Here is a 243,793-nt window from a genome sequence, read left to right on the forward strand (position 1 = left end):
TCCAAAATCAGCCAAAAGCAGGAGCCACACACCGAATACCATCTGTATTAACCCTTCCTCGGCAGCTGCCTTATGAGTAAGTAATGTGCAGGTTTTTTGGTTTTGTTTTTTACATAGAAAGCAGAAAGTCCCTAGGGCAGCTGGCTGGGATGCAGACTGCAGTGGCGTCAGGCCAGAGCAGTTTTCTCACCAGTTTTGCACTTTTCCTCTTCTATGCATGATATTCCCACGCACTGCATGGAAGAGAGCTATAGAGAAACACTGCAAGGAGAACAAAATGCAAGGTTCAGAGAGGTTCTGCAGCCCCCCAAACAGAAACTTACATTTCAGCCAAAGCATAGTGTTAACCACGCACCTCTCCTACATTAACTATTCATATCGAGGCTACACACACGTCAGGGGCAAAACACTCCTGAACTCAGTGACAGGCTGACGATTAATGCCACGGGAACTGTTTACAGCTCTGAACTTGTTCGCTGCTGCACATACAGTCCCCTCAATTACTGACAACACAGTTTCTCATCTACAGCAGAGCATATAAATCCCTTACGGACCCTTACAGCTTTCATCGGTTCCTTGACACAATGTCCTTAATTGCTTATCAATTCACAAGTCAACGCTGTTCCTCAATTCTTATATGAATGATAAAGCTTCTCCTCAGGGTCACAGAGAGCCCAGCAAAATGACTAATCCAATGGATCAGAGATACCTGAGCAATCAGGAAACATGCCAATTTCAAAGCTACCTTCAAGGGAAGAAAAACAAGACATCAAAAGAAATACTAGGAAAAACAAGCACAGTGCAGGTGGCATATAAATGCCAATAAAACTCTAAAGCCAGTTGAACCTCACAGATGATGAAAGGTCCAGGAATGTGGACATATATGCCAACATTTAAAAAAAACTCTAGTTTAAACAGTTATGAAGGTGTTTTGTTTTGTTTTTTGTTTTTTAAATTATTTCTAAATTTGCACTGCTTCCATTTTTTTTCCAAGGGATCAGTTGAGGACACGTGAAAAAACTCTTCTTTCTTTGCCTTCCCCTGCACCAGACAGACTGCATCAATTGGTATGCAGGGTACGCGTCGGCCTGTAGGACTTCTATTCATTCCCCTATTAACTTGTTTCAGTTGTGCCAAGTTGGACTTTGCTGCCGAAGCCATGCAGAAAGCTGTGCTAAGGGGCTGTACATTTCAGAAAGTAGAGGTGTAGACCTCAAACCTTCCAAAAATACAAAGGAACACCTAACTAGTATTTACTGTGAATATTCTGCTTGAAAACAAAAGGTCCCTGCACACAAATGGGCAATCACCACAACCATTCCTAATTCATTAATGCTAAACTATTATTTTTTAGGCCTTTTTTTTATAGGGCATGCTATCAGAGCTTGGTTCTGGGGTTCTTGCTTTGTGCCAGACCGCCACTAATACAGGACAAAACCAACACAAACCTGTCACCTCTTAACACACAGAGGAATGAGGCAGCTGCTGGAGACAAGGGAAGAGGAAGGATGCTGTACAAGCACAAAAAAATACCTCTGTACTAGCAGACATCACCGCTGACATCAGACAAATACTCTGACCCTTAAATTCGATGCAAAGGCACCCACAAACTTCAGTGAGTGCTGCACTGCAATCCCAAGTATATTAGCCCTTCAAAACAACTCATTATGTGACTGGACGCAGCTGCAGAGCACAGCAAGAGCAAAAGGGTCAGTGTCTGAGCCGTGTCTCTGCAAACCCCATAGAAAGGCCAGCAGAGGCTTGTCCCTCAGTGACTGGGAAGGCTGCCCAGCATCATGTCAGGGGAGCACCCTCGAGGTTTGCAGCTCTCTGGCAGACCTCTGTGGGTCTTGTCTTGCTTCATTAACTCCTCGGGGCTGCTGCACTGCAGAGATAGGCAGAGCATCAATGACTTTGTTGGGTTTTGTTTTTTTAATTCATTTAAACAGCAGAGCTGGGTGGGACCGGGGAGGCAGCAGCCAATTAAGGAACCATCAAACTTCTCTTAAAAGCCTCCCTCAACAATGCTCCCTGCTCCTGCCTCCAGCCAACATGGTAATTGTGTCTAATTTCTAAATTTTCATGCAGTTGCTGCATTTGCCTCCCCTTAATGAGATGTAAATGTGTTGCCAGTTTGTGGATTTGTTTAATTGCAGGGTAGCTAAACTGTGATTGGCCAGAAGGTTCATTTTTAAATTTATTTATTTAGCACATGCAAGGCATTTTTAAGATTCTTTTCTCCAGCTAAGAGAGGGAGGAGAGTGTCTTCTATTTTCCTGCTATGTTCAGGGTTCTGTTGCAAAGAAACCATCTGGTTTTCGAAGTGTTTGCTAGTGAACTTAAAGGATTCCTGCCACATTCCACATGCTTTAAGGAAGCCCGAGCACCTGTTCGATTCAGGTTCTGAAGCTGGAATCTGATACCTGGGGATCTCTGGAACTCAAGGGGCACAAGGAACGCGCTCAAAGCATGATGAGTAGCTTCACTACACAACACCACTCATTGCCTGGGCTTTTACTCACCCACCTCCCATTAAGGCATTTAAATGAATGGCTGAAGTCCTAAACTGGATAAGAATAGGGTCATTGTTGTCTAGACTAATTCTGAACAGCTAAAGCCTGAAGGGAAAAAAAATTATTTTAGTACCTTTAACTTACTGCCACTTCAGAGTATACCCAAAATACAGGAGAGCAGTTAGGAACCTACTAAATCTCAACTAATTTTTTTAAGTAGCCTGGATTAGTTCACATCAACCAATACAAAAGCAGTTTGGCTGTACAGGTGTGTAGATAAAACCCTTATTTGTCTTGCAGAACCTTTTTTTCTGAGGATGATACAGAAAGGGCCTTGTTTGACTTGTGGATCTCAAAACATCTGGAAATGAGAAAGTCACCTCCTACAAACTATAACCGCCTGGCATCCCTGTTGTAAACAGAACCACAGGGCCATTTCTGCAGGGGCAGCTTTCAAAATGTACCTAGACAACAGAAGCAGAAAGTTCTGGCTTTCCTGCTTTATAATCCAGAGATCAATTCTTCTGCTCTGCTGCTACTTAACAACAATTAGTCTGCTGAGAAAGCCTTAAAAATTATAGCCTTTTCAATACTAAGTAGCTTTTTCAATACTAAAACTACTGTATAAATAATACATTAATTTTCAGAATTTCTTTAACACTGATTTTGCTGAGTTTCGTAGCACCTATTGCTGCTTTTACCATTTACCTTCATGCAATGACTCACCCACATAATTGAGACGTGCACACAAACCCTCAACCTTTCAGAAAGATTCTAAAGCAGCAATGTTTACCTTGGCATTAGACATGGCACAGCATCTAGAAAAATGGATTCTGATTACCATCATCTAGAAGCCCATAAAGGCTGAAAAAAAATAGCAAGTTTCAGGCTTCCTCTTCCATTCTAATGTCTTACAGGAATGCCTGAGGATACATCTTGTCCCCAGAGCCTAATTCCTGTAGGAGTCATAGACCAATACAGACTTATGTTGAGACCTTAAGTTTTCTTCATGAGCTAGAAGACCCAAACAATGACCGTTGTCCAGAAACATTCACCACCCTGGGGAAAGCTTCCTTTCATGGCAAATCTGTCTGAAAGACACCACAAGCATCTGGTCACTAGTGAAATACTGTCATGTAAGTGGTGATACCTCTTTATACAAGTCACTTCTATGTATCTTAGAGAAAATAAGTTTGTTTCAACTCTGTCTGCCTATTATTTTACCATAAACAGATACCTACAAAGGTAATCAGCATGCCCCAGGGCCAAGGGCATCATTTCTCTCGACCATTGTCAGTAATGGCCAATAACACCAGCCGACATAGTAAAGGGAAGTGACAGCAGGGAAATAATTTAGCCTTTAACTGACATGTTATCCAGTTAAAAGCCATTTACCTTCTGCTGCTTGGTGTGTCATTGCTCATTTTAGTTTTGAAGTGACATCTCCCCAAGTGCCATTAACATGCCAGCAGTGAAAGGAATTTATAGTGTATGCACCCCAGAGAATTATAGCCTGGGTGGTTGTGGTGCAGGCAAGTACCTTGTGGACTTTTTGTTTATTCGTACAGCTCCCATCCCATCTGATTCAGAGCATCCAGAAGGAGAAGCATCAGGAAACTCCCCTGCCATCACCTTCTCCCCATGGAATAATATGAACTGATAATGTATTTCAGCAGCACTTTTCTGGTAGGATCTCTCAGAACTCAATTAAGTACTATCTGGATTTTGAATTCCTCTTTCTAGAGGAAGAATGGGTGTACTCTACAACACAGGCAAGCAAACACTACTGAAAGGACCACAGCAACAACCTGCCAGCAAATGCACCTCTCCTGGATGAAACAAAAAGAATTACAGTATAGAACAAATATTGTGCAAGAGCATTACCTACAATACAGATTTTTTTTTTTTTTTCCAGGACAAGGTTTCTACTGTTGCAAGAATATTACATGAAACTGGATGTCCGTGAAGCACATGAAAAAGAGCTTGGCTTATGGCTAGTTCTCTCCTCTGACTACATCAAATTCAAGAAAATACCCAGGAGTACTAAACTCCCTTATAATCATCCAAGGAAACAACAAACAGCAATGGATTTCAAACTACTGGGCGAATTGTCACTTCATAAAATGGTGGAGTGAGGATAAAAAACACCATTTATCATGTGGTGAGGAACTGCAGTAAAAGCTTAAGTTTACCTTTGAAGCCAGAATTACTGATGTTATCAATATCTACAAGTTCAAATCTGATGTAGCAAACAAATGCAAGTCTGCTTCTACTACAGTAAGGTCAGCCAGGATCCAAGCAACACATCAGGCAGCTCCCACACAGCACTGTACACCTTCAGTATCCTAGTAGGATAGGGGCAAATAGTCACTAATTGAATTCACAGTTGCCCTTTACTCAGATATGCTCAGATGACAGATGAATTTGCATTAGTTTAATGTGAATCACCATGGATAATGGAAAACAATACTTATGCTAATGAGAGAAAGGAGCAAAAGCTTTGCAAATGAGTTGCTATTTGTTCACCAGCCGGGGTGCTGCTGATTAGAAACAGGAGTGTGATTGATAGCTCCAGCCACCTCTGCTTCTGGCATGCCACCTCTATCGGGCACCCCCACAGCACCCTTATTTCTCTCCCAGCACCCTTATTTCTCTCCCAGCACCCTTATTTCCCCAGCACTTCCCACCCCACGAGGGCAGCCCCGCAGCGGAGAGGCGACCCCACCTCAGGGAGGAGCACATGAAGGCCAAGGGACCATGAGGGCAAGGGAGCACACAGCTGAGGGAAGCCCCCACACTCACCAGCACCGTCCCAAGAGGGCAGAGTTGATCTTTCAACCTGCTTTTTTCTCTCCCCTGCACCCAGGAGCCTCAGGCCCTACGCGGCCGCCATTTTAAGCCTTAAACAGGGTGCGCGCACGGCTGGAGGAGGAGGGAAGCACATGGTGAAGGCGTCAAAGAGGGGGAGACAGCATGTGCCCGGCTCCCTGCACGGCAACAGTTCCTTGCCAGCTTGGGAAGGACAATGTGATGACTTTTAGGGGAAAAAGAATGATAATAATAATACCTCCTTGAGTTTTGGGGTGTTTTTTTTTACCACACGGCGACGCCCAGGCCTTCGTTTTCTCTCAGAAGTCACCGCCCCTGAGGAAGGCCGAGGGCGGCTTTTCCGTGGGGTGGCAGCATGGAGATGCAGGAGGAGTTCGGGAGACCCTGGTAAGAGCTCTGGGATTTTGGGGCCGGGGCTCTGTGGGTGGAAGTGGTCTGAGGGGTGCATACACTGAGCCTGGCATATCCCCTTGGTAGTCCCTGCACAGTATGAGGAGACATGAAGGTCTTTTTCAGGAAATATTATGATATGTCGCATTGTTGTTAACAAAGCTTGTCCAATAGTGCTGTTGGATATCTACAAATACATACAAGCCTCTGATCAGAAGTGTTAGAGGTAGAAATTTTCTGTTTCTGCTCCTCTGGGTGCATGCAGCAATGTGATGGAGCAAGGTGTGTTGTTTCTCACTTACGAAACAAAGTCACCACCTCTGAGCCCATGGTTTTGTGAATAAATACCTGGTGGCAGGAGAAATGCCTGTGTGGAGGAGGCTTGCCTGCATGGCTGACCAGAAAACAGCCCTTGGACAAGGTGAAACGATGCAAACATCAGTCCATTAGGCAGCGGTTGGTATATGGTTTTTAAAGAATGGGAGATAGATGAAAAGCCTGATGAATGTACATAAATGCACAGCACAAGAAAAGATTGGGAAACCAAGAAAATGCTGCTTGGAACTGCCTGGCTGTTTTGATGCCTTGTGCTAGAACAGCGTTGGCACCCAAGGAACATGAGTGAGCCAGAAAACAGGTGTGGAGAGGAACTTAATTAGCAATGTATCAGGAGATACAGCAACGACCAAGAGGCAAATATTATCCTGATGGGAAGGTGTGGGCTGGGTGGGCAGAGCTCTGAAAGGGCTTCGGAGCCAGCAGGACACTTGCAGACAAAAACTGTAGTATGTGGGCAAAGCTTTGTGGAGTGACCATGCTGTGGCAGGATGTGATTCAGAGGCACAGCTGTACAGGGATTTGTAACCTGTCATACTGCTGAGCTATAGTCGTGTTCAGTTGTATGGTAGGATGCTTCTGCCTGTGCTAGCTCTAGAAATTTGTTAGTTCCATCAATTTTCAGCCCAACTAAGTACAGTTTAAAATAATTAGGTTTTTAGGAGGGGAATAAGAAGGCGGGTGTGTGATGGCATTGCTTGCTTGACTTAATATTTCCAGCACTGTACTTTCATAATTTCATGTACAGTTATTACCTTTGGCTTTTAATATGTTATTATTTAATTAGTCATCAAATACAGAAGTGTACCCAAACAATGTAACCCAGCATCTCCTGAAGGAGGGCTGGAGGTAGGGTAGCACATTATTTTGGAATTTCCCTGAATACTTGAGTGTAATTCTGGAGATCTCTAAAGCAAAGGAATAGCTCCAGATGCAGGGTGCTACGGGAGCAGAATCTGTTCTTCTGCTCATTTTCATTCCAGAAGGTTAAAGATCTGAATAAATGAGTACTTGGGAGATCTCCGAAGTAAGGGGTCTTGCCCCCCTGAGAAAACCTGGTCTGACTCTGTTAAATAATGCATCCTCATGCTTCTGAGGCTAGAGGGGACAACTGCTCAGCAGGGGAAGATGCTGCTGCTGGGAAGGTTTTTCTTGTTTCTCCTCTCCCTCTCCTCTGATCTATTGCACAGGGTTAGGCAAATCGTGATCCTTAATGCAAGCAAATGGAACAGCTTTTCTGGCTTCTGCTTTCTGTGACCTTCTGTCGCACGTTAATAGAGTCCAGTTGGCAGCGTGACCTTGCAGGGGGCAATTAGCAAATTTTCTGGTGTTGATGGTTTGTGGACAAATTACTCTTCTAGCAGTGTTTTGGCAGAAACAGTAGTTTTGGAGGAATGTGATAGCATTTGTGAAAGTCACTCACTGGTTCAGACCAAATAATGAAAACATGTATAGCCCCTTCCCGTGGAGTTCTGCCAGCATACCTGTACCACGACTGAAATTCCTGCAGCTGCTTGGAGACTGAGCAGCTGTGAGGATATACAGCACTCAGGAGCTATTGCGTTTGTTCCGTCTTGCATCTACTATAAAAATCTGCAGCAGAATCCGTATCAGAAATGCTAAACTGCACTCCTGGCTATCTAGTGGTGCTCCAGCCGTTTAACTTGGTGCATCTAAATTCTGAACAGTAACTTTTCCCTTGTCTCAATCCCACACTCCTTCATAGCATATTCTCTGCAGCTGGACAGAGCTTTTCTCCTGATATCCCCTTACCCTTTCATCTTCCAAAGAAAAGTTGTACTAGAATGGAGCCTGCGTTCATCCAAACACACCATGCCAGGGACTCTCCTGGTACCTTGCTGTCTTGAACCCATTTTCATTAGTTGATCAAAAAGTATTAATTTTCCTTTTTTTGCATTGCTCTCTGCTCAGATTTTTTATTTTTCATTCTCTTTTAAAGCACTGAGGAGTCCTATCCCCTTCTGCTTGAACCACAGGATGATGATAAAGTTGTTTTTCCCTCCAGCTCTTTTCAATGCATCATTTAGCAGACCTCCTCTAACACTTTCTGAAAAGCCTCTTATCCCAGGTGGAGGGTGGGGAGGAGAATCTGCAGGCTGGTGGGACTACAGAGTTGAAATCCATCTAGGTTTAAATAGCTCAAGGTCAAGCACAGGATGGAAAGGACAGCAGCAGACTTCTGGAGACTTCATTCAATGAATTGTTGATTGGAAAAGCTCTTTCAGATCCCTGTGGAGCAGAATCTGGAAGAAATGTGTTTTCCAAAAGGAGGACAGCGGGTTAGTTGTTAATGATTTCAATAAAGCAAGAGAAGGCACATTAGGAGGTTGGCCATAAGGGTAAAAAAGGAGGCTGGTGTATTGCTCATTAGTGGTTTGCTAAAATTAACTCCATTACCATGTTTGCTTTCATTGCAAACCTTCCATTTAATTGCAATTCCCAGTGAACTGCGAAGAAGGGACCCTGCGTTGTGCTACAGGTTGTCAGGATAGGGAGAGAACCCAGAGCCGAGACGTGTTAGCTGCTGTTGTGGGGATTGGTTCAGTGGCATTGCTCAGCCTGCTTTTGCTTTATTGTTATCTTGGGAGGCCAGTGGGGATTTACTGTTGTACCTTTCCAAAGGTATCACATGTCTTATTTCACCAGGATGGGCAGGAATTTAAAATACAAGAAAAAACAGAGCACCTGACCCAAAGGGTGCTGAAATCAGTGACAGCTATGCTATAGATTTCTGCCAGGGTTGGATGAAACCCCAGACCCTACAAATTTAGTTTCTGTAAAAAAACAATGTTGTCATCTTGTTGTTGGTTTTTTGTTTTTTTTTTTTTTTTTTACCTTTTTCCTCTCCAGGTTCTTGCACTTCCTTTTATGTTCTTTTTTTCTCCCTTTCACATGCTATTGATTCTCATCTTGTCTTTTATTTACTGCCAGTTCTCTCTTCATGTCAGGAATCCTATATAGAGATGCCATTCTATTTTCCGCATGCACCGCTCTGTTTTCTGCATTCACAACCTTTAAATAAAGAAAAGGCTTTGCTGCTCTCTCTGAAGGTGGCTGCCAGGTGCTAGTTAATGTGCTAGTTCATAATGCAGAGTGAAAAATAAATAAATAAAGGGAATAGCTGGAATGTTCTTCCAGCATTGAGGGATATTCTCCTTTCATCATAGAGAGATCCAGAAAGTTCAGAAAACGATGACAGGGCAGTTTTGGCTAAAGACACCGAGGATGTGTTGACCTGCTTTTTTCCTCCCACTGAAATCCCTGAGGATTTCAAGTGCCTGTGCCTCACAGCTCTCAGTACAGCAAGTTCAGAAGAGAGAAGGGCTCAATTACGCGTGCGTGGATTTGAACTTGTGGCTTCAAGGTGTGAAGTTATTGCAAGCCTGTCATCCCCTGTAACTTCCACTCCATCCTGCTCTCCCAGACCCAAGTAAATGTAGATGTTAGCTATTTCTGCAAACAGAAGCTGGTCCGGAAAGGGAAGGTGGCAAGTGGCAAAGCAAATGGAAGGAGAGAAAAGGAAAAGGAGGTGATAACAATTCTTTGATGGAAGTAGGTCAGACTTTAATGCTATGGCTTGTCTCTGGGCTCCTCCAGAGCAGTTATAGCTGCAGTTTGAGATAGAGATTGCACCACGAACTGAAAGCAGATGTTCTGTGAATGCAGTTAGCTACTGGCAATAAAATCCTAAGTGTTTGGAAAATGCAGTAATTCAGTCATGTGATTTTTATTTCTGTACTTTGGTCACCAACCCTACGATGGCACTGAAAAATGAGAGCAGATTGTATTTAAAAAGAAAATGGGAGATGGCTGTCAGAAAAAAAAATAAAATAAAATAAAGTGGCTAAGCCCATTTTAATTAAAACTCAGGGTGAAGTAGTTATCTCATTTTTTTGGATGGTTCCAAAGCTCTGGTTCCTGCTTTATGTCCGTGTTTTGTGTCTGTGGCTATGATGCGGATAAACTTTAATTCGCAGAGTGACACAAATATGAGGCTACTCGTGGCAACACACTGTGTTACCGCAGAACCGGCTGCCAGGGGTTAGGCTGCTGCTCTAACGAGTGCTAATGTGTAGGGTAGTCCTTAATATAATGTGAGTTGCTATGATTGCATAGGTAATGCTCAGGTAGCATTAGAAATGCCTTGACAGATCTCTGCCGCAGATTCAGGAGGGTATAAATCAGTCCTATAGCTCAGAGGGCAGAAGGACTGGGGAGTGGGACAAGAGGGAATGACAATAAGCGAGTCTTCTTCCTCTGTGTAGCCAGAGGTGGAGATATCAGAGTGAAATACTCTGCTTTTAGCTCTAACCTTGTCAAACCACAGCTACTGCTTTTAAATTGTGAAAGCTCACCTTATCTACCCCGTGCCCGAGAACACCGAGCCTTTTCTATTTATGCTCCTGGAGCTCCACGAATGAGCAGAGCCTCAAAAACAGGCTTCAGAACCAGAGCACTGTTTGTGGCAAGTGGATGTAGGGTGCAGGGCAGAGGTACGAGCAGGAGCTGGCAGCTGGGGGGTAGGCAGAGAGCTGGTAGTGGAGAGGGGACCACGCTGTGCGCCTTTGCTCTGACTCTGCAACAGGTTTGCCCTGCTGTGCATTGGCTTCCCTAGGAAAAATAAAAGAAAAAAGAAGCAGAGCTGTGTAAATCATTGGTGTTTATGTTTAGCAATGTACTGAAAAGGAGAAAAAACACTTCTGGGGGAACAGAAGCATTTTTTACATTCCCAGAGCAGGGAGGAAAGGGGTGAGGGACAGGTGAGGAAGAGGGAAATTTGTGGTTTGGGTTGAATGAAACATTGACTTGTTTTGGTGGAAGAGGGGGAAGTGATCCATCTGATTACAACTTGACATATTTTTAAAACAAAAGATCTCAGTAATGGAAACAAAAGAAAGGTTTGGTTTAAAAAAGAAAAATGCCCAAAGCATGTTTCAGTTTTTCTAATTTGTTTTTCTTTGGTTGGAAGAAAGTGTGAAGTTGTGTCACATCTGTTGTATTCCTCTGCATAAGTTTATCAACACATTTTTTACTAAAAACACCTCCCCTTATCTATTAAAACTGTTTTCTCCAAGGTGCAGTGGTTATTTCGTGCCAGCAGAGGTTACTTACTTAATTGGTGTGTGCACACAAAGTGAAGAGGCTCTGAGGCTTCAGAGCACTGGCACAGGCTCAGCCAAAATTGAAAGGAATAAACAATATCTGTCCCCACTGCGCTTATCCCTGGGAGACCTGCAAGCTGCCAGAGCTGCCAGTGGCTGCATCTTTACTGGCACGAAGGGACTCAGTTGTGTTTTTTGCAGGTCCATATAGCATTTAACAGTTCTTGTGTTTTCTGGATGCTGCTTATGGAGGACAAGCAGCTCTTTGAGGCAGACCAAGGTTAGATCTGGTGACCTTTGCTGCTATTTTCCCTATTTTTTCCCTTCTGTGATGCTCCCCACTTTATTTTTTATTTTTTGTTGCTTGTGTGTTGGAGACGCATTGATGGTGAGCAAATCCCGGGGTGATTCTTTCCCAGCTGGTGAAGAATAAGCAAGGGACCCACACGTGCCAGGAGCATGAGGTTGGTTGGGCGATGCTGTTGGTTAGCTAAGACAGTCAGGATTGCTTTCAGCAGCTCAGACAGAGAACAATAAAAGCACACCCTGGGTTTAAGTGGGGATCCTGTGCAGCCAACGAGGCCCACGGGACCTGTATCAGAAGCAGATAAATGAGCTGTGAGGCCCTACAGTCAGTAAGAGGGGAGCAGGCAGAACCAGCCGCAGTAAGTTCAGTTGCATCTCTGTGTGTTTGCTCGTCCATATGGATGAAACGGGGGTGTGGGGAGGTGGAGGCAGCCTGCAGGCAGGATGGGTGCCAGCACAGGAATGCAGTGGAGCACGGTGTGTTCGTGATTGCAGCCGGCAGTGCTCTGCACGAGCTCCAGCAGAGACAGGACGTCTGTAAGTTCCAGTTAGTGGCAAAACCAGTGGAGGAAGAACAAGGAGCAATCAGCTGTTGACCTTTGTGGTGGGTAATGCTGACTGCTCCTTGGTCACAGGTTCTTGAGTTGGAGGCGATTGCTGCATTGCCAGGGGATGCGAGCGTTTTATGGACTCTTAAACATGAGGAGCTGAGGCCGTCTTGTGATGCTCTGGGTGGAGAAAGACAAATGGGCCAGTTAGGAGAAAGTAACAAGGACTTATGGCCAAGCCCGCAATTTGGAGTTTCTGTAAGTTTGCCACTACCTTGTCTAAGAGGAGGGGAGAGGATGAATGAAGCAGATGGTTTAAAAGGAAGACCATAAGAAGGTGTCACTTTTAATAGATGGAGAGGATAATAAAAGAGTGACCAGCAGCTTCTTAGTTATTCCTAACCTCCAAGCAGATTCTCTTCAGCCAAGCTTGACCAACAAACTTCTCTTGCTTCTTGCTGTTTCCTGGTAGCTCTGAGTGTTACTGCAAATAAATGTCTGCAGTCCAGAGCCGATTTCAAAGAAACACACCAAAAAGCCTTGCAATGACAAAGGTAGAATAATGGGAAGGAGGGAATGGGTCCTGGCATGGAATTCAGGGTCCACCGGGCTGGTCTCCGGTGAGCTGTGACCCTGCTTGGCAAGGACTGCAGGGGAAGAGGAAGAGCAAGGAGGTAGAGTGGAGCCTGTGCAGAGCAGGCAGGGATGTGGGGAAGGATGAATGCACATTATGTGGGAGTGAGAGGACAGGGGGATGATCAGAAGGAGGCAAACACAGCTGGGGAGTTGTACAGGGTTAGCATAGAATGAATATAGACACATTCAGGGAGAGAGTGATATGGAATGTAAGTGTACAACTGTGATTTGCAAGGAAGGTTTGGGGGGATATTTTAACAAGGCCTGAATATCTGACTGTGTTTTGAGGCTGAGCCTGGATTCTTTCACTTTCAGATTGCAGCCAAGCTCGGCATTAAGTAAATGTGGTGCCATCTTACGCCCCAAAGCGAAACGAGTCAGGATTTGGTGCTCACATCCCTCAGAAGATTAGTTCTACTAGGCGTTGTGTTTTTTATCTCCAGGGTTAACTAAGCCTGATGCTCTCCATGTCACTACAGAGCTGACCGCTGAAAGGCAGGATTGGGTCAGCACACAACTGGGAGGCAGAGAGCTGCTGTGACAGGTCCTGGTTGAAGAGAGGCTCTAAGGCTCAAGCTTGGCATTTTCCCTCTTTGGTGGTGGTTTGTACATAGCTGAAGCTTGTGTGGGTAACCAGTCAACCAGCAGAAGAGAGCTGTGTGCTGCACCGAAGGACAGTTACCTACACGTCAGCCAAGGAGCTAACACAGCCCCTCTGGTACCAGCCAGCTTTGATGTGGATCTGAAATCTGCTCTTGCTGGGGCTCTGAAGCAAGACATTGCAGCAGTACAAACTGCTGCTCCCTGCAGAAAATTAATAAGGAGACTTTGGATTCCACCCTGCGTCTGACCTAACCAACTAAATAGGTTACACTAAGTTTTAAGAAATGCCCCAGTTTTCCCTTTAATAGGCAATTTTTCTGCTTAATTTGCAGAACAAGCAAAAAGCTATTATGTAAAATTTATCAGCAGCAATTGGCTCTCATTAGGGATTGGGAACAGGAGGCTTCATCATGAGGGGGAAGGATGCTCCAAATTTTCATTTACCAGCCTTAGTTTCCTGGTGTTTATGCTGACCCTTGCCCTGAACAAATTTGGACGCTGAGCCATCACCTTGTCTATTCCCAGAAGAGCTCTTCTCACCTTCCTGCAGCCTGGCTTTACAAGTCCTGGAGCAGTAAGTAACCACTTCTGGCAGAAGCGCGTGATCCAGGCTGAGTGAAGTGCCTGCAGATTGCGGAGCTGCTGTTACAGTGTTTGAGCAGTGCATTTTGCCATCTTGAGCAAACTCAGCTCCAGTAGAAATAGTTTGTTCAGGAGGTGCAGAGCTCCTTGCTGGGCCGACAAGTTGGGCCACAGGGATCTGGAGGACGTAGGCTATTTCCAGGGCTAGCCCGGCGCTTCAGGTTCCTCATTGCCTTTCACGTGAGTTCAGCCTTTATGTGCCACGGGGCCTGGAGCAGCTTGGGTCCAAAAACTATTCCCGAGTCTAACATCTGTACCAGAAGTGGTGTAGTTGCCAATACCCGCCGGGCTGCCATCTCTTACCACTTTTATCTCCAAAGTCCTGAGCTGGATGCAGTGAAAAAGCTGCTGTCCATATTTCCTGGAGACCAGAGCCCAGCATGATGTGAAATTGCTCATGTTTTCTTCATGCTGCAGCAGAGTATTTTGGCTGCAGCTGGAGACAGCTGTGACTTGCGCTGTGCAGGGGGACAGGTAAGCTATAATATAACTTCCTCTGAGAGACATTAGGGATGTGGAAATTATTACTGACATTGAAACATTCAGATGGGGATTTTTCCTGTTCTATTCCCCCTACAGTAAATGTTAATTATACATGAAGGTTCACTACAGCAGAAGGGATTATAATTAATTTATATTTGAACTATAATAGATTTCACTACAAACTGCATTTCATTGCAACAAAGTGTATTATGACTGTTGTTTGCTGCCAGTAATTTAAATAAACCGACCACAAAGCAATGCATCCATTAATCCTGCATTAAGGACAACAGCAGGCGGATATGAACAAAATAAAACTATGAACAAAATAAAGCAAGTCTGTTCAGCTTGTGAACAGAGGGCTTGTGCTTGCTGCAGAACCTGGGGCATCTGACCTGAGAGATGCAAAAAGGAGTGCGTTGGAACACAGCGAATCTGGAAAGTAACATTTAGGTCCAAATCTGTCTCAGCTTGCCAAGAATTGAGAATTTATCCGTGTTCTATCTCTAGTCTAAATGGGAAAAAAAATAGAATCTATCTGAAACAAGAGTAAACCTTTGTTCTTCTCAGGGCCCTGTGTCACTCATCAAAGCAGCATCAAGGCAGTAGTGATCTAGGAGACGGGCAAGCAGGATTTTAGTCTTGACCTGATAGAAAATCATTTGTGCTTCTCTTTCCTTTTCCAACATTACCTACCTAGCTGTTTGCAGTGTGGTTTTCTCCAAGTCAGGGTTATGCTTATGAATGTAGGCTAGAGCGACTTCCAAACCAGTCCCTGTCCTAAGTACGAATCCAAACGTACCGCTTGGTGTGTACTACAAGCACAGCGTGGCAAGTTGATAACTGATTGCTTGCGTTTCCTTGTTGCTACTGCTAACATGTGAACCTCACCGCTCTGTCTACGTGTCAGCTGTTGTGATGACCCAGTGATAGCAAGTCTTGAACCTTGGTTTCTTTGCCATCAGGCATCCCCTGACACCTCACAGCCCTTCACTGGGGCGTGTGTCAGACTCTGCCGATGCTATCTGTTGCACCATGTGCTCTCACCTTCCGTTTCTGAGCATCATCCAACAGGCTTTCATCCCCAGATGGGAGCTTCAGCCTTGATGACCCAATCTCAGACTGTAGAAAAGGGCAAGGTGGCTTGTCAGGGGCTTCAACAAACAGCTCAGCAGATGTTGTAAGCAGCAGGGAGGAAGGGGCAGAGCCAGCTCTCCTCTGCCACTGACCAGGAGAGAGAAGAGCTGGGAACAAACACTGCAGGTAGAGTCAGTTTGCCCAGCAAAGAAGAGAACAAGGACTTTGGAACAGTGTCCAGCCTTCCTGAAAGGCAAACACAGGGCGTGAATGCAGCTGCTGCCCTCTTGGCATCCCAGCTGCTGTGTCCTCAGGGCAGGCACTCTGTCCTTTCAGCCTCCCAATGCAGGACTCTTTGTAAGGAATTTCACTGCCTGCCATCACCGTGCGGGTATAAAGCTGTGTGTCTGCATGGCTGACCCTGGTTTGCCTTGATGGGGCAGCCCTGTTTGGGCTGTACCGGTAGCCTGACATAGGAACTGGTATCAGGCTCTGGACGTGCAAGTCACCCTCACCTAGAGGAGCTCAGATGATGGAGGGAGGTAGATGTCAGCACTTTTGTCTTCCCCAGAGAGCTATTAAAAGCCGTGCTGATACTGCATGTGGGGCCCGTGCATGCAGCACATCTGGATGTACTCGAGCTATCTTTATGCTAGAGAGCTCGGGCACCAGAAAATGCAAAGTGCCATCAGGAATGTCAGCACAAGCCTGCTGGGGCAATCCCTGCCCAGTCTGCACTTTCTTTGCTTCCTGGCTGTTTCATGGCTGTGCTGAAGGTGCTCATGGCCACTTCAGAGCAGCCTGGTTTGCTTCCAAGAGCCTTCCTACACAATTCATGCTTCTGCTCTAGCTCGAAAATTAACAGACTGTTTTATTAGATACGCTTTATTATTCAGGAGGACCCATCCAAAGGCCGGGAGCAATTTTAATCCCAGCAGAATGACACCTTGGCAGCCAAACAGTTTTGCTGCTAAGATTTTTGTTGGAGGTGTCTGCTGAGAAAGGGAAAGAAGTCCTGAGCAGGCTGCTGCAGCTCCTTTGGATGTGAAAAGGTGTGGGATAGGATGTCCTAGTTGTGGAGCAGCACAAGGCAGCGATGAGGCTAGTCCCCTCCCGGGAGATGCAGTGGGAAATGAAGAGCTGGGACTCTGGGGGCAGCATTGCCATGCTTACCTTGTTGAGCAGAAGTCACTGCAGGGAGTGTGGTGACACTGCACTTTTTAAAGACCTGATACCATTCATTTCCTTCCCACGCACCCCGCGGTGTGAATCACAGTGCAGGGAAAAATACCCGCAGGAACCACTGCTCCTGTGCCATCTGTAAGGGCACATTGTCCTAAAACACGAACTGCTGTCGTCTCTGGCTGCCAGGTATTCCTCCTGGCCTGCAGTAAGGCTGCTGCGCCCGTCCCTCACCACCGGGCTGGGTGGAGGCAAATCTTCTGCCCCCCTACTTGTCTGACTTGGCCTGAGATAGACCATTTCCAGAAAGCACTCGCAGTGAAAATATTTCAGTTTGCTGCTGCTTTGCACTTGCCAGTCTCGCTAATTTCTGCTCTGATGTCGCCAGCAGTGCCCCATTAATGTTATTTATAGTGTTTGTGCCGTGGGCCTTGCTTGTGCTCAAGGACCGTCGCTGGCCTGCGAGGAGGGAGGAGCAGCTCCAACCCTTTCCTCTCAGCCTGGGCTGTATCCCACATTCTCCCTGTCTCACCTGGGCAGCCTAAGCCATCCTGGGGCTTATTTTAGTTATTTAGAACTTAGTTTAAAAAACAGACTAAGTCATGAGACTGAGCAAATCCGATAAAGATGCTTCAGGGGAAGGCAGTCTGCAAAGCCAGATGCAAATGCAGCCAACCAGAAACCAAAGATGTATTAATACCGAGAGAGCAGGCAATTATTCTTCCATCAGAGTCACAGGATTTTCAGTGGGTATGACTTCAGTGCTACTTCAGGACAGCCAGGAGGTTTTTTTTGGGGCTGAAAATGGATAGAGCCATAGTTGCTTCAAAGCCTTTGTCTTTCCCTGCGTGATACCCCGGAGCTAGAATTAACTGATGCATTTAACAAGCAGGGCCCACGTGGGAAGGACCTTTGCAGGTGACTGGAACTGCTAACCTGAAGTATTAAAAAATCACGAGTTGGGCTTTATCTCATGCCTCTAATCCTAAAATAAATTAAAAAAAAAAAAAAAAGCAGCAGCCAGGGTTTCCATATTTACCTGCTGAGGTTTAAATCTTCAGCGTTGATGTCTGTAGGGTGTTCTGCCTGCAAGCTGAGCATTTTAGGTGATCAAATGACTCTGGAAGCTCAGGCTTTTTAGCTAAAGTACCAAATATTGCCAGAGACAGTACATCTGTAAGCACTGGAAACTCTGTAGTCAGAAAGTAAATCCCCGAGGAGCTATTTGAGCACTTAAGCTGATCTCTAGTACCAAGCGTGCACTGGTGGCTGTGTGTTGGAGATGGGAATGGAGCAGACACCACGTGCCTATGGAAGAGGCCCTTGTATCTTTAAGACATCCCATAACCACGTGGCCTGGAACCAGTCCCTGGGTGAAAAATTTTTTTTGCAGTGAACTTGTGCCCTGCTCCTTATGCATTTCACATTTTTCTGCAATATTTCAGCTTGTAAGAAGCCACTCACCGTGTTAATGATCAGGAAATAATAACGTTCGCAACCCAGGGCCAAGTACCCTCCATCTCCCTGCCATCTGTAATAACAGCACGCTTAATGGATGTGTGCGGGATGGTCTCCTAGCAGCCCTGGGGGAAGGCAGAGCTGCACCAAAAGCACACTTGCTGGAGAATTTCAGCCTCTTTCCAAGTTTTCAGCGCCAGTTTGGTGACTTTCCCAGTGACGTCAGCCTCTGTTACCTGCAGCAAGTTCTGCTTTGTTTCCTGGCTGGACCGGGAGCTGATTTCTCTGTTGGCACAACGGGGCCTCGTGCACGGACCGTGAGCCTCCCGTGGCAGAGATGGATGGTGAGCAGCGAGAACCAAGCGGTTGCGGAGACTCCCAGCAATTGCCAAGTGTGATGGAGGAGGCTGTCAATCAGCGGCCAGCAGCATCGGTGTTATTTTAAATCAAATCTACCAGAGTGGCTGCCTGTGCTTGTAAATTGCCACTGGGTAGCAATTACAGTTTGCCAGCTCGCTCGCTAACAGCCTCGCTCCCTGCTGCCATCACTGCGTTGCCTGTGCTGTGTGCCTCGTGTGGATACCAAGCAAAGGATGTTATTGCCTCCCCACCTGAGAGAAACCCCCTTTTGAGGGACACTTTCCTGAGTGATCGGTCGCAACCGTTAGACCTAACACACGGCTTGTTCTGCCATCTAATTCATCTTTAGTTTTCCAAGAGTCCAGCGCTAAAGAAAGCGCAATTACTGGATTTGCTCTAGGAATCAGAGACTAAAAGCTGATGGCCTTTGTTTAAGTGGTTTGAGCATAATGGCCTCCACCAGGCATTAATCACCGTGAGACTTTGAACACAGGAACTCGGGCTATTTTTCAGAACCCTGTCAATTGTGAGCAATGTGTCCTTGGGCAAGCATTGTCTTTTCTCTGTGCCCCCCTCCCCTCACTCACCGTTGAACAAAGCATGCAATAATACTGAAGTGCCTTTCAAGACTAGCCCGTTGATGAATGAGTCCTTACTGCAATGTTGGGGGATCTTTGGATGCCAACTACTATTTTAGTGCAAAGTAGTATTGATTATCATCATGCATATATAATACAGTAAGTTGTTACTCATTTCCTTATTGCTTCTCTTCTCTGACGTTATCCTTATTAGGTACCTCAGGGGGCAGGTTAATAAAACTCTGTCTATTTACATTAAATCCTGAAGGAAGTGTTACCTTTAATACAATGCCACTCACTATCCTCACAAAACCTAGCCATTTGGCACAGGGCTCCAAGGCACAGCTCCAGCATGTCTCCTGAGCATCAGGCTGGACTTGTGCAGTGATGTATGTTTTCTTTCTTTTTCTTCTGCTGTATTTTGTAACCACTAGTCTGATCTGGCGTTACTACCTATCACAGAGTGAGGCTGCTTTTTTTTCCCCAAGTAATCTCACAATACTTATTTTTATAGGTATATTGAAGATAATGATCCTGCTTCTGAATGGGAGATAAGAGAGAGACAAAGACAGAGCTGCTGGCTTTTAAGTCGCATGAAAAGCTTCAGATACTACAGCGATGAGGACCATATATGAAGACAGAGCTGTGCCGTAACTGGTAGGAGAGAGAGCAATGTAATAACTTTGATACAAACAGTGACCTTCTCAGCATTAAGCATACTGCATGATGGTACAGAAATAAGGCTTAAGATGCAGGTTCACAAAGGTGACAAACTGATACTGAATTCAGCAGCACTGGAGTATCTAAATACCTTTGTAGATATGGACATAAATGCCTTATTTGATAGGAGTTAACACGACTGGAAAAGCGAAGTATTAGCACAGTGGAACATGCTCTGTTTGAGGTTGTGTCTCTGCTTTCCACTGTACCTGCCATTTTGTATTACGGGTTGCATGTGTTACCAGCCTTGCCCCAGGCAAGGTTAATGAATTGCAGTTCCTCTGATCTGCCCAGCTGCAGAGAGCTGCACCATATCTCGTTGAAGGATCATCACTGGGAAGCTATCATGTGGCAGTCTGGAGCCATCGGCTTTGATTGTTTCTCAGTGGTTGGCCAGAAGCCACAGTCAATAGATTTGCAATGCAGGGATGCCAGCGTGGCGGGTGTCTCGGTTGCTTCTCAGCCCTGCACATGGCAAAAGGCAGAGCAGGGAAGCCAAAAACTGCCAGCTGGAAGCAGGGCGGTGCAGGAGAGAGGGCAAACAGGCTGCTGCCAAGCCTTAATGCCCATAAAGCTCAGGGTCACAAATGGAAACTATTAATACAGATTATCAGATAGTTTCCATCTTCTTTGCATTTGTTTCCAATATTTCCTAGTTTCTATCTCCTGTAAGAGCAAAATTGGCAGAGCTGTCAGGTCTCCTCTTACCACACCACTGGTCAGATTGTGTATGAATCTGGAGCAAGGAAGCAACCATAGCAATTTTACCAGCATTTTACCTAGCTTATGCCAAGTCTGGTGTGCAAAGGACTTGTTTAATGACTCTGCCATCCTTTCCCATACAGAGATGGAGAAGCATTCTCATTTAATATTAATCTCCTCTCCATGGATTCAGGCTGCTTCTGACACTGTATCAATTATTAAAACTAGTTTAAAATTTTCCCAGGATTAAAGAGATTAGTTTTTTGTTGATTTTGGTAATTCCTCCTGCTTTTGCATCTCTGAGGCTGTGAGTGCAACACAGCTACTGGGTTCCTGTTTGCTTAGAGTTCACCCTATTCACAGGCAAAATGAAAATTTCATTTCCATTTATAATTGCCAAGCTCATGCATGAGTTGTAAGCAGCTCCAACGGACTGGATGTTGCTAAAGCAATTGAAGACCTTTTAGGTGACAATATTAGGTGAGCATCACTTGTACATTACCCATGGAAAATTAATTGTATGTTTGTGCGTACAGTTAGGGTCTTTCTGTAGAATTTTACATTATGAAAGTAAATTTAAAAGGGAGAACAACATTTGCAGTTTTCCTCTGTGATGGCTTGCACTTTCCATCTGCATAATGTAGATGTTCTCTTTCAGCAGGCAGCGGAGGTTACTCCGTGGTCAGATCAAAGAACCTCATGTGCTACTGTCCCAAATTTAAAGAATGACTAAAGAACACCAGTTGTCCCCTGCGCAGTGTAACTTCGTTAGCTGTGGAAGAACAGCTTGCCTGCTCCAGACTACCTGTTTCAGTCTGTTCTAGACTACAAGTTAAAGTCAGAACTGCAAGTGGCACTTAAGAAAATCTAGAAAAAAAGGATTAAAAAAGAATAATCAAAGTGCTTTAAGCATCAAAAAGCAAACAGATCTCTGAAATATCGGTGAAGCCCCACAAAAAATTCAATCCCAGCATTATCTGTTTTCCATTGAATCATTAATTCATTGTTTTGTTTTGTTTGTTTTTTTTTTTACTACCAGGTAAAGCAAACTCCTTAAATGGGATCTTTCACTGGGTCTTCCCTTTGCTAAGCAATACCGCCTGAACAGTCCTACTCATCACTCCAGCTAAATGGAATGTTAGTGGTTTCCTTTAATATTCCATAAGTGTACCTTTTCCTTAATTAACTGGTCAGACAATCTTGCTTAACAAAAGGAATACCCAGTGAAATTCGTATGTAAAAGCAAGTTTCTATAATTACAAATTAATCAGGAAAAATCCTCAGTAATCTTTTCTCACTAAATATTTCCTGCTAGAAAGAATCAGATGGCCCATTATTTTTCTTTCCAACTGTTTCATGCCGCATGATAGACTTTATCAATCAGCCCCAGAAACCAATCTTCTCCCAGTCTCCAGCACAGTCATCATCAATCAAATGTGTAAGCAATGGCGCTAGAGCCTCATCACAGCCTTTTCTTTGCTAGCAAGCGTCACAGCTCGGGGAGAGAGGTGGAGATGCACATTTCAAATATCCATCATTCTCTCCTGCAGAGGAAGGATGGTGGGAGGAGAGGAGAGAGAGATCACATGTGTTAAAATGTTTTATATTTGGTGTTAGTGTCTCTGGCTAGAAACTGATAAGCAGCAGGAGTTGAGAGCACAGAGAGAGTCTGGCATGAATGGTGTGTGTGGGAGGAAGGTCAGGAAGGGAGGAAAACAAATGTCTTGTTGTTACTACCATTATTTGTATTATAGAGGTACTACCTACCTCTTAGATTGCACATTCTGTCCTCCTAAACACCTTTATAAAAGTCAGGATCATTATCTTTGTTTTCTAAGTGGAGAAATTGAGAAAGGTTTGACTTGCAGAAGGTAAGCAGGCCCCCAAGAGGGGGGAGAAAAGAGCTCAAGTTTTTTGACATCTAGACCAGCACTCTGTTCCCTGGCTCACATTGCCTTCCCCCTTCCAGGAGAGGGTGAATCTGAGATCAGGGTCTCGCTGGGCAGAGGATGGTGGAATCAGCACTGGTACAAGACAGCTTTCCCAAAGGTCCCAGCCTTCTTTCCATTTCCTAAGCTCTCTGTCATTGTAGGTCATTAATTGTCAGATGGTTTTCCATCTTCAACCTTTATTTTGTGTTTCATATGCACATACAAGAAATTTGTTCCAGGTTCACATCACTGCGGTATGAGCCCTAGAGAAGTGCAGTGCTTCTTTAAATGTATTTCATTTCGTAAGATCGAGGAAAGAAGAAAGAAGAAACAAATATCAGAATGCTTGTCCTGTACTGATTATTTCTTATGTTTGTTTCACACTTCATTGATTTCACTTGAATTGTTCCTAATTTACACAAATGAACAATAAGATTTAAGTCTTCTGGGTCTGTTTTTCTACCCGTTTTTACAGACTTTATATCTGCAAATCAAGCCTATAATACCTGCAAGGAAGACGGAAAACAGATGTGTTTCTTTCTGTCTTATGTCCTGTAACACTGTTGATTCCCCTACCAAGCACCGAGGGAGTTTATTCACTTGAGGTTTCTCTAAACCATTCTTGGATGCTGAGATATGATCTCTGGGTGATTCTAGTTGTCTGCACTAACTACTTGAAGAAACCAGGCCAAGGCTGTGCATGGCTCCTTGAAACACATTGAAACGTGGCTCCTTGTTGGGTTTAAGCAGGCTGACAATTGTAAAGCAAACGTTTACCGTCCTCAGCATTACCATTACGATGTCAGCATTACTGCAGTCAGACCACAGCATGGCAATATGAATGCTGGACAACTCAGAGCTGGAGCATAGGCTTTGGATGATGACTGGTGTGGTATGCTTCTGCCTGTCCCTGTGAATCATAGATGCTATGCTTTTGCACTGGGAAAATATTTGGCAACTCTTATCTGTTTCCCACCTTGACTGTCTGGTTCTCTGGTGATTTCAATCCTGCAAAACCACAGCAGAGCTCATAGCTCCCGTCACTAGACTTCTTAAGTACAAAATACGTATATTTTATCCAAAATCAGGTGGGAAATCAGTAGCTGAGGTGCACAGGCTTCTCCATTCCTGCTTCCTCAGGTACCCATGTGCCATGCTCTCTGAATCACGTCCCGTTCCTCTATCACACAGAATGGGATTTCTGTGGGACCATTGAAAAGCACCATGAAGAATAAAGGGCCCAGGAAGGGGATGGATGGAGGTACAATGGTAACTAAGCTGGCAAAGAAAGTTACGTGGAATCAAATCACCTCACGCTTCCATGCCTTTCTGTCCTTTAAAAAAATACTCTGGATGCCAGTTTACCCTAATTGGCTCTTCATTCTGGCAAGGCAAAGAGAGCTCAGCTTCTTTTTCCCTGCCTTTGTGTCCCTGCTTCTCGTCCTAACTTAGTTTAGTCTTCTGTGAAATTGTTTTCTCTGCAGAGACAGAGTTGCCTCGTCTCTTGTAATTCCACTAGAATAATCCTTGGCTCTGTGCTAGCAAAGTGCTGAGCGTAGTCATTGAAAGGAGCGCTGGGGAAACATCGGCATCTGCACACATGCACCTTAGTGCTGGGGGAATTCAGGCAACTCGGAAAGCGCTGAAGATTTGCAAATATCTTTCTTTCCTTTAACACTTGCTCTGTGGTGAAGTAGAAAAGGCTCAGGAAGCAGCCAGCCAGGGAAGGCATGCCAAGTGAGCAGAAATAGTGGGGCACTGAAGGCAAATGCGGGGGGAACAAGTGCTTTGTGCGGGACCTCAGCACGTACAGAGCAGGGCGGTTTGCGGGCAGTGCACGTAGAGCCCCGGGACTGCTCAGCAGCTGAGCTGAACGGCGCCACACCGTCAGCATCCTCCTCCACTGACCTTACACAGCTACTGCCAGAGGTTTAGTCCCAGGGTGCTTATGATCTCAGCTGACAGAAACCTGGAACTTACCTGCCTGTGGAACTGTGCTAGGAGAGAAACAGACCCAGTCCTCATTGTTTAGCTAGATAAAAGAACTTCATCAACTAAGGTAAGCAATGCCCTCATAAAAATGATATATAGAGGAGTGAAGCATGTTCTGTTAACCTTACAGTTTCTGACTTATCATCTGAGGCCCGAACCACGAGGTGCCAAACCTGATGGACGGCTGTTAAACGTGTGTGATTTAGAGCCAGAAGGGAACGCTGCGGGAGGCCTCCTTCACAAAACCAAGTGATTCTTTTCCCTTGCTAGATAAATGATGACAATAATACCAAGCTTAACAATTCCCAGTTACGCTAAAGAGCGTCTCTTTCTGAGAGTTAGCCAATAGCAATTTTCCGATATTATCGACATAGCCCACAGTTCCAGCCTCATCACACCAGAGTCCTGGCAGACAGTTAGCTCATTGCTCCCCGTGGAGAGAACAGGACTTATTTCAGAGTTTATTGTCACCGTATCACTATTGTGCCTCGGGTTATCAGCCAGCATCCAAATGGCAGCGCTCGGGAAGCTGCTTATCCTGTAGCCAGATTGTTTTATAATTTCCTGTTATTATCATCTTGCCTTTGGTTCTGAACGCTGGTCATTGCCCGCTAGGAGATTTGAGGTAGCCAGGCGTGCTCCAGTTAGTATGGCAATGCCCACGTTCATAACCTGGTCGTAACCCACGGCACACTGAACTTTAACGAAGTCTGAGAGGAAGTTGAAAATGTCCTGTGGTCGTAACAGGCAGAGTAGATCTAAATCAGAAATAAAAATGACGTGGCTCAAGACAGAAGGATGTAGAGCAGGAACCCTGGAGTAGGGAGACAGCAATTGCCGTGCAATTATGGGGTCTGTCACTTAGCGTTTATAATGTGTTGGGTGTCCTAAAAGATGAGAGGTTGTCATTTACTTTATGGATATGCTTGTTTGTTATGCTGACAGGCAACAGAGTCTCAACTCAGACACCCATTGTAACTAATTAAACAGACAAACCAATCAACAAACATGGCAGAGGAGGAATTTTAATGTGAAGAAGTAAATATATTAGTTAGGGTGACCTTGCAGTGGTTCTCAGTTTAATTTTGTGTAATATCACATTAATTAATTTTAATTACCTTAAAAAGCACACAAAGGACCACAAGGCAGTAATGACAACTGTTCCAAGATTCCATAGCTGCTTTCATCCAGAGGGATCCCAAATCATTTTACCAGCTATCTAGATGATTGACTTTTGAAAATGGGGATGTGTTAAAATATAACCCCCTTCCAGATACCAGGATGCCTGACCAGTGCTTGCCCTCTGCTGAGCTCAGTTCAGTAACAGGGACTGGCTGGTGCAGTAATTGACTCAGGCGTACCAAATGGTTTTTAGATACCAAGGTGAACAGCACCTTAGAAACACAGCTGGCAGATGAAAAGATGAGCTGGTACCAGACAGATAATATTTAATGGATTTTTCATCATGTATATATATATATCAGTCAGTATCTGACTACTGCAAATAAGCTGAATTTGCTTTGGGTTCCACTGTATAGAAAAAAATCAGAATAGCTTTGGGAAATTTCTCGGTCAAACCAAACATTCACAGCCAAGCAAAATCCCCATGAAAGTTAAAAGGGCAAAAAGAGTAAGGGAGGTCCTCCAAAAATGGCTCCGTATCTCAGATACTAACATTATATAGGTACTGTTTCTTCTTTGCAAACATTATTAAGGAAACCCACAGCTGCGTGGTTGGAAGCTTTTCTTTGTGGATCAGGCACCGAAGATTAACTCTTTCTTTGTTGCCCATCTGTCTACTTGGGCTTTGTCTTGTTCACTGGAGGTGTATCGTACTGTGATTCTGTAATATGGGGAAGTCTTTTGTACAACCCTTAATTTTTACTTGTAGTTTACCCCTTTGTTTCGGAGCAGCACAAGCATGGTGTATCTCCTTCTCAGCTTTGTTGCTTTAAATGTGGTGAACTGGGCGATCCATTTTCTGTCTCTCTCTTTCATAAAGCCATCTGGGTACATCAGCTGTGATGGATCATTTCAATATTTTGTCTTCTATTTTGGAAATGGAGCTTTCCCTCCCCTTTTAGATAAAAGCTGCTAATGTTTGAGCCTCCATTTTAGTCTTCCAGGCCATAAGACTTCCTGACAGCATATTTGTGTCGTGAGCATGTGACACTGCTCCTTGCTTCACTAGGCCAGACAATAAATATTGTAGAGCCAGGGCAAGAAATGAGAAGGGGGATTTACAGTGCATAGCATCGTATGGCTTGTAGGCTAGGTTCATCCCTGGGTTAGTGCTGTTCAATTCAGAGGAATTATCCCAAGCAGTGAATCTGCTCCAATGGCAGACATGCAAGACTGGAATTTCAGCTCTGATTTTTTTTAACTCACTCTTGTCCAAAATATACAGAAAGTTGCTTAGCACAGGGTGCTGGGGATTTATGCAAAGCTTGGATGCAGAGAGTGGAGAGAATTTGAGGCTGGGATTTGAGTTCAGCTCACTCGGTATTCAGGTTCTAAACCTGTCCAACTTTCAGATGGATTCAGGCAACAGCCAGGATGAGAAACTTGTCAAAGCTGATAGGAAAGGACTGACAAAAGTACAGGCTGAGGGAAACAGGCTGAGGAAGGGTCCCCAGAAGGTTTTATGAGTGGGCAGATTAGTTTATTTGTTGGGAAATTCAAGGTAAGTTTTTAAAACAAACAACAAAAAACTTTTTTTTTTAATTGAACTTGAAAAACTGCATTTGTTATTGGATAGCTCAACAAAATGCTTGTGTACTCAGAGCAGTAAGACAGCTAACACTTTTCCAAGGATACGAACTAGGAATATAATACAGTATTGGCAATACTGTGAGTCACTACATCCCTCAGCACCTGGTTTCATTGGCTAAGGAAGTAATAAAACTCCAAGAGGTTAAATGTTCAAACTTTCTAATCAGCCAGAGGTTCGGAACAAATAGTTTGATGTATGATCTACTCTCCTTTTTCAGCTGAGTTTTCCTTTTTTTGTGGTCATTCTTATAATCTACCTGCTCATATAAAAAGCAGTAAAATATTACAGGTCTGAGTGTTTTATACAGGATGAAAGGTGTTTGTGCATACAGTAACTGTGCAGTGGGCTCCCAGTGGAATCCCAGGGTAGGTGGAATTTACCCATTAGTTTAAATTTTGAAGAATGTCAGTTTATATGGAAATCACTGAAATTGATGAAATTATCAGTTCTGCTTATTTAGAAGCAAATTAAACCTTATGATATTTGCAATACTTAATAATTTGGACATAGGAGCTTATAGTAACAAACGAAAACCTCTCAGTCCCACGCAGTGTGTCCCATCCCCAATATGAAGCTATTTTACTTAAAAATGGTGTTTCCTGAAACCAAAATTCAAAGACAGCCCTTGCCAAAGGAGGTGTACGGAGCAGGGAGTGAGAAGGAAATGACAGTTATCATATCTGTCTGAATACCTCTGTGGCCTGTTGCCATAGCATCTGAGCTCTTCCGACTCACCAGCCAATTTTAACTGCTCAGCCCTCCTGTCCAGGCTGGAGGCATTGCCACAGCTTCAAATTCATTCTTCCTATGGAGAGTTAAATGGAGAGGAGGGGAGGGAGAAAGGTGTGGAGAGACCAAATAAATCAGGGTCATTTACAAAAAGGTTGAAAATGGAAAGAAAGGGAGGGGAAAGAGGCAAGTGCTAACAGTAAAACGAAAAATGAAGTGCCATGATAAAAATGATGCAGTGTCCAGGCAGCCCAGTGCCCAACCTTGAAAATCCCATGAGTAAAACATTGCTCAGTGAAGATGAATCCTTTCACCTAACCTTGTTCACAGCGACATCTTTGCAGGTTAGAAAATTATTACTTTCTCACTTTCCAGCTCTCAGATGAGTTCCTGAATCTCTCTGCATATGGATGGGTAGATTGGATTGGCTCAGGCTGAGCTGAATTGGCAGAGAGATTCCCTAAATCGAGGAATATTGTGCAGTATCATTCTTTCCAGTAAGAATATAACGAGGAAAAAATCCTCCCTGAAACAAACAAAGGGACCTCAATATGTTGCCCTCAAGCTGTTTTTCAGCCATTGACCAGGCTTAAATAGCTGCACTGCAGCAGAAATGCCTGGAAAAACCACGAGGACTTCAGCAAAACTGCAAAAGCTCTAGGAGCAAGTTGCTTGTGGGTGCCTGCTCCATTCACAACCAAAAGGATTCTTGCACCTTACTGTGTAGCTCAGCCTTGAATGTGCTTTCAGCTCCATACTGCATCCATGCAGGATGGGATCGCTGGTCTTCCCTTTGTCCAGTTTTACTTGGAAGTTGAGGTATTGTGGCTGTGAGGCTGCATGCTTCGATCCTCAGTTAGGAAGGGTCCTCGATGGGGCTTTCTGAGGATGCATTTTCATGTCACCGATGTCACCAGACCGATGCCCAGGGACAGCCATGAATTAGAGGAGTTCCATCACTGGGCAAAGCTGACCAAAGTGGTGTGATCTGCAAGGAAGAGGCTCTGCAAGCCAACACACTCCTCCTCCTCCCTCCAGCCCATGAAGTCGCTTCCCAAAGGCTAATAATTTAGCCTAGGGGAAACAGCAAAATCCTGTAATGTCCTGCTCCTTCTTACACCCCCAGGCAAAGAAGATACAGCAGATCATGGAGTGTTGTGTTTGTCTAATGGATTTGTTACTACTTAACCAATGCACTTTCATCAAACCAGTACTTAAAGCTGATGAAGCGGGATCTGACAGAGCACCACAGTGGCTTGTTTATTGATAACGCTTGCCCACTTTTGATCCTAAGGCAAACTTAAGAGCCAGAATGGCTTTAGGTAACTGCTTTTAGGCTCATCGACAGCAGCACAGTGAGGAAAAAGGATTCTTAGCTACTCTAATCCAACACTAAGCATGCTCCCTGTGTTTCAGTCCACGTAGGATGAGGAGGACTGCTCATACCTCACAGGTCATCATTCCTTGTGTTTCACCCAACTGGCATTAAAAGGGGAACAGTTCTTTAGGCCTCAGAAAACTAGATAGTTCCTTGCCACAGGCAAAACAGGCAAACAAAAAATGGGTGGCACCAGTGTCCAAGGTGCTAGGGCCAAGATTGACAAGAAAATCCTGTGCAAAGGCAAGAAGAAACACCGTGAATTCTCCCTGATCCTTTTAGGATCAGATTTTCTAGCCAGAGAACACGGTAATAAATTACAGACCTGTCTCAAATCATTGGAAAAAAGCGAGATAGAAAAGCAGAAGCATATGGCAATGAAAAAGCCTGCCTCACAAAATGGAAAGGAGACCTTTTCTGGTTCTAGTAATATGTCACCCTTTATATAAACTGGCCCGGAGCCCAAAGAAATGGACTGTTGCTTCCATTTACAACAAGACCATGTCAGGCCTTTTGATGGCTCTATGAATAAATGCTCCATTATCTCTTACGGATATGTTTCCAATACATTATCTGACCCTGGGTTTATTCATTCACAAATTTGGTCATCTTTTTAACAGAAGCCGGTGCCTTACTTTTATCCAGGAATTTCAAAGAGCTCCACACATATCAGTGATTTCAGCTTGTTAAATGTCACCGAAATGGAAGCTGAGGCATGGAGAAATGAAATAAATGTATCCAAATTCATGCTGTGAGTCAGAACCAGAGCCAGAAATAGACTGGCATTGAACATACCAGAAATGATGAAAGGTCAGGACAAAACCCAGGACTCTCTAGTTAGATGAAGCTGCCTCTTTCCACTGACTAGAGCCAGGATTCACTGTGCACAAAGCAAAGCTGATGAAATGGGTGCTCTTACATCGCCTGCGCAGCTCTTGTCTGCACTTGTCTCTCATTTCCCCATCTATGTTTGTGTCTTCCTGCTCGTCAGATGTCTAGCAGCACCCTGTAGCCCGTATTTCACTGGTACCTTTGAACCACCGTTACTTGCAACCTTCCAAGAGCTGTCATCTGAGTGAAGGAGGGGAATGCCTCAATTGGGTGGTGCACTTTATTTTTCTTGCAGAGGTTCATATCGTGGCTAAGCAGATTACATAAAAGAGTCACTGCTTGATGCAATTTGTGTTAGTTCATTAAGCACAAGATATGATTAATGTGAACACTTCTTTAATCAACCAAAGATGATGTTACGGACACTTAAAAGCACTGTGTACTTCTGCTCACTTCTCCATATTGCTTCTCTGCCCCAATTTGCAGGAGAGCAGGCAGTTTACAGCCTCTACACACCAGCGCAGAGCCATTCTGAGCCACGGTAGCAGAGAAACTGGAAAAGAATCATCTTCTTCCCCTAAATTTTTTCCCCTAGCTTTTGCCCTTCTGCCATGTGCCTTGGCTGTTGCACACCATGAAGGAGTTATTCCAACAACTGAGGTACGAACAGCTGTGCAATGCCTAAGCAGGACGTGGAAGGACCGATTTCCTTCTGCAGATGTGCTTTTCACCCAGCAAACCACTACCATGCGTGCTGTTCAGGCTAACCCAGGAAGAACCAAAGGGATATTTATTGTCATCTCCTTTCTTGGTTCTCTCTGCCCCCGAGCTGCTTTGACATAACAGTTATTGTTTCTGTCATTAGCCTCATAAAGATATGAACAGATAGAGGCTTTGCCTGCATTTTACCTCACGGTCGCTGTGCTGTATTTCCGTACCCTTTGTTACCAGTCTCGTTATTTCACTAACAAACGGCTGTCCCCTCACCATCTCATTCTTACAACTGCATCTGCCCCCGGCTGCAGTGGTTCAGCCGAGTGGCTTGGCTGCATGTCCCTGCTGTAACGGCAGCTACTTGGCAGCTCTTTGCCCAGTCTGGTGTTATCAGACCACAGAGCAAGCTAAACAAAGGGACACAGACACTGCTTACAATTCGCTTTGGCTCCTCACTGCAGTCTGGTGATTCTCCATCACATCTCTGCTCATTAGGAATACAGATAACAGACCATCATCAACTGAGTAGCCTCATCCATAAGAGATAAAACTAATCTGCGTGCTTAGATTGGCAGGCTTGTTCTTGCCTAATCTCACCTTGGAAAGCACAGTAATTGCAGAAACACAGAAAGGAAGCAAAGAGTAAGGGGGTGAGAACACCGGTGAACGCCTCTTTCTGATTCTACCCCATGAGCCTGTGGGCTTGCACTGCTTCCTAGCCACATCTCGTCTGAGAATCGTGCATTTACACTGCGCATTGTAAGGAAACAGTCTTTTACAAAAATTCTTTTGTTCAAATAAAAGCAGAAATAAACCTTATGCCTGGCCACGAGAATAATGGTAAAAGAACGCTGGGTAAAAGAACTCCTTGTACTCAAAGCTTAACTGGTACAATAGGCACCATGTACAAAACATTTTCCTTTGATGCTAGATTTCCTCTATTTTCCCTGTTTTGTTTTTTCTTAGAACAAAAGCAACATCCCTACGCTCAGATGGCCTTGGTGTCAGATGGCTGTCTTTTGACCCTATTCTACTGCAAACAATCAAAGCAATGAAAACAAGGTTGTTCGTGTTGGAGTTCAGGCTGTAAACTTGTAGGGTCAAGCAGGTGCACAGTCCTGCTAATAGTACACGTGGCTTGTAAGGGAACTCCTGCCCCAAATTCTGCACTTGGCTGCAGCAGACAGACCCAGACATGTTTCCTAACGGGTTTCCATTCTCACTGTAGTCTAAACCAGTCCTTTCAATGTTACTTTGAAGTTGGTTTTGGAGAGAGATCCAATACGGCCTGTAATCCAGATCCAGATTTCCTTCTTGGCTGACTTTTTAGCACATATTCCAACCTCCCATCGTACGGCTATTCCCGATCTCATTGCCAACAGCTATCTCCTTGCCTGTGGTGAAAATTTATACCAAAGCTTTTGAGACAGTTTCCTGCTTTCAACTCATGCTATTGCAGCCTCCAACTCTGAGCCAAGACTTAAAAGAGTTATAAAGGAAAATAAATAAATAAATAAAAAGCTTCCAGTTTCTAAAATCTATGACTTAATATTGATTTCGGAGATCCCATGAATTGAAACAAGCCTCCTGTGCAGAAATCCTCCAAAGATACCATGTTCACCTTTCCTTTTGACAGATTTTATCGATCTCCATGTTTGTGCCACATGAATGATGGATTATTGCATATCAAACCTTGCAGTAGTCATTTAATGCCTTTGAATAAAACATTTCTCACAGATTAACTGAGCAGTTTTAAGCGAACAACCATTTTCATCTGTTTTAAATTTTCATGGGTACTTTCCTGGAGAACAAGTACATTGTTAATAATTGAAGGGATTGAGACCTTGCTAATCTCTTTGTATTTTAATAAAGTCCTGTTGCACCCTGGTCATTTATTTTTTAAATCTCAGCATTTATAAAAATTCATTAAATTTTATTTCCCTCCCTTTGAAATGAATAATCCTGAGATTACATGAAAAGAAGTGATTGTTTTTGTACCAGGGAGCTGGAATTTCATTGTGTCCAGATAGCTGTAAGTGTGCCTTGTGATGGATTCAGGGGATGAGAGGAGAGAGCAACGTTTTTCAGTGGAGGCAGAGATGCATTGGAAGAACGAGTTTAGAAACAGAGGGATGTGGAGGGAGAAAGAAGCTGGGAAAGGAGGAGACTAAAAGAGAAAGAATAGGGAAGCAGCTTTGTCATAGGCATATGAAAACAAGACAAAGTGTTGGTAGGTAAATACGCAGAAATATATGCATGTAGATGAATGTATTCATCTCTGTAATATGTTTTTCTCATTCTGTCCCTTCATCCCTCCATCTACAATGCTATTTCAGTGACTTATGCAACTCCTTCTCCAGTTCACCTTTTGATGCCTCTCACTATCAATCCTTTCCTGTGTCTCAGACCCCACTTCGAATCTTCTCTGCCTCTGCTGAGAGCTTCTCCAAGCCTGACTTTACATGGCCCTGCATCTCTTTTTCAAATACAATTACTTCTTTACGCACAGCCCCAGGATTACATTTCAAGGGATAAGAGAAAACCCAATAGGTACGTTATTTCTTTTATCATTTTCAAGACAATGTCAACCCTTAGAATGCAGCTCTGAAAACGATTGCATTCCAACACGTTTCATTAAATTCAGTTGTAAGATAGAGCGTGCTCGGTACGGGAGTATGATAAGAAGATTCCTGAAGGCTCCCACAGATGCTGTATGTTAGTCTTACATGGCCAGAACAGCAATTGAATGGAGAGGCTTTGGCAGCAGTAGTGAAAAAAAAAAAAACAACAACAACAACAACAACAAAATAACTGCATTAGGTGCCCTCATCAGAGGTTGTGCACACAGAGAGCGGGGTTAGCTCTCCAACTCTGTGTTAGTACACATTTTCATGACCAATAGATCTCTGCTGATTCCAGCCACTCTCGAGCTATTCTGCTTTCAGTGCTACATGCGGTAATTGCCCTTTGGTTTGAAGGGACTGTGTTGAGAGAGTGGTAATCAAACACTCATGACATAAACGGAGATCTCTGCCTCCTCTGAGAATCCCTTTGAAACATTGCCTGTCTGATATTTGACCATCCTCTGCATAAATCTGTGCCAGGTATTAAAACCATCGAAAAGATGCTGAAATGCTGAGATAAGTTGAGGTGTTGGTGGGAGGAACAGGCATTGGGCTGGGCAGCACAGCTGGGGTTTAGATTGACAGACTTCCCTATGAGTGATTTCAAACAGCAAGTTGTGAAAACCTACTGTGAGAAGGAGCTTAAAACTACTCTGCATTAAATCTTCCTCCAGAGGGAAAAATCTTCTTTCACATTTATAATCAAGTTTCTGCTTAGCTGTTTACTGATGAGCTCGTGGCGGAGGTTCATGAAGGGCAGAATCAGTGCAGGAGACAGATTTCTGAACGGTGCTGCTGTTACCGAGCTGAGCAGGTTGGGTTTGATCAGTGTTGAGGGTGGGACTTCTGCAAAAAAATGTTACCGTACTGCTAGGAAGGGTTTTCAACAAGCACATCAGTGTATTAGGTACCTCTGGTGGGGTCCTGTGGTCACAGTGGATGGCATCAGTCCCTGCCAGGTGGATTAGATGTAAACCTGAATGTCTGAGTACCTGTGAACTGGGATGCCTTCCCGTTTGCAGGCTAATATTCGGCCTATCTTTATTCCCCCTGGACTTGCACAACTTAGAGCTCCTTTCACTTCCTATTTCAGACTGTGTAGCATCATCCTTAAATAGCTGTCACATTCCACCCAAGGTGGAATTTGCTGCGTTGCAGTGGTGGGTAGTGATTTCAGGCTTCGCACAGGAGGGATATCACATGGAAACTGAGCTTAACTCTGGGCCGTGATCTAGCAGCTTATGCACTTCTGGGACTCTGGATTATCCACGTGCAGGCAGCTTCCCAGAGCCAGGCACAGCTGGCACAGCCATCTCTATCACCCCATCCCTGGTTCTGCAGATGCACATCCACGACGCTCCAAGGATACCTCCTATGTACTCAGTGTTTGTCCAGCTCTGTTGTACAGTAAATCAGGTCCAAAACACAGTCAAGCAGTACCAAACACCACCTAATTTGCATTTACTACTCCTGCTGTGCCTTCCGTTATGGTCCTTGCCTCTTGCATCTACAGTCAGTGAAGAAGGTTCCCTCCTAAGGCAATAAATAGCTGGCTTGTCCTCTTCTTGAAAGTGAAATAGAGGCCAGTTTACACCTTTCCACCATGCATCTGTTTAGAGCAGTTGCCTTCTACCAGGTCAACAGCCTGTCCCTATGTACCTACTTGTCTCTGAAAGATACGACTGCCACTTTCCTGCAGTCCAGGCCCAGTTGACTGTGACTGATGGCTTTGCTTAGACCTTGGGAACTTCAGGCCAGTGGTACCTCTCAGAGGAAATAAGGATTTAGCCTTTTTAGAAAACAAACGACTTGTCTGGAAGTTCACTCTCTCCCTGGGGTATAATGCAATCAGTGCTCACACGACTGCTGCACGTACTCCCTGTGACCACAGGCTGGAGGGTAACGCCAGCCTGGGCTCAGCTGCAAGCTCTTTGTGCTTCTGTGACATGGTCTTATTTGGGCTGGAAGTGCAGCGATTTTACTGCTCTTGTCACCTGGAGCTCCAGCCTCCTGATGATCCTATTTTTGCAACTGGCTTATCCCAAACTGACCTCTTTTAGCTGCTACTTAGCAAATGCACAGCCACGTGCACGACCATGAGACATGGCTATGCAGCCACACATCCCCAAATCATTCGTGCCACTCCATTCTCTCCCCCTGCTCCCTCCCGATGCGCTCCCATGCATTTTTAGCATCCAACAGAATTGTGCAGCTTAATCTCCTCAACACACAGGCTGGCATGGGCATGTGCTTTCTTGCTTGTACATGCAGCCAGGCACACAATCCCAAATTCACAACCAAAAATATCCATACTGTTTTTTTCTTCCTTGTGCATTTGTGCACACAGTTCCAGCATTTGTTCTTTGAATCACAAGCACGGTCACTTTCACCTGGACTCTGGATCTCCTACTTCCCCAATCAGTCTCACAATCCCTCAGACCTGGTTGGTTTTGCCCAGGCAGACATCATCCCTTGAAATCATCAGGTCTGTGTTCACACCACTTCATGATGCACACTGTGTCAGAGAGAAAGTTGTCCACGCCGCGCTCCCCTGCATCACACAGCCACTGTCAGCACGGGGCACACAGGAATGCATGTTTTTATTTTTACTTTACTTAAGATGGACAAAATTAATGAACTGAGCTTCACTCTAGGATCAGTAAAGCAGCTGTGGGAATGTTTGGAAATCATGTTACATTCAAGGTCTGTTATTTTTTAATATCCCCATTTCCCCAGGTGTATTTTCAGATATGATCTATGGGTGAATACTGAGCCAGCTGTAACCCTGACAACAGTGACCCAGATGGTAATCAGCAAAATGGACTAATTGAATAATGTTGAGTTAGAATCGGTGCTTTGTGGAACTCGGTTAGACCCTGCAGTAACTCGGTGTAATTTAAAGATGTTGAGTGAATTTCACATTGTCCACTCGGGTCCCACACCTGGAGATGCTGAGAGTGACTTGCATATGGACTGCACAGACAGTAGGAGAGAAGTGGCCTGGTGCAGCACGGGGAGATCTTTCTGTAATTAAAACAGCTGGATTTATTTATCCCCATAAAACTCTTTGAGGCCCTTGAATTAGCCAGAGACACAGCAATACCTCACCAGTTACAGCCATATTCAGGGGTAGATCTGCCATATCCAGTAGAGTCAGTGTTTTTAGGGCTGTCCATTAGTTTATGGGGCTGGTCTGTGCCCTGAGAAGGGAGGACCATGGAGCAGGTCCATGTATGCTTTTTGCTCAGCTGGAGGACTAACCCAAGTTGTTAGCATGAAACTCATTTCCCGTGTAACAAGCTGCAGCAACGGGGACAGCAGTGGGATGGGGTCCCCATGGAGCAGAGTATTTGTGCTCAGGGAGGACAAATCTTTGAGGACACAAGCAGAAGGAGCGGCATTAAATGAGTCAGCCCACATAGAGAAATGTCAGCCATTGGAGGGAGAACGTCCAAATGATTGCCAAAAATTGGTGAGGAGCTGGGTCAGGCCTCCCTGCCTGTTGTGGCCACCACGAGCACACGGCTGCAAGGCTGGGCAAGGCTGTGGGGGGCACACTGGGCACCCGGGCACCCCAGGACCTGTGTGTCTGGATCAGCCAGCTGCAGAAATAGAGAGGGGTGATGGGAAGGAGAGCGGACAGTTTCCCTGAATGGGAAGGAGCGTTGTCTTTCTGCCATTAACCTTTGGGACTCTCTTTGGCAGCCCTAGCAAGGAGAAGAAAAATGAGCAGTGGCCAGTGATGTTGCTGTGCAAAGAGTGTTCCAGCCAACTGATTTATGGGGCAACTAAATAATTCAGCCTGCCCCTGCAACGCTTGTATTAATTCTTCCTCTGTCACCAAGGCTGAGATGTGCCTGGGGAACAGTTACGGGCTGAGAGCAGCTGCTTGGCACGCTCCTCTTCCTCGCTGAGCCTGGGACATTGGAGCCAGGACCAGACAGGAGGGTACGAAAGAAAGGGGTAACTATAAACGTGCATCAGGGCAGCTGTGCTTGTCTGACTTGTTTTCATACTTAAGTGATAAATCTTTGTTTGGAGAGCACAGTGAGAGCGTGGGGTTGATAAGAACGGAGGCTGGGGGTGGGATTTACCACCTTCTTGTTAGCATAGATAATGCTGCCTAAAAATACCTTCTCCTAAAACCTTTGTTTTTCCTGTCTACGTTTTGCCTTCAGCAAACTCCGGCAGTGTTCATTTTGGTAGGTGCTGGGGCCTGGTACACATCTCATTACTCAAAAGCTTGGGATTGTGACACATGGCATTTTAGCGAGGGGGGGATGGGGCTCTTCTCCCAGGCATGTGGGAGTGATAAGATGAGGGGAGATGGCCTCAAGTTGTGCCATGGGAGGTTTAGATTGGGTATTAGGAGAAATGTCTTTACTGAAAGGGTTGTGCAGCACGGCAACAGGCTGTTGGGTTGAGTCACCATCCCTGGAGGTCTTCAAGAAAAACGTGAACGTAAAATTTAGTAGCATGGTTTAGCCGTGGGCTTCAGCATGAGGTTAAAGGTTGGACTAGATGATCTTGGAGGCCTTTTCCAGCCTGAATCATTCTGTGATTACCTTAGGCTTCACTCTTCCTTTTTATCTTTTTGGCTACTGACCACCTGTGTCCTACATTTTTCTTCTGGCAAAGGAAGAACCAGAGAATGCTTTAAATCAAGGCCAGCCAGCGTTGCCATGAGTTAAAAGTCACATTCACCTTCTGAGTAAAGACTGAGTAATTGACGCTGCTCCGCTTCAGAGCACAGGGCCCTGCAGCCCTGTTCCCTCTGTCCCACAGTCAAAAGCTCTGGAAGACTTGTCCAGCTGCTAGGGGTTGTGTGGGAGAACTAAAGAAGTCCAAGCAACTTTTTAGTCAGCATAATTCTTGCAGGGTCTGCAGATGATCTAGGAATAGTTCTCAGATGGACAAGGAGCCCAGAGCGATGCAAGATAATTGCCAAGGACAAGAGCGGGTCAGTCCAAGCCTGGAGCAGCCATCAATTTAGCCACGGTAATTCCAGCAGACGTGCACAACTTTGTCCCTGCTTGGGAGCAGAGATCAAGGGAAAACCTCGGAGCTGCAGAAGCCTGAAGAGCTTTCTCCTGTACACAATCACTCCAGCGATGGTGATTGCTTGCATGCTGCTAACTCCATTTAAGTGTAACAGCACCAGGAATGTTACAGCTGTAAATATTTTACTCCTAAAAATGAGTCCATTCATGGAAATTGCTGTCCCTAGTGTGAAAATTTCAAAGGTCCGTCAGTGGGTAGGGTTTGGGAGGGAAAAGTCTGGAGAGAGATGAGGACGCTGAGGTATAGGAACAGGGTGGAGGGTGGGAAAGAGGCTGACAGCGTGCTTTTGTCAAGATAGTCAGGGTGACACCTGACATTTCAGAAAGCTGTAAAAAGCCAGAAAGTAAACAAGCCTCATTAATTCCAGCAAAGGGCAATGTACTTAGCTGCCAGCTTCTGCTCTTTTCTTCAGTTTTCCCCCTTATTGTCTAAGGACTTCATTATCGTAAACAGCTTCACAAATTGCATAACAAACAGAGCTTTAAAATATTTAAAGAATAGTTGAATGGTAACCCATATTCCTTGGAGAGAGAGGGTCCTTTCCTTCCTTCCTTCCTTCTTTCCATTGCCATAGATCCCTCCTTTTCTATTTGTCACCTTGTCTCCATTCCCTCAATGTCTTCTTCCTTGCTCTCTGCTTCTGCTTCTCGCTGTGCCAGCCAATACACGTGCCTTATAACGCCTCCAGTGCTCGGCACAGTTCCTCTCCTAGCTGTTGGGAAGGAAGAGATTTGGGGTGGAAAATTTAATGAGGTGATCCATAAGCCAGCTGTTTCCCATTTGTGTTCGTTTCTTGCTGGAACGAGATAATTTGTGCATCCACCTGGCAAACCAAGGGACCAAGTGTCGGGTTTGAGCTCTGTGCCACACGCAGACTTTCACGTGTGTTTGCTCTTGTAGGAGCTGCAGGATGCGGAGCTGTAGCCCTGGGTCCCGGGTAAAAGCAAGCTCAGCTCCACTCCAGGCTGTGCCCAGCAGCAAGCTGCCAGGAGGAGATAGGCGAGCAGGGCGCCTTGCAGACGGAGGAGAGCAGCTTGAGGAAGCAGCTGACACCAAAGAGCACACACAGCGGTGACAGACATTATTTGCAGAGGTGCCAAATCATTTCTGCAGGCGATTTCAGCTCAGGCACAGGGTAGCGAAACCACGCTCCCTCATAATAACCTTTTGTGCTGAGGAGCGCCTGGAATGGATGACAATTCAGCCAGGGCTGCTCTCTCTCTCCTTTCACAGGGCTGGTCTGTTGGCCTACACACACTATTAGAAGATGCTGCATTGTTAGGTGTGAAGCATCCTATTCCGGCAGTGAATGTATTTTTAAAAATGAAGGACTTGCAGTCTGTTCCTGTTTCTGGGCTGGTGCCTTTTTGAATGACCTGAACCAAAAAAGCTTCAGACTCATCTGCAGTGACTAGAGACAGCTCTGCTGCTACAGAGAGAAGCAGTTTCTTTCTTAGTTTCTTTCTTGCTGCTAAATTCTTGCGAATTTAAACCAGGCACAAGTCAGTATAACAATAAGGCTTGTTTTATTATTTAACAAGCCTACCCAGGGTTATAATCAAAGTGAAATCACCTGTTAGTTCAAATACTGTGCTCCAGGATTTCAGTGTCACTGTGTGTATGAAGGCTGTGATGTTGGAGATTTGGATACTCCGAACCTTGGACCACATGGATGGGCACAGATTTAATACTGCTGGGCAGCCAGGCTGCATGCAGGGACATCATCACCCCCAGGGAAACTCAGGGTGATCAAAAGAGGTGTGACATTCTTATTTTACGGCTCTTGGCCTTCTGCATAAAGGAAAACGGGGGGCAAAAATGCAGCCATTCTCACTTGAAATTAATCCAGCACAGATATGAGAGGTGAGAGAAGCTTCTTCTTTGGTCGGAGGATCAGCTGGAGAGCGGTCTCCTGTCTTCTGCGTCCCACCCGCCCATCCTTCAGAATTTTCCTGTTACAGGAACCTGGAATTCACTCTCAGCTAGCCATGGCTCGTGGTTAATAGTGCCACTAAATTCAGTGCCACCGGGATCTTTGCTCCTGCTGGAGAATCACCATGGAGACCCTGATGTGACTGTGTACCCAGCACACCTCTTGGCCCTGGCATTAATCCTTCTGCAATGTACCACAAAGTCAGCTCTAGCTTGGAGGAGTGATCAAATAAATATGAAAACTGCTCCCAGAGGAGGTAAATATTCGCCAGACAAGCAGAAAGAAAAGCAATAATATACCATGTAAGCTACTGCCTTTTATTAGCTCAGCTCCCTTTTCTCCCCTTGTAAAGTATTGTTGCACTGTTATATTAATCTTTACTCTGAAGCAAATTAAAGCAGGGACAGTTGTCAGAGTATTATTAAGAACATCTGTTTAATTAGGGCTGCCTTTGCATCAATTTGAGAGAGAAGTGTAACACCCCTGTTCACCCACTCCTGCTGTCTCACTCCCCCTTCCTACCCTTCCCCGGCTACATTGAGTGCCGGAGGAGGAACGTGCGGAGAATACAGGAGCACCTGGGGCCTCCGTGACATCTCGTTTCCTCCGCTCGTGAGAGGTGTCAGCTCCTCCGATTAATGCTGGGGAAGGAGGCAGGGCAGGCGGGGAGGTGTAGCTGTTGTGAGTTTTTTTTTTTGTGGTCTCTGTCTTGAGAGCCTCTATCCCTACTTTCTTTCCCCCAGAAAATAATTTGGAATTCTGTAAAGTGTTCACGAATAACTATTAATTATCATTAGCAATTTGCCATTCCAGGCCAGCCTTTCATCTGGGGATCTCAGAGCAGTTTTACAAATGCTAATTAATTGAGACTACTTCATGAAGTAGTCTGTTAAACTCATTTTACAGGGGTAAATCAAGGCTAAGAGATACAAAGTGCCTTGCTTGAGTCTATGGTGATGCTGACAGTGGAACCCAGACTGCCGCGCTACAAACCATGCTGCAACCACTCCAGAGGTGAGGTTCTCAACTGCTCACCTTCACCGCAGTGCCCTGGCTGAATGTGGCATCCCCCTGACACTTACAGAGTCACTGAGGTTTCACCTCATCCATTTCTTTATGATGAGAAGGTTCACAGGAGACAGGTCCACTGGTAGCAATAAAATACAGTGGTCCACATACAGTCTGTTTATGATTGCCATGATTTGAAGAGAGATCTAAACATGCCCTGTTCTTCCTTAAACATTTGTTACTGGTCTTTGTCAATGCAGGAGGGCTCCGACCCATTCAAAAGAGTTCTTACAGCCCTATACCTGCCTGCCTGTCTTTCTCCAAGTATCTCTGCATTTCGATGTGTCTCCAGGTTGCAGTGTCTGATTGCCTAGGCACCGTTCCTTCTGTATTTATGTAGCCACTTACCCAGGCAGCCAGCAGTGAATTAATCATTATGTCCACAGCCTCAGCTGGGAGAGGTATTGACTCAGAGATTCAAGTCCAGGAGGCCAAGAACTTGTTTGTTACCTGATAAGACTAAACTTCATTTGGAGCTGCCCAAGATGTCAAGAGTGGTTTAATGAACTAACTTCGTGAACTATGAAGGTTGGAGCTCAGCCCTGCCACTGCACAGGAAACACAGTTTGTCTGTCTGATTGGTCTTACTCAGTGCGCAGCAGTTCAGCATGCTGCAGATCCCTGCATTTCAGGGAAGCACTTCCAGCAAGGAACAGTTATGAATTCACGAGGGTTAAGAAAAGCAGCTCTAACTTCTCCCCTTTCTCTTCATGCTCTATCCATCCCATCGCATGTTTTTGAAAATTAGAAATTTTGATAGAGTCAAACCTTTGTCTCCGTTTAGCACAGACCACTTTCCCCTAAGAGTGTATTCTCTGAAAGGTCTGCCCCTTCTGTTGCATAAATTGTTCGCATACTCAGGCTATCTGATGAGTTAATCAGGTTTCGAGTTGTGTCAGGTCACTCAGTTCAAAGCAGTCCATACCTATGTGTGAATCCAAATTCCATTGAGGAGTCTGAGATACTGTAGCAAGAGCTGTTTTATATTCTAGAAACGGAAAAAAAAAATCATAAATTGTAGCTCAGTTTATAAGTGCAGGGAAATATCTGCAGTTCGGAGATAGTCTAAAGAATCTGGACTCTGAATCTTTGAGGCTTTCCCATCATTATAAGAATTAGCCATATAATTAGGTATTATCTGAGAATTATCCATAAATACTCACCACAACATGATATTTGCTAAGTAATAATTAGACTATGAAAGGAAGTCAAATAATACCTTTGTCTAGAAAATTAAAGGCCCTGCACTGCGTTTATAGAGCACCATGCTGAGGGGGTAATAGGGTTTAAAATTGCAGTAAATTACAGCCAGACCAAATCTCAGCCCCCTTAAGCATAAAGAAGCTACAGGGCAAAATAAAATCAGGTCTTCTAAGAAATTTCAGAGTCAGAAAGCTACGCAGAACCCATTTTTTTCCAGCAAGTGTGAAATCAAGTCAGGGAAAGATGCAGGCATCACAGCGTGCTTTGCCATCCAGCTCCAAAGGAGATGTTTGGCCGTCAGCAGCGTGATGGAAGGAGCCCGAACCATTTCTGCTGCGAGGGTCAGTGCTGTACAGGAGCCTCTCCTGCTGCACCCAGCACCCTGGGCATTGCACAGCGCCAGGTGCTGGCTCTACAACATCCCCCAATGATTTCCAAACTCGGGCTCTTTTCAGGAATACGGGACTTTTCTGAACTTTCACTGTCTTGGGGTGAAGTGAGAACTCCCCAAGATGGAAAGGATTTCAAGGGACAGATTTGTTTTGCTTTGCAATGTTTCCGGATCCTCCTGATGAGCACAGCAGAATCTTATGTATTTATTTATCATCATTAGAGATTTTGAATTGAACCTAAGGAAGACAAACAAGCAAATTTCACTGAATTTTGTATTTCCCTTGGATTCATTTCAGAATCGCAGGGAACAAGCACAGCAGGCCCTCAATTATGCAGCAAGCCTTTGCTGCATATGACAAAGTGTTGAGCATCTCAAAGACCACATATTTAAAGGAGAATTTAAATGTTACATCACTTTTATTTCAACTTTGCCCTGTCTCGCTGAACACGGTGTAAAACAGGGAGAGTAACCTTCCACATGGGACTTCATCTCAGGGTGACGCACAGAAATGGACCCAAGGCTGTGTAGTACATGCATACAGATGAACACTTCACAAAGGATTGGGAGGAAGTGAACGGTTCTGCACGCACAGCAGGAGCAGGAAAGCAACTTGCAAACAAGGCTTAGGGCCACACAAAGAGCTTTGAAGGTAAAAAAATAACAAACGCTGAGCAGCTGCTCATTTGCAGGGCACCCACCACATGTATTGGGCATAGCAGAGTCGGGTTTGGATGAGGATGGGGTGACAGAGGTAGGATGTGCCAGGACACACTGGTGGCAAACTGATCATGGTGCAGCTGCAGAGAACCAAACGTGAACTTAACCGAACTAAACATGGCTGGGGAAGCTTAGTTCTGAAGTTGTCTGACTTGTGCATGCTGGAACTTGGAACCTGACCATTAAAGGTAGTGTTTAAGGTTGTTTTATTCCCCCCTCTCTCAATCTGGTTCTTTTGATTTTAGTACTGGTGGTTTCTGCGCAGCAGACAAAGCCCAGTGCCGGTATCCTGTCTGGATTTACTGAAGTAGCGTTGCATCCTGTGGCTGGTTGTCTGTGGGATTTTTCAGGAATGAAATCAGCATTCGACTTCTGGAAAGAAGTCTGAAAAGAAGAAGGGCACACTTCTTACGTGAGGCTTCCTTATTCCTCTTCCTGCGTGCTTTGCTTGTGGGATTACCCTCCAGACCACATTTACGTTTCCTCTCCTGCGCTACCAAACCTCTAAATGGATACTTTGGTGCCTGGTGCAGCTTGATCAATAATACTTGCTGTCTCTTAGTTACCTGTGGAGAGGGACTATAAATGAGAACAAGCAATTCAACAGGGGGCTGTAACCACCGGCATCAGTCACCCCCTGCAGCAGCTGACACGTGACTCCTTTTGCCTTGATATCAGAAATACCAAGCTATCATCTGCTCTCTTTCTCACTTCCCCTGGTTCCTGTTGTGCCCTAGCTTACCCTACACAGCCTCACAAGTCACATTCAGAATAGATTTTGACATCCCAGTTTTTGTTCTTCACCGTTTGCTCTTAATTTGTGAGTCACATATGTCTGATCTTTGAGTGGTGTTTTCTAATTAGAGCATTGCATTGAATGGAAATTTAGCCTCTGTGTGCCTTAAACACCTCCCTAAATAGATCAGAGCTGGTGCAAGGTGCTGGTGCAGCTTTGTAGCTGTTGGGATCCTCTGCAGGAGGGGACCAAAATGAGCAGATTCTCACATCAACACCTAGTGCCATCACGATGCCTCAGGCCTCCCAGTCTGCAGCTGAGCAAGGGCTCTGCTGGCATGCAGTCAGTGCCCCTTGAAGCGGTGTTTTTTTGGTACAGAGACCTGGCTGTTCACACTGGGGTGTGCGATGCCACCACCCCGCAGCCACCAGCCAGTCTGGATTTATACTGGATTGAGATTTCTGCTGTCTCTGGCTTAGAGCAGGTGATGGTTGGGGGTCTGGCATCCAGATTTAATTCCTTTTTTTTTAACCTTCTCCCTCTGGCAAAGTCCATAGGTTTCAGGAGGTCTAAATCCTGCCCTGGGTTACTCAATAAGAGAAAGTGGATGTGAAATTTTCATACCATTAGGAAGTAACAGCTGAGGAAAGAAAACAATTTGTCTAAAAGAAAAAAAATGTTTGAGGGCATCGATGGTACTTAAATCTGAGCACAAAGTGCAGTATAAACATTAGCTGCTGTGCAGGAAGCTGTATCAATTGAAATCTCAAGCAGATTTAAAAATTGTTTTTATTAAAGCTTTGCAGTTCCCCTTTCAGCCTTTTTATTGTAGGTTTTAAATTCTAATGTGTGCAGAGGACAAAGTAGGTGGCTTAAACCTGCCACTGCCCAGTGAACTCTGGCTTTGTGCAGCAAATACTTCATGGTATACAGGGAGCCCTCTGCCCAGGAGGCTCTGAAGTCGGTAGCAGGGGACAAGATGTGCTCCTGTGCTCTGATCCGTGAAGGATCTGCTCTGCATTTGCTCGCTTCCCAGAAGTAAACACCCGCCTGGTGAGGACAGAAAATTTAAGGGCAGCGCCATGCTGTTAGCATTAGAACCGGCTTAAAACACTTGTCAATTTGGCTGAGGGTTGCTGGAAAATAAATGATCCATGTTCATGGTGCACAGCTCCACCAGCCCGGGATGCTCAGACCTGCTGCAGGAGGTGCTGGTTGCCATCCGGGTGGCCGTGCCCTATCGCTGTGCAGTGTTCCCCAGCTGGCTGGTACAGAGGGCCTCGTGCTGCCCACCGGGTGTCTTTATTCTGCAGAGCTCCGTGGATGTAACTGCTGCATCTCAGCCCCAGCCGTATGTAACCCGTATCTCTACCCAAAATTACCGTCTGCCTGTCGGTGGGAGGAATGTTGCACATGAGTGCTCTGTAATCTGCTGCCATCAGGCTCAGCCAGGTTAGTGCAAACATAGCATTTATGCCATGTGAGCTAAGCTGACCGATTATGACTGAAGTGGATCAAGGAAGGCTCTCGAGAAGCAATCTGTCTGCGGAGCTGCAGGGATGGAAACCTTGACAGAAGGGCAGTAGCGGTCCTGCGAGGTAGGAGACAGCATCTTAAACTTCTCCAGCTGGCTCGCAGAAGGGCCATCTTTTGGAAGAGGCATTCTGGCACCGGTGAGCCGAGTTTCCTCAGCACATGCAGAGCCATCCCTGCGTGCTATCAGCATAAATCCCATGGCAGCTTTTGAAGACCTTGTTTAGTGGATTGCTGCCTCTCAGCCAGGTTTCCCCGGTGCGTTTGGGTAGATGGGTGAATCTTTTTCCCTTGCTGTTGCCTGTTGTGTAATGTCGCTTCATGCTGCTAAACAAGCAGGCTGCGGGCTGCCTCCGCAGTGGTTCCACGTCAGCCGTAGCTGCTCCTCCTCACTCCTGTCCTCATGCTTTCTGTTTTGACTCAGGATTTTTCCAGGAGTGGCAACATAAAACTGAGACAAGCATCTTGCTCGCTGCTAATACTCCTCGTTCATCAGCTCTCGCATCATTAGGTCAGCAGAATAATTCTGTTCTCAGGCTCTATAATTTAAATTCCCCCCCCCCCCCCCAAAAAAAAAAGGATCCTACAGGCAGTATTTAGGTAGGCCACAGCATGCTTTGTGTACTCTGCTAGATCACTTTCATGACACTTTTTTAGACTCCTGCACTTAATCCCATTTTCCTATCTTCTCTTTCTCCTGCTGCTTCTCCTGTTTACACAGCCCTGAAAAGCCCAGCTATGCTGATTGCAGACATTTCCATATTCCAGCCCTCTGGCACGTTAGAGATAAATCCCACTGCTTTACAGCCATAGGTCAGCTTCCTCAGTCCCCAGCAGTCTTCCCCTCTGCAGCTTCTCCCCATCCCACTGCTGGGACATGGGATACTGCACTCTCCCTGGTGAGCTTTGGGTCTGAGGCTGTAGATCCAACAGCTCCAAATCAGCAGATCCCACATGGCAATAGAGAGCAATTGGCACCATCTGCCAGCGTGCAAAGCCTCCTAGGCTTTTCTGTAGCTGGAGATTTCCTCCACTGCCACCTGTATGCCATTTAAATTATGTATGCATCCCCTCCATGATATCTTTGTTTCCAAATAAAAGGCAGAGATGAGACTGCAAGATGTTCCTAGGCTGCCGAATTTTCAAGCACTGTAAATCTGCCAGGTATCACTTAGAGTCGTTTGGGCTTGGTTTTTGTGGGGTTCTCTCTGGGAAATGAGAAGTATCCTCCCCTTTGGGTCAGACTGCCATTTTAACCTACAGGCCACTGAGCACATCCTTTGGAGAATGACTTTCACTCTGCAGCACATCAGCCTGGGTCAAAACCGGAGGGAAAGGGCTTAGAGTCCCCTTATTTTCCTTTCTTGAGCTCTTCTTCCCCATCTTATCTCTTTCGTCTTTTTTTAAACTTTAACAAAATCAGGACACGGTACTGAGCTTTGGAGTCAGGGTCCCTCGCGGATTATTAGCACAAATAATGAAGAGCACAACTTTATGAGGACAAGGAGTTTGTTAAACTCATTAATTTTATTCATAATAGGGAATTAATGTGCAGAAAGGCAATGCCAGCCTGGCAGTAATTGCTTTTTGGCTTTAAAACGCTAAGTGGAAAAGTTAAAAGTCATTTCCAGCTGCTGCTTCCTTTGTCTTCTCCCTCAGTCCCCTCATCTTCTCCACTCTTCTTCTCTCCTATTTTTGTTTCGTGAGAATAGATTTCTCACTCCTTTTTTTTTTGGCTTCTGCCTCTTCTTCATTACGAGTCATTATATTTCATCATTACAAGACTTTGGTCATATTTCATTGCTTCCCCGTGATGTTTGCACAAATTCTTTCTCCCATTGTTAGCGTACAAAGGAGAGCCAGGCAGAGAATTTGAGCAGCTCAGGTCTGTATCGATGCTTCAGCTCGTGCTGGAGTTAATGAACAGCCGTATCTCCGGCCACTTTTGGCCTTTGAACAAGCAGATGCAATTTGTTTTCTCTCCTTCCCCTCACTGAATAAGCCACCTCCTTTCAGCAGAGAGATGTCCCATCGCTCAAGGCTAATGACCAGTGCGAGTGGAAATACCATTTCCTGCTCTCTTTAAACTTGAAATAGCTCTTCTTCCTATGGCCTTCAGCATGTGGGAGGAGAAAAGATTATTGAATAAAACAGCTGAAGGAGAGCATTGAGCAGTCTGAAAGCTTGCCTAACATTGTTTGGCATTGAGGTCTTTGCTGCTCTTGGAAGGGAGCATCAGTGGATATTTACACTGTGAGGAGAAAATCTGCCACGATGAGCTTGCTGCTGTTGTAATGCTGTAACCATGAACTAAACCCCAGGCTTTCTGGTAGATTTGGTGACACTGCCATAAGTACAGCCTAGTCCTGGGCTGAGCACAGAAGTTCATGGTCTGATTTGGGGACGTTCTATGTAGAAGATGATAAGTAGTTTGGTTGTCAACATTGCACATACCCAATATGTAATATGTTCAGACTTTTTAATTAGTTTTAATTGGTGCAACGCATTTTATCAACGACCTAAATGCAAGCAGATTCTCAAAAAACATGTGACATTCCCCGAGCCTTCCAGGAGAACTGGAAACTGCAGAGGCAGCTTTGGATTGCCTTTCTTTGAGGGTGCTAAGGTGCTTCAGAGAAAGGCTTGAGGACTGCTCAAAGTCAGCTAAGAAGTCTCAGTTTGGTCTTGCTTTTAATTGCCCAGAGCAGAGCATCAAGTCAGAGAGTCCTGTGATTCAGTTCCAGCTGCAGACCTTGTGACTCATCTCGGCTGTACCAGCATGTAGGAATAAATGGTTATCATCCTTGTCTGTCTCTTTCCCTCTTCTTTGTTATGCTTTCAGTGCGTGTATGGCTTAATTTTAGTTTGGATAAAAGCAAATGACATTTTAATTTTTATAGCATGATTTATTGTCATTTGGGTTTTAATTTATGAAAAAATAATTGAAGAGGAAGAGATTTAACCCTGACTGGCATTCGTGATAGCTATGAGCCATTGCTATGAGACTGAAACTATTTCAGGACATATTTTATTCACCCAAGCAGGACAGGGATGTGTCATTTTCTGATACTAGTTCGCTGCAAAGTCCTAATTGTTTGCTTGCTGCCTGAAGAATTTCAGATAAATAATCTGATGATCACACTGCACATTTTTTCTACTTGTTTTCTGCAGTCAGAATGACCTATTGAGGAAGGGTACGTGTTGTTTATTCTGTTTCTGTGCTCTGTCACAGACCTTCTCTGTTGTTTCATGGCATGACCTCTATTCCTGATATTCATTCCATTTGACATTCAGGAGTGAGGAAATAGCTCTATTTCCATCCAGCATCATCTCCTGGTACATTTGCATGTAAGGAGATCCTCTCTTGCCCTTTGAAGGCTAAGCTTCTGCTCCGTCTCCACTCCCTGACACGTTCCTGTGACTGCAGAGCACCAAGGCTGAGAAGAAAAGCATCTCACCACCAGCAGCCGCACACCCTCAGTGCCCATCCTTCAGTCATTCAGGAGGGATGGGGCCTCCGTTTTTTTCCTTCAGAAATGATAAATTATGTTCCACAGCACCGAAGATTTGTCTGCTATGATTTATAGCTGCTTTGGAGTCTTCTGTCCCTCCTCCTATCATGCCCTCCTCCTGCCGGCACTGGCTGGCGAGCCAGGAAGACTTTCATCTCTCTGGCTGCGAGCAGCACAGCTCTGTCCAGGTCCGAAGCAGACGGTGGCTGCCTCATTGTCAGAAGTCCTCCACGCCTCTGCCACAAGCAGTCTGGCAGAAAATACGGTTACCAGGCTGCCTTTGTAACTCCTGCTCTGTGAACTGCAAAGAGATTTCATCTTCCTGCAGGGCTGGGCTCTCGGAGCCCGAGCAGGACGTGCCAGTCCCCAGCAGTGCCCCGCAGGCCCCCAGAACAGCACGGACACACGCTCCAGCACCTCCCTCCCAAGTCATGCAGTGATGCGTGGGTCGAGCCCCTGCAGCCTGCAGGGATCCAGCCTCTCTCAGGTGGCTCAGACCTGGGTCTCCTGGCCCTTTTGTGCCTGCCTGCTGCCCTGGCTGGCTGTGGGAGCACGTCCTCTGCTCCCTCCTGTGCTCTGCAGTGGCCACGAGGCACTTGGCAGCCAGAGGAGCAGTGTGAGTGCTTGGACCCAGCCCCGCTGTGTGCCAGGGCCTAATTGGCGCAACTGGTCCTTGAATGTTAATCAGGTTCCTTATTAGCATCACCCGGCGAGAGCACTGGGGATGGAGAGGGCAGGGAAGCAAACAGGAGCATAAGGAGTGCTGCACGAGTCCAGTCGCAGGGTCTAGCTAATCCTCTGTCCTGTCTAAGTGGCTGGCAGGCGCCTGGCTGCAGAGAGGGATCTTTGCCCTAATGCTTTTTCTTTATCTTTTCTAGCAGCTGTGGCCAAGCTTAGTATTTATACGAGTTCTTTTTAAAATCCTCTCGGTCTCTGTTTTATCTGTTAGTGAATTCCACAGCTTAATTATGCATTAAAAAAAAAAAAAAGTAATAATTAACCTGTATTCATCATAGATGTGACGCTCTTCCCTTGCTCCCTTCCCCCACGATGTTATTTTATGTATTCACAGGTTCTCATATCTTCGCAGCACGAAGCAGTGGCAAGGTGGATGTGTTAGGAGGGTTCGGTTGGTGCCTGCTGCCATGTCCAGCACGGTGAGCACCTGCCGTGGTGGAAGACGACTATGCACAGGGCTGCAGCCCCTTTTTTGTCTCCCAGTAAATGTGCACTTGGTCAGTGGGGGTTTATGCAACATTTTCCATGTATTAGAAAAGCAGTACAGAAAGAGCTTGGTTCCTCTTTCACCTGCAGAGGGAGCTTTGTGGGGTCCAGGGATAGCTAGCTCTGCCTTCTCTGTACAATTCAGCAAATTTATCAAATTTCTGTCCCTGGGCTGCTAGTCAGAAGCCTTTCACCAGGACTAAACTCACCTGAAGAAAAAAAAATCCCACTGCATTCCCAAGCAAGCTGCCCTGCTTTTCCGCACTTTAACCATCTTGGAGTAAACTGCTAGCGATAGCATCCTCTCCTCACCTCCCTCCACGGGGTCTGCCTTGTGAGCACAGCACAGGTAAAGCCGAGCAGCGAGCAGATGTTGGCACTTCACACTGCACCTCTCCTCCCTCCCCATCTGCCAGCCCTGGAAGAAGATGTTTCACCATTAAGTGCGGTGAGGCTTCTTAGGGACCAGCCTCTGCTCAGCCAGAAAAAAGGAAGGCAGGAAGCAAAGACGTGAGATCCTAACCTATATAAGCAGGCTTCAAAAGTGCAAGTCTAGCAATACAATCCCGGCAAGAGATAAAATCACTGTGCTTTGCATATATTAGAGATGTGATGATAAAACCGGCATTTAGATGGCCTGGAACTCTCAGTGGATTACACCAAGAAATGCAGCCACTAGAGTGGGATCTGAAAATGGAGCTCATTTTGCCAGCCAGCACGTAGCACGATCCTGGGATGATACAAAGCCACGGGTGTGATTTCTTGTCAGTCTAGGCATGTGTTTCTTACACAAAGATTCTTCCCTTTGGAAACATTTTCTCTGCTTGCGATTCCTCTCAGCAGTTTTCTGTGACCTTTGAGTTTAGAAAGCCCTTAAATACCAAAAAGAAGGAAAGCAAAACATTTGCAGTGATAAATTTTCACCCTTGCTGGCAAGTCAGTGCAGTCCTATCTTTGTGGCATTGTCAGGCTTTTATGGATCAAAACCAGAGCTTGTTTCCAACAGCTCGCACTCCTGGTCAGGTACCTTTGCAGTAGGTCATGTTTTGTCTCCACAATGCAAGAAAATGATAGAAAATTTTATAGAAATGCACTTGCTGGAAGCACCCTTCTGCACGGGAGTGAAGGAACTGGCTTTGCTGCAGCTTGCAGGCAGCAGGGTTCAGCTGTCTGCGTTGAGAGGTGCTCACCTCCGTGAGCTGTGTCTGCTTGGATCCCTCCCACTCAGCGTACATCACCCCCACAGTTTCAGGCAGATGTGGTGTGTTTTACAGCCTCTGCTCAACTGCTTGGTTGTCTGGCAGTGTGCTGCTGTAAGGTCTGCTGCTCGTCCTGCCAGTACTGGCTGCATTTCAGTGACAGATGACATTTTCCTGGTGTATGCATAGCTTACACCCAGCTTTTATTAAGGCTTTCTCCTTGAGCAAAAGGACATGTGTTAGGAGGAGAGATTGGCAGCGGAAACAGGGAGCTCTGGTGCCATCCTGGTGATTGACTAAGAACATACCCTGTCCTGCTTCAAAGGGCACAGCAGGAGTTAAGCAACAGAAAATAACTTTTCCTTGCATCTTCAGGGCTTTCTGAGCCAGCACTTGGCCCAAATACTCTCCCTTCATTGTCTTTTAGAGCCTTGCTCCTTGTGCTATTTCTGTCTCTGCTTAGTTTCTCTCTTGGCTTTCTTTAGCCTTGCTACCCTTTTGCAAACATACAAATCATCACAAAAAATAGCCACCTGCTTGTCTTCTGCTGGGAGTAGCTTGCAAGTGCATTTATTTTGGGTGGTTATTTGTCAGCTTTATTGATGAGACACGCTTCTTGCGATTCTCAGCTTCTGTATATATCTGCATAATGGATGGGGAAGGAGGTGTGAATGCACAAGGCACGTGAACATGTATGCAGTACATGGATTTTGTAGGGGTGTGGATGTAAATATGCATTATTTTTGGATGTATGCGTGCGCATGTCTTTAGATGACTCTTGCTCGGTGCCAGATGCAGGATATGACAATACAGCGATTTTATGCATATTTGATGCATTTCTGTCTGAATATGGATTATTCTTCGTGTGAATTACTGTTTTAAAAAAACTTCCTTGCCTTCAACTGCCTTATTGTTTTAAGCTCTGCCTCAGTGTCAACTATGAAGGATAGGTAAACAGGTAGACAGAATGGAGGGAGGCAGCTGGGAGATTATTAATATTGAAAATATGAGCAAGCATCAGCCCTTTGATCACAAGGCATGTTTACAAAAGGACCTTTCCACTGCATGAGGACGCTCGCACACTCCACCAAGCTAGTTGGCATTCAGTGCATGCCACAGCAGCTGGTTCTGTCTCTTGCTCTGTGGCTGTCCAGAGAGAGATTGTAAAAAGAGTCGACAGGTAGATAAATAAAGAGAGAAAACTGGGCTATCGTCGGAGACAAATACAGGTTTATGTAGATGCAACTTGGCAGGAGGCGGGGAGGGATAAGGCACGTTTGCAGGCTGTGTGGAGGAATTGCAGTTGTGCTGGAGCCTCTGGTCCGGAGGGCTTGGGAAGCTGGCTGGGAAGACTGGGAGAGGAGAGGGGACAGAGGGAGAAGCAGTGCCAGCCGGGTGCTTTCAAAACAGAAATGATGAACAGCAGCGTTGTGGTCTGTGCTGTACCCTCACCTCTGTAATGTCCCAAACAGTTTCTGAACCATCTCCTTGGGACAGGGTTTGAATCACTGGAAACTGAGAGTGGGAAAAAAAACGCATGATCACCCAGTCGTGTCCGCCCCAGCCTGGTCTGCAGATGTTAATACAATTTCTGTTTGTTTTTCCCCATGGGCAACAAGTGTATGAATCTGATGCCTTTTATTTTTTATGTTTTTAACCTAGGAATCAGCAATATCTTGCAACACTGGATCCACTTCAACACTTCACGGCCTTATCCCAGGTATGTTGTGAGTGATAGAAAAACACCCATAGCTGGAGATGACAAAATGGAATCTCTGTTCCCTGGCTGAGACTGTCAGATGCTGAGCACAGTGTAAATAGTAATAATTAATAATAATGTATGAGTAATGATCTGAAACTCTCCTTTGCTCAGTGCCATCCACATTGGCAGGCAGTGGCAGGAGATGGTTCAGGATTTCATAAACAGCATTTGCAAGCTTTTGTTCAGACTCGGTACAGATGTTCAGTTCAGCCATGTTTGTGCCCCTTTTTATTCACTGTTGGCTAATACATGGCGAGTCTGGCTGCTTGGGGAAAGGGAGTTCCTGGTGCTGGAAATTGTTTTCCCTATTGATAGAGCAATGCATGGCTCTGTTCAGAGCACACTGAAAAAGGCTGTTATGGGTAAGTGTGAGAAGGGACCTTGGATCCTAAGAGCTACATGTAATCTTTGTGGAAGGAGAATCTCAGCCCCTTGCCAGTGTGCTCATCAAGGTATTTCTGCCACGTCGGGCTCTAAATTGCATACTCTTCACATCACTGCAGATTAGACCATGTTTGGGATTCAGTGAATTTCTAATCTTAGAAATCTTAGATTTGACTGAAGTGATCTACACACTAAAATGAGGGAATAGGAAGTAAGAAAGGGGGATGATTCGCCTGTCTCAGAGGCCACTAGTATGACAGGTCCCTCACATGACATAAAGAGGAGTTCTACATTTTTATCCTCTGAATCTCTCTGCCCCTGTCTCTTACATAAGGTATTTATAATAGACTTAAACCCCATCCCTTGTCTTTTCCTCACAAGCACACGCAGTGTTTTATAGGTTTAAGTTCTGTATCTTTCTGGCACACATCCACATACAGAAATGCACACAAAAGCTGTTTTTATAGATTTAGTTCCTGTGTATATCTGCCTTATAGTTGGGAAAGCTCCGGTAGCTTTAGCTCCTGTGCACATATATAGTCTCTCACATACTCATACATGAAAGCAAATTTCTACATCTTTAGTTCTGGTGTCACACAGAAGCAGGTTTTGCTTCTTTTCAAAGGTAAGTAGTGTGGGAGGGGGTTGCCTATCTTCACATTACTACTAGTAAAATAAAAAATCTGCAAATCTCTTTTCTGTGGCAAACCACAGTGTAGCCATAAGAGCTTGAAATGCTTTAATTTAGCTGAAATTACTGGACTCAGTAGAGAGATATCATGGTAAATATAATGCTTGTGATATACAAGAGATCATCCTAGATAATCAGCTGGCTCCCTCTTATCTTCAGAGAAAGGCTGTGTTTTCTTTTGTACTGTTTACTTCTGCAAGAGAAAATGCCAAAGCAGTAGAAGAGTGTGTGGTAATAGCATTTGTTTCTCTGCTTTTCAAAACTCGAAAAAGGTAGTGGAAGCCAAATATGTTAGTAAAAACAAAGAAAAGATCATTTTTCAATAGCAGGTAATATTTTGGTTTGCTGCAACTTTGTTCTCTTCAGGATTTTCAGTTTTCCTTAGACAAAAATAAGCAAAGCAGTAAGCAAAAAGGAGAAAAAACATATTCATAGAAAATGTGGGTAGAAGAATTTTCCCTGCAAGATTTTTGTCAAAAAAAAAAAACAAAACAAAAACACTTTTTTTTTTGCCAGTTTGTCTCTAGACTTTTGATTCAGTCCTACGTTTGTCTACCACTAGTCATGACATGCTGTAGAATGAATCAGAAGTTTCCTTAATGTTATACCTTACAACTACATTTAGGGCATTTTTCATATAGCATTGCCCCCCTTATTGCCAGCAGTGGTCTACCCACAAGAAGAGGAGTCTTTAGTGGGGGATGCTTATGTTGGGGAACACAACTGGCTCTGAGTGGATGGATGTGAATTAGCTATAAGTTTCCTCAAGGGTGAATGCTACTCTGGCAGCATTTTTAGCATCTTTGCCTGACAGAGAACAGGCACTGAATAAGTGGTAATATTCTGACGTCATTGTAAATGTTCTTGGGGCTATCTCTAGTCACACTGTTTATACAGTTTAAGGTCTGAAATATAACAGTTACTGTTATCCCAAGATAAGACACAACAAAATGGTATCTGTAACTGGTGAGCATTATTCCTGTGTATCAAATTATTTCATGCTACTAGGTTTTCAAATGGACTCTAATTAAATTAAACAGCTTTTTTTTTTCCTTTTATCACCACAGGCAGATCGAGATTGTATTGCAATTATGGGGAAAGATCTATATTTATAGTCTGAAAAGAATTTGTACTGAAGCCACAGTTGTCTCTCTGCCTGGCATGACATTTTCATTCTGCACTAATGTTGTGTAACCTTCTGCTAAGTAAAGCAGGCACAAACTATTTACTAGCATTATAAAGCCAAAGCTACAGGTCTTTCTTCTCTTGTGCTAAAATATGATAGCAGATGCTAAAAAACCCTTTCTTTCTTCTGCAATGATTAGAAATTGAAAGTGAAAATTCACATTTAATGACATGACTGCAAGAACTAGGATGTCAAGAGAAATATCAGCTTGGTCGCAGCAGCAAAGTACACAACAGCTACAATGCTGGATAATATTTGCTGTGGAATTCCAATTGCACTTTGGCTTTCATTTGCTGTCTTATACAGTGCTATCTGAGTATCTTATAATCTTTCATGTATCTGTCCTCAGAACATCCCTATGAAAAATTGCTGACCTATTTTCCCAGGAGTCACAATAGAGATTGGCAAAAGAAGTTCATAACTTTTTCAGTATCAGCCTCTCATAAATTCACCGTTGACAAAGGTTACACTGAAAAATTGGTTTCCCCCAGCATAAAAACAATGTGATCGGAGGCATTCAGTATTGACGAAAGATGCTCTTTTGTAACAGGCCTTGGCTAGGGAGTTGTAAAATCTGAGTTCAGTTTGTAAAATCTGTTGTAAAATCTGAGATCAGTTTGGGCTCTGCCAGAGACTTCCTTAGTGCATGGTCTTGGACAACGTGGGTCTTCTTCTTCCTCAGTTTTTCCACGTGAAATGTAGAACTCTGTCTGATGAAGCACTCTCATCAGTGGTCCAGATGTACTGGGATATTCAGGGATGGAAACCATATCTGCTCATAATTGTGTGAATTCCAGCAGTGCTTTGCAAATGGTATTCAGCTGTACAGATGCTGGCCTGGGAAGCCTGCCTGTCTCTCTGCAGCCTGTCAATGGGCTTTCTCATTACCATAATCAATACAATGTATGCCCAAAATAATCAATGAGTAACCATCAGGAGCGCTAAGGTCTGTGTATCTAATCCTCTGCTCCAATTCTGATCACATTTTTCTCTACTGCTTGCAATTCAGTCTGAATTGTTATAACGATGTCTAGAGCATAATAAAATAAAAAAACATATTAAATTCAAAGTTAAAGGTGCACTCTCATTTAAGGTTTCCGGAATAGCTCAGCTTATGCAGTGCTGGTGTTAAATTCTGTGGCCTATGCCTTTATTAAAAAAATATTTTGTGAGGATTTTTTATTGCATAAAAACTAAAATGAATATAAATGCAGAACCCTGCTTCTAATGACTTTTGGTGATAAGACTTCAGATCAAGGAGAAATGAGAATTTGCCACTGGATCTATAGCAACAAACAAATTATAATATTAACAAGTGCCCTTCTTGGTTTTGTTCATTTTCCTTCGACAAGCTGTGGCTTTTACCCGTCTGCCAACACTACACGGTTTCTTGGTGGATTGCTCAGCGGGCAACTGGCTGGTCAGCTCTCAGATCATCTTGTACCAGCAGGAGACGACAGTGCACCAGAGCTCTCCAAAGCTGCCTGAGCAATATACACGAGGTAGGCACACAGGGAAGATTTGATGCATCCCAGCAGTGCCAGATTCTCTCTGCGTGTGCAGATCAGCTCCAGTAGCCATGTGCAGTCAACAAGCCTTCATCTCTTCTGCAGGAGAGAAGACTGTGCTTCGCCACGACAGTTCATTTGCCCTGGCACCTGAGGGACCCTTTAGGAAGAGGGACATCAGAAGCAGGCTTTTGGCCCAGGAAATTGGCACTCTGTGATATATGGCCTGCGTTCATAAGGGGATCATCTCTGCCTCAGGGAAGGGATATCTTTGAAGGAAACGACCACAGTTTAAAATTGTTTTAGGCTTGGCTTGCAAAAAGAGCTAGGGATCACTTGTCTTCATGCAACTGGTCCTTGGGAGCCAGTGGGATTCTGAGTGACTTGTCGAGGACTCATAGCTGCTCCAACTCCTTTAAACATCTGGAGATGAGGATACTTCCAGACAGCCACGTGAGCTTTCCTAACAGAAGATTCACGGTCATGTTCAACTGATTGTTTGCATCCAGAGCGGGCTGGGACATTCTTCAAATGCTGCCTAGATAAGCAGTAAATTAAAAAGCGGTTAAGAATAGAAAGATGGAAGTAAATGATGCAAGGTGTGAAAAGAGGTGGCCGAGGTCTGTTTAGACTTGATATTCTCTGCCTGTCACACTTCATCTGATTGTAAGCTGTAAAAGCAGTGTGCTTGTGCTCAGGGGCCTCAAGGTAGCAGCACTGTTGCATGTCTGAAGCAAGCGGACACCTGAGCACTAGCAGACGTAGTACATTACAGAGAACATCTCTCCTGCCTCATATCATTCATCACAGGATCAATTCTGTCCTCCCTTCTAACACTGCTTCACTTGCTGTGCATCCACAAGAATTCTCCTGGCTTGGCACTTCAAACTCTAGCCAAGTCACTAGTATTATTAATTGGTGTCTTTATTATGAGTGATTTGCAGTCTTTTATCACAGTTGTGCTTAGGTGTCACTCCCAAATTCCTGGTTTTGTTCTGCATACTCAGTAAATAGCAGTGCCTTTCCAAAAAACAGATGCCCCAGGTAATTCAGATAAAGCAGGTCATCACTGCAGCGTTTTGTGCCTTTCTTGCGGTCTAGTTGGTGTAACAGATTTCTCATGTCAAGTCCTGGCACCACTGAAATCAGCAGGAACTTTGCCACAGGCATCAGCTGGACAAGGATTTCATCTCTAATGTACTGAGTGATCCAGGGCAGTTAATGACACTTGGGTTCTGTCTTCATTCAGAGGGTCTGAATTTATGTGTGTATTTGTTTGTTTATTTGGGGTTTTGCTAATGAACAGGTGGCCTTTGATTCCTGACTCCTCTTTGTAATGAAGCCATTTGCAAATATGCTGCAGAATTGTTTACTAAACAGTTTACCAAGCTTTTCAAATAAAAACTACTTAAGATGTCCAACAGCTCTGGCTGGTGATACGCCTCATACGATCTGTTGTTCAGTAACAGATTCTAATTCCAAACACGACACTACTTATTCCACTGTGTGGAGTCTAATTAACTGTCAGAAATGCATTGTTGAAGGGATGATGGATTATACCAAGGAAAACATTAATGAAGCTCATTCCAGGCAGACAACATGAAGACCGCAGTTGATGTCAGTGGTTGTATGGATAGTCTGATCCTTTCGGCTTCCAAAGCATCCAGCAAGGAGAACCTCAACTGCGTGTGAAGCCCACCCAATTAAGAGCCCTTTACTTTAGCTGTCGTGATGGAGGTGATTGCTGTCTTTGCAGGTAGCCAGGTTTGCCGCAGAAGCAGACTGTGAAAAGTCAGCAGTGACTATGTGGTAGTCACAGTATGGCTTCATTATCCCTGACCTGAAAGTGCTGCCCAGTAGCAGTGTAACGTGGCCAGGGTGAAAGAAGAAACTGTGAAACTTTGCAGTGCGTTCTTCCCAGCATGTCAGGACCTTCCCCCTCTTGCAGAATTGGGGACAGCTGAAATATCTGAGCTCTGAGGAAGAAACAGCATTCATCTTTGCACTGCGTGTAACCTTCCACATCAGGTGGACAACTCCCCACACGGTGACATCCAGCTCTGAAATCGTGATTCTGCTCTGAGGCTGTGCTGGAGCCCAGTCTTCCCAGTGGGAAGAGCTCCAGTTTCCCAGCCAGCCTGCTCCTCCCAGCAGGGAACTGCTGGAAACAGGGCAGAGAGTGTCTGTTCAGCCCTCACCACCACTTGTCTCCTGCCGTGGAGGCCGTGCCATCTGCTGAAGAGAGAAGAGCATCTCTCCCCAGCCACCCCCAGCCTTCAGGTGCCAGTTCAAAGGCAACAGCAGTGAATGTGACAGCATGTAATTAGGTGGGAATGGATGCCCGTGTGAACCCAGTGGACAGAGGTGAACATAAGATGCTGGCAGAATTCTTTGCACCTCTTCCTGAGCAGATGGCTCCAGATTAGTCTTTTCCTTTTTATTTTTTTTCTTTTCTTTCTTCCTTCCTTTTTTTTTTTTTTTGGTAACTTTTCAAATAATGAAGCCTAACGTTCCTCAGGGTGAAGCACAGGTTATCTTAGCACGGGCAGAGGTAAGACCATGGTCACTGGCACATGACTTGTATGGCTGGAAATGGATTCTGTTACGTGACTTAATTTCCACCTGTGTTAAATCTGGGAATAGAAATGGCCCTTTCTAGCTGAAGACCCTTGACCAGAGACCTAAATGAGTGGATATTCCACCACTGCTGCCTTTTTTTACCATAACTTCTCTCCCCAGACACCAAACTGCAACAGAGTGGCAGACCAAGAATGAGCCTTCCTCTAAATTTAGCTGAACATCATGTCAGCCTGACCTCAGAGTCAGCTCTAGGCTTGTAGGAGATCAGGACGGAGACTAGGTTGTGGGCTGTGAAGCTGCCACTCAAGGGCTCATCCAAGGATTTAATTTAGTGTAGGGGGATGCCCTGGGGATTGAGCCCAAGACCTGACCCTTCCAGTTGCTGCTCCCAGTCTCTGCAGGAAGAAAAGCAGTGGGCACCAAAATGGGAAGGGGGCTTAAGGGCGATGTGGTAGAGTTAAAACAAAACTAGTGAGATGCACAGAGAGGGTTGCGGTATCAGAAATTATATCCTATTAGACTACGGGATAATCCCAAAAGAAGTGGCAGAGAGCAGCCAACAGTTTAAACCAACTTGCGTATGCTGGGTGATGAATACTGAAAGATAAAAGGCAGCAGATAAATTAATTAAAAATCCATGGTTCAGACGTGCCTTGCAATGCCTCTGACTGTCCCTGGAATTCATGAGGAGAGAAAGCAGTACAAAGCAAATGGAGTAGCACAAGGGCAAAGCTCTTAGCATTTTTTTGGCATCTGATATGTCAGTTAATTTAAGCCACAGACACTGCAACACAAAAAACATTCCAGCAAACAAAAGTCTTATCTGAACAAGTCATTTTTCACCCTTTTTATGACTGCATTTATCAGACAATCTCTGAAATAAAGTTCACCTCACTTATATCTCATCACGAAGACTCAGTGTCTGCCGAAATGAAAGCAATTAATTGAGGTCTTTTACAGAGAGCCGCATTACTTTCTCTCATGCATCATTGAGTTAATTATTTAATGACATATAAATCCTAATGGTTCAAAAGGTCTGGGGCTGTGCTGGAACCGCACGGCAAAGCTGTCTTTCATCTCTCCTCACAGAAGAGCAACTTCCTTGTGAAGAAGGAGCTATCTGTTTGAACCAGTGTTGTGGCAGCCATCAAAAGGTGCGATATGAAATGTTTATTCACAGACAGATCCCAGATATTAAATGAAACGAAACATATGTGGTTGCCTGTTTGTTTGTCATTCCCCTGGTAGACCCTAAAGACATTTTCCTATCACTCTCTCTTATTGGATTAGCTGTCGAGTAGTATACGTCTGTTTGATGTAGTGTGTTAGCTTCATGAGATAATATTTCTCATTAAGGAAATAATCACAAATTAATTAATTTGTAAAAGGACTGAGCATTTTGTTAATAATAACGCTTTGGATTTATTTGGTACCTTTTATGTAAGGATCTTGGAGAGCTCTGCGGAATGGAATTAATTGATGATGAAGTTGCATTTTCTGTCATCTAATTGCAATCTTGGCTCCACTGGGCCAGCAGCTTCTTGTCTGTCCTTCAGCCTGGGTTTCTGGACTCATCCCTGGCAGGTACTGGGTACACAAGAGCTCTCTGAACCTCTCATGGGCACAGCCATGCTTTGTTCTCATCTCAGCTTGTTCGTGCTGACCCACAACTTGCAGAACCTTTCTAGGGCCACTTTCTGAGCCATTGTCCGGGGCTCTTCTGCTGACCAGAAATGTCTTCTTCTAGAGAAGGGCTAGACCACAGAGATGTGGCTTCTGTAATACCCCTGCCTACTCCAGTGATGCCAGACTGCTGCAGAATTGGACTGGAGAGATGTGACTCATGTCCTGCAGACAGAAGTGGTGGCAGAGCACACGTGGCCACCATGGGGTTCCCTGGGGTAGTTGTCTTTCAGCTGACGCTGGCTTCTTCTTACTTGTAGCCATTTTATGAGTGGGTTTGAATCCCCGTGCTTCTCAAAAAAGAAATGGCTGTTCCTTAAAGCCTTGCCCTGAAGCCTGCAAACAATCATTCTTCATTGTGGACCAACCTTTGTAATGTGTGAATTACCTCGTGTCCGTTACAATCAGTTAAAAATCGAGCACAGATCTATCCAGTGTGGCTGGGGAAATACGAGCGCATTTGCAAGCATCCCTTGTCTGCAACTGAGACAATGGGCTGAGCACAGCTGCCTGCAGACAGCTCGGCCACCAGGGAACAGCTGCAGCCTCGGCGATGCTTTTCTGAGACGACATCTGTGAAGGTACCGAGGCAGGGCATGCGGACAGCTTTATGTGAGGAGAATTCCCTCTCGGTGGAAACCGTGCCTAAAAGCCCAGGCACCTCTAGGAGCTAATCTGGACTTTTAGCAATGAGTTAAATGTGTTCTGCAGGTCTCTTTAGGCCACGTAATTCTGTTTTATGAGATCTTGGTAGCTCATCTGGTTTGGAGCTGTGGAAGCCCTTTAATACAGAGGTTACATGCAATGAAATACACGCAACCTTTCTAAGACGAGATGGGAAAACAGCCAAAGTTTCGACATGAAAAGCCCCCAGAATTTCAAAAGCCCACCAGAGCGGTTTTGTTTCTCGTGCCAAGAACGCGTGCTAACACTGGGGACAAACGGAGCTTGGAGGAGGCTGGCCCTGATTCTGTTCCAGCTTTCAGCAGCCCCTTGCTGGTGTAAACGCACTGCTCTGGGCAGAGTAAGTGCAGCCTCACCACTTCAGTGTGTTAGGGCACCCAGCCCTCTCTCCTGAGCTCAGGGACTCCTCGGTTCACCAACGTTTTTGCATTTCCTTTTACTAAAGAGCTGTGCCAAGCTAAGGGGAGCTCTGAAAAGCCTCCTATTTAGGGACACTGCTGCATTCACGTCAACTGGCATTTCTGTTCCCTTTGCTAGCTGTGCTGCAGGGACCCTCTGCATGAAAACGGGAGCCACGTTCCTCCAGAGTTCATCCTTTCTACAACAGCTGCTGCTTTCTGCCTTCCCCACCCACCCACAACGAGGGCCTTTTGCAGCAGGCAACATCTGGAGAAGGGTCTGAGTTGCCTGAAGTGTCTTGTGCAAAATTTTTCTAGGTCAGTTGTACCTACTTGCAAACAACAGAATAAACAGGTACACCTGCACAATTTAATGGAAAAAAAAATATATCCTTCATGACTTGTGAAAAAGATGCCACCTGTGAATCAAGAAACCCTTAACTGACCATCTCTGGAGGCTGTGAGATTGTGCTGGGGAGAGGTGCGCTTGCCCTCTGGTTACAGTTTTCCCTTCGTATTTGGTTTTACCCACTCTGAGAGACAGGATCTTTGGCAAGGTAGTGATTTTTAATAAAAATGCTGTTCCAAGGGCTCCTGCTAATAAAGAGATCAAAGAAAAAGCTTAGCTTATACAAAAGCAGTTGAAGACATACATGTCAAACTGAATAGGAACAGAAACCAGCAAGGAGAGTGAAGACTACTCTGAAATTATTCTTATGCTCGATATAACAAGAACTGTGCAGTTTTAGTAATTATTCCTAATACAGTTTTAAGGAAATGCTCTTTTTTACCTACTTCCTTTCTGATTCCTTGCTTCAGCTGCAGCTAACGGGTTCTCTTCAGTTTCCTTTCCTCGGGGAAGTGACTGTAATTGAAAGAAAGAGGAGAATGAATTAAATAGATCCACTTTGAAGGTGAATTGTAGCTTTTCAAGTTTACCAAAGTCAGACAAGCTGCCCGTGAGATAAAGCTTTTGCTTCTGCAGAAGAATAGCTACTGGATAGCCAGGCCAGAGGAACCACTTACAATACAATTCAGCCACACTTTCTAAATGAAGTGTCTTAAAGAATCCATATAGCCTCTGTCAGGTAGTTACTGGGTGTTAATTACATACTAGCTGATTACAGGAAACATATTTACAGGGATATGAGACCTGCTGATGTCTCTGGGATAATTTTATTAAATATCCTACTTGGAAATAATTTTTGCATTGATTTTTCCATACCCTTTTTTTCACTTAGTCTAACAATATTATCTTGAAAAGAAATATGCTTCTTTCTTAAAAGTTTTCATGCCATAACTTCTGAATTCCCTACTTCTTATTGGATGAGCAGGAGACCACAGGTGGTAAGTCATAAACTCAGGCTAGAAATGTTTAGACAGTGGAAATGTAAGGATTTCAATTCAGAAGGAGATATGAATGTCTTTTCTCTCCTTTGATTTGTGTGGGCTAGACACACATTTTGCTGTGAGCACAACCATATTTTTATTGTGAGTGTCACCAAACTAATAGTTAAAAGCTGACGAAGGGGATTAGAGATGCAGTGACTCAAAACATTCGCAAAACCTCTTTGTGGCTTCCCTGCAGGAAAAGCATTCACATAAATGCAACAAGTGTGTGGGGAACTCAGGCAATTTATCTTAAGAACATAGCTCCTGTGATTGTCACTGTGATGTTTCACTGTCAATAAACAGCCGAGATAACTAGCTCTTCTTTTGAAGCTTCTGCATAATTTCTGCCTGTCTGTGGGTGCAGGGGGAGCCTGTGCACGACTCTGATCTTACAGAGGGCTCCTGGCTTCATGTTGTGCTGAATTAGTGACATTGCTCATGCTGGACCAGGACGTGAGATCCTTGTATAATTCAGTCCTGAGGAGTCTGCCTAAATAATACCATGTAATATACACAACAAAGGACCTCCAGATTGGATTTATACATAGGAAATCTGACATAGCACAGACATTTTGCTTGGAACTATTAAAAAGGAGATTAGGAACACGCTCAGAAAGAACAGGAATGGCAAATGAATATGACTGAAGCTCAAACAGAACAAACACAACTCTTCTAGTCTAGTATTTGCCTAAGAAAGGTGGGTGAACAACTTCACTTTACAAAAAGCATCAAAGGTCATCAGAGACGTGGCTTAATGTTCCATCACAGGGAGTGTGGCCTCTTCCATACGTACGGCTTCCTCCAACGTCACGTTGTGCTGCAGATGGCCTGGTGCTGGGTCCAGATGAGCAATGCATGGGCTGAATCATAGAGACAACTTGATATATCATCATTTGGCTTTTATTTAATACACAATAACATTCCCTCTAAGCCTAAATTAATTGCACAGTAGTACATATGAGTCACTTAATTGTAATTGTTATTACCTTAATTTCTACAATTACAGTGGATAAACAACTGTACTTCATTTTCCCAATGATGTGGCTTACATTTATAGCATGTTTTCTCTCTACCTTGTACATTTCTCAGAGCAAAACGTACATTTATATAATAGCCTCCCTAGCAGGGGATTCTGAACCTTCCTCCTATGTTGTTTTAAGATCTTGACCTTCAGCTGTGGCCACGTCCTGGGTGGGACCTGGTGACTGATTATCACCAACCTGCCCTACTGTGCAACAGCTCCAGCCAGTAGCCGAGGAACCGCAGTCAATAGCTTACATGGGCTTCTCTTTTCTAGTGTCTGTACCCCACATAGTCATACATAAATCAGATTTATAGCTTTTGCAGACATTGCCCTCCTTTTTATCTTGAAGACCTGCTGGTCCTGGGTTCAGTGCTTGTAGATGACCGAGCCAGGAGCTGCGTTTCCTTGTGTCTGAACGAGACAAGGCTTTTCCAGCAGCACAGCTCTGCCGATGCATCCCAGCTGCTGCACACATGCGGATCTATAAGAGGAGAGTTCACTAATAACTTTAATTCTTGTACTCTCCCTTCAAGCTACAATCCCTTTAATTACAGGCCTGTAACATTTTTCAGCAGTTCTCACTTCCCAGCAAATAGTTTGGCTAATAGTAGCTGTATTGATGGACCCATCTACCAGAGCAGAGAAAGAACCAAAGCTCATAGATTTAGAATGAATGGAGTGTTTACCTGTACATCATTTTAATGGATGGTGAAATTCATTCTCATGATAGTCCCATAAATGTCACTTTCTGTCTGCCACAGCAAAATACTTGTGTAACAAATGGCATGCTGCATTAATACCCAACAAGAGGACATTCAAAGCAGCTTGACTTGCATTACACATGCTAATAAAGGCTCAGCCTGGGATTTTTATTCATTCCACTGGCTCAGGGAGCAGCAGAAACACATGGGTGGAGGTACAGCAACAAGGAAGACGGATGATATGAAGACAAATAAACCAGTCTGGCTTCCCAGAAATGATATTTCTTTGTTGAGCTTGGGTTTATTCCAGACGCTCTGGTAGAAACAATTATTTTTTTACCTGTAGCTCCAAGAAAACTCGGGGGCTGATCAGTGTCTTATAATTTGTCAGAGTAAATAGTCACAGCTCTGAAATCCCAGTGTCCAGACAGGCAGTGAAATCAAAGCCCTCAGATTGATGCAGGCGTGCAGGAAAGAGGAAACGTAACCCTTTGTTCCTTTACATCCCTATTTGCTGTAGTGTTTCAGGACTGCAGCACTGTCTTTGTGCATGTCTGCAAAGCACTTCGGACACTGTGAGCAGTATGCAAACAGTAAACATCAAACCACGCTCAGCCTCCCTTTTGTTTTACAGAGTGCCTGTGTACTCTCTACCCAGGAAGACCTTCCCTCAGGTTCCTTTAGTGAATTTCTCTAAATTCTGGAGTTGTACAGATAGAAAAGCGGCAGTGCTGCCTGTTGGCCTCTCCTAGGCTCAGGGGCTGGTGTGCAGTGTAGCAAACAGCATCACTGTTGCTCAGCAGGGAAACAGCCACACTGACGGTGCCAGTACTCAGATTTGTTTCTGTCCTACTGTGCTGTTGTTTTTTTAAATGCTGTTTGTCAGCCTTACAAATCTATACCGATGGCCTGAGAGAGGCCTGTGGAACTTCAGAAGGATGAAACTGAAAGAATTCTTTAGAATTAAAAAGGGTTCTTCAGAAGTAACTCCAAAAACAAGGTAGTTCTGTAGAGATTAGGTCCTTTCTGTACCTGCAAATCACCCTCTAGGCTTTAATAGAGAACAATGTCTCTTATGAGGGATTATAAAAGCAGGTTCAAAATGTAGGGAAAAAATAGTCTTTGTCTCTCTGTTACGTTTCCCATTCTCAACTGTCTTCTTGGTATTTTTGATGTCCTTATTAGTGAGTGATGGAAAGGGTTGGATGCTTCAGGAGCTATAGACGGTGCCACCACCACTTTGCCTTTGAGGCTTTTCCTGAGGAAAGAAATTCTGTGACAGCTTTCTCCAATCAGCACTTTATTGCTCAGGAAAGGTTTTCATTAACGATGCCTACATGAAGAGAACACTGGCTCTTTGTGCCACCCTGCCTTTCCCTGGCAAGGTAAGTGATAAATGGGGGATGGATTAGGAATCCCTAACGGTGGATGCCCAAACTAATCAAAAAGCAATGCTTCCCTGTTCTGAGTAACAGGATTAGAGCCTGGGAGAAGTTTAACGGGACTGCAGTTACTGAGCTGAATCATTTAATTCATGGAAAGCTTTTTATTTTTACTCTTCTGTTTTCCTGTAACACATTTTTATTCTGTATGCACCTTTGGTTTCTGCTTCCCTCTTGTTGGCTTGCTTTCAACCTCGCTGCGCCTAAGCTTTGAAAGGCCAGGCCTCCTGCCATCAAAAAACGCCACGGCTGCTTCCAAGACCTGCTCGGTGCTGCCAGGCAATCTAAATGGTTAACTGGGCCTGGATGGACTATTTGCTAATTAGAGTTTTCTGTCTCGGAGACATGTTCCTTCATTTGCATCTTGCACTATAAACATCCCCTGGATGCCAGTGCTTAAAGCTGCAAACCCTTTCACACGAGAAATGCGGAATATTTTCCCCTGCATGCCAGTTCCCATGACCAATGCCGTTTCCCTCAGCTTTGGCTGCAGCTCAGATGGCCTCGAAGCATCCAAAGGGGCCGTGTGGCTCCCTGTTTGGATGCAGTCGCATCTCAGGTCTCCACCAGAAAGCCAAGAGCATCAGTTCATCTCCTGAGCACTGCCAGTGGATCAGGACAAATGGCAATTGACAGGCCCTCAGCGGCGATGCGATCTGAAGGGTTCATCTGCGGCTGCTATTTTCTCTTGCTGAGCTGTTGTGCGAATATGTTCAAGGCAAATACCCCTGCTCCACTCTGATGGCCTCTCTGGCTGTTTATGTGAGGAGAGTGGTAATTCCGTGGTGATATTGCAAGGAAGCTGCTCCTCTGTGTTTAAGAGCTTCGAATTGTGAAGAGAAAGGGGAAATATAATCTTCTTATACTATCATTAAAGGCATCAACTAATCCTGCTGCAAAAGGTGTGATTTGCTGATCAGAAGGGAAAAAAAATCTGCTGCATGGAAATACATATCACCAGCTAATGAATACTTCTCCCCTCATTCCTCGAATGCTTATCTGCATCTGATAAATGCCATATCCCTGCCTGGTTAATACAGAATCCCCACGGAGCCAATGTTATGTCCCTTTCTCTACACATTTTCCTTTCTTTTTGCTGCTGTGTAAATTTAGCCCGTGTAAAGACAACAAACTAATGATGCTGGGATGTAAATGTGCTGCAGCTGGAGCAAGAGGTGGCGTAGTCAGGTGGGCTCGTCTGGCTGTCACAGCTACACGCTCACTCTGCTGCTGACTTGCTCTGCTGCCGTAGGCAAATCACTTCACCTCTTTATGCCTCTGTTGTGCCCATGAGGAAAATAAATAAGCATTAGAATATCCAGCTTTGCCCTGCTCCTTTTAAAAACTGGAAAGAAGGAAAGATCTGGAAAGAAGCATCCATGCATTTACTTGTATTCTAAGGTTCGATCTGCCCTCTTTTCCCTGGCAGGATGAGGGAAGGGCTGACTTGATTTCATCTTTTTGCAGAGACCCTCCCCAGCGGGTGAGCCACGAGGCTGGACAGTGGTTGTGCAAACTCCCCAGAGAGGAGGAGGGATGTGAGCAAGGTCAGTGAACTTTTGAGCAAGGGGACAGATAAACGTTGGGAAGAGGTGTCAGCTTGCTGACAGTGCTTTTTTTTTCCTGTGGTATGTTTTGCTACAACTACAGGTGCAAATTGGCTGGATTTACTATGCTACAGCGTGTTTGTGACAGTTCCTTCTACAGACAGGCAGCAAATTGGCTCTGCTAATAACGCATTGCTTCCCTTTCCTTCTGGAAAGGATCGCTGTGCAGACAACAACCACCCTTTGGGCCTTGAGCACACGGTTCTGCAGTGGCTTCAGAAAAAGTATTCCATGGTTTGGATGAACTAAGATGCTCCTGAAGCCTGTGTGTTGCCAAAGCTGAACAGGAGTCCAGCATGGCGGGGTTTTAAATTAAAAGTAGCCTGATTTATTTTTGCTTTGATTAATGTTTTCATGCTCCTTTGGACTCTGCCAACAAGGAAAGCCATTCTGGCAGCCTTGCTGGCTCGATGAAGTGTCTCGTGAGTGACACTGCTGTGTTCTCACTGCCTTCACAGCCCAGTTTCCAGGCTGTGATTGTGAAGGCTGCATCTTTACAGCTCACACCATAGACCTGCAGGCTTTCATTTTTATTGCTCTTTCAGGTTTTGTCACAAAGGTATTAAATGTGCCAAAACTCTCAGAAACTTAACTTCCTTAAGGGGTTCCCACCTTTCACCCTGCACAGTAGCTGTGCTATATAAGCTAAGCATTCCCCCCACACACCTTCCCAGCACAAAGCCTGAAGGAAGAAAGAATATGGGACAGCATGAGATCTAGAAGGGAATGCATAGGAAAAATGTGAGCTAGAAGGTTAGGGGAGGGCTAAAATGGCATTAACAGAAAGGGAGTTTGGTGCAGGTTGTGCAGAAACATGAGTTGAAGCCAAGAATGCCTGCAGAGGTGTGTGGGCTGGGGACAATAACAGGGGATTTAGTTCCAGAGGAAGAAGGTTTCACTAGAACAAAGTGCATACAACCAGGGTGAATGCAAAGGGGCTATTGCTTAGAAGGCTGGAGGAGTTGAAACACCAAATATGTGAATGAGAAATATTGTATTAAGCAGCCTAAGGCTCATAGGGAACAGCAGTTCCATGACAATAGCTAGAATTGTCTTGGACACGTGGGTTGACCATCAGCAAGTGCAAAGATACAACCAGCTTCTGATATTGCTGTCAGCAGACGAGGTTTGCAGCCAGCTGGCAGCAGAGGGTAAGTCTCTTATTTTAACATTTATTTTGTGCCAGTGTTTTGCAGTGCATCTGAGTGATTGCAGCACTATTTGAAAATGAATAAAATTATATTTGGATTTCCCATTTCTTTTTTTTTTTTTTTTTCTTTTTTTCTTAATGACTTGCTTTTAGTTAATGAAACGTCCTGCTTCTTAGGAAAGAAAAGAATAGGCCGTGATTTCCAGCCAAATGTGTATGTGTTTGCCAGTGCTTGTCAGCATAATACCCCATTAAAGTTTGTGCATGGATCTGGGCACAGGAAGCTGACTGCAGGATCAGGACCTGAAACTCTTTGCTTGTCTGGCCTCTCTGTGTGTGATCTGGAATTTGAGTTTCAGGGCTGCTTGTTGGGCTGTTATAAAGACACGTGAAAGTAGTGGTGTGATTACCTTCAGCAACCTGGGTGGGCATGCCAGGAATTGATCTGGGAACACCCAGAGAGGAAATCAAACTTTCTATAGCTTGCACACCACACGTCCATCTTCTGTAGTTTGGGCACAGATGGTTTGTATAATCCTGACTGAAAAGGGGCTAACAGTTGTAATTTAGAAGGAAGGCATTTTTTGTTACCTCTGAATAACAGCTGTGTCTTGGAAACATTTTAAAGATCCCTTTAAATATAAGCTACAACATATTTCTAGGGAGTCGGAACTGCTATTATATTAAAAATGTAGCAGTGGTGTTTTATGAAGGGGAAACATTTTAATGCAAAAGTAGTGCTATTTTAAAATGAGTTTCTTTTATGAAATGGATGAGGTGGTTTTATTAAAAAAGACTGGGAGGAAAAACTGTGCCTGTATTTCTGTCCTGGAGTGTAAGGCAAATTCACATTTCCCCCCACCCCTTTTCTTTTTAGAAAAGCAGGGGGTGAGCTCTGATCATTTGGGTTTTCTATGGAAGGGGTCTGTCTGCACACATGGCACACTTGCACCTTAATGTTAAGGGTTTGGCAGTAGCTCTTCACAAAGGTCATGAGTTTCTTTGGCCCAAATGTATACTGACCTCTGCAGAAAATTGTGCTTTAGAAAAGGCTATTAGGGGTACCCGTAAACTCTTCCCATTCTCCTGCTGTGAGTCTCTCTGGGGGCTGCTCCCCGTCACCATTTGTAGGGTCGTGGAGGGTCTGGTGGGTCCCCATCACCATCTGTAGGATCATGGCAGGTCTGGGGGCAAAGGGCCTGGTGGATGCCAGCTCTGATACTTAATCGGTGATGAAGCCACCACCACGGTCCTCCTGCAAGGATTGGGTTGGGTCCTCTGAATCCAGGCACAGAAATTCGCGGTTCTTGCTGTTGTACAGAAGGAGAAAGCTGACAGCAGGTGGTTGGTGCAGCTCAGGCAGGTGGCCAGGGCTCCCCCTCTTCTCTGCAGGCTCCTCCATCCTGCCAAAGGTGTGCCTCTGCCCGAGGAGAGGCAAGCAGACCTCTGCTTGGCTGTAAGCAGGCGTGCCAGCTTCGTACATCTCCATGAGAGGATGGAAACATAAACACTCTGTAATTTGGTTAAGTGGGAAGAGGAGGCAAACTCATCATAATAGTTCAAAATAAGAAACCCAAAACCAACAACCACCCCGAAAACAACAAATAACAGCTGCTTTTTGCAGGAGCAGCAACAGCCAATTTTCCTTCTCATAAAAGAGAGCAATGATGTGTGTCTCTCCCAGCCTGCTGCAGCTGCAGCCGTCTCTCCGAGCACAGCTCTACCCAAGTTTCCAGAACAATGTGATAGATTGTATCTGCATAATCAGAAGAGTGCAGGATCCTAACCGAGCTGAACTACTAACAGCCAATAAAGCCAGGGCACTAACATGCTCATCCCATAAAGCACCTAATCAGTTACCTTTATACCTCTACAAGTGCACTGCTTATGGATATATTTTTGGTTGAATATAAGGCATTTGTGCACTCTTTTGAGTGGCGGGGATGAAACCGTTTGAACAAATGCTGGGGGAAGGCATACTGCTTCCCTCCTGGCTCCTGTTGCCTGAAATCACTCCACTGTTCCCAGCCACATCTCTGCCATTTGAGCCCAGCATGCTGAACTGTGTGAATCATAGTACCTGCTTCTCATCTGCATCACCTGTGCAGTTAGCTCTCTCCTTAAAATCTCTCCTTCCTGGAATCCCATTATTTTCTCAGAATTTCAGCATACTTCTTTCCCTCCCTCACCCTCATCCCCCGTGGTGAGCGTCACGTTTTCGTGGCAGTGGGCACAGTGAAAGATCCTGGGAGTGCACGCTCCAAAGAGGGAAAAAAGATCAAATGCTAGGAAAAATAAATTAAATGCCTTTTGTTACATGGAGTTGTGAGTGTAGAAGTAACCGTGTAGTTGTTGCACAGAGCCGTGACGCAGACCCCGCTTACTCAGAATGATCGGGGAGACTGCCGGGGGGTGGCACAGGACCAAAGAGAAATTTAAGCTTTGTTTGCAGAGGCGAAACTCACTTTTTACTTAAAGTACTGTCTTGACGCATCTGAGAGTGGGATAGTGATTTGGTCTGTTGTATTTGCGGTGGCATTTTGGGTTGTTTGTATGTTGTAGGCAGACGTGGACAGAGAGGTAACGCTCTCCCAGGTACAAGTGGCCGCGGGTGTTACTTCCATGGTTCTGTTGTTCACCCCAGGAAATTTGTGTTACTGAGCAGACAGAAACAACCGTGCTGTTGTCGTGTCCTCATCCAACTGTAACAACTCGGTCTCCATCTCGCCCTGAGGAGTTTCTCAGATCTCCAAAAGAGGTTTCCAGCAGCCAGTGCTGCTGTCAGTGCGTGCAAGGGGCCTGGGATGAGTGCAGCAGCATCTGCCAGGGCAGTGTTGTGCATGTCCCCTATCTACAGCGTGTAATCGGCTGGAAGTGAACCCTCCAGAAAACCCACATCTGGCAATTCCCCGGCAAGGAGTGTGGGAGGGAGAGGACACGTGGGCACCCAAGGAAATAGCTGTGCAATAAACACACCCTCTCCTGACCTAAACAGCTGTCAGTTGTTGCTGCACTGGTACTTCTCCCCATCCCAGTGTCCTGCTGTTTCATCAGACGTGTAAGTCATGAAGAATCTTACTTTCCCTCCACGAATCCTCAGTTTCTAGAAGTGCACAAGTGTATGAATATCTCAGCTTTCCGCTCAAATTAAGGATATAAACAGTCATGTAGCTCAACTGGTTGCAGATGGAGTGTGCTTCAGGTTAAGTTTCTATAATTGCTGAAGTTGAAAGGCAAAGAAAAAGAACTCCCAGCATTTGTTTTGTCTTTAATCATGCCTTTACAAAGTCAGTTTTGTGACTCCCTGGGGTTTAGCAGGATATTTTTGCATATCTAAGAGAGGCGATGTTGCCTTCTTCCTTCCCTCTCCATTATTTGTCTATTTCTTTGTGTCAGGTCCAGCTTAAGTTGTGAGCGTTCTCTGGGCTGCAGTGATAATTATATTTATTCCCTGGAGATGATTTTCATTGGATTTGCAAACAAGACAGGGCCTATGAGATGCTGCTGTCTTTGGCCCTCTGATCGCTTTTGAACCATTTGCAAATTTCAAACAAATTTCTCTAGAACGTGTCAGTCTCAAGGAGAATTCAGGGAGTGTTTGTTGTATTACCCAAAGGGACTGGCAGAATCCTATATTTCTATAGGCTTTGTAATCATGGGTGGCCAGAGAAGACACTCTGATAGTCCCACTATGGGGGCTGCACTGGAAGGTCACCCTTATTAGATACCAGAATCTGCGTGGGAGACATTGCAAACGTCCCAAACACAGGAAAAGCATCACTGGGAGCTTGCATCTCGCTGAGCAACAGAGCCTAGACCACAATCCATGTCCACAAGAAATTCAGAGTGCTTTACTTCCACTGCTCACAGAATGGACAGTTTTAATAGGCTTATATATTTAGATTATATCTGTGTAGATATATATCTTATGTCTTTCACTGTTTAGGCAGCATCCCTAACATCTGTCACATTATTTGCCTTCCCCGGCCCTGAGAAAGGAGCATCTGGGGCTGGAAGTGCTATAAATTTTGCTGTGTGTCAGATAGAGAAGGCGGTGTCAGAGAAACACACCTTGTGTCTGGCGATTTGGAAAGCGCTGAACGCTCTGATCCCTTCTCTTTCTGGAGACGGAGACGCTTCGTGGGTGCATGATTCAGGTTAACTTAATGATTTAGCTTCTTTTACATCGAAATGAGCTGGTCCTGCACAGCCTCCGGGAGCAGCACGGATGACCTCATGTCTGGAGGAGCACAGTGCGCCCTGTTCGTCTGCTTCCGGCAGGCACAAAGGCACTTTCTGAGTGTTTGCAGATCTGATTTTCGGCGGTGCTCGTCATCATTCAAAAATAAATAAAGAAATCAATAAGTAAATTGCAGGGCTGTGTATCTCCACTTTGCAAGGGACCAGGAGAATTCCTGCATGAGAAAAGGGTAGACTCTGAGTATAAAACTATGAAGTTTAAATACTCAGTTCTTTTTAAACGTGCATCCAAACCAGTGAGATATCTCCTTGAAAACTTCAGGAACCTCATGTGACTGGTGTCTCCTTCATCACATTTCCATGGGCTCTGAGGGTAGCCTAAAACTCTCTGTCGGTGCAAATTGGAAGGGATCGACACCTTTCCTCCCCAGCCTTGTGACACAAGGGCAGTCATTGCTCTTCTCTATCAAAAGCTCTAATTCCTAATTTAGGAGGTAATTCTAGTGCAAATTAGTGTGCCTTGCAGATAGAATTAGAGTCAGTGTGATGATTTGGAAAATACAATCAATTTACTCCAATTGTTTGTACATGTCAGATCTCTCCAATAATGAAGAATTTGCTCCTCGTGCATGAACACAAACAGCGAGCTATTAACCATGCGAGAGGAGAAAGCCTGTCAGAAACAAAACTCCCGAGATGTGATGTGCTGCATCTGAACGGCAGCGAGGATGTGCCCAGGTCTGTGTCAAGTTGGAGTGCAGCAAATCTGCCATGGGAAGAGGCTGTGGGTTTGAGGCACTGAATCTTTAGTGTGTGAGGAGGGGTGAGTCCTCCTGGTCAGGGGATGGAAACCTCCTGCCCTGTCCCAGATGATGTGGGAGGAGGGAAAGGGGAAAGCTCTTAGTATTACTTCCACAGCAGGGGAAGAGAATCTAATGCTGGGTTTGGGGTTGCAGTGCCTTGGACATGGGGGTGGTCTCCTACCCTGCCAGAGAGCTCTGCCCTCAAAACATGGCCTTGTTAACCACCCATGGACTTCTCTGGGGTTTCTGTGGTCCCCAAAGATTTGCTCTGCCTCTGGAGCCTGCAGAGTGCTATGGTGCAACATCTTCTGAAGTCCTGTTTGGGACTTTGCTGATGTGAGCGTTACTGATAGTGAGGCTGTGGTTTCTTACTTGGTTTCTTACTGTGGTTCTTAGTTCCTTAAGGTTCCCCTATGTGGAAGACAGGCTGGATCTTCAGCTGGTTCAAAGACCTGGGGACTATTTGTCATTTTGGTGATTTACATCAGCAAAGAGTGGGTCCGGTGCTTCTGCCTCTTTTAGGGCTCTCACAGCCTCATCCTTTGTTCCACATCCGTGCAGGGCTCATTAAGGGTAAGTGGGGAGTGGCTGTTGGTCTAATCACTAGTTTCTCATCTTTTCATGGTCTGATCTAAACAGCTTTTTAGGAAGCAAACAGTATGCATATTTCATGAAATTCATTTCAATGTCTGTTTAATTGTGAGCGCTCTCTGTGAGGCTATGAGATACTTACTGCTCCTTGTGAATCATTTGAGCGAACAAACAAGGAAGCTGAGAAACTGATCATGAATTTCTTAACTTTGAGCCTTCTTCAGCCCCTTTTCATCTGATGGTTTCTTTACCTCCACAGTTAGGAGAAGAGTAGGTCAAGTAAAACCTCATTCAGATCATGTTTTACTGAGCTGCTTACAGCCTGCAACCTGGGCTACTTGCTGTTGCTTCCAAAGGGGCAGTTTGTCAGTTTGGTTCTTCTTTAAGTCAAATGATGGGGAAAAAAAAAAAAACAAAAACAGATCTGAGGTGTCTGTTTCCCAGAAGTCACAGGCAGCTACAATGCAAGTTCCCTGCCATGCTGCTGGCTATGATATTTTTTCCTCAATGGTAGGAACATGGCAGTGTGTAAAATGTGCTCAGTCTTTTTCCTCTTCAGAGATATGGCTGGGGAGCCTTGGCTGTGCCAGAGGAAGGCTGTTTCCAGAAACAGCTTCCCTCAACAAGAAAGTCCCAAGAAGACCCAGCAAGTGTTGTGGGTGGGTAACTCTGAAAACCTTCTCGTTTCTCTAGTTTTTCTCTCCTGGTATCTAGCCTGATGGAGAAAACGGAACTGTGTTGAGATGTGGGTGTATTTCTGGCAAGGAGGATCTCACTGGAAAGCAAACACAGGGAAAGCTTGGTACCAAATCAACAGCCTTTAATCCCTGTGATGTCTCCTGGAAAAGGTGCCTGCCTTAACAGGGGTCCCTGCTGGCTTCTGGGCCTGGAGGCCAGGATGCAGGGATCACCTCTGTGCTGGATCAAGGTAGGAGCTTCTTGTGGCTGTGAATTACTGAGGCATGCAGATGTTTAAGCATATGTATCCTATCGCCGGGACCAACCTTAATGCTGTGGGAAATGTATGAGATGGTAAAACCTACATTATCTGGGATTTAGGATGTTTGCTTTGCAGAATGAGGGATTAGAGAATAGAAAGGCTGAAATGACCATCTGTCTGCAGAAAAAGGATCCCGTGAATTAAAATTTCCCTGGTCATTTTCCCTAATCTCCTTGACTTTGTTCGATATCTTCTATCAGAGCTGATGTCCTTGTGCCCCAAACAGTACCACAGTTCACGTCCTACACTCTGAAGTTTTCTTCTAGCTATGTCTTTCTATAAGGAGTAGTACGGTATCTGTAGAAAGTGTTTACATATCTGTTGCACTTGGAGTTTTCTATTTGTTGCAGCCCTGTATAATCTCAGTGCTTCCAGCACCTTCCCTCTCCAAAGAGTGCCAGCTGTGAGTGTGCACCTGGTTTTTGTATTGCTTCTACATCTAGCATTGAAATGCAATTGCCTCTGGGGTGGAATGACTCATGCTGTTGAACCATACCACTGCACAATGGTTTAGATCTGGAAGTAAGTAGTAATACCGTGTGCTTATATACTTGTGTTGTCGATTTTTACAATGTGATTGTGAATCTAATGGTGTTTGATGTTTCTCTGTAGAGCCTCTCTTCCTGGAAGCATGGGAATCTTCAGCTTTTGTTTTTAAATAAGCTTCCAGGCCTTGTGGCTATAGAGAAGGATCGGAAAATGTGTTAGAAGTGTAGCCTACAGATTCACAGTCCAGCAAGCTGAAAGCCCCAAGCTTATTAATTTTAAATCTCATTATTTTAAGAGCAAATTATATTTCCCTTTAAAGTAGAAGAGTCATAATACCTGCAGAGCCGGCAGATCCTTGGTCTGTGCACTGTAAAATGCAGCGGCCTTTGCTCACCTAACATAACTGATACTGAGATGCCTAGAGTCCAAAAGAAATTAAATTGTTTTCTTGTTTTTAAGCCCCTCTTTGCTCTTGCTCATTGATGAAGTAGTGCTGAGGATAAAGAACCTGCCTGTGAATGCTAGATTCTGGTTATCTTTAGCAAGACAAAGAGGTTGCTCAGCCCTAATAAGTGCTGGCCAAATGGTTTGTAGTTGTGCAGGTATTAGCGCAGAGAGGATTACACCTGTCTTCAGAGTGAAACACACAAAACAGATTGGGGTTCTCACCCCTGTGCAGGGTATTCAGGGACACAGGAGTTTGAGATTTTTTTGCTTACTGCATGTTTTCGTTACACTTTTCTTTCCTTCTTCCCTTCTTTCTTCCTTTTTTTTTTTCCCCAATTTACGCACAAACCAGCACCACCACTTAGCATTTCCTTGTTTACAGCAAGGTGAGTCGTATTTACAGTGCTGGGGAATTTGTCAGGAGCTGCATTCTGCTCGTCATCTGTTTCTTCCCCATTTCAGAAAGCAATTAGCAGGCGGAGCATGTGAATAACAAAATGTGCTGGAAGGGGCTGTTCACCCAACTGTGCCGAACGAAACGGCTGCCTGTCAGTTGCTGCAAGCGACTGACAGCTCTGACACCAGGGTACAGCCCAGGTCCTGGCAACAGAGATGCCCTGAACTGGAAGCCAGCAGACGAGAGAAGAAAGATCCACATGAAATAGCAAATGGACATTAGGGAGTTTGAGAGGGCTGCCTTGGGGCAAATAGTGGCAATTAGGAGCACCCAGCGTAGAGCTTGGTCTGTCTTTCCATGTCTGCTGATGAGATGGGGAAGCAATAGGGGAAAAAACTTCTTTAGTACTGATTTCTGCTTCATCAGATACAGCCTGAGCTGAGGTAGCATGTGAGACTGTGGCATTTTAGTTAGGGGAGAGCTAAAAGATGCAGGACAATGGAGCAATCTTTCAAAGACATTTTAAAAAGACATCATCTACAAATGTCACTTAATATTTTACTTCAGTTGCATGGGAAGTTTCTCTGCCCTTGGAGTGGTTGTACTGAGTTGGGATGCTGGATTCAATCGGAGAAGTGTGAAGCAGGGGGATTTTAGTCAGCTCTAAGTGAAATGTCTGGGTGAACTTACACGTGGAGCTGCTGCTGGCTTCTCCATTATTCATATACTGGATGTCTTGCTCCAAGTATGGACTTGCTATCTCAGAAAACCAGCTTCTCCTCTTAGACGTTGCTTGGGGGAGGGATGAGATTACCCCTCTTGCGCTGGAGTTGGAGCATGGTAAGGCTGCTTTGGGGCTGCAGGACAGAAATATGCCTGTGTTATTTGGCTGGAGCGGTGCAAGTCTCTGAAGAGCAGGTTAGGGCAGTGCCTGGTATCCAGGAGCCTCGGCTGTTGTTACTAACCCATTCTGGGAACTTGAGCACATCGCACATCTACACCTTACACTCCTCGCATCACTTCATGGAGGTAGGTCTGGGCAAGGAAATGCAGGTTTTGCAAACAACTCGGTGTTTGGACAGTACCCCAGAGCGAGGTACCAGCCAGGAGAGGACATACTCACACCATTCAGCATATGAAACCCGTCGGTATCACCCGAGGGCAGACATCCTCAAGAGAGAAAGTTCTCAGCCTGATGGTTTCAGCCGGTACCTGCAGGAATCCAGCGTGCTCCCACCTGAGGCCGTGGTGTCAGGGTGGGTGAAGGTTTGGGCAGCACCGTGGTCCCCTCTGCTTTGTGTGTGCAGCTCAGGGACTGAGGAGCTGCCTTCCCAGGTGCTGCCGTGGGCAGATCCCCCTCCCGTTAATCCAAATGTGTTTGTGGCAGTTGTGTCCCCGCCGGGAGCGGCGTTGTGCATCACACAGATTAGAAGTGATCGTCTTTGCAGGCCCATTTCCCAGCGGAGCACCACAGTTGTTCCTTTCCTTGCAAGGGAAAAATGGTTTTCTTGTCCTGTCTGTTCCTCAGCTGCTGGTGGGGGATGCTCACATGCATCAGAATTAATCAGGAAAATTATTAATTTACCTCAACTGACGTGACAATAATACGACCCACGGAACTCCTTCAGTCCTTGCAAGCCAGTTTCTTCCAGTTTGTGCACTGGATTTGGGAAATTCATTGCTTTATTGATGAGGATTTAGGGCACGGTCTAGCAGCCCACTGTTTTAGAAAACAATGTCAACCTGGAAGGTGGGATAGTGAGTCCTGGGAGAACGAAGGGTCCTCGAATTTGCCCTGTAGCAACCAGTTACCATAAGTGGGCTCTTGTATCGAGATCCGTTTTTACCATCAATTTCTCTCAGCTGAACATTTTCCTTCGTTAGCCCATGACAAGAAACTGACTTAATTACCAGCAGAACAAAAACGCAGTGTCTTACCAGGCTGCTAATTACATCAAGTCCTGGCTGCTGTCACTTCTAAGGACAACATGAAATCTCAAAGTCGGTATTTTAAGGGAGAGAGGCGTTGGGAGGAGGAAAGGACTCTGTGTCTGAGGTTCCCTCCTCATTTAATGTTCTTGTGAAGTGGTGCTTTTGCTATTGAAGCAGCTGGCAACACGGGAGTGACTTTAATCAGAGGATAGGAAGCTTGGACACCACCACAGAGTTTGTGGGCTTTGCCAAAATCTTTCCCCTGTTTCCCTTCTGTTCATTTAATGGAGTAGCAGTAGCAGTGGAGAGAAGGAGCTCTTCAGAGTATGTTGTTAAATAAATGGCCAAAGAGTTGTTCTTTGTTCACTAGGGCTTGGAAAATCTGCTGTTCTGTTACGTGATGGGGGTTGTTGATGGGTAAGGTAAGGTAAGGATGGTCAGTGTCCCGGGATGCTTCCAGGCTGACAGAGGAACTGGTGAGCAAAAGAGCGAGGGGCATACTTTGGAGTCAGAGGCTGGATCATGCAGAGGGTTTTATGAATCTACCTTCAAGAAGGAAAAAAAAAAAACAACCTGCAGCCCTAAGTTTTTGTTGTTCTTCGGGCAAGTTTGAAAATGCCCTCTGTGCAAGCAGGGGCCGGTGGCCCAGGGAAGAGCCCAGACCCCATTCCTGCCCCTGCCATCGTGTCAGTAAGAGAAGCACTGCAGCAGCTGTGCAGAAGGGCTTTTGATTCAGGAACAAAGTGGTTATTTAGAAGGGAGATATTTGTTGTTTCTGTAGTGCTGCATCCCTTTGAAACGATGGCACTGGCACGGGATGCTGCGGGCTGTGAATGCCACACACCGCCTGCACACCCCCAGGCACTGCGGGCACAAACACCCCACATACCCCATGGCTCTCAAAGCTTGGAGCTCTCCTTCTACAGGTGGAGGGCACGTCTTTGTGCCTGCAAGCACTCCAGGTTTCAGTCTGCTGCTTTCTCCCTGGAAAGGTTTGGGCAGCCCCTCACCTGGAGTCCAGTCTGCTCCCAGGTGGAGCGAGAGTTCAGCTCGCTTTTGGCTGGCCTGCTTTAGGCTTGTCTCTTTCTGGATGGGAATGAGCTGGGAGACGAGGGAGGGAAGGGGGAAGGAGAGTGAATAATGAGGAAATGTTAGATTTCTGTTTATGAAAAGGCTTTTTGATGGCAGTCATTTAAACAGCACTCAATAAAATACATTCCCTCAGAAAGGCCGGTTCAATTCTGCACCATACATGGATTTGCAGCATCCGAGACGGATGAGATCTCTCCTGTGCTTTCACAAGAAACAATTCATTTACAGGGTGAAGCTGTCAGACCTGTGTGAACGCTGCCAAACCTGGCAGGTCTGCAGAATAAGCTTTTGTTTGGTTTATCTTTCTTGCTTCGTCCTTCAGCCAAAGTGCCCTGCTCGAGCCACAAGCTTTGTTCAGAGAAGCATTGGAAGGTCACAGGATGAGCCCTGCTCTCCCCTGCCAGCTCGTCCCGACTGATGCTGCACATGTCTGGCAGAGTGCTCCGAGAGATGGAGCAGAAATGGTTACTGCAAAGGTGTTGCTGCCTGAACCTCCACGGAGAATCACAGCCTGATTTCTCTCTGTAGCTGGGAATTAGCTCTGCTGTCCAAGTAGCTAATGCTGCTTGCAGGATTATCCCGGCCACTGCAGCTTGGAGCCCACTCGCATTGTTCCAGTTCCTCAAGTGAGTGACACTCAGCCTTATTTAAAATTTGTAGTTGTAGTTGCTTTTTCTGCTCTGCTTGCTGAGCTAATAAGGGATTGAAGGGAGAGGCACGAGGATCCACTGAGAAATGTCGGAGGTCTTGCATGGCATTGCCAGGATGCCAGAGACAGAGCTCAACCTGGTACAATTTGTTGCATCATTTTTTACCAGGAGAGATCAAACCCCGTGAGCTTTGCTTCTGCTGTCTGCAGGAGATTAATGTTTCTGTTCCACCAGAGCCTGTGGTTCAGAAGTAATGACCTGGGGAGAGACACACCAAAATAGTGCATGGAAAGGTCATGCTAACGATTACTGGAGAGTAATAAAAGTAATTAAGTATGCACGGCAACTTATTCCTTCGAAAGGGTGGAGAAATCCCATTTGGAGAGGGGCAGAGGTCACGCAGTCGAGAGATGAGGAGCATATTTGATGCGGTGGGAGATGAATTCCCTGACTTGGGCAGGGTGAGCTCTGCATTCCTGGGCTGGATCCGGTGGGCTGGGAACGTTCCTAACACCCGAGGCTTTATCTGCTGCGCTGCAGGCTTGTTCCTTCGCCTCTGCCAAAGGGTTTGTAGCCTGCATCCTCTGCTACGCAAAGGCAACGTTTTGCTGCCAAGGGGATGGTGTAACTGAGATTTAAGGTCTGTGTGTGTGCAAAACCCTGCCGTGTTTGAAATGGAAGTAGAAACACAGTCATCCTCAATCTGTTTTTTTGTATGATTCACAAGGGGACTTGTGGGCCTTGAAAAGAAAACGCATACCCAATGCCAGTAGATAAAGTTGCAGCGCTTGCTGTTGCATTAACGGTATTTTAATTGCAGGATTGATGTCAAAGCATTGAGTGAATGTGTATTCATATCCCATCAGCTTTATCAATGACAATATTGTTGCTGTTTAAATGGGCGAGGAAGCAGGCTCGGAGTTAAGTGACTTGCACAGGATCATTTGGAGACAGCGGCTGAGCTGGAAATAGGAGCCGGTGCCTTGGCTCGCAACCCTCTGCTAATCACAGCACCGGAGGTGAAATGAAAGCCTTCTCCCATTTTCTGCTGCTAGTGCCCGGGGCTGGGAGGCATCTCCTCCCCCCTCGGAGCAGCAGGAGCAGAGACAGGACCGGATCGAGGGCTGTCAGGGCTGGCTGGGGCTGAAGAAACTCCTCGTGCAGCTCATGGAGGATGCTGTGGGCACCTCGGCTGGGCTGAAGGGACTGCGGTAACACTCCCTGCTATTAACCCCAGCAGCTTTTGTGCACTTCTCTGATTCCATCAGAGCGCAGCCGCTCCCTTTTGGTTGGTGGTGGGCTTTTTGTTGAGCAGCAATTTCGCCTCTGTTGCCAAAGCTGCGAGTGGGGCTGGGCTGCGTGAGGAAGTGTAATTAAAGTTTCCTCAGACAAAGGCGTTCGGCGATGAGACGCAGTGTTGCTGAATCCACAAGGGGCACAATTAACTGATAAGAGTAAACTAATTGTTATTCATATTAAATTAGGGCACAGGTGATTTGGAAAATCTATAGACACTCCCATATGCTTTGCAATTTTGCATTGCAGATTATGGTTTTATAAGGCCCTTCTGGGATTCGGATTATAGAGGCAAAGTGTGGAGCTGTATCTAAACTGAACCAACTCCTTCCTGATTAACTACATGATAAAAACATAAATGTGCACATCAGAGAATTTATCACCGTTTGCATATTAATTTTTCTTTTCCAGAAATGAACACAACAGTGTTTTTTTTATGGTTCCAAGTGATTTTGCTTAGTGAACCCAGAGCAGGTGATGTGGCCGTCACGTAGCTGTTGGGAGATGGAGGTTAGTAGCAAGGAGTGGGCATATGGCACAGACACGGCTGCCACGGGAGCAGGGTGAGATGCTGAGATATTTGCTGCTTGTGCTTTCGTGCTGGGCATTCGTGGTCTGGGAGTATGTGCGGGGAAGAGGCAGGATGAGGAGGGACTGCAAATCGTTGCAGGTCGTCCACATGCTGCATGGGAATGGGAGGCTGCTCGAGCTTCTGGAGCGGTTCTGTAGGAGGCTCCGTTGGTTTAAAACAGCCCTGAAATGAATATTTATAAACAGGACATGAAAAAAAAAGAGTTGAAATTGCTTGTGTGATCTTGGGACGTGTGAGATACTATGATTATTTATGTGCTTCTATGTCTCGCTTTATCAGTTCATTGTGTTGCAATCCCAGAGCGTCACGAGCTGCTCCTGAAGGAAGTTTTCTCTTAATAAGATCCTAACCTGCCTGGCAAATCAGTGGTGGAGAAAGTGGGAGCAACAGAGCAGGAAATGGAGCAGAAATGCGTGTTTCAGCAGCACAGTTAAAGTATTCAGGTACAGAGAAACGCAGGAGGTTTGCTTGGACTTTCTTCGAAGTCTCCTGAGCCCCAACAACAAGAAGAGCCCATTCCTTAGGGCATCTGAAAGCCCCCCCTCAGGACTGTCTCACAACAAACCAACAGTAATTCCAGCAGGGTGCTCGTTTTCTTGCTTTCTCTTCTCTCTTCTGGTCTCAAGCTGTGGTATCCAGAGCAAAGACCAGCGTTTGTGACCGGCGCGATCGGCACGCGGAGGCTTGGGTGGAGGTTCTGGAAGCAGAGATTAATGACGGCAATGTGGCGAGAGCTGGATCTGCTCGTGTTTGTTTGCTAAGAGGGTGCTTCCCAGCGAATTAAAATCCCTCGGAGGACAGTTTGGATGCGTGTGATTTAGCACCGTCTGGGATGCACTGGTCTCCGAACAATCTCTGCCTTGGATTCTGGCCAAGATAACGATCAGAGCGAGGCTGTGGCTGGACAAGGAGTCCAGGGGTTATTGAATCACTCCTGCCAACTCCCAGCAACGTGCTAAAGCGTTTCCTCTTTGATGTTCCCCAGAGTTAGGTTTACCTACTACGGGTCTTTAGCCTGTGAAGAGTTTCTTCCAAGCTGTAAAGAAGCACCAGCGCCCAAGGGGAGCTCTGTGCAGTGTGTGGCTCTCCTTTCCAGGGCTCTGAACTGCCACAGCCTCTGCCTCTCTCAGCAGTACAGAGAAGAGGGGTCGTGTGTTACGCTGAGCGTCCTTTCCTGGAGGAAGTCCCAGTGGTAAAATGCCAGGCGAGGGCTTAACTTGTCTGACGATTTGAAGGGGAGAGCACCACCTGCTGATGCATCAGCGTGGCTTTGCTCTCCATTTCCCCATGCTTCCCATGCCCCACTCCTTGCTTTTTTTCATGTGTCCACGAAACATCCTGAGGGCACACTGAATCAATCCGTCAGGGTGTGCAAATGCCCTCCGTGCACCTACAGAGACTTGGTGGGGGCAAACAGCTCCTGCCAGGGAAGAGAGCACCTCCCTGTCCGAGCACAAAGGCACAAGGGGCAGCACAACTTGGGCTGGGCGATGAGCAGCATCGCCGGGAGCTTGTGCGGGTGAAGTCCGTGAGATAGACTTCTGGGGTGAAAAGTAGGGAGATTGGGGATGGGATGAATGCTTTTGGTGTTGCTTGCTGTACATTTGCTAGAAGAAAAAGAATAGTAGGTATGGCATGGAGTTATCTGCCGGTTTCCCCCCACTGCAGCCCAGCAGTCTGAAAGGCTGAATTTGCTCTCCATAGCAGCTACAACGTGGGCAGTAGCAGCGAGTGCTGGAAGCGGTCTGTGCAAATAGCACGATGTGTGGCTGCGCTCCCTAAGAAGCTTATCCTCTGCTTCAAAACCCTCTGGCCTCTGTTTGGCCCCTGGAGAATAACCGGGCTAACAGGCACTTGCTGGAGGATCTTTTTGCCCAGTATGCAGGGGCAAAGAGGCCAAACTTTGGGATTTTTCTCCTCCCAGAGCCTAGGGTCCCTCTAATCTCCCTGACAAAACCCCTTGAGTGGGACTTTCAGCTGAGGTCCTCCCATCGCGGTGCCTTTGAGGTGGGTTGGCCCACCTCGTTTCTCACCCATGGTTGGCCAGTTCTCAAACCTCTCACCACAGGGCAGTGACAGTCTGGGGTCCATCCAAGGGCCTGAGTTAGTTCCCATGTTCAGGCTGCCTGAACAAGACCAGGGCATGTGGAGCTGTGGCTGGGCTCACAGGGGTTGTTGCCAGCCAGGAGTTGCCAGCCCTTGGGTTGCTCTGCCTGCTGCGTGGCTCCATCCAGCAGCCCAGGGCCGTGCTTGTGCGTACGCAGCTGAACCGTACCCGGCTATTTGCTGAGCATTTGCCCTCGTGCTCTTCCTTTCGCCCTGCGCTGCCTCGGCTAATGAGGTTATTGTGCAGCCGGAGAGAGGCATCCGCTCGGGCTTGCGCCTGGCTGCAGCGCGGTTCCAAGCAGGGATGCTCCTGACAGGGCCAGATGGCGAGCTGCAAGCACGGGGATGGGGGAAAAGAGAGATGTAGCTCTGCCCCCCCGCCCAGGAAAACAGCCTGGCAGTCAGCTGGGGTCTGCCCCAGCTCCACAGCCGGGGGGTTTGGGGTCTGCAGGGGAGACGGGGCACTGTGATGGAGCTGGGCCTCTGGATGGCTTGGGCAGGCAGAGAACATCAGGCTGCGAGTGCCGAGCTGGGGTTTTGTTGTGCCTCCAATCCGGCGGTAATAAACCTTACATAAACCTCGCCAGAAGCACAGCATTAATATTTAAGAAATGACATTTAAGGTATTGAATATACGCTGCGTTCTCCAGAAGAATATCTATGTGTGTGCATGTGCGTGCGTGCGCACACTTGGGGCTTTGTTTTGCTTTCGTAGCGGATTGTTGTGTGTATGTATTTTACTCGGGGTATTTTGTGCTAAAATAAGAAGGGGGAGGGAGCAGGAAAATGCTGCTCTGTTTATATACGCTGCTGTCAACAGAGGTGCTGCATGTTGAGCTCAACATCCTCGGTGAAGCACTCCGGGTTCCAGGCAAGCGCCCTGCTCCCTGAACCCCGAGGCCCTTTGGGAGCATTTCCCGAGGCTCTCCACGGGAATTTGGCTCTGGTGAACGTGGCACGCTCCATACCCAGCACGCAAACAAGTCGATATGCTAAAGTTCAAAGGGACAACCTTGGAAAATGTCAGAGCAGCCTCTGTGCACCATTGCTCTGCTGCTCCCATCACAAAAAGGAGCTCTGAGCGCACCAGGCTGTAATTTGCAGTCTGGGGGTACTGGGGGGGTCTCTCTGTACGTGTCTGTGTCCCTCCTGAGCTTCTGCGACACTTTTCCCAGTGCCTTTCACCTTTGTGAGTCTTTGGAGATGCTGGTGCAGGGCTGAACCTGAAATGTTACTGCTCACCCGTAATTTTTATAAACCTCAGGTGTAACACATCTCGTTTCCCTCCTCCCCGAGTTTTTATGTGTTTATATTTTGTGACAGCAGCGCTTTTATCTCTCTCTCCCTTGTTTACCCCGCTCTGAAGCAGTCAGTGGCGATGCCCTTTCTTGTCTCCTGACACAGGCCTCGAGGGACAGCTCCCCCCATCCACCTCCTGTGTGCCACAGCAGCAGGTAAAATGCTGGGTCTGAATCCACCCTTTTGATATAAGTGGACATTATGCATTTTTAATAGACACAGAGCTCAGTGAAACCCTTAGTACTAGCTGAATTGGCACAAAATTCCCAGGCAAATAGTCTTCGGAGCTGATCTCTCCCTAGGTACCTTGCAGAAAACGAGCCCAAGGACAGAACGAGGCCATGCTCCCTTGGATTTCACCAGCTGGCTCATTTTGTCAAGGAAGTGGCATAGCAGAAACCAGCCTGGCTGCGATCCTCTGTGTGGTCTGTTCAGAGAGAGCCCAGCGTGGTGAAGGGTTCGGGACTGGCAATCCCAGAGTTGTTCCTTATTCATCCCCAATGCGAGGGGAGAGGCAAGGAGCTGCCTTTTAAGCATCTCCCTCCACAGACAGCCCTGACTTGGAGCTGGCATCTCCCTGGTTTTCTGGTGCAAGCCTTGCTGGTCTCACCAAAGCTCACGTCCACCCGAGGCAGAGGCCTGGGGCCATGCACGGAGTCCTTCAGCTTGCCTGACTTCAGGGGGAAGGAGTTTGGCTCTGGAGGTCCTGTGATGCAGTCAGGGGTTGTCGGTGTGCCCTTGATGCTCGTTAGTTTGTGGCTGATTATGTGGCTGATGATTTGACTCTGAACTCCACAGCAAACATCTCTGCTCCCTGGCACCCCTTGGCATGCCCAAGCTGAGCGCTGTGGATGCAAAACGAACAGCGGGGTGAAAACGGTGGGAACCAACAGTGAAAATCACCCAGCTTGCTCCACAACATGGAACTCAGCTCTCGGAGCAGCGATGCTTTTTGCAGGAACTGCAAGTTGTTTTTTTTTCTTTGTTGTTCTTTTTTTGGTAAAGCGTAAGTAAATCTCTCTCTACCTCCATGTTACCATGGCACTGTAACCTTACCAGATCTGGCAGAGAGGGAGTAGCAAGGAGTAGCTGCAGCTGTGGATCTGTGCTTGTCCACTCCGGGACATGCAGCCAGGAATTTAGGGTGTGGAGAGAGAGAGATGACCCGGCTGGCAGCAGGTGAGAAGGCAGCGGTGGCAGGACAGGTGAGAGGTAACTTACCCCCAGCCTCAGGGCTGATTTTTGGCTCGGGATAAGCTGCCTACCTGCGAGTGTGGCGTTCTGAGACATATGTACTGTGGTGTTCAGCCATCTCGGAGAAATCTGCTGCTGAGCATGAGTCAGCCCTCCCCGGGTTAACTATTAAAGGGCAGCAGCAAGAGATAAGATCTTTGCTCTGCTCCCCAACCCCTTCTAGCCCTGCCTCCCCAGGCGATCCCTGTGGAGGAAGGGAGTATCTCTGAGGTCCTGCTGCTTAGGTAGCAGTCACAGAAGCATCCTGCCTTTCCATGGGGCTCAGGGCATTTGTACCCTGATTAGGGGCAGCCCTAATGAAGCCCAGAGCCTCCTCCCCGCTGGCAGAGCCTGTTCCTGCTCCTCTCACCCAGTGCTGGGGCCCGTGGTCAGTGCCGAGGTGGGTCTGGAGCTGCCTTGCTGCTCGCGTAGGGATGGCTGAGGGTGGCCATGGAAAGCCGTGGTGCTAATTAGAAGGGGAGCTACGTGAGATCTAACGAGTGTTGCCCACCGGTTGCAGAGCCCAGCTGGAGTCATCTGGAGATGTTCTACAAGGTGTGGAGGGTGCTGCATAAAGGGGAGCAGGGCTCAGCCTGCCTTCCCGAGGGGCTGGAGGTGAACCTGGCCTTGCACCCCTGCCTAAGGTCACCACGTTCCCTCGGAGAGCTGCTGGAGAGACCCATCCCTGCCACCCAGCCCTTTTGAGCCTCACACTTGGCTTTCTCCTGCTGAGCCGGGTTGAGCATCTCCCCTCGCCCGTGGCTGCGAACCCAGTGGGTGATGCCGCGGAGTGAGGAGAGCAGGAACCAATTCCTTAAGGGGCCATCTCGGAGCCTTCCCTGGCTTTTCCTCCTGTCGCAGGGAGAAGTGCCCCTGCCCAAGTGGAATAAATTGGTACAGACCATTAGCAGCGCAGGTCCTCCGCTGCTGGGGGGGAGGGAAGGGGCTGGCGGCACTGCTCTGGATACAAAGCAGTCAGCCACGCTCTGGCTCCTTCCTCCCGCACCCCGTTGGCCTCCTCCTCCTCCTCCTCCCTGTTTGCACGCTCCCTCCCTCCCTCCCGCTCGCTCTCCCTCCCTCCCTCTTTCACTCTCTTTCTCTCCCCTAACGCCACGCTGCAGAAAGGCAGACCTGGGAACTGGAGGTCCGCGGAGGAGGAAGGAGCTCTGCCCTGCTATTTCTTTGAGAGTGGAACGGGGAGGCAGAGATGCGATGAAGGAGTGTCTTGGTCGCCGCCTGGATTAAGAAAGAATACATTAAAAAAAAAAAAAAATCCGGACCCAACAAACGAGGAAAAAGGGAGGAGAGAAGGAGGAGGAGGTTGCTGGGGGGAGCCCACTCCAGTGGGCGAACAGCTGCTTTGAATCGTGCCTCTGTTCCCAGGGATTAAAGCATGAATGGGAGCAGCTTCCCGGCCACGATGGAGAGAGAAGGCGGTTCAGGCTGTGGGAATAAGGTAACTCTCGCCTCTTGCAGACATTGCATGGCTGAGCAGAGCAGGACAGAGATCCTTTATGCACAGGGCTGGGTGTGTGTGTGCGTGTGCCTGCAGCGGGCAGGGAGTGGGAGAAAGCAGGAACGACTCGAAGCAATTTTCCTACCCCTCCTGGCGTGTTCAAAGGCTGCAGAATGGCTCCGGGGGGCTGTGGTGCTGGAGATCACTTTGCCCCCTTTCCCAGGCTGGGTGCCGTAGGATGCCAAGCCTCTTTGCCTGGGGAAGGCTGGCTGGGTTGTGGGGAAATATGCCCATGTCTCGCCTCCAGGAGCTCTGTGCTCCCAGCCGTGCCCTCCCAGACCTGCAGCTGCTCTGGGGCTCCCCTCGTGGGCTTGGTGTGGCTCCCCAGAAAGCTGCGTGGGGATGGTGGTGGTCCTGTGCCCTCCCAGCCCCCTGTGTGTCCGTGCTGAAAGATGGGAGGGAGGTGAGATGCGAGCGGGAGAGTTGCTTTTCTCTTCCTTGGTCTTCCTCTGCCTTTTCTTTGCAACAGAAAGAGAAGGGATTTAGGAGGAGGGGGAACTGAAATCCCTTTCATTTGTGCCAGCAGTGGCGAGAGCCAACTTTGAGGCTGCTTAAAGGGAAAAGCTCTGCGAGTGCTGTCTTCTGGAGGAAGAGGAGATGGCTGAGAGATGCTTTGCCTGCTGAAGAGCGATCTTGGTGTCACGCTATGCTGTGGGAGTGGATGGGGATGAAAAATAGTGATTAGGGGGGAGAAAGTCCATAGTGATCAATGAAGCTGGCCACAAATGCTGCTTTCCTTTTCCCTGCTGGGCCTCTCTCTGACAGTTCCTGGGTCTGTGATCCTGAAAGCCCTGATTTCTCTCAGTCAGACCAGAAGGCACAACTTCAGGTAGTCCTGGGAGGTGGCTCAGCCCCGATGTTGTTTGGGAATGTGCAGAGGAGGTCCTGATGTTTACAGCTGAGGATCCCATTGCCTCTCCATCCCAGCGAGTCCAAGCCTTGGTTGGAGCCCCCCACTATCCCTGGCAGGGTCTCGCTGCCGCAGTGCCCCTTGCTGTGTGCTGTCCCTCGGCTACCCGCTCCCTCCCTTGCCTTTGAGGACTTCTTGATGGGTCTTCAGCTTGGCACGGGGCTCGGCAGCATGAGCCTTGGATGTTTCTCTGGTGACGTGTCACACAAGTGCTTATGTGCACAGGGCAGAAAGTCAGGAGCTCTGATGTGCTGTCAGTCAACTTAGGAGCTCCTGTACACATCTGAGGAGCTCGGGGCCCAGCGTTTGTTACGGACCTGAGGAGACACCCATCACACAGCTATATCTGGACCTTTTGGACGTTACGGTGAGGTGCCACCAACTCGTGTCAGTGAGGGAGGCTGCCCGTGTGTGCGTGCACCTAAATACAGGAAAAGGGCTCTGTAAATGTATGGTGGAGCCTCTGCCATCCTTTGTTTTGTGAGTAACTCTTGCTTGTGTGAGGAAAGTGTCTTAAGTCACTGCAGTGGATCTCATCTGTGTGGCTCGTCCTGCTCTGCACACACATCTCCGATGGAGCTGAATTGGCCGAGGTTTGGCTCGAAGATTGCAGTGGTTGGGATCGCTTGGGTAACCTGCAAGTGGGATGGAAAAGGTGTGAGAAAATGGAGGTGCTAGGAAAAAAAAAGGTAAAATAACTTCTTTCTGTGTATAGACCTTCTCTGTGTCAGCTTCCAAGCACTGAGGAAGAAGGAAGATGTGCTGGGGAAGGGACTGGGGGATCAGATGGGGAAAAAGAAGGATATTTCTCCCAGAAGGGTTATTTCTGTGATATTGGCCTCGGAAATGGCCAAAGCCAGCAGGACAGTGGATGCTGTTTTGGGGGGAAGGTGGCAGTAATTGTATTTTCCTGCTTGAATATGCCTGGGTGTAGGAAAGAGAGGAAAGAAGCGAGCTCAGTGCTGTTAGCTGGGAGTACTTTCCCATTTCATGCGGTTGAGTTATAAATCCCTCCCTGCCTCCCCCCAAAGGCGTTCGTAGTGAAGCGGGCAAAGAAGCCCTCTGAACTCGGAGTCGTTAGCAGCGCAGGGACGGCCCTAACGAGAGCTGGCTCCTCGGAGCCGGGCTCACCCCACGGGGGCGCAGAAGACGGGGTGCAAATCTGGTGTCACTTCTCTAAGACAGCAGAGCGAGAGGCCATCCAAGAAAAGGCCTCCCTGCACATGCACGTGGTGGCACGGAGAACGGGGGGAGAACTTTGGCATGTGTTCATTGGCATCCCAGAGTTTCCCAACCCATGGAGGGGTCTGAATGCCGTCCTGCGTGTCCCAGGTGTGATGCAGTGCCTCTGGGCTCTGCCGTCCTGCTCTCCTGTGGCTTTGTCCCATCAGGGCAGGATGGCAGAGCCCCGGCCAGCTGCAGAGCTGCCTGGATTTATTCCCTTTCCTCCCTTGACCTGCAGCATCACTCTGTGACTTTCAGGCTTTGCGACCGTGTGCCCACAGAGGCGAGAGGAGCCGCAAGCACCTCCGTTGTGCAGGGCCTTGCAGATTAGCACCCGCACCGAGTGCTTCCTTGTAGCAAATATCTGCTGTAATGCCGTTATCTGGCCTTAGCTGACCAAGAAACCTTCAGTGACGAAGTGTGAGCACACACTGCCCTTGTGCAAAGCTGGCTGCTCAATGTCAAAATAATGCTTTCTGAAAGGAAAGCCGTGCGCCTGCCCTTTTAATCTTTCCCAGCACCCTCATGTTGAAACAGCAGAAGCCTTGGGAAATGAAAAGAACTGTCTTTTAAGGGACATCAGGGCAAATGTTGCGGTTCTTTTTTTAGTGTTTCTTGGAGACTTGCCTTTTGCAGTGCCTCTGCTCTCTCCTGCCCTTGCTTCACTTCTGTCAGCTCGATAAAGTTGTGCAAAGGGAATTTTTCTCCTCTTCAAACAAAATCCAGCAGGCAGCTGGGAATCCATAGGGAGAATCCTGGCCTTTTTTGTATCACTGTGCATTTTGTCTTGCAGGGGTGAGCAGTGCAAGAGGCTGCTTTGGTTCCAAGGCTGCTTTTTGTATGGGCTTATCAGCAAGGTCTCTGCCTTGTGGGCACGGAGCAGACCTTGGCCAGCATCTTTCTCCAGGGCTGTTGCCCTCTGTGGGGCTTTCTTGCCCTGCACTTTTTTTACAGCTCTCCATTGCAAAGTGCCATGAAGCAGCTTTGACAAGTTAGGCAGACTCCAACTGTAGTTTTTGTTTGGGTATATGGCTGGGGGTGAATTTGCTGTGGCTTCATTCCTCCCCAAAGCATATTCTGGAAGCAGTGCCGTTGATAGAGTCTCCCTTTTTCTCCTGTCAACCCCAACTGTTTGTGTTTGGAGCGGTGAGTGGACATCAGGGATGGATTCAGCTAATAAGGGCTTCGCTGAGTGGAGATCACAGGGTGTGCCCCATAATTAATCTTAATGTCTTGATCTAGACACATGGACCCCCCCCAGGTGCTCCAAGTAACACCGCGTATTGCTCATGATCGACTATATCCTCTTGCATTTTCTGATGGGAACTGCACACCTTCGGGGACCTGGGGCACTGGGAGCTTGAGGAATGTGGACATGTTAGTCCCCATCCTGTACTTCACCCTGTCTGTCTGTAGACACTTTAGTTGTACAAGTGGCTCTTGCCAAGGCGTGTTGTTCACAGGCTCATAAAATAAGTCCTGAATTATACCTTACGGACACGGTACGGGGCCTGGAGCACACTCACACGTGCAGCTTTGCACACCTGTATTTTCCATCCTGGCCTTTGCACAGACGGGTATGTTCTTCCCCTCGTACAGCTGCGGGCAGAGGCACACGCTGCGTGTCTGTCAGAGAAGTGCCCTGTCCTGCCCGGTGCCATGCAGCCTCCAAGCGATCCGCCAGCTGCAGCGCTACCTCAGCAATCCCTCCAGCTCCGCTACCCAGATGATCCATGGGGAACACAGCGTGATATTCTTGGCAGCGACAGCAGAATAAATAGGAAACGCTCAAGATCTCCTTCCTGCCTGGATCAGAGCTATTTTCCTCAAGATGGGACAAGAGCTTCGTTTCTGGGCAAGGCTTCCTGTGCTGCTCGTGCTGCTGCGAGCCGGCGATGCAGCAGCACCAGCGTGTTAATGCATTGGTCACTGCTGGCCCAGCTCCAGCAGCACACTGCCCCGGAGTGCTATTTCTTGTAAGCTCCTGAGACGTGCCTTGCTGCTCCAGGGTCTCTGTGCTGCATGTATCCAGTCTGCACCGAAGCGTGGCGTGTAAGTACGGGACGGGCAGAGGGTGGCTGGATGCTGACACGGGCAAGGTGGCTGCCCTGTGGTCACGCAGTGACTCTGCTGGCAGAGCTAGGGCAGTCCAGGGAAGAAATGCTGCCAATTAGAGTGGGACAAGCTTCCGAAATGCCTGAAAGCCCCCCAGCTCTGAGGCCTCTGGGGAGGGGATTTACAGCTTCGCATCACGATGGCGAATTCTCTCCATTCAGCTCTGGGCTGGTGCAGAGATGTGCACGCACTGCAGAGCCCACTGCACACAGATCTCAGTTGATCCCCAAGTTCCTTCCTTGGTGTCTGCTGGAGTCTGGTTATCCTCCCTGAAATACCAACAGCTGCTTCACAGCTCGTGCAGCGTGGAGAGGAGAGTTCAGCCTCTCTCCTTCCATTCCTGCCTCGTGCAAGTCTAGACTGGTGGGCTGGGTTGTCAGAAAAATTTGCTCTTCTGCACCGTCAGCCATCTGGGAACCCTGTCAAAGCCCAGTGGATAGGGAACTGAAAGCTGTGCCGCAGAGAACAAAGCCTACCTCCCCGCTGGAAAGGTGGGAATCGCTTTGCTTAAGGGCATTGAAGATGCAGATGTCTGCTCGTGTCGGTTCAGCTGGGTAGTGAAGAGAAGTGGGCATTTCCAGCGTGCAGCTCACCTCCTCTGGAGGCATGCACCTAAAATAAGCCAAATTAATTCTCCCATTGATTGCAAAAGGAATCTAGCCTGGCTGTGGGGATCTACATCTACAGCACAGCAGAAGGCAGGGATGGATGTGTCCCACCATGGCCCTGCACTTGGGCACTGCAGGGCCAGCGCAGCCCTCATCTGACCTTCATCTGGAGCTTGACATTGATGATTGCAGCACAAAGATCTCCTCCCAGCCAGCTCCTCTCCTCCAGCCTCATCCTCATCGTGGAGGTGGGACAGGACCCCAGGTCCTCCAGTGCTGAAGTTCGAGGTGGTTATGGGGGGAGCCCTCATGGAGAATGAGACGTGCTTTGCTTTGTGGTAGGAGACAGGGGCACAGGAGTCGTCTCGGCTGCTTTGCTGGCTGCTGTTCTTAAACACCCTCACACGATCTCTTCCTCGGATTTGGCACCTGAAAGGAAAAAGAAGGCTAATCCAGAAGAAATACCTTGACTCTGCCCGTTCCCCCTCACCTTCCATTCAGCTGGATGGAGACCAAAAGCAAAGGGATGGATGCCGAGGCTCTGCTCTGGATTTCACGAATGGATGAATGTAGAGAGGCAAGTGGGGATTTTGAGGGGATTTGGAAGCCTGCTCCAGGATTTGTCTGGCACGCTAAGCATTTATAATACTTCCAGCATTATGATAACATAATGCCAGCACGAGTCGGGGCCCACTCCAGCTCTCGGTGAATAAAAAGCCCAACTCCTATCGCCACTGGTAGGAGAAGGATCCCACTTTGGAGAAGTTGTCGCTTTGAATACCCCATGCTCCTGCCTCGCCCCAGTGCTGCAAAGCAAAGGCTACGATGCTTTCGTGTGATGCTGTGAAGAAGTGGGTCTGGCTGCAGATGCGTGTGGGAGAGGGTGCTGAGCGAGCTGCACGCGTGATGCTGCCCGGGAGCAGAGCACCGTGGCCTCTCGCGGAGAAACACAAAGTGACAGTGCCGTGGGTGCTGGGCTGCCTCCCCCTGGGCTGCTCTATAAATACCCTGGGTGCTGAGGCGTTCTGGCTGAACTCCGTGGATTTCTTGCTTTGTTTGCCCATCTGTTTTACAGCTTCTGAAGCTAGGGAAGGAATGTGTACCGAGGCGTTTCTCTTAACACAGGTGGCCCTGTGGGGGCCGGCATCGCTCTGGCCACACGGGACCAGGCTAGGTGATCTATGATTATTCCACCTGCATCCCATAGCCTGTGGCACGGAGAGTAAATCTGGAGCTGTGCTGAGGCACCGGTGGCCCCGCAGTGCTTCTGGCTCATGCTCTGCAACCCCCCCAGCCCCGCGGGCACGGGATCCGCAAGCCCAAGGGAAAGGTTGGAGTTTGTGGAGTGTACAGGAGGTGAGCTGCGGCGCGGCCATTAACGAGGTACATTAACCAGATGATGAGGGAGCGGCCTGACAGGGTTGTTAACTCCTGTCCCTCACCGTAACAAAGCTGTAAAACCCTCCGGAGGGACGCAGGCGGGAGAGCAGCACCGCGCTCCTCCCTGGTTGTGTCCACGCCGAGAAAAGAGCAGCTTTGCAGGAGGAATTTCGCTAGAGACTGGGTGTGGTACCCAGAGCCTCTTTTGGCTGACAAATAAGCCGATATTTCTCCTGAATAATAGATGCACATGCTGGTGGCTGAGAGGCAGCCAGAGGAATGGGCTGGGTCCCTGGAGGAGGGAGCGAAGATTTACGGGGTACGGTCAGTGCGGTGCTGAGCTGGGGCTTGCTGCCTGCTCAGAGCCCCCCAGGGCTGTGCAGGGGTGAGGTGGGGACGGTAAAACCTGTGTGATTCATGCAGAGAGGTGCCTGCTGTGTTGTTTCGTGTCTCACAGTCCATATATATCGCTGCCCAGCCCAGGTGCTGCAGCTGAGGCAGGAAAAGAGTTGTGGTGTGTAAGAAATACATAAACACAGCGCAATGTTTAATTCAGCTGCCTTCCTGAGGGGCTTGGGAAGGGGAGGGGAATGGTGCTGCGATGAAATCCTAGTTTATGGTGGGGTCAGCAACCCGCAATGTGTGTCTGCCAGGGCAAGCAGGCAGGTCTGGGGCAGCAAGGCAGGACCCTGGGAGCTTTGGGGTTTTTTTGGGAGGCAGTCGCCACGCTCAGATCAGCAGGATGCTTTGAGATGCTGCTTCACGCAGCGGTGCTGAGAGGCAGCCTCTTACTTCCCTGAGAGGCAGCTTCCACCTGACTTTCTAGTGGCACGTTTTGCTTCTAATTTGGGAGAGAGAAGTCTAATCTGGCACAAGCCTGCCATCCTGGAGAGGCTGCCAGCCTGTGTGCCTCGCTGAGATACCAGAACTGTCCCCCCTTCCCGTCCTCACCTCCTGCAGGAATGGTGCCCCAGCAGAGCCTGGCTTTGGCTGGGTGATGTGGGGCTGGAGGGACACACAGGGGTTTATTCAGGTGGGCTGTGACCCACCTGGGTGAACGGCAGCTGGTTACGGAGCTACAGAAGTCACTGATGGTGAATAATTCTCCCGGTGACCTTTACTGTAGCCCATCCACATAGCTCACCTCTAACATGCTCATTTTCAGTGAGCTCCTGCAGTGCCTTCTGTGAGGTTTGGAAGCACTTATTTCTCTTCTTCAGGTAGATGAGCATCCTTTCTGGCATGAGTTCTACCAGAAAAGGGTCACAAGTGCTAAAATTTGGAGCACTGAAAAGCTGCAGTGGGGTCTGAGTGGTGAGGATGGGCTGTAGGGTGTTGGGGCAGGGGAGGGATGCTGCTGGGTGTCTCTGTGCCAGCTGGGGCCGAGCAGTGAGATTCAGGAGATTATTTAAGAGTTTGGGAAGCAATTTGACCAGAATTCAACTCGTTCTTGGGTGTCTGGGTCTGAAGTCGCATCTACCTTGGGTGTGGGAAGTTCTGAGTTCCTTCAGCTCTGGATTTCTCTGGGTGCAAGCAGCCAGTGCTTGGCCAGGCGGACTGGGAAGGGGCCTGGCAGGTGGGATCATGAACAAAAGTGCTCCAGGATGAATCCTTGGCATCCAGGTGGAGCTGTCTGCATCCTGGGGGTGTCGATGCTATCTCTGCCTGTCTATAAATAAAGCCCAAAGGGCTGCGGGAGGGGCAGCTGCTGGTTTAATGCCCTTTGTGGAGGAGTAAATGGCCTTGGGGCTGGGATTGTCACCTCACAGTTTGATGAGGTGCTGTGGTCAGGAAAGGATTGCACACCATAAACCTGTTGGTGCTGAGTGCCCCCAGGACTGGTGCTGGAGGCACGTGTGTTGGATGGGGTGAGCAGGGGACCTGAGCTGTCTCCCAGCTACTGCCCCGTCCCCTGGCTTTCAGAAATTCGACAGCTGTGAAGCTCCTGGTGGCAAAGGATTTGTTACAATCCTCTGAAGCTCTCACCCCACGCATACACCTCCTTTCTTCCTCCAATTTATCTTTTAATAATGCTGCCAACATTATTTCTCATCTCCGTCTCGTGCGCTCTGTGCTCTGCCTGGCAGGCCTTTTTGTCTCACCCAGGCATCTCGTACCATCGCGCCCTAATGGGAAGAGACTCTGGCTGCTGAAGTTAATAACTTATGTGACAGCCTGAGTCATCCTTGGTGCAGGGCGGTGGGGAACGGGGCAGCAAGCTGGGGCTGAGCCCTTGGTCTGGGGGGGAAAGGGGTTGTGTGTGGATTAGGCTGGTGTTGGGATCGGGTTGGGATCAGCACAGGCACTCCCCTGCTGCTCAGGAGCGTTGTAACCAGTTTTACATCACAGGATGCTCCCCAAAGCAGCACGGCGTTGACTGGATGTGGGAAAATGGGAAGTGAGGAGGTTTGGGGAGACCTGTTCAAAAGGGAACCTGTGGAGGAGGTGGGATGAGATGAGGTCTCTGCTCCACGCTGAGAAAACCCGTACAGAGTGACCGAGGGAGGAAATTCTTCTCTTTGCACAACATGACGATGACCTGGAGGAGTCAGCGTGCCGAGGTGTCCCCATGAATGTGCCACACACCCCATTTCATAGCCTGGATTCTGCTTTCATCAGGAGCCCCAGTCCTCTGAGCTGCAAAAAGAATTCAGGGCACCACCGAGCCCTGCTGCAGGCACACGGCGCCGGTTCCTCCCTCTGTGTCTACCACCATTACCCTCTGGCTCATTTTCAACTGAGTCAAGGAGTTTAGTAAGTTTGTCTTATTTTTAAAGATTAGTCATCTGTAGCAGTGACATTTGCGAGCCTGACGGTTCCAATCAGATGACAAGGACTGCTCTTGTGCTAAAGATACTTGTTTAATTTTGTGAAAAGTCAAGTCAACGTGAGAATTAGCATTGAGGTCCAGCGTAGGAAAGTGCAGGAGTGGTCTGGGTCGCTTGAAGGAGGTACCAGGCTGCCATGGTGTGGGTTGGGCAGCCTGAAGGAGCGCAGTGGTAGGACTGTGACACCCTGTTGGCACTCTCCAAACTCTGCTCCGTCCTTGGGCAGGGGGTGGCCTACCCCTCCGTCCCCATCACGCGAGGCTGGTGACAGCCGGAATAATAACGCTGCAATTTGCCGGGTTGATTTGAGCTGCACCATAATTACGGCATGATTACAATAATCTTAGAGCAGCCATTACAAAACCCTCCAGTTGCTTGGAGCCCCCCCAGGGCTTGTCTCGTGGCTCACCTTGCAAGGGCAGCCCTGCGGGTGTCCGTCTGTCCATCCCTGCCTGCGTCCCTCTGTGCCGGGTGGCACGTGCCTGCTTTTAGCCCCTTGCACACCAGAGCTCCCCAATGCACAGACACTCACAGAGAGTAATTCCCTGTGTCCCAACTGATCTGGGGGCAGGCTGGTGCCTGGCTGAGCAGGTCAGGCTTGTAGAGGTGGTGAAGATGCTCTTGGATCTGGCACTGGGGAGCAGGGCAGCAGGCGGACACCCCTCGGGGTCTGTCTTCCCAGGGGGCTGCTTGGTCACCGCTTCTTTGACTTGGGCTGAGACACTTTTGGCTTAATTCTGCCTCCAGCTTTTGCTTGGCTTTGTCATTTCTCACTCATACGGGTTTGGCCCTTGAGTGAGTCTAAAATGAGGAGGAATGACCTTCCCCAGGCATGCTCAGCAGGCCGTCAGATTGGTGAGAGGTGCCAGCACCTCGGGCAGCGGCTTTGTGCCACGGCTGTGTTTGGCCGCTGAGCCACTTGAGCCGTGTAAATTCCTGCCCAGAAGCAGGGAGCTGTTCTCATCTCCCCTCGAGAGCCATCCGAGGTGCAGGTGAGCCAAAATAACTAAGCCGTGGGGAGCTGGAGTCAGAACCGGGCTTGGATTGGAAGCAGGACAAATGGGTAGGGTCAGCCTCTGCCTGGGAGTCAAAGCGAAAGCCAAATCCACCTCCCTGGGCACTGCTGGGATGGCTGGGGTTACGGGATCACTGGCACGTGGGTTCTGCTGGTAGAGGAAGACAAATCCTTTCCTTCCAAATGCTTCTCAAACAGCAGATGGGCCACGTTATCGTGACATGGCAAAGCCTGCAGGCTCCCAGGCACGTGGAGCTCATTGCTTGCTGTGAAGAAAGGGGACGAGGGCAGAGACGCGGGAAACCCCAGGTGCTTGCTGCCGGCGGGCGCAGTGGGGCTCGGGGGCCCTGCCACGTCTCGGTGGTGACCAGGAATCGAAGGGAGGTGATTTTAAAATGACCATCCTGTTTCCAAGGAGAAGGTTGTGTAGCTTTGTGGCTGTGCTAATGGACTGCAGAGCTGCAAGCGGCGATTGATCGCGTTGCAAGCTGCTGTATTACAGTTGGGCGCTCGCTTTATCATCCCGGGTGCCCCCCCTTTCTGTTTCCCCACTGTAGCCTGAAAGAATCGATGTTAATCCCTCGGTCCCATTAGTGACTTCTGCAGAGGTCACGGGCTGGCGGTCTCTCTGTGCCATGTAAAGAAGCCACCTAACGGGGATGGCAGCAGGGGATTTTCTCTGCAGGTTGCCCCTGATTTCTGACCGCTAACCCGGGAGCTGAGCGAGCCCTGAGCGCCTCGCTGCATCTTCGCCGGATCCACCCCTCAAGGCCACAGGAGGAAAAAGCTGCAGGAAGGGCTGCCGTGATGCAACGAGTGGCCCTGTCCCTCCAAAAGCACTGCCGCTAGGATATAAATACATTTCTGAGCTTTGGGGCAGGCTTTGCTGCTCAGGCAGCATCCACCAAGGGCTCTCCAGCAGGCTGCTGGAGCAGGGCGCAGCAGCCAGCCTGGATATCTGGGCCCTTTGTTGCAGGCTCGTCTGCAAGGAGGAGGTAACGTGCTGTAAGGCAGGAGCCGAGATGCGAATTTATAGCACAGACGCTCCTCGGCTTGAATTACCTGCATGGCTGCTTGCAGAGCCTCTGCAACACAGAGCGCATATCCCAGGCTTCCGCGGCTGCCTCGTGAGCAGCACATGCTGCAGGGGCTCCGTGGGGTGGGAGCCTGGAGGAGACAGCACATGTGAATCCAGCAGCACGCCTCCCCGAAGCAGTGACGGTCATGATGTGGCAGGGGACAACGCTTCTTGCTGCCTGTCCTGAGCACCTCTCCTGCAAAGCAGTTTTTTTTCCTTCAGTGGCGTCTCCAGGGACTTGCACTTAGGCCAGCTGCTGTTTTCAGAAGTAAGGAAGAATTTGGATGCTTGCTTATCTTTTTTTCCCCAGCCTTCCAAAAAAAACACCTTTAAGATCCTTGTTTGCTGCAGAAAAAGAAGAAAAATGATGCTTTTGGAAACAAAACCCCCTGTTGATATGTTTCAGGGTGCACAGCGGTGAGCAGTGGCTCGCTGCAGCAGGAGAGGGCCAGGTTGCTCGCTAGCTCTGCAAGGCTTCATTTTTCCCCCTTTTTCTGCACCGGAGTCAGGTTATTAATAACTCTTTTACAATAGAACAGGATTATTTTTTTTCAGAGGGTGGGGGAAGCGCTCGCTAATTAAAAGGAAGCGCTGGCGGCTCGGAAGGCAGCTCGCAGGTGCAGTCGGTGAGCTGCCTCCCAGCTGATGCTGAAGGCACCCGGACCCCGCTGCATCCCCCCACCTCATGTCCCCAGTGATCCAAGTGGCTTCAGTGCACGGGAGATGAGCAGTGCCACCTCCAGGGCTGGAACTGGAAACATAGCACAGCCAGGAGATAAAAAAAATTAGGGTTTGTGACTCGCTGGGCATGGCTCTTTGTGTTTGATGGTCATCTTTGTGAACTTTCACAGCTCAATGGGAGGCAGCTCCCAGTGTATCCCACCAGCCCAGGGCTCTCAGGTGCCCAGGCAGAGCCCCACACCCTGAATTTCAGCACTGTATGAAAGTCTGGGGCTTCTCCCAGCCACCAGCAACAAAAATGGGAGCAGGGTGCCGGTGAAGTTGTCCTTACTATGGCATTAGCAAGTGTTGCAGCCCTTGCTCTGACAGCAGTGCCACTTACTCCATCACCTGGCCGTGTCATGTTTAACTCCTTAGGCTTCCTTGGGCACAGGGAGCAAGGCAAGCCCGTGGGGAGCCTGATGCTGGCCAGATCTGGCTGAAGGATTCAGCCCTGCAGACCCCATGAAATCAGGGCTGCTGCTCAGAAAGGCTCAGCTCGGCTCTCGGAGCCTGACACCTCCGTTACGGGCGGGATCACACCACGCGAGTGCCTTCAAACCCTGTGGACAAAGCATGTGCAAAGCCTATTGTGGAGCTGTGGAACTGAGACCAGTCGTGTCGAAATTGGGTCAGCTTTTGTTAATGTCACTTTTAAAGATCTGTGGAAGCCGGGGGTGCACAAAATATTCAGAGTAACGCACGGAGATGGAAATGGAGTCCGGAAATACGTCTGCCTCTGCCAGTAGCGATGTGGTCTGAGCTGAGCAGAGGGGATATTTCAAGGGATTGCTGTGTCACCAGTTCAGGAAGACTTCCTGGAGAAGGCTGTGAGAGAGCTGCTGGCTGGAGTTGTTTGCTCAGCATTCACCCCCAAGCAACCTCAGAAGAGCCGAGCGACTTTTCTTGGGTGCCGTCAGCATTTCCCCCGAGATAACAGCTCCCAGTTGCCTTGCTATTTTGGAAGCGGGCTCCAAGTCAAACAGCTCTTCATCATGATAGAAAGAGAGATGCTTTTTAAAAACCATGTGTGAAGTGCATCCATTTATCAAGCAGCATTGGGCGCCGTAAAAGCTTTCTCATCCAAGACTGGAGTCAACCCACGGCTTCCCTGGCTGGGGAGGGAGGCTGGAACAAGCGCTGCCGATCCTGACGGATGGACCAGAGCATCCCGAGGGCAGCGAGCCCGGCGCCGTGTCTCCTACAGACAGGAGCTCCTGCGTGGCCAGCCCAGGACTGATGAGGCTCTCCCCGGCGCTAAGGATCCTCATCAGCCCTGCCGCTTCCTGGTGCCAAGTGCATGACACATTTTTTGATTGTGCCGTGCTTATCACAAGAAGATTGCAAAGCCCGTGTTCAATCCTCTTCAGAAGCACTGTAATAAAATGATACCTGCCCGTTTCGAGGCAGTCCCCTATATATCCTGGGAGCAACAAGGGAAAGAAGCACAGCAGCTGCAGCCAAGGGTCCCTGCAAAATCCTGGGAAGCTTGGATGTGGTGCTGTGAGAACCTGCACAGAAAAGCAACCACGTTTAGGACAATGCATTAAATCTTTTAGGGATTTAACAGAAGATCCGTTTTACTCTTAGAAGCAGCAAAATCTTGGGACGAGGCAGTGTCGTCAGCACGTGAGCAGTGCTGGCACGTCTCCTGTCCTGTCCCCAGCTCCGCCAGCACCTGCAAAGGCAGAGCAGCGCGGGGGGATTAATGGGAGACGAGAAAGTTCCTGATGCTTGTTAAAATTTGGCTTAAGCTCTGAGACTCAGGGGTTTATGTGTTTTCCAAACTGGTGGGTGGCTCATTCTAATTCTGGATACGCAGTTTATTCACATACACAACTAATCCTTTAGCGAATCCTGTTAAGTTCTTGTTCTTCTTAGTGTCCTGTGGCAATAAGTTACAGAAACTAATTGCGCTTGTGTTGAGCTCCCTTGATCCACTTTGCTCATGCTTGCTTTAAATTCTGAGAGTTGATCTGAGAAGATCGGTTCCGTTTTTTATTTTTTTTGTGAGATAATCTGTGTTCTTGATCCCATTCATTGCAACAGGGATCAGGGACTCAGTACTGGGAGGGGAGAGCAGGTCAGATTTTGTCTCGACTGTTGCAAGTTGGGGCAAATTCTGCAGTCTCTGTGCCCTGATTTCTCCAACAGCTTGGGAAACACAAACTGTGCCTGTGTGCACAGCCAGAGAGTGTGCGGGCAGGCCTGGGGTTCCCAGCTGGAGCTGGCCAAAAGGATTGGGTGGAAAAACAGGCTCCGAAAACCGAGCTTCCTTTCCAGGCTTTGCCAGGGTATCTGAATTGTCTGGGTTTGCAGAGAGGGAGGGAGGGGATAAAAGAAGGAAGGAGGTAAGGAAGGAAGGAAGGAAGCAAGCACATATTATTTCTGTATTTTTAGCCATAGGGCTTATTTTAATTTTTTAAAGGAGAAATCAAATTCTGGATTTGGGGTTAAATAACCCCAGGAGAGGAAAAACACAGTTTTTTCTTCTCTCTTTTATTCTTATTTTTTATTTCCCCATAAAGCAAGTTATTATTGAACAAAATTAGTCCTATTTGAAGCCTGTGGCAGCGGGGCTTATTATTCCTCAGGCCTCCCTGGGCGAATTTAACCTATTTTCCTTCAATCACCCCAACCGACGGTGCTGTCCTGGTGCTCCCTGCCTGAGCTCCTCATCCCCACACAAAATGCCCCATAACGCTGCCCTGCCTGCCTGCCTGGGGGAACACCAACTCCTCCTGCAGCCCCTGTGCTGTTCTGGTGTGGGTTTCCCATCATAGTTGTGCTGTGCCTCCGTCTGGGGCATGGATTTGGGGTTTTCAGAAGAAGTTTGCAAGCGTTTTGCTGAACGGGGACCATAAAATGGTTGACACAGGACTAACAGGTAACCAGTTGTATTCCCATGCATGAATCCAGTTCCCCTCTCACCATCAGAGTGGCAGAGTTGATCTGAGACATTTCTGGCTCATTTTTGCTCCCTTTTTGGTCTGCATCTGGAGCTCTGTGCCGTGCAGAGCAGCTCTAGCTGGTGCCTTCCCCCGGGGTGTCCTGCAGCCCTCGGGGGGTGCCAGGCTGCCAAACCCCGTCCCAGCTGCCAAGCTGGGAAAACCTGGGGCTGAACTTCATGCCCGTGATTAAATCCTCGAAGAATGAGCAGTTCTGCGTGCTCATTACTCAGTTCTGGCGATGTTCTGCTTAATAACTAAACAGTAATTAGCTTCACAGTTTTGCTACTATACTTATAATAGTCCCCATTAAAGTTATGGGGTTTTTAGGCAGTTATGGCTTACAGAGTAATTAACGAGCAAGAGGCTTTTATTACTACCTTTATTTTTTAGCCAGTGCTTTACAAGCCTTTTCTGCCAAACACCAAAACCGCAGGCAGGAGGGGAGGCTTCTGTGCCTGTCCCCTGCCCGTGGCGTGGAGCAGAGCTGGGCTGGGATCGGTGGCCCCAAATCCCCCCAGCTCCCCTGTAGGGCAGAGGAAGCCTTGTAGGGCTCCAATTTTCCCCCAGGGATCAGAACCAGTTGCTATTTAAAGGTTAAAAAAAAACAGAGTTTGGGTTTAGGGGATGCTTTGCCCAGGGGGAGAAGCTGGCAGTGAGCAGACACACTGCGTCCTGCAGCATCGGTGTTTATTTTCCTCTGAAAGCTTTTGTTGTGGGATTTGGCAGTGTCTGATATTCCCGGCTGCTTTTGTAACGCAAGTAAATGTTTGATGTGTTTGTTTGGGGGGGTTGAGTGTGTTTTTGTTGTGTTGTTTTGTTTGTTTTTTTTTACGTCTGGACAATATTTTTCCTTCGGTGACTGCTGTACATACGCGAGCTCGGTGAAAACAATCCTTCGATTTAACACGTTCTCAATCACTTCTGCTCAACGTGGGAACACCACGGAGCGATGGCACTGGGGCTGCTCAGCCTCAGAGGGAGAAGGAAGGGAAAGCTGCCTGTAAAGCAGATTTACAGATCAAATCGGCGTTTCCTACGGTAAGTGTCAGAGCTGACGCCAATTAACGTGGTTTAAAAAAAGAACCTTCCGCGTTTAATAATCCGACGCGTTGCTAACACATGGCTCCGGGATTTATTAAAGCTTTCCTATTAGATGAGTGCCCTTTTAATATCGCCGTGCCTTGACACCATTGCCCTCTGCCGGAGGACGTGAAATCTCTGCCACCGTGTGGCTTGGAGCATGGCAGATGTGTTTCTGGCAAGGAAAGGCTCCCCAAACTGTGCAAAAACCCTTATTTTAGAAACACTTTAACTCCCAAATTGCTTACATTCGAGCTTGTGATTTGTGCATTTTGCTTTAATTTTCAAACCTGGAAAAAGATGCTTTCTGTAGTGGAAAACAGAGTGAGTCTTTTAATTAATTCATGTTTAAATTCGTTCCCCCTCCTTCTTTTCCTCGTGGAGGTGGAGATGGCAGAAGCCGAAACCAGACAATCTGGGAACAGCCAGGTTTTGTTCTGAGCATTTCGGTGGGGAAAAGAGAGTGGTGTTACAGTGGGGCACGAGGAGAGGGAACACCTTGAAGAGGGGCACAATTTTCCCTGGTATGATGCTCGGCTAGGCACACTGGTGCCAGAACCAGCAACAAAAATCATCCTTCAGCCTTGGCAGCGAGGGGTTTGGGGATGCAGGGCGAGCCCTCTGTTCTGGGCTGTGAAGCTGTGACTTTTCTCACCAGCAGCGTGAAATCGTAGGCGAGCAAGTATTTCCTCGCTGCTGTTGTTTGGTAGCACAAAATGGATTTCACCTTTTGCAGCCTCAGCACGTGAGGGAGCAGGGAGCGGGGGCTTTGTTACAGCGCAGCGAGCACTGCCCTGCCCTGAGGCCCTCGGCTGGACTCGCTGTTAAAGGCAGCAGCCCCTGGTGAATTCCTACGGTGTCCTTCAGCCAGGGTTTTAAGGGTCATCCAGAAAATCCCAGTGCTCAATGAATGAGCAGCGAGCAGCGTGGTCAGGGGCTCCACAGACACCCCCAGACAGCCACTGCCATCTGAATTTGGGTCCAGGTTGGGGCTGTGTCCCTGCAGATCCCGTCCCCATGAGCTCTCCACTTCCATCCCGAGCAGCACCGCGCAGCCCTCGGCTCTCTGCTGGGGCACACGTGGGCTGGGCTGGCCCTGGGCAGCCCGAGCACCATGCTACAGATGATTGACCAGGGAGCTGCTGAATGCTCCGTGGCTAATTAAAAGGAATCGATGCTGCAAAGACCAAGGGACAAGTGAGTCCCTTACCTGGTGCATTTGCAGCAGAGGCACCTTACAGGCGAGGTGTTGGGTCCTTTCAGAGCTGCCCCTTAAGGCTCTGCCCTACCAGGATGCTCAAAGAACACGTCCTGGCTTTAGTAGGGGATTTAAGGGATGCCAGCACTCGGGGTCCCCTGGTCAGGCACTGACAGCAGCTGCAGGGACAGCCAGGATGAGGCCAGCTGCTCTTTCCTGAGGGCACTGTGTGCCTTGGCAGCGCGAGGCCAGCAGGATCTCTCGTGCTTTAGGAGCTGTACAGGCACGGAGCAGGAGGCTGGAATAATTCCTCCTCTTCCTCCCTGGTTTATTTTGTGAGGACGAGGCTGCTTTCAGCAGTTCTGAAAAAAAAAATAAGGACAAATCCGTGTTGCCAGGAGATACTTGAAAGACTGCAGGGTGTCCGGCTGCACGGCGCAGTTCCTTGGGCTGTGAAAAGCTTTTTAGTGCTGCTTCCCCGAGCTGGGCTGCAGGAAACCCCATTCTCAGTAAAAGGGATGTATTTGGTGGCTGGGTTGGGGTTTTGTTGTTTTCTCTGGGGACCCTTCCAGAAGACTGGCTCTCTTTCATCACCCTTCCTGGCTGCACCTTGCCCTGGGCCATTTCGCTTCCAGTCTGCCACTGGGCTTGGTGCCAGAGGCTGCTCGTGCAGCCCAGTGGTCAGGGCATGGCCACAGGCAGGACAGATTGATCTGAACGGGGCTAATGAAGGCTTTGAGCCCGGGTCTCTCCCTGCCTGCCCGCAGCCCCCAAGGCAAAGCAAACTCCAAGGGTCTCGGGGGAAAACCACCAGCAAAGCAGCATCCGTGTGCAGCACAGCCTGGGCTTGAGGAGCTCCCCATGATTTTAGGATGGGATCTGATGGTTTCCAGGGCACTGCGGAGAAAGTAACCCACCAGGTGGTGAGGGGGGGGATCAGTGCTTTTCCCCAGCACTGAGACCTCACCACGTGTGCCTGCGGTGTGCTCTGGGCTCTCCCCTGTCTGCAGTGCAGCCCGTGAAGCAGCAGGGTAATGCATTCCCCCACAAGGGAGCCGTGCTACTAAACTGCTACCCGTGTTTGCAAACTGTCCACCGCGCGTGTCCCCGCTAAGCGATGCACTTTGCTTGCCAAGATACTCGGATAAAATACAGTCTGCTTAAATCTTGTATGTGCTCGTGTTGAATCAAAGTAAGCCATCGTGGCAGCTTAATACACTCCAGCCGCAACACCTCCGAGATGGAAGAAACGAACCTGACCAGGCTGGGGGAAGCCTGAGCTAAACCCAGCGGTGTGGAAGGTGCCAGGGGGATGGTCTGAGCCGAGGGGATGATGATGATAAGCAAAATGTGGGGTCACTGGCTTCCCTGGAGCCATGTCCCCAAGAACACAGGCTCGGTTTCCCTCCTGGCTGCTGAGAGCTCTGCCCAGTGGAGGGAGAGGGTCCGCTGGGTCAGGGCGCTTGCTGCTGTGCTGATGTGGTCGGAGCGGTGTCTGCATCCTCCTGGGGCTTGGGCTCAGCACAGGGTGCCGGGAGACCCGGCTGCCCAGTGGATATAGGGCCCTGTGCTGCTGGGGGATGGCTCAGGCACCAAGCAGCTGCTCAGGTTGCTTGATGAGTGGACAAACAGGGAAGCAAGGCCCTGGGCACCCAAGAGGCATCTCTCGTGGAGGAATAGCACATATTCCTCTTGGTCAGCTTGAGCTGATGTTTACAGGGAGGATTTGTGAGTGTTACGTGCTTCCACGTACTGTTCCCCGCCTGCTCACCGGTGCTTTGTGTTACAGGTCGCCTGCCAAATGTGTCCCTGAGGTTCCTGCTGGAGGCCCCAGCAGCGTCCCGTAGAAGTCGTCTCCTGCTCCTGGTCCCAGCAGCCGAGGCCCCTCCAAACCTGCTTCTGCAATGGGTGGGTTGTGAGCACTGGTAAGACCTGCGAGCCGTGTCGCCTTCGCTGCTCTCTCCCTCTCTCGCGTTCTCTTTCTCTGTCCTTGTTCCTTCTTGCCCATTTATTTCTGTTCTCCATGTGCTCTGCTGTTCTGTCTCTGGGGTTTTCACTGTCAGGTAATGAGGAGCTGTGGGTCCAGTCAGTCTTGGAGATGCCGAAGAGACGAGACATCCTGGCTATCGTGCTGATAGTTCTGCCCTGGACGCTACTAATCACCGTCTGGCACCAGAGCACCATTGCTCCACTGCTTGCAGTGCACAAGGGTGAGAGAAATCAAACCAGCCCATGCCGAGTCTGTGCATCCCTCCCTCGTCCTCATCTCCTCTCTCATTTCATCTCTCCATGGCAGCCATGCTCATCTCAGCTCCCAGCCCATGCTCACGCAGAAGCCTCCCCTTGTGCTGTAGGAACAGCCCAAGGCGTTCCGGGCTTCTTTGGAGACATCAAACTCCAAGCCGTGGGCATGGCCCTGCACTTGGGGAGCTCTTCATGACCTAAATCCAGACTGAGGGGAACAGAGCACAGAAGGAATTTGCTTTTCTTTGTTCCCCGGTGATCTGGAAGAGAGGGGTCCCTTTCTGCTGGTGTTTGCAGCGTGCTCACAGAGATGAGTCCAGCAGGAAAACTGCAAAAAAAAGAGAGCAGAGAAAGCAAAGCTGCTACTGGAGACAGTTGGTCTAGGAGACATGAGGCAAAAAGCATTTTTGTGTCCCCAGGAAAGCAGCAAACTGGTCCTCCTGGGCTTGAAGGGGAAGGCACGTAGCGAGAGCCAGCATCTGCCCTAATTGTTTGGTGAAGGTAAAATGCTGGAGAAAAGCCAGATTCCACCTTACCTGTGGCACAAAACATTAAATATTGCTCTGGCTCAAATCAGACAAATGCAGGAGGTTCTTGGGGGTCCTCTCTGGCCAGAAGGGTCCTGGTTTTTATCCCATTCTTCTCACAGCAGCAGTATCCGAGAGCAGTGAGAGCTCCTGGGGGCAGGAGAAAGCCACACTGCCTTCTTCAGCCTTTGTTCTCAGTTCTGCCCTGCTGCCGGGGAAGAAAGCCAACCCGTTTGCTCTCTCCAGGCCCTTTCTCTGGGAGATTCTCTCCCTTTTCATTTTAGTGCTCACACCCATCCTCCACAGCTGCTTATGCTTTGGCTCAGCGGTCTGACGGGCTGTGTGAGCTGTCAGAGGTTCGGAGCCCACCCCGAGCAAGGACGACTGAGCCTCTCTGAAAGGCGCACAGGGTGTCAGAGGACAAGAGGTCCAAAACAGGGCTTGAAAGTCTCCTAAGAACACGCTGTCTGTATCGTGGTTTGATTCAGAGCCCTAAAAATCAGGAGCTGCTTTTTGGTAAAAGGCCATGGCCACTGGGGTTCCAGCACAGAGCCTGCCCTGCTCTGCCCTGGTCCTGAACTTGCTGGTGACCTCGGTGAGCTGCTTCCTCTGCCTGTGCTGCCCCTGGTGGAAAATGAGTGGTGGTAGAGACCGGCCTGAAGCTCTTAGGAAAAGTCTCTTTGTACTTGTGATGTGTTTCTGAGATCCTTCAGCACAGGTGCTGAACGCGATGTGCCTGTGTGCTGCTGAGCACGCGGCGGCAGCCGATACGTGTGCCAGGATTTAGAGCTGAGGGGCTGACCTGGAGGGGTTTGCAAACTATCTCGGGTGTCTCCTTCAGGCTCCAGCCTGGCTGATGGCATTGCTGTCTGTGCCCCGTGCATTTTGTGAGTTTATTGTTGAACTGATTCCGGTGCTCTGCGCTTTCAGAGCTGTGCTGTGTGATGCAGACGTGCTTTACCTTCCTAGGGCCTGATCCCAACACGTGCAGGACACTTTGCTCCTGTCCCCCCACCCCTCCAGACACACACCCCTCTCTCCTTCAATGGCACGGAGTATGAAGCCTTCATTCAGGGCTGGTATCAAAGTCTGTGCTGCTGGAGGAGTACCATGCTATGAGCAACCACATCATAATTAAAAGTGATACTGTACTGGGTCGGTGCTAGTGTCTGTTCCCTTTCTTTCTCATCTCAAGCTCCTGGCAGTCTCTAAGTGTAGGTGCCCACCAGCTGGCTGATATCTGAAGAGCGATGCCCCTTCATCCCTGCCAGTCCCTAAATGCAGACTGTGGTGTTCCTGCCCGTCTGCATTTGTATGAAAGCGTGGAATTTGCACCCTTGAAAAGTGACGAATGCAGGAGTATTTTTTACCCTGAGCCAGTTGTGCCCACGTCTCCCTTTGCAAGGATTTGAGACATTAGGGTCAGTTTATCCTACACGCAGTTAACTGGTGCAGTGCTGTTCTGCTTTTCACGTCCTAACACCGAATGGGCTGGGAGTTAAGAAATCTGCAGGGTCTTGTTGAGGAGAAGTTAGGGGCAGGTGCAGGTAAAAGCCTACAACTGCAGGCTTCAGTTTCTGCTGTCTCTGGACTTAACGAGCGTGTCTTGCCCTTGCTTCTCCGTGCAGCATCCCAGGCTGGTCAGGAGAGGGGGTACTGCAGTATCCAAACGATGCTGCCAGGAGAGCTTCCCTCTCGCCCTGGAGCTCTTTGGGAATGACAGCTCGCCGGGCCGTGATGCTATTTTCGTTATCTAGATCTGTCTGTCTCTTCTGGGTACTTTTGGAAGCTGCTTGCTCTGAGCAGCACCACTGGGCCGGGCTCTCAGGCCTCGACCGGTGCTGCTCTTCTACCAGGAGGAGCTTCTTTTCTCAGGGGTGTGTCCCCGATTCCTTTACTCATCCGTGTACTTATTTATTAAAGCCTCCACTTCGCCTGTTTCCTTTCCTCTCGAGCTGCGGGGTGACCTCCTGCTCTCAGCAAGCAGCCTGCGGGCTCGGCCCGGGGAGGGTGGGTGTCGGAGGACCGAGTCCATGCGGCTTTCTCTTCTCTCTCGTACCCTTGCTCAGATGATGGTGGTGACTCCCGGCGTGATCTCGCTGCAGGCTTGGACTCCAAGGAATACTGCTTGTCGGACCGGGACATTGTGGAGGTGGTGAGGACAGAATATGTTTATACCCGCCCACCCCCGTGGTCGGACACCCTCCCCACCATCCACGTCATTACACCCACCTACAGCCGGCCCGTGCAGAAGGCAGAGCTGACGCGCCTGGCCAACACCCTGCTGCACGTCCCCAACCTGCACTGGATCCTGGTGGAGGACTCGCAGCGGCGCACGCCGCTCATCACCCGGCTGCTGCGGGACACGGGGCTGAACTACACCCACCTCAACGTGGAGACACCTCGCAACTACAAGCTGCGGGGAGACATGAGGGATCCCCGCATCCCCCGCGGGACCATGCAGAGGAACCTGGCCCTGAGATGGCTGAGAGAGACCTTTAACAGGAATAACAGCCAGCCTGGCATCGTTTACTTCGCCGACGATGATAACACCTACAGCCTGGAGCTCTTCGAGGAGGTAAGAGCCTGCTGGGGGAGCCCCGGACAGCTGAACGCAGCAGGTTTGTGTGTGAGTTGTAAAAGATAGCGTGTAGTGAGCCGAGGAGATCCTGTGCACATCTCCTGAGCTCCAGGTCAGTTTGTCTCTGTAGTGGTTGCCCTGAAGTTTCCTTTGGGGCTTGGCCACACCACTGCAAAGTGTGCACTTCCAGGGTCAAAAGTAATGCAGAGCGATGGGAATCCCAGTTTGTCCTGTGGCACATGGTGGAGGCATACTAGTGGGCGTCTGTGCTCATTACCTGAAGGCATTTGCTGCATTTGAAGGGGTCTCGTTGCCTTTTTTCTGCACTCCCACCTCTGCCTGTTAGTGCTCCCTCAGAGAGAAAGCACAAGGCTTTTCCCTTGGTAGCAGAAACCCATGCTAAAAGACATCCACAAAAGGCTGTTTGTGATGAGGGAGAGTGGTCATCTTGGGGCAGGAGCTGGCTGGTAAGATCCTACCAGGAGAAACACGCAGGTAGGACGTGCTGTGAGGGAAGCTGATGAAGAGCTGCCTTCTGTGGGAGCTGCTGTTAGGGCTGGAACATGAACTGCTCTCCCTCATGCCTGCACAGACACATGAATATACCTGGGAGGAGCACCCTTGGCCATCCTCCCCCTATGTCCCACCCTGGAGGAGATTTCAGGCTGGTTCCCGCTCTGCTGTTATCCTCCTTTCTTCTCTGCCACCCCAACGTAGTGCACTCAGCTGTTAATCCCTGTTTGTTCTTGCTGGAGGAGTCCCTGGGGTTTCTCCTCCTTGCTTGCCGTTTGCATTTGTTTGCTCTCATCCCAGCACGTTCCCTGCTTCAACTCCAGAGCTGTCGAGAGCCCGGCAGCTGCTCTGCGCAGCTCCCAGCCGGGGGAGCAGACCTTCAGAGCTACGCCTGAGTGGCGTTGGCGCAGGCAGAGCACTCGCAGGACGTCTTCTTGGGAGATGCTCTCTGCAAATTGTCTCCGGGCCGCCGCACACACAAGGAGCACGCGTTTGTCGGCGCTTGCTTCACCTCCCAGAAAAGAGGAGCCCTTGCTGCTGCGGGGAGGTGTGTGCAGCGCTCCCCTCTGCAGCTCTTCCTCCTGGAGCACCAGGGAGAGATGGGCTCGGGGTGATTTCAGCAGGGGCTGGGGCTGAACGCTCAGCCTTGAAGCTGGCGGCTCAGGGAGCCGTGATTGCAGGCAGGATTTCAGCACATCCTGGCGACCTTGTCAGACTCGAGCAGGGGAAGGCTCCCCTGTGCTTTCCCAGCTTTGCTGCCTGTTCTGCTCTTGCACGGGCTGTAAATGACCTCCTGCCCCTCTCCCTGTCTGTGGCCTTACAGCGCCACATGCACGGCACCTCCCTTGCTCCCAGCTCAGAAATTCCTGTTGCCATCTGCTGAGGCTGAGCTCTTGCAGCAAGGGACAAGGACGCAGGATTGCCTCCTTAATGGTTGCCAGATTTCATTTCAGGGATCTCCTGTTAACTCACTCCACACCCCTTTTCTCCCCCCGATGGCTTTCCCTTGAGCTCGGACAGCCACAGGCACACGCATGCTTCTAAAGCTGAGAGCAAACTCAAACTGAAGGCAGTTTTTCCACATCGTCCTTTGAGGCTGGCTCTGGCAGCATCCTCAGACAGACACGGTGCGTTAATAAAGCAGAAAGGGTTCCTTCGTTCACCCGGGTGCTTCACCCGGGTGCTTTGCTTGCAGAGGCTGCTCCTCTCCGAGATGTAGCTGCAGCTCAGGGCGCATGGAGCCGATGAAATGTGCTGTGAAATGCAGAAGACACGCATTATTGCTCCCCGCGGACAGGGACGGCCGTTAGCATGTGTATAATGCGGAAGGGCAAGTGCCAGAGCTCTTCTGCTCTCGTTTGCAGTAATTAGCAGTGATGAGATTAGCTCTGGGAGATCCCTGATCTAAGAGACCGGGCTGAGAGCAGGAGACGAGGCTGAGCCTGGCAGCGGAGCAGGGCAGGGTGCCGGGGGGCGTGCAGGCGGGCTGGCAGGCAGATCATCCACACTGGCAAGCGTCTGAGGTGTCCCCTGGTGCCTCCTCTCTGTTTCTGCTGACTCCATGGGGAGCAGAAGCCTCCAACATCCCTCTGGGTAGCAGCAGCAGCTACAGGGCCCTGTCCTGTGTGCTGAGAGCTTCTGGAGAGGCTGTGCTTCCAGCTGTCCCCGAGCATCTTTAAGCATCCCTAGGGCTGCTTTTAGCCTTAATGTGGCTCATAGCTGGGATCGCAGCTCAGATCCTTTGCTTTCAGAGGAAACACCTCTCTTCCTAGATAAGCCAGCCCTGGGTCCCCAGGTGGCCTTGGACAGCATGCGTCCCTCCTCTGCATCCCGGTTTCCCCAGCTGTCCATGCGGGGAACCAAAAGCTCTGAAGAACCAACGCTCCGAGGGCCTTTTGACAAATCCCACATCTCGGTTAGGGTTATTACCCACAGCTTTGTTTCTAGCACTGACCTCACACGTGGTCCCCAGCTGCCACTATCCCAAAGCACTCTGCTCCCCCAGCCACAGGACGTGCGGCCTCGTGGAGGTGAGCAGAGCACAGAGCCCTGCTGCCAAACCACAGCAGATGTCTGGGGCCATGACCAGGCTCTTTGCTGCACCATTCCCAAAATCCGGCCCCTGCAGGGCAGCGAGCGAGGCGAAGGCACGCTGCTGGGGTGCTGCTGGGGCCTTGGAGGCTGCGTGCCCCCTTCCAACCCTTCTCTTTCCTTGCCTGCAGATGCGCAGCACCAGGAAGGTGTCGGTGTGGCCAGTGGCCTTCGTCGGTGGCTTACGCTACGAGTCGCCCAAAGTGAACGCTGCGGGGAAGGTCTACGGCTGGAAAACCGTGTTCGACCCGCACCGGCCCTTCGCTATCGACATGGCAGGGTTTGCTGTCAACCTCAGGCTGATCCTCCAGCGATCTCAGGCTTACTTCAAGCTGCGAGGAGTGAAGGGGGGCTACCAGGAGAGCAGCCTGCTCCGGGAGCTGGTCACCCTGAATGACCTTGAGCCGAAAGCTGCCAATTGCACTAAGGTACGGCGTCCTTCTCACGTAGAGGGTGCGAGGGTCTGGTGGTGGGACAAAAGGCTGTTCGGTTGCTTGTCCTCTCTGTCTTGAGGAGAGCACATCCCCACTGCAAGGGAGCGGGGTAATTGCCTTTAAAAAGTGTGGTAGGAGCTCCTTTTGTTGTTACTGGCTGCTGAAGGCATTGAAATACGGAGTCTTCCTTATATTATCTCCAAATAATATCCCTATTATTTTCAAGATGGGCTTGTCCGTGGCCTTGCTAATCTCCTGGGGCAGGGAATCCCCTGGGTGAAATGCAGGTTGGTTGCTTTCAATTCCTTGGGGCAGCTTTTGAGTGCCGGTACGCCTGCAGTAAGCCAGCATCATCCAGGACCTGGCTCTCTGGAGCTGTCTGAGCTGCAGCCCAGCAGTACCGAGCCTTCTTGTTCCCTGCCTGCAGGGAAAGACCATGCACATAAAAGCTGCCTTATTGCACCGTTGCCTCTTCCCTCTTGATGTCAGTAAAATATCGCTAGAGCTGACCACAACGACGCTGATTTTTGTGTGCTAGGGATAATGTAGAAATGTTTTAATGGTTGGGGTAGTGCTCCGAGCCCTGGGAGGCTTCCATGAAGCTTCCTTGTGGGGGGATTTTGCAGGTGATGACTGTGAATTGTTTGACTTTACACATTGTCTAGGAGCCACCAGGTTATGGAGCAGCACCCCTCTGTGCTAAGTAAGATAGAAAGACAGGATACACTGATGGCTCTTGCCCTGAAGACTTCCCAGGCAAAGATGAGAGCCAGCAGATGGAAATCTATCTGGGATGACAGGGAAACATGTGAGATACAATGAGACAGTGCTGGTTAGCGTGACAGGCATCAATCATGGCACAGCAGCAGCGATGCTGTCGTGCTTTGAAGCTCTGTGAGTGGGTGCCCTGAGCACAGCCGGCACCGGAGGGGCTCCATTTGGGATCAGAGACCCCCGTGCAGTGCTCGTGCCTCTGTCTGTAGCAGACGGCCACCCAGTCTGATTTAGGGACTCTATCATGTAATCCTCCCAGGTAGATTTTTGTTTTTTTTAATAAATGAGCTGGTGCTGCTGACACAGCCTGTGTTGGGCCCAGGTCTCCATCCCTTTTGGGGTTACTTTGAATAATAACTTTTGCCTCTGCTTTCCATCCTCACTGCTTCGTGGCTCCCCGCCCCAGTAAAAGCAGGATCTCGATGTTCAGCAGCGCTTGCACAAGGAGCCCAGGAACAAGGAAGAGGCACTGCGGGGGAGAAATGACTTTATTTATTATCTGATACCTGCTGTGCCTCCTTTTTTAACTCTGCGTGTCTGTGGTTGGGCATGTCCAGCATCGCACAGATGGTCTGCTGAGGCTGGGACAAGGGACTGGGTTAAAATTAGATCTGTGCTCGCGGGCACTGTGTCAGACAGGCTCGCAAAAGGCCAGCCCAGCAGGGGCTGCAGTGGATTGCTTACCTCACGAGTGTGATTTGGAGGTCTCTGGTTTGGTTTTTTGTTGTGGTTTGGTTTGGTTTGGTGGAGAAGGATATAGACACACCCGGGCCTGCCTCTTTCCCCTCTCTGTGCCCCACCAGCTAACAGGGAGGCACTGGCTGAGATGTGAGCTGCCAGCCGATCGGGGGAGATGCTTCCAGCCTGGTGCACAGATCAGGGACTTTCACCCCGTGGTTATGCAATCTCCGAGAGATCATCCCTGCTGTAAAACAGCTACGGGAAACAGGCTTTGTTTAAAAGGCTGCGAGTAAGAAATGATGGTTTTGGGGAACACGTGGAGGAAGGAGAGGAAGGGAAGGGTTATCTGCAGGCAGGAGGTGAGACACGGCGCTGCCAGGCTGCTGGGTCAGGGCTGTGCTGCGGGAGCTGCAGGTCAGAGCTGATGAGGACGCAGGAGCAGCCGGCCAGGATTTGGAGCAGACTGCATTCCTTTTCTTGGCTGGGCTGCGGGGATCTGACACAACAAGGGGCCTCGTTGTGCACTGACTGCTGGCCGCTCCTGGCAAACCCCGCGTGTGGCGTTGCAGGTGGAGCTTTGCCTTTCTGCTCTCAGCTGTTGCCAGCAGCTTCCATTTTCCAGTTGCTGTTTTGTTCACGCTCCTGGTGAGGTGAAGAGTCCACACCAGCAGCAGAGAGGGACAGAAGCAGGCTGGGACCTGGGGTCCTCTTGCCCCAGGGCTGAAGCTCTCCTCCAAAGCTGGCACGCTTTGCCCTGCTCGGCACAGACACGCTCCTGCTCTGCGGTGAGATTTACATTACAGATTATGATGTGCTCAGGTACAGTCATTAAGGAGGGATCAGAGAGCTATGTGAGATAAGCACAGACATCTGTTCTCCCAAAATGCTGTCTTCCTTGGGTACAGCGCTGGTATTCACTTGGTAGTGTTCATCTGACCTCGGCCCACAGACGCTCGCTCCTGCAGAAAGCTTGAGCTTTGGCCAAAGCCATGTGTCCTGGTTATTTGCTTTGATTTGAGATCTGCTCAAAATGAGGGAGAAAAGGAAGCATTAATTGCCCAGTGGAAAGGAGTTAACCCTCTTCATCAGGAGGGAAGGACTGGTTTACTATGGAGCTGTAAGGGAACGAGGCCATGCAAGCGAGCTGTGTATTTCTGCGTCCTGCTGCTTCTGCAGTCCCCCCCCACACCACCAGAGCAGGCAGAGCTCTCTCCAATCCATTGATACATCAAACCTGACAGGATCAAGGTCTCAGAGATCTTGTGTTCCCACAAGGCTGATGTAACTGGGACATATTCTGCTCCCCGTTTTCCATTAATGCCTGAGGAAGTGAGCTGCAGTGCACTGTCAGAGGGTGCTCAAAGGGGAGAGACCTTAGCAGTGGCCCCAGCTCTTCAAAAGCCTCAGCTGGTACTGGTACGAGAGGAGAGACCACAAGATACCAGTGGAAATGATGCGTCTCATCCCAGCTACTCCTGGACCCGCTCGTTTCCCCAGGGAGATCGGAGCCGATGCGTTTCTTTGGGTGAGGCTGGAAAACAGGGAGCAGAGAGTTGTCCTGGCAGTACCTCAACCACAAACCGACATCGTGACCACCGGGGGTCTTGGAACCAGCTCTGGGAGGGGAATAAATTCTCGTGTGTATGGAGGAGCCCTGTGGGCCCTGCAGCAGCCAGGAAATTACACAGCAAAAGGGACCAGAGCCGGCTGCTTCGTGACATCACAGATCTAAAACTGCTAAAACTGGCTCAGAATGGGCAAGGAGGGAAGGAAAACGTCAGCCTCAGGCAAGAAAGCTTGCAAAGGAATACTTTGCTTCCTTCTGATTTTATCCTGTGGTGCTACAGACGGAAGGCAGAGGAATTGGCTTCCCGAGCTCTTTGTGTTCTTTCAGGGGCTGAGCAGCAGGGTACGGATGGAGCAGATCTGCCCTCGTTTTGGTGAGATTGTTCCTGAAATGGGGCTGCTGTATTCCTGCAGGTTTGTGCCTGGTGGTTTGCAGTGAGCCGTCAGTACCCGGCTGCTATGCAACAGCGCTTTGTTGGTTAAGCTTCACATGCACGCCACAACAGTGCTGGAGCTGTTGATTTTTATGAGATGTGCAGAAGTTGGAGGGCTCTTTTCACCTTGTCATGTCCTGATTAGCCACCAGAACTGCTGTGCCAATGCCATCCCCTGCATCACAGCTGAAAGACGTAATTACACCCCAGTTGTTTGGGTTTTGCTGCACTGTCTGCCTGCCCTGCTCCACAGTGTACCAACGGGCAGGCTTTGGCAAGAACGGGGCCTCCATGATGCCTACGAGCCCCTGCAGGAATTGGGTTAAGCACAAGCTGGGAGGAAGCAAATCTGTCATTTCAGCTTGCTGTCTCTTTTCCTTCACATTGAGTAGCCTCCATTTCAAATCACAATTATCGGTGTCCTCCATGGAGGCCTGAAATCTGTGATCCCCTCCAACTGCAGGTCAACTTTTTGCCTGTTTGCTTTTTAATTTCCTGTTGGAAAACAACAAAAAAATCTGCGATGGAAATGAATCCTTGAAATCTCTCAGGTCTGTTCTGAGTCCTGCGATTCTGGATGAGGAGGCTGGAAGGGAGTTGCAGCAGCAGAGATTTCACTCTCCTGGTGACCCGTATGGGTCAGTGGTGCACACATGGTCCCCTACCCTGTTTGCTCCAATACAAGCTGTGCTTTTTGCACAAGCCAAAGCTTCCCCAAGACATAAACACACTCCTTGTGGAAAAAAATCAAGCAATTGACTGTGAGGAAAAGCAGGTGTTTCTGTGAGCTCCCTCCCATGTTAAAGAGCATTGCACGAGGAATGGCAGAAGCCGCTGAATCAAGCTGCAAACTGTGAAAATTAGTCAACTTTAGTCAGCTAATTCAACGTAACTGCCTTTTTGGCACTCGGGTTTCACGACGTAGAAGCGGGATGCAATCTAAAAGAAAAGCAATTCATCTGTGTTTGTGGTCTGCTGCTCACGGAGCGCGTGGCTCGGTGGTGAGAGCTGTTTGAAGGCGACCGTGCCGCTGGCAGAGCGCGGTGCCCAGCCACCAGCGGGGCTCAGTGGTTGTGTGGGGAACAGCTCCTACCTGCTCCCGCTGGAAAGAACTGCCTGCAAGAGCTTTTTTTCCTAGCACCTGGCCTGCGTTCAGGTTTGTGTTGGATGAGGAGCCCGCAACGAACGCTTTCCCAGCACCAGAAGCCACTCGCGGAGCCCTGTTTGCTTCTGCCTTTGGAGAAGAAAGCGAGCAGGAATTGCAGCAGCGCGGCTGCAGCGGGTGAGCAGGGTGCTAATAACAGCACACGTGGATGAGAGGGCTCAGAAGTGGCTGCACGGGAGCGATGAGACAGGTTTGGGCCCCACTGCAGGCCGCGGTTGGTCTCGCTGCCTTGGTATCAGCCGGTGAGATTGGAGCCCTGTGCAGGAGGCGAGCGCTCACATCAGAGCCACGTTCGGTCAAACAGCTTCTCGGGGAGGTGGGGGGGCTCCTGGTTAACTGCAAGGGTTTGAGGAGGGCTTTGTTGGTCCCTCAGAAGCAGAATGTGGCCTAATTTTTCAGGAAAGCAGGGACTGGGTATGAAACGGCTGGCAGAGAGCTGGATTAAAGGCGCCGAGTATTGTCATAGCAACTGGAGGGAGACCCCGCGAGGCAGGGAATAGCAGCCAGCAGGTGAAAGGAAGCAGGAAACCAGCTCTGAAGGGAGGAAACTGCTCCCAGCAACGCAGGTTTAGGAGCAAAACAATGAGTTTAATTGAGTCTGGTGAGGGGAGAGCATTTTCAGCAGCTTCCAGAGCTGCTTGGGCTTGTAGTGGAGCACAGCTGGTAGAAACTATGGACCTGTGATGCTTCCCCACACCCCAAACGTTAGACAACCTCTTCATTATTTTTTTTCCAGCTCTCTTTCACAGCTGTTGATCTACATTAAACTTTGCTGCCAGGTCTGAGGGAAGCATTTAGTACAAGTTAGGATCCTGACGTGCTTCAGCTCTGATTTAAGCAGGTTGGAGAGGGACCTTCAAGTTGCAACCCATTACACCCGGTGGAGAACAGCGGTGGCAGCTCGGGGCCAGCGTTTCAAAGGGCAGGCCCGTGGGGCTTTGGAGGTGGTGTGCAGTAACGTAACCAAGAACCAGAGCAAGGAACTCGACTCTGGGAAACATGCATCTGATTCCCCGCTTCTGAGGGAGCTGCCTTACATCAGTGGAAAGGTTGATGAGCCTTTCGCAGAAGATGGTTGATAACTACATGGAAGGAGCAGGTTAATGTCCCAAGACAGTACACTGTAAAATAGGTAATTTCTGTGCACTGTGCATTTTGGGTATCAGTAGGCCTACCTAAATGAAGTTTTATGCAAACCTCCTTTCAGCTGTGAATGCACCATTAGGCTCCAGGGTAGCTGGTTAAATTGCACTATTGATTTAATGTGCAAGAATATTTGTTAGTGCAGTGAAGAGATGCAGCTAATGACTGCTGCTTTCTTCAGATTTTAGTCTGGCATACGAGGACGGAAAAGCCTGTGCTGGTGAACGAGGGGAAGAAAGGATTCACAGATCCCAACGTGGAAATCTGACTGCGCGTGGCTGGGCAGAGACCAACACCAGGTAAGAGCTTACGGGCTTCAGCTGCAATGGGAAGCAGCAGTAAAGAAGAAAAATCCTAGACTATGACAGGAAAAAGATGAACTCTTTTAAACGTGACTTTTGAGTGCAATTTTTCACATATCTGACCCTCCCTTACTGCAAAACATAGAGATTATTAACGAATCTCTCTTTTTGAAACCTCTAAAATAAGCTGCTAAAGGGGAAATACCTGGTGAAATCCAGGCTGCGAGAGTTTGGGCAGAAGTTACACTATTTAAAGAATCAAAACAAAGAACTTGTCTAAGCAAGATGGGTTCCTTATTAACCGCACAGCTAAAGCACAAGGGTGAGAGATGTGGATTCGCCCACCTGAAAATGCCTGAGGGAAGCTAAGCCAGTATCAGCTAAAGCATTTTAAAGTCAGACAGAAGCTTTCACGGAGGGAAGAATTTAATTTAGATCCCCAAACAAGCCACACAAAGTCACTGATAAGTAAGGGAGAGTGAGGATTAAATCCCACACGAGGCTTCGTGTATTTATTTACCTAAGGTGAGCTTGTAGTATCTTTTTCAGTGGAAAGAAGGAAAGCCCAGGAGCATGCACTGGTGGCTGACATCTTGATTAGTTGTCCATGCCCTGGCTTCTCACCTTAATTACCTGAGCATCCCGGTGCATTAAATCTTCTGCATCCCCAGAGCGCGTTCCGCAGCTGCTTTGCTCGAGGGAAGGCTGGGCTATTTGCTTATACCTGCATCCAGACTGCACTGCTGCTCATTATTATGGGGAAAAAAAGTATGGAAAAAAAAATGTATGCACAACCTCCTTTAACTGGAGTGTCAAACCAGGCCTGGAGGGGTGAGGAGCTTGCCCCTTGGTCTCTTCTCCTCTCACACACAGAGAAGAGCAGCGAGGGCTATGGGAAAGGGCTGGATTTTCTCAGCAGCGGTGTATTTTTAACCATAATGAGCTCTCTTACAGCACCTTCCCTTGGGCTGTGGTGCTGGAGCCCTGCGTGCTGCAGTAGCCTGCGTTTGCGGCCTGTTGGCAGGACAGCAGAGGAAAGCCTGGGCTGCACATTGCCTGCACTATATATAGCAGCTTTGCAGAGAGGCCGTAGCTCTTCGCTGCTGTCACAACTGCTTCTCACCACCACCAGTTGCCTAGCAGCAGCAGTCACAGATCCGCAATCCGAGATGGGTTTTGGGCTAGTTCCAAGGGGTGGCAGCTAACTGCAGCGAGGCAGAAGGGTAATAAACATGCTGCTTGTGTCTCTGTTGCAGAAGATTTCTTCATGCACAGCCTCCAAGGTTCCTCTCCACAGCATACAGCCAGCCAGACATGCAGTAGCCAGGACCTCTGCTGACTTCCAAGAGTTTTAGTGTACTGAAAACAAGCAACACTGCATACATAAACTACCCGGATTCCCCTGCCCTTCCTCCTGGACTCTGAGCAGAACCAGATGCTCTGGAGGTGGAAGAAAAAGCACAGAAAATACAGGACTGACATCGACTTCTGTACAAGACCAGCTGCCTCGTGAGATGCTCGGTTTGGGAGAAGCGCATGCAGGGCATGATGCACTGAAGACGTGGCCCAGCTGGAATGGTAGCCTGGACTGAGGGGGCTGCTTTCCAGGACCTGAAAGCAAGGGTGAGAACGCCCCCAGGAGCGTGTTGGCCCCTGATGATTGTTTTTTTTTTTTTTTTTCCTGGAGACACACGTACCTGGTGGCTATGTGTGCGACAGCCTAAGCAGCTCTCTGTTCGTGGAGGGGACAGCTGCCTTCTGAGATGGCACCTTAGCCCTTAATTTTAAACCTACTTTGATCCGTGTTTATTACGCTGCACAAGACAGGAAGGTTTTGGGGGAGGGGGAAAAGCAAGGCAGGTTAAACAAACCCATAACTATTTCTGTTTCTTTGTACCCCCTCTCCTTTCCCTTAAGCAGTTTCGTGGTTTGGGAGGGCGCTCTGACATACCTCTGTGTTTCTGGATGGAGTTATGTTTACAGCACACGGTTCTCTGTTCATCCATGCTAAAATAACTGGGGGAGGGTTTTAAGGAGATCGTTGCGGCCCTACACCATAACACTTAATCTGGACTCAGATCTTCGTTCTATTTAGCTCTCATTTGGTTCACATGAACAGCAGGTGTGGGATTCTCTGAAGGGGGCTCCGACAGAAAGCTGAATTTCTACTCTTAAAAAATAAAGTTAACTGCTTAATACTAGGGATTGAATGATAACCGCTGATTTCAGTGCATTTACCATCCCGGTGCAATGTATCCTTCAGCCCTAGCTCCTTTTTCAGGGCCACGCCACACTACTGCAGAGCTACTGGCGTGAAAAGTCACGCTGGAGCAGCTGGAGTTAACTTTTGATGCACCTTTGTAAAGGGGATCCCAGGCTTAGTGCTCTGTTTCTTCAGCCCCTGGCTTGAGGTAGGTTGGAAAACTATCTAAGGAGAACAGTAGTTGCCTCCTCCCTGCTCTGTAACATGAAAGGAGCTGAGATAGCACTGATGAAAGGGTATTTATTCTCTGATGAAACTGTGTTTTGCTCCTCAGTGAGAGAGACATGACTGAGCAATGCAGAAGAGGAACCTGGGTGGTACTGCCTTGGTTGACTCTATTTGAGAGTGCCAAACTTGCTGAGAAAGAAACAAAGGTACAACTTACCCCTTCTCCCTACCTCCAGCCCTTTAAAAAACCACCAGAACACCCTTATTCCCTCCATAGTTGTTGTCAAATGTGATCAATCCCCAGTGTCCCCATTCTTTCAAAAGGGGCTGAAGCACAATTTTACTTTTGAGTTGAGGGAAAACATAATCCTGAAAAGAAATTTGGTTATTTTTAGCCCTAACACACAGAATCATCAAAGCATTATAACTTTGTTAGCTTCACATTGCGGGAGCCTCCCGTTGAACTAATGACTGTGTATTTCCTAATTTATTTATTTATTTCCAATTTATTTTCTCCCACTCTCTTTCAAACCTACTGGGGAAGAGCTGCATTCCTGAGTTCCCAGTCACAGAAGCCTTGCTACGCAGCCTTCACAAAAATGTTCCTTTAGATGCACTGGCTGAAGTGCTACTTGGATAGAAAGCATCTGATCCTTCTGGCCACCAGCTGCTGTATGGGAACAGGCTTGTTACCTTGCATTAAACAATAGCTCTTTGCACTCTGGCAGGTTTATTCTGCTCTTGTACTAGCATCCCAAGCTCAGTTCAGTCTGCATACACTAGAGTGGAAGGGGAAAGGTTTAAAGGCAGACAAAGCTCTCGTGCTATTCAAGTAGCTTCCAAGTGATGTCCCCTCCTGGCTGCATGTTTTGTTCACTAATGTTAGTTCCAGCCCCTGCTGAATTGCAACCTTCCCTTCTGGGAAGGAAATAACTTCCAGAGAAACACAAAAGGATCAGGTTCTGAACACAACCCTGCTTTTGTGCTCCACTCTCCTCAAAGTTGGTCACACGGCTCTGGGCTTGCACGGAGGCTACCATGGTTCTTGGCAGCAGAGATACGTGTTCAGTAAGACCAGCTCTGGTCAGGATGGAGTGTTAGAGCTGCAGTCTGTTCTCAGTTTTAAATGAACTGTATTTAAATTTGTTAAATAAAATTAAGTATGGTTTATAAGAGCCAGAATACCCTGCAACTCCATTATCAGAGCCAGTGCGCATGTTTGGTGTTTCTCTCCTAGCCTGATTCCTCCGGTTACTGGAACAGAAAGCAGGGGCTGAGCGACTTCTCAGAGACTCTGAACAGATTCACAGCTTCAGCTTGATCTCTCACTAAAATGGTGGCAGCTCCTCAGTGACTGTGGAGCTGATGGGTTAAAAAAAAAAAAAAAAAAAAAAAAAAACACATTTTCATAAATTCCACATTTCTCTTTAGAGGGACACAACAACAAAAATCTACAATTTCACAGCAGGACAGCAGGTGTAACTAGGAAGTATGAATGTGCTCTCCCATTTACAGCTGTGTGTGCAATCCCTTTGCTTCTTGTAGAGCCAAAATCTGATTGCTGCTGCTTTACAAGGGGGAATTTCATCTTCAGGTGCTTTAAAGTGAGGGCAGGGGTGGGAATGGTGGGAAACTCTCACTCCTGCCTGACCTGAAACAGAATTATATGTTTGATTGAGGAAAAAACACATCTGACTTTTTAAAACTCTTTTTTTCTTTTTCTGAGAGAGAGATAACCTCCGTATTAAAACTTAGTGGAAAAAAAAGCTCGAAGTTAACTTATTTGACAACCAACTTGGCTTCCAACAAGTGAACAAGTCATGGCCTCTTGCAGACTGAGTTGCTAAATTCTGCCTGGAAGCACAACAACAGTTTTCCACACCTGGTTACTCACATGTTCACTATTTTCTCCCTATCTAATTATAAAAACAAAGAGGCCAGTAATAACGCGTTTTTAGTCACTGGAGAGCTGGGCTCAGGTTTCGGTTCAGATGGCTTCAGTTCTCTCTCTCTCTCCCCACCTCCAGCGCTTTTTTACTCCCCACATTCACCAGACTGTCCGTAACATCATGCACAGTCACCCGAGCCACGGGTCCTTGGTAGTGCAGGCAGCTGAGCTTCTGCATCCATCAACGCAACAATGGACTCTGGTTCCTTCGGGGCCCATCCTCTCTTCTGAGCTTACTGCCAACAAGCAAATCCTTTACCTGGGTCTAGTGGAAATTAAGATGCCCAAGTGCCCGGGCCATCGTGTCCCCAGACATGCAACCAGGAATATTCAAGATGAACCAAACACGGGAAAGAAGCTCCCATCAGTCCACGTACTGGGTCCTTCCTAAGTAAGGTATGTCAACAGACTGAATTATCCGTCCTGCAGTGCGTTCCTCAAAAATGACAATCTGCAGGAGAGAGGGACACGTAATGTACCTTCATACAAAGACCGAGTTACTTAAAAAATTCATAGAGGTAAAGGGCATACAATCACAGCAGGGGAAGGAAGCATCAGTTAAAGAGACCGATCAATATTAGTCTGAGCAGTAACTGATTCTTCTTCAGCACTACATGATGCAGAAAATGAACTAGCACCAAATCAGATTTGTCTTGATTTTGAACTTGATGCCGCACTTTGAAGTTTAGCTGGCATCCTCCTCATGTCTTAATGGTTGTCAGAGCCACATTCTCAGCTTTAGAGCAGCACCTTCCTTAATTTTCACGGATCTTAGGAGATAACAGTCTCCTTCCTTTGTTGTAGTGCTGGTTCTCAGCCGCAGATAGCTAATTAATGCACTTCACGCGTTTTTGGAATGTGACCCAGAGCAGGATCTTTACTAATACAAGAAAGAGAAACCCCACCAAAGGCTCTCACCTCATTGTTCCCTTTCTGTAACCAGGGGCCAGGAAGGTAGAGTGTTTCCTGAGGTCCAATTTTCCAGTAGCGGCCGAGGTTGTGACCGTTGACAAACACAACTCCTTTTTCCCAGCCCTGGAATCAGGACACCACACAGAATGACTGATGAAGCTGTGTCTGGCATCCCCACAGGAAACTCAGCCTACTTTAACACTTGCACTCTTTCTAGCCACTTCGTGCAGGTTTTCCATTCATTTTCCCTGTACCAGGGAACATTTCAGGGAACTCCCTGAAACCAGGAACATTTAAGCAAGCCTTGTTGAACGGGAGTTATCCTTAACACTCTTAGAATTAATTAAAAAGATAAAGCTTTCAAAAACAAGCAAGTTGTGATTCATGGTCACACAGAAAACTTGATTCAAACAGGCACATCTTTATTTCTTCGTAAGCACAGAACATCTTCCCTCACCTATTTCCCAAGCGACAGGACTACTGTACTGCTATTGACTAGCGTAAATTACAACAAATCATAAAAGGAGAGGTGAATGGCACAATAATGATTAGCTTGAACCATAGCGGGTGGCTCTAAGGGAGTGAAATCAGAGGAGGAAATTTAATAATAGTTAATATCTTGTCTTGTGTTCTGTGCAAGAGGAGGAATCTTCCCCAGATGCAAGACGTGAATGCTAACTCTCATGCTGTGTCTACAAAGAAGCGATTCTTCCCAAACCACATGAAGAGACAGGGATAAAACTAGCACCCCCTTTATTTTTTGTGGCCATTAATCTTCTGCAACTAGAAAAGAAACAGCACTTGTGTATCAATGAACAAGACTAACCATTCATCAGCAGTTCTGCAGGGTCAGCGTTGCCCATGTTTTCTCATCAGGGCCACCACCGACTGAACAGAATTACCTGCCAGCTTTAGGCTTCTGCACCCTCAAAATAATTTGCAAGATAATTTTCTCAAAGATCAGAGGAAGACAAGACAGTGGCCTTGACTCATGCAGAGCTGTTACACAAAGCCCTCTCTCATCAGCTTTCTGAAAACCTTGAAGGAAAAAAATGGCGGGGAAAGACAAAGACTTGCCTGTAGCTTCAAGAAAGTATCCTGTGGCTGATGCTCTATCCACAGCCTTCCACGAAAAAAAGCAGGACCCACGAAGTAATCTGGGACCGCACTCCATCCAGCAACTTGCTGCAAGCTGTAAGAGAACAACCAAAGTTAGCTAACAGCAGGGAAGCACCAGGCAGCACTGGGAGATCCAACAGAAGCCTCAGGATCATTTCAAACCAATGTGGATGAGCTTTTATACAATAAGGTTGCTAAATGCACGTGGCCTGCACGGTCTAACCTAAAACCTGCAGAACTGGTACGATTCAGAACAGACCTTCCTGCCCTGATAGAACACAGCAAGCTAGGTGGTTTTATTTTATGATTAACCACAGAAACGAGGCTTGCTAAGGCACAGACTGCGAAGTTAGGCTCAATGCAGTGCAGCAAAGCTGACACATTCTTTACAGGTGACTGGAATCTGAACTGCTCTTTGCATTTACATATTACAGCAATGTGTTCAAGAAACGTTAAGACAGCGCTCACAGCACTGCACAGAGCTGATGATCAAACAATGATCTAGTCAGGAGTATCTGAATACTTGGCTGGAATCATTACCCATCCTTCAATACAGACAATCTCAGGCATTTTTCTTGCACACTCTCCATAGATCTACTGTCCCTTGAAATTGTGCTAAAGCTTTAGCTGCAGGACTCACAACGGCTGACTGTGTTTGGGATCAAATGTTTGGGATTATGCTGAAGTCGTGTCATGCAACTAGTACCTGGGTCTTGATCCTGTTTAAAGCAAAGAAAGCTTGGTCTGCCGATCTAGAGACAGCATTTTAATTTTGTATGCAATTACAAGAAACCAATCCTATCATAGAACATGAACACATCTGTGCAAGTTTGCGGCAACTGGGGGCAATCTGACATTATTTCTTACCTGTGGCAACAATTTGGGAGCAGAGGACAAACAGAACAGCAAATAAGGAGTGTAGAAGTCCCACAGAAGCCTTGAGCTTATGTGAGAACACATTCCTTCCGACCCTTATGAGCTGCATCTCTTGGAATCAGGGAATTTATTGATCCAGTGCAGCTTAACTGCTACTGAATTATTCAGCTAAAAGCCTACGACAATTCCTTTCACAACACCACGCGCTCCATCCTCCTACGCAGCGACTGTAAGCTGATTGTGTTTCACTGCTACTGGTCAATTGCCAGTAACTGACTGTAGCGTTGACTAATCTTGCTTTTTGTTTGGGCATGGCAGGTCACTCGCTGTAACGTCCCTCACTGGAAATACTCTTCTAAAACAACGCTGCAGACAAAGGTTATGCAGCTTACCCCATCAATAAGAGTCCTTCATGTAGTACCCCAGCACCTGTTAAGCTTGTCCTCAAGATGCTGTGTGTGTTTTTTTTTTTCTCTTTTAAAAGCCATTTCAGTTTAACATCGCCTCCCTCTCCTTCCTACACAAAATGTGGGAGCTGTGATATCTTAGGGGATGCACATGTGTTATCTTCTTGTATTAACAACATGACTGAAAATAGTCTTTTTGGAACATTGGCCGGAGTCCACAGGGCATCTGTTGCCTTAAACATTTGCTAAGATTTTCTGACAGAAACCTAACGGAGGCTCCTTGACTTACCCCACAAGACTTATTCAGTCTTCCTTGAATTAAAGCAAAATAACTTCAAAAGCATGGAAGAGAGGAAGCCATCTGGACTTGTTAATGTACTATTAGTAGCTCCCTAGAATTAATCCTTCCCTCGTGAGTTTAATTACTAAATATATCAGCCAGACTGCTAATTTGAAGCAAGGCACCACCTTCTCCAACACGTGGGTGTGCTGGGACCCACCCCTTTGGGTAAGCCACACTTTTACCTACCCGATCTAACCCTGCAATATGGGCTGTGAGCAAGTCTTTAAACTCTCCACAGTGGGAATACATTTTGCCCCTCAGTGGTGGCAGGGAGAAAGTGGTACAGTTGTCTGTGCTATTTTGGGCACGGGTATCAGCAAGGAACTTCCAGTGCAAAAATTCACTGACCTACTTGTACGTAGCACTGCCTTTCTGATACGCATTTAACTGCTACTGATTAGGTTTTGTACTGCTGCTAAACAGTTTCAAATGAGCAAGAAAAATCTTTAAAATCCCACAAACCTTTTCATGAAGTCAGGTTTCATCTCCAAACTGTAAATCTTGAAGTTCCTCAAGGGGGTTTTATTCAAGAAGACGTCACCAATTAAGCCTGCAAGAGCAATGGGGGTAATGAAGAGTTGAAAAGCAGCTAAAGCTGATAGATTTTCCTATTTGAATGCGAGGAACAGCAGGAGATGGAAAGCAGCCACATTCTGCAATGGAATTAGAGTCCATATGGTCCCATTGCTCATCCAGACTGAGTGGAGAACATTACTATACTTTGGCCTCTCCACTCCCTCCCTTGCTTTAACTCACTAAGGCGTTAAACACCCTCCAAGCAGAAAACATTGCTGGCACGCACAGCAGATGGGGTTTTGTTGTTGCAGTTTTTTAGTTAGCTGCCCATGTATAGATTTTTTAAAGCAGTAGATCAGTTACTTCTCTAATAGGAACAGCAAAATTTAACAGGTGGAAGCAGTAATGTCCAGTGCTTATCCACTGCTTTTCATCTAGGGATCTTAAGACACTTTAACAAGTAATTTACCCTTAGCCCTCTCTTGTTAGGTAGTCTCCATAGAGTGGTCAAATCTTGGTCCTAGTCTAAGCCCCCTCCCTAATTACAGGGCTGCAGTTGAGACTGCCTAAGCAGCAGAGGCTTTATTCACCTCCTCTGCAGTAAAATAAAATTAGTACAGTCACATGCCTAACTCCATTAGTCTATTTTGTATACTTTTTGCATACATTTCCCCACTAAAATAGAATCCTGGGGTTTCAACCTCTTTCAGCTCCACAACTGTATGTAATGGACTTGAACATTTCAGCAAATTCTGCTCAACAGGATGCAATTTATTCCTCCCAAATGCGTTGAATATTGTGTGAGTTTTAAAATGCCGTGATCCTTCAGTATCAAACCCCAGGGGAAAGCAGAGATTAGAAAAGTTCTTTTCTGTCTGAAGTAACACGCTTACAGAGCAAGAGAAATGGGTACCCTAACGTCACCAGGCAAAACTGGAGTAGAATAAGATTCACTGATGGCTTTGTGTTTTTTGTTTGTGCGTTTTTTTTTTGTTTCATTGGGTTTTGTTTTTTTGTTAGTTTACAAGTTCCCTCTATCTTACTGTCCCCCCGATGTCCTGACTATAACTAGGATAGCTGCACTGGGTCTTCAGCTTGATTCTGGGTAATGTGCTCAAGAAAGACAGTTTTACAGTACTTGATCTCAGAGCTATCTAGGACAGTTTGAGGCTACAAGAACAAAGAACCTAACTTACCTTTCCTCTGTTCATTCAGTGCCAGGCCATAATTGACACGACCACGGTTCTCTACTAAGAGTCTTAACTGCCTGAATCCCTGGAAGAAAAAAAAAAAAAAAGAAATGGAAGAGCATCAGCTAGACCAGAGCACAGCGTGTGCTGCATCAGCCATAATGCTTGATAAACAAAGGTCAGTAGAGGTGTTAAGGAGATGAGGTAGCAACCGTACCTTTGGCAGTTGCAATTCATCTATTTGCTGAGGAACTCTGTCTTTTCAAAAAAAGGTTTATTTTTTTTCCTTTTCCATTGAAATTTTAAGTACCATTTTGATTTCACACACAGAGAGCCAGAAATGGAGCTTGACACAGTGCAGGCATGTAGCTTAGCCATGAGTCATAAGAACAACATCTAGCACATACACCCACTCACACAGTCCTAGAGGCCATGCACAGCTCTGTTGACATGCATCCTATCAATCTATTATTTTTATTGGCAGCTTCTGCCAGCTTAAGGTTACCATCAGAGCTGGAGGGAGACATTCCCCCTTGTTTCATTTGAGACCCAACAGGTGCAAGAGTCCCCAAAGCCCCTGCTTTGTGCTGAGGAAGACGAACATGGACACGAACACGGAAGACTTCATTTACACAGAGCGCCTACATTTGATGTCTACAGTTTGTGGGTGTGGTGGGCAGGCTGGCAAATTTTACACAGCAGGGACTGCACTGACTTGGATCTGCTCCATGGCAGAGTATTCAAAAAAAACATATCTTAATTGCAAAGAATAACTTGGTAGTGAAATCGTGCTGTGTTTCACTAGTGAAATTGTGTCTTGTTAGGGTGTAACAGCTGTTCTCTGTGCCAGAGTACCATCCTAGCTAGTAAATGGAGTACGTGGGGGGTGCCTTCTTGAGAGCTACGCCTCTTTAGAGGTCTTGGTTCTGTTACCCACATACTGTTGCTGTGAGCAATCCCCACTTACCTGTCCTTCAGGAAGGGAGAGCTCCACGGTGTTGTAATCCAGCTCACCAACATACATGGTGTTAACAAACACCTGCAGAACAGAGCACAAGGGAGAAGAGCAACATCTAATCAATTCTACTGTAATCGTGTGTTGCATTGGTTATTGGAGCTGTATTTGGGGAGAAAACTGTCTCTACTGGGAACTGGATCCTAGGTTCCACAGCTCTGTTACTGATGCAGTCTAGTGGAAAAAAGATTCACAAACAACATTTATCAGAACATTCAATAATCTGATGTTTAAAGATGTTTCAGTAGAAAGCTGAAAGGGTTGAGACTTCACTGAGAACTGAGAGAACAAGGCACACTTCTAATCTAAAACCTCACATTTATTTTACTCCATGGTTGGCCCACTTTCTGCCCATCTGCCAAGATCAAAGCGTTGATGTATATGAAGTTACTCAGAGTTTCCCTGTCCTCTTTACCTGTGCTCGGTCACGGACATGGTCCCTCGAATGCAGGTGTCCACCACCAAATATGACAGCCTCGTAGAGTACATATCCATAGGACTGCCCACTGCTATCATTCAGATGGAGGTTCTCCATGTTAACTGGAAACTCTGATTTAACAGGCTGCAAAGGAGAAACAAGTTTAATGTCAGAAGTGGCCTCTGAGCATCGACAGGCCACTTAGTGGCAATTCATTGAGATAGGCGTTCCACTCTGCCACAGATTACATCTACCCCGTAAGCCTCCAGAGGTCTGTTCCAACCTGAATTACCTTACAACCCCATAAAAGCTACAGCAACGAAGACAAGGCACCAGGAAAGGGAGCCAAGGACTTGCAAAACTGGAATCCCAGGAGAACAGAAGTAGCAGTAAAAAGTCTAAGATAAAAAGGTGTGTCTCCTTTGCATATCCTTGACAAAACATTCCCCACCCTTATCCTCACAGGATAACATGCCAGTGCACTGACTTTTCCACCTAAGAGGTGATGCCTTTTAGTGCCGAGATGCATTAAAATTGGTCGTACTACCTGTATAAGAGACGGTAACACATCCCAGAGAGAGATGTATTGATGCAACAGGATTGCACCGTATGACGCCTTGCTTTCAATCATGGGAGGGAGAGGAAGAGGCTGGCCTGTGATGCAAAAGGAAAGAAAGATGGAACTACTGTTTCAGATGCATAAGGTCACAGATTTAAGGCCCTTCTAGACTTCATTTGATCAGTCTTTCCATTATAGAGCCCTGTATCTGCTGCAAAAAATAAAAAATAAAAAAGTGTAAGCGCTGGGTAAGAACTACAGTTATTCTGCAACAATGGCCACCTGTCTGGCTCTGGAACAGAAAACACTGAGGTACAGTAACAAAGATATAATATAACCAGTGGTGCTCCCTTCAGATTTGCACTTCCAATTAGCCAACATACACTTCCTGGCACAGACAGAAGTTGCTAAATGCTACCTGCCTGCTGACAGCAGATGAAATACCCAATGTCCCTGGTCCTCCCTCCTATCCTGTGGAAAATGCTCCTAGGCAGCCAACCAGAGCCACAGGGCCCCAGCAGAAGGGCCAGTTTGCACAAGTCTCTGATTTAGCGCTGTAGGCTAGAACAGCATTTTGGCTCCTGGATTTATAATTACCAATGATTGCACTGAAGAGTTGTCGAAGCTTGAAAAATTTGGATGTGTAGTCTCCAGCCTCTGTCAGCACAGCATCGTAATCTGAAAAAGAAGCACACATCTGGGATGGCCTTCACACACACTGTCATCTAAGAAGTAAAAGCCCAAGACAATTAGCATTGTGTTATAGAAACTCAGTCTTCTATCAGTGTGGATGTGGCTAGACAAGCATACAGATTCTCTTAATTTGGAGAAGGCCCACTTACTGGGGAGCAACATCCTTCGAGAGATCTAACCTGCACATGTGTCCATAATTTCACCCAGGATCAATTTTCAACCATGGGCTGCTGGGATGAAAAGAGCTTTACAGTACAACGTGGCTTGGTTAAACAAAAGACATAATGGCATCTCAGATCACCAGCTTTCACTAGAAAGAAGAGCCAGCCTGGACGTAACATGAAGCAACACAATTATCTGTGACTTCTATTCCCAGTCCATGAGGGGATCCTCCACACCCTGGAATGGGTGTGGAAATAGGAAACCCTAACGTAAACCCCCTTTTAGACTTCTGAGCCACATTCCAATTCATCTCTCCACGACAAAGGAGATCATGGGGAGACGTACTGATCATTTCTCCAGGCTTCTGTCAACTCTAACTGGCCCAAAGGGGAGCCTGAGCTGCACTCTCACAGGATGTGTGTGGGCAAGGCAGTGAAACAAAACTCACCGTAACTGGTGACGTCTGACTTGTATTCATCAGTCTCCAAAGCACCGTTCATGAAGCCAAAGTTGGTGCCTCCATGAAACATGTAGAGATTGATGGATGCTCCTAATTTGAGGATGCTTGCTACAGTATTCACCATTTCTGTAAAGGAAGGGCAGTGCCAGGAAGACCACAGACCAAGAAGCTAGGCTAACACTCTTCCAGCAATTCAAAGCAGACAAGTATTCTGGTCCTTGTCAGTCAGGCATGCCTGTGTAATTACAGTGATTTGTATTGTGATTCATGCTTTGCCCTCATTAAGGGCAGTATGTCCACTGACATACTGGGACAGAATAATAAATGCAAATATACTTCTCATAGAGGTGACAGAGTGAAACTCATGGACATGAGCAGGAGTTTTGCTTTTAATCAGAAGAGCTGTAAGAACTACTCAATTGTACTCCTAAATTCAACACAGCAATGATCTAATTCCAAAGACAACAGCAGAAGATGAACCAGTCATTAAAGTAGTCTTACATAGGTCTGCTTTCACTGTACGTTGGATGATCTGGAGGTTGTGGGGTTATTTTTTTAGCACTAGCTTTCCTTCCTAATGAGCTTCTACACTGGAGGAAAAATTGATACTTTACAGAAGCTGCCATAGTTGCAGGAGATGTATATTTGCCATACTCCTACAAAAGGTAAAATAATTCTCCCCTCATAAGGAACATTTATTTACTAGGCAAGTAATGTCATTATGATGGGGTTTCAGAAAACTTCTGCAAAGACAGCCTTTTTACAAAATACAAATAAAGTCTTCACAGTGTTTACATGAGCTCAGGAGGTGGAAGGGATGATTTAAAGCACTGGGTTGCATTTCTAACGTCAACATAGAACAGCATGAAGCCTTGGGACACACTGACACTAACATCTTAAGATGTCTGGTTTTCTGCACAAGCCCATAGTGCCTTTCCTCAATAAATAAAAAGAAAAATGGTTTGGAAAACAAACATTAAAAACGAAGCTGCTGTTAACCAACACTTCTAAAGAAAATCCAAGGCACAGCAATGTGACCCATTCACTGAGAGATTCTTCATTTACAGAGACTCGCACAAAGCAAAGGTTACAAGACGGAGGGAGTATTTGAAAAAGCTGTGAGTCATTTTTCCATAAGCATTTGCAGAGCACTAATTCCTCCATAAGCATTTGCAGAGCACTAATTCCTCCCTCTGCAGTACTGTATGGTGCTCACCGTCTGCATCGAAGACGTAGTGAGGGCCTCCCCAGTTATCAAACCAGCCAGTCCAATACTCCATTACCATCTTTGGCTGATCTCTCTGCACCAAAACAAAAACAAAGAGTTAAAATGGACATAGGGAGCCTTGCGCTCATCCCTGTTTTCTAGGGAATCACTATTCAAATGAAGCTTAAGAGCATGGTTTACAAGAACGGGTCTCAAGTTGGAAAAAAAAAAGCAGCTAAAGAGCTCTGAACAAATGAAGAACAAGACAATGTGGGCCGGTAACATCCAGAAACAGCAGGAAAAGCAGAAAAATACTCTTCTAGGGATGAAACAACCACTGCCGCACACGATCAGGTGCTACCAAACAGTTCCGGCTATTGTTGTTTGGTAGAGCTGTAGCAAAAAGACAAACCAACTGTCACTGTTTAGCTTCTGCGAGAAAAAGACATTTATATATGTCTACTTATCAGCTAGGCCACTGCCAGCTGAGAGTTTGCAGGTGCACTGCAGCCAATGCCTGCCAAGGTAGGAACAGCAGACCTTAGCGGCTTAATGCCTTTTTAATGCTGCATATGGTGCTGGCAGGAAAGAATTAGCCTTTGCAGGAATTAGGTATTCATTAAAAAGGCTCTGCACACAGAGCTATTGCTTCCTATTTGTCACTGCTTGCCAGCTACCTTAGCTCCTGTCGAATTCCACACGGCCTCATCACACCGGACAGAACAACGTGTGCTCGGCCTGGCTGGCGCTCTCTGCTCCTGGTATTTATTTCTAGTCAAGGCAATTTTGGCATTTATTTGATAGGGGCTTTATCTGATGTCACATGAAATGGCCACGGTAAGTGGCATTAAAGAAACTCATGTTTCATTAGGAGAAAACAACTGCAGGTGCCTGTAATAATCTACTTGTTCCAGATTCAGAGTGGCTCTTGGTAATATGTTTAATCAATCCATCCCTAGTAAACAAGTCAAAGAAGTTTTATTGTCCTCTGGAATAAGAGACCATAACAAGAGGTAACAGCTTCATAATCCTTGCAGATATAAATGACAGGCTTCCTATCTTGTCATTACTAAGTGTGACAAAGGAGGAGCTGTTTTTACTGGGCCATGTTGTATTTGTATATTCAGTTTGTGGGGAAGGTGCCTTCTGTTCATTTGCAAGGGTTGAGGAGTTTTATAAGACCTAAAGAAAGCAAAAGCACATGCAGCAGAGCCTCTTTTGCCTGTACAAAAAGAAAGTTAGTGGCAGGATTCAGCTTTCAGCACGCCAACAGCAGATTTCATTTCACAGTCTAGGCAAAAGCCAAGGGAAGAGATCAGAAAAGAATCGATCGTGGCCAGGAGCACTCGTCAGTTGTTCACAACTTTCCAGGCTGACACTTGGTGTTAGCAGAGCAACAGGGAAAGAAGGCAAAGGAGAGAGAGAACCAGTCACTAGAAAACAAAACTTGTTCCTGCCTCACTAATCCAGCATCACCCAAGGTACTTTCTGCATCAGATGTTCGTTAGGCAATTCCCTCTCCCTTTCATGCTGATTCACATCTCTGACAGCACGGGGACTTCGAGGTGCTCAAGTGACACACGAAATGTGAATGTTTTTCTGCAGTGAGCGCTGTTGCTGCCAGGTAGGCTGGGCTGCTCAGCAGGCAGGAAGAGCCTGGGACTGCACTGTGTGGAAGGTGCTGCTGTGAAGTTCCTGGGGAAGTGTTTCTGAAATCCAAGCGTTCCTCTGATCAGCTCTGCTGCAGGTCCTAGCAGAAATAGGACAAAATGCCTGAGGGAGCCAAGACTCTCTTCTACACAGCATGCCATTACCACGCTGTGTACCTACACTGAATTCGAGGCATTAAAGATGACTGAAATACCCCTCATAGAGTACCCTGAAAGAACTGCAGCAGGTCAGCCCCCAGCATTTGAAGAGTACCATCAGTCCAGATGCCTCCTCTTGGGGGCCTCCACAGCATCAGGGTACCAGAGCTTGGGAGAGAGACCACTGACCTAGAGAGCAGACTAACTGCAAAGTAGGATCACTGGGTATCAGTGCTTCAACACAGAGATAGCAATGAAGGTGGGAATTAGAACCTGGAAAGCCAAACAGCTGAACTTTGTGCTGCCTGTTTGACAGTTGTGGCTTTTTCTTGGGGATCGGCAGCCACATACGTCACAGAACCAAAGGAGCCCTGGTAGGCAAGTCAGATCAGGGCCTTCAAACAGGACGCCTGCTCAGTGATCCAGACAGCTCCACCAGCTTTGTGCTTTGTATTCTCCTTTGTCCTCCCCACTGGTACACATTGGACCAGCACTACAGAAAATATGTTTGCCAGAAAGCCTTCTGGAGAGTGCCTTCTCCTGCCAAAACATGTTCATTTTAATTACTTAATCAATCACTGAATATTCAGAAAAGAATTACCAGCCACTCAAATCTGTTAGGCATTAAAAAGGACATACACAAGCAGACCTGCAAATTCAACCAAGGAAAGAGGAATAATTTAGTTTCGTGTACCTCGTGGCTTTGTGACAAAGTGCATCTATCACCAGATGTCAGTGTCCTGTTCTTTTACAGCAGTTGGTGTGGTTGTGCCATGCTCTAGCACAGTAGCTGGACTAATGCCCGTCCAGAATGTTCTAACTCGTTATGTAGGAACCTTTTGTAGCCCCAGTCCTTATAAAGCCTGAGTAACAAGGGGTTTGCTGCCTTCACTCAAAGAGTAGCAAGAATTCCAATTGTGGAGCACCGATTTTCTGCTGAGATGAGGCTAAATGCACAGGCCTTTGAAACTTCCTATTGCCCAAATGACAGGCTCTAGGATTAGCTTCGTAACCATCATAAAAGTGGAAATGGCCCTGGAGAAGCTGAACAAGAATAGCAGTTCCCAAATACCACTCGCAGTGCTGTCCTGGAAAATCTAGATGAACAAAATACGATTGCATCTTACCTGTACTGTGTCCAGATATTTCAGTACACCGGGTTCCAGTTTCTGAAAGTTAACAGTGGCCAGTGCTATCAAGGAAAGAAAAACCTTTATTAATTTAGACACATACAAAGTGTTCTCGCCTAGGGGAGCACCTCTCCAGGCACCAGCTCAACACAAGCCCAGGGGGAACAGGAACATATCTGAACCACCAACACAACCTCCTCGGAGATTTTCCATCAAAGCCTTCTCTCCGTATGCAAAATCTAAGTGGACCACAGCACACAGTGGAATATTTGCAGGGCAGCTTTTTAGCTCTGACAGTCAGAGATACTAGAAAGAGCGAGCATCAGAGCACCTCACCGGCTGTCACAAGCTTTAATTAGAGGCTGTAAAGCACTTGGAGATCCTCAGATAAAAAGGCACCACATGAAGGCAAACTTATTATTAGAAAGTCCTATCTGGATGCTGCACTGATCTCCCAGGCTTTAGCCCCAGGAATCTCTACCTAGGCAATATCTTCCAGCTTGTCGTGCCTTGGGGGTGGGTGAGAGGAACCACAGCGCAAGTGAACCAGACAGAAGTTGTAATTGGAAGGCTTATCTGGGCTCCTGCCCTGAGCAGCATGGGGGAACAGGCATCTAGCTGGTGTGTGCTGCATGTACAGTGAAAGTCGGTGCGTGAGCTTCAAGCACCATCATGGGAAGCCCGGTCTGCAGCAGCTGATGCATCCCAAGGCAGTAGTGGTACCCACATCCCAGCCCCTATGAGATGTTAGATTCATTTTCCTGCTTTTCTACCCCTCAGTCACTCTGATGTTTCTCCCAAGAAACTTTGAAATTGCAGGAGCAATGTGATCCTGTTTTAAACACTGACTCCTTACCAGAGAGCTGGTATCAAACCCAGCCCCAGTTGTGTCAGACAGAGCACTTCAAACAGAATACTTCCAGAAGCAAAAGCTTCTCACTATTTATACCTTGATGTTAATAGGCTCATCTACATAGTGTGCTGAGCTGAAGAATTTAGCACAGGCAAACACAGTGGGAAAGCAAAACAAAATGTGGATTTAGCATCGATGGAAGGCATTAACTTGCGATCTTGAAGGCAAACACGTCTAACTCTGCTCTGCACACAGATTAACAGCACTCAACTGAAAATGATATAAAAGGTGTGGAGAACCAGTCCCCAAGCCCCTATCCACCCTTCCCACAGTAGGTAATTTCCAAACACACATTGCTTTCCAATGTGGTGCAGCAGCTATGGTCTGGAGGGAATTCAGAGTTTTATTTTGTCACCCATCAGCTCCCAGGAGGGCTGTTCCAGGCCAGCTTAGAGCCACCCAGCTCGGCATTCTTGTCACTGCCTGTGCCACGAAGGGAGGAGGACTGTGGAAGCTGCACAGATACCCAGACCGAGAATTTTTCCCAACAGCATGGGATGTCCCACTGTACCTGTGAGCATGAAAGGGATCACAACAACCAAAGCTTTCCTTCTCATTCCCTGAAACACTGCTACAACCACTGATTAAGTGCTAGGCAACAGCTTCGTACTCTCAGGTCCTTCTACAACACACGGTTTTCTCTGCAGAGTGCCAAACCAACTGCTCCTGACATTAACAAGAATCTACAAATTCTTCTTGAAATTGGTACATCACTAATGAACAGAAAACACTCACAAAACCACAACATTTTTCAACTTCTATAAGGAGTCTCCTCTCTATTTTCTTAAGCATTCCTACACTGGATTCTGTTCTCTCCCCCTTTGCATTTTCATAACCGCCTTGCTGTAGCGCTCCGAGCCCTACTTATCCCATGCATCTGATTACTTGACATGTTGACTCTAATGAGCAGATTGTTATGACATCTAAGAGGCAAATTGGTATCAAAGAGCTCTCAGCATGCAACACGCTGGAAAAGACAGTTCCAAGCACGAATGAGCTCTGAGGCAGTAAACACTCCCAGAGAGGATGGTGAGGGCTCGCGGGGCATTTCCACACCAGCCCTTCTGAACGTCAACTTGCTGGCAGGATGAGGGTGACACGATGTGGTCAAGGCTGGAAACTGCTCTGCTCCAGAAATATAAAATTAAGAGGGTCGCCGTACTTCTCGTGAAGGCCCGTGGATTTCAGAGCTATTGAATTTGTCCCTCTCATACTTTCATATAAAAATAAGAGGAGGAAAAGAAGGACGGAAGAAAAATTTTCCTTTTAATCATCTCCATGCCTGAGATTAGAAACTTAATGGTATTTATGATTGAGTGACAACAGGAGCACTCAGGACTGTACCCTGAACACTTAATTTGGGGAAACAATGGCTACTCAGGCAGGCAATTGGCAGAAACACCCAAGAGACCACAGATCAAGTAGCTAAGTAAATCCCAGCTGAGTTGCATTCAAAAATCTGAAAGCCAGCATCACCCTATGCCCCCAAGGAGTCTGATTTAGGGCATGGTGAGGCTACAACATCTGTACCTCCATTTTTTTCACAGTGAAAAGCAGGAAAGGTGCTAAGCAGTGTTTTATACACTTAACGGATTTACACTTTTTAAGGGAAAGAGGAAATGGAAATCCTTTTGCATTGTGCACATCTGATACCCTCCTAGGGATGCGCTCTATAGAGCACACTCACCGGGAACACAAGGCTACCTCAGAAACTACTGCTAGGCTTCCAGAAAGTTAGAGTTCAGAAGCTAGGCTCTGATGGACTCTTTATCTTCTTAACTGCAGAGCAGGTATCTTAGGACTAAATTATTAGCAGTAGTAATTGCTGGGAGACTTATTTTACGTAGATTCAAGTGAAGCAATAAGCAGTAGTATTTTCAAAACCAGCCTTTTAATCTGGTGGAAATAGCATTAAGAAATGCTAGGCACTGCCATCTTCTGACTAACCTCACTGGGAAGTACTGATGCCCTGTATGAGACATTTAGCCTGCACGTATCTGAAATCCTTGAAAGCAGAGAGGCTGCCTCCCTGTGGAGCAATCCTGCAATCACTGTTACACTCTGTAATGAAAACATTACTCAGTCCTTCTGAGAAAGGGCTGGTTTTGTTCAGTGTGTGTACCACGCAGCTGAAGGAGTCCCTCCTCTGTGGCTGGAGCTCCTACCACAAACAGGAGGCAGTTAGGGGTGCAGCTTGGTGAATGAAGCATTCTGCTTTCCTTCAGGGGCTGCATTTGTCCTTTCAGAGGCTGGGGGTTGGACTAGATGATCTTTCAAGGTCCCTTCCAACCCCCAACATTCTGTGATTTCACCTGGTGCCCCAACAAAGAACACAGCCTTACCTGGTTCTCCTACAAGCACATACCTCCTTCCACTAAGCCAAAGGATAACCCGTTCTTGTTGTCTGAGGTCATCAGCAGTTCCACAATCCCCCTGCTTAACAGGGCCTAAATTAAAAAGAGGGAAAACTTTTGTGTTAACGGCCTGAGTTTCGTATTTGTCAGGATATTAAAGCATTAAACTACATTATCACCTTCTCTAGTGAAAGCAAGACAGGTACTTGAAATCAGTAATAGTCCAATAAAAAAATATTATTCCTGTGACACCTCTCATTACTCCTGAAGTTTCCCTGCCTGTTTTTTCCAGCTCAAAAACAACTGAAAAATCCTGTTTTGTTTTTAAAAGCTGGATCAGCTTTTCACTGACACATCAGAAATTTATCTGCTGAAATTGGTTTAGTGATTTCACTGCATTCCATGAAAAGAAATGCTTTAGGTGGCAGAAAAAAAAAAAAAAAATCACCATTCCTTACAGTCTAACAACAGAAGCTGATAAGAGAAAAATGTTGGTTTGCCAGTGCATGTATCCACCCCAGGACAGCTCAGGTACCTTTGCTCTTGAATAATCCTGCCTGAATGAATTTATGAGTTCTTCGATATCACAGGGCTGTCTGTAATAGCACTCTGAACTTTTTTACAATGCATGCACACCCAACGTTCTTCTATCTAGGAGTGTTCTCTTACGCTTGTCCTTTGACAGAACAGCAGTTGGTGTGTGAAAGAAGGGTTAGGAACTCCTACGTGCAAATTAACCCCTTTCCATTGCACCTGTGTCGAAAGTGACTCCATCAGCTTCAAGGAGCTCTGAAAACAAGCCTTCAAACTCTTGATACTAAATTACTAACTGTAAAATGGTGATAAAGATACAGGAGTTCACACAGGAGTCACCCGTGTCACATGCACCAACTAGTCAATGTCTGCTGTATGTTTAAACAAAGCTTTGCAGGTTGCACATGCCCGTACACGCTGCGCATACAGAGCACACTGGAGCCTTACGCACAATCTGCATTAAAGACAAACCCAATTCCGAGTTAAGACAACCTGGCTAGTTTATCAGCGTGTCATCACTAAATGAATAACTGAACAGCTACTATTACCTGATAAAAATCAGCTGCTGAAGACACTGGAATTTCTAACAAGTCCTATTAAGATGACTCTTTGAGCACTGCATTTAGTGCTAAGTTTCTTGCCTTGCTTTTACTTTTTTTTTTTACTCATCAAGTGCAAACCAGAGCAACGGCAGGGAGCTGAAACGCATTGAAATGCACTACAGGATTTCAGAGTGCAGCAGAGAAACCAGGAATAGCAGCAGTGTCTGAGGCAGACACAGGTGTGTGCTCAGCTAATCCCACATCATACTGTGTGGACAAGGTGGCAGAACACCCTTTGATGGCCTAAACAGTTTGGAAGGTAAAGACACTGCACCCAAAAGAGCAAAATAAAGACAGGGCTTTCAGATGTTGTGTGAGTTGGTTTTGTTGGGTTTTTGTTTGCTCATTTTAAATGGGTTATACTAATTCCAGGAGGATCACAACGTGGTAATACATGCTAGGTGCAGATGTGAAGCAACCAGCTTGCCACATCCACAGCTCAGGGCCCAAACCTCAACAGACCCTGTTGCAACCCCCTGCAAATCCAGCTTTCCCACATTTTCTTCTTTAACCACAGAGTTCCTCAGATGTACATTGCCCACAATACCAAAATCTAACAAACCAGCACTGCAAAATACACCCACATGCCTGGCAAGGAAACGTTATCTGTTCCAACAAGTCTGTGAAGCATCATGAGCTCTTTCATCACTGAGATATGGAAAAGCAAGAATGGGGTTGGCACACTGTTCAGACACCAGTCTCTATGCCCCATTCATCTAGGGCCCTGAAAGCCATTTACTTACATGCTTATCACTGGGTCTAGGACATCGGGAGGGAAACTATGTAGATAAACAGACATTTTTGACAGTATCAGCTCAGGCTGGCAATTAACTGTAACTTGTTTGTATGCGTACTCCATATTTAACTTTCTAAGCAGTAATAAAACACTCCACAAGATGGAGTTAGTGCAGGAACAAGCACCGCTCTAAGCAGATTAGGACTCTTGCCATTTGATTTCTTTGGTTAAAGAGCCTCTATACATTTTGAGCAATAAGATGACCTGATCCAGAACTACCCTCAGGGCGCTCAGGATAACGCTTGAGTACCCTAAAAGTTTCAGAAGGATCTGATAATGCTGTAGCAGAGGCGCAGGGAACACACAGTTCATAGTACATACCCATACACTGCTGGATGGGTAACCTCTCTTAGGTGCTGTAACACTTTAGGCATTCAATTAAAAGAAATTAAAAAAAAAAAAAAAGCCTTGCGAGACATAACTGCAGATCTTGTTAACTGTCTGCATTGCTATTGTACTGGGGAGAAATGGACAGGTCAGTCAGAGCCATGTTAGATTCACCTGGAGAACCTTGCCTCTTTGGGTACTGGCCAGTACTTGATCATGCAGCCTGGAGGCAGGGAATCATCAGCATCTGACTGACGAGAATAAAGGAGGCATTTGGCAAATTAACCTGCCTGACACTGAGCCTCAGATTGCACAAGAACGGAGAAACCCTTCTTAAATGTCCAAGAGAAGCAGAACTGGACCATCAGGAGACAGCTTCTTCAAGGCCAGCTACGTGTTATGGATACTCCATTTCCCTACTGCCCTCTTCTCTGGAAGCCATGAGCACTCAGGTTTGTCAGTAGTGAGAGGTGTATACGGGGTCTTGTCCTCTACCAAAAGAAATACAAGGGGAAATCCAGCTGGATTATGCACTGATGCTTTCAAGGCTTCCTGAAGTCATGCTCAAAAGTTATTCAGAAGAAAGTGCCATAAGGAAGGTGGTTTGAGTGAGATTCAACACAGAAATAAGCAAACGTGCCAACATTACCCTTTTAACATAGGCCATGTAGTTCGGGTCTTTGGCATAGGAACCATACTCATTCTCCACTTGCACAGCAATGATGGGACCTCCTTTCTTGTACTGTTGGAAAAGGAAAGGAGAGGTTCACTGTGGTTTCTAACCAGAAGGACCAAAATCATGGTGGTGCTGGCTTGCAGGAAAGATGCACGAGTCTCAGATGGAGTCAGCTCCACCCGCACCTCCTCCCAAAGTCTACAGAACATAATCAAATGGCTCAAACTGCAGAGCTGATACTGGCAACTACAGCTGACAGCGGTTCCTAAAGTGAAGCTGGAAGATTCGCTGTTGCTTCAACAAGCTGCTGTTACAGCCCAGCAGTCATCTGTGTGGATAATCCCCACTTGTGGTCAGAGAGGGAAATGGATTGTACTTGCCTGAAGAGGGACTACAATAGGCATTAGATGATCAAAATAGGCATCCACAGCCTCGGTGAAGCCCTTGTACGTTGTCCTCAGTTGCATCTCTGGGTCTTGCAGGAGCCAACTGCAAGAAAAGCAGCAAACAGGATCTATTAAAGTCTCATGTCCATGCACGACTGCAAGAGGTAACACCACTCATTGACATTAAGTCATATTTGGGCAGGAATCATCAATCCTTTTGTGTCACTTGGCTAAGTGCACAGTGCAGGTACAGACAACACAGTGAGTCAGTGAACAACACCGTTTGTGGTTTATTCAGTTCCCTCTTAAACCCTCTGCCCAACCCAAACACATTCAGATTGTGGGTCAAAAGTTTTTTCCTCTTGAGCAGAAACTAAAAGTGGAATGCTATGCTGGATACTTTCCACTACAAAAACATAACTGTGGAAACAATGTTACTGCAGCAGACATTTATATGGAAATAATGCAGAAGGTAAAACAGAGCCCTGCTTGCTTTTCACGTGCTGTTTGCAACAGCAAGAGAAAGTGTTTGCCTAAATGATGGCTTCAGTGGAGATTATGGAAGAGAAAATGGGCAAGTACGAAAGAGACCTCATATCTGTACAGCACGTTGTAATACAGGAGGTGTCTGAAACCCCTTCCTTTCATTGCTGAAGGAAGGACCCCTCACAGAACTGCAAGTACAGGGAGTGCATTTGCCTGGCTGCGTGTGCCGTGAGCAAAGGAATATTTCACAACAGGAACGTTTTTACAGAATCATTTTAAAGCTAATCTGACAAACTGGGGCTACCCACCACTCATGCTGTTAAATGAGGAGTCCTGACTGCAATTGCCAAGCTGTTACCCTTCTTTTAGTTCTGCATTTCAGGCTGAGCACTGAGATGTAAGCTCATTTCATTAACTTTCCCAGTAAGACTTGAAGGTAAGCTTACCACTCTAAAGGTTACTTGGAATTCCCTGCATCCCCAAGAGCACTCTACAACCAAGTGCTCCCTCATAAAACTCCAGTCATCATTCAAAGCAAAGGTTCCCATAATTAGTCCCACGGTTTCAACTGCTGATTTACAAGATTTAGTTAGCTGTTTGGGGCTACCACAGAAATGGCAATTTGTTTAAGCACAGAACAAAATGCTGCTGTGACAATTTAAGCAGAGTAAGCTTGCCCCTTCCTTGCCTCTGCAAAAGGCATTAACTAATAGAGCTTCTAGACGTTTGAAAGACTCAGCTCCTGCACACTACATTCAGCCCAGCGGGCTCACAAAAATCACAGCCTCTTTATGCTTCCCCATGTGTAAAATGAGACTAGGACAGTTGCTCTTTATCAGAATCTTTTTATTTGCCTGATAAAGAAACATTCCAGTGACCTGGCACCAACTGACAACGTGTGCACTTCTCATAGTGAAATACAGAACTTGCTACTACCTCCGGTCACAAGTAGCCATGCTAGCAGGAGTAAGTCCCTGACAAACAGTCACAGTTCTGCACCCGAACTATGCAGGATGCCAAAGGCAGGGCATACTGAAAAACAATGAAAAGATTAAAAGAAATAACCCCTCAATTTTGTCAAGTGTCTCCACTGAGGTTTACGCTCTTCAAAGGTATGGAAAACAAGTGCTACGTAGCCTGGCACCAGTTCCACTGGGATCTAGTAACTAGGCAAGCCTCGGTGCTGACGTACTCAACACAGCTCCCAAAGCCTCGCACCAACAAGCTGTGTATTTAAGAGAAAATATAGTAGGAGGTTGGAAAAGTTGGCTGGCACTGATAAAGTCCGGTATGTCATATATATGTTCTAGCAGGACTTTTGAACTGGACCTGAGATGAAGCAAATTCTTATGTGAAGCTGCAAATATTACTATTCATATGAAGACAATCAAGTTGCAACAGCAATAGAAGATGGGTTTCCTCAATTCCATTTTCCTGCTGTGACCATTAAGCCATAACACGGTTATTATTAAAAAAAAATAACTGCTCGAAGAAAAGATTATGGCTCCAGGCTTACTGTCTGTGCTCCACAGGAGAGCTCAGTAACATTAAGAGTATTCACCTGCTCTGGGGACACAGCAAGTAGTTCCTATCTAACAGACATCTGTTCTAAATCTTTGAAGGAGGCTCAGCTATATGATCAGATGATTTTTGTGTGTTTTCTTTTTTTCCCCAAGTCCCGAAGGCTTGCATTAATTGAACTATTCTCACACTTACCTGGGCAGACCACCGAGGTCCCATTCAGAGCAGATGTAAGGTCCCGGACGCAGAATCACCCACAGTCCATTTTTAGCTGCCAGCGAAAGGAAGGCCCTAGAGATGCAGACAAAGTAATTACTGTCTGACTAAAGAATCCCTACTTCATGCACTGCTAATGTGCCAGTCTCCATCTAGTACCAGAACTAGAAGATAATTGCTTAATGAAGCAACTGTACTGGGTTGATGCTAAACCTCTAAGTTTTACAGGACTCTAGAAAGCAAAGGAAGAAATGAGAGTCTCCACTGCCAGATCAAGGTTTTGCTGGCAATGCCACCCTCATCCAGAGCCAACATGCACACCCTCCCCTCAAACCCGCAGTAGTTAATAACAGAGTTGTCTGTACCACATACTCTAGATCCAGGTCCTGAGTGAAGTCAAACTTCCCTCTTGTTTGTTCATGAAGGTTCCACGGCACATACCTGAAACACAGAGTTAGGGCAGTGCAAATGAAGTGCTGAAAATGGCACCGTGTTTGTGAAGTGCTGAGAAAAATCCGTGCAGTCCCTTCATTAGTAACAGATTCAGCAATCACAGCATGTACATATCACAAAGTCCCTGCTTAAATATTATCCGTGCCTTTCTTTCATTTTTCTGATAAGCACTTTCCTCGTTAAGGCTCTTTTCCTGTTCTCTGCACTACCTGAATTTCTCAAGACTGTCAAATGCAGTGAGATCAGCAAAGAGAAGTGGCAATTACTGTCTACATTTAAGTGAAAAATCTACCTTAAAAGACATTGCAGTTATGTAAATCACATTCTGAAGACACAGGCTACAGTCACCTTAAAATCCAGGCCTTGTCTACATGGATCTTTCATTATCCAGAGCAGCTTCTGAATCACAGCTGTGCTGAGGGCCTGACCCTTCCGCATCATGTCAGCATTTGGAAGGCACCCTCTGGTGTGTCTGATCAGCGTCAGGTCTGTGTTTGAGTGCACTGCTGCGTGTGATGGGTAAAGAAGACTCGAGTCCCCATTATTCTTTTCTGTACACTACAGTGATGGAGCAGCGTTCCCAAAAATGCAGCACTCAGGTCACCACAGAGGCCCCTGAACACTTAATGCGGGCATTCCTCAGCTGTTCCTAAACATCCCAGCTGGAAATCCCCCTCATCAGGCACTACAGCAGATCCACAGGCTGCTTTGGGGTAAAGCTGCTGGCACAGCACAAAGGAATAGGGAAAAACGTGAACTAAGGGAACACCTAAGCCTAGAGCCCACATCCACCATCTGGAGAAACTTGTTCAGAGAAGCGCCTAACAGGCTAGCAGGGAAACGCAGAGAACAGATGCTAAAGGTTGTGGCAGAAGCAGGAATTAGTCTTTCCCCATACTAAGTACCAAAAGATATTGCTAGGGCCCCATCAGCTCTCACGGAGCAGGGAATTGGCTGTTAGGTCCATGTCACGGAGACAAGAGTGTGGGGACACTTACGTCGTGAGGGTGTTTAAACCACAGGCTTTCATCTTAAGCATGCGGTCTTCCCAGTACTCCCTGGGGACTCGGAAATAGTGCATTGAGCCTCCAAAGATGCGAAACGGCATGCCTTCCAGCAGGAACTGAGAGTTCTCTGTCTGCAAGCCGAGGGTCCTCCCCCATAACTGCATAGGGATCAGCTCACTCCAGTTAAACCTAGAAGAGAAAGAGAGAGATGAGCACCAGGCCTCTGGTAAAGAGATCGGCTCCCCTAAGAGAGACTGCTCATTTCACCCCACCTGGCAGGATCAGCTCTCACCTTCCAACCTAGGCAAACGGTGCTTTTTGTCACATACAACATACAGGTTTTCCAAAAAAAATGAAAAACGGGTTAAAGAGCTGCCCAAGACGCGTATTTAATACTCATTTCACTACTAACTTCCATCCTGACTGCCTCAAGCCACTCTGCCACGCTCTGCAACTGAAATGTAACACACTCAGGCAGAGATCGTGAAACTAACTTGCTGCAAACACGAGACAGGGAAATTCTCGCTCACAACACAAGCAGAAACTTTTATGACTGCTGACATTTAAGGCCTCCCGCTTTGCAGTAGGATGACAAACACTGCCTGACTTTCTGATCCCCACTCCAACAGCAATGGCATTTCAGTGCTGCTACCCTGAATGCCTCATGCTTATGAAAAATGGATGTCTTCATGAAGCGTGTGTAACATTAGAGTTGAGTGACGTGGTATTTGTGACAACAAGCACCACTCCGATGCCTTCCAACTCAAGGCATGGAAGAAATAAAGAACCCTCACCTGTCCACTAGGAACAAACCTTTTCCTCAATTTAAAGAAAACCCCTGGATCAAATTCATCACTCAGCAAAGATTAAGTCTGCTGTCAGCACAGACTTATGTCTGCCTGTATTGCTGCTTATTTTAATTCCTTTATAACTTGTTTGGCAAAAGAACTGCACCAAACAGTGCGAGACACTGGGCTCCAAAGCGCTTACCAGCTTGAATACTCGTGCTATCACAGCTCCGTTCAGGTTGGTTCCTGTGTGCAAGAAGCTATTCCTATTGCCCTGCCTGGCTCCCTGGTCCTTTTTGGCTGCATCAAGAGGACATTTTTATCAACCAGCCAAGAACCAAAGCGGTTCCACTGCCTCCATCAGACCACCCCAGTGCCACGACTCTGAATACACAAAGGAGTTGAACAATAGCAGCTTGTTCCTCGGAGACATCATCACAGCCAGATGCAAGAAATGAATTCCAGTCTCGAGAAAAGCGGGACCCACACATCTCAGAGAAATGTCACACTGGGAGAGGGAAATACCTAAGCCTCTGGCTGCTTTCTACTCTATCTGTAGAGCGGCTGTTAGCAGAAGGGGAGGACTTTTCAGAATTCACATCTTACAGGGATTACTAACCAGGAGCCTGCAGTGATTTACCTGTCCTCCAGCACAAGACAAGGGTACTACAAGCCAACTAAAGCTGAGACTGAACAGGTTGCAAGGGCTGGCTGACAAGCACAGAGTACCTGTGTAGCACAGCATTCTCACAGGCCTCTGAAACAACAGGCAGCAGGCATGGGTAATACCTGGAAAAGCAAGTGTAGGTTAGAAATTCACTGCCTCCGGTCAACGACCACTCGTGCTTTGATCGAACCGTTTACAAATAGTGCCGAGCAAGGAGAACTGACACACCCCAGGCAGAAGGTGGTGCAGGAACAGCAAAGCTGGGTTTTATGAGGACAGTGCAGCTGCAGCTTGGGGAAATAAGCATAAAACACGTAGCTGCTATATTCAAAGGGCGAAGGAACAGGATCAGAAATGCTTATTTACATGAGATAGCGCGTACAGGCAGAGAATGATGACTTAAGGCTAGGAAACAGCAGCACTGCCCCCAGGGAGTTACTGTGAATTTCACCAGCAGGGGAGGTGGCTCTCAATCCACACACAGAACTGAATACCTCTCTGCTCCAACTTGCAGTCTTGCACAGGTGGAAACTCCCCACATCGGATCCCAAAACAGCAGCTGTATCTGCCTGCTTGTGGTGAGCCCCAGGCAGAAAGCTCAGAAGGGTCAGGAGAGGCAAAGCTCCAATTATGAAAGTTTAGGTTGGAAATAAATAAGTTTCAAAGCCGCTTCTTAGCCAGGTAAAGCCCGAAGTTATACCTGCACACAGCACTGATGCTAACTGGGCCACCGGTGGCAGAGGGAGCGCAGCACTCGGGAAGCATATGTGGCCAGATAAAAATAAACAAATCACTTAAGCTCATCTTCTTAATCCCGGGCAGCACTTAGTTGGCAAGTTTTAAACAAGTTCCCAACCTCAAACCTCCCTGGCTCCAGTGCCTTCTCTCACCAAAGAGAACGGGTAGGAAGCCGCCAAGTCCCTGAGATTTTCTACAGATTATCCTGGATATCCTGAAATCCACATCTCTCGCTACAATCTGTTCAAGTTGCTTCTCCAGAAAAAACTTCCTTGACTCAGCAGAGTTTCATCCTGTTACCATGAGCTGGATTTCCATCGCTGAGAGCCCCCCGGGCCCTGTACCAGCTCTTGAGAGCAATGCATAGCTCCCAGTAGATTTCTTCTCACTTCTGTAACGACAGAACATTTCAAAGAATCTTTTTTTTTTTTTGTCCTTTTGCTAAAGCTTGCTGGCCTACTTTATCCCTCTGTAGCCATTGATTCAAGAAAGTCTTTTTTTTTTTTTTTTCAAATTAATCTCCAACATGCCTTTGTCCCAAAAAGCAACTCAGTTATGATTTGTGGAGACCTCAGTGGGGAAGCACCACATCTGCACATGCTGTAACTAATTCTTCACTGTCACTGAACTTGGACGGGTTCTCATTGCCACCACCTCTGGACAGCAATACCTCCAGCCAGCCATCTCATGGAGGTCACAGAAAGGAATTCTTGGGTATTTTGTGAAGCATGAAGCAGCCTTGGACTCAAACTCTGAAGCCAGGACCGCAGCACCAGCGAGACTGCACTGCAGAAATACTTAGCTATAGATGACCGAGTTTGCCAGAGCAGAATCTTTGAAATTGGGCTGGACAAGATGTAGTCCTTAGGAGTTGGTCTTTATAAAATGCAAGTTGAAGCAGGAAACACTCCAAGAGGAATAAGAAAGCCATCAGCTGACTGCTAAGCCAGACAGCTACGCTACAGCACTCATGCCTGTGAAACAAAAGCCTAGCTGAGTTCTCTCTGCATCAGAGACAAGATTTAGCTTTGGTATTGCTCTGCCATGTACAGTTGGGAGAAAAAGCTAACGGAAAAGAAAGTCAAAATGGGGTGGTGGTAGGGAACATCAAAGCTATTAGCTTTCCTTGGCAAGACTAAAGGATGTGCTTCAGAGGACAGAGGACTTTGCAGTTAATCTATAAGCCCTACTTAGAGCTGCCTCTGAGGAATTGGCTGTTTATTTTGGGCATCCTTTGCCTTCAGAAAAGTGAAAGCTTTAAGTTGCCTTCACTCACTGCTCGCTGCCTTGTGGCAAGAGAGGTCCCGACTCCATTCGACACAGCTCGGACCCGTGCTCCTCACTGCACAGCTCATTCTCAGGCGACCTGAGCCAAAGGAAAAAAACACTGGGCGCCGATGAACAGGGCGTTGAGCAGATCCCCTCTTGGAGAAGACAGGCTTCTGTGCTTTCACCATGCATCGGTTTTCGATAATCCTCTGCTAAGAACACATGTGGCACAAATCCAAGCCTGGCTACAGCAGAATTTCGCCCCTAATCAAGCAAAGACTTCTCAGGGGTCTTCTGTAGCGTCGAAAACCGGGTAATTTGTGCATGTACGGCCTCGTTAGGACACACACAGGGTTCAGACAGGATCTGGGTGCTGGTAAACCCAACCTGTCACCCCCAGCGCTGTGCTGTCACCCAGCAGCTCCCTGGGCGTCGCGGTGCCTCAGGCAGGAGGACTGTGGCCAGCAGAAGGTCCTGAAGCTCCACCAGCATCTCCTTGCTTCAGAGGGGGCAGAAAAAGGCAGGAGGGGGCAGAAGGGCAGGAGGCAGCGGGCGCTGTGGCGATGCTGAGGGGACCCCGAGCACCAGGCCGGGAAGGGGCTGAGGGGAGGGCGCTGTGAGGGGGTGGGCGCCCAGCTGAGGGCCAGCAGCACCCAAGGGTGCCGGGTGGGCGCCCCTCAGGCGCTGCCCCCCCCCCCCCCTCCCCAAAACCACCCCACAGCACCCACCCGCGGACCCCAGCTCCCCCTCACACCCCCAATCCCGATACAACCCGTCGTCCCCCAGCCCCCCCGAACCCAAAAACCCATCCGCGGGCTCCCACCTGCGGGCCAGCAGCCAGAGCACGCCCAGCAGCACCGCGGCGCCCCCGAAGCGGCGCTGCCGCCGCCCGCCACACGGCCACATGGCGGCCGCCCGCAGCCGGCCACGGCCACGGCACCGCCGCCGCCACCACCACCGAGCCCCCCCCCCCCCCCGCCCGCAGAGCGGCTTTGGGCCGCTCCGCCCGCCCTCGGTCTCGCCCCGCCCCTCAGCCCCGCAGCGGGTTCTGCCATTGGGCGCCGCCAGCAGGGGAGGGGAGGGGGAGGAGTTGGGGGACGGTGCCAATCGTGGTGTGGGGGGGGGTGGAGGGGGTTGGGTGGTGAGGGGGGGGCACGGGGCTGGGGAGAGGGGAGAAAGTGTGGGGGAAAGGGGAAGAAATAAAGGGGGGGGGAAGGGAAATGGTGTGTGAGGGGAAAAATAAGGGAATAAAATGTGAGGGAAAAAAGGGAAACAAAATAAAATGTGAGGAAAAATAAACTGTGAGGAAAAAATAAAATAAACTGAGAAAAAAGGAAAATAAAATGTGAGAAAAAAAAAAGGAAAAAAATAAAATGTGAGAAAAGAAAAATAAAATGTGAGAAAAAAATAAACTGTGGGGAAAAAATAAACTGAGGGAAAAAGGGAAATAAAATAAATGTGAGGGAAAAAAAGGAAAACAAAATAAACTGCAAGGAAAAAAAATAAAATTAAAAAAAAGGAAAATTAAAATATGAGGAAAAAAAGGAAATCAAAATGTGAGAAAAAAAAGGAAAACAAACTGTGAGAAAAATAAACTGTGGAAAAAATAAAATAAACTGAGAAAAAAGGAAAATAAAATAAAATGTGAGGAAAAAGGGAAAACAAAATAAAATGTGAGAAAAAAATAAAATGTGAGGAAAAAAAGGGAAATAAAATGTGAGGAAAGAAAAGGAAAACAAAATAAACTGCGAGGAAAAAAATAAAATTGAAAAAAAAAAGGAATATTAAAATATGAGGAAAAAAAGGAAATCAAAATGTGAGGAAAAAAAAGAAAAGTAAATAAACTGTGAGAAAAAATAAAATAAACTGAGAAAAAAGGAAAATAAAATAAAATATGAGGAAAAAGGGAAAACAAAATAAAATGTGAGGAAAAAGAAAGGAAAACAAAATAAAATGTGAGAAAAAAAGGAAAAATGTGAGAAAAAAAGGAAAATGAAATAAAATGTGAGAAAAAAAATAAACTGAGAAGAAAAAGGAAAATAAAATGTGAGGAAAAAGAGGAAAACAAAATCAAGTGTGAGGAATAAAAGGAAAATAAAACGTGAGGAAAAAAGGAAAATAAGCACTGTGAGAAATAAGAAGGAAAATAAAATAAACTGCATAAGGAAAAAAAGGGAAAGTAAAATACGAGGAAAAACGAAACTAAAATAAACACTGTGAGGGTGAAAAAAAAAAAAAAAAAAAATGAAAACCAGCAGCGAGGTTTACCAGTGTTTTACTCCCACAGACGCCACAGGGAGCTGCTCAGAGCTGCTCCGAGCACAAGGTTCCCCCGGGACCCCGCTCCCCACCACTGTAGTACCTCGGGAGAGGGGTGCTGGGGGAAGAGGAGTGTCTCTAAACAAACACGGGGCTCGGTTAACAAGCTCCTCAATTAATCGGTGATCCCTTCCTGCAGTGGTTTGAGGTGCGGTGCTTGCAGCGAACTTGTCCAGGAGGACGGGTTCCCAAGCAATGGGCTCCTTCAAACTAAAGATTTCGCTGGTCCTGTTTCTGTCCCGGCTCAGCAGGTGGTGCTTCTCTTCCAAAACTCAGGATTTGCAGCCAGAGGCTCGTACTCAGAGCCACGATTTGTGTCCCCAAGCTGCACAACGCCAGCCTGGTGGCAGCAGCCCACGGGCACAGGGTGCTGTGGCAGCCTGCGGGCAGTGTCCTGCTGTGGTGCCCTCCGGTACGAGGCAGACAGACAGACTGCAGGCACCCTCTCTGCTCCCAGGGAGAGAGCAGGGGAGGGAAACAGACCCTGCTGGCACGGACGGAGGACACGAAGGCTGGAGGTGAGCTCCTCGGCTTCACACCTGTAACAGGTTCCTGGCCACAATCATCCGCATCACCTCATTGGTACCTGCAGCAGAAGACAGGTTAGAGACAGTCTGGTTCTGCCCCCAGCGAGGATGAAAGAAATCCTTCGCTGATGCTCTGTCTACAGCACAGAAATGCTCTTTCCAGGTGGAGCAATTGAGATGGGTTTTGGAGGTGTTGGGCCAAAATCTGGTGAGTGCCAGCACGGTGCTCAGGGCAGGGTTCAGAGGGATAGCTGCTGGTGCTTCTTTTATCTGGGCACTGAGAGGAGGAGGGCACCAGGCACTGAGCAGAGCCACAGCTATGTCTGCAGCTCGGTTCTCCACTTTACTACGTTTTCCATACACAATATACAGAAAGACTGTAGGGCTATTTAGTATAGAAAAGATTGTGTCCCTACAAGGTACCACGAGGAGAAGGGATTTCCAAGGAGAGAAAACAAAATGGTTAGGAGGCCAAACTGAGAATAGGAAAGGCAACTGCAGATACAGTTGTGCCCAAATACTGCCAGAGACCTCATGTCAAAGATCGGAAGGCAAACAGGAATCCAGGGATAGGAATGGCTGGGGACCCTCAGCAGGTGTCTGGAGGAGTAATCGGTTAAAACTGGACAGAGGCACCGCTAACAACGACAGCCAGAGATCTCCCCCTGCTGTAAGCCTCTTAAACTACACAGTGACTTCTCCAGATGGTTGGAGAACACACCATGAGCTCTTGGCCAGGGGATTCACACGCCTGACATCCAGGAACACTTCATGCTCAGAACAAAAGTGGACTCTGAAACCCTAGAGTCAGTCATGTGGGAGGCAGGGGCTCCAGGAGAGCCCGTCCTCCCCTGGTACATGGCCAAGGCACTGCAAGTGAGAGCGTTTTACCTTCCAGTATCTGGTGGACTCTGATGTCTCGCACAAACTGCTGCACAGCATAATCCTTCAGGTAACCGTAGCCTCCGTGCATCTGCAGAGCCTGGTTGCAGATCTAAGAAGACAGCATTGAGACTCACGTGGTGTTGAGGACAAGTCAGCACAGAAGCTCGGTAAGAACCCAGGAAGCTGGGCTCATTTCTATTTTTCCTGGTCACCTAACCTCATCTCTTCACAGTCTGGTGTGATAGCAAGGAGCTTTCAGTCCCCATCAGTGCTGCCCGCAGTGCTATCGTGTTCCCTAAGTGCTGTTGGACATTAATGGTGCATTTATATCATTAATAGCAACACTGTAAATGTGTAAATAACCAGGAAATGCTTTACTTAACAAAGGCATTTTTTTTGCTGCATTTCCATGGTGCTACAAATACAAAGAACAAAACAACAGATCACCATCTAGTGGCCAGTCAACTGAGGAATCCGTTCAGTTCTTTGATTTCTACTGAAACATGAATCCATCTATCATTATCTATCAGCTTGGGACAGAAAACATAATAAATATGTGGAAAAAATGCAGAGTGCTGAGAAAATATGATAGCTTCTAAATGACACTAATCTAGGATGTGTCACAGTGCAGATTTCACTTTCCTTCCTTTTTGTTCCTTCTTGCTTTCTCTTTTCAGGCACATTTTGTGATAACGTTTTATTTCTCAGTGGTCCAGGGAAGATCACTTGCTACCTATGAGTGATAAGCATGTTAATATGCATATTACCCCTTGAAAATAAAAATGCTCCACACCCTGTCCTGTCTCCCTGCTTGGTCCCCTAAAAAGTAATACAGAAAGCACTAGGAGACAGGGGTCCTGAACTATGGAGACACAAGTACTGCTGCCTCTGCAGGGTGCAGAATTCTGTCCCATAAAATATTCTGGTCCTAAAAAGAGGCTTCTGGCTCAATGAGCACACTTGGGGCTGGGGCTTGATAGTGTTAAACTTCTTTCTGACATTCTGAGCACCAAGAGCAGTCTCCAAGCTTCCAGTTATGATGCCAGCTGAGGTTTGAGCAACCTACCGCAAAGCATTCATCAGTAGCGAAGAGCTTGGCCATGGAGCACAGCACAGCTGCATCCTCACGTCCCTCCTGCAGTGCCCGTGCGGCGTTGCGTACCATCAGTCGTGCTGCCACCAGGCGCGTTGCCATCTCCGCCAGCCTGAACTGCAGGTACTGCCAACAGACAGCACGGGAGGAAAAATTAGGTCATTTTCTTCAGAGGGGGCTGTGTCCCGAACCACATCCCCATGACCTGCAGACAGATCTCAGGCCTGACACGCTTTGTTACTCCAGAAAAGCACAATCCTGACTTGAAGCTCTGATCTCAGACAAAGCACAGCTCAGGGAGTGCAGAGCTGGTGGAGAGGTTACCTGATTGTTTGCAAGGGGTTCCCCAAACTGCTTGCGGACAGTGAGATGTTCCTGAGCCAGGAGAACAGAAGCATGAGCAGCTCCTAACGAGCAAGAAGCTGGTGGGAGAAGCCAAGAATACAGAGTGAGTGTGAATCTAATGCAGAGAGGTGACAATACAACCCTGCCCTTCTCCTTTGGCTCTCTGCTGTCTTTCTTACCAATGTTTATCCTGCCTCCATTCAGCCCCTTCATGGCAATGTTGAAGCCCTGACCTTCAGCTCCCAGACGGTTTTCAACAGGAACGACGCAGTCCTCAAAGATCACAGCCCGAGTTGGCTGGGAATTCCAGCCCACCTGGGAAGAAACAGAGCACTGAGGAGCTGCACACATCCAGCTCCCAGCAGAGAGCTGCCCAGCCTGCTCCCAACCCTTGATCTCATGGCCAAGATGCTGCAGGAGCACCTCCGAGCCTGTGGTCTGTGCGGTCTGGTGTCAGTGTGCTGAGCTAGAAATTGGAGTGTCTTTGAGAAAAGGCCCAGATCTAATGAACTTTGGTGTTCCTCAGACCGAAATCCTTTGCTTACTAAAGCAAAAGTTATTGTGCAACTTCACCAAAATTGGATGTGGCTTGGAAAAGAACACGCCAGGCTGGTAAGCTGCTCCCATCCAACAAGAGATGCCTCGTGCTCTGCAGACGAACTCATCTCTGTCCTGCATTCCCCCCAGGGAAGCAGAGGAAGTGTCTCACCTTCTTCTCCTTCTTTCCAAAGCTGAGACCCGGGGTCCCCTTCTCCAGCACCAAGCAGGAGATGCCCTTGGGGCCTGGGCCTCCGGTGCGACACATCACCACATAGACATCGGTGTCACCTCCACCGCTGATGAACGCCTGCAGAAGGGCACAAGAGGAAAGGGGTGGCTATTGAATGCTAACCCCGAGCCTGCAGCAGCAGTGGGGTACAGAGACAGAGGGGCAAAGAGCCCACTGCCAGGAGGTGATTAGTGCCCCAGCTGTACTGAGCCCTGGTGAATGCCCTGCAGAGCTCGGGGAATAGACAGAGTTGAGCAGACAGTAAGAAATGGAAAGGATGGTGAGCCCCAGGACCCCCTGTGCATGCAGTGCCGTGCAGCAGCTTTAAGAGGAGCAGAGAGGTACCTTGGAGCCATTCAGGATGTAGGTGTCCCCTTTCCTCTTGGCAGAGGTCAGCAGCGAGGCCGCATCACTTCCACTTCCTGCTCGGGAGGTAAGGGAGCAGGCAATGTAGCAAGAGACCTTTGCAGCTGGAGCCTGCACGCTCTCCTGGGAATCACACCCCAAACTACTCAGGTTTGTATTCACCAACCCCTTCTGATCTTGTGGTGATTGCACAGGAGAACGTGGAAACAAACATCTCGCCCCCAGCTCCACGCAACGTTCAGGTCTGATAAAACCACGTTAGGAGTGAAGGAACGGTGAAGGTGTTTTGGTTGAGGATGCTCACCTGGCTCTGTCAGGCAGTAAGAAGCAAATTTTTCCATGCTACAGAGCGAAGGGCAGAACTTGTTCCTCTGTTCCTCATTGCCAAAGGAGTCAATCATCCAAGCGCACATGCTGGAGCGGGAGAGAAGGAGCAGCAGTACGGTAAGTGTGTGTGAGCACAGCCCTGGAAGGAGGGTGGGTGATACAAGAACATCCCTGACTCAACAGAAGAACAAAGCTCCACCTGGCCCCACAAAACCACTGAGGCTTGAAAGTTTATTGCTCCACCTCTGCTGCAGTTAATCTGAAGCAGCCCGGGAGGCAGCCCTCCTTCCAGCTGCCCCCACGCACGCTGAAAGGGAACAAAATGACACGCTGCAGAGGCTGGGAGGAAGGAGATCGCCCTCCTTTCACCACAGGCTTGCTGCCTTGTGGAACAGCACGTTCCTACTTAACAGGCTCAGTGTTCCCCTCAGCGCCAAGCTGTGCTGTCTCATCGTAAAACCACCCGTGGAACAAGGAGGCATCGCTCCATCTTGGTGTACAAAGCGAGCCCGTCCCTCAACGTGCCTGCAGAAGCTGGATAAGGCCCGAGCATCAGCCTGTGCCTCTGGGCACTCTCACAGCACAACCAAAGCAAAAAAACTTTTTCCAGGCAGGCTGCTATCTATAGACAGCTTAAGTGGGGAACAAAATCCAGAACTTAATCCCATCTTGCGTGCCACAAAGCTATAATTACTTCTTGGTGGCATCTCGGGTTTTGTAGCCTGTTTGTTTACTGCCGTCAAGGGATCCTCGCGGTGACGTGTCTGCTCGGTCTGCCAGCTATAAATAAGCAGCACGAGGAAAGCTGTCTCACGCTGGATTTAGAGCCCACAGAACAACTGCATTTTTCAGGCAGGCAGCCACCGTCCACCACTCTGCAGACACACTCACTTGTGGATGCTCATGTAAGCAGTGGTGCTGGTACAGCCCGTTGATAAAGCTTCGAAGATTACGGAGGTATCAAGTCGTGACAATCCCGAGCCACCCACGTCTGGTCTCACGTAGATGCCACCAAATCCTAGCTGGGCTGCCTTCCGCATCGTTTCCACGGGGAATATTTCCTATTGGGACAGGCAGAGGCATCACAAGTGGATATCCCTGATCAGTTACCTAGACAGATATATGCCATCTTCAGGAGTAAATCACTTTTCAGAAGATTGATTAACCTGGCTAGGAAGGCTTCAAGGAAATTCTCGTGGCTTCCCACCCCAGCTACAGCAGCATCTTGAACCAAAAATCCCCACAAACGTCATTACAGCACCGAGGAGCTATTGCAGGAACCCCTCCGGTGAGACCCAAGGGCAATAATGTGCTAAGGGAGGAGAAAGTGGGCAGTGCAGCCCGTCTGAGGCTGTCATACCTTTTCGTCCCACTCAGCCATGTGAGGAGCCATCTCCTTGGTAGCAAAATCAAGAGCAACTTTTTGGAACTCCTTCTGCTCCTCAGTCAGACCAGCAGATGCTAGAAACCCAGGAAAAGATCCAACAGGTGTCTGGTACAGGGACAGCAAGCACTACCACCTCTTGTGTACCCCAAAAATTTAAAAGTGGCCCTTAACTAACATAAACAGTTCATGGGCTGTGCTACAGAGACAAATTCTCTGTTCCCTGGAGCCTTTGGATCTCTGCTGGGTGAGGGCAGTGGGTTTTGGGAGGGGGCATTCCCAGAGCAAAACGAACCCAAGACCCCAGATGTCTCCGGTGACTCAGTGCTAGTTCTGAGACTGGGGCAGGGCAGCAGAAATACAAGGGAACAGCCCTGAGACTTCAAAGAAGTGATGCTAGAAAGCAAGCAAAAAATAAGGAAACCCTCTGGACACAGCATCTGCCAATGTAACAGCATCCTGCCTGGTTTGCACAGAGGTCCAAAGTTGCTTTTCTAGCTCCTCCTACGAATTTTAGGAACCCCTAAGTGATGCTGCTGTTTCTATCCTAAATATATGTTTAAACGTCGAAGTGATTCCTCTGGGAGGCACTCTGGGATCCTCTCAGGGGAGTCAGACTTGGTCACAGCTGTGCCTTGGGTTAGTGCTTTGGGACGGGGGAGGCCCCGCTCACAGGGCACGGCGACTGAGCAGCAGGTACCTCAGCCCTAGCCTTCCCTGCAAGCCTCCCGCAGCGCTTTGACAGCTCTTTTGGAGATATTCTTTACCTCCCTCCGAAAATCCTACAGAGGAGGCTTCCATGGGGGCGAGCACGGCCTCCCCTTGCCAGGTCCCCCCCAGCTTTATCCCCTGCAGCCTCCAGCTGCCAGCCTCCCTCCTTGGGGTCCCCCCAGCCTCTCCGTCACCCTCCCCTCTTCACCTCCCCTGTCCCCTACCCCAACCTCCCTCCCTCGGGGTCCCCCCGGCCCCACCGCCCGCAGCCACACGGGGAGGAGGCCGAAGGCCGCCCTGTTCCCCCCAGCCTCCGCCGAGGAGCCTCACGGTCGATGCAGGAGGCGATCCCCCGGCGGCGGTGGCGGCTCAGCAGCAGGTGGGCCCCGAGGCGGGGGGAAGCCGCTCGCCACGCCATGGCAGCTCCTGCTCAGCACCCTTGGGAGCCGCGGAGCGGGCTGGGAGCTGTAGTCCAGCCAACAGAGCCTCCCGGCTCACACATTGGCTGCGGGAAGGAGGCGAGCCTCCGAGGCGATGCCTTTCTTATTTATTTTTTTATTTTTTTTTGCATAACGGTCACTGACTTCCGACCGCCGTCGGGCGGGGGACGGCGTGTTTCCTCCCCCCCAGAGCTGAAGCTGGGGAGAGGCGAGAGCATCCTCTGCCCCGCTGCGAGGCGAAGGGGCTGCCGCCGAGCTGGTGAGGGGGAGCCTGGAGCCGGGAGGGCTGGGAGAAGCTTGGCACGGCAGGAGGAAAAGTTGCTGCCGCCCGCTGCAGGCCAGCTCAGAGCCAAGGAACTTCTGACAGGAGGCGGCAGGGGCGAGAGCTGTGGCTGCCTTTCTCCACGGGCCTCCTGCACGCAGGCTGCCTTGGGGAGAGGCTGGATGGAGCCTGGGGGAGCTTTTCTCGGAGCACAGCTCCTTTTACAGGGCTGGAGGCGGCCCTGCTGAGGCCAGGCGCCTTCGGGACTTTCCTCCAGCAGCTGCCCCGCTGTGAGGAACAGCAGCCCTCCTGCTAACGTCCATCAGGGCGCTGCTATGGCCGGCCTGCCTGCCTCCAACACACCAAGGGTGTGGTCCTCAACCAGTGCCAGGATTTGCAGTGATACAGGAAATGGCTGAGCTCAAGAAAGGAGATGTATTTACTCTCCACTCACTGTACAGCTTTTGCATTCTCTGCCTCTACTTTTTTTCAGCTTGCCTGAATAAGCATTAATTCTGTCCCCTTCTTCTCTCGTTCAGCAGGTGCTTCTCGGTGAAGAGGAGATAATTCAAAGAGACCAGAGATGCCTTGGCCGAGCAGAAAGAGAGACAAAGGAGCAGTAGCAGGTCTGTGCTGATGTCCTAACTAATTTAGTTTCTCTTCTGAGGATCTAGGCTACAGTGAAAGTAGACACAGTCATTTTAACCGTCTGTCTCTCAAAGCCACATGTCTTTGGTACGGCATTTCCTCTGTAAAAACGGACTGAGCATCCATGTGTGACTGAGACAAGTCTGCTAGACATAAAATAGGGACAACGGTGTATTCTCAGCACAAGACAGTAAAGAAACGTGACTCATCCGTTTATTAAGAGCTTTCAGATCCCACATGTTAGAGATGGTCAAAGTATATACCCAGTGTAGTGGCAGGAAGATGATGTGGTACCATTTGCAAAACCAAACCAAACCAAATAAATAAACAAAAAAATCAAAAACCCACCTTGCACTTGAGGCAGCACTATCTGATGTTTAAGGCATAAGATGAGAAAATTAGAGTGTTGACTTATCTGTGCCTCACATGCTGAATAGACTCCAGCAAATAACCACTTTCTTACCCTTTAATCACTTATGTTTTTGCTGTTTGGGTTCTGGACACACAGGCTTATGGGCCCCACTCTGAGCTGGTAGCATAGCAAAGGCTTTATATAAGGCTTCTGCAGTACATGAAATAGCTTGCTTTGCTGTTGAATTTTCTTGTTATTCCTCAGACTCACCTAATTCAACTTTGTTGTCTGCAGTTGATTCCTCAGCAATTAATAAAAATTCAAATTACACTTTGTACTTAGGCTATGTTTGTGCATACCACAAAAAAAAAAAATCCTTGTTTCAAATGCAAACTAGAAATACTCAGAAACCCTGTGAGTAATGCAACTGTCTTACATGTAAACACCTGGGGTACACCAAACTTTGGTTGCAGTCAAATACCAGTATGTAAATGCAGCTTGGGTGACTAAAATTATTTCAGCACCAGTCCTTATCAGAAACAAAATGCGTCTTACCAGAATGGTCTTTTTTCTCTTGTTTCTTTTAAGATAAAAAGGAGCCTGATGCTAAAATAGCCAAGACTGAGGAGGAGACTGAGGATAAGGAGGAGGAAGAAAAGCCCACAAAACCTTCAGCTGGAGGTTCCAAGTCAGGATGGAAGAACTGGAAAAAGGCGAAAGAATCTGACTCTGGTGGGGAGGAAAGCAAGATAACATATTGTCACTGGCTTCTGAAATCAGAGCCGGAGAGCAGGCTTGAGAAGGGAGTGGATGTGAAAGTAAGCACTGACATCTTTTCTGGCATTCTGATTTAGCAAAGTCAACAAAGTGTATAAGTGGTTTCACTCCTAACCACAGCCATTAGTGCCTTAGGATGAAACAATTCAGACTGTTCACAATGTCAACACCATTGGGTCTTTATTTCTCAAAAAACTTCTGTCTTCCTGGAAATAGGAGGACATAAGTCTGTGCTCTTCAAGGGTGACAGTCTTGGGGTTTGATACTTGTAATAGAGAAGAAATCAGGTTGCAGAATGCTTGGGTTTGGTAGCGGGGACAGCATCTATTTCAGGCTCTGCCTTTCCACTAGTGCAGTGCTCCTCCTTTAACACCTGTGGGAACCAAAAAGCTTTTATGATGCCTGAAGTATAATTGAAAGCACTACTAGGAACAAACGTTTAGGCAAAATGTAGACAATAAGGCAACCAAGATCAGACTGCCTCCCGAACTTAACCTGTATTTTCATTCCGTTTTGCAGTTCAGCATTGAAGACTTGAAAGCTCAGCCCAATCAGACAACCTTTTGGGATGGAGTAAGAAACTACCAGGTAGGGGGCAGATGTCAAAGATGGAGTCACTGAAATATCACTGGAAAGAAGTCATCTCTCCTCACAGAAAACTTTTTGCTAGAAGTGCTTTTTTTTTTTTTTTTTTAATTTTTTTTTTGATGTAGTCTGCCTGCTTTGACAGTTGTATTCTGTCAGGAGTCAAAACTGCTTAATTCCCTCTGTGTCAAAAGTAGATTCAGGCTGGGTAATATTCTCTCAAAGAAACCAGCTTTGCTTTCGCTTAGTCTCTAGCAAGTTCAACAGATGATCAGCTTTTATTTCCCCTGACACCTTTGAGCAAGTCAGTACTCAGCCAAACACTGTGCCTTGTCAGCGTGAAGCTGTGTGTTCCAGGACTCCTGTGAAGGAAATCCACACGCTCTTCCCCTGCCTAATACGATCTGCTCTGCTGCCCGTTTGCTGACAGCTACCTTAAGTTTCTGGCTATTCCCGAATGAGGGTGGCTGAGCTGTTACATTCCCTCATACTTTCTAATCAACAGGATCTTACTCTTTAGCCTTGTTTGTACTTCATTTCACTGCAGTTTAAAATATCTGTACAACCCATGCAGAAAAGCTTACCCGAGTAGCACTGGAGCACATACCTCTGTCCTGGTGTTAGGTCTTGTTTCTCACTGTTTATAATGAAAACCGGAGGGCTTCAGACAAATCACTCAACATATCTGGTTTAAATCTGACAGGCAAGGAATTTCCTGAGAGCCATGAAACTTGGGCAACAGGCCTTCTTCTATCACAGTAACTGCAAAGAGCCTGGTATTGTTGCCATTGTCAAGGTGAGCGCCTCATTCTCCTTGTTTCAGCATTGGGGAAAGGTAATCAGTGGGTTATCAAACAGCTCATTAGTCCTGTTTATTTTTCACATCCAGAGGGGTGAAAGAGAAAAATAATCAAAGCAGCAGATGAGCCTAGGGTATTTGGGCTCCATGTACTTTTCACAGCACAGCTGACTCAGCAAAGCACCTTTCCCAGAGAAATGGAACCAAACCGCTGTTATCCTGCTGTCTGACATGACAGCAGAGAAGTGTTGCTCCACACTCAGGGCATCCGATTAATATTGACTCACTAAATTCTCCTGAGCTGAGCCTGTGAGGCAATAATATAAAACTTAGGTACAGAACTTTAAGAGGAGGACCTGTCACAAATACTGTTCCCACGTACCCAGTTTTCCCCTGTTCCATGTGCTCCTTCCACTTTGCTCTGAAAAGAAGTGATGTTGTTCTGACATCCATACTGTTCTGCAGTGCTTCCAGCCAAGGAATGTAAGGAAAGGAAATATATCCCACTGTTAGAATGGAATTCAGGAAAAGCAAGGTTGATTCCAGTATTATTTCTACTCCGTCTAGTCACAGCTTCCTCAAGGGTATTTCATACCCTTTGCTGACAACAGTATTTAACTGGCCAGAACTTGTTTCACATTCTTCTCCTGTTCTGCTTCAGATTGTAAAGGAAGCATACCCGGATCACACACAGTTTGATCAGAAGGATCCTCACTATGATTCCTCCAGCAGAAAAGAGAACCCCAAATGGTCTATGGTAATGTAGTAAACTAAATACATCTGTTTCAAGCTCTGTGTGCAATCCCAGTGCCATTAGGAGTCTCTTATTATCCTACTGCATATCTTCTGAAGCTTCTGTTGAGGCCTCCCTCCCTCCCTTTTTCTCCATCAAGAGAAAATCCAATACCGATTGCTTTCTCTACCTTTTCCCCTATCTCTTCCAAAAGGTTGACAAAGCATTTCTCCCTAAATTTTCAAATCCTACTTGCATGGAGGTCAGTTCTGCAACCATTACAGAATTCTGGGTTAGGGAAGAAACATCTCTAAGCACCACTCTCAGTCTATAGCAAAGAAAGCTATGGTTTTCAGGCACACTTTAATTACAGGGCAGTGACTGCTGTAACCTGCATCTTCATTTTGTATTGTCTGTGACCACATGCATGGATGTTTCTAGTGCACGGTGCTAAGATCCATGTAAACAACTGGCCTGCCAGAAATACCCGAGTTATTTGCTTCAGTTTAAAATCCTTATTCCCCCAAAGTTTTAATGTGACACCTGGATGCTCTATCCATCTCCAATCATGCTCCTTTGCTGCCCATCACCTCTCAGGTGGATGTCCAGTTTGTGCGGATGACAAAACGTTTCATCCCGCTTTCTGAAATCAAGAGTCACCACCTGGCACATAAAGCAGACGGAGGGCCCCTGAAGAACATGATGCTCTTCACAAGACAACGTCTTTCCATCCAACCACTGACAAAAGGTAAGAGCATTCTCCTTTTCTGGACTTGGTGCCATTCCTTCCGAGAGGCAGCCCTCACTAGAGAACTACGAAGTTCCACATATGACCTTTTTTTTCCTTACCTTTTCAACGCAGAGGAATTTGATTTTGTCTTGAGCCTGGAAGAGGAAAAGCCACATTAAGAAAGTGCCAGCAGCACAGCTTCTACCCAGCCCGCTGATGCCTCCTCCTAAACCAGCGTAATTTTCAAGTTTACTTGCTCAATCACAGCAACAAGTCTGCACATGATTTGAAGCTTTATGACCCTTATTCTGACACTGTTATTTTTGCTTATTTTTAAATAAAGCCTTTTAGAATCAATCACAGCTACTCAATTTTTATCAGTGGAGAAAGTCTACAATTTCTCTCTTGAAACAAACAGGTACATCTTCCTTGAGAGTGTTTACTACAGGACCTAGTGCAGTTCCATGTACTATAGAGGGGCATTTTTCTACAGAAAGATGTCACTAAGCTTCTGGCCAGAAGAAATTCTAGATGTGTATACACATCCAACCTGATTGCTGCAAAGATCACAGTCAACTTCCTGCAGGTACAAAACTTCTCATGCTACTTTAGCGCTGACATCAGGGAAAGAGTACAAAATAAAGTTAGCTTGTTAATTTTTAGGCCACACAGGTCTTCCACCAGCACAGCTTCTACCAGTGATAGGTTTAAAGAAAGAGCATAAAGAAAAAATTCTTAATATCTTAAAAAAAATAAAACCACAGGCCCAGGCCAGGCAATATAAAACATACCAGACAAACTCATGCACAGCATTTGACAGCCAAGGCTGGCTCTTTTTAATTGGAGAGACAAAAAACCCAAGTTTTAAAATTACAGCCATTGAAAAGACGACGAATTAAGAAACATGTAAACACAGCAGAGGCTTAATTACAAGTTGCACTGCTTGGTTTAGTACTTGCACACTCCCCCCTGCCTGACTCTGCGTAGGAGAGAGGGAATGACCCAAGTAATGAGCAGAACCATCCAGCTCGGGGGGGACACAGCAGCTCAGGTAGTGTCTGCCCCTTCCCATGCTAATGAAATGCTTTTCTAATAGTACCTTGTCCTGGAGTGACCTCATGCTTCAACTTCTCGCTCAAGATGCTCAGCACGCCTGTTCCACCCCAAACAGAGGGCCTAGTGGGTAACAGGTTGAACGGTCCATTTAGTTTAAGTAAAAGTGGGGATTTTTTCTAAATTCTGATTCTGCAGATAGGGATGTGGGAGAGGAGCACAAAGTAGGAAAAAAAAAAAACAACAAAAAGAAACCCACGATCAACCATGTAGGCTCATGCACCTTTTCCAAGTAATCTGTCCCAAAGCAGTGAGCAGATATTTAACAGAAATCTCCTTACAGCGCGTTTCTTGTCAGACAATTATCTTATATCCTGTACTGATGCTGTTTGGCCAGTAAACAAACCACTCCTGGAATGCAGAGACATCGTCCATGGGGTTTCTTTCATACCACATGGCCCACAATCAAAAGGAATATGCAAGGAAAGAAAATCCTAGGTGGGATGTGAGTTGAGGGAAAGCAGAGGGTGGTTAGGGTGCTGCTGTGCTCAGCTTAGCCATGGAAAGGTGCTCTGCTATCCCCAGGGGCTCCCAATGGGAGCTTCATTTGTCTCTAGAAGATTGTGTATTGCCACAGCACAGGTGATTTCCCCCTTCATAGAGGGGGAGTAGAATAAGTGAGTGTCAAGGTAATATCCTGATTCCTTTTCCAAGTGAGACCTGCAGCGGGTTACCACCCCTTGCCCCGGCAAAATAACGTAATTGTCTAAAGTAAGCTTTTGCTTCAGTCTTAGGAAGACACGGCTCCAGCCCACAGCACAGACTTCTCAGGTAGAGTGCAAGCCAAGTCTTCATGATTACAGAGCAGAAACATGGTGTGACACGAGCACTCAGCAGAGATGAGATCATTAGTGTCCTCTACAACAGAGCAAGACTGCCCAGCTCTACTAAAAACCACAACCTTACACGTGGTGAGTAAAAGATAACTTACTTTGGCAAGCAGAAACACACATTTATCACTGAAATACAGTAGCTGTCTTATTACATAAAAAGCTCCCCTTCCCACCCAGACCCCATTCCCTCCACCAGCACCACTCCACTGAACAAAGCAGAAGATGCTTGCATTTCCCAGCTGCAAGAAAACTGTTCTACCCGCAGCTGTAGGACAGAGGCAGAGGAGGTTCATTCCAGAGTCAAAAGGAAGCCGGACAAAACCATGGTGAGCCACAAACTCGCAGGGAAATTCTGCCAATTCCCACTTGATGGAGCTCATATCCCAGCATTTAGTGCAGCCCTGTTTCTCCATCTGGTAGGAGGTCTGACCACCTGCTTCTCTGAAGGGCTTCTAACCAGGATGGATATTCTCCGAACTCAGTCAACCACAACTACAAAGCCACACCTAATTTTTAAGGGAGGAGTGAGTCCCTTCTGGGAATGTTCTCATGATTCGACTTAGCTGAAGACTAAAAGCAGATTATTTTAGAATTAAAAAAAAACAAAAACAACTGCATTCAGGTTCTCAGTTCCTGGCATACCCTCAGACCTCACTGGTGACTTCAGCTCAGGCCTCTAGAACATTTCTCTGGAAGTGGAAAACTCCTTTCCAGAAGGAAAACGCCCTTCTAGTTGCTGCCTGGCTTCATCTATCAGCATGCACCAGCCACGAGCTCCTTAAGCGACTGCAACCACTTTCTGACATTACTAATCCTCATCCTGCAGGCATGAGGGAGCAAATAATAAAAAAAAAAAAACAACACATTTCTATACTGTTCTCTGTCCTACTACAAAGCCTGCTCCATCACGAGGACACAAGACATGAGCAGGGCAGTGTGTGCAATGCAACCCCTCTCCCGCAGAGCCCCCATTCACTTCTCACATTCCTACACTGCTCTCCAGACCTCTCGAGGCTGGGCTGCCCCTGCTCTGCAGCAGCAACTGGGACCTGGAAGACTGCAGCAACCAGAGACTGAATCTTGTGGATACTCAAGCAGGGACAACTCCTGGAAGGCGCTGCTCTCAGCCAGGAGCCTTCCTGCTCCCACTTTTGGCCACCCAGCAGCACTCCTTGCTCCCTCCTGACCGTCACCCAGCCTGTGCCACATCCCACTGCCTTTGCACACCTCGCTCCCTCCTACCGACCACCACAGCTCCCCTTTGACACAGCCTGGCAGTCAGGAGCTGCCGCAGCAAGGACACAAAAGCTCTCATGCTGCCTGTGCTCCACCAGCAAGGCGACTGTGTAGCAGCCCAGGGCTGACTTGGCTCCGTTCTGTAATTGCTTGTGACAAAGAATCCACCAGCAGCACGAAGAGGAAGGGGAGGCAGCAAGGCGATAACGTGAAGCAGCTTCAAGCAGCTCAGCCTCTGACTCCCTCCTCTACCTCCCAGCTAAACACCGTGTCATTTTCCCTCGTGAAGATTTCAGAAAGGCGAGAAAAACATCCATCCCACACAGCCCCAAAGCGCCCTCCATACCGCTGAGAAGAAGCAGCAGATTTGGCCTTCACTTGCTCTCTCCCTCCCCGCTGCCGCACTGAAAGGGTCTCGGGGCCAAGAGGAGATCAGGCAGCTCCGCAGCCTCCAGACACATTTCTCAAAGCAGCCGACCCCAGAGGAATGTAGATGACTGGGAAGCACCGAGGTACCTTCAACTCCACACCACCAGTGCTCCAGCTTGCCTTGCCCTCCCATCCCCTTCGCACCCTACTAGTCCTCTGAAGAAAGGAATTAAGTCAAAAACAGATTTTTTTTTTTTTTCATGAAGTCTCTGAAGTGTTTCTTCTTCCTCCACGCCGCTGTCCCCACTGGCTCCACAGCAGCCTTCCTCTGCGTGGCCTCTCACTGCCGGCCGTTGTTCTCTGCAGGCTGGTTGGGGGTCTTGGCCTCCGTGTGGGAGGACGTCCCCTCAAAGCGCTGGGAGGCGATGGCCGCTTGGTGGGACATGCTCTTCCTCACTATGTCTCCTTTCCGCCACAGCACCACCTCCTGTAGCAACACAGCCAGCAGGGCTCGTCAGGGCTTGTGAGATCTGCTCCCGGCCCCACCCGGCCCCAAACGCTGAACCAAGCCGCCGAGCACAGCACAGCTGCTGAGCCCCCAGCGAGAACTTGCCCACGCTGGCATGTTTCACCCAGGCCCAATACCTGGCAGCTCTGCTTCTCACCTGCTGTTTAAAGTAGCGCCTCTCTTCCTCATCGATCAGCACCAGGTTGAGGTAATAACGCACGGAGAACTTCTTATTGATGTCCCTCATCGTTGGAGTCAGCTCGTAGCCAGCCAGAAAGAGCCTGATGGGAATGGACTCCCCTGCAAAGAGCACAAAACCATCAGCACAGGCAGAATGTGAACCTGGAGATACAACCTAGGAGCACCAGCAAAACAATTTCACTAGGGCACATCAAACTTTGGGACAGTTTCCACAAGTGGACTAAGACGAACTAAAAGACTTTGAGTCCCTTCAAAAAGCTATCAGCATGTATGGTCCATAGCCACATACTGCCCTTGCTGATAGCTATCCCATCTCCACTTTAAGAGCATGAGACTCATTTGTGACCTGCATTGCAGGAAAAAAAAAAAAAAAACAAAACAACAAATAAAGTGACATTTTCACTGGCAGGTAGCTCTGCTAGGCAGTAGAACTAGAAAACAAGTGGCACTGGAGGTTGGCACAGAGCTACAACACTCTCTTTCTGCTCCGAGTTAAAGAAATGCCAACTGATGGCACAAGCCAACAGTGAATTTACATCATTCCTGGTTCTGCCACTCCTTCATCAAAAGGAGGAAGCAAAATCCCTGCAACTTACCATGCCTCCATTCCCCCATGCCACCAGAGAAGGGGGTCATATTTAATCACCTACATAAGCTGCCATGAGTTCACCAGTGCAATAGGATGCACGTTACCAGCTACCACACAGATTCAACCGAAGGTACTGTAGGACTCAAATTCCCACCCTGCTGGATTTCAGGAGAGGAATTTCGATGGGTTCATCTGCCATCTCACCTCTCACAGGTGCCCCGTCCATGATCTCATATTTAGCTATTGTGTCATTCTCATGATACACGTTGGGTCCAGTCCCTGTTGTTTCTCTCTTGATGATATCTATCTCCATGTGTTTGATCTTGATCCGCACTAGCAGGAAGTAGATCTTACCGACAATCACATCTTTTAAATGATACCTGGCACGTGAAGGAAGGAAGCAGTCAAACATTGCGCAGCAGAACGGGATACAGACCGAAGAGCAGGAGCTCACTTGTCATGCACTTTGCTCTTATGCTCAGCCCCAGCTGTAAATCTCAGCTGATTTATCTGCCACCTGCACGAGGCTGCTGTAAGCAGTACCTCAGCTTTCATCCTCCCAGCTTTTGGAAATCGGCAAGAACATTCAGCACGATCACATAACTAAAAACAGAATTTCAGACTGCAATAGCAAAGCCCCCCAAACCGATCTTTTAGGTCAATTAAAACTAACCCAAATGTTAGACTGCAGGGAGATTTGCCAGCATCATCTGAGAAGGATGCATTAAAAGTAGTTTAAAAGTGTCAGTTCCTGCTTCTGTGCCTGAATTATGGTCCCACTGCAGCGGTACTGTCTGGTAAAAAGCAGTGTTATACTTTAAAGGCACTTGAAAATACTGATCTCACTAAAGATACAGAAAAGGGGAAGTTACTGCAATGGCCTCATGCTATACACTACGCCACAGCCATTGTGCCCCACTCCTTGGGGCAGAGAGAACATCTACAGGCAAGGAGAGGAACCCACAGATCCTCCACCAGGACCAGTTACTGTGCTTCAGTGATCTGTCTGCCAGCCCCGCTGGAAGGCAAGAAGAAAATCATTTGAGGACCACAAGCAAGACACGTGCTTCAGGCCACCGAAGGAAGCTGTCCTCTGGAGATGATTCCCCACAGTCACTGGCTGCTCGTCAGCCACTTACTTGGACTTGTTGTACTCGAACTCGATGTGCAGGCAGTCCTCAATCCCCACCTCCATCTTAATTGAGGAGTTGAGCTCCGGGTAGGTGCTCAGAGTGTGCACGACGATGTCCATCTCCTTCACCACATCGTTCAGCCTGCGGCTGACGGTCGCTCGGAGGAAATACCTGCAAGGGAAGTCTCCTTCTGTTAGCATTGCACAGGGAGCAATGGTGATGGAGCAGCGAGGGTCGCGGGGCTGACTGGATTGCACCTGGCTATTCAAGGCAGTTTCTGAGCAGCCAACACCCCGTGTTGGCAAAGACAGAAGGGAATTTTCAAATGGAAAAGCAGATTCTTCTGAGACTTGTCTGAACTTTCATATATTTGTAAGCCTGCGTTACCTAAGCATCATTTTGTGGATGTCAAGTCAACCGGAGTGCTGAGATGTGAAATACAGCTCGCAACATATGAACAAGATACAAGCTAGGCATCTGTTTGCATATAGAGCACAATTAAAGTCAACAAGACTGATTGCAAGACAGTGAAAATGTCCCTGTTGGGGACTAAAGCAAACAATTTCTTTTGTGTTTTTTTGAATTACCAAGTAAATTGAAAAGCATTTGGTAGATTCAGAAGGGGATGATTTCTTGCATAAATGGGGCAAAGCAAGTTCCTTGGAGCCTGATGCAAGCTTATAAAAGTACAGCCCTCAAACACAGCCCTCTACAATTCAGCCCACCAAATTTCATTTGAGTTGCATTATATACTTGCAGGTACATTTGGGAACAGAAGCTGCACTCCAGTATCCTCACAATAAGCATCGGTAGCTGCACACTGCACAGAACCAGGAACTGGGATCAGCAAAGAGACTCACCGTAACTTCACGTTCTGCCCCGTGTAGGACTCGTAAGGTTTTTCCACATGTGTGAATTCGAAGTCGAATGTCTGCGACTGAGTGAATTCACCGGGACGGGCCAGGTCCTTCACCAGAGACACAAACTCGTGGTGGTTTCCTCGGTCATAGTAGAGTTCTAGGAAGAGGCAAGCCCATGTTAAGCAGTGCTGCTCAATCCCACGCACAAAAACACAGTGAGGAAATGCAGGAGATTTCTCAGCTACAAGCAACTCTCCTGTCCAAATCAGGAATTCTTTTACCACCATTCAGAGAACCTGCCAGGGGTTCTGGACTTGGACATACTGCACTTGCTCACTGCTCTTCATCTAAGCCAGATGTGGGCCAGAACTTGAGCGTGTGCCATCACAGTGGCTGGGGTAGCAAGTCTGTGGCAGGTCCAAGGCCAGTGAAGAGCCAGGAAAAGCAAGCTGCTGGTTAAGGCTAATTAGTTCTTTGCTCACTCCACCAGTCAGCAGTCACATGTATTAATGGATGCCTGAACTGACTGCAGTTCTTCATAAGCTGATGTCAAAGCCTGGCACAAGAAAGGGGTTATTTTGTGACAGCCCAGGTTCCTGCTGTATTTTCTTGATCTATTCCTCACCCTTCCCCAGCTCCATAAATGATGAGAGATCCTTTCAACAGGAGGGAAGAGGTCTGCATGGCCTCACCTACTACAATAAATCAGGACATCAGCTTGCATTAGGGTGACGTGGGTCATCTATAATCAATATTAATTATGTCCAGGCTGTTTGAGGAGTCATGCAACCCCCTCTAGCCATTTTCTACACGGCTGTATATTCAAGACCAAAGGCACTGGCACTCTAATAAGAAAAAAAGAAAAAAAAAACAACACCACTGCATCTTTAGAACAGCAAACAGTGACAGAGCAAAAATGCAGGGCTAAGAGGCTTCCAGCTGTCCTGCTAATTCTTTGACAACAAAGAATTTGAGCGGCCTTGATTCAGATACTGAGGAAAACAAGTAGCAGTGGAGATCCTCACTGCCTCTGCACTGAGCAGTGCTGTGCCTGACACCCAAGCGTGTGTATCCATCTAGATAACGAATGGCCACGCAAACATCGGTGAGGGAGGAGCGTTCACCTGGGGAAGCACTGTTCAAAGCAGCTCAAGTGACTAATGTGGTCACATTGCTTCAGTTCTCCCCACAACCTTCGCACGTCTGCAGGAACCGACTCCAGGCTCCACGTTTAAAGCAAGCAATTCCCTCTGCGCTTCCGCAGAGTTTTCCCTCGCATGCCAAAGCAGCAGAAACTTAAAACTCTGCAATTTGCATTCAGAGCTCTGTGCTGCACATACCCATCAATGAAACCTGCCCTTCCCAGCCCTGTGCGTGAGCTATGTGACTACAAGACACCCACACAGTCCTTCAGAAAGGTAAAGCCTTAGCCAATCTGATACGTTTAGATGAGAAAGCAAAAACCTAAGTCATCAGACAATTGTAGGAGCAAGTTCGCTGTCAGCACTGAACCACGCAGGGAGGCTTTTGGGAGGTGCTACAAGAGTTCAGGAGCGGCAGCAAGACTCATTTCTCTGCTCCTTGAGGTGCACGGTGAGATTTCTGCTTTTAAGTAATGCCTGGTTGTTGCAGCCCCTTGCACATCTTAGCTTTTTAATGGAAATACTGGCACGAGACCACCTCTCACTTACAGAGCAAGTGCCCCCGAGCCCTTCAGGCTGGGCAGGCAGGTGACATGAGGAAGCCAACGCTCCCTGCACCCCGTGTGTCCACTGGGAGGAGAGCGCTTGTTGGTGTGACAGGCAGAACACATGGCACATAATAAGAGGAATATAGCATCTTCCCACACAATGCGGAAGGCAACCATCAAATTTAAAGCAAGGGGAGGCAAATGTCAGCGTGCTGACTCCTCTGCTGCCTCGGAAGGGCAGAGATTGGCACTTCTCAGCTAGGAAGAAAAAGATTGATGTTTCCCACGTTTCTGAAGCCATTAACAATTCGAACAGGTAGAAGCTGTAATGTCAGCTTCTCGGAGCTGTAAGGCTTCCAGATTTACAAAGCACCCTGCCAACACTTGGGTGGCATGCTCAGGACACAGAAACTGCAGGTGAAGGGAAATCCTAAGTGGTTTCTGTGCTCCCAGGGCTGTGTATTCAAACTCTGGACTCTGGCACCCAGAAGCAAAGAGCTGTTTTCGCTGTGACACATCGCCTGTTTATGTCTCGGCCTCTTGGCCTGTTAAATTGTCTTCTGTACATACAGACCTTGTGACCGTGGGAAGTCGGAACATAAAGCAAGCTGGTTTGAGAATGGAAAGCGTTGAGGAAGTGCCATCAGCAGCACAAACTTCCGTGCTGTGGCAAAGCAGCATGATGGGTAAAAACAAAGGACACAGCAGCTCCTCACGCACTGTAGGACAATGTGGAAGAATTAAAGCAGTTGTTCCAAATCCATAGGGCTCAGAAGTCTTCCGAAATGGGTAACCAGCAGCAGGCAAGGCAGCACAGAGAAGACACAGCGGAGCAGGAGGTTCGTGCTTACTTTCCACTGAGGATCTCAACCAAACAGGAAGCCACAACCAGCTCCTGACCAACAGGCTCACTTGTGCTCCACTACTTACAGGCTCTCTGGGGCTATCCTCCCCCTTCTCTCCAAAAGGGGATCATTACGCACAAATAGGGCCCGGAAAAAATGAAACAGAAGTATCAGAGCTAGGTGGGAAATATCTCTAGTTCCCTTTCCTATACTGCACCATTTACAACGCAAAGGTTGCGTGCGTACAGCTCATGCAGTGATTTTCAGCCCTAACCCCAGGTCCAGAGGGCCCCAGACGAAAGTATCGCACACACACAGCTCACTGAATACACAAGCAGAGAACGGCCACATCAAGAGCAACACCTTAAACTTATTTTGGCCTGCGGGTCTCGGACACATCCATGAAATGCTGACATCTCCCTGCTCCATGGGTGGGTGTGGCAGCTACCTTTCCCCTAAGAAAGCAGGAAACACCTCCATCTGTGTCGGTTACACACACAGATAGCCACACGTTTCACCTGAATGTGCCAGGACGGGCGGTCAGCCGTGCAAGGAAAATCAGAGCAGAAGATGGAACCAGCGGGGCAGAGCCCGTAGGCTTCAAGAGAGCTCACTGACATGAGTAAGGCGCGTTGCGGGCAACGCTGTGGCTGCTGATGTGAAATCTACGTGCAAAACCCACCCAATTTGCCCTCCTCGGGCCTACCAAGATCAATAGCCCCAGAATAAAGGCAAGCAGCCATCCTGTAGTGCTCTGATAAGGAGCTGCGAATGCAGGCACCCCGCTGAACGCCGCCTCACTGCTGTCGTTGCTAGGATCTCCAGGCTACGGCGTGAACCCGCAGGATGGAGCCCAAGTTTTCTGCTGCCTCCGAGGACGTGCGTTTCAGAGACAAGTCAGTGCCTGAGCAGGGGCAAGAAAATAGGACAAGACGAGCATGACCTGGAAAAAAAAAAAAACACAAAAAAAAAACAACCAAACCCCGCTCACCGATCTGCCCGATGAACTCCACCTTGATGCCCTGGTGCTCCAGCCGCTTGTTGGGGTGCTTGAGGGTGAGGATGACCCTGCCGGCCACGGTCTCCCCGTCGTAGAAGAGGAAATATTTCTCCTTCTTGCCTTCCTCCGTCTTGTGCTCCACTCGCCGCCGGCTCTCGCCGTCGCTCAGCACCAGCTCCAGCTCGGCGCTCTGCCCGAACCCGAAGAAGCTCATGGTGCTGCTCCCAACGGGGCGGCCGGCCCCGGGGCAGCGGCCGGGCACGGATCCGAATCCTCGCTCCGAGGGGGCACCGGGAGGGGGGGGGCAGCGATTGGGGTGCGAGGGGGGCACCGAGGGGATGGGGGCGGCCGCAATGCGGCAGGGGATGGGGAGAGGGAGCGGGGCTGGGGTCCCGATAGGGATGGGGGCGGGATTGGGGTGGGGAGGGGGGAGGGGATCGGGACCGGGATGGGGCTGGGGGCCCGGATTAGGAGCGGGACCGGGAGCAGGGCCGGGATCCGGATCCGGATCGGGACCGGATCAGGACCGGACTGGGATCAGATCCGGGATCCGGATCCGAATCAGGGCCAGAATCCGGATCAGGACCGGGTCGGGACCGGGACCGGGATCAGCACCGGGATCCGGATCAGGACCGGATCAGGACCAGGGCCGATTCAGGACCGGGATCCAGACCCGGATCCGGATCAGAACCGGGATCAGGACCGGAATCCGGATCAGGATCAGGACCGGGTCGTGACCGGCACCGGGATCAGGACCGGGACCCAGATCAGGACCGGACCGGGATCAGGACCGGACCGGGACCAGAACCGGGATGACGATCTGGACCCAGATCCGGATCCGGACCGGGACCGGGCCCAGCACCGGGACCGTGTCCGGGGCCCTCTCCCCTCTCCCCCTCCCCACCCTCCGCCGCTGCCGCCGCCGCCGTCCGGGGCCGGTCCCGCAGCGCGCATGCGCCCCCGCTCCCCGGGCCCCGTCCCCGCGGCGCTCCGCCCGCCGGCCCCGCCCCTCCCCGCCGCGCAGCCTCCGCCCCGCCCCTCCCCGCTTTCCCTTCCGGGATGCCGCCCGCCCATTGGCCGCCGGCCCCGCGGCCGCTCGCCATTGGTCGCTTCGAAGGCGCCGGGTGGCGGCAACAAAATGGCGGCGGCGGCTGAGGAGGAGGCGCTGCGAGCCCTGGCGGTGTGGCGGCTGCGGGAGCTGCCCGGCGGTGAGGGCGGGGAGCGGGGCGCTGGGTGCCGCGGGCAGCCCGGGTGTGGCTGTGTCAGGGCCGGGGCAGCCCCGGTTGTCTTCTAATGGCTGTCAGCGCGTACCCGCAAACCTGTTTTGAGGGAAATTCGGGGGAAAAAAGATAAAATAAGGGGTTTGTGTGGGAGCTGTGTGTGAGTCTGGGGGTGGGGCTGCACCACGGGTGTTTTGGTTTGTGTTCGTGTGTGTGTGCCCTCTGTGTGGGTGTCTGGGGTGCTTTAGCGTATGTTCGCCTGTGTGTGCAACCCCCTTTTCAGAGAAATCCACAAAATAATATAAAGAACTGCAACTACATGGGCTGAAAATAATATAAAGAACACACCCCAAAGCGTCTAAACCCACCTTGCTTTAGCTCTGGGCGTTGAGGTGGTCAGCACACAAACACCTGCTTCTGTCTTACCAGCAATGCGAGTGAGGAGGGACTGATGTCCTAAACCCTCAGTGATCCTCTCTAAGGACTCACTGCTGTAATAGTTGTATTCAACATTTATTTTCAAGTGTTATTTAGAGTGCAGTGTTTTTCTTTAACAAACTTTACATCTCTTTTCTTTTTTTCATGTCTTGTAGTCTGGGTGAACACAGTCTGGGACCTCGATTTCACAGAGGCTGAACCTCTGGACCCCAAGATAGAAAGGGAGATCACAGAAGATGGGCTGAACGCTTTCACCTGCCTTTACCAGGCTCTCTCTCCGTTCACTGTTGTGGACAATGAGAACAGACGGGTAAGGCTGATCACACCAGGCTGCGTAGTGCCCAGCAAAGACACAGGTCCTGTGTTTTGCTGTTATTCAAGGTTATGCTGGCTTTGAATTTTATAAAAATATTCAGAGAGACTGCACCAGAAAATCTTTGTCTGGCATACACAACAGAATATCTCAGAGGAAACCAATTACGATGTTTATCCAAAAATCACATGTGTATGTGTGGTTTGATTGCAGCGGCAACTGTTAAAATATTCATGGTAACTGCAAAGGAAATGTCTTGCCACAGTATAGCTCACAAGAATTTTTAGAGTACAGCATGAGAAAGGCCTTTGTGATAACCATTTTGTCTGAGGTCTTTTTTGAGTGGGTGTCCTTGTAGAGAGCTAGGTTCTTGCTGGGTTTCTTACTGCTGTTCTTGTATTTTGCCTTAGAATATCTGGGCCTTGTTTGCTGAAAACAACCTCTCGCAGAACGCTTTTGTGGCTGTGTTGTACCACTTTGTCCAAGCGGGCCTGGATAAAAAAGCTAACACGCAGCAGAGGGTTTATGCTCTTCATGCAGCTGGGTTGTACTTCTTACTGCTCGAAATCCCAGGTGAGTGAAGGGATGTGCCTCCTTATGGTTGGATAAAACATGATTCCTTGTTGGCAGGGGGCATTTGGGTAGTGATACCACTGGAGAATGTCATTGCTGATTGTAGGACCTGATACCATCAGGTTTTGTTCAAATGATTCTTTTTCTCCTATTGGTCTTTCTTAGGTTCCTAGGACAGTGCTTCTGTCCTTGCCATCTCCTTCTGTAAAAGCAAATGGAGACATGGCCAGGTGACTTTCTGCTGTCTATGTATTTTGTCCAGAAGGTGGCTCATATTTTCTTCTCTGGGCAGGTAGTATAGCTAGCCGGATATTCCACGTGCTGATGTTTGATAAATGTCTTCAAATCTTGAGAAAAAGCTGGCCTCAGGAACCAAACCTGATGAGGAAAAGAAAGAAGACGCATGCTGAAAGCTCTCAGACCAATGCAAGAACAAATAGAAAGAAAGGAAAGCCAAGCAGGAACAGGAGCTCCAATGTAAGATGTTTGTGTAGTCTCTTCAGATAAAAGTCTCTATTAATGAGCAAATTGTTGGCAACCTATTTAAGTTCTATGTCAGTGTGATAGTTCTCTTTTTCAGCCTTTTTTTTTTCTTTTGTTTAACATTTTCTTCAGCAGTTGGTCTGTACTTTTGATTCTCTAGCTATTGTTAAGAATTTCAGAGGTCTGATGATTCAATTCAGTTTCTTGGCTGCTGACGAATAGAAAAGTAAAGCTTATTTGTCTGTGACATTGTTAGAAAGCTCCGTAGCAAAGGGAGAAGCTAATTTATATCATCTTCTTCAGGACATCTGCAAGTTTGTATGTGACAAGCTTGCAAACAGCATTCGAGTTTCCTTGCTGATGGGGAGTTAAGGGCTGAATGCTGTGGTTAGCTGTACTCAGCTGCCAACTCTGATGCTTATGTGATTTTTAAATGGAACCGAGGATCACACATCAGAATCCTGAAGGAACATTGGTGCCAGGGGGTCATGACAAGCAAGGGAAGAAGATGGATTTTCAGTTGTCATATTAGAATTCAGATAATTGTCTTCAGTTCTGATGCACTTCCTCATTATGAAGGTTTCAAATGAGAATAAGTTCTGCTGGAGCTTTCTTGCAGCGTACACAGCTTTTATCCTTCTGCCTGTTTTTCCTTTTTTTTTTTTTCTTTTCCCATTATTAAATGCATTTAACTAATCTGAACGAAAAGACTTAGAATTTTGGATGTGAAATACTGTTGGACCTAGCCTGGGAACTCTTTGAATCACCAAAATGTGCAAGAATGATCAGTCACTGCTATGGGACAAGACAGTTCTGTTTCTTTTCTCTACCAATACAGGTGGACGAGATGCTTGAAGAGGAGGAAGAAGAGGACCCTGACGAGGTTTACTTTTCAACTGACGATCTTCTTCAAGTTCGCAAATCCATTTTTCTTCTTTTCAAAAACATCTTAAGACTTCTACAAAAGTTCTCCCTAAAAGAAAAACCTCAGTGTTTGCAGAACTGCCTGCAGGTAATAAGATTCTACTCAGGGAACCTTATGTCCTCCACCACAAACACGATGCAGAACCCTGTAAGGACGCAGGAGTGTTGGCAGGCCTGCCTTTCACAGACTAGTCCCCTGAACAGACTGTTCTCTATAAATCTCAGGGCAGGGTACATGCTCTGTGTCTGTGTCTTATGCTTAGTGCTTGCTGGCTGGTGCCAGCTGGGCCATTCCTGTTCCATTTTGTGGTGTTAACCCTCACTGTACCCGGGGAAAGACACACAATGTTGAGCCTGGGGATTTTGGGGTCTGCTTACGTTCTGTGTCATGTGAGGGACTGTGGTTTCAGAGTTACAGAGCTCACGTTCTCTGTTCTGGCACCCAAGCAGACCTGCACATCACGTCCTTGTGTGAATCAGCTAAGCTTAGCTTTCTTTCTTTGCAGATCTTTGTTGAAATGACAAACTTTGAGCCGGTGGAACACGAGTTCAAGTTTTCAGCAACAATGTGAGCAATTAATTCTGAATGTTTATACGGTGCCTTGGAGAAGTAAAGCCCTCAGCGCTTGTGTTGTTATTATCCTGATTATACCAAAATGAAAGCATTGATTTCTTTCAGAAGAGATAATTAGAACGTGTTCCACCTAGCTAAAAGTAAACAACATTTAGTGATTATTGAACGTTTTCCAGTCAATGAGCACAGTTAATTGTAACAGTTGTAGTAAATGTTTCTCTGATGAGAGATTAAGACATCTCTTTGCCTTCTTTTGCCTAGGAACGTTAACGAAGCCAAATATATCCCCGAGCTGGCCTATTATGGGCTGTGGCTACTGTGCTCCCCTCTGCATGGTACCGAAAATAAGGTAAAAGTTGGACAAAGTCTTTAGAATTCTCACTGCTCTATTGAAAAGCAGTAGTTGTTTCCTTCGTTCTTTGCACATCGTTTTGTTGGGTATTTTTACTTACTTTACTTTATACACGTGTGCACATGTGTTTGCATGTCAGAGTCAAGATGCTTTTTTCTGCCCCAGTGCATATTTCCTTTGACTTGTAGGATGATGCATTTCATGTGTGTTATGTTCTGGGCTTTAGTGACATTTTGGATGAATTAATTGAAAACGGAGGATAGCCGCAGTGACATTAGATCTTTGAATCTTTAACAAGGGAACTCCAGGTTACTGCCTTTGCCTGGATTTTCTTGTCCCCTGCTAGGTGGAGCTCCAGCACTGTTTCTGTAGTGTGCTGTGGTGTTTGATTGTGCAGCAGAGAAGCATGATGGGATCAGGGGAAGCATTATGCCCAGATCATGGTAAGCAGGGCTGATGCTAGTTCAGAGAACACTGTGTCATCATGGAACATCCAGTTGTACCAGAAGTCTGGCTACAGCTTTACATTTTTATTTTGGTAAATTCTTCAGTGTGGTGTGTCATCCCCTGCTTACCTGTGTGTGTGCTGCTCCTGTAGATGGAGCTTTTGAACTCTGGGTGTGACTGTGCTTGGTGAATTTGCATAAACCAAGATCTATGTTCCCTTTTTTAGACCGACCTCATCTTCCCTGTCTCTCCTGTTGGACTGCTCAGTGAGCCTCAAGATGATGAGGCATGCTGTGGTCCCAAAAGTACGGCAGGGAGGAAACTCCAGAAGTTCTAGTGCAAGTGGCAGTAAAAACATGCATTCATTTTAAGATGTCTTCTGTTTAAAAAAAGAAAAAAAAAAAAAAAAACAAAAAACAAGGAATTTTACCACATTCCAAATGTTTCTGGCAAATTGAACCGCTTTGGAGCGGATCTGTAGGTGTTGTCAGGATGCTCTCAGGCCTTACTGGACTTGTACGAGAACATTACAGCTAGGGAAGTTCTGTGTATTAATGGGTTCTCTCTGAATTCTGCCAGAGGTCACGTTTTGTCAGGTTCTATGACTTGGGCTGAAGCTTGTTTGGTTGAGAATTATTTTGTAAAACTAGTTAAGAATGCTACTGTCTGCTCCAGCTGCTACTGAAGATGAACGTGAAGATAATCTTTCCCTTCCAGGTTCTTCGTTGTGTCTTCCAACGAATCCTCAGTGTCATTCTGATGGTGGAAGGTGGTGTAGGTTCCAGACGCTCGGTTCTTGCAATCACATCAGCTGTGATCAGTGCCAGGAATCAGGCTATAAAATTCATCAGGTGAAGTACAGAGCTCTGGCACTACCCTTCTTGGGTATGTCTGCTCTTCTGTCTGCTTTTGCTTTACTCTTTGGTTGATAAAGGGATGAGACGAAGTTGGACTGACTTTGAAGTTTGTGCAATTGGGGCTTAATTAAAATTTGTGTAATGGGAATTTACTGAACTTGCTGTTGGAGGGAAAATGAGGAGCTGTTTGACAGAGAAGTGACAATGAGTGGAAGGGAGGTACTTTCTGTCTGTTGCTTTGAGTCTTCAGTTTTTCGGGTTTCGTAAGTTATTATTTTGTAGTTTATTATTATGAAGAAGATAAAATATAAGTAAGGAGGTCATTTCTCTTTATTTCTTTGCTTTCTCCTGCTTAAAGATGTTTTGCCTTTGATTATTTGTGGGGATCTGTGTTTTTCAAAAGTCTAGTTTGTGCAGAGATCCACAGACAACATTTAATAAGTAGATTAAGAATAAAGAAGCTTTTCATATTGCCCTTCTCCTTGTAGGAAAGTACTGGAAGAAATGTTTTCCACCTGCAAAGTCAGGTTAATGTATAAAGTAAGTAGGTCTGCTCTCTGACAGTATCGTTTACACCAGCCCAAGTGATTCCAGAACGTGCACCTTTCAGAATGCATTTCAAAAGGAACATTCTATACGTGATTTTTGCTCTGTTATATAAACAGCCTTATTAAAACGTGCTTGTTTTTCCTTCTGCACAGCTCTGTAGTAGAGGAGCTGAAAGAAGTTGCCTTTCCTGTTCTTCGAATATTACTGCAACATATCTGCACCAAGGTATGCTACTCTCTGGTGTATCTTGGGCTGAAGAACTTGTGTGTGGATATATTGCAGTATCTCTAACAGTTTGATCATTTTTTTCATCGTGTTTTATAAGGAATTAAAATATTTTCATTGTCTGCACATTTCTTTACAGCCCGATCACGTTGTGTGTTAATTTTTATTGGATTTCCCAGATGTCTTCAAAATCTTGTCACGTCCTAGGAGAATCCTGACACTTCCTCCCCTCATTTACAATAAACTGTACCCTACTTCTGGCCTTCCCAAATCTGCAGTTGCTTTTAACACTGTTTTAGTAGAGGAAAATGAGGATTATGAGAGCTCTTTCTTCACTAACCATCTGAAGTCTGCCATGTAGAAACACTGCCTCTTGATTTAATCTGAGCTCCACCTCTGCTTCGGGGAACTTGCTTTGCGTGTGTGAGTGCTGAAGCAGTGACCGAGGAAGCTGTGATTGTTATCCCAGTGCTTCCTGAATGTGGCCATTTTGCCTCATTAAATAAACAAATAATGCTCTTATGCTATAAAATGCCCTTCTGGCTTCTAGAGCAGAGCGCTGAAATATTGTAATGTGCGATTGTTCCTGTTTTTCAGGTCCCAGATAAGGCTGATTATCGCACATATGCTGCACAGGCCTTGGTGAATTTGCTGAATAAACTGCCTTGTATAGAGTTTGCTGACTTCATTGCTTGGCTATATAAATACTCACACAACAGTAAAGTAAGTGCATCTCCTTACTGTTCCAGAGTTCAGCTACAGCAGTGCTGTGAGGAGGAAAAGTTCAATAGCAGTACTGAATAGCATAGTTGTTGCTGATAACCAAGAGTTTGATAAACTAAGTAGGTAAAACTTGTCTGCTTACATTAACGCAGCACCTTGTGCATTTTCTCTTCCAGATTTCCTACAGAGTGTTTGCTCTTGATGTAGCTTTAGCTCTGTTGGATGTGCCAGAGAGAAACTCAGGTGTCTCCTTGTCACAGGATCAGCAGAAGTTTCTAAAGCACAAGTTTTTAGTACAGGTCATGGTGTTTGGCCGGTGTTCGGACAAAGCATCCATGGTCCGTAGCAAAGCTTTAAGCAGTTTTGCCCGCTGTCTGGAAATGAAAGGTGCTGCTGCCTTGGATAGTATACAGGATTTATTACAAGGCTGTAAGTATTATGGGTAAATTAAATAGTTAAAATGTTTCTGGAGTTTTCTGGGGAGTCATTACTGGGAGACAGCAGCACTAGTTGTCAGGCTCTTTGAAATTTGCACTGAGTGCCCTTGTGTGTTGTGTCATAAAGAGAAGTAATAGATGAGTCTCGTTACTTGTGAAGCCTTATACTTGGAAGGCATTCATTGTCATATATCTGCTCTAAATAGATTCCTGCATGAGATATCTTTGGCAGATATTTACCAAAAAATGGAATTGTACATTTAGAAAGAGATTAATTCTTGACTATCAGTTGATTAAGTCTTGAGTTGCCTTTTACCTCTGCTAAATTTGGGTTTTCGTGGTTGGCATTCTGAACTCCCTCAGGTTTGGTAAAGGCCAGATGGCACAACTCAGAAGTGTGCATACAGCATCCAATGGTTAGATCACTTGTTTGAAAAAATTTGGAATGACAGAATATCCTGAATGAAAACGATTCATTTAATTTCTTTTTTTATTTCTTTTTGGCAGCCTATGACCATGCAGTCTTGGAAGCAAACACAAACAGTGCGAGTTCGATCATCGGTGCAGAAGGTATAGAGTCATTCTCTTATGATAAGCCTCAGACTTTTCTTGGCATGCCATTTTCTAAAAATGTACCTATAAACATAGGGCGTGCATGAAGCTCTCATTTAACAATGAACCATGTTGCTTAGTTGAATGTAAGCCATTTTTGTTCTTAAACTTTGAACTTTTCTTTCAGCTACATCCAACAATCTATTGAAGACCCTGCCGACTTTCAAAACTATTGAGCTGACAGGCGGCAACGATACTGCTGTGCTTGATGGTACATCAACATTATCCTGGCCTTTTCAGATAGCTTTTCAAAACTTTAATTGAAATTAGATTTTCTGAAGTGTGTTCATTGTCCATTTTTCAAGGAAAGCAGAGAGATCTTTCTGTAGAGCTGTTAAAAACCACTTAGGGGTGATGAAGGGGGGTGGAAGTGCCAGCGATAAAGAAATACTATTTCCACTTAAGTCTGGAAGATACATTTAATCGTGAAATACTGATGTTCATTTGTACTAATGTGGTAGCAACACTTGTTGAAAAGCAGGTAATTTATCCTTTCCAAAAAGGATGGTAATTGATGTGGGATATAATACTTGTAACTCCATAAATTTAAGGGTAATTAAATCTCTTGCTCCAGTGCACAAAGAACTAATATATTTTCGCTGCATAAAACACAGCACCTTCGTCTAGCTCTGTGATGCAGGGAAGAATTTAATTCTCTGCAGCATCAGCTATTGGCTGGAGTTGAAAGCAAAGCGTGAGGTTAAATGGACTGATGCAGAACGTCAACCTGATGGTTCTAATTTCTTGATGGCATGGAATCAGCATAGAAGTTGGCTTTTGTGGCCGTGATGTTTCTTTGAATCTCTTCAATGTAAAATCTCTTCTTCCTAACCTTTAGGCCTCTGCTGGTATCTTTGCTCTCAGTTCTTGCTGTTCACCTCTCTTGAACTGCTGACAATTCAATTTACTGCTTAGTTCGCATCCTGCATTTGTGGCTTTGTTACATTTCTCACGCTGCTCTTCATGTGGGATCTCTCTGCCTATCTCCACGAGCCAGGCTTCTATCTTCTCTATTGAAAGCTTTCTTTTAAAACATTTTGCTGATAAATTTCATTAATCTGCTTTCTCCGATAGAACTGTCCTCCGGGCCACTTAAGGTATTGTGCAGTCCTTGTTTAGTTGCAGGCTCTGTGTGGCAGCGGATGCCTGGTTTTGTATCCGATACCCAGCTGAGCATACACTTGGCACTTGGCAAAACAAATTAAGAAAAGGCTTGGATGAAAAAAGACTGTCTGTGGCTCAAGAGGATAGCTGAGAAACAGTGCGCTCAGAGTCAGTCAAGGTGCATTAGCAAAGCTGTCTGGCACACACTTGTTTGGCTTATGCCTGTGCTCATTTTGCATTTCTATGAAGACCAAACAGCTCATATTTTAGAAGCAAAATAAATCTTAGCTGAGGATATTCAGAACTTGCTATATGCACAAGGGCAAAGATAAGAAGGGTAGGGATAATCTGCAGGGTGAAGTGCGCTCTACAGAATATTCAGTGCCCGACAGTGCATAAACAGTGTGTTCCCTTGCTAGTTCTCAGCCATTTAGGACCCAGGGGTTTTTTGTTTGTTTTTCCTGTGTCACTGTGAGTAAAAATCAATGACAATTGTCAAAGTGTGACTAATTCAGCAGATTTGGTCACCTTCACAGGAGCTTGATTATTTTTTTTTTATTTCTTTGGAGAAGTCTCGCAGTGAAAAGGTTCTGTGCTTTTTCCATCAAGCTATTCTCAGGAGGAAGATGCAATTGTAGTTACCTGCCAATTAAGAAAGTACTAATCATGCAGATCAAAACCCCTTTGCTTCCTTTGGTAAAAACCTGCTTTCAAACTACTGTTGATTATTTCCCTGTGACTAATCCTGTTTCTTAATGGCAACGCAGTAGACCTCCAGATGAATCTCTCAAAGTACCAGGTTACCAGATTTGACATATTCTTAGGAAATCTCTTTCTGCCAGAATTCAAATAAGTAGTAATAAATAGAAGCCTTAAAAGCAAGAGTACAATGGTTGAAATCAGTATTGTTTGTCAGTAGTCCACTTAAATTATTCAAAAGCTGAGAAATAGTTTTTGCTTTATATATTCAGTAGTGTGTTAGTTAATAAAATATTTTATTATTATAAAGTAAAATGTATTTTTTTCCCTGAGAATGTGCAGAAATATGTATAAATATAGCTGTTAAAAGTAAAACTTCTTATAAGGTTTAACTTTCCATTCAGTAGGGGGGATGTGTTCTGGTTTCCTTGCAGACTCCTGGGTTCTTCTTCGCAACAGCCATTCTGCAGCTCAGGAATTCAGTCAGAGCCAAAATGGAGAGGTTTCCCCTCTGTAAAATAGAGTAATTCATATATTAGTACTTTATATCGTGTGGAGCTGTGAGGCATAACTCAGAAAAGGTTGTTGTAGGCATTCTGAACTATTTGCATACAAGTTGATGGATCTATCATGTGTCTGCGGTGGATCTGGGGTTACTCTGTGTGGTTTGCCCACATATGGCAGAGTTACCTGTGCTGTACACTTTGATTAGAACTTGGCGTGATTTCTCTGAGCTTTCAAACTTTGAAGGTAGCCTAACATCTCTCATATAGGAAAATAAATGTGTCGGAAATTACGAATCATTTCTTTTTGCTGTGTGTGTCGAATGATTTGGTACATCGATTTCTTTTGTAATAAGTCTTAGGATTTATTTTCAAAGTTTAAGAATTTTTTTTTCCTCTGGCAGAATGACAGCTGCAAAGAACCCAAGATTATTTCTAGTTTTTTTTTTCTTGCTGTGCTTTGTTCCATCCCAATCTCTTGCCTCTGAAAGCCTTGGGGAACAAATTTATTGCTCAGCCAAGCTTGGAGCTGTGTCCCTCCTTGTCTCTCACAGTGTACTGCGTGTTAGCACTGCAAAATGGTGGGGGGAAATCTGTCTAGGTGGGTATTATAATTTATTTTTATCATGGTTTTGGATAGGAAAGGAAGTCATGGCCATGCTCAGACTGCGAGCTGGGGATGAGAAAACCAATGTGAGGAAATCTGCTCTCCAGGTACAGTGTTTTCTGCACGTGTTCTTGTTCTGCGTGATTACCCAGAATGAAGTTAAAATAATCAGGCAATAACCAACTGCATGCAAGTTTGCCCATCTGTAGTTTTTTGCTATTTGTACAGAATGTATATAAGCCTTAAAAAGGTCTTGTCTAATAGTTCCTGATAAGTAAACAATACAAGCACGATTTTTTTTTCCTAGTATTCTTGCCGGCGTTCACTTACTCCATCACTTAGAGAGCCTCTTTTCAAGTGTCAATAGCCATTCAACTTGAGTGACTTCTTTATAAGCTCAGGCATAATGAGTACTTAATTTTGTTTCAACCTTGTTAACAGAGACTTTAGGTTATATCTACCATCCTTTTGAGGAATGCCTTGCTTTGCTTGTTGCTTAATTCTTTTTAATTAAGTCATGAGCTTTAAAAGAGATTCTTCAATGAAAATTTCATCATTTTATTAAATATGCATCTGCTGTTGACTGACTTAATATTAGTCTTCTTTCCCCCAGTTCTTCCCCTTCAGTTCCCAGGCTGTTTTGAGCTTCTCAAGTGTAGAATTTATAACTGTTCTGTTGAGAGGCATTTCAGTTCCCCCCCCGTATCTCTGGGTAAGAGACATAAGTCACGCAAGAGAAATCTCAGTTTCAAGGGGAAATTGTGACATTAATTCTATACAGAATTCTGTTTTAAAATCTGAATGACTGAAAGGATGCTTTCTGTATGAAGTTCTGCCCAGTACTTGGAAATTATTAATATTATTCTTTGCTCTCAGTGAGATACTTTAATTTCTAGTTAAAGTTGGTGGGGAGTAGAATGTCTTTTTGATTTGTTACCCAGTGCGCTTGGCCTGTATTCCCAGCAAAATTGTGCTGGTATTTGACTTCCAGGTTTTTATGAACATCCTGAAACACAAAGTGATCCCTTGTACTGCAGAAGATTTGTCCACTCTTCAGGAGCGTTGCCGGGACCCTGCAGTTTCTGTGCGGAAGCAGGCCTTGCAGTCTATAACAGAGCTCCTTGTGGTGAGAAAAAAATACCATGAACTCTTATCCAGACCTGAGGTGGATGAAGTGTAGGTTGAAATGAGGAGGACACAGGCAAATCTGGTACACATCAGTTGTTCGTTCAACAAATTTCGTTTTATGACTGCATTTTATTTTTTTATTATCTCTTGACTTGAAGTCATAACTTACACATACTTGTGATTTATGTAGGATGCTTCCAGCTGTTGGAAACATTTATATTCCTGACTACTGATTTATATGTCATGGAGAAAATGTTTATGTTGCTGGCCTTCTCAAGCTGGGGAGAGAGAAAGCTGAATCACTTCACTGGGACGTAATATGTAGATGATAGCACTGTAATATTTTTCATCTTCTATTTATTCTCAAGGGTTTAGTATCTTAGTGTTGGAGCGTGAGGTTGATATTAATCAAAACTCTTTGGTTTTAGTGTTAAATCATCTGCTATACAGTTTCATTGCAATACTATTGCAATTATTTATAGGGCTTCAAAACAAAACAAAAGTAGTACAGTACCGTACCCCAGGTATCTTGATCATAGTTACAATCAGTACCTTGGGTGGTGTCAAGGAAATTTGTTCCCTTGTCCCGCATGCTGCCACAACACTGTGCTAGTTTAGCAGCATGCTGTCTTATTAAAATGTATTTTAAAAGTTGATAAATGACTCTCAAGGTTTCTAGGCTCTTGCTGATCTTACCTGTGCGTATACGACTGTAGAATAACTAAGAAATGTTTCTAATATGAAGCGCATTTCTCTCAGTCTCAGCACGATAACGTCCTGGTGCAGAAGGCCTGGTTACACGGAGTTGTGCCTGTTGTGATGGACACTGAAAACTCTGTTCAAGAAAAGGCCTTGGATTGCCTTGACCAGGTCTTGTTGCAGCATATAAAGCATTATACGAAATTCCAGAGCGAAGATCAAAAGCAGACTCTAGCGTGGGAGCTCCTTACCCTCTTGACTTCAGAGAGCCAGGAGCTGAGGTAAGTGTCTCTCCCTGCATTGCTGGCATTTCCATAACAGCCCTTTGTCTAGTGACCTGGATGTCTTTATTGCCTTTAGTACATTAGCATTCATGGACAAAATCCAGATTTTTTTTAAAAAAACTTGATCGTATTGGAATGTGCAGTTTTCTCTTTACAGTAGGAAATTGCCTATTGACCAGAGGACTAGGATAGGAGCATGAGCTTATACTCCTAGCTCTCCTATTCCTCATGTGACCACAGACCATTATGTATCATAGTTTACATATTATTTAAATGCATGAGCTGCCTACTGCATAAGGGCAAGAAACTAAATTTATTGGTGGGTTGGGTTTTTTTAAGCTATTTGAATTTTCAGCTTGAAGTAGTCAACGTAAGTGCATGCTGCTGCTAGAGATGGAAGCTATCACATTGTGAGCTGCTTGTGCTGCTCTGCCAGCTCTTAGGACACATGAACTGTCAAACAGACACATTGGCAGCTGGTGAGAAGAGTGCAGTTTTGCTTTGTGTCAAGTATTTTTATTTGCTCTTGTTACCTGTGCAGTCTCCCTGAACTCTAGCGTTTGTATATGGGAATGTCACCTGCTATTCTTGGTGTGCTGGTAGCAGCATGAATGTTAAATGGAGGTGTTCTGATGACAGAAGTAAGAGAGGATATATAAAGAAAGGAGAAGATTGTCTTTTATTAATTCTGATGTACAATATGTTACTTGTCTTATGACAAATAGAATTATTCTGCCTTTTGCAGAATGCTGTGGGATGAAGCAGAAGAAAAGGGATAACACAGTATGGCAAGGACACAACATTGATCAAAGGCAGCTGTATGTTTATTAGTCAACAGGGCATAATAGCTCCGAAATAGAAAATGAGATACTGCTTGTGCTGCCTTGCCAATCTGTACCACTGTCAGTGATCTAATTTGGGCTATTTCATGACATAGTTTGCAGAGTTGACAGAGTTGTGGCACCTTCTACTTCATGACCTTAGAGTACCTTGCAGCTTGATAAATGTTAGAACTCTCTCAATGTGAAGGGGGCTACAGCTAAAACAGAAAAATGGGCACCTTGTGGTGCCTCAACATCATCGTGTCCTGTTCCATTATGGGTGTTCAAATAAAAACTGCTGGAAAGTCTTTGGTACAGGTTGCTGAAATGTTTTCTTGATTCGTTGTGATACCAGTTCTGTCTCGCTGACACGCTGCACTACATTCATGCTTGTGTGGCAGCTCTGTAATGCATTAGGACTGGTAACTGATCTGAACTGTAACCATCAGAGCAGGTAACTGAAAGAGAGACCAAAAGTCCTGCTAGTAAAACATGTAGTGGAAATCTTGACATATTCTGGAAAGTAGGAATGTGAAGTGACAGCAGCTTTCTTGTGTTTCTCAGTGTATCCTGGACAGAGATGCTGGGTTTTACTGGCAGCATCCAAGAGCAAGCGTTTTGTTCACTCCTTGTTTAACTTGTGTTTCTTTCTTTCTTCCTTGTAGCCGTTACATGAACAAAGCCTTTTACATTTGGTCCCAGCAGAAAAAATTCTCTTCCACTTTCATCAATAACGTGATGTCTCATGTGGAAACGGAGCATGCTGTGCCAGCTTGGATGTTGCTTGCTAAGGTGGCAGGTTCTTCACCCAAGCTGGATTACTCCAAGGTCATTGAATCCTGGGACAGTGTCAGCAGGTATGTTTGTGCTTTGAGCTCTTCCCTCCATTCTGCAGGAAAGAGACAGGAGTAAAGATGAGGAGCAATTCAAGTGAGCACTTCCTGTCCTTTGACAGGCAAAGCGCTGCTTAGATCATCGTTCTTTATTCAGGCAACTGGTCTGTGCAGCGAGGAAGCAGGTGTAATGGCCCACAGATCTGTGCAGTAATGAAGTCTTACATTAAGCTTTTTGAGTTTTCATTTGGTTTGACAAGTCTGCCTTGATAATACATAGCCAAGGTGAAAGGATTCTTCTGGTGTGGTTTGGTGGTGTTCCGCAGCATTAATTTTGGCTTGTCCACGCTGCTGTTTTTCAGGCAGCAGAACGTGAGCACTGACACTATAGGACATATACTGTGTGTCATCAGTCATGTCGCAAAGCACCTCCCTCAGAGCACCTGCAAGAGGCTGATTGGTGAGTGACTGAGAAGCTGCAGAGTGGAAGGCAGAGTTTGGTTTTGTCTCACAGCTTAACAGTCATTTCTTCTCCACAAGCAGTTGATTAGCTTAAAAAACACTCATTTTATGTGTGTGGTCTCCTTTTCAGATAACATCAATTGCTGGCTGAGAGAGTTTCGATGTCCCTTGGAGGTGATTAGCCCAGCTGTAGAAACTCTGCAGAAGCTCTGCCTTGCGTATGCAGATGTACCAGAGAAGACACAGGTGTGACTTAAAATACACCTTTTAAAATAGCTTCTCTTACACTCAGGAGGGCTGTCTCTTGAAGGCAACTTCTGTCTCCAGTCTGTTGGTTGATTAGCTCACTAAACAAGGATGATCTGTCTACAGCAACTCAAGTCTGTTCTGCCTAGCTGTCTTACTTGGTACAGTGCAGATTTGCTGGAGAGCATCCTCCATCTAAGGATGGCCTTGTAGAGATCTTTCCTCAGTTTTTGGTATTGTTTCACAGCTGAAATACTTTGCACTGACCTTCTGTCCAAGTTTACAGCATTCCTAAAGGAGAACTATTGCTCTGCTGCTATGGCGGCAGCTATTTCTTAGGCTTGGTCCAGTTAGAAGCCATAGGTTTATCCTGTAAACTGACTATTCTATACCAGAGCTGCTGTAGATACACACATTTTCTAGGCCTCTTTCATGAGCCCAAACATGGGGTTAGTTACATATCATTTGGACTTTTTTTTTCCTGCCAAGTTCCCCATTTGCTTTATGGCATAGCTTTGTTTAGTAGTGAGGTGAGCTACATTTTGCTGGTAAAATAGTGGTGTCAGCCTGAGTACAGTCACAGAGAAGCTAGATAGAACTAGTGCAAGCCTCTCTTGTTAATGATGTATGTGTTGTGATTCTCTTTTAATATTGATGACAGCTATTTTATAATAGGCATCCCAATGAAGTTTAGTAAATAGTGTGCGAAGCTGCATATGCCATTCTTCAGAGGCCTGGGTGGATTAATGGCTTAGATTGTCAATTTATAAAAGAAAACAATACAAAAGAAGAAAACAACAACAAAAAAGCAACAATCTGAAAATCCTCCCTGTTAGATACAGTCATTACAACATGTTAACTTGCAACTGTGAGTGCAGGTGTACCTATACATTGGTTACTTCAGCAGCTTTAATGGCATAACTGCCATACATACATGTATTTAGTTTCTTATGCTACAAGTTTTAGATGGTAGAAAAAAAGATAAATGATGCTTTATTCTCATTCACAATCTGGCAGATGACTAGCTTTTTTGGTTCTCCCTCCTGCTTGGAATTTGCATAATATTTTCATTTGAATGGAACCACAGTTTTGAAACAACATGTTAAAATTCATACAGACAACCTCAAATGCACTGGATATAAGTGGAAAAGTCGCCTAAATTCTTTTTGTTTAAACCTATGGGATTTCTATAATGAAGTAAACCTTAGGCCTGTGGATCACTGAAAGCCAGGTTCTTCAAGCTGTTTTGGCACTTTGATGTGCAGGAAAAAGGCTGTCAGTCTGGATTTCAACGGGACCTAGATTATTCGAAGTACAGAAGGGTTTTCAAATTAAGGATTTGTGTGCGGAGATGTATCACATCTACATTTTGTTTAACTAAGTGCCAAATTTTGTTTTGTTATGGAACAGGAGCTACTCGACCAGGTGTATGGAGACTTAGTATCCACCTGTGAAAGTTATATTTCGAATATAGTCCTCAAAGAAGATGGAGCAGAGCAATTGCAAGAAGATCTCTTTGTAAGTTTGGTTCCCTTTTGTGAACTGGTCAAATGACGTAGGTATTCTCAAAATGGGTTTTCTACAGAGCTCATGCCAGTAACTATCACATGGGAAAGTACTGATGTACACCCTTTGTGTATATGGTAATGGCATCTCGTGTTTGTGAGCCTGAGAGTGTACAGCAGTTTTATACCTTAGAAATTGCTTTAAGGATATGAGGCCCATTGTATTTTTAATAAAGTGACTGGTTTTTTCTTTGCTTTTCCAGTCATACTTTTTAGATTGGCTGTTTGGAAGTAAGACTGTAAAATGTGTAGAATGCTTTAAGGTTTACTTAAATATTGTTAGTGTATAGTGAGGTTTTATAGTACATTAAACACGCCCGATTTCTGTTTCAAAGCTTCACCTTCTATTCCTCTAGCTGCTGTCTTCTTGAAAGGACTGAGGGAGTTTTAAGTTGTCTTTGGAGAAGTAACTGTACTGATTCCTGCTGTTTGCCTTTTGACCCCAGTGTTGCTTTTTCCTTTATAGGTGAGACACCTCTTCACCTTGGGTGAGGCTGCACAGCTGTGTCCAGCCAAAGTGGAGAAACGCATCTTTCTTTTGATTCAGTCCATTTTGGCTTCTTCTAACCAATGTGAGGCGCTCTACTTACTGCCTTTAATTTTGCTTTTATGAACAACACTGTTACCTGAAAAGTGTGTTTTCATTCTGGGCCTGTTCTTTCGTAGTGACAAGCTCTGTAGATGGTGAGGAAACTCTAGCTTCTCAGCCACTGTCCCAATTTAGAGGATCAGCTATGCCTCCGGTGATCAGAGCTCATGCATTCATTACTCTAGGTAAGCACTGTCCTACAGCAGAACTGTGCCCTTGTTCATCCAATTCCCACCCTTTCTGTCTGCTCCCTGGTTAAAGTTCTGTTCCAAAGCCATGTCGATTATAACAGGCACAGTGCTCAGTGTTTGTAGTGCCTCAGTTCATAGCTTGTAGCAATGCAGATATCCATGGTAACAAGTTGCACAAACCATAAAAATACTGCCATGCATGCAACTATTTTTCAAGTCCGTTAATGCATTTTTCCTACATAGGTGTGCAAGTGATGAATGGTTAGCAATGCAGACTTGTGCTGGCCTTGTACTCAGAATTGGTTCCTGGCTGAGAGATCGTCTTACCTTTTAATAAGGTGCTCAACAGGGGCTGACGAAAACCTGGTACAGTTCAGAGCAGAATGACTGTACATATTTACTTGTTCTCCTTAGTACAAATGACCGTGTGATGGAAGCCTGGTCAAATCTGCATCTGCAGTACAATGAAGAGTGCTAAATGAAACTGGTTTTATACTACTTCTGTGGTTATGAACATCATTCTTTTAAACTTCTCTTCAACGTTATTCTTTTAAACTTCCCAAAGCAGTTGAGAGTACTTTTTGTACAGAGCTTAGAAACAGTTAGGAAGAAGTGATGTTAGAATGCGGGCTATTTTATTTTAAGTTGGTTTAGAGATGCTCTTAGAGGTGGGTGTCTCCCTGCTATGCCTATGACAGCTGGGGCTGTTCTTTTTAGCTGCTTTGAATAATACCCTGTACACAGGAATAGTTCTCTGTGAAGGAGGGAATTTGGCATTGAGACCCACAGTATAGGTCCAAGAAGAGTTTGGAAGAACTCCTTGAAGTATAATCTCTTTGAGAGGTTGTGCAGATTGCTCATCAAGTTTCATCTTGTATTTCTTGTTTATTCCCCTGTTTGCTTCCTGAATCCTCTTGGCTCATACTGGACTCAAAGGAGGCAGTAAGCTGGGCTGTGTTGGTTAGGAAGAAGGATACGTTCACAGCACTGACAGTCTCATCCCCGTTTCACAGGTAAATTGTGTTTGCAGCATGAAGATCTGGCAAAGAAATGCATTGCAGCTCTAGCTCGAGAACTGGAGGTGTCGCATGATGTGGCTGTTCGCAATAACGTCGTCATCGTTATGTGCGACCTGTGCATCCGCTACACCACCATGGTGGACAGATACATTCCCAGCATCTCCTTGTGTCTGAAAGACCCCCATCCCTTCATCCGTAAGCAGACGCTGATCCTGCTTACCAACCTTCTGCAGGTAAGGAGGTCCTAAGCATGCATCTGACAGCCTGCTTCAGTTACCTCAGTTGTGTTAAATGCTGGCAACCTGGCCAGCAGATGTATTGCTTACAGCTTGATTCTGGAGCATTGCTGCAATCTACCCTGATTTGAGATAACTTCAAACATGTATTTTGGTACTGCTCTTTTTTGTGAGGTAGGCAAAACTCTCCTCAATGACACTTAGCACAGTTGGATAACGAGATTATTTTTATTCAACGGTTATCTCCTCTCTCATCATCTTTATATTTCTTTGAACTCCCTTGCATTTCACTCCTATAGGAATGAATATAAAAAACATCACAGCACCTTTTTCTCCTGCTGTCTCTGCTTATTGTTTTAAGGTTGTGAATGTTGAGTGGCTGACAATGTTTGCCCTCCCAGTGTTCAGATGAAGCCAAACAAGGCAGATTTGGAGTGCATTTGGCTCTGAGAACAGTGTTGAATAGCATCTGTGTCTTTGGCATTGGAGAGCAGATTTTTCTTGATTCTACTTTTTTATTGGTATCTGTGGTAAACCTAGAGGAGTGCTGCTGTGGCATTTATTCTGCTTAAAGCATCCCCCAGCACATTCTCTTTTTTAGGTTTATTTTGTGTACATATGGGTGAAGTTCCATAGCTTACTTATTTGCCTGATGCACATTCTGTAATACTCAATCAGATATTGCCCGGGCTGCAGTCTGAAGATTCACACCCGAGGTTTTTCCTAGTTCAGGCTTATAACTTACTGTCTGTCCTATCCTTACAGGAGGAGTTTGTGAAATGGAAAGACTGTCTTTTCTTCCGTTTTGTCAGCGTCTTGGTGGATCCAAATCCAGATATTGCCAGGTAAAATACTCATTGGTAAAATACTGTTGGAGTTGAAGATCAGAGATGTACTCAGAAAAGATTAAGTCTTGCACCTTCACCATGTGAAGAAAAATTTCAGTGAGAGAGGAAAGGATTCTCTTATTACCCTCTTCATCATTAACACTTTAGGGTCTGAAATGGTAGCAAAGGAGTGGTGAACCTCTTTACAAGTCAATTGAAGGTCCAGTGTAGCAAGCTGTTTCAAAATATGCATCTTTGCTCTATTTTTGACTCTCAGATATCCAGGAAAAAGGAATTTTTGAAGCAAGCCTTTCTGAAATCTTCCTTGTGGTTTTCTAATAGCTCTGTATTGTGTGCTGGTTTGTTTTAGGAATAGGAATTCCTTTTTCTTATGCGTGCTTTGTCTTTTTAAGCTTTGTACCATGTTTTGTAATACTTCGACATATTAGAGTTATGTATGCTGACCTTAAGTGCACATTTATGAAGCTTTTGTATGTTTCAAAGTCTCAAGTTTCTCTGTTATGTAAGAAACGAGAGTGGGGCACATTCCTCCAAGGGTGGTAGGTTGTGTGAAAGTGCTGGATGCACTGGAGGCTTGGACAGCTTTCTACTTGTTTCTACCTGGAGCGCTCAAATTGCAGATTGGTCTTTCCAGGGCCATCAATCTATTGTTGCTTACTAGTGCATATTCACATCTTTTTTTCTCTCCATCGGGTTTTTAATGTGTAAAAATGGCTTTCCAGTAGATGGTGGCATTGCAACATGTCGTTCCTAGAGCTTTAGCAGTGAAACGTGTTGCTATTTCACCAGGGACCTTTTTTCTTTGCATCTGCATTCCGTGGCTGCATCCAGACAAAAATACTTTCTTCAAGTCTGAGATTGACTTTCAGCTCTTGGAGGACTTCTAGTGATTAACTTTTTGCAAAGTACTGTGTCCCAGCCACAATGGAACTTAAGTCATATAAATAATGAAAATGCTGTGCCTGGATTCAAGTTGAAATTTATTTCTGTCTCTGCTTTAATGGCAAGAAGTGAAGTAGTATCGTGGATGCTGAGAAAGTGTATTTTTCTGGATGAAAAAGAGCTTAAAGTCAATAAGGTGGTATCCTTGTTCAAACCCTGATGGAGCTGGGCAAGAATTAAATGTGGTATTCAGGGGGATTTGGGAGACTCATCTTCTGCTTTACTGCTTGTGACCCTACACTGTGTTTTAGGGGTGGCTTTTAGAAGCTGTCTGGGAAAATTCTTTCTTTTCCTCCTTTCCAGGTTTGGAGAGTTCTGCTTGGTGCATCTCTTACTGAAGAGGAATCCAGGAATGTTCTCCCAACACTTCATTGAATGCATCTTCCATTTCAATAGCTATGAGAAACACGAGAAGTACAACAGGTTTCCCCAGAGCGAGCGGTCAGTTGAGCACATTTGTGTCGGCCTACTGCTAAATGATGGATTGTACGGCCATGTGGTCTTCAGTTACAGCAAAGCATTCCTGGTGCTTTGTAATTACTTATGCAAAAAGGGGGAAACAGCTCAGGGAGATAGGGAAGGCAGAACACTTAATTTAACACTGTGACACTTCTGGGAGGACGCCTGCGTGTAATTTGTGGGAACCTGTGGTATCCTAATAGGCTTATGGGTCTCAAAAGTGATATTCAAATGTTTCTTTTTGATTTAAAGCCATATTATTTTTGTGAGATTGCATAATGTGACTTGACCCATGTAAAATATCTTGCTCTGCTACAGGGCAAAGAATCTCTTCTCTCTGAAAGGAAAAGATAACAAAGAAAAAAGGATGCACATCTACAGGTTCCTCCTGGACCATTTTACAGATGAGCAGAGGTTCAACATTACAACAAAGATCAGCCACAGTGTCCTAGGTAGGGGTCTGTCTTTACGAAAATATGACAACAAATCTGACAAACAACTGGTGTCTATTAAAGCTGTGAGTCCAGCCGTAACTTCCTGACTTTCCTGGCCCTGCTTTTCCCAGTAAAATGTTTTTTACTTCTTCCCTGCCTGTTGCAGCGTGCTTTGTGGATAACGATCTTCCGTTGGACATGGAAGCCAGTGAGCTGCTCTCAGATACATTTGCAATCCTTAGCTGCAAAGAAATCAAGCTATCAACTATGAGATCAAAACCTGATGAGGACATTCAGCCTGAAGACGATGAATTGGCAATGGCCAATGCTGTCATGCAAGTAGCACAAAAAAAGCTCATTTCACAGGTAAGTGGCACTTAATCTGGTGCGGGAGGAGGGCTGTCCACCATGCTGGGAGGACTTTTACTTCTCTGTGATGGAGAAACTTAAGCAAAATTTATCCATGTGATATAATGCCAGGGACATACTGTACGTGCAGGGTGTTAAGCAGGCTCTGTAGATCTGCTCTGATCTGAGGGTACCTATATAAGCAACATGTGTCGTGAAAACACAATGTTAAGGCTGGATTTGTAATTTGTAATGGATGCTAGTACTGGAGGGGTCAGTTGAAATGAACAGAAGTGCATTTCTTCTGAAATCAGTGAAGATACGCTAGGTTAAATTTGTTCCACAGATCTCTTATTGAGAGAGCATCTGAACATGCCATTGGGTTTTGGTGCACTTTTTGGCAATTTGCTTTCAGTGTGCAAACTGACTTGGTGGTAGATCTTGAAAGCCTATGTACGTGCATGCAGCATAAAAGCAGACGTAATTGTGAGAATTCCTCTCACTCTAGGCCATTCATCTAACACCAGAGTGACTTCTCCTTTATGGCATTTTGTAACTATGTTTATATCATGCCTTATTTAAAAAAAGGTTCAAAAGAAGAACTTCGTAGAAAACATCATTCCAATAATCACATCACTGAAGTCTTTGATGGAGCAGAAGAAGATCCCAGCTCTTCGGGACCTTATGAACTACCTACGGGTAAGAGGAAGTGTTTTCTTGTTATTGTGGTTTGTTGTTGTTTTTTTTTTCCCCTCTTAATTTAATGTGTTAGATGTGCAATCAGTAATGGAACGAACAGTCTTCTTAGAAGGAAATTTGGAAGGCATATGATGTTGTGACACTGCCACTGTGTTAAATATGGTAGGAGGTGGAGGGATTTTAGATAAGGATCTCACAGTGTGTTACGTGTGAGCCTCCTCATGGAACGTGGGCAGAAAGCTTGAATGCTGGAAAGCTTTTTCATGTTCTGAAGTACAAATTGGAATTTCAACTCTTAGTCTGTTAAAAACACCTCTGCTCTACCAACTGGTATTTCCTTTTGCACTTAAGCAGCTGTGATCTGAATGGAGACATGAATCAGTAGTCAGGAGAGATTTCTGAAAGAGTTTAAACATTCCTTATTGCTCCAGGAAATGATGCAAGATTACCGAAATGAAATCAAAGACTTCTTTGCTGTGGACAAGCAGCTGGCAGCCGAGCTGGAGTACGATATGAAGAAATACGAAGAGCAGCTGGGCAGGGAGAAGGAGTCAGACCAAGAGCATGCCTCAGCATTGCAGACAGAGGTGGTTGGGACCATTAAGTTCATACGCGTGCTGTCTCTTCTGAAAAAGTTTGTGCAGAAATAGAACCCAGACTCTGTATGTCTGTGGTCATGGTAGTGTTTTTCATACCCCTGTGTGTTTGCTGACAAGAAGCATTGGCTTCAGTCATCTGATATGCTTAGAACAACAACAAACAGCACACACTGGCTAAAGAGGAGCAACAATTAACATAAAAATAATTCAATTTAAAGGGGAGGACAAGTCTAATTTCCCACTGTCCGTCCTTATATGCTGTGTTGCTCTCTGTTTCCAGAGTGGTAATGATAAACAAGTCAAACAGAAAAGGATTAATTTTGGCTGATTTTAGATTTACACAGAATGGAAGCTTGCATCTCTGCTAGTCATGCAGATCCTCATTTAAAGTCAGTGGTAAAAAAAATAAGCATGTGCTTAGTTCGTTTGTCCTGAATTATTTTAGTTACCTACCTTAAGATGAGATGACTTTTACCCTGGCAACCTGACTTTAAAGAGCACCTATATATAGACCTCTAAACTAGGACATGTATATCCCATCAAAACTTACTATTTGTTCCTTGTTAAAACTTTGTCCCATAAACTTTTTCTCCCTAGCACCCCTTTATGTCCATCCCACAAAGGATTCAATCACACAGCAAGTAGGTCTAGGTGTCTCATGTCTAGGGTTTTCTGCATTTGTGTCTATTGTTACATGTGATCCTTCTTTTCTGTAGCAACCTCCATCTTTGGAGACAGCTGTTCCTTCTGGTGGCTGGAATGCTAATGCCCAGTCCCCTGTTAGGAGACAGCCCTCATCCCCTCGATCGAGTCCTACCTCTGTGCCTTCTGGATTTATGACACCTAGAGCTGATGTTCTGAAACAACCATTGCCTGGTCGCAGGTATGGTTTTTATATCACTGGTTACGATATTCTACAGGGCTGTTGCTTTGTTTATCCACTCCTTGCTTAGTGTCCAAGTCACCAATGGTGCAGCATAACTTTGTTAACAAAGGGGTCTGAGATCGTAACGGACTGGGAGGGACACAGAACTTTCCCTCATTAGAAGCATCTCTTCTGGGCTTGCAGAAAGAAATCACTGTTATTGTAATGCCTTTTGCCCTGTAGGCCAACATCTTTGAGCACACTTGCCATCCTGAACTCTGCCCGGAAAGCAGTGGAGGACAGAAGCAAGCAACGCAGCAAGAGCTTCGGGGGAAGTTTATCAGCTGTGATGTTTCCATCGAGCACAACTAGCAGCAAGCAAGGTAGGAAGCTCACTACGAAATGATTCACCATTGGAGTAGGCTGATTGACACAGCCTGATTGTTAGACCCTTGAGTTCTCTGAGCATTTCTGTTCTTAATGATTTTCTTGTTATTTCTAGCATCTTTTCGAAGTGTGAATCAACAGTCTACTGGATCAACTGTTTCTGTGGTGGGCCGTGCAATCAGCACACCAGAACGTAAGTAACCCAACAGAACTCTTTCCAGATTGGACTGAGCCCTCATTTTCTGAGAGAGGGGTGGCTCCCCTAAAGAGCAGAGAAAGTTAGTCAGTATTGGCTACTTATTTTGTAAATGGCTGTGGTAGATAAGAGCTATTCAGAGATTGAAAGTCTCAGATGAATAGTGTACATGGGAAAGGACATTCCAGTATGGTTTTCATTTACGTGTCACAGGGTATTACAGTATTGAGTTGGTGCAGGAGAGCTTTTATTTTGGGCTGCTGAAACAACAAATCCACTGCCCTTTCTTCTTTCATCAACTACGGGGTGCTGAGGAGGCATGTTGTCAGAGCTCCTTAGCAGCTTGTGAGAGATGTGCAGGATTCTGTTGCATTGAGACACTTGCTGTCCTTAACCCTGGAAGCATAGCTTGGCACTTCTAGACTGAGCTACAGAACCCTGCTGCAGAGGGAAATACTCACAGTCCAGTCCTTTCCAGCTCTAAGACAAGGGATTCCTGTTGTCCAAACAAAAGATTCCAGGTGAGCTATGACCTGCTTCTGTCACTACAGCAGGCGGTGGGCGGTGTCCATTGTGAGAGGGCACAGAGCTGCTCAAGAAGGATTAATAACCTGCACGGTAATTTCTGAATGCGTGTGTTCTACCCAAAGAAATAGTTGAGCTGAGCATTTGTTTTTCTACTCCACTGTGGATGTTAAAAAATACACAGTGAGGAATCTCTCATACACAAATTGTGAGTCTGCGCTGCTTATATCCACTGCAGCTGTATTGCTGTCTCACAAAGCCTCATCTTCAAAAGTTACGTTTTATTGGAATGTTTTCTGACAGCCCCAGAGCGTTCTGCAGCTTTGCTTTCTGCAAGAGACAGTTCTAGTCTCACGAATGGAGCTGAGCTTCAGCAGTAGATTCCCTTCCTTTGTCAGTTCGCTGCTGAACTGCTTTAGGTCATCTCCATTGTAGTGTGGTGATGAACTCCCTCCCCACTCAGGAGAGAGCTCCAATTAAGTTGGGAGTCTAGGTGAGTGTCTGACTGGTCAGCTCTCATTAGGCAGCCGTGAATTTTAATAGGGCAGGGGTGATGTTCTGGAAAGAGATGCATCTGAGCGCCCTGTTTGCCTGTGTCTGTGCAAACACCTGACCTGCATGCACGCAGGAGAGCCAATGGCATGTAGCCAATAAGGCAGTGAGCTGTGTGGCAGTCTGCAAATACCTGACATCCATGAGCAGGCAGGAGCAAACCAGTGGCAGTGATGTGCATCCACTGGAAAATCTGACCCTTCTCTTCCCTGCATGCTCCACTGTTTGGCTAGATTTGTCTGCCCCGGTGTTTCTCTTCGCTGCCTGAGCAGCAAGTAATGATCTTTGTACAAAAAACTAGGGGTGTGTTTTTAGAGAGCAGAAATCTTTTAAGTGCCAAATCTCTGTCTGGAAGCTCGCATGGCTGTTTCTCTTAAGCACCATATGGTGAACAACGAGGAAGAATGTTAATCTGCAGTGGTACTAAGGCTGAATTCCTACTTCAAGGCAGCATGTGTCCTCCACTGGGGAGACAAACTGTACAGAGCAGCAGCAGCACTTAAGTTGCTGTGTGTTGAGCCATCTGCATGGTGGTGCTGGGTCTTGCAGGCTGACAGACAGGCAGAAGAAAACATTTTTCTTTGCCTGATGTATCATTCTAAAACTATTGGAGATGCAGTTAACTTGAGAAGTTAAGCACAACTGTCTCTGTCTCTTGACTGCTTCTCTTCTCTCAACTGCTCTGCCAGTCTGTCCCTGCTGTCTCTGGGCCTCCTCCTTACCTCTCCTGCTTATTACTTGGAGAATGACTAAGTGGGTCTGGGCAAGATTTCTTCACTGTGGTACATAAACACTTGTGAAGATAATACCTTTGATTGCGTGAAGAACCGTACTTGATGACAGTTCTTCCTTCTTACCTTTCACATACATTTTTCATTAACCAAGTTAACTTGTTCAGGCACACACTGCACAAAATTGGGAGACTTGCAGAGCAGTCTGCAGAGGGCAGCTAAGGCAGATTAACCAAGTCTGGTTTCCACTGCAAGCCTCAATGATTCCAGGCCAGGGATGTAGTTCAAGAGCAGACCTTGTTAGTCTGAAGAAAGAGTTCCTTTTAGCAGAGTTTCCATTTCCTATCCAATAAAGCACTTTCTACTGTAATTCCTTGTGAAGGCTTCTGGGAAACAAGAGCATAAAACAGAGAGCTGAGAAAAGAAAAATCTGAATATTGTGACATCTCTCCTGAGATAAATGACAGGAAAGAGACAGCTGACAAGTGTGGCCTATTCAGGCAAGCTAAATTGTACCTTGTCAAGTGATTCTTCTTGTCTGGCTGCAGACAGTTCCTCATGGAAGGGCTGCTCGCATCCTTTGTCAGCCTTCAAGGGCCCTGTGTTCTGCCTTCATCAGGCAAAGTAACTGGTCTGACTCTGCTTTTAAGGACAGTTCACGAGATGCTATAGTTGTAGAAAATGGCCAGTCTTCAGTGGTGGGTGAGGCAGGACAAGGAGGTGCATGACTAGGGTCCCATATTTGAATTAATTTCCTCCATGAACAGGGAGGGCTGTAATTCTGGAGTATGAAGTCGTTGTGCACAGATGGCCCATCAGATTTAGCACATAGATTTGAGGCTGGACGAGAGAGACTGAGATCTGCTGAGTTGGAAAAGAGAGATGCATATGTGCTTGCAATTAATTGGATATACTTATTCTGTAACACTTGAGTGTTATCCTACAGCATGTCTTGGCCTCTGGCTGTGTCACAAGCTGATGGCTGATGTTTTTTCTTTCAGAGACCATTAATGAGTTGACTTTTGGTGCTGGGGTCAGTTACATCAGCTTGACGCACACACCTGGTTCGGCTCCAGGCAAGTTATCTCTGTGATCCTAACTTGAACGAGGTAAGAAACCCAAATGATCAAATCTGTGGCATTTTTAATATATGAAAATGTATGCATTATTTGCAGAGAAGAAAGAGGCCGAGGACCAGCCAGGAGAGATTATCTGTTTGACATCACCAGAGAAACCGTAAGTTCAACCCAGGTCTGAAACAGCAACCAGAGTGAGAAAGACTGTTTAAAATAAATGGTCTCTGTGCTTCCTTCCAGACCATCCCTGCCACGGGAGTGGAAAGTAGAGTCTCCAGCAAGGAGGAAAAGCAGTCAGCGTGTCCCTCTGAGACGGTCCCAGCGGAGAACTCCTCTGAAACCAGCCAACTGATCCTTTCAACGAACTTTTGTACAGAACCTTCATCATGTTGTCTGAAATCTGTCCCTCTCCTCTGTAATTATAAATCACTGTGGACAGGTGTCCTGCCTTCCTTATCTATTTTTTATTTTTTTATGTGAAACTCTCTAGAGTATGGACATGCAGCAAAGCTGGCACTAATACGTGTATTATAAGCTGCTGCTGCTTTTGACAAAGCTCGCTGAAGTACTAGAAAGCTCCAATACAAAGGGAGCTTGCTATTCACTCACAGGATGTATAATTTGTCCATTTGGAAAAGTAAGAGCGTAATGTTGCTATGAGCTTTGCAATAAATGCGTTTATCACAGCTTGCAGGGAAGTGAGTGGCTCAGCTTATTCACTTGATCCCTCATTGTCCCTCTTGGTGATATACTAGAATTGCTTTAATTTGAACAAAGGTAGAGCAGCTTGTTACTGCCACACCCCTAAATCTGGTAATTGCACGCTACATCACCTCTTATTTGTTGTGCAAACTCCTGTGTGTATGAACAGCCTTAATGTTCTTTTATATGGAATATTTCCATTCTTGAACTGTACTATTTCCAATTATTAAAATTTTATGAAAATAAATGGTTACAGAATTAATTCCACCTACACCTTCTCCCCTCTTCTTGATCTGACAAAGATTTTTCTTTCTATATAATTCTACAGCCTCAAAGTCTCTTCTACTACGTCACTGGTATCTTAGGCACTGTTCAATTACCATTGGACCCAGCAGCTTTTAAATATAGACACTTACTTGACAGAAAGCAGGATAGGAGTAACTTAGTAAAATCAAGGTTGGTAAGTCATATACATAGCTTTGTGCTCTGCCTAGAGAACTTATAAATGTGCAGTGTCTGACCATTTCTGTGTCTCTGATAGCATGTGAACCTAGCTGAAGTCTTCCAGTTGTTAACTTTTATTACAGAGCTCTTGCCCGGGGTTTCATTGTAACTTGAAAATGGAACCTGTTTTGTTCATGCTGATCTGTTTTACTCCAGCACAGACCCCACAACAGGAGTAGGCTTTTCTGCACAAGTGGAAACAGGCTAAGCATATTCTTGCCACAGCCCTTCCAGAGACACTTACCTTCTGCACTGGAATCTCAGTCTTTGCCCTCACTTCCCTATTCTGTTTTGAAGATCAGAGAAACCTTCAAGTGAGGTTAAACTTTATTCTCAAAATCAGTGTCAAAACCTAGGAACAGGAGCCATATGGAATGCTTTTGGCTTAAACAATGGTCAGTTATTGGCCACATCTATTTATTTTGTTCCTTTTCTCCTGCCCTAAAATATTACTTGACCACTTCTCAAGGTAAATTGGAGTTCAAGTAGGTTTATTACGTACTGTGTGCTTTCTAGTTTTTGTTCTGTCCTCAGCCAACATTGAGATAAGCCCCATGAGCTTGAATCTGTCTTGTATAGAGAAGAACCAAGGATAGATGATTGTCCAAGAATAAACATAAGCAGTAACATGCTGTTACTATTACCAGGACTTGCTATTGGAGTTTCTATAACCTACAGCCCAATATAAGTGAGTGTTCTGACAGAAAACACCTTCCCTTCGTTCACAGAACTGAAAACAGATGCCTGCAATATTATGACTGTTTAAGAAAAAAAAAATCAAAAAACCCCACAAGAATGCTTTATAGCTTGGTATTTATGTAAAACATTCTTGGCAAAGTTAAACGTAATACATTAGTACAAACCTGAATATTATTCACAATGATACAATGAGTTCCATCAATCAGATCTCATGAGCTGTACTGGGGGATCATCTCCCCTTCTCTCGTTAGAGATGCCACTGTCACATTTTAGAACTGAAAAATAAGTCTTGATTCGTAGCTTGCAGGCTTTTCATGTGAAGGCTGCCTTTGGCTCACGGTGAGGCTGTAGATTGTGCTCCTATAGGGCCCAGAGATAACCTGATTCAAACCTCTTTCTCTCCCTTACTATAGGTATCCTAAAAGCAGCACAGGAAAGGAGCAGTGGATATACAGAAGGTGCAAAGGAATGTTACACTCACTACTGTCATAATGATTAGAGGCAGCATGCAGCCTGTGAACAGTACTGTGGGGCTTGGTTGATGAGCGGGTCTTAAGAAGGTAACCAAAATGTAGTAGCAAAGTAGCAGTGGTAATGTCCCAGTTAAGTAAAGAACAGATGGGTATTGCTGCCCATCCTTATTTGTAGTTTTGCTAGCCAAAGGAAAGGGATAACACTTTGTTGAGGCAAAACAAATGCAGCAATGGCATGTCCAGCGAGGCCCCTAGGAAACAAAGCAGATTAATGCAGAACACTAAAAAATAACACTGACAGTCCAAATCGTCAAGTATTCAAAATACTGTATACATGAAAAGTTAAGACAACTCAATTCATATTGGAAATACAAGAACACTAAATTATGCTACATTAAAAAAAAATTCTTAAACCACAGCACAGTTCTAGTGTTGCATCCACATCTTGCAGTTTTACATTACCCAATGCTTTTCAACGTTATCAACAAAAATGTTTCTTGGAAACACGTGTTTCCATGTATTCTCTTTAAAGCTAAGAGAACTAGTTTTGTTGTCTTTTTTTTTTTTAACCCTCTAGAGACAAGTTGCAACTGACATTACAAAAGTGCTTTTGTATTGACCTTTTGCTTTCCTAACTCCAGAAACAGTTGCCTTGGCTATGCAAGCTAAACCTGTAAAGTTGCCGTAGCTGTCACACCGTGTTAGTGCTTTAGGGATCTTGCAGAAGGGTAGCACACATTAAAGTCACTCTGTCACCTTATTGGAACTGCATCCAAAAAGCCATCCCTGGATATTTCTTGCAACAACAAAAACAAAGTGTTGGTCACTGGCAAGAAAAGTAAGTTTAATATATAAAAAAGTTGATAGGTCCTGCCATAAATTTACAAAAACTATCCCTGAGTGACTCTGTCCTGTGTCTTGTAAGACCTCATGTGACAAGGAAATTGCAGAGGCTAGTTTAAGAGGAAAGAGATGCTGTTCCACCTGCAGTTTTGTATTACGTGCTGCCGTAATACTGATATGCTCTGACAGTGCCATACTATAGCAATGTTTGAGCTCCTCTCTGTAGCTTAAAAAGTAAAAAAATAGCTACGTTACTTAAACACTGCTGGCATCATGTATTTACACTTTAAATAGAAACGTTACCTTTTCTGAAGTAATCAAAATATATCTTTGCAAAAAATTTAGAATGTGGGATTTTACAAAATAAACGCAGAAGGTAAAAAAAGCTTGAAGACATCTCAGTACCTTTTCTGGGAATCTTGGCCCATGAAAGTATTTGGCTTTAATTTTCCTGAAAGGGATGTCTCAGCACTAGGTTCTCTGCCTCCACTGTAAGCCTCTTTAGGACACCAGAAGACGCAAGAGGCAAGCCTGCATTGCGCAGATTAGAGTTAGGGGTTACCTGCGTGCAGTGAGCTTTCTATGAAGCAGTGAACAGAAGCAGTCCTTCTGGCCTGATGCTGCCTGTTTCTGGTTAAATGGAGCAACGAGAATTCAGTAAGTTGACAATAGGACTGGGAACATTAGTTTGCTGTATCGCTGTCTGTTCCTGTTGACTAATCAGATACCTATTCTGCACCTGAGCAGTCGGAGTCAAAAGCACAAGACAATCACAAATGTGTAAAAGTCACCAGCCAGGCCTGGGCAACAAACTACCGAGAGGAAGACTCCCCCTTGCATGGGTAAATCTTATTCTTTGAAGTCCTTCTATTGCCATGTCAGCACCTTTTTTTTTCCTACTAGTAATTTGCACTAGTGATGTCTACTACACGTTTACGTAACGCTACTCCCCTGGGTGGTTCCCATGTTGTGGCTGTGTCCCTGCAGCACAAAGAGAAGGCAATTCCACAAACTTCCACAGCACAGTCTCTTGGGAAGTATTAAAACTCTTCCTTACTCCAAGGACAGGTTTAGGTGATCTCGTTGGTATCTCCAGAGGCCGGGGAGACATGAGTTGGGCAGTGAGGAGTTACTTTAAACTTTGGCAAAGAAAAAAAAGATATACAGATAGCTAGCTATCAAGTTCTTGTGTGTTCCAAACTCTTCCAAGCGCACTTAATTCATCTTTTGCTCTCACTTCGAGTTCCTGGAGGAGGTATTTTCACACTTGCTTTTGCTGGTTTGCAGTATTCTTTTGGCATCTTATATGACAAATGAAGATTTGTGTCTGAAGTCACCCTGCAACGAAACAGTTCTGGTTGTAGGATGGCGCTAGTGGCTTTCCAGGCACCCCTTTGTTCCTGCTGCCCCCAGCTGTAACATGCATCTGAAATGCAGATCCCCTCTGTGTAACTTGGAGGAGAGGGGAGCAGCGGTCATAGCAGGCTGGTGGTCTCCCTCTCCTGCTCTCCTCCTCCAATACCAAGCCATGGCAGGGCACTTTCTCATTCCCTCTTCAGTATCTCTGCTAAGAGGGAGAGGCTTTTTCTCATCTTAAGCTTAGTGATCTATTCAAATCCCAAAATGCAAATTATCTTGCAAAAGCATCGCGGCCTGCCTACTTAATCCAATGAAACTCATCCTAAGGGGGTCAAGCCATAAGATAACAGACAGCAGAGCTGCATTTGATTGCTCTTGGCATCAGTCACTTAAGGCAACTTAAACTGTTCAACATTTCTAAGGAAATGACTCAGCCTTTACCCTTCTGTTTTCTCTGTTCTACATTCTTGCTTCTCAGTGGTGATCACTCTAAGAAAGTCTACAGGCCCTAAAAAAGCTTGTAGCCCTCTGCCCACCCTCTTCCTCTCCTCAACAGAGATGTTAAATGCAAATCATTTATTACCTCATCATCTGTCCGGATATAGTTAACACCATCAGGTTTTGCTGGAGTCTTGTAGCTAAAATAAAGGGAAAAAAAAAATCTTACTTCTGGGACAAGGAGCCTGCAGAATTTTGAAGAGGAGGGACTGAGAAAGAAGAAAATGAGGAAAAGCAGTCCAGTGAAAAGAAAACAGAGAAACCTAGCTCATTGCTCAAATGCCAGGTCTGTACATATTCCATCATTTATCATCACTGGGATTTTCTCAAGACTCCCCGTCAGCACAAGGTAAGAAGATTGCTGTATGTTTCCACAATACCAAGCTGTATCTGCAAAAACTGCAAAGATTAACTGATACTTGGCTGGTCTCCCCTACTTTGGTCCCTGTGCACTACCTTTCTGTGTGCCTCTTGTATTGTTTCTTGTGGCAATTACAAAGTCAATTTTAAGCCTTCGCTGCCAGATGCCTTCAGCATTTTGCTTAGTTATAAGGCAGCACTACTTGTTTGCAGTCCCCTAGGAATCCAGAAATCGCATAGGACTGTGAGGTCCAGTGTAAGCCAACCCTCAGCTGCATTTAAATGGAGTATTTGGAGCTTTTTCTGGGGAACTTTTTTTTCATCTACAGGATTTCTACTGAAAAGCAGCGTTTAACATGGAATAAATCTATCTGATGAGAATCTTGGTTTTCCATATATTATCTCTTCTACAAGTTCTGTAAGGATATCAAGGCTCATTTCTGATCCATGAAGAAATTGTCACCTTAAATGCTAATGCTCTTGTTTTTAACGTCCTAATGTGCATTCTGAAGTGCTTGTTTTTAATCCCAAATTTAGGTTCCAAGTCACAACTAGTGAGATTTCCTGCAGGCAGCCTACTCTTCTGCATATATTTTCTATGCATGTCCTGATGCTTTAAACTAATTGTGCTGCAAGCTCTGCTCGTTAAGCTGTAGACCTCTGTATGCCAACGGCACATAACCCATTGGACAAACACCTGTAGGTGTTTAATTTTGCTGCTCCCCCCTTCCAAAGCAAGGTATGAAGACATGAGAGCACAGCTCTAACTCCTCTGTCTGGTCTTGGTAGCAAGCAGAAAAGGAGCTGTACCAAAAATTCTCCCTTTGGCAAATAAACCTTCAGTTTATGGTGGGGAATTGGATACTTCAAGAGCTGGGCTGGCCTGTACTCTGGTGGGGAACTAGGATGAAATATGTCCAGGTCAGGCACTGAAATATATTTTAGCCACCAATTTCTAGCCCTCTTCATACCAATTCATGCTAGTTGTGGGTGTAGGGACTTGCACGAGAATCCCAGCTTACCTTTCCCCACTCTCTTTACTGTTTGCAAAGTAGCCCCTTCTGTAGGCACAGCAGATACCAAGAGTGATGAGCACCAAAACTGCTATGACCACCAGGACTCCACCAATTATCCCACCAATATTGAGGTCATCTAAAAAGAGAGAAATCATAATCCAGTATTTTTTTAAAGACAGCAATATTCTAGCTTTAAATACAATAAAATAACATCTCTTGAATATGCTAAGCAAACTGCAATAATTCATAAGGATCTAGGGAGTCCCTAATGCAGCTCCAATCAGGAAGGACTCAAGAGTCCATCCAGAGCACAGCTCCTCTTCTAGCCAAGCAAAAGAGGGAAAATTAACAAATCTTCCTTCTCTTGTCTTGTGTCTACCAGGTTCTAGTCACGTGCCATTCACTGTTTGCTTGTCTGAACCTAAAACTTGTTCATGAATCTGAACAATGTTTTAATGTTTCCCTGAATTTGTAGATTTTTCTCTGGATGTGCCTTGTTCATTTAAAAGGGATACTTCAACAAGAGGACTGACTGGACCATCGTTAGGAAACTGAAGTTCCTAATACAAGTAATACCAACTTTGTTCTTCTACAAATTTAGAAAAGTAACAAAAATCCCCTCTACAGTTATTGAGTATCCTTAAAGATCGTCTGTGTTCTTTCTTTGAGAGTTTGGACATCCTTGTACCTGTTACCTAGATATTACAATACTTCTGGAACCTCTTTATGTTGTACAGTGGGTTATCAGCAGTACAGCCTGCGTAAAGCACAGCAAGTGCCTGTTGACTCAGAATAAGCAGCTTTTAGAGATGCTGCCTTCTGAGACTTTGCAGTTTTACTCTCCAGTTTCCTCCTTTAATGCTGCTCAGCTTTGAAAACACTGCAGAAACCTCATCCTGATTCCTTCCTGGAAAGGTTAGCTGTGTTAGGGGCTACGAGAAAGGTGAGATGACTTCATGCTCTAGGATGTCCCTCTTCTTCCCCCTTGGTGATGAGGCTTGAGTATGGTGATTTATTAATCAACATTGCCAAGAAATATGCAGGGCCACTCACAGACTTCCATCTCCTGCTCCTCGCATTTGGCAAAACCCGCGTCGTTTGTTGCTATGCAGGAGTAACGGCCTGTGTCGCCTTTGTGCACAGCGTGGAAAACCTGGTGAGGAGGAAAGGGGAAAGGCACCGTGAGGGTTATTTTAACATGTTAGAAAGCAGGACTAGATTTGCTTCAGGGATTCACAAGGAAAAGATAATTGTAGGGAATTCGGAGGCCTGACAGGAGCATGAGGAGCAGTTCTGACCGCACAGTTCTCCATTTGCCAGGCTTTGTGGTGGGCTATGGGACATTTTCCTCCCTCTTCGTAAAAAGGCAAGTGGTATCAGCAGTGATCAATATCAAACAGCTAGGGTAATATCTTCTATCATATTAATCTTCCTTTTCCCAAATCACCCACATCCTAGAACAGTTCTCCAAATTATACCCTCCTGGAAAGCCACACAATGACTTTTTTCTTTCAGAAGCAACCCTAGAAAGAACCTGTCCAGCAACACAAGTCGCAATCGTATCCATCAGGGCATTACCAGAGTGCCTGTGGTGGGGTTCAAGCTGTAGGACGAATTCTGGAATTTGATGTTTGTCTTCGTGTCTGGTGACAAAGGTTCGCTGTTGCGATACCAGCTGTAAGTAGACTTTGGGTAACCCTCGTTCTCGTGGCAGTGGAGGGAGGCTGTCTTACCAACGGGTACAGCTTTAGGCACTACGCATCTGGGAGTCACAGGCTTCACTGTGGGAAAGGCATAAACCACATGAATGTTACCACTGAGTAAAACTAAATAATTTCTGACATAATTTCTAAGATGGCTGGGCTACAGAGACATCAAAACTTTCAGCTATTTCCAGACAGTTTTAAGCAACAAGTTCCAAAATCTGTTGAATGACACTTTTTCAACTCTGGAAAGACTCACGGCTTCTGTTAGCTAGCAGCACTTGTAAAAGTATCTGGATGTGCAGCAATACCTTGGACTGTGAGCTGGATATTTATTTCATCTATGGTTTTGGTATCAGAAGGTGCTGCCACTTCACAGCGGTACGTGGCAGTGTCCATCCGGGTGGTATTTTTAATCACCAGCGATGTCCGGCTCAGAATTTCCGCACGAGTTGCAAAGTCTCCTGATACAGAGGAAAGAGAGAGATAAAATTCAAGATAGTCACACAAACTAACTTCAGGCATCTGAGTGAAGTGGTTGGTCTCGGACTCTTTCTGGAGTCCAGAGAACCACTTGAAAGGAACTTGATGCTCTAAAGTTAAGAGCCTTCCTCTCTGCAGTGACCACAAAGGAGAACTGCTGCTAACCATGTAAGAGGATGAACTAGCAGGCACCACCCCAAATCTCCAAAACTGTGGCAAAATTGGATTTTGAGTCAGCCTCAGGCCTTGTCTCCCTTAGGAGATTCACTCGGCTATGGCTCTTGGTCCCATTTAAAGTGGCTGTGATCTTGGAATAATTCCTGGTGGATTCAAGTCTTACCAGCAGTCCTGAGTTTGAGTTTCACTGCCTGTTCCTAATCGCATGCTCCCAGGATGCTGCAAGGCACCCTGCGACCTCAGCAGTAAGCACTGGCAGCTCAGCACAGACTCCTTGGGAAGCCCAGGTGGAGCTCTCAGATTTCAGAGGACAGACAGACGAGGTCGGTGTCCGGTCCTGAGAGCCCAGGCACCCAGCGACCACGCAAGGACCAGGACCACCAGGTGCTGGAGAAAGGAAGCTGCAGCATTTGCTTTCTTAATCATTTCCTACCTAGGATCTCACTCCAGCTCTCTGGCTCGGTACTGAAAACTGTCAATAATGACCTGCCAGAGGGCAAATAACATCCTGCTCTTTCTCTCCACCTTGTACTTCTACTGCTGAACTCTAGTTCCAGAAGAAAGCAGCAAGGCAGCCTTTTCCTGAGTTGTTTGTTCTCAGTTGTACTGAGGCTGGTTTTGGAAGCCTAAGAGAACAATGCATCGTCATACCCTGCATTTTATTGTCAAAAAATACGTAAGAGGTCTCGCCATTTCGGATTTTCTTCCACTCGATTCTGGGATCTGCTGTTACGGTGGATTTAATGATGCAGGACAGCTCAACACCTAGAAAGAGAAATAAAGGAAATAATACAGATTAATAGGAAGCAGCTGTATTTTTGCTCTGCTTTAAGCAGCCTCACACTCTGTTTTATTAGGAGACGCTGCCCACAAAGCAAAAGCCTTCTCTTTCATGTGCCTCACAAACAGGAACACCGCTGGGTTCCAGGAGCTATTGGGGAAGATGGATTTTGGCCAGCAAAAATAATAGCTGTACAGATATCAGCTATGGAGAGAAACGAACACACTGTTCTCTTCGGGCTCTGATGTATGGCAAACAAGACCTTATGACAGGGTGAGTCCATGGCGCTGTCTTGCTGTTAATCAGAGCATACAGCGTGAGTCAGGACTGCAGAATCTCCTTGGGTGGTGTCTGGTGATGTACCGACAACACGCTGTCCTCCCAAGTGACCTGGGGACCATGATGCCTGTGGATAAATCCTGCACATCCAGCCCCTTCTGAGGGAGGCATCATCATCTCCATCTCTACACAAGAAGGCAGCACAGCAGGGTTGGTGCTGGCTCACCCAGGATCACGTTGCAGGCTGTATTAGGGCCAAGGTAAAATAGACATTTCCCGAAGCCCTTTTCAGTGTATTAATTGCAAAGCGGCTGCCTTTCCTCCATTTGGGATCCAGTTCAAAAAAGCACTTAGGCAGATACTTTGCAATGCCAATGGCTTTCAGGGGACTTCAACAAACCCTTCCAATCAAGCGTGTTGAAAACAGAGAGCGAGACAGACATGTTCTTAAGCCCTTTGCTGAATCTCAAGCTCTCAGCAGTTCTGCCTTGCCCAAGAAACCAAGATAACCATGAGCACCAAGCAAAGGTTTTCTCAATTGTTTGGACTGATACAAAGCTCCAGGCAGAGGGCAGTGCAGCAGTGGTGTCAGGCAGCCAGCGGGCCCCCACGGCACTCACTCTGAAATTCCTGCACCACGGGCTTGGTGTTGCTGGATGTCAGCTCCACGGCCAAGAGTCTGCAGCCTGCAAAAACAAACAGAAGGTAATAAGAAATAGCACAGCTCATAAGTCACCCAGCTAGAAACATGCTGCCTGCTGAGCCAACTTCTCAAGACAGCTAGGAGGACTCACTTCTCTACATAAAAGCTATTCCTGGCTACCAATGCCAGTCCTGAAGGCCTACGTTTATTTAGGAGTCGTGGAGTAAATATAGGAAATTATGATTGTTAGAAGCAGCACTTAAAAGAGGAAGATTACCAAAATGGCACAAAATCAATGTTACAGCATAAGACATCTCTTCATGCCTTATGCTTATTTTGATGGTAGTTATTCTCATTCTGGTAATGCAAGAGTGAACGTGTCCTTCTGCAAATTAATTCGATAACGAGGAAGAGACAGAAGTAGGGCAGTCTTAATGGGTTTTGGTCAATTCCTTGAAGATGAAATGTGCCAGGTCTCTAGCACATGCTGACTGTATGTTCAAGTATTTTAAGACTCAGTGTGGTAATGTAAATTCAAGGTAGTAAATCATGCAAGGACAGCAATTCAAGAGAAAACAGAGGAGTTCGGTGCTTTGGGTAGAGTCCCAGCCAGACTCACATTGGGAAAAAACGCTCAGTCATGCAACGTTGCATCCTTATACCACAAGCCATTTCCCTTTACTGTCCTTGCTCTGAACTCCAACATGTTTCCAATTTATACAGTCATTTTCCCCCTTTTGCATATTATTTTCTTTTGAGAAATCTGCCTTTTGTGTCCCTTCTGCTGTTCATTTCACCAGGTACCAACAACGTTCCTGTCCTGTGGGATACCCACACTCACCAACAGACCTCCTGAGGCAGAGGGACACAAGTGGGCAGTTTCTGGCATGGCACAGGAGGAAGAAAGCGAACCAGAGAGCAGAGGCAAGCCATGCCTTCATCCCAGAGGGTATTTTGGAACTGGGTGTCCTGATTCTTGCAAAGCTCATCACCTCTCAGACTCCGCAAAACAGTGGCTGCTCCAAAGCCCTGTCTTACAGACAGTTATACACACTATAATCAGGGCTGGATAATCAGCTCTAGCAGTATGCCATGACCCCACATGCAGCTTTGCTATTACAAACCCAATCAGAAGGTTGCTGAAATCTAGAATAGGATACGCACCGACTTCACTGGGCATTCGATCAACCAGAAAAGTAAAGACGACGGAAGCCAGTGCCTCAATGACATGAAAGCAGATGTATCTAAAGGTTAGGGCTGTCTCTCAGAGTAAAAAAGTCATAACAAACCTGAATCGAAAGCAGAAAAGGCAGCTGAAAGAAGATGCAGAGGAAAAGAAAAGATCTTCAGCATCATGACAGACAGCTGGAATTCCTGCGTGCTGGCCTCCAGGGTGGAAAGCTTTTCGACAAAGAGAATATCTGACAACGTGGGGGCAAAACTCCTCCAGTGGAATGGATCAGACAAAACAGAGCAAGGCAGCACTCCGAGAAATGCCCAAGAGCTGCAGAGTTGCTCCGACTGAAAGCTCCGGGGCCTTGAACACCTGAAATCCTTTCAGCATTTCTGAAATGTTCCCTGTCAATTCCTATCATCCACTGCTTGTTAGATGCTGATGCTTTTCTCAGTGCCTTGGTTCTCAGCTCTTATACCCCAAATACCACTGGGGAGAGCTGGAGTTTGGCAAGGTTTAGAAGCTGCCTTTGTGCCCAAAATAATGGTTATTCATATAAAAACCACTGGGTGATGCAAAGTAATAGCTGGCCCAGCAGCACTGCTCTTAGCAGGACCTCTCCACCCTTCCTCCTTCTGCATTTGGAGACATTCACGCCGCATTTGGGAGAAATCCAATATCGAACAAGATGACAGTGCTCATGACTATAATGTGCCTGCCTGGGAAAAGTCTTATGCATCAGAGCTGAAATGAGTAACAGGGCAGTGCAGTGAGCATTTTGCTTGCAGTCTGCTGCTGCTTTACTTAGGTGAGTCAGGAGAACGCCACTTTCAGAGCTGACTTGTCGCAGCTCGGAGCAGATGCTCCACTTTGGGTTCGTTTCTATCAGAAGTGGTCTAAGCAACCACAAGTAATTTGCTGAAGTCTGCTAAGTGAAGCAGAGCCCAATTCTATCAGGCCTTCTGCTTCCAGGCTTGGAAAGACCCTTTTGAAATCTTTGGACACATTTTCGGCTGTAGGGCCCTTCATACAAACAAGTCTTTTGATTCCTTCTGCAGTGAGATTTCTGCTTTGGGAACCAACAGGTCTTGCCTTGAGGGCCCAGGCCTGAGCACTCAGCCTAATTGTGGAGCTCCTGCTTTGCTGCCTGCTTGGGGCAGGTGGCCCTGGTTTTCAAAATGGGGCAAGCTGTAGGTGGTGCCAGCTTCAGGGACAGCACCCTGCTTCATCAGGAGCAGTTCTTCAAATGATAGCTTTCTCCTGGGACCCGGTGTAGCAGGTGGCTATGGAGAGCTGTGATGCACCTGAAGACCTGTAGAAGACAGCTGGCACGCCATCTATCTGGTCTGTACTATCTTATAAATCTTCCTTTTGGCAAGGAAGGATGGGGAGGGAGAGGGACTTGGCAAAGGCTCCTTGTTCCTTAAAGGCAACTTGATGCTCCAATTTGTTTTCCTGTTGTATGTTCTCATTTACAAGAGATCCTTTCCCCCCTCCCAAAAGAAGTGTCCCATCAAGTAGATAGCATGGTAACAGTCTGACTGAAGAACTGATCTTTGAAGGTCCCTTCCAACCAAACTGTTCTGTTCTCCTACAACTACAGCACAGGTTGAAGGTAGAGACACATTACCACAATGATGTGTTATCCTCAAGGAGTTATGACTCGGCAAGTATTTGTTCCAGGACAGTAGGGCTCCATCATGCTCTGGCCCCATAGCATTTCTCAGAAATTATTCACAGCATGATCTTTCCCACCCATTAAACACAAGAGATTTAGGTCAATCCCTCAGGCACAAAGCAGGATGACAACAAATTTTAGACAGAAGCTGAGTCCTTGGAGACCGTGCAAGAGGTTCTCACATTATTACAAGTATTGACTGTGGGCAGAGATCAATGTGGCTGCTTAAATCACTGCTAAGCCAGATTTATTCTTATGTGTGTGGCACAAGAAGGCAACAAGTAGCATGCTCTGAATAACGACAAGGCTACAACTGTGCAGGGAGCAAACCAAACCTCCCAAGTGACCACATAGACTGTAAAGAAGTTGCAGAGCACCTTTGCAGCTCTTCTTAGCATTGCTTTGTGCTCTCTCTCTTTCAAAGTCTCTCCAGGGCTGGAGGAATCTGCACAAGGCTGGTGCTTCCCAGCTGTTAGCACTTCCCTGGTGGCGCAGGGTGGGCATCTGTGCTATGTCACACTGCCCTGCTGCTGGCAAGTGTTCCCTTTGGTCACCGCACTTGTGCATTGCTTGGTTTTGCGTGCCAAATCATCATTATTAGCAACAACCATCACCTCCAGAAAGTTTCTTCCAAAGCTTCTCCTTTAGGCCTTTTTCAGCCCAGCGCAAATAATCGGCGAAGGTTTTGTGTTATTTAAATTTCTCTTCAAAGGCCTCGGCACCCAGGATGTGTGGAAGGGCTGCGCACAGACCCGCATTCCTTTCCAGAGCAGCGTGCATGCCACAACAGACGCACCTACCAGATCTGTATGTACTAAATCTCTGAATACCTACCAGATCTGTATGTACTACAGGCTCAGCCAGACATATGGTTGAATCCCAAATGCCATCAGTTCTCCGAAATAGAATCCAGGACACGGCACTGAAGTCTATAGCATATTCTTATGGCACTTCTTTTAGCTGAAGAGATCCAGCCCATACTTGTTACTGTGACTCATGGTATCTGAATCACTTTAAAATGTTGCGCTGAACCTACAGAAGAAATAAACTAGCAGCTTTATAGACATCTAGACTGTGCTAAGTCTCCTATCTCTGTACGGGGTTGAATGCACAGCCTGACCTTTTGTCCCTTCCATCCAAATCTCTTAAATCTGTTTAAAAATTCTAGGCAGAAGTTTGAAGAGGAGGTAAACTATTTTTTTTTTTTACGTGTTGTAAGCAACGTAAAAAGGATGACCAGGACAAAATTGATGCAAGTTGCTGCCATCAGTCTGTGCTGCAGCATAGTCCAACCCTTCCTTGCCAATCCTGCAGTTATCTGACACGGTAATTTTAGTTAATGCACTGTCAGGCACAAGCAGTACAAAACCACGCAGCTGTATTTAAGCACCTACCCACTAAAGGAACAAAAATATGCCTTCCTTGGGGCGGCCGTCATCAATAAGCTGTCGCTCCATTTGCAATTCGAAACGCATCGAAGCCACGCAGGAAAGCTGCTGTAAACCACACGCCTCGGCAGGCACCTTCGCTTCCCGGGTGGTTCCTGGTGCAGTAGGAGCGCTGCGGAGCGCGATCCACGGCGAGGTGTTGGGAGTGTGATAGCCAAGTGCTCCGCGTGTCGTTTCTTTTTCTGACTGCCAGGTTGGAGGTGCCCCCGGCAGCACCCATCCTCGGCACCGGGAGCTGGCGTGAAGGAAACAGCCGGGGCTGGCAGAGCAGAAGTGAGGAGAGCAGAAGGCACGAGAGGAGCCTCGCTGCTAGGGGCAGCCCAGCCGACCCCGGCGCTGCCCCTGCTTTACAAGCGTGGTGGGCGTGCAGGAGGAAGGAAGGTAACTGTTAAACTTGTGAGAAACCTCCGGAGGGACAGCAAAGGAAGCTGCACGGTACTGTCTGCCGGACTGGATAAGACAAGGAAGAGAGAGGCCAGCTTTCTGCATGCAGCTTGTTCTCAGAAAATCACCATAAACCCTGCAGTGCAGAAACATCTTGCCTTCTGCACTGTGAAATATCCATCCTTTTTCTCTCAGGCTCTTTTTCCTCCTCTCTGTCACCAGCATACCCCACTCCTACTCCGCAATGCAACTTGTGCCAGTGTAGACAAGGTGGCACAGGATAGGCAATACGGTCTGGTGTGGGAATAAGATACCAAAAAATGCCTACCGTGCTCTGGCCCTGCTAAGTTTTGAGTTGTTTTGTTATTTTTGTATTTATTTATTTTTTGGTCTGACTGTCCCTTGGCTGGGGTTTTGTAATAGCTTAAGGGACTTAAATGTACTTGAGATATATATAAAGACTGGATTTATAGCGGGCACATGAGCGTGCAGTCAGGGAATGAATGGCATACCTCATTCTCCCTGAGTTCCAGTGCAGATTAGGCTGGCTATTGATCCTCATATACACTTTTAGTTATTTCGCCATAACTTTCTACATGACAGCTCATTTAGGCCTGTTTAAAAACCCAGCCTATACCTACAAATGCAGTCAGAGGCTTTTGTTTTATAGCACTCAGCCTTAACTTCCCACCGTGCCTCCAGTCCAGCAGGAAGGAGCTGTTAGTACACTTGCTCTCGCATCCAAGACCCCCGTTAAAAGCCCCACCAAGCTGACACAAACAAGGCCAGTGGACTGTGCTGCTCAGTGACCAGACGGAGCTGCATGCCTTTCTTTTATCCCAGTTTTCCGTGGCGCCAAGCCTGAGACCAGCAAGCCAAGCCTGACTCACGGGTGGGCTGCCCCGCGAGCGAACAATGTAGATGTGCAGCGAGAGATTAGCAAACAAAAGCCTAGGAGTGTCTCCGTCCAAATTAAGTAACAGATGGACCTGGGCTGTGTGGGGGCTGATAACGGTTATAAAAAGGCCATCACCAGACTGCGGCCAGCCCACCCTGGAAAAAACCCACTCGGTTGTAAATCCTGTGCGCTGTTATAACTGCCTGCGCGAGTAAGGCTTTATTTTTACCAGCTATCATAAAACAGCACGGCTTATTTTAGATGCATGGCTTGTAGTGCTCACTTAAAGGGTTGCCAAATCTCTGATAGACACCTACAAACAGAGGAGATGTGCCTGCCTGGGCAGGGAACAGGGAGCATGATTAACCTACGGAAGGCAAATGCAGTGGTACAGAGCGGTGTTTGGTGCTCCGCGTGGTACTGCCTTGTGCTTTCCTCCTCTCCTACGTAGCTAGGTGATGGCACTCGTTTCTTCTTAAATGCCTGTAATAAGGGAGTCTCTGGCAGTCTCAGCAGGACCAGGACCCCGCAGTACAAAGCTGCGTGGAAGATGATTGAATATTTGCATTCATCTGAAGATGTGAGCATTTCAGGATTTGCTCATAATTCGCTCTTCCTGCTCACCACTAGAGAAGGCAAGGGAATGTCTGTCTGTAAATGGAGTCGTGGAATAAAATCTTAACCTGTTTAAAGCTCTTAATTTAAACCAGCACCTTAAAGACCTGACTGTATTTGCTGCAGACAAGGCCCATTAGCATCCAAACCATGCACACAGTCCTTTTTTTCCTTCTTCTTCTTTTCTTTCTTTTTCTTTTTTTCTTCTCCCTCTTGGACAGGAGGATTTGCTGCTCTACCTCCTAATCAGACAGCAAAGCCATTGGTACACATACAGCCTACACACCCCCACTTAGTCGTGAAACAAGTTGCTAGCAAGCAGATACAGAGCCCTGTTAAGACAAAAGCCTCTCTGCAAAGCAGCTTCTTTCAGCAGACAAACATTCCTCCTCTCTTCCACGCAGGGAAGGAAACATAGGTGTTGCCTGGTGAAGACTGCACGGTGCTTTCTGATGCTTTCCCAAGATCTGGTTTTGTTGTGTCGGGTTGCAGCTGCAGACACATTGCTTCACGTATCCATCTGACAAGGCCTTCTGGAGGTAGGAATTTCACAATCTTTGGTTGTGGTTTTGCTCATGGCATCACGGCATGTTTAGGGGTATTAAGGCCCAGCATATCTGCGCTCTCACCAACACGAGGCAGCCTGTTCTCGTGATGAGATCTGCACACCACCTGCTTTGCAAATCCTGAGGCCTGTGCTATCAGGAGGCATCACGAGCCGTGCTCCAGAGCTGTCTGAACAGGGAGAGCTCGTGCTTACTCAATGTCTTAGCACAAGCCTGAGCTCTTACTGGACATGTTGAGCTCAGACCAGGTCCTCTGGCAGGTTGTTGTGCCCTGTTCTTCCTAAGAGCAGAGGGATGCTTTAGGAGAGAGGCATGGCTGAACCAGCAGCTGGCGACCCAGTGAGGAAGCTCCTAGGCCGCTGGGCCTAACCTATTTACCCCATCTTGATGAAATAGCTCTTCACCCATCAGGACAGACATCATTCAAGAGACCAAGAGCCGGATTTGCAAAGGTATTTAAATGCTGTTGACATCACGAGGAAGATAGGCATTTAATACTTCATAGATGTGGCTGGACGTGCCTTGCCCAACACCTTAATCTAGTCCTAGCTCTCCTGTTTTCCCCAACTCATACCCCAGTTTCTGGGAAAGAACTTTCTGGGAGAGGACAGCGCATATGTGCAAGATAGGAATGAAGCAATATGTGGTTGGACACCTAAAATCTACTACCGTAGAGACAGGAAGTAGAAAGGGTTAGAGAGTTCAATAGAATCATAGAATATCCTGAACTGGAAGGGACCTACTCAGATCATAGAGTCCAACCCAAAGAAAAGATGGAAGAAGTCTGACTTTGCCTCTCAAAATCTGGAACAAGGAGTAATCAAGAGAGAACAGGAAGGAAATGTAAAGGAAAGCTGTGCAGAGAAGACGCTGTCATTACTCGCCCTTGCAGCCCTGAGTTGTTTCTCCCTTCCCAAGAAAGAAATGTGAGGCTGAACTGAAAGTCTCATTTTCCTTGGGTAAGCATCAGGGAGCACGGCACACAGCTCCTGCATTGCATCAGATACCACTAACCAAGGGATTAAGTCTTGCCCAGATCATTTATTTTGCCTTGCTACAGACCTCTGAGGTCAAGCCCCTTGCACAGATGCTTTGGGCTTGCAATGTTACACTGCCTCCAGAAGGAAAAAACAGGGGCAGGTGGCCTTGCCGTGTGGCTCTGAGGGAAGGCCATTAGGCAGAGGAGCTGCTAATTATGTAGGCACCAAGTTTTTGGCAAAAGCCAGAAGAGAAATAAGGCAACAAGGAAATAATTACAGATGACTTGGCTAGGAATGTATTAAAACGGTCACATTGTACTGAGCATTGTTTGTGCCATTTTCATTAACAAATGAACAGCTTAATTACATCTTCACGCTGGGCAGGCTCACAGCCAATACTTGACCACGAAAATTAGTGCATTCACTGAAAACAGGACAGGAGCAGACCTCAAAAGGTCAGCTCATCCCCACCTCTGCTTTAGGACATGAAGACCCAAGGAATACAACTGGCTGGGCCCCTGGATGTGTGTGGAGACTCTTGTGCAGTGTTTCCCCGTGATCACTGTCATCTCTTACAGGGCTTTATGCTTCATGTTCATCAGTTAAGCTTTGGTCTCCTCAAATTCAGTGTCCCCTCCAATTCTGTAAGGACATACAGCTCCTGAAACTGAGGATTGGGAAGTTACAGAAGAGTAAGGAATGCACCACTTCAGCCCGCAGTGGATGGTCACTTCTGTGACCTTACAACAGCAAAAGTAGAGGACAAAAGCGGTGAGCACTAAAGACAAGTGGGACTATTGCACAGGGCAAATCTGAAACCAGCCCTTCCTGCCTATTCCCACTTGCCTTCCATTCTTTTCCAAGCCAGCCCCAGGAATTGCCATATTGGCACATCCTACATTATTTTTCACTTCAGCAAGTCCCTTTCCTCCTCAAAGTGGCAGATGCTGATACCAAATTAGTGCCAAGTGGGAGGGAACCAGCTGATAACTGTGATAAGAGCCAGAGGCAATGGTCTTCCTCCTGTCCTCTCCCTTCCTCCCGACAGGCTCTCGTGGCAGCAGACAGATGTTAAAGGAAGTCTCCAGGGTACAGTCAGGCCAGTGATGCATGGCAGGGACCTGTGGACAGGCTCAGGGAGAAAGAATGATCTCTAACAGGAAAGGGGCAAGTGGGACAAGTTAGTTTTTTTTTCCCCTTGTGTGGGAATTTGACTCAAGGATTGCTGAGAATCTCATAAGCCAAAGTGACGTTTTCCAGGCTGAGTGCCAGCCGATGCACAGACTTGGTCTCAGCAGGTATTTGACTTCCACGGGAGCTGGGGTGCTCGATACCTGCCTGACCCTGCCTTTTGATGAGGACACACGTATCAAAAGCTGCCTGAAATGCAAAGACAGGAAATAAGCGGATATGCTATCAGCACCAGGCTTTGCAATGCTCTTTAGTGTCTGGCTGTGTCCCAACCATCAATACAGAGACTCACAGGGTTTTAGCCTATAATCCTCTATTCCTCTGTCTGTGACTCTAATCTCTTGATCCCTAGGTCTCCTCCAGCCTATAGCTTGACCAACAAAGCACAAATTTGAAGTTCTGCTTATCAGAGACCAACCATGTCATCTTCCTGTGGAAAATGGGAGTTGGGGAGAAGTAGCAGACGTCAGAGCCAGGAGCTGATAGCAGGCTAGGGAAGGGAACGGGAGAGGGCGTGAGCAAGCACACACAGAAAGCATTTATGACAAGGCTGAAAACAGCTCTCCTTTTAAGAGCATTTTTTTTTCTTTCAGATTTTACAGTATCATTTTGCCTCTCTTTTTCATGTGTATAATTCTAGCCCGGGGTATAAAACAATTGTGTAGCTAACGTGTTGCACAGAACATGTACAAATGGATGCTGCCAGCAAGTGACTGCGGGCACCGAGGGAGCGCTCACAGCTGCCTAGGAGCTCGATACCCTGAGCCTGTGAAACCACTGCTGTCATTCCACGCAGGAGACGGCCGCTTCGAAGCTTTGTAACAAATCTGTCAGAACAAAGGATGCAGATTTGCAGGGGAAAACCGCTTTCAGCAGGCCACGCGCAGGCCTGAAGACGTGAGCTGGGGGAATATCCTTCCAGGGGCTGCCCTGAATCACGGTAACAGATCCGAAAGGACTTACCTCATTACCATCAGCCCGAGCACAGGCTTCAGACCTGCAGAGGGAGTTGTGCTGCAGGGCTCAACAGATTTCCTTAGGAAGCACATCGGGAATTAAAAGTAGCCCAAATGAAGTCACTGACAGACACAGATGAGACACTGGATGCAGAGGGAGCACTGCTAGGAAGATGCTGGCATAAATTAGCAGGAGAAGCAGGGGGAAATAAGGCAACGTCAGAGCAAAGGGGGAGGAGGAAAGCCCCTCTGCCCTGTCCCAACCTGGATTCCTGACCACAGCAAGCTTGGTTAGCAGAGCAGAAACGAGCCTCGGCCAGCGAGGTTCAAAGTTTCCTTGTCCTGGGGGAGTTGAGCGAGCCACATATCTGAGAACTTCTCCCAGACCCTAGCTTGTTTTTCTCCTTAAACATCTCTCGCAGCTATTTTTAGCAGAGAATTTTCTCAGCCGCCCGCTCCCAGTTGGGCCCTGGTCACAGCCCTTTTCCCAGTGCTACAGGCCCAGCAGCGGAAGGGTTGCTGCTCTGCAGGGAAGCGCCTTCCTGGCCACGAGCTGTTCCCCAGGTCAGCTGAGCCCCGTGTCACTGTGCTGCTGACTTTGGGGTTTACATGCGGAGCTGCCAGGCTTCCCCTGAGGCACACCAGGCTGGTACAGGCACACCAAATGCTCTCACAGACCCCAAAGCCAGACGCGGGGTTACAATTCTGTGTGTAATTTCAGATGGAGCTAAAGTAGAGGGTGGACTGGACTTGATAACTGTCTGTAGGCTTTTTACGAGTATGAATGGCGAGAAAGGTGGGAAGGAGATGGGAAGAAATTATTAGGCTGACATTAATAACAGGATCTGCTTCTCAGCACCAAAATCTATCTGGATTCCTTCCAGGTCCTCCAAGGGAAACAGTGGAAGCCTTTATTGTTCATAAAAGTTGCAACTAAATTCGGACTGGATGAAGCTTAAGGAAATACCTCTTGGAGGACAACCCTGCCTTGGCTGCTGGAAGCCGATGAGGTAACTCCCTTCCTCTTCTCTGGTTCTCTTGGGGCCCTTATTCCTCCTCAGCCAAAATGCTAACCTGTCCATCAGCTCCTTGGCTCCCCAGCTTCCAGCGCAGAGCAAGCTCTCTGCCTGCTCTGGATGTCTGCCTGTGTGCAATTAGCAAAGCATCAGTTAACACAAAGGGACGGTTCACAGGGAAGCAACGACTGCAACTTCTTTCATCTGGGGCTCGATTTAATACCAGCCTGCCAAAGGTAGGCATTGCAATCAGAGATTGGGGCACGTAGGTGGGCAAATCGAGTAAAGCAGGACCAAATCCCTGCTAATGTGCAGGGGTCCCTGGGGGCCTGAATGCTCTCAGTGGTGTGGGTGAGACACGGGGCGGCCGCGTCCCAGCGCTGCAGAGCTGCAGCGGTCAGCTGCTTACAGCAGAGCCACAGTCAAGGAGGTCCCTCTAACAATGGCCCCTTCTTGGTCAGTGTATCTGTTGCCTGTGTGTCTTGGAGTCATGTCAGTGAAACGAACAGATTGGGAACATATTTGTACTCCCCACAGCAGTACAGAAGCCAACCCAGGCAGAGGAGAGCAAGCTGGGCTCTTTTCTGCTCCTCGCCTCGGCGCCAAGTTTCCAGCTCTGCTTGAAACCTGTGGCCGAGCCCTGCTTTGGCAGGGGTGAAGCGAGAGGACAGGCAGGGTCAGGAAATACTCTACTTCCAGCTCGTGCTTGCAGAAGTTGGCAGCTGGCTACAAGAAAAGGAAGCCAGGCTGAACTCAAAGAGCTACACACCTCTGAAGGCCCCCACAGGAGATTAAATCTGGCTCTCTGCACCTTTGCCCTTCTCCCTGGCTATGCTTAAACAAATGGGTCCGAGAATAGCATTCACCTGGGACAGCCCACAAATGCTGTGTGAGGGCTCATCCCTTCAAAAAAACCCTTCAAAAAGCTTCTCCGAGCCTAGCAAGGATCCCAGGAGCCCAGGATTTCTCTGCGACCTTCATGTACACGTTCCAAAACACGGGCACTTAACCTTTGTGGCTCCCTTGAAAATCCCAGCGCCAGCGTTTTATGGATGAGTATGTTTCCCCTAACATCTGCCCCCTGTATCAGATGCTGCCAGAGCCTCTCTCTCTTCTGGCTCTGCTCCCAGCTGAAGGACAGACAATAGGCATTTGAATGCGGTCTCCACTTCCCCTCCCTAACAGCCTGGGGGAGATGGCACACTGGAGCCAAGACAGCACTGAAAGCACAGCCTGCCAGCCAGCGACAAGTCTCTCTAGATCATGGCCTGCCTCTTCTTCCCCTCCCAGTGTAGCTGAACCACTGGCTGCAGTTGTTACTGGGCAGCCAGGCCAGCTCTGCTGGGCACTAAATCCTGGCAGCATCCCACCAAGCGCACCAAGGGAGCCCTAGCACACTGCTACTATGGTCAGCCTGGTCCCCCTCCAAATGCTGCCAAAACCAGCTCACCTCTGAGTTCCCAACCTTGCTGGCCAGGGCACTGGTTAATCGACCTCTCCTGTACCTCTCTGCCATGCCAACTCACCCGGAGACATGCTGGCTACCTCTTGGGCTTCCCTTCGCTCGCTCCCACCAGCATCTTGCTGCAATTAACTGACCCAGGCGGTGTGCCGGGCACGGAGGAGCAGCGGGTTTGACAGGGGCTCCATGAGAACTGGTTTGGATCTTCCTAAAGAGCCATTGTTCTGCCTTTCTAGAAATAGCTCTGCTTCTTGCATCCCGGAGCTGTTCAGCCTGTTTGGCACTGCTTCTGCTGCTTCAGAAACAACAACAGAGCGAGGAAAAACCTGTCTAGACACCATTTACCTTCCATCAACTCCCATTGCCACATCAAAGCACCACTTCAAACAAACCTACACACTGGCCAAGTAATAATCCCCAGCTCTCCTGTGTCTGCTCCAGCCAGAGGCAGGCAGATCCGTCCCATCGTGCTTCAGATTTCACCTTTAATCCGAGCTCTTCTGAGAACAGGAAGAGAGAGAGGATGAAAAATCTCATTACGGGACCATCATCAGCAGTCACCTGGCCTCACGCTGCTCAAGGAGGACCCACCTGCTTTCTGCTCAGCACCCAGGTACAAGCAGAAATCTCACCTGCCTCCTATCAGCAATCTGCAAACACCCTTTGAAAAGCAACCAAGTAAAGGAAAGCAATTTTCTCTGCAGACCTTGGCTGGGGCTGGAGCAGGCAGTGATGTGCAGGGTCTCTCCCACTGCTGTGCAGCACGTGGACTGCAGCTTGCCAGCACGCTGCATTCGCCTGAAATTGGACGAGACAGAGTGCTGCGCTGCAAAAATCCACTAAAGGGCAAGGCAGTGGCTGTGCTGCCATCAATTGTTTCAGGCGCAGTTCTCTGCTTGAAAGGGGAATGGCAACATGAGGGCTGCTCATCATCCCGAGCAGGCAGCTCCACAGCAGTTTTAAGGGCCAGGCAGGCCCGAGGTCTGCAGCACATCAGAGATGTTCTGGAGGGCCCTGCAGCCTGGCTCCACGGACCCCTCACCTCCCCAAAGCTGTTTGCGTGAATGCTGGGCAAACTTTGCCCCAAACCAGAGATCAAAGATCCTGTGCTACCCAGGGAAACTGAAGTCACCAAGAGCAGCTTGGCCACCACGAGGCAGCAAGTCACCGAGTGGGATGAAGTCAGAGGAGCTCAGGTAAATGCTCAAGATGCCTCGAACCCAAAGGGGCAACAGCATTAAAGGAGCTGGAGAGGCTTTTAGGTCACTTGAGCACAGATTACTTGAAGGCACCTTTGGGGAAGCACCTGGCACCAGCATCAAGCCCTGGCCCTGTGCAGCCTCCCCAACAGCAACATCTAGCTCATTATTATAATAAGGGTCTTTTGAAATACTTTCTGTGTGAGAGACAGCTAAGAAAATCCAGTCTGGCTTTATTCTGTCTCAGGCAGAAACAGTCTTTATTTAGCAAACTGCTGCTAACAGCTCTGTCTCATTAGGCAGTGTTTAGGGAACCAGGCTGCAATTGTTCTGAAGCCTGGTGTTGCAGAAAGCCTTGCTAATGAGGTCTAAAGGAGACGATTCCTCCTGACAGGCCCACAATGACCTAGAAATCCTACTTAATTCCCTGTCAGTGAAAAAGTGCTGAGTAACGCCGAGGTGCAGAGGCACTGGGGGCTGATTTGGGAGGGAGGCTGCGGCCTCTGTTCACACTTTGGGCTGTGACGCAAGAGCTCTAGGGCAGAAAATTCAGCGCTGCTCAGCTATGCTGCAGCTCCTCAGATGAAGCAGAGGCTCGGCTCGGTGTGCAGATAAGCAGGGACTCCCTGTGGGAAGGTTTGTAGCCCGCTCTGTAGAAGACTTGCCAACAGGCAGAGCACGCAGTGTTGGGAGTGGATGTCTCTGCTTAAAGTAATAGAGGAGACAGGATTAGGTGCTTAGAAAGAGCATGGCTCTAGCTAAGGTAGCTAGGGCACCTCTGGAGGCCCTCAGTGGCAGCACCTGGATGTGGTCTCAGTGCTTGTCCCCTCCGGATCATTCTTACAAACTGTGCCAAACCCCTGCCAAGACGTGCCTCAATTAACTCAATTTTTACCTATGTTCCCAGGCGTAGCGTGCCCAGCAGCTCACAAACTTCACCTGCAGTGCTACCAGCAGAGCCTGTGGTAGGTGCTACCTGGGGAGCAGCATCTCCTGCTGCTCGCTGGCCTCACGCTGGTCTCCCCTGGCTCGGATGTGGGATGAGCAGCGGACGCTCCAGCAGGCTGTCCGTGTGCCCCGGAGGTGATGTTAAGCTTTTGACACATTCTGCCCCAACCACTTTTCCTTATTTCCTTGGAGGAAAATGCAGCAGGCAGGCACAAGCCAGGACCACAGACGTGCTGCTTTCAAGTGGTTTGCTTTCGACAAGCAGCGTGCGTGCCGTGGTTAGCATCCTCTGGGCTGGGTGGCCCGGAGCCAGCCGGGCCAGAAGCTGAGGTGCAGGGACCCAGCTGGAATGCGGGCTGGATGCAGCTGACCTCGAAGACCATCCCCAATAAAGACCCTCGCAGGCATGTGCGAGCCACCTGTTTCAGCCAGCAGACGAGGGACTCAACCAGGAATTCTGGAGCTGAATGCACGGTCTGTTAAAGAGGGGTCTGAAGACTCCCACCCACCGTGAAGCTGTCGCTGGTGTTTGCTCCTGTACAGACTCAGAGCGCAGGAATGCATCTTTGCCCACCACGTGCAAGGCTGCTGCTCCCTCACTGCAGATGCATCCCTGTTTAAAGTACAACTCAAATCCACGTGGATGTGGAAAAAAAAAAAAAAAGATGTGGAAATAAATTCACCAGCCGAAACAACATCTAGAGAATGTCTTAAAGTCGGTAATGATCCGGGGAGTCCCTCAAACCAAGCCCACCAGAAGCAGGACGCTGAAGAGACCTGGCTGCCTCTGCACCTTATCTGCTTGGGCTCTGCTGGCACAGACAGGGGATCTGCTCAGAGCCATGAGGAAAAGACATATGCTGCAAAAGGAAGGACCAGCTTTATTTTACCAGCCTGTGTTCGCACCAGAAGTGTGCTTTAAAGACTGCCTTGCAAAGCAGGAATTAAATCCAAAGGTGCCTATGCATCTTCCTCGCTGTCATCCCTTTATCAGTTATCTCCAGCCTGCTCGGAGCTAGAAGATGAAAGGATCATAACACCACTTATCTTCCCACTTAAGAACATGCTTAGCAGCTTGCTGCTAGAGAGGAGGATACTCAAGCCTTGGGAAGCAGCTGTAAATTCTGCAAATGGGCTCCCTGGCATTTCTTTGAAGGAGATATTGCTTCTCAGTGAGGGATACAGAAAGGAAACCAGGGAGGGTGGAGAAGAGGGAAGTCTTTGTAGCAAAGATAACTTTGCCTCATGTCAAGAACGTGAAGCTGAGTGACAGATGTGAGACTGAAGGCATGTGTGTCTCAGAAGTGACCGAGGATAAGCCAGGAACTGAAAGGCTCTTGGGAAGTATTTAGGCAGCCAGACTTGTCGTGTTTGTCACTAGACCACAAGAAGCTCCAAAACCACACTCTTCAAGACTGTGCAGTGCTACAGCCAAGAAGCTTAGGGATCCCCTTACATGCTGCGGGCAGAACTTGTACACACAACCAGCTCCAGCTCCAACAAACCCTCTGTGCCTCTCCCTTAAGGACAGGTAAGGGGTAAATCTGCTGCCTCACCTCCGGACCCGGCCCTCGTCTCCTCTCTTCCCAGAGCTCCTTGTTATCGTGCCGAAGCTGGGTCCGTGCCTTTGTCTATGCTTAGCAGCTGAGTCAAACCGTCGGAGCTGCCAAGCAGAGTCTGTTCCAAATATTTGTGAAGAGAGGAGGCTCGGGGAGCCCGCAGCAGAACGCCGCGATCCTCCTGGCGAGGAGAACAATCGCTCTCGTGCACCGGCCGCGGGCTGCTGGTAGGCGACGAGCACGCCTCGGGAAGGAGCTCCCAGTCCCTGCCGTGCTCATGGACCACCACAAACTGGGATCTCCAATTCCCTCTGGCCCCTGGCAATGTCCCAGCAATCCAGCCCTGCACTCCCCAGCCCTGATTGTGGCTCAGCTGTTGGGACAGAGAACCCAAGACACAGTTGGTAACGGGGAAAGGGGGGCACTGGAGCGCCTCAGAAGCTGTTGGCAGCCAAAATGCTGACTTCAAAGGGCTTATCTTGCCCTGTGTGGGAGAGCATGCAGCGCCTGTGGGCAAGGACAGCTGTTTGGCCAGGCCCAGCAGAGAATTTTTGAGGGCAGAAGAGAGAAGTTCGTACCTGGGTTAACCTCCCCTCCAGCACGCACGACGCAGATTTGGCAGGCAGAGCTCCGCACTGCCCTGTTATTTATGGGGTGCTGAGAACTGGCCAAAGTAAAGGGAAAACACCAGGGACGTAAGGATGCTCAGCAGCTCGATAGCCAGGGCTGCTTGAGGGAGGACCCAGGAGATGCAGGAGGCGATTACAAGGCGCCCTGGCTTTCATCTCCAGTTCAAAGGCAACTCCATCAGCGCTGACCGAATTGTAGCCGGCTAATAGCTGCTTGCTGGTGCATGAGAAAGGAGCTAGGCCATTACCTCCTCGCTCCCTGAGAGACCAGACCCACCCCACCACTGCATTACCTGCAATCCCAGCAGAGTAGCTGAGAGCAGAGCAGGATACGGAGCAGCACCTCCTCTGCTGCGGGAGCTCCCAGATCAATGAGCAACCTCAAGGAGCCTTCACGGCATGCGTGTCCATTCCTCCCAGCAATTTTTTTCCTTTTACCTTAGTTTTTGGTCTCTAAACACCTTGAAAGAACCAACCCACTCCTCCAAGGATGGGTGACTCCCAGGGCTGCCGCAGAGGTACGGGGCATTGTATGAGGCATTGTCCCAGCACGGAGCTGGGACTTCCTCCCCGAAGGTATGCTACTGATGCAGACAACCTCGCCCCGACGGGACGGATGTTTTCCAGGCCCTAAAAATAACTCGCTCCAAACAACATGGTGGGGATGAAGAAATGTTTATCTCCAAGCTTCTGCACAGATCGATGCAGAACAAAAAGATTAAAGCGAAGGTTTAAGCGTGCATTAAAAATAGCTGTTGATAAGATCCTTTTCGGGATAAAAGCTGTTTTGCAGAAGCAGCAAGAACTGCAGGGCTTTGCTACACCTTCCCTGCCGTTAACTGTGTAAGCTCCCGGAAATCATTCAAGAGAGTGTTAGCAGCCAAAGCGCCCCAGGAGGAAGCCCATTAGCAGGCAGCAGCCTCCTTAATGGATCCTCCGGGTACGTGGCAGAGCTGCCTTCCCCGTGGACACTCGGTGCTGTCCACTGCCGCGATTCATGAGCTGTTCGTGCAGCCCTTCTCATGCAATACTCTGGGGAATTCTCCTAAGCTTTATGGCAGCCCAGCAGCACAATGAATTCATCCTTTGGTAGCTTTCACTGAATGAGGATGCCAATTGGTATGGAGAGTTTTTTTTTATGTACAGCACAATGCAAAAACACACTGATACGTGAACAGAAGCTGTATGTGCTACTGGAATGCAGATAAAACATTAGTATATTATTAAGGCTTTTGTCTTGCAAGGATAGCATCCTGGAAAAACAAAAATATTGTCTCCAAGTCTGATCTTGGACCAACGAGCAAGAGCCCTGTACATCCATGTACACCTGTACATCCAGCAGAGCCTTGTACATCCATATACACCTTGTACATCCGTGTCCATACAAAACCCTTGAATTCTCAGCTGTGCAGCCACCTCCACTTGAGCAGCCCTGAGCCAGCCAGCATAGAGCCACCAGGAGAGATGTAACGTGCCAGGAACCTTTCTGCTGGGAGCAAAAAGCAGGACTGCCATGCAGGGCACTTCTTGGCTATATTAATAGGTAAGCTTCATTTCACCAAACTCCCTTCTATGGCATTGTTTGCCAGTCTTATTTGTTACTGCTAATGAAACAAAAATTCTGACTTTCTTTAGATAAATAGAATACTACAGGCTTCTTCAGCAACCACTGAAGGACTTCAGGACAAAGCCTTTTAAGAGTTATGCACTTTGAGACATACTGGGTAAGACAAAAAAATCACAAGTGGATTGGGTGTCTCAGGTAGAGTGAGCAGGAAATTCAGGTGCTTTCAATGGACCTGAATTTTTAGAAATATTGTACTCCCTCCCTCCAGAACAGATTCTATAACAGAGCGCCCCAAGTCGCTTCCCACCTGTAACATGCTGGCCACTACACAAAGAATTGCCCCAAAGGTTATTAAGGTGGGGATTTTCGGCCAAGGGTTGTTGAAAGCACAGCCAAGTAATGGGAACAAATCCCCTTAGACTTCAGTGGATTTCTGCAGCTCAGCAGAAAATCTTACCTAGGCCACCCAAATATATTTTTAATAGTGTGCTCAAAAATCTTGAAATCCTGCTGAACATTGTCAACTTGTAACTTTTAGCCAGATGCCAAAGATGTGGCAAGTCCCTGGCACAGTTTTAAAGTTTTACTGTCCTCAAATGAGGCAGCAGTTTCCAAATGAATTAAGAGAACTCTTAGAAACCTGCTGATCTTACATTTGTGGTGTACTAATCAGGTACACTGACGGGGGAAGGCTAGGATGTATTCTGGCTTTAACTCTGAAATCCCTGGGATTTATGACTTCAAAAAAAAAGCCACAAAACCTAAAGCATTATCTGAACAGAATTTAATTTCATCTACTTCATTTATTACTGCACCGAAACCTTCATTTCCCCTTGTAACGGACTCTGTTAAGCCCTGTGCTCCACCCCACACGCGGGGCACGACATAACCCAATACCTCATATTATTTTTACCGACAAGTGATTCTTGCACGGCAGAACAATTCCCATTAATATTTCGAGCTTATCTCAAGTACCTGTGGGCTGTCAAGTTACAGCATGTACATAGCTGCTTTTAATTAGTTAATGTCAGCCCCGTGTTGGCTGGCCTCCCATTCGATGGCTGTCACCAGTTTGCAGGTCGGTTCGTGGGGATCCTACCTCGACTGGGCTCTCAGGGGCAGGGGAAATTGCAGAGGTGATTTTTTTAAATTTATTTATTTTTGAAAGTTCCATTTATTACACGAAAAAGAGAAAAAAAATCTTCCGCATCTGCTGCATTTTCCCCACCAATAGTTTGGTGGGGAAATACTGTATCAGTATTTTTCTCTGAGCATTTTGAAGGCCCAGCTTAGGATGCTGCTCTAATAAGAACTGGGCACCAGCTCAATTATGCAGCTGTCTCACTGGCTTTGCACTTCCAAGCTGTGCTTTAGACAGCTGAACTTCATCAGGGGAGTCACACAAAGGGTTCTTACAGCATGAAACGCAGCGAGGCAATCAAAGGTGGCTACTGCTGAGTTCGAAGTGATAACACAACCTCAGCTGGCCACTCTTGTGCAGGAGGCATCTTTAATATACACCTCCCTCCACGTTTATCCCCAGGGAAAGCCTGCTTGACCTCCACTTATCCGAAATGAGAAGCAGAAGTTTGCGAGGAGCTGGGGCTATCCTAGAGGCCAATATTCAGGCGAAGTCCTCAGAGCGCTGCTGTCCTGCTCCCCACGGACAGACCCATTTGCTGGTACGTCCCTAGCAAGAATTAGCCTCTCCAGACAATGCCTCTAATCTCAAGTTAATACTGAGGGGATTAGCACTCAGAAGGGGAGTAAGGAAACACAGGCTGAGCTTTCCATCCAAAAAAAAAGTCAAGGTTTTTCTTATTTTTTAAAATTTTCTTCTAACTGCTGAAAACTCTCATGTGCAGTATGAGAACTGAAACCCAGCAGGTATTTCCTCTGCCCCAAGCCCAGATATTGAGTGAACCATACCCACACAGTAATCCAACCCCTTTGGGTGGAAAATTAAGACTAAGTCCAGAACATTCATTAGAGCAATTAAATGCATTAAATGGTTCTTAGGCTATGTCCTGACTCAGCAAGGAGTGGGTTTTGTTGCATGGGACACACCCTCCACTACATGGAACTGACACTTAGTGGTTGAATTTTGGTTTTGGTCCTGTGTTTATTAAAATGTGATACTCCCTGGGGGTTCAGAGAGAGGGCAAACATCCCTTATCAATTGGAAAAACATACTCAGTTCATATTCCAGTTGATGGAGAAGCCAGATTGAGAATGTAATTATCCTAATTAATTTCATATCGTGAATTCATCTTTTTTTAATATATAAACATCAGTTTCAAAGCAGGCCACCAGCTTTTATGCACAGAGTAGCTGTTTTTTCCTGGTGAGGGACACGTTTGCAACACGTGCTCTTGTTTTTGCCGAGAAGAACTCCTGAGGACTTAGGATACTGAAAAATCCTTGTTGTTGCTGTGGAAATTTTCCCCTTGCTAACTCCCTCCCACCACTTTCAGGAGTTCACGAACCTTCTCCGGATCATCAGGGCTTGATGCAATCAACTGTGAAGCATTAGCTCTAAATATACAACTGGGAGGCCAGTGCTGCTTCAACACCCAGCCACTCATCGCAAAGAGCGATAACGCAGCGAGCGCAAGCTGCAAGAGAAACTTAAATAATAATCCAAGAGAGCTTCAGGGGAAGCGTCAGCAAGTGGGGGGTGACGCTTTGGAGCTGGCAAAAGGTGGGGGCAAACTGGCAGCAGACCCAGCAGCAGGCCCACCCACAGCCTTTATGCAGAGCAGCTTTTGTCCTTGTGTGTGGAGTTGAACACAGCTCATTCTGCTTTATTTATTTGTTTAGGTGAGTTTTGGCAGTTCAGCGTGGTGCAAATCCTTAGTGTGCGGACAGATAACTGAAAACCAGCCCCAGCACGCACGCCAAGAGACCCAGGATATAGCTCTCACAAGGAAAATAAACAGGTCAGTAAAAGAACTGAAGTTCATGACGAGGGCAACATCTCTGTCCGCAGCTCTTTCTCCTCACAAAAATCCCACATTTTATTTTCTGAATCTGCTTCTGCTTCAGTAACCCAGTAATTCTCTGAAATATTCAGAGCAAGAGGGAATGTGCTGGTGTCACGTTCTTTGTCAACAGCTGTAAAGTTGATGCGATCCAAGTACTCTTTGGTGGTGATGCCAGATACTGCTTGCCTGAATAGGAACACCAAGCCCTTCCTAAGAATTTTTTTGAAGAGGTTATTAAGCATCTCGTTTTGGCATGGCTCTCAGAGCTGTTTGACCTGATTTATTTTTTTTATTTTTTTTATTTTTTTTATTTTTTTACTGCCTGTTGAAAAGAAAGCAATACTGCAAATACTTCCCATCAGAAAATGACAACAAGCAACTTATCATAACTGCAAGAAAGCTAACAACATTTCCACCCAGTGATTTTTGGCACTGACAGCTGACTCAGAACAGTTGTTGGTGGCTGGGACAGATGGACTTCATATATATTTAAAAAAAAAAAAAAAAAAAAAAGTACTTCTACTTTGTAGGTTTGGAAAAATCTCTTGCAAAATCAGAATTAATTCAAAGTAAGTTTTGAATACACTGAACTTTATAAGTGAAATGTGCCTGGGACTGGTCCTATCAGCCCATCAAGGACTATAAATCATCAGCATGTTTTATTTTTATCAAGAAATACTTGAGAATTTTGGGAAGGGCTCCACGGTTCTGCCCTCAGTCCAACACGTGAAACCCTCAAACACCAAATGTTGATTTCCAGCTTGCACCAGAGCCATCGAGGCAGGACTTCACACTGATGTCAGCTCTAAGCCCTGCTTTCCATCACTGACGCCAATAACTTCCGCTGGTATAATTATGACCATGGCATTTCCCTGATGTGCAGAATCTTTAGATGCTTTTAGTGCCTAGAGCAGGGCACGCGCTGACTGCTCCATGCTTCACTGGCTTCAGTTTCATGGCAAAGTTTTAAGGCCATGATCAAGAGATGGCAATCCCTGCTCTGCAATGCTTGCAGTCTAAGAAACACCTTAAATTTCTAAGGCGGTTTTGCAGTTTGGGATCACAGCATCTTGTTAGCCTCATCAGCTTCCTTTTCTGCTTTTTTTTTTTTTTAACTAGTCAGTTAGCATCAAAGGCATCCTTATGGTCTCAGTCCTCTGGGACTATCCAGCACCAGGTTCAGTACAGGTTTAATCTTACGTACTTCTGACAGCCTCACCTTAATGTAGTGGGATGCCCCCGCTATGTAAACTCCAGTGTAGTGGAACAAGCAGCTTTATTCTCAGCCTTGGTTCTTTCTACTCCTCAGGGCTTATGACCCCAAATTTGAAAACAGATGGAAACCATCGCAGGGGGAGGCACGCCAAGGCAGCCAGAACCCACTGTGTTAAAACTGGGAGCAAGCCTGCTACTCGACTGATAGGTGTTCTCAGGCAGAGGCCTGAAACTAGTGTATTTGGCTGTATTTAGCAACTTTTCCTGTCAAAATAAATGCAGAACTATCTGTAGTTCATTTCCAGTATTGCTGCGTTTTAAGCCAGATTCAAGAGGACACTTCAGCACTGCTCACACAGAGGAGGAAGGAAATGAAGCACCTTTCCACCCTGCAGCCCAGCCGTAGGGAAAAGTTGTGTGAAGTCTGACATTTTTGGCATTCAAATGGAGCACCTGAATCCAAAGTTAGGACCTGGAAGAGTGTGATGCTCCAGAATCAGGTACTCACGATTCCTCCTGCTGAAACTCAGCTACAAAGCACAGCAAAGCGAGTGAAAAGCTGGAGAGCACAGCAGGACCAGCTCCTCGTCCCTCGGGGGAACTCCACCCGAGTGTCTAAGTCACTTCTTTCATTTTTTGGGCAACACTGCCCAAATCTCACTTAATTCAAGGCCACAAAGGCTCTACAAATCATTTGGAGTTAAAGAATCATTTTGTTTTGCCCTTAGATAAGACGTTTGAAATATTCCAACACACTTCAGGCTTGAGCTGACGCACAGTTATTTGTGTGTCTGTGCACACCCGTGCTCAGCCCGGTGTATTTCAGTAGCTGAACTTTCCAAATCAGTTGCTGATTGTCACCCTAACCCTGCTCCATCCCTTTTCGCCTTCTGCTGCCTGCCTGGAAGGGGGGAGGGCGACGTGAGCCCACCGGCTGCTGTCCCCCTCCTCAGCCCCCCACTATTAATAGCCAGACAACAAATGAGCCCGAATTCATTCCTGAGCGGAATTAGCAAATGTTTTTGCAATTAAAACTGCAAACATTCAAGCGGGGCCCCCGGAACAATAGGCGCCTGTGCCTGGGCTTGAATAGGGACCAGTGTCCGCCCTGCCTGCCTGCCGAGGCTGCACATTCCTGGCACCCTCAGCCCTCGACCCGCAGCCTCCTGCCCCGCGCTCGGCCCCGCTGCCTCCAGCACCGCAGCTTCTTGGGGTCGGGAATGGGAACGGGGTCAGGGCAGCGCATCCCACTGCCCCTTTTCCCTGGGATCACAGTTAGGGTACTGGATCCCCCCTTTTTCCCAGTGATCGGGCACCACATTCCCCCTTTCTCCCCAGAATTGTGACACATTCGGGCACCGCATCCCCCTTTGTCCCAGGGATCAGGCTCAGCATCCCCCCTTCTCCCGGGGATCGGGGCACAGCATCCCTCTTCTCCCCAGGACCGGGGCACCACATTCACCCCTTCTCCCAGGGACTGGGACACCGCATCCCCCTTTCTCTCAGGGATCGGGGCACAGCATCCCCCTTCTCCCCAGGACCAGGACACCGCATCCCCCTTTTTCCCTGGGACCGGGGCACCGCATCCCCCACTTTTCCCCGGAATAGCGAGCGGGGCACCCCATCCCGCTTTTTCCCCGGGATCGGGACACCACCTCCCCTTTCTCCCCAGGACCAGCACACCCCATCCCCATTTCCCCCGGGCACCATCCCACCACCTCCCCATCTCCCCATCCTCCCCCCGGGGACCACCGCATCCCCTTTCCCCGTTCCGCGCTCGCTCCGGGAGCCCCGCACCCCGGCTCCCCCCGACTCCTTCCCCAATTCCGCAGCCGGGGCCGGGTCCCTCCGGGTCGGGGGTCGTTTTAGGGGATGGGGACGAGCCCCCCCGAGGTCCCGGCTGCTTTTGCCGGGGACTCACCGAGCAGCGGCAGGAGCAGGACGAGCGCCGGCCGCCGCAGCGCCATGATGGGGTGTGCGGGGCCCGGCCGAGCCTGCGCAATGCCCGGGCGGCCCGAGGGGGGGGGAGAGAGAAAAAAACGGGGGGGGGACCGGGGGCGGCCCCGGGATCGGGATGGGGACGGCGGAGCCGGGATCTGTCCGCTGGGGGATGCGGGAAAGGGGCGCGCCCGGACCGGAGCCTGGCACCGCGGGGAGGGGAGGGAGGAAAAGGGGAGATCCTGGGGTGGGGGGGGACCCCAAAGGAAGGGGGGAGACCCCCAGGGGAAGAGGGAGACCCCCCAGGGAGAGGGAGACCCCCCAGGGAGGATGGAGAGCCCCAGGGGGGAGGGAGACCCCCAGGGAGGAAGAAGCCCACCCAGGAGGGAGGGAGACCCCCAGGGAGCCCCCCCAGGAAAGGGGGAGCCACACCAGGGAGGATGGAGACCTCCAGGGAGGTGGGAGACCCCCAAGGAGGTGGGAGACCCCCAGGAGGGAGGGAGACCCCAAGGTGGGGGGAGACTCCCAGAGGGGGTAGAAGGCCCCCCAGGAGGGAGGGAGACCCCCAGGAGGGAGAGGGAGATCCCCAGGGAGCCCCCCCCAGGGAAGAGGGAGTCCCTCCAGGGAGGATGGAGACCCCCAGTTAGGAAGAAGACCCCCAAGAGGGAGGGAGACCCCCAGGGAGGAGGGAGCCCCCCGGCCGGGGGAAGGTCTGCAGGAGAAAATTGGCCCTCAGCAAGGAGCTGTGAAGGCTGGGGGGGTGGGAGGGGGTGAAATGAGCTCAGGGGGCAAGTTTGGGTTTGGGGTTTTAGGTTTGGATGTATCCAAGTTTTGCTCTGGGTGGGGTTTTGCTGTGCTTAATGAGAACCCCCCTAAAAAGTACAAGGAGTGAGAGTTTCCCCTAAAATGCTGTCTCGTGTAGGACAATGTGCTGCGCTGGACATTTTTGGCCAGTTTAAAGCAGGCAAGCAGCACAAACTGCTTGGGACTGCAGGAGCCAGGCGGGCGCACTGCTCCTGGGGCTGTGCTGAGGCTGCTCAGACCCAGCCAAGGGCCTGAGCCATTCCCTGGGACCATCCCGAGCCTCCGTGTGGTCCTCAAGGGCATCCCAGAACCTTTCTCCTTGGTTAACAAGAAGGGGAAAATTACCAGCACTGGACTTGGCCCCGAATTCAGCAGTCAGCCTGGGCTGAGGCTGGCTCACACGTCCTGGCAGTGCTGTGATGGGATGTAATCGAGATGCTGGTGATGATGCAGCTGGGGTAGATTGGCCTCAAGGTGCTGATGAGGAGACTCAAAGGGCTGATCTGAGCCTGGTGAAATTAAGAAAGATCCTCTTTAACCTCCAGCAGCCTGCTTGGGGAGCAGCAGAGCTGAGGAAGAGGGACCAGGCAGGGATGCGGTGTGCGGGCTCCTCCAGCCCCTCTGCACCCTGCAAAGGGGAGCTGGATGAGTGCAGGGCTCCTCTGAGCCTCCAAATCCCCCTCCAAGCTGCTGGAGCTTCACCTCGGCGTGCAGTGTGTGTGTTGGTGCAGAGAGGCTGGTTTAAGTCACTTGGCCACATGGATATGACCTTAGAGGATAAGGTCAGGGCACGAAGCCTGGAGCATCGTCTTGTTTGTAGCTCCTTGCCTGCACGGCACACGCGTGGCAATTGCCCATCTCAGGCGGATACGATCAGAGCCTGGGCTTCTCTCCGTGCTGCCTCCACGGCTTTATCACGGCAATGTTCTGCTTTTTTCTCCGCCGTCACCACCGAGGAGCCATCGGGAACGTGAACCCAGCAAGCAAAAGGAGTCACGATAAATCTTGTACAAGAACCGTAGCGCCCGTCAGAGCAGGACAGCGAAGTGCTGCGGTGTAAGACATGGATTTTCACGCACAGACGGAGCTCCCCTTCCGTTCCTTAATGCTGAAACAAGGAACGAGAATAAAATATGTGCCGAGAGCGGCCCTGTATAGTGCTGAGGTGCAGTCAGGCGTGATGAGGGGCTGCATAAACCTGCCTCCTATGATCCCATCATCCTCTGGCGAGCTCCCCATCCTTGCCAGAAGAAGCAGAGGGATCTGCAGGATGTAGGGAGGGAGCACGTGTCTGCTGAGGAGCCCTCCTGAGCTCCAGCAGAGGCTTGAGATGAGGAGAAACAGAAGAGAAAGCATTGCAGGACCCAATGGCGAACCGTGGCAGAGGTGATGGGCCGTAAGGTTCAGCAGTGGGGCTGGTTCCCGGGGTGTTTGTAGGAGTTTGGAAGAAGGTGACCGAGGGCTGGACTGGGAAGGAACCCCTTGGGATTTATAAGGGTTGTGGGGGCACGGTGTGCCCAGTGCTGGGACCTGCAAGCGGCTGAAGGCAGCTTGGAGAAAATGGGTGCCCTTGCCGTGCTTGTAGTGCCTGGAGGCCAAACTGAGGTTCGAGACCTGCTGGGAAGAAGACAGAGGCACTGAGGGCTGCCAAGGAGCTGTGACACCTCGGGTAAGCGTGACTGGTGCCCGTCTCAGCCCCCAGGGCCTGCCCCTTTCACTGTCATTAGGTTCCTGCCAGAGCTTCTGCCCCCTGGGCTGCTCTGGGAGATGGGAGCTCATTGTGCTGCCCTGGCAGACCTGCAGATGAGCTTGGTTCACTGCCAAAGAAAAACTTATTTATGAGCAGCAGGAGGGTCTTGGGGCCCATGGTTGCTCACAGTACCCCCAGCATTTGGAAGCAAAGTCCTGGAGAGTTTCTAGTGTGGCGTCAGGCTTTGCAGGTAAGAAGATGCTGATTTATTGGTGTGCATAACTTTTGTTTTGAGGCTCTCAAAGCACATGGCAGATATTCTGCTTACCCAACATCGTTCCCAGCAGCTCTGGCAATAAATGCAGGTGTGTGGCCTCTGCCTGTCCATGCCCTGCGCTGCCTCGCTCACCAGGACAGCTCCCGGCGGATGCTCTCGTGCTGCAGCGCTCCAAGCTGAAGGCAGCATCTCTTTTTTTGGCTGCCGTAGTCTAGACAAGTTGTTGATTCCCCGGTGCCACGGACCGTGACCCCACTCCCACACCAGCCCCACCATTTCTCCCCGGTTCCTTTCTCAGGCATATGCTCGTCTATTTTGAACCGTTTGTATGTGTGAGGCTGAGGCGCTCCTAATCTCGTCTCCCTCCCAGGGCGTCAGTCGTACTGGCACGCGCCTTTTCCCCGTCTGCCTCCCTCTGTTTCTGGACTGCGGATATTTTTAACTCCACCCTCTAATTAGAGGTACTTTTCTCCGGGTATTCTGCACACGAGGGATCTCACGTCTGTGGTCAGCAGGCGGTGAGCACCGGGGACTGGCCCTGCATGGAAACTTTCCTGCTAAATAAAAGCGCTGCCCTTCACCTCCCGGCGGTGCGCCCGCGCAGAGGGCAGGACGGGGAAGGGCTGCGCTCCTTGGGGCCTGTCTGCAGCAGCACGGGGGGATAACAGCTATATCGAGGAGCCAGCGAGCCCCTGGAGGGGAGGACACGGCTGAATCCTGCTCCTGCAGCCCCCTCGCTGTTGCTGCTCGGAGCTCCAAGCGGTGCGGAGAGCACTCGGAGCCTGTGGCCCTGGGGATGCCCCGAGTTGAGCTCGCTCACCCTGTGCTGGCCCAGGGCTCGGAGAAAAGAGCATTACAAATCAGGCACAGCCTTGAATCAGGTTTCCCAGGTAGGAACCTTGTTCCTTGGCTTCCCAGCACCGTGCTTTAGCC

General features: G+C 47.2%; 7 protein-coding genes and 2 long non-coding RNA genes across 33 annotated transcripts; 5 read left to right on the plus strand and 4 right to left on the minus strand.

Annotated features, from left to right (window-relative positions):
• Positions 1 to 4,433: 4,433 nt before the first annotated feature.
• Positions 4,434 to 22,854, plus strand: LOC137843800 (uncharacterized). Its single transcript, XR_011089699.1, has 2 exons — positions 4,434 to 5,729; positions 19,576 to 22,854. It is a non-coding gene; the product is annotated as an uncharacterized lncRNA (long non-coding RNA).
• A 17,365-nt stretch (positions 22,855 to 40,219) lies between these two features.
• B3GAT1 (beta-1,3-glucuronyltransferase 1) lies at positions 40,220 to 125,038 on the plus strand. 15 transcript variants are annotated; one of them, XM_068659100.1, is made up of 9 exons: positions 40,220 to 41,463; positions 53,698 to 53,755; positions 68,938 to 69,017; positions 108,767 to 108,885; positions 111,818 to 111,903; positions 111,987 to 112,326; positions 115,065 to 115,361; positions 121,312 to 121,429; positions 122,689 to 125,038. In XM_068659100.1, the coding sequence occupies exons 1-8, from the start codon at positions 41,400 to 41,402 to the stop codon at positions 121,396 to 121,398; spliced, it is 1,131 nt and encodes a 376-aa protein (XP_068515201.1). In that variant the 5' UTR covers positions 40,220 to 41,399; the 3' UTR covers positions 121,399 to 121,429; positions 122,689 to 125,038. The 15 variants fall into 15 exon arrangements, with proteins under 15 accessions (XP_068515201.1, XP_068515203.1, XP_068515202.1 ...); XM_068659102.1 differs by having other exon boundaries at positions 40,220 to 40,705; XM_068659101.1 differs by having other exon boundaries at positions 40,223 to 41,463; positions 111,854 to 111,903.
• A 517-nt stretch (positions 125,039 to 125,555) lies between these two features.
• On the minus strand, positions 125,556 to 153,343 carry GLB1L2 (galactosidase beta 1 like 2). 2 transcript variants are annotated; one of them, XM_068659097.1, is made up of 19 exons: positions 153,183 to 153,342; positions 148,889 to 149,086; positions 147,810 to 147,878; positions 147,417 to 147,512; positions 145,209 to 145,317; positions 144,802 to 144,894; positions 141,905 to 141,986; positions 138,624 to 138,688; positions 135,698 to 135,782; positions 134,470 to 134,607; positions 133,764 to 133,844; positions 133,155 to 133,261; positions 132,605 to 132,751; positions 132,142 to 132,213; positions 131,181 to 131,259; positions 129,931 to 130,018; positions 127,801 to 127,915; positions 126,730 to 126,846; positions 125,556 to 126,262 (listed from the first exon to the last, which is right to left on the minus strand). In XM_068659097.1, the coding sequence occupies exons 1-19, from the start codon at positions 153,263 to 153,265 to the stop codon at positions 126,176 to 126,178; spliced, it is 1,911 nt and encodes a 636-aa protein (XP_068515198.1). In that variant the 5' UTR covers positions 153,266 to 153,342; the 3' UTR covers positions 125,556 to 126,175. The 2 variants fall into 2 exon arrangements, with proteins under 2 accessions (XP_068515198.1, XP_068515200.1); XM_068659099.1 differs by lacking the exon at positions 134,470 to 134,607 and having other exon boundaries at positions 153,183 to 153,343.
• Positions 153,344 to 154,617: 1,274 nt separating this feature from the next.
• Positions 154,618 to 161,588, minus strand: ACAD8 (acyl-CoA dehydrogenase family member 8). The gene is made up of 11 exons (XM_068659435.1): positions 161,416 to 161,588; positions 160,351 to 160,451; positions 159,882 to 160,051; positions 158,968 to 159,077; positions 158,643 to 158,719; positions 158,238 to 158,375; positions 157,708 to 157,843; positions 157,508 to 157,605; positions 157,157 to 157,309; positions 156,097 to 156,199; positions 154,618 to 155,264 (listed from the first exon to the last, which is right to left on the minus strand). Exons 1-11 carry the CDS (start codon positions 161,501 to 161,503, stop codon positions 155,212 to 155,214), a joined length of 1,227 nt encoding a protein of 408 aa, XP_068515536.1. The 5' UTR covers positions 161,504 to 161,588; the 3' UTR covers positions 154,618 to 155,211.
• Positions 156,239 to 166,768, plus strand: THYN1 (thymocyte nuclear protein 1). Of its 4 annotated transcripts, none has more exons than XM_068659441.1 (8): positions 156,239 to 156,257; positions 162,327 to 162,413; positions 163,376 to 163,605; positions 164,084 to 164,152; positions 164,853 to 164,945; positions 165,610 to 165,705; positions 166,279 to 166,429; positions 166,544 to 166,768. In XM_068659441.1, exons 2-8 carry the CDS (start codon positions 162,371 to 162,373, stop codon positions 166,588 to 166,590), a joined length of 729 nt encoding a protein of 242 aa, XP_068515542.1. In that variant the 5' UTR covers positions 156,239 to 156,257; positions 162,327 to 162,370; the 3' UTR covers positions 166,591 to 166,768. The 4 variants fall into 4 exon arrangements, with proteins under 4 accessions (XP_068515542.1, XP_068515541.1, XP_068515539.1 ...); XM_068659440.1 differs by lacking the exon at positions 156,239 to 156,257 and adding an exon at positions 161,593 to 161,733; XM_068659438.1 differs by lacking the exon at positions 156,239 to 156,257 and adding an exon at positions 161,635 to 161,784.
• A 446-nt stretch (positions 166,769 to 167,214) lies between these two features.
• VPS26B (VPS26 retromer complex component B) lies at positions 167,215 to 177,704 on the minus strand. Its single transcript, XM_068659437.1, has 6 exons — positions 176,780 to 177,704; positions 173,254 to 173,410; positions 172,400 to 172,564; positions 171,465 to 171,640; positions 170,628 to 170,770; positions 167,215 to 170,449 (listed from the first exon to the last, which is right to left on the minus strand). Exons 1-6 carry the CDS (start codon positions 177,000 to 177,002, stop codon positions 170,303 to 170,305), a joined length of 1,011 nt encoding a protein of 336 aa, XP_068515538.1. The 5' UTR covers positions 177,003 to 177,704; the 3' UTR covers positions 167,215 to 170,302.
• A 132-nt stretch (positions 177,705 to 177,836) lies between these two features.
• Positions 177,837 to 206,135, plus strand: NCAPD3 (non-SMC condensin II complex subunit D3). The gene is made up of 35 exons (XM_068659434.1): positions 177,837 to 177,996; positions 178,602 to 178,756; positions 179,170 to 179,332; positions 179,625 to 179,809; positions 180,654 to 180,827; positions 181,246 to 181,307; positions 181,575 to 181,662; positions 182,830 to 182,963; positions 183,671 to 183,743; positions 184,341 to 184,466; positions 184,643 to 184,895; positions 185,411 to 185,473; positions 185,643 to 185,726; positions 188,462 to 188,535; positions 189,420 to 189,554; positions 190,316 to 190,536; positions 192,026 to 192,217; positions 192,556 to 192,653; positions 192,786 to 192,901; positions 194,312 to 194,419; positions 194,933 to 195,038; positions 195,133 to 195,240; positions 196,260 to 196,498; positions 197,267 to 197,346; positions 198,595 to 198,732; positions 199,069 to 199,202; positions 199,351 to 199,550; positions 200,121 to 200,231; positions 200,663 to 200,818; positions 201,547 to 201,713; positions 201,939 to 202,078; positions 202,198 to 202,275; positions 205,088 to 205,162; positions 205,262 to 205,322; positions 205,403 to 206,135. Exons 1-35 carry the CDS (start codon positions 177,927 to 177,929, stop codon positions 205,512 to 205,514), a joined length of 4,479 nt encoding a protein of 1,492 aa, XP_068515535.1. The 5' UTR covers positions 177,837 to 177,926; the 3' UTR covers positions 205,515 to 206,135.
• A 1,029-nt stretch (positions 206,136 to 207,164) lies between these two features.
• JAM3 (junctional adhesion molecule 3) lies at positions 207,165 to 240,203 on the minus strand. The gene is made up of 9 exons (XM_068659436.1): positions 240,073 to 240,203; positions 215,660 to 215,725; positions 214,631 to 214,744; positions 213,631 to 213,783; positions 213,195 to 213,397; positions 212,670 to 212,769; positions 211,623 to 211,752; positions 210,326 to 210,380; positions 207,165 to 209,721 (listed from the first exon to the last, which is right to left on the minus strand). Exons 1-9 carry the CDS (start codon positions 240,116 to 240,118, stop codon positions 209,686 to 209,688), a joined length of 903 nt encoding a protein of 300 aa, XP_068515537.1. The 5' UTR covers positions 240,119 to 240,203; the 3' UTR covers positions 207,165 to 209,685.
• On the plus strand, positions 217,914 to 238,596 carry LOC137843796 (uncharacterized). 7 transcript variants are annotated; one of them, XR_011089690.1, is made up of 3 exons: positions 217,914 to 218,200; positions 220,176 to 233,928; positions 234,021 to 238,596. It is a non-coding gene; the product is annotated as an uncharacterized lncRNA (long non-coding RNA). The 7 variants fall into 7 exon arrangements; XR_011089689.1 differs by having other exon boundaries at positions 222,284 to 233,928; XR_011089685.1 differs by having other exon boundaries at positions 217,918 to 222,418; positions 225,210 to 233,928.
• Positions 240,204 to 243,793: the final 3,590 nt, after the last annotated feature.

This window comes from Anas acuta, chromosome 23, assembly GCF_963932015.1.
Source record: "Anas acuta chromosome 23, bAnaAcu1.1, whole genome shotgun sequence".
Taxonomy (NCBI): Eukaryota; Metazoa; Chordata; class Aves; order Anseriformes; family Anatidae; genus Anas; species Anas acuta.

Bases quoted from the DNA above. Each gene is read 5' to 3' on its own strand.
- JAM3 (XM_068659436.1), bottom strand. From the start codon at position 240,118: ATGGCGCTGCGGCGGCCGGCGCTCGTCCTGCTCCTGCCGCTGCTCG. The intron at 213,784-214,630 runs GTATGACGATGC...CCTCTGTATCAG, and splicing joins TTTTGACAATAAAATGCAGG to GAGACTTTGCAACTCGTGCG. The intron at 209,722-210,325 runs GTAATAAATGAT...GTTTCGTTGCAG, and splicing joins ATATCCGGACAGATGATGAG to GGTGACTTCAGACACAAATC.
- VPS26B (XM_068659437.1), bottom strand. From the start codon at position 177,002: ATGAGCTTCTTCGGGTTCGGGCAGAGCGCCGAGCTGGAGCTGGTGCTG. The intron at 171,641-172,399 runs GTAAGTGGCTGA...TTCACGTGCCAG, and splicing joins TTCGAGTACAACAAGTCCAA to GTATCATTTAAAAGATGTGA. The intron at 170,450-170,627 runs GTGAGAAGCAGA...GTGTTGCTACAG, and splicing joins GGCGCTACTTTAAACAGCAG to GAGGTGGTGCTGTGGCGGAA.
- GLB1L2 (XM_068659097.1), bottom strand. From the start codon at position 153,265: ATGTGGCCGTGTGGCGGGCGGCGGCAGCGCCGCTTCGGGGGCGCCGCG. The intron at 145,318-147,416 runs GTAAGTGTGAGA...CTTTTCTTGCAG, and splicing joins GACCTCGGTGGTCTGCCCAG to TTGGCTCCTGCAAGACCCAG. The intron at 134,608-135,697 runs GTGAGCACCATA...CTTCCTTTACAG, and splicing joins CTACGTCTTCGATGCAGACG to AAATGGTGAATACTGTAGCA.
- ACAD8 (XM_068659435.1), bottom strand. From the start codon at position 161,503: ATGGCGTGGCGAGCGGCTTCCCCCCGCCTCGGGGCCCACCTGCTGCTG. The intron at 160,052-160,350 runs GTATGACAGCCT...CTGTCCCAATAG, and splicing joins TGGCTGAGTGGGACGAAAAG to GAAATATTCCCCGTGGAAAC. The intron at 156,200-157,156 runs GTAGGTTGCTCA...CTGTCTTCTTAG, and splicing joins CTACTGATGAATGCTTTGCG to ATCTGCAACCAGGCTCTGCA.
- NCAPD3 (XM_068659434.1), top strand. From the start codon at position 177,927: ATGGCGGCGGCGGCTGAGGAGGAGGCGCTGCGAGCCCTGGCGGTGTGG. The intron at 178,757-179,169 runs GTAAGGCTGATC...ATTTTGCCTTAG, and splicing joins TGGACAATGAGAACAGACGG to AATATCTGGGCCTTGTTTGC. The intron at 196,499-197,266 runs GTAAGGAGGTCC...CTATCCTTACAG, and splicing joins TGCTTACCAACCTTCTGCAG to GAGGAGTTTGTGAAATGGAA.
- B3GAT1 (XM_068659100.1), top strand. From the start codon at position 41,400: ATGGTGATGCTGACAGTGGAACCCAGACTGCCGCGCTACAAACCATGC. The intron at 53,756-68,937 runs GTATGTTGTGAG...ATCTTTTTGCAG, and splicing joins ACTTCACGGCCTTATCCCAG to AGACCCTCCCCAGCGGGTGA. The intron at 69,018-108,766 runs GTCAGTGAACTT...TTTGTGTTACAG, and splicing joins GGAGGAGGGATGTGAGCAAG to GTCGCCTGCCAAATGTGTCC.
- THYN1 (XM_068659441.1), top strand. From the start codon at position 162,371: ATGCCTTGGCCGAGCAGAAAGAGAGACAAAGGAGCAGTAGCAG. The intron at 162,414-163,375 runs GTCTGTGCTGAT...GTTTCTTTTAAG, and splicing joins AGACAAAGGAGCAGTAGCAG to ATAAAAAGGAGCCTGATGCT. The intron at 164,153-164,852 runs GTAGGGGGCAGA...TAAATCTGACAG, and splicing joins ATGGAGTAAGAAACTACCAG to GCAAGGAATTTCCTGAGAGC.